The sequence below is a fragment of the Rissa tridactyla genome, chromosome 1 (assembly GCF_028500815.1).
Source record: "Rissa tridactyla isolate bRisTri1 chromosome 1, bRisTri1.patW.cur.20221130, whole genome shotgun sequence".
Taxonomy (NCBI): Eukaryota; Metazoa; Chordata; class Aves; order Charadriiformes; family Laridae; genus Rissa; species Rissa tridactyla.
Window position 1 is genome coordinate 168,426,512 of NC_071466.1, and position 288,358 is coordinate 168,714,869.

At 37.8% G+C, this 288,358-nt stretch overlaps 4 protein-coding genes across 9 annotated transcripts in view; 1 reads left to right on the forward strand and 3 right to left on the reverse strand.

Annotated features, from left to right (window-relative positions):
- Window positions 1-2,543: 2,543 nt before the first annotated feature.
- Window positions 2,544-28,212, reverse strand: NEDD1 (NEDD1 gamma-tubulin ring complex targeting factor). Its single transcript, XM_054186238.1, has 15 exons — window positions 28,038-28,212; window positions 26,787-26,930; window positions 24,773-24,867; window positions 23,206-23,322; window positions 21,870-22,010; window positions 13,591-13,820; window positions 12,360-12,561; window positions 11,250-11,436; window positions 8,220-8,351; window positions 7,972-8,019; window positions 7,309-7,532; window positions 6,417-6,573; window positions 5,946-6,102; window positions 3,594-3,660; window positions 2,544-2,903 (listed from the first exon to the last, which is right to left on the reverse strand). Exons 2-15 carry the CDS (start codon window positions 26,920-26,922, stop codon window positions 2,799-2,801), a joined length of 1,998 nt encoding a protein of 665 aa, XP_054042213.1. The 5' UTR covers window positions 26,923-26,930; window positions 28,038-28,212; the 3' UTR covers window positions 2,544-2,798.
- A 7,539-nt stretch (window positions 28,213-35,751) lies between these two features.
- CFAP54 (cilia and flagella associated protein 54) lies at window positions 35,752-146,969 on the reverse strand. The gene is given in 69 exon segments (XM_054219060.1): window positions 35,752-35,939; window positions 38,473-38,550; window positions 39,885-40,074; window positions 40,895-41,001; window positions 43,105-43,290; window positions 46,414-46,622; window positions 47,875-48,075; window positions 50,185-50,326; window positions 50,922-51,011; window positions 51,650-51,755; window positions 54,265-54,373; window positions 55,539-55,694; window positions 57,108-57,234; window positions 58,052-58,237; window positions 58,433-58,590; window positions 59,554-59,692; window positions 61,047-61,149; window positions 66,355-66,524; window positions 68,061-68,155; window positions 68,502-68,718; window positions 70,111-70,164; window positions 72,440-72,562; window positions 73,655-73,741; window positions 75,943-76,125; window positions 78,124-78,190; window positions 79,745-79,951; window positions 80,401-80,488; window positions 81,360-81,557; window positions 82,081-82,233; window positions 83,254-83,368; window positions 85,062-85,197; window positions 85,296-85,519; window positions 85,731-85,958; window positions 86,664-86,845; window positions 88,533-88,669; window positions 89,077-89,307; window positions 90,903-91,051; window positions 92,132-92,243; window positions 93,116-93,242; window positions 94,419-94,508; window positions 97,555-97,651; window positions 99,014-99,157; window positions 101,249-101,371; window positions 102,998-103,153; window positions 104,135-104,282; window positions 106,815-106,957; window positions 107,981-108,166; window positions 109,656-109,748; window positions 113,404-113,577; window positions 116,242-116,363; window positions 116,447-116,524; window positions 117,175-117,322; window positions 118,036-118,164; window positions 119,180-119,238; window positions 121,059-121,209; window positions 122,269-122,403; window positions 124,426-124,511; window positions 125,122-125,290; window positions 125,407-125,519; window positions 126,656-126,751; window positions 127,816-128,014; window positions 130,530-130,631; window positions 130,731-130,844; window positions 131,273-131,416; window positions 132,744-132,802; window positions 134,665-134,836; window positions 136,939-137,085; window positions 141,414-141,519; window positions 146,773-146,969. Coding segments are annotated over 69 exon segments (9,570 nt in total). The 3' UTR covers window positions 35,752-35,819.
- A 25,420-nt stretch (window positions 146,970-172,389) lies between these two features.
- Window positions 172,390-270,331, forward strand: CDK17 (cyclin dependent kinase 17). 5 transcript variants are annotated; one of them, XM_054188552.1, is made up of 18 exons: window positions 172,390-172,841; window positions 211,285-211,433; window positions 215,973-216,011; window positions 226,415-226,579; window positions 233,122-233,255; window positions 250,812-250,937; window positions 254,834-254,890; window positions 256,395-256,509; window positions 257,040-257,134; window positions 257,951-258,013; window positions 261,212-261,335; window positions 262,353-262,473; window positions 263,013-263,110; window positions 263,402-263,507; window positions 264,281-264,323; window positions 265,518-265,608; window positions 265,840-265,917; window positions 266,899-270,331. In XM_054188552.1, the coding sequence occupies exons 2-18, from the start codon at window positions 211,316-211,318 to the stop codon at window positions 266,934-266,936; spliced, it is 1,611 nt and encodes a 536-aa protein (XP_054044527.1). In that variant the 5' UTR covers window positions 172,390-172,841; window positions 211,285-211,315; the 3' UTR covers window positions 266,937-270,331. The 5 variants fall into 5 exon arrangements, with proteins under 5 accessions (XP_054044527.1, XP_054044561.1, XP_054044553.1 ...); XM_054188568.1 differs by lacking the exon at window positions 172,390-172,841 and adding an exon at window positions 172,944-172,964; XM_054188560.1 differs by lacking the exon at window positions 172,390-172,841 and adding an exon at window positions 193,566-193,586.
- Window positions 270,332-274,429: 4,098 nt separating this feature from the next.
- ELK3 (ETS transcription factor ELK3) overlaps window positions 274,430-288,358 on the reverse strand; it is a 41,510-nt gene continuing 27,581 nt past the window's right edge. For both annotated transcript variants that reach the window (XM_054224758.1, XM_054224750.1), the window contains 3 exons: window positions 286,830-287,624; window positions 281,233-281,355; window positions 274,430-276,063 (listed from right to left, as the gene is read on the reverse strand). In XM_054224758.1, coding sequence (XP_054080733.1) covers window positions 275,965-276,063; window positions 281,233-281,355; window positions 286,830-287,555 — 948 coding nt within the window. In that variant the 5' untranslated portion in view covers window positions 287,556-287,624 and the 3' untranslated portion in view covers window positions 274,430-275,964. The remainder of the gene's footprint in view (window positions 276,064-281,232; window positions 281,356-286,829; window positions 287,625-288,358) is intronic.

Sequence of the window (288,358 nt, forward strand, 5' to 3'; positions counted from 1 at the left end):
GATACCAGGAAGTACGGTTGTACTATCATTTTGCATTTTTATGAGAATAAATCAATTAGTCAAAAATTAGTTTTCAAACCCTACGTACCTTGAAACTGCAAGTAAACTTCCTATCACAGAAAGTCTGATGCATGCATAAAAGTTGTGAATTAAAAAAAAAAAAAAAGACGCACGCATTAAGTTTAGTATTAGGAAGATGCAGGATCTCCAACTCACCAGGAGCTTAGGTGACAAGATTATTCCCCCCCACCCAAAACATCTGCTTGAACATTATTTTTAGATGTGAACATGATCTCTCTGTCATGACTGTAACAGTTTCCAAGTTGGAAGGGGGAAACTGTACATCTGTTCTTTACTCCAAAGGCATGAGGTAATGCGAACATTTCCGTGAAAGTGATCTGATTGTCTACATCAAGCCAGAGGCAGAAAAGAGATTACTGAAGAATTTTAGGTAGATCTCTACCAATTCTTTGGAGCAGGTGCTTGCCTGCTGAGGTAGAACAATTACAATATAGATTATTGTCTTTAATAAGCAGGTCACCACAGCATTTTTTTTTTTCCCTCAAAAAGGTTAAAACAAGCTTTATTTTAACATTAAAATCAGATTTGTGTACAAGGCAAAACACACGCCTATAGCAGTAGGCATATTGAGTCTCCCCACAGCATATGTAGCCACTTGCGCTACAGTAATCCTGCAATATGGAAAAAAGCCCTAAAAATCTTTTTTAAAAGGCCAAAATGTCTCCTTTTAATCACTCTTGCTATAATCACCTCCATTTGGGAATTACAAAAAACACTATACAGTTCTGAGTCAAGAAAACAAAGTACCTACAAGCCAAATACCCAAGATACTTGTCTAATTCCCTGCTGTCATCTGAGTACACCAGCAAGAGCACTTGAGGAACAAATCAAGAGATGCAAGTGTGCAAGGTTACTTCATTAACACTGCAAAGCATGTACAAGAACTGCAAGATATTTTTGCTATCTTGAACTACGATCGTCTTCACAAACTGTGTGGTCAGTGTCAAGCTTATACATCCTAGGAACTTATAAAAAAAGAGTTCTCTACACTGTGTGTTAAGTTACTGAAAAAAAGAAAAGTTTAACTTACTTTGCTTCCTTTTACCATGAAGTTATGTGTCATATAGAAATATTTTTCAAAGCTTATTAAAGCAGTAGAACTGCAGACATTTAAAGTCCTGTCCCTAATATTAAAGACTACTTGAACACACTCATTTTGCTACAAGATTGTCATCATTAACTGACATGAAAAAAGGTCTCTTTTTTAAAAAAAAGTTAGATAGTGAAAAGGTATAGATAGGGGATTTTTTTTTTTTTTTTTAGTTTTACAACATATAAAAATAAGTTACACTATATATTATGGCTTTCTCATTTAGTAGAAGAGTGCCATCATGGATTTAAACACTAGATGTTGTAACTAATTAACTCACCATGTTCTTAGACTTACCTTATTTGAGTTCTAATGATCATGTGAAAAGAAACAACAAAATATTAGTGGGAAAATTAAGAAGCCTCCAGAACAATTTAAATAGCAAGAAACACTTGTAGAAGTCTTTCAGATAAATTTGTATTTAATTTAAAATTTTAATTTAATTTTTAAATTAATTTAAATTGAAGTTTTAATTTAATGTAATCTCTTGGCACAGATAAATCCAAGCCAGGCCTCCCATGAACTTCAGTAGAGTCAGGGCTTCATACTGAGCTTCATTTCAGAAGTGTTCACACACAAGTATGATACCGTTATGCTACTGAAGTAATGATTTTTCTTTAATGTGTGTTATGTTAATTGTACAACTAAGAGAGTAGTTAGATTTGGTTTGGAGCTCTCTCAAAAAGGCTACAATAATGCTAAACTGACAAGGTTCAAAACTAAAACACAACTGCTCAATACAAAGTGTTGTCCACTATGAATAAAAAGGAAGGGGGGGCGCAGATGCTTGAGTCAAAGACTGAAAGATGGCATTTACCCAATGCTATATTATTAATGGCAGAGTATACTTACATTTTGAAGTCTAAAGTTGCATTCAAATTGTACAAGCTGTGACAATATTCAAATACATGTAAATAAAAAGCATTCTAGTTTCATAGCTAAAGTTGTAAGAAAAATCTCACTGTGCAGTTGAAGTAGGATTTGCAACATCAGAGTTCATAGCAGACAAATTTCAGATTTACGAATATAATAAGAAAGATCATGGCACTGATGTTGTCAATATTTTCAAGCTCTAGTTTTACTCAGGCTAGCAGAGTTGCCAGCTGAATAAAGTTAACTGAATACAGTACTTTCCAGCTCCTTATAAACAAGGCTCCACGTCACACAGATGAGCTTTCTCGCTCCTCTTTTTCACCAAGAAAAGTATCTGAAAGGCAACCTACAGTCATTGTGTCTGATCGCAGTAAAATAAAGAAGCTGATAGAAAAGTAGGTATATCAAAAAATTCTTACAGAAAAGGCATCTGTCCTGTTTTGATTTTGTTATAAAAAGGCACTTCACATATTGCTAAAACTCTGATAATGTACTAATCCTTTTAGTTTTTCTGTTAGAAGGATGTATTTCAAGGTGGTTAGCATGAGTATGCAAACGTTCTTTATACAGTGTTTATCTGTTAAAAATTTTAAAATTACACATAGTATCTTACACCATTTATTTAGAAGAAAAGATTCCCTTTCAAAATAATAGCAGGTCTTCATACAATACTTCAGGGATGATGGATGATCTGTCATAAACAACACACCACCTGTAGTGAGTTCACGCTAATAAAATTAGCAGTGTAAATCCTTCAGAAGTGAGTCCTCAGTCTTTTGTTTTCCTCTCGCAGTCTCTCAATTTCAGCTACTAAGCTTTCATTTACAGAATACCTTTCAAGTAAAGCGTGCATTTCATTCTAGAGAAAAGAAAAAAGCTCCAATCAGCAGCTATAAAGTTAATTATTCCAGTTTCAGACTATCAATTCTCATATCCCTTTTGAAAATTAAAGAACCTAGATAATACTGGTTTTAGAAACTTTTGATAAGAACAGTAAGAATTTTTTTTATGCTGACATACAGTATTTTGATCATTAATACATTAGTGAATATTTTATCAAAGGATATATTGCACTACTTCAGGATGAGACTCTACTAATGCAGGTTCCATTAAAGTGTTCAGTACCAAGACAAGGTCTTTTTAATGCAGATCAAAAGAACAAAGATTCATAAAAAGATTAACTTAAAGAACACAGAACACAGTTCAGCATGGATGCAGTACCTATAAGTGAAGCTTTCTATTTGAACTCCATCTATCTCCTCCTTACCCCAGCTCTTTCTCGGTCCTTTCCAAAGGACAGCTGAATTTGTTTCCCTTTTCTCTTTTTATAACTCCTGAAATACGGAATTCATGATACCTACCCATTTATTTATCAATCATAAACCAGTTTAACAGATTCCAATTCATAGTTTCCCCCTCCTTCACATCTAATCCTCCCTTTCCTGCTCTTAGTAAGCAAAATTGATTTTGTTTTGAGAGAAGTTGGCACGCCTTGGTATTACTCAAAATGAAAACTGAATATACTTCCCACCATGCTCTGTGTACATACCAACTGCATATGGAACTGCTTGATCATCTCCACTTGCAAATTCACAATATCTCGATGACACGCTTCTCTGGGGGAAGAATTTCAAAAGGACAATGCTTAGTTTTATTTAGAAAGCAGTAATTCTCTCCAATCCTCAGCACCCAGAACCCCACACTTCCTCACCTTCATAACACTGTGAAACATGGGTCTAAAAACCTTTAAGCCATGAAATGTACTCCTCTACTGCTTATTTTGTTATGACATTGACTTTCATAATTACCATTTTTTCAGTTTATGAAAGACTTAGGATCTTTTCTGTTTAGAAATATAGAAATGTACGTGGCGGTATCAACATATTTTTTTTCGCTGCTCTCATTTTTACCATTCAAAGTTAATTTTCAATCCCTCAATCACAAGTATTGCAGAGAAAGATATTTATCTATACCTGAAGATACATCTTTTCGGTACATCCCTTTCAGCACTCTTTTGTAAGAGGGCCCAAAACATCAACAGTGATAAATGATACATGATCCTCGAGCCCACAGAATGCTCCAGGTTAATCTACATAAGAAGTAGTGGCAGCATTGTCCATGAATTGACATGAATTTGTCAATTCATGGGCAACTATTCCACACTATAAGAACCAAGCTTGGAAATACCCTCTGAACACTACACCAGTGTTCCAGATGCTAAGGAAGAACAAGGAGAACAGCTCACAAAAAAGCAGGCAAGCTCATACGCTCTTCCTCAACAGCACATCACAGTGCAATCGTCTGAGGCCAAATACTGTGCTACAGATACCAACAGCCCGAGAAAGTCTTAAGTAGACACACAGAGATCTTATTCCATTCTCCTTTCCTAAAACACATAGCAAACCCAAAGGGAATATATTCTTCACGGTTTATTTCCACAGGTTATTGTGCTTCAGACCTCCTATTAAAAGCAAACAGTCTTCAATGGTATCTAGCATAGATGCCAGCTGGCAGCTTAGAAACTCAAAGATGTAGGTTATCTCCCAAAGACAGGAAGTTCAAGAAACAAGCGGCTTTTTGGAATCACATGAGTTATATATTCCTCCTGACCCTTTTCTAAGGTCCTTGTTTTTTCCCCCCATTACCTGAAGAGAAATGGATTTCAGGCAAGAGTGATAAAAATCCTTTCCTCAGATTCCAGAGGGTGAAAGCAGTTATCAATGAGAAACTTGCAATGGCTCCCTTCCCTCTTACTGACCTGAGTACAAACAATCTTTTACATTTGGTTTTAATGTATCCACAATTTACAACTGGGAAAAGGGCCAGTAGAGCCTTCCAGTCACTCCAGGAAGTATAGGTCAGAAAAGAAACACAATCTCTGAGGCTCCTGACCTCAGATACTGGAAGTACAAGACTGACGAGCATACCTTCCAACAATGGGATGCCTAAACACAGACTTTAAAGAAAAAACATCTGCAATCCATAGACTGCGATTTAAATCATGTGAAAGTTACATTTTTTAATCAGATCCGTGATTATTGCCAAAAAATCCCAAGGGAGTTTTTCTATACTATATCCTTATTTAAAGACATTTAATAACATTCAATGTATTTTTCTGTTGGCAGATACAGAACAGGCATAGCACACGGACCTACTGCTAATCTAGTTTTGCATTGCTTTTTGTCATCAAGACAGCAATACTTCTCCTGGTCTTTTCCCCTCCACCACGTCAGTCAACCTACTTCATCTTAAACACGGTCTGGGAAGCGAACCCCTAGATACAACTCTCCTCTCAACTTCTTTCTCAGCTTCTCTTTCTCAACTTCTTTCATGACAAGTAGAATGTTAGTTAGGTATCCACAAACACAAAATAATCTGATACCAGCCATCACTTACAGAACAGACATTACTTTAATGACAAGCTGCACCAGTAGAAATACACACAGTATTTTGCCTTATACATACCAAGCTAACAACAATCAAAGCCAATACAAGTCAACCATCTAGATCAAACTCTCCAAAATGTCAACTTTAAGAGAATTTTCCCCTGCTGGGACAAGACATGAGCAGGGAGGGAAAGAAATCAGCATAAGGCTTCATGAAAGCAGTACGGACCTCATTATGCAGATGAATTTACCATCCAAGAAGTATTCAAGCACTCATTCTGAAAACATGTTAGCAACATGCATTAAAAACCCTCAGAGACATCAGTGTAATTAGGCATCGGAGCTATCCAAAATAAATAAAGTTTCATACCTAAATTTCCATGATTAGGGCTATATATGTGTTTATATGGAGGAACACGTTAAATATTGGGAAGTATGTTAAAGCAGATGCTAAAACATCTTATTAAGTAAAACATGTCATTGAAAACAAAAGTCTTCTGCATGAATACCAGTACCTGAAGTCATCCATTGTTTCTTGTATCATATTCTGAATGAAGTTTATTTGGATTGATGTCAGAGGTGCATTTGGTCTGCTGCTCCCAATGGTTTCTACTATTTTTTCTGACAATGAACTGGCAACTCCAGCAGTGACAGGGGATGTTATCTTTGGACCTTTACAAATAAAATTAAATACATAAATAAGAATTAATTTTTTAAAAATCAGCATAATGGAGTACAAGAGGGTGGGGTTTTTTTATTTCTCTTGATGCTTGTCAATATTTTTTCTCAAATATTACCTAGTTAAAGAAGTCTTGATTTAGAATAAGCTTTTTCAGAGGCAAATAAATACGTTCTAGGAGGGCTAACTAGATTTACAGAAGAATCAGGATTGTATGTTTTTTTTATAAGGCTAAGGCTATTTTACCAGGTTTCACATAAGTTTGCAGTCAACCACGCCTAAAACTGGGCCAAAATGATCAACTTACTTATTGAGGTAGTACCATTTACTGGCAAATCATATGCAGGATGCACCTGAATATTCTTCACAAGTCTCTCATTTGTATCAGGAGCCTTTACAGCAGTGGATGATGGTGGAGGACTTAAAGTTATGGATTCTGCACTTGATGAGCTCGATTTTGAAAGCTGACAATAAGAATAAGAATAATAATTAAAAAAATAAAAGACGACGAACTCTACTTAATTACACTTGAAGACCAAGTTTTCAGCAGGAATGCACTGTCAAGCATTTTTGGTTTCAGGAATTTGCTCACAAATCTGTTTTTCATTTTCTAGCAAGACATTGATTGCTAAAATAGTCAAAATTGCCTCAAGTGTGCACACATAGAAAGGAGTGCAAAAGGCAGAGGCCTCTTAATTTTCGCATCAAACATTTTGTGGCAAGGTTATAAACATCATTCCTAGCAAACTCAGACTTCTCAAAAGCAATACAAAAGGAGCCAAGGTCTCAGCAGAAGCATATCAAAGATAGCTCAAGGAGGAAGAGGAGGGAGATCGAGAATAGGAAAAGAAGAGAGCGTGGAATTAACCTAATAAATGATAAGCAATCATACTGGTGCAACCAACTAATGATCATTCTTGATTTTCTAGAAAAATAAAGATATTCTTCAAGCTAGCCCAGTTTTGTTTCATGTGAACGTTTATAACCTGAGCTTATATAAAGAGAAACATACATTTTTCTTGCATTACTGAAGGTCAACACACTTAAACTGAAAAACATTTTACAGATTTGTGTCAATAGCGTGAACAGAGTTGTAAAATAAGATTAGCTAGGATGACATTAAGGATTTTTCCTTCAAGTAGTAGTATCCTATCAAGATTCTAAAATGACCACTCATAGCAAGAATTAGTATAGTATACCTGCTTTAAGACTTCTTTAGATTCTTGTTTTCCAAGATTTATTTTCTTAGTGTCAGTCTCTAGATGTTCCTCCTCTTCTTTAACTGGAGATCCCACAAGTGCATGTAATGGGCTGGACCGTATCCCTTGCGCGCTACTGCCCACTGGGTTTCTTTTTATTGGTAAAGCATTGGTGAGCTGTGGGAGAAAATCTAAACCCAAAAGGTAGGACTGAAAATCCAGACCTAAAAAGGAAAAGGGAAGGGTGAAACACATAGGCCAAAAAAGAAATACACACACCAAATCAAACCCACAAGTAAAATGCCCGCACACCCACACAGGACAAATAATCCCAAGAAAATCACCCAAAAATGCACCCCACAAAAAACTAAGTCCTTAAATCCAACTTACACTGTCACTGTCCTTATGAAAGTAATAAAGCATGAAAAACCTCCATATATCACTATAAATTGCATAAAGGAAAAACAAAATCACTTTAGGCCCATACTTTTGGGGTTCCCATTACCATGTTGTGTCTTAGCACCTCAACGCGTTAGACAATTTCCAGAAAAGTTCATTTGTTTCAGCATCTGCTTTCATCATACAACAAAAGTAGCATGCAAGAACTAGCACAGGCCTCCAAAGGCCTACCACTGACAAAGAATATATTGAAAGTATGTTTACCGTCTCCTTTTCCTTGAGGATCTTCATTCAATTTACTTCCAATAATATCTACGAAGTATCAGAGCATAGACAAATTAAGTGTTTATTAAATGAAATCTACATCAATATTCATATCATTGCATTGAGTTCGTAATCAAGGACAAATTAAAATACCAAGTAGGTACAGTGGTCGGTAACGCACAAACGTCAACAAGTCGTGCTATACGTAGATGAATGATGCTTTACAAATTTTAGTATTAGCAACTTACCATCTCTGACTGGAGAAAACACATCTCCTAAACTATTTCGACCCAAATCATCAAAATTCTTTAAATCAGTTTTTTTCCCATGATCTGTTTCTTTAGATGGAATCACATCCAAGCTGCAACTATGGGGAAAGCCTTTAAAGGGACAAGAACATTCAGTTAGTAATTGACATTTTCCAAAAATAACACACATTATCCCCAAACAATGTCACAGTAAGCATGATGCCTGGTAGATGTAGAAAGCACTTTAGAACTTTCTACAGATTCCAGGTAGAAAGACAACTTTAACTTCCTTATTTGGGCTGCCAGTGCAGGTGAATATAACTAAAAGCTAAGATGCCTATTAACAAAAATAAGATACAGTTGGATTCGTTTCCTCTTTTTAAAAAGGGTTGACAAACTGGAGAACGCACTAATTTTCAGATATATCTACATGATGGATGCAGCAAATTTATGGTGTATCAGAGGAAATGAAAAATAGTGAATGTGCCTTCTGCAAAGAAGGTAACCACGTTCAGATAATCAAAATGTAAATCTATTCTGCAAGAAGATAAATCTGCTTCACTGGGGCCATTAAGCATTCTAAGGGAAATTCTATGAAACATTTATTTTAAAGTTTACCTGATGTTAGGATATTCCCTGCTTATTTCTAAGATTAGGAAATCAGAGTGGGGTTACAGCTGCAGACAAAAGAAACTTGTTCCACCCTCAAGCCCCATCCCTGACCCAATCTGGGGGAAAAAAGTTAGCTTTCGTATGCATGGTAACAGGTGCAGTTGTCTGAAGAATGAAAGTGTATCTTAAGACCAAAAAAAACCCCAGTAGTTATTAAAACTACAGTTTTCAGATGAGGAATACATGGAGAAGTGAACTGAACCGCTAAGATAACCACCTAAATAACTTTCACAATTTAGTATGTTTGAAAACCAGATCAGGACTGTAAGTATGCTGCTGTTCTTCCCTCACCGAGCTCCTACTCTAAAAGTGCCTATGGTTGTTTGGTTTTTTTTATAAGTTAAGATCTAGGCAAAGAGCATTAGTGCTGTGCAATACATAAATAAGTCTCCTACAAATAAGTCACCTGTACATACAAAAGCTTTACTTTGTACCTACTTTAATTAAAAAAAAAAAAACAACACAACAAAAAACCAAATCACTGTTCGTAAAACCTGTAACTACTTCTCTGTGTGGGATTACTTCAAGTGATCCAAATGTGACTGTGTGGATGACTACAACTAATTACGCCCAAGTATTTACATCAACTGGAACTTGAGTCAGGTTTAAGATTTCACTTTTAAATGTATTAATATATCGCATTTTCCATTCCTTCAGATGTGTCAGTTGTGACACATACATAGGTCTGCACTTGCTTGTCCATTAAGTAAACACTGGGCGTACTGAGTCAAGCTAGAAGTGCAGTATCAACCTGTGCCAGAATTTACAGAGGATCTACATGGAAGAAGCATAACAGGTCAAAATGCCTTTTGTATATTTTTACCCATTCCCAGTAATCTAAGTGTAGCAAGTACCTAAACCAAAGGACGGCTGTTAAATAGGAGTTTATGGGAAGGCAGCTCAAAGTACATCCAAACTTCTCATCACATTCTGCCTTCATTTATACTTTTGTACTTTAAAATACATGTGACAAAAAGCGCCAGTCCATTTATAAACTGTACGAACAGGTGTTTTCTTGTTTTAAATACGCTATCAATCAGATCACTTTACTGAATGCCTCTTATTTCTGCAAAGCTAAACCCCATAATCAGAGTCTAGAAGAGTTTTCACGGAACATATGAAGTTTGTGATCTCTCATCCATTCCCATTTATAAGTTTAAAGACCGTATCTTCTGAAGTATACAAAGGTGTTTACTTCTAAAGTGAACACTCAGTTTAATGAAAAATATTTGTTTTACTTGGCAAGCCTTCATTTTCTTAAAACATTTATTTATTATGCATGATCCTGTTTAAGGGGTAACAGCCATTACATATTCAAATAAAGATAATAAATCATATATTTTAACTGAAATAAAATTTTCCACACCATTCAGTAATGTTGATTAGCAACACTTCTTGCACACATAGGAAGCATTCTACTTCACCTCATACTTCACTGCCTACCCAAGGGAGGTCATTAATGCACATCCCTATGGACTGCAGTGGCTTATTGCCTAATTACTGTTGCTAAATGTGTTTCTCCTTATTTAAAAAGGGAGGGAAAAAGTGCTGTTGCATTAAAACGGCTTGAGGATTTTTTCCAAGAATCAAACTAACAGTGTCATTGATTTGACTATATTTTCAGAACTTTTCAGAACTCTTGAATTAAATAAAATTTTAAGAGTACATTTCACACAGTGGCAGAATTTTAGAATAATGCTCAGAATTCTTAAAAAGAACTTGTTAATTTCAGAAGCATAAATAGCAAGTACAGTTATACAACTAATCATACTTGCAACTATATTTAACATCTTTCCTACCATGTGATATTGGAATCATGCCTCACACAAAAATACAGTTCAGTTCTCACTTTGATTTTTAGAGTAGGTTGTGGGTTTTTCTCCTGTGTTTTGTTTGGTTGGTTTTTTTTAGATGAGGTCTGTTACTCCTGTTCATTAACGGAATTACAAACCATGAGCTGTGCATTCCATACAGACATCGCGTCAGAAAATGTATTGTGTACATAAGGATAATCTATAGGAAGTCTACAGACCGCAAGAGAGAACCCCACAATATCACCATAGAGTTTTCTCCTTTAAAGTTTAAATACATACTTTTACTTCAAGTCTAGAATTTTAGACTCCACACGTCTAAAGCTTGGAGTAGGACCCAATTCACTTCCCACAGTCTCACAGTATGTCTAATGCAGTAGGGGAGGGCTAAGAAGGTGCAGATGTGCATGCACATACACACAGGTCTTCCAAACAAATGCCCTTCTCTCAGTGAAGTTTTTATACTGTAATTCTCAAGGCATGAAATATTCCTTTCATCTTCTATGTTATGCTAAATATAATTATAAGAGTAGGAAGAATACACTACCTGTTTTCTCCTGAAGAACCTCTCCTCCTTTATTCTCATTTGGCAATCTCAAATGAGATGAAACTGTTGCTGATGCTTGAGAGGCAACGTTTTTGATGCCAGTATTTTGAAATCCTCCAGGATTACTACCAGATTTGACTTCTACTCTTTTGGATACAGGTTTATTTGAAGAAGCCGTAAGGTTAGACTGAAGATGAAAATAGAACAAAGAGATGTTATAATTCCTTCAGCTAAGAGTAAAAATATAAGCCAATATTCTTTCTGCCTCAAAACACTAAAAAAAAGTTCAGTTCAAGTTGCAAAGGAGATATGTAAAGTTGCCTAGGAGATATGACTTTAAAAATATAAAAAAATGTAACTTCAAAGAACATGAGAAACATCTGTATTATTATATGAATACTGCATGGACCTGCAAAAGAATAGCAACAGAACATAAGGTAACACTGGAGTGACCTGGCAGGAGCCAATTTTGATCCTAGGCTTAGGCATAGGAAAAATAAGAGATTACATTATTAGAGACTCCAAGTTGTAAAGGAATAGTCAACTACCAGCAGCAAGTATGCTGGAAGAGGAGGAAAGTCTCAGACTGGTAAAGAATCCGCTTCAAAGGTTCTCTCTGTGTCCACTGAATGGATGTGTGGGGTTTCTGGATAGAGCAGAGCCTAATTAATTCTTGGAAGAATCTCTTAAGCCTTCTTTATTATTTAATCAACTTCACCATCTACATGTGCCTGCAAAAGGCCATGCAAAATACCTTAAGACGGGCAGCTATGCGTCTTCACCCTAAGCAGAAGGGCCATTACAGACTTCTCCGCTACTCCCTACAAATGAATCTAAAATGCTACAAACTGATCTGCAATGGCAGCAGATTCACACTAGGAAATTTTCATTTCTACACTGAGGCTACAAATGGGGACAATTCCACATTAAAACCCCCTTAAAACAGCACTTAAGACTGAGCAGTTTACAATTTCTGCATTGGCATCTATAGTGCTTAGAAACTGAATGCTAACTTTTTTTAAACTTTTTTTAGAACTTAAATTTATGCTTTGCTTTCATTAGTCTGCCTGTTGAGCAATAAAAAGGAAAGGTGGTTTTTTTTTTTTTTACCTTGGAAAAAGTGCTACTGAACTGAAGACGTATGCATTTCACACAGCCTTTGTGAGCAATAACTGTTTTCACTGGTGATGTCAGTTGTCTTAAGTCATACTGGCAGATTTTTCCCCGGGAACATCCTATAGCCAAAGTAGTACCATCAGGCATGAAGTCTACTGTTGTGAGAGGAAAATCAGCTACTATTGTTGTCAGCAACCTTCAAACAGGAGGAAGGACAGGATGGAGAAGCTTTTAGAGTTCAAAAGTTAGACTTTTTGAAACAGTGTATCTAAAAAAAAAAGAAGTATAAAAGCTTTCATAATTCAGCTACAGGGCAGTAGTTCCACTTCTCCAGCGCCAAGTAAATTCAGCAAAATATCTTACAGAACAGTGGATTGCGTTTATACTAAGTGTTCATGCTTAACAAATTAAAGGTTGCATATGCCCCAAAAGATTTCACCAGGACAGGATCAAATTGCCTTCATAACAGCAGTTCTGACACCAACATTATTTACTGGTATCATCATTTCCAGCAGCAATCAAACTACATACATCCTCTAGCTTCCCAAGCCCATCGACTCTAACCTTCCCATAACTCTAGGAAGAACTTGAGGTCCTAGTTTGCATCCTTCTACTAAACCCCTCCAAGCTAGAGCCAGACTTCTATTCAGCTAGAGTGAAAGCACACCCACACTAGAACCACAGACCCATGAAACCACTTGCCATCCTACCCTCTTACTACACAGCCCCATCACCTATGTACATCATCCTGTATTTGCTGCTTTTTCAACCGATGCTCTCCCATATTTAAGGCTCACTATCTCAGCAACTCTGTGCACCACAGTTACGTCTTGTATCTTGAACTAGAAAAGCAGGCAAGCTGAGCTCAGGTGGCTGCAGGTCCTCACGGGCTGTACTGCCCCTCACAGAAGTTAACTGTTCTGTATTGACAAGAAAAGCCCGTACACGAGCACTTGGGAGCAGTCACTCATACATAGCACCTCAATTAGAACCCACATATCTTGGAGTTTTTTTTGATTGTTTGGGTGGGTTTTTTTGGTTTTTTTTTAAATAAAAAGGCAAAATGGACTATGGGACACATTCTTCAGTAGCGATATGCCAACCACTTCAACCATTCTGAGTGGGGTCTAAATTAGGTATTTCACGTCACAGTTAGGCATGGTTTTTCAGTTTATAAGAGCCAAATAAGGATCCTATAAAATCAAAGGTTTTTAAATATACTCACTTTTTACTTGAAGTGTCATAGAGAATAATTCTTTTATCCAAACCTACAGTTACAAGCAGCAGCTTATTGACTGGAGAAAAGCAGATTTCTGAAGCTGGTGCTTTATGAGTATTTTCAAAATTATGATATGGGCTCTGGCTATTTACATCCCACAGCGTTACACCACCACTGTCAGAAACACTGCCCAGCAAGGATTTCTTAAAGGATGAATATTTCAAGTGTCGAATAGGCTGTAAAACAGACATAAAAAATGAATTATAATACCACTATTAAACATCACATTTAGTTATTTTGCAAACACACAAACACATTAGGAATACAAATGTTACATTAAGTTATAGTAGTCTACTAAGGCTGGCCACTCTAAAAAATAAAAAGTAAAAAAAAAAAAAAAACACCACACCCACCACATTCATTTTGCATTACAATGCCATTTTTGCTGTCAGGGGGCAGATTTTTTGTGTGTGTCTGCGTGTGTCTGCGTACCATGAGCTAATTAAAAAAAAGGAAAAAAAAGAAAACTTCTAGAAAAGTTTCTTGATTTTTCAGCAACTATCACGCCATCATACATGCTAAAAAAAACACCAACAAAAAAACCCCATACAACACACCACATCTAAAAATAAAGAAGTTAAAAGCGTGTGAAAAGGTACATTGTTTCATTGATTGGTCTCCTGCCAAGAATGTTAAACTTAATTCCCCTCCACTGATTTGAAGTACTTGGACATAAGCCAATTTCATAAGACAAAAAGACTCCAGAGTCATGCAAGTACATAGGTCCTGCAGAAGAACAGGCTTCACCCTGGGACCTGGGACCACAGAAGAGGATAACACGCCTAGTTTACCACGTGCGGCCTTGTTACCACAGAACCACGTACTACAGGAACTTAACTTGCCTCTCAGAAGCAAGTAAGTATCCTCTTTCCACCATATTGCTTCAGAGCATGTTTCAGAACCCCACTGCTCTAATATTAAATTACAATATTCAATTTCCAGATTAATTTTATTTTATATGACCCATTTGCACCAGTTCACTCCTGTGATATGTGTTGGTTTATATGCCTCCAACATAACTTCTACCATGACCATGAGCCAACAATGTGCCCATGTGGCCAAGAAGGCCCATGGCATCCTGGGGTGCATCAAGAGAGTGTGGCCAGCAGGTCGAGGGAGGTCATCCTCCCCCTCTACTCTGCCCTGGTGAGGCCGCACCTGGAGTACTGTGTCCAGTTCTGGGCTCCGCGGTTCAAGAAGGACAGGGAACTGCTGGAGAGGGTGCAGCAAAGGGCTACCAAGATGATTAGGGGACTGGAACACCTCTCTTACGAAGAAAGGCTGAGGGATTTGGGTCTCTTCAGTCTGGAAAAAAAACGACTGAGGGGAGATCTCATCAACACTTATAAATACTTAAAGGGTGGGGGTCAGGAGGATGGGGCCAGGCTCTTTTCAATGGTGCCCAGGGACAGGACTGGAGGTAATGGACACAAACTCGAGCACAGGAAGTTCCACCTAAACATGAGGAGGAACTTCTTTACTTTGAGGGTGGCAGAGCACTGGAACAGGCTGCCCAGAGAGGTGGTGGAGTCGCCATCTCTGGAGACATTCAAAACCCACCTGGACGCATTCCTGTGCAACCTGCTCTAGGTGACCCTGCTCTGGCAGGGGGGTTGGACTAGATGATCTCCAGAGGTCCCTTCCAACCCCTATCATTCTGTGATTCTGTGACAATAACACCCTTACACTTAAATTGTTTCTTAACTCCCCATTGCTGCTTTTCCCTGTTTTAATAGACAGCCACCTCACCACCTTTCAGACTTTATTTTGCTATAAACAATAAGTGAGACTCAGTCTCCTAAGACTGGTTTTTCAGTACAGTCTCCTTGCAGCTCTCCCAGTTTGAATCTTTCTTGAATACAGACAACCAAAGTCTTGTATGATCCTCAAAGCATTTTGCTACTGCCTTTGCAAAGGTAGTAATACTTCCTCTGTAAATACTCATCCTGACGTATCCTAGATTGCATTTTCGTTTTTGTGAACCAATCTGTTTTGGTTGCTCAATGCCATTTTATGATCAAGAAGCCCAAGTCCTTCTTTCCCTTGGGAATTTTCAAATCCTAGTCTAATAAGAAAAGCCTCAATTGTGACCTAAGTCTAATACCTTGATATCTATACTGTCATTGTTGCTCCCATGTCTATTATTTCAATCATTTTTGGATACTGACACAATCCTCTCTCTTACAGGCAATACATTCCAACTGAGCCTCATCATAGGTCTAATTCTCATATCATAACCATTACTGAAAAATATTAAACAAGATTAGCTACTGATAACCCAAACAAATATTTTCTTTCAATATTACCTACTGTATTCTTTCCTATAGCCAATTTCTCACCCATCCTCAATTCCTTTCTAACCTCTATCCTCTCTAGTATTTTCTCACAAGGCACTGAATCAAGTGCTTTACTCAAGTCCAGACAGATGAGAGCCATTACATTTTATTTGTCTGAAAATGCTCTCAAAAAGCTATTACATTATTCTAGTATAGACCACACCGCAATGCACTGTATTGGATTTTATCCTATTTCTCTCTAACTTCATTTTAATGGAGATATGTGTTGGTTTATATGCTTCCAATGTAATTTCTAGCACTTGTGTTGCATGTCTTGCTGGAAACGTAATTGCTCGACAAAGAAGTGGCACCCTCAACTGCATATTCAAATAGGACAGAAGATGACTGTTTATAATTAATACAGCCCTCTACTGGACACGATGGAGACATTTTTATCAGCATTTTTCAGTTTATTTACACTAACGAAATAAACATTGAGAGATTCAGGAACAACAGCCTCAATTATGTACACGATCTACATGAGAAACATGCCCATCCCTCACAGTTCCCTCAATTATTCACTTCCAAATGCTTTCCTTACTGCCCTGGCATCTGCTCATGCTCCATTTTCTTCCACCTCTGTCCTCCTGCCCACCAAGATTACTCTCTCCCAGCTCTCCTCAAACCGCCCTTGCTATCCTATCAAGTCTCCCGTTTCCTTTTCTTTTTTCCTTCTGATCTCACAGGACCAAGGCAAGTTCTCCATTTTCTTTCATATATGTACCTTCCCCATGTTACCTGTTTCCCATTTCTCACTGAAGTCCTGGTGCTTCCTCAGAGCAGCTTAACAGTTTAATTTCAGGTTGCCAATGAAGGAGGTGTGAGGAAGCTCCTATTCACTACCCACTTTCACTGAATTAGCTTAGCCGCAAGCTTCACTTGCAACAATGCAATTGCTAGATCAGACTCAAGGAACAGAGGCCCTTAAATTTGTGCACACTTTTACATGAGACAGTCAAATGCATCATATTGGCATCCCTGACAATATGCTACATGTCTGAGTTTCAAAGTCTTGCCCAGACAGCTGAAGGCATGAAAGAAACTCATTCCAGAAGTGAGTCACTTAATCTGAAGTTTTTAAAAAACACAAACCAATCAACTCTATCTGAGAAACATCTGGGTGAAAAAATATAGCTTTAAGCTTAGCACAGTTAGAAAGAGCAGACAACCGAGCCTCATATGGGAAAGCATCAAGTTTTAAGAGGCAGGTGGTCAAACAACATCACTTACAGTAAGTCATAGCTGCATTTTGCTCATTTCCCACCCCACCCATAAATCAACTAGAAACTGTATTTTAGAAAAAGAATAGGCTTCATGAAGTAGCATTCTGTCTTTAAAATATTGACTCAACTCTACCTGAATTTTATAACAAGACAAACAAAAAAAACAACACGCTATCCAGGGACCACTGGAGTGAAGTTAAAACACACAAACAGACACTATGAAAGCTGACAAGTATACATAGAGAAGTATCCTTTTTGTGACCCACTGCTGCAAGAGAATGGGACTTCTTGTACAGGAAGAGATGAATTATTACACTTGATCAGATAGTTAAACTATTTAGTCCTACAACATATGTATGAAAGTGCTTGATACTGGAGTTCTAAAGAAGGCAAAAGGAATTCCTCCCCACCCACCACAGGAGACAGATCCAGGATAATCTAGGCACAAGTCTCTTCCAATTAGTTAAAACCAAAACTTACCTCCTTTATAATATTCCTTCTGCTGTAATTCTCAAGTTACTTTTCCAACCTTCTCCCTCTGATTAATTTTATTGCCAAAGAGCGCGTTAAAAAATCAAAAATCACCATGATCAACTGCGTGTTCACAGAGGAAATGTTACCCTGAATTTAGCATTATTGTTTAACTGTGTATCCTTTTATGTTAAGTGTTATTTAAGAAGAGTCTATTTTTTCAGTTCCATTCTTTTCTCTTTACCAGACTTCTTCCCTACTTCTAATCCCTCTGTAACTCTGCCAATCCTAATTCTGTAAACTTTTTTTGAGCTGTCACACATACTATTTTAGATCAGAGTCTATCAACTATTTTTGACTTTAATACATGTTTCTTTATCTTATTTCTTGTACTTCCTAATGTTTTTGTCTATCTTAGTGACAAGAAACTAACAAGTAGTCACAGTCTTCACCAAACAGTTTTTTTTAAAAAAAAAAATGTTGATTTTTGCTTGGCATGATAAAGTCACACAGAACTTCAGTACACTCCTAGTCAAGTTTTTTCCCTGAAGCAGCTGAACTTCATTTATCATCTCTTGTCCCTTTTCTTAAGTTATGGTTTAGAAACAAGAGTTCTGTTACTTGGATTTTGAACACTAGGGCCTCCAACTCAGACTAGGTGAAAATAGCCCCAATACAGTTGTATTGTACCGCCAGCAATATGAATCCCAAGCCTAAAAAGGGCACACAACCCATATGGTTTAACAGTAAGGTTTACTAGTTACAAGAAAAAAAATTAGCTAAGAATGTGGGAGACAAGTTAAACGTCAGTACTTTTCTGAAAGGAAGCCCAAGAACATTTACAGATTACAATTTCATCCCCAGAAATCAAATGGCAAAAGCGTGGGACATGATTCATTGGGAAAAATCTGGCTAGGCAAGCTTAAGTATCTTGTCTGAATTGCATCTAAGGGGATATTTAAGATTGCTTTATTTTAAGTCAGTATAGCTGTTCACTAAGCAAAACTCAAATATGCTTAAGTAAATGTCTGAACAGAAGTGGGAAGGGGTCATCTATTTTCTAATTATTTTACTTACTAACACTAAAATCATTTCAAGATTATTAGGAACTATTGGAAAGAGTCATGTGTTGGAACTAACCTGCCAAGACTGGAAAAAAAAAAGAAGCAGCAAATATGAAGGCAAGTTTCACTACACCTTAATAAGTACAACTCCTGATGATCTCTGGGAATTCTGCACACACAGAACTACCAGAAACATGTTTAGCACAAGGTGCTGAACACACAAAGAGAAAATTAAGTCCTCCTTGGAACATTTTCCACACTCAATGTAGCACAAAAAGCTATATACATCTTTTTGCCTTAGCTGCGATTGTAGAAAATAAAAGTACATTTTATCTTTGAGCTTCACAGTAAGACAGCCAAACAATGAACAGTTCACTTCAGAAAGTGGCTGGTCCATTGCTAAGAAAGACTTCTTACGCTTAGGGTTTTTCACCGCTGGAAAACAAGTGAAAAGCCCAAAACTAAACCAAAAGTAGTCTAGTATCATCGATTACCTTATTTAAAGATAGTACAGTTTCTTAATCTCCTTTATACCTTAGAGAGCCTTGTAAGTGAGAAGGCAGATGTAAACACAGTTGATAGCCTTCAGTTTTTAAAGCTATTTCACTATATGGAGCGACCAGAACTCATCACACTTCTTTACAAATCGGCCAGCTGTTCAAACAACTAGGCTAAATCCTGTTGCTAGGAGAACAGCACCAGGCAGTGAAGACTTGAACAAACATTATGTTTTGAAACAAACCTTAATCCATCCTCACAACAGCAAGTAGATAAGAATCTGGTAGTCTAAATGAATACCAACAGCAAAGACAAATTATGGGATCTGCAAACAACTCTGTGCAAGAACTCAACTCTAATAAAGCACAAAGGTGTTTCTAAATCAAAATCAATTAATAGAATATAGCCCAAAACTCATATGAAAAGAAAATTGTTTAAAGTCACAGAAAGCACTGCAACCTTAGGCTATTCTACTACTTGTAGAGTCTATACAATATCAGAAATTAACTGGCAAGGAAACTACATTCCATCATGCCGAATCAAACAGAGACAAGCTAAATTTTATTAGGTTAGTTTGACCTCACATTCCCCAGTTGTAAAAAAGGTTACCAGGGAGTGATGACCCTTACTAAGCCAGACAGCTAGTGCCAGGATCAAGCAGGACAATAAACTGTGTATCTATTCAAACATGCTCTTAGAAACTGGGCCCCTAAACTATAAATCAAGTAAAGGCTTCTTAAATTTAACAGAATTACACAAGTCTTCAGATATTTGCTTCACTGCACAATTAATCCTGCAATTCTCAACAAGTAGCAATTAAAACCCAATACCAAAAATTGAGCTAGTTTTGCATACAGTGCACAAGGAGCATAGATAAATTTTAGGATATAAGATAAGCTGACAAACTGGGACATCCAAGTAGACATCCCATTACACAATTATAGCTCAGTCCATTTTAAATTAAGGCTACAATCAAATAACTGCCCCCCTTTAGAAAATATTATAGACCCTTTAGAAAGTGAACAGTAGCTCTGTGCTTGCAATTACTTTGATTTAACACTTCAAATATCTTTATCCATCTTAAAGGTCACTCAGCTTTGCAGTAGGCCTCTTGATTTCATCTGCCAAAATAGCTATTCACTGCATCACTTATTCCTATTCCTAATCACTTTTTGGTGGAAAGAGTTGAATATATCAAACAGGCTGACACAAGTCATCCTCATAAGAATTTTTTCATTTTCTATTTAACTAGCAACGTAGTCCGCACTCTGGATATTCACCTCATCTGTGTAATCCGGCCATGGATATCCCTGTAGCTCCTGCCTCACAGCCACGTTTCTTTTTATAAGATCACAACAATCAAATTAGAAAAAATGGACTGACTACATAGATGGATTTTTAAGATCAAACCAAATATGAAGTACAATTTTCCTTCAATATAAGTATGAGACTACAGTGATGGATCAAAGACACTGCAGCACCTAAGAGCAGAGATAGTCTGAATTTAATGGAGATATTTCAAAAGAAAGTATACCACAATTCCCACGATGTTATAACGTCGTAAGATTCTTCATCAAGTCATATTGTTCACGCTAGACAGGAAAAAAATTTAACTTCACACTCTATCTGCAATCTAGGACTGAAAAAGCTGCTGCAGTAACAGAAAATGACTAAATAATAACTTCAATATTCCCTGCAACATTAAAGGCCAGGTTTAGGACCAAAGTAACGGTTCTGCATCCCCTAGGCAGCTTCTACCTCAGTAAAAATAACTCAGTAAGAAAATAAAAGAATGCCTAGAACAGAAACGCTTGCTTGTGCCTAAGACTTAATGTGAGTATTACATTAAGAACACACACCGGAACTTCTGATGGAACAACACATCTCATTTACTACTGCAGATGCCCCTATAACAAGGCAATTCCCCTAACGGTACCCACTAATTCTCCAGTATCTTTTGCATCTGCCAAAAGGAAGTGCAGTGGAAAACCCTACCAAGGCCCTTAAGTAGCACACATGCTTTGTGTTTGTCTTTTGCATAGTTTTCCTTCAAATTAGTTATCCAAAATCCTATCTAAACACCTCCATAGGTAATGTAAAATCTCATTGCTTTTCTCTTTGAGCAGCTGTGCAATTTTAATCTCCAGATTAAATAAATTTACTATTTGCAAATGCAGGTTTATATTCACCCGTACTGTACGGATGCCTCTGTTCAGTTGTAAATCTGATTACTTTGGATAAGTCAGAACTCAGGCTACATGATCTTTGTTCTTTGCAACAATACACATTGAGTCGTGCACTCAAATCCTCCTTTGGTTTGTAAAGCCAACTGTTTTTTGTTCAGTTCTAAGATGTGTAGAAGTTTGTTCTTGAGGCACCAGAGTCTACAAAGTAAAATGTGCTGTAACCTGCATATAAGTAAAGGTACTTGAGAAATCTGTATTTCAACATTACCTACTATTTAAGACTAGAATACACACAATGGTCTGTTTTTTCCTTTCCATAAGCGAACTCTTAAAAATTAAAAGGAAACAGATTAACAAAATTTAAAAGCTCTTGTTAGGTACTTTCCATTTCTAGTCACTGTGAATTACAGCTTCATACCTGAAAGGAACTTAGAATAGATAGCCTACCTGACGGCTGCTATAACCAAAGGGAGTACTTGATAAGTTGGTGGTAACACTGTGTAGGATAATTTCACCACTCAATGATCCAGAAGCAATGTAGCAATCATTCCAATTATATGTAACACACGTGACTTCATCTTTATGATCCTGTGGGGAAGGGGTGTTAGAGGGAGAGGGTTAAAGACATTCAGGATAACCATATTCCTTCCTATTCTGTGCTTGTGCAGAAAAACTTCAGCTTGACATTTTTTTCTGACCATCTGTAACATTTAAGAATATTATTTAAGAGTTATTATGGAATATCCCAGAAAACAGCAGCAGAACATACTGAAGATCAGCCGTTATATTTTAATAACTGTCTGGTTGTTTTCAGATTGCTTTAATAAATTAATAAAGATGATGCTGTAAGTATATACAATATTTTAATAAGACAACCATAGAGATATCTCCCACAGGTGTCATTAATGTTACTTTGAAAGTAAAGTCTTCCAGAAGCAAGTGATATTTTAATACACTTTCTGTTAATCTGATGTACTATTGCCAACTTCCCCTTCTGTCATTTTGGTATTAACACATATATTTACCAAATAGCTTTTCAGTATAGTCATTTGCAATGATGATATTGTGTTTTTCTGAATATATAGGGGAAGACAATCAAGTACTTCTAGCCCAAAAAAGGAGAAACAGATATTTAAAGTATTGCATTAACTACTTATTAGCTTTGGTTCAAACTGTAACTTTAGGAGTCCAAGAAAAAAAACAATAAATCAAACCCAAGGTTTTATAGCCTCTTTAACAGCGGTCCTAGATGAAGGCAAATCATCTACTGAAGGCATCATGGAAATATACCAGCCTATCCTAAGTTCTGTGCATCATAACAAGGTTTTAGAGAATTTATACTGGATCAGTTAAAAGACAATCATAACCCAGTTTTGCATAACATTAGTTCTACTACAGTATTCTAAAAATACAAAAGCATTTTCTTGTTTGACAGATCAGAAACAGCAATTATCTGAAATGCTGCCCTTGGAAAAAAATCCCCCCTCAGAGAGCATCAATACAAATTCGCAAAGTAAGAAGCCTATTCTGAAAATTTAAACATAGATTATTATAGAATATAGACTAGTACTCTGAAGACATCAAGTTAAGTATGCTTGTTAAATTAAATTTGCTATTTACAGCACATAAAGAACACAAACTTGAACAAGACACACACATGTGCTAGCTCCTATCCGTGAGCTTGATCCTACAGATACAGGACTTAGAGAAAGTAGATTTTTTACTGTTGGCAGCAAAACCTGGAAGTCATGAAAGCTACAGTTCTTCCTCCTTCCAAACTTACCTTAAGGCTACGGTAAACTTTTCTGGATTTCAGATCCCATATATTAACTGTGTTATCAAGGCCTCCACTCACAATATATGAGGAACTAGAATTCAAGCTCACACATGTCTGTTTTGCCTGATGGAGAAAATTAAAAGAGTATGTTAAAGATAATTAAGGGACTTATTCAAATCTACTTAAGAGCATATTGATGCGTGTTTTCATTTTCACTAACACAAATAGTCCCACTGACTGATGGAACTATGAGTACACTAAAGTAATTTCCTATAAAAAGGCATTTAAAATCCAGTCCAGTTTGGACACGTGTTTAATCTACATTAATTAATAAACTCTCAAATGTTTACCTTTCCCCATTTCAATTTTTTTTAGCATCTTTTCCTTCAATATGCACTTTCCCTTTAAACTATAGCTCCCTAAAGTGCAATCATAGACTCCTATTCAGGTACTGAGTTTTAAAAAGAAAATGCTAAGTTTAGAAAAAAACTCCTTAAAAGAAAATCAAAAAGTTGCCTAAGTCATGTACTTCACATTCCCTAAACATTACAAAGAATATTATAGCAGCAAAACTCGTAATTCAGTAAAGTGATTCTTTTTAAAATAATCATTGAAGTACAGCTTTTGAAAAAAATGTCAATCTTACATCGAGGACAAATTATTATTCAGTTCTATCATGTTGAAAATTCACTTTTAAGTTCCTCAGATTTGAATTAAGAAAAAAACAAGTCCCTCTAATTATTGACATGGTAAAACTGGAAATGATTGCATTAGTTATAGATCAGATCTAGTGAAATCTCCAGGACAAACACTCCATCTTTGAAAGTGTTTGCTTCGGCAACCTACAAGCCCGGTACAAACAACTTCTCAGAAAATGTCCAGTCCAAATTAGCATTACAATAGCTATCCAAGGAGAATAATCAGAATGATTTAGAACGCTAACAAGTCATTCAAGTAACCATGTCAAGAGACTCTTCTAAAACCAAGTTCAGCTTTCTGAAGAGTTTATAGGGCCACACTTCCATTTAACAGGGGAAAAAAAAAAAAAAAAACCCAACCATTGCAGTAGTTCTCCTATTTCATGTATTTCTAGAACCTAGCGCACGTACACTCCAGAACAACCTTTACATAGACTCTTATGTTTTTCAATGTACAATTCACAGGTGTATGCAATACTGGCAATGAAAATGCCAGTTGGAAAATGAAGTTCAAACTTGAGCTGTGTTCTGTTGCCTATGCGTTAGATCAAGTTTGAACCACTGACTGCCTTGGGCCATCACCCTGAGGCTCAACAGGCACGTTCCCCGAGCAGAAAGCTCTCAGCGGTGGACGCTAGTATAACTGCATTTGTATTTTCTTACTGGTAGAACTATTTTAGAAGCACTATTCCCCTCCCTCTTTACATGTATTTAACGATACACAAGGAAATGTTTTTAACATACGTGGCATAACTCTAACAATACTAAAATTAAATTGATCCCAATATGCCCAAGAAGTGTGACACAAACGGTACATGAGTGGGGGGAAAAAAAACACAAACAAAAAAACAGGGAAAAGCATCAGTCATACTTACCCCTTCAGCTATTTCAAAGAGTGAAACAGGTTTGCTTTTACAGCTTGAAACAACTATTTTATCACCAGCAGCAGACGCAGTGGCCAGGTATCTATCTTAGTCACAAGTTATGGACCATAACTGTATCGTACCAGTGATTAATAAAAGCAACGGTAAGTTTCCCTTACTGAACAGAAGGCAGATTGGTTAAACAGTCTGAAGTACTGTACCTTGAAGGGACCTAGAAATAGAAACATAAGGCTATTTTCTAAGCTTTCATTAAGAAGCTCTTGCATTAACTACATCCCTTACTTCCCAATACAAGGCAGAGCAATTTCTTTCAGAGAGAAGAGGAGAAATATCTGGCAGACATTATTTAAGATCTCTTTACCGCTAAGGCAGCTTATCCAGTCTACAATTTTGTTTCCCCACCACCCCCAAGTAAGAGCCTATTTATCACTAGAGTTCAAAGAAATGTCTGTTGCTGTCAGCATGCTATGGATTGAAAGAACAGTCCTGTTTGTGACAAGTGTTAAACTACTTCAACATATAGATTCTAGAGCACAATGAATGTTTGCTAATTTGTCTCCCTCTGTACTAAGGAAAAAAAAAAAAGACCACACCAAAAGAACCTTTTATGACACCACGTACCTCAAAGTAGTACGAAAAGCCATCAATATAGAACTGCAGAGCAGGGAAACTGCCTCTGCACCCCCACCATCATTTAGATCCACATACTGTACATCTACAGGCTGATGTCCATTGTGATTTTATATTTGCTTATTTAAGAATACAGGTTAATTGCCTGGATTTAACACCAAAGAACTGGTAGGCACATTAGTGCTTGCTATTTCTTTCGTTATTTTAAGGCACCATTTTAGCTTACAGAATTATACATAACCAAAATCAATGCTTTACCCCTAACAAATTAACAAACATTCAAAAGCATATACAGCAAGATACTTCATTGTTTCAGTTTCAGCAGGTGAAGAGGAGACTAGGTGGAAGATGACAAGACAGACTGTATATAGCTACAGTCTACTAAAGAACACATACATGTATACAATTTTTATATATATAATTATACCTATGCTTCAATTTATCTGCAAGCTCCATAGCTAACACATTGATTTGTGCTCTGATGGCTTTAACTTTTTTCTCATACATCCACTTATTTGCAGACTTAGAGACAGACACATTCAGAACTTGCAGGACATAACTGTTATGTGCCAACATCCTGTCTTTCCTTTACATCAAGATCAGACGTGGCTGCCTTTTCCTGTAACAGCCATACAAGCTATTCACCTGACAGTGCGCTGCTTTCATGAAATGTCTCATAATATTCACCGAATACCTGGCACCTCATATCAGTATCCTGTAATAGGCTTCCAAGAGAGAGGTGAAAGGTCTAAATGGGCCAGATCCATTTTCATGCATAGATCACCACCATCCTACAAATGTTTTTCTACACATCCAAAATATTTGTGCTTCCTCTGCAAATGCTACAGACAGCACAAAGCAAACCAGTGCCTACCGAGTAAGAGATACGTGTACACTATCAAAGACTATCAGAATCAATGAGAAACTGCTCAAGGAAAACAAACAAACAAAATCTGTCATTACAATTTTCCTCTCTACACTATGTATAGAATTTTACTACACTAGCAATTGCTTTGTTCAACCTTGTCAGTAAATGAAGCACTGCCTTGAAAGTGAATATTGTAATCAACTATTGAAGAAACAAATGAGTAAGCTTTAGAGTTGGTAGACAACCCAAGCATATCACAATCATTAAAAAAGCGTTAGCCTCCTAAAGGAAGAGAAACTTCTTCAGAAGCATTTACCAGCATGAGTTGATTTTGTAAATCACTTCAACACAGAGAACCACAAAATTTTCTTCACACTACATACAAACATTTTTATGCAAAACCCCAAAACTGCATCAGACCTGTGACTTGCAGACACTTCAATAAAAAAAATTCACTAAAATTTTGCGGAACGCTCACAAAACTATGGCTGAAACTGTAAAGGATACTATTGCTGGCCCAACATAGTGAGCTGACTGGATGTGTGGGTGTATGTGGGTTGAACTGCTCCAACACAGTTAGAGATGAGGAATCCCATATTTTAACGTCATCTCCTGATGAAGCAAAACGTATGCCTTCTTGCATGGCTGCACCTGTTTTTTGCAAAAAAAAAAAAAATTAAAATACATATATATAAGAAGTAAAAATATAAGCCAGAAAACTTCACAAGTCAAAAATAACTTCATCTATATTATTTGTTTTCTTGATAACACAATTAGTACCATTCAGATGAAGATACTACTGGAAGCAGCAGACACTCCACACTTTTGTTACTTGAATTCTTGCAGAAAGTGTATACTTTCCTTCTCACGAAGGAAAAGCCACCCCCTCTACAGTATCAAGAGACTAAAACGATGCTTATATCTCCACAGACTTTACAGCTGCCTAACAAGAAGCCGTGAGTATTTCAAAGGCTCGCTTCCCACCAGTAGATGGAGATATACAAGCTAGAATCAAACCGACTGTTGCAGGGGAAGGCTGGAAGTTTGGACCTAAAGGACTCACTTCAGCGTTCATTCTCACCACCCTATGGGAGACGTACGAAAATCCTTTAAGCTATAACAGTAGAATACGAGGGCTGACGAGTCACTTTTCAACGCAGCTTACACAACGTTAAAAAAAACAAAAAGACCACCAACAATAACATACTAGTATTTGTTTTGACCGACACCGTTTTAAGAGTGAAGGCCAGGCTAACCGATGCCACGTTGGTACAGTTTATTCTCAGCTGGGTAATTCTAAACTAGCAACAAACAAGGGCTCGAAAGGTAAAGCCTTTCCTTCAGCTGAAAGCACAACTACCTTGCAGCCAAAAGTTTCCGGGACGTTTCTACGTGGCTTCAGGCCACTAATTCTCACAGACGAGGATGTCTGGGAGAGGTGCATATCACTGACAAAACTACTCAGGAAACTCAAGGTCCACACCCGCCTTCGCCCGGCCGCTGCCCAAGGCATCAGCCGCGGGTTCTGCTCCCCGCTCCCTCGCTGTTCCCCTCGCCTCGCACGGGGCTCCTCTCCCCGCTCCGCGCCTTCAGCCCCCGGAGGCCGGGGGACGAGCCGCTCCGCGCCTCAGGGCGCCGCCACCGCCCGGCCCCGGCGCCGCTCCCGCCAAGGCGGGGCCCCGCCACCGGCCGCCACCGCGTTCCTCGCCCTCCCCGCGGGGCGCCGGGTCGCTCATCGCCCCCGCCGCCGTTGCCCACCTGTGAGAGCGGGCAGCGGGCCCAGCCCGAGCCCCTTCCCCTCCCGGCCCGGCGTCTCCTCAGGGATCGGGCCCGGCGCCGGCCGCCGCGATTGGCTGGGACCCTGCTGCTCCCAGTTCTCTACGGGGTCCGCACGCACTCCCGGCCAATGAGCGCCTCTCTCACGGCCCGACTTTCCGCGCCGCATCCAACTTAACAGCCCGTCCCAACAGCCCCCGCGCGCGCTCCCTCCACCGCCTCCCCCGGCGGCTACGGTGGCCCGGAAGGGGCCAAGGAGAGGCCGGGCGCCCGCGCGCACAGCCCCCAGCGTTGGGTCCGTTCCCAGCGCTGAGGCGGCACCCGGGGCCTTTGCGGAGGCCTGGCCTTGTCCGCGCGGCCGCATGAGGCCCGGCCCGAGGGCGTCCCGTAGTGTCGGGCCGTGGCGCGGCTGGAGGAGCCGGCCCGGTCCGGGCTCTGTGTGGAGGCGGGATACGTCGGGGATGGTGGCGGGTCACTGACCAGCGCGGAGCCGCCCCACGGAGGCTGCTAAGGGAAGCTGGAGCCCGCCGCGCGTTGAGACATAACGTCCCGCTCTCCCCCATGGGCCGGCTTCGGGGGATACCGCTCCGGCATCTGCCGCCTTGTAAACTTGGAGGAAAGGGTGCGTTTTCACTACTGAGTAAAGAGCATCCAGCACAGCCCGGTCCTTACTTTTCACTGGGACATCTTGGTGACAGATCGTCATAAATAAAAGTAGTAAATACATGCTGAGAAGTTCTTGTACCTGCCAACTCAAGGCTGTTCTTAATTATGTTCACAACATACCTGTTTGTAGCCTGACACGCTTTATGTTTACTTCCAGTAACTGAGCAAATAACAGAAAATCATTGCGTCTGTATTCTGACTTAGAATATAGCTCTTATTCTAGTCATGCTAAATTTTGTTGGAGGGATTTTATTTTATTTCGTTTTGTTTTTCATCTGGTAACACAAAAGCTAACCTTTCTTCAAAAGTAATATGTACTTTCACTGTCTCTGCTTTCTAAACCTAAGTAGAAAATTATATAGTAAAAGATTGTCTTTAAAAGGATATTAGACAAGAAAACTGTAGCAAAACTAAGTGTTTCTGTAGAACTCTGGTTTCAAGTGAGCCTTTACCTTGAATATGGCCCTCAGAATTGGTAGATCTGAAATGCCCTGTTCGCTTTCCTTTGGCAATGGGAGTTTTGACTTTCCACGTTTGTTTTAGCTCTAATCTGTATAAGTGAACTCAGGAAAGAAACTCATGTCATTGTTACACAAAATGCCATTATTACTTCCCTACAGCAATGAGGATCATGCCTTTATTGCATCTATTCATCCTCATTAACCAATCATTAGTCATATCATCTATCATCTGTCTTTTCAGCTATCTGAGCATCAGGGGACTTACAGCATTCCTACAAGTCTCCTACCCCCACTCCACTTCATTGTCCTAATTTGCTTCTAAACCAACCATGTTTCACTTCTAAGGCCAATACTCGTTATTCTGTTCTGCAGATCTTCAATACAGAGAAGATCAATACAGAGCTTTTTCTTGCCCATAACAATATCTGCTGGCTTTTTTTCTTTATCTCATCTCCTCACCATATAGTGTAACCGTGTTTACAGACAGGTAGGTGAGTACCTGCCTTCCAAGCCCTGAAGCCTCAAAGCTCAGCAATTAGAAATTTTTGTTTTTCTTAAGTAAACACAACCAGCATTTTTTGCTTCGTTCTGTGACACCCCCTCAATTAAATCAGTTTTTCCTGCTGCTAGGACCTTTGTTTGCGCTTTTTTATGCCAGTGACTGCGCTGTGTTTCTTCTTGGTGTTTGTAAGAAACCACCAGGACATCTTGGTGTATCATCTCTGGGGAAAGGATGGCAGCAAGAAGCTCAGTTTTTACAGCGGAGCGGTGCTACCCCGGAAAGGGATGGGGGCCGCCTGAGCAAGGCAGGGCTCTCCAAGCAATTGTGCAAGGCTGTGGAAGAGTCTCCCGGGAAAGTTCCCTGACATCTGAGATAGATGGATCAGGTTTGGAGGGAAACTGCCTTGCAGGTAGAAGGGAAATCCTCTTCACAGAGCTTTCCAGATAAGGAGAACTGGGAAATCTCTGGAAATCTCAGCCAAATATACAGCATCTGACCAAGGATTTCCCTTCACCAGGAAATGAGGAACTTACATCTTCCAAGGGCAGGGTGCACTCCTTTCATCAAGCTTTTTGCTGCAGGCACATTCAGATTTTAAAATGGATTAAAAAGGCCAACCAATTGCCTACCACTGAGAAAAAATCACAACTGAGGTATCTATATCGAGATTCTATCTATCTATCTATCTATCTATCTATCTATCTATCTATCTATCTATCTATCTATCTATCTAATCTAATGATGTAGTGTAGAGAAATGTAGCCTGGGCAGGACAGCGGAGGCCTTGAGAAGCTGAGGCTCAGGACGCAGCAGAGGAGTATGGGCATGGGATGGGATGAGAAGAGATGGGTCACCAGGTCTCCCTGGTGCTGGAGACCCCATAGCTACAAACAAGTTACCGTCAGTTAAAGACTCACAGGCCTCCTGTTGGACAAAACCTGTTTTCATGGGAAACAAAGAGAACTAAACCCAATTACCTAACATATGTAAACCACCACATACGTTGAATTTAGATGTACCATGGAACTGCAAACCCATGAAGAAGGAGCAAGGTGTAAAAGTGTGTTAAACATATAAAAATTACTCCAAATTGATCCTAGAGTGAGGAAGAAGATGACATCAACAGAGGGAGAAGAGAACATCATCGTATCCTTCCTGGCCCGTGGCTCCAGATGGATGACTTGCTCTAGCAGCTCCTCACACACACCCCAGCGTGACACCACTGCCCTTCAGGCCCAGGGGAGCAGTAGAAGCGTGAGCATGACACGGGTGAAAGGGGGTAAAAATAGTAACAGTTTAAAATTATAACTGTATAATAATTTTAACTGCATTATTACTATTATTAAACTTTTTCTGTGTTGAAGTATTCTTTCTTTTCCCATAATAATTAGACCTGGATTAATAATGATTCTTAGATTAGGCTAAGATTTCAGTTACACTGAAAATAAATGTTTGGCTTTAAATACAAGTTGCATTTCCTCTTTGCCCATAAACGAGGTTTTCAAGGTAACAGCAGTGACACTAAGTCCTGAAGGATGAGCCACAGAATTCCTGGGGCATAAGACCAGTCAGGAAGCTGGGGGGAAAAAAACACATGGATTTCTTCACGGTTGTAATTGTCCTTTAAAGCAGTTTTGAAGTAGTTGGTATCATTCCACTTGGTAGTGGGCTGATAAGAACGTAACAGACCTAATAGTTATATACACGTATGATAATGAAATGTATCCAGTAATTTTATAGCATAAACAGAATGCTCATTTTTTTCCTATAGCTATGCCATCTTCCAGCTATACAATGCCAGTATCCGTGGGGAATGAAGTAAGGTGCGAAGTATGAAGCACAGACCTCATTCTGCTCGTGCGTCGCAGAGCGGCCATGAGAGCACTTTTGGAAAAATCACATTAGAGATTCCTATGTCGACCCCCAGGCCTTGGGGAGGAGAACACAAGACTGCCAGGAAGCAAGGAGCTTTGCCTAGGATGTTGTTAATTTTTGGGGTCCGCTGAAATGTTCTTTTCAATTCTGGATGTCTGCCCAGGAGGTAAGCCAGCCCTGAAGGTGCACTGCCGCTTTACAGAGCTTCGCCTTCCACACAGCTGTCCTGAGAACGGCCCGGACAGACTATAGAGCCAGATCCATCCCCTTGTGATGATTTCTTATGTCACATATTCTGGTTTTCCACTGTGTGACACTGAGATTGTTGGTGTAATTTGCTTCAGCACGTACTTTTTTTTTCTTTGCACATTAAGTAGAATCCTAAATCATGCTGACATGAGAGACAAATGAGAATAATTCTAATTATCTCTGGGGTTTCAAAGTGGAAAATTAAATTGCAGTGGTAAATATTTGACTTCAGCACTTGCCTCTGGACCCTTTCACCCACTCTATTTTAAAGATTAACCTATGCTTCATATTTTCACTTCTCTCATTTGATGATGTACTCAGTATCTTTAACTCAAAGAAAATCTTTGGCAAACATAAATGGAACTCTTTGCTGGCTTAATTAGTTCAGCATATTAGCCTGTAATTCCAACAATTAATTCCAGTTCCATCATTATTCTTTTTAAAAATCTTTCTTCCTGTATTTCACTGAAAATGGATTTGGAAACAAATGACTATCCCTTTTACATCATGTCTCAATTGAATAATAACTTAAATTCCCTGCCTCTTTCATTCAAGGATCTGAAAATATTTTCCAAATGTTGATGCAGAAAACGTCAAATCCCTCACTGATGAGGGGATTACTGTTATCTTCAGATAAAGAAACTGAGGCACAGCGAGGCTAATTACTACGATTATTTTGTTAGATTGATGTCATCCAAAAAATGGATAAATACTTAATCCAAACAAAAAATGAGCATGAGTTGGGGCTGTAGTGGAATTTAAAAACCAGTCACATACAATTGAATAAATCTGTGTGAAATTACTAATTTCCACATCATAAAATTAATTTAACCAGAAATAATTTCAGGTTGCTATATATTTGTAGGCATGAGACAAACCCTGTCGATGCCTTGAATATACAACTCTCTGTCAAGGCAGCAACATAACTTAAAACTATATTGAAACAGTATTTGAAAAATGAAGTATTCCAAAACCCACTCAGACCTGTCAATGTTAAGCTCCCTGTTCAATTTCAATTTGAGCCCTAGCACAATCTTGTTGATGCAGTTATTAATTACAGGACCAGAAGTTGTTTTTGTTCTCAGGACACTTACTTTATTCAGTTCACAGAACAGACAATACCAAAGGAATTAAAAAAAAAAATCCAAAACAAATCCAAACTGTTTTTACTATTCTTTAGTTCCCTGTAGGATCCTTCTTATCCCTCGTCCAGGGGATGCACGGAATATAAATTGTCGTTCAGTTCACAGTCGTTTCAGTTTGTCCCCACAGTGCACACTCGCTCGCGCACTCTCCCCTTTTGCCCCATCACACAACTTACCAGATAGGGAAATACTACCCGTTCCTTTCACAGATGTGGAATGGAGAAATATTTCAGTTAAAATTTGAAGAGACTTGGTGAACGTGCCAGTGGTTCAAAGCTGTCTCAAGGCAGTAAGTAGCCCTTGTGCGGTGTTGCAGGGGCAGGTGACAGAGCAGACTGACATAGCTGGAGGGCCCTCCCTTACATTTCAGACTGTGAAATCAAAGAAGGTGCCCTTCCCCGCTTCCTTTTTAATTTTGGAGACAGTGGCACAGGCAAGTATTCTACAGAAACTTAATTGAGCATGGTGCTGACACAAATTTATTCTAGTCTCACGTATTGAAAGCTTTAGTCTGCGTTCAATGGTAAGGAAAAACCCACCCAAACTATGATAATGCGTAAAACAAGAAGCAATTTACTTTGCAATTAGCCTTATACTTTTTTTCTGTGCAATTACTGGAGACGTTTAGATATGAGCTTTCTTCTTTACAAGCAGATTTTAACTAAAGAGTTTAATTATATGCTAAAAGAAAAATGTTTTCTCCAGTGTTTTCTTCTGAAGCCTGCACTGAATATTTAACGCTCTGTTTATGAGTAAAATCTGCTGCTATGGATACGGTGAGGTCGACATTATTATTTTACAGTGCTGTGTTAAAGGACGTAGTAGGATAATATTTTTGTTGCAACAAAAATGCCTTAGAAAGTGTAATGTATTTTAAATTCACATGCAAAGCATTTTGTTTGGTATTTCTCTTTTAAGTATAGGAATTATAACAAGGTCCAGACTGGCAGCACTGAAGAAACACCTCACCTGTAACAGAACTTTACTTCCATTTTCACCTGATGCTACAGAGTGTTTTACAAATATTAATTAAGCTGCACAAAAGTCCTATGATAATCCTCAAGGTGACTCCAAAAAGAAAAAGAAAGGTTTTTTATACTTTTTACAAAGCATAGGGAAAGACTGAATAGTTTTTCCCAAAAAAAGCTGCAATTTTCTACTTGTTCCGTGTAAAAGAAAAATGAGTAATGTCATTTTTTCTCTCTCCTGCTTTTTGAAGAACTGCATAACAATAAATTCTTTTAATTGAAAGAATAATGCTAAGGGATATCTCCTCCAAACTGGCTGCTAGGCATTGAGTTAAATAACCATTCTAACTCAGTTTTAAAATTGTCTTGCAAAAATACCTTCCCTATCAATTACTCAGTTTTTGCTTTCTTTTTATTATCCTATCATAATCCTTCTGATTTTCCTACTACTTAGAGCATTACAGAAAAGGCTACACAAAATAAAAAATAGCACAACTTTGAAAAAGCTACACGTAACACAAATACATCCGGTCTTCTTTCTTTTATAGGAATAAAGAAAAATAGCAGAAAGCCTAACCCCATTTCTTCCTGTTACTGAACACATTTAAGATACTCATTATGCTGAATCTTTTACCTCTCTCTCTGCCTCTGTAAAATAAACTTCACTGGTAAACCAGGTAACATTTCTCTGAAAAGCACAAACCAAGGTAAATCTGCGATTTCCAAAGAGCTCAAAATATTTTATTGTTCTATCACTGGGCTAGAGCACAGTGAGAGCCTGACTGAAGGAAAAGGGGCTGGCGTATCAACCCAGTTGTTTATTTTTCACAGAAACCGAAGCCAGGAATAGTAACTCCGAGTCCTGAATTTTCACGATGACACAGAAGCATGGCTAGTGACAGCACAAGTCTCAAGCAGGACAAGCTCCTGCCCAAACGTCCTGGGGTTTTTGCTGTTTTTCGCAAACAAATTATTGTAACTAGCGAAGAAGTGCCTGGCCTTGTGGTGTGAGCAAAGCCAAAGGGCCGTGAGCTCGCAGTCCTGAATCTTACTGCACTCTCCAGTGTGGCCTTGTTCAACTAACTCACTTTTTCCTGTCAAATTCCCCATCTCTAACACTGGGCACGCATGTTTCCTCAGGTGGCTGTTGTTAGGACTCATTAGGATTTCTTCAGCGCTTTAAGATAATATTTACAACATTGATAACATAAGCAGAGGGGTTTTGTTAGCATTTTAGAAGTATGTCCAAAATTGTTCTATATAGTACCACTTTATTTTCTAAATTGGCTTTTTTTCAGACAAATGCTTTGAAATTATGGAGACATCTGAATGATCATTTTTACCCTCAACAACCTCTGATGTGTTTGTTTTTTAACAAACGATAGAGAAGTCTGAAATGCTAGTTTCCAAATAGAAGTGTAAAAGAACAAACTCAGTGATGATTTTAGGCCAAAAAAAACATTCTCAACCTCAAAAATAAAACCAACTCTTGATAAGTGTGAAAGCAATTAAAAACTTGCTGATGAAAATAAAACTTCAGGGAAAAAGCGGAATCTATTAACGGGTGCTGGAAGGCTACAGTCCCGTTCAGCTTTTCTAAACAATAAGAAATTATGTAAAAGCTAGAAAACCCCTAACAAACTCAATTATAGATCAAAAATAAATCAAATTTTTAATCCTCTTAAGAAACTACTTCTAATACTTTTAATTCCTAAAAATGTATTTAATTTTAAAAACGATTAATTTTTAAATAATTAGAAATAAACGAAAAATCAAGATTATCAAACACATTAGGAGCCAAATCCTGCTGTGATAAATGAGGTTGTTTCATTAACACCAGAACTTAAGTCTAAATATATAGCACTCAGCAACTGATTAAGTTATTGCAAAAACAGAATTTAGTGAAACAGAGAAATGATCCAGTTGAAAAGACTTTCTTCAGTTATTATACATCCACTGGCAGGATCAAACATATCTTCCAAACTTGCTATTGATTGCAAAGTAACATCAAATGGGATCTGAAAAAAACAGGGGGGAAAAAACCAAACAAATAAATAACTTTATTAAGCTTACAGGTACCAAAAAATACATATATATAAATAGCTCCATATTAAAGCCAGATTTCTGATCAACAACCAGTGAATAAGTTAGAAATACTCATTGCCTAAATATAAATTTGTGGTTAATGACATCTTTTGCAGGAAACTAGTAAGAGCAGGATTAAGGGGAGGAAATTTCCATGAACACTCTTGGCTGACAAACTTTCTTCTGATTGTCTGTAGGTAAAATAAAGATATCAGACAAAAGCAGCAAGAATGATTAATAATTTGGAAGGCTTTTCCTAAGATGAGAAGTTGAAAGAATTGAGTTAACTGTAAAAGGTGAAATAGAGGGCAATGATAAACTGGTTTGCGTGTCCATTGGACGTGGAGAACTATTCAGCTGATTTAGATATTAAGAAAAACTAACTAAAGGAAAAGCTTGGAACAGGCCATCTAGGGAGGTTAACTTTTAATGCAATTATTTTATTCATAAATTTACTTTTAAGAATGGAACTCCCAAACACTGTACTTTATCATCTCCCTCAAGAACATAGCTGTTCATTAAATAGCTTTAAAACCAAGCCAGCTGATCGATTTTTATTCTTAAAACATGAACAGTCAAATAATTTTACATGAATAATTCAATAAAAATGCACTTTTCCCACTTAGAAATATAATTCAGTGCTGAATCAAAAGCACCATAAGACACATGAACAGAAAAAAGAGGATCAAAGAAGAGAAGCTGGAAACATGGTAGGAGTTAAAGCGTGGCAGCTTGGAAAATGAGAAAACAAATACCACAAATTAGAACTGAATTTGTCCAATTAATTCATAAGAAGATGTGCAACAAAAAATTGTGTGGTGGGGAAAAATGATGTAAAATTACATATAAGCAACGTATCTGCTGCCTTCTCCCGCATGCTTAAAAACAAAGGGAATGCACTACCCTATGGTATGCATCATCCCACTGGACAATGCACACATACAGCTTATTTAAAAGTTTGGAAATACTACTTAGAAATAGGCATATGTAATGAAGTGCTGAACACTCTACAAGTTCTGTTGGCTTCGGAGAAGAATGAAGATATTCAGCATCTTGAAGGATTAGGCTTCACTTGCTCAACCAAATCTGCCATATCTAATAGGATCTTAGTTTGAAGTCTCTATCTGAAACTTTGTGATGAAAAGCCCATCGTTCCACCTGTTGAAACATTTTGGCTTGCTGTGGCATTTAGCCAGAATAAAACAGAGCAGTTAACATCATATTCTTACTGGAAAAACACCACTAAATCAGCTCCCTCACTTTTACCATAAACCCAAAGAAAGAAGCAGGCAAAGTGAGGAGGGATTCGTGAGAATTTGAAACAGGTCCAGGAGGTCTGTGTGATTCTAAGGAAGCTCAGCTGTACCTTTCCCTAGGTATCTGTCAAATCTCTGCCGTGGAAGGTATTTCAGTGGGACTGTGAAAAGTGTAGCTTTGCAAAATTAATGTCTGTGTATTTTGATGCATTGATAAAACCAGATTGAGTGATGTGAAGGTCTGGGAGTCATCTGGGAGAGACCTTCAGGATGGATAACTTCAGGATGATAATATGGGGTGTCAAGAATGGTGCAATATGTATAAAAGGGAAGTATGTACTCCTAGGTACCAGCCTGCAGGAAGCACTGGACAGCTTTACAGCTTCTCTCTTCTATAACAGGCCCCTAGCCGAACTGTTCCCAGATAAAACTTGTGATTCTCTTCTGGTAGGAAGAGCTACCTGACTGGAAAAGAAGGGTACAGTGGATGCCTTATCCATTGTCATTCCATTGTGACCAATTACAGGCAAGATATTTGAGGATTAATAGGGCAGTTGATATGTTACGGTGGATTCCAAAATCTTCCTTGGAGATTCCTTGGCTTCCTTGAGCCCTGGCAGCAGTAGTCCTCTCCTGATCGTCCTAGAATGTCTGAGAACACTGAACGCTACCGCTGCACGCTATGGGCCCATTCCCATGGTATTCTCTGGGATACCGACTACAACTGGGTAACAAGATGGATACAACAAAAAATGGCATGCTAACTCTAAGGACGTGTCATGGCCAAGGCAGAGAAAGCTAAAGAAAAGAGAGGAAAACCTGAATAACTGTAAAAAATACAGAGAGGGAAGGAAATTGCATTTGGCAATTGCATCATGGAAATTCACTGGAGTCTGTGTAAACAATGACCGGAGAATGGCGGATAAACCAGATGAATCCATTGTGAGTGAGATTAATTTTTAATACATTTTTCTATGTATAAAAAGGTGACTGTAATACTGTAATGAACGGTGAAGATATTCACAGTTTGTAATCATGCACATTGGTATTTTATTTTTAAAGATGAAAAAATAAAACCCAAACGGAAAGCCCAACAAATGTATGAGAAAAAAATGGGAAGACACTTAGTGGTATAATCCGTGTTTCGGTTTAACTGAACAATTGTTTCATTTTAGAAAACAGATTTTTACTGTAAATGAGAATAGCATACCTCAGTTAATGGCAAGGACAGGGCTGGAACAACAGACAGCAGTGCTTTGACTTCAGATAAACACCTTTTAGCCATTTCCTAATGGTATAAAACAAGAAAAAACTAATGCTGTGCTATCAGTCTCCTCTGATAAGCTAACAGATGGCTTGGCTTTACCAAATTTTTCAGAACAATCAAGTTTTAGGTTATTCTAGTTGAATTCACAGCAAAACCCTTAGCTGATGCATATAAATTTTCTGCAACACAAATAGTTGTGTTTGCTTGACAAACACAAGTGCCCAAACCTTGCAGTTTCTAGTGAGGCAAAATTGCCCCTGGCTCAGGTATTAAATCAGGTGAGCCAGCATACTTTCGCTACGTGTTTACTGAAGACGTTCTAAACAAACACTCTGACAAGATGATATTTATACACGGCGTGTTAATCTTATTAGTATTCTAAACATTGTTTTTCCAATTACTGACATATATTAATGAAAGTTTGAGCAAAACCCTTCAGGTAATCAGAAACACCCGCTAACGGACAGCTCTCTACCCTCCTGAAAACACCGTGATTGGCCAAAACATCATTTGTTCTCCAAGCTGGTCAAAATACAGCCTCGTAATAATGGCACCGTGCACAACTGTCGCTGTTTCACAGCATCCATCAGACAAAATGACAGCCTCCACATCATTAATCATTTCATATAATAGATATAAAGAGAATCCTGTCACATGATAAATGTCTCCCACTTTGAAAATAAACGTCTATTTTGCCTTGGCATTTATCAAGCAGCAGTTATGCTGTGCCAACATTCTATTCCAATGACATTATCTCAAACAGAGCACATGGAAAATTCTGAAATTACCTCTTTTGTGTGTGCATATGTGGGGGGAGTTATTTGGTTGCGGGCCGTATTCAGCCTTGCTAATAAAAAGAAAAGAGGAAGGTGGCGTAGAGAAAATGAAAATAAATTCACTGCCAGTTTTAGTCTTCTCTCAATAATGTTTTTAGAAGGTTCTTATTTCACAAACCATTGCTGCCCATTTTGCATTGAAGATGTGCAACCGATTTCTAAAAAGCACTTTAGGGTTGATGGCCGTGCTAATTTAACACTATGCCAAGCATTTTCAGACGTAGATTACTATAAATTAGGCACCAATTTTCAAATCTATGTACCTGAAGATGTAGCTTTTATTTTCAAGTGGAAGGTTGAAGATGCCTGATATTTTTGTAAAATGACAAGCAATAATAAGGAAAAGAAAAAGTTAAAAATTAAATGAAAAGTGAAAATATTTCAACATTTCTTGAAAGGGGTGAGGGAAATTTAATCTTTTATGTCTGCCTTCCAAGTTACCTGTCATTTATTTCCCAAAAAGGCATCTTGAATAAATGACTGTCAGACATATTTAAGAGCAGAACTGTTCTTACTTACTTCTGTTTTTTCATCAAGATGTACTTTTGCAACATTCATTTGGGGTTTTTTTGAAGGAATTCTTTTCAAAATTTCACTTTCTTCAAGAAAACGTGTAGGTTCTGAAGCTGAAGACAAGGTTTTAGAACTTTGCATCAACATTTCAACTTGCTGCTTCAGATTAGATAATTGCTCCCGTAAAGAAATAATTCTGAAAGAAAACAAGATTTTTCATTATTGCTGTTATAAAAGAACAATTATTTGTTATTTCAAGGTTATATTTAAACTGACCTAGCCTTTATTACATATTGTTTCAGTTCTACATTTTCTTTCATTTCAAGACTGATCTCCTAATTTTACAAAAAGTTTTCCATTAAAGAAAGTGGAATTATGAAATGCATTGGCTTTTTGCCTTAAAAACGGTAAGCAGTAGTTTAAGCATGCCTCTCTAAGAAAAGATTTTCTCATCCAAGCAGCACAAGGTGTGCTGACAACCTGGGTGACAGGGGCTGCAATTCTTCTTGGCCCGTTCTTGCTTCCACTCAACCTGCTCATCAATCCTAAAAATTCTGGGGCTAAATGAATGGCAAGGAAGAAGTAATGAAAAATTCCATAGGATGTAAAATGAAGTGCTACAACTGAGAAAAATTCTTGCACGCTCAGGGTTGTATTATGGGATGGAGAAAGCAGCTGATCCAGTGACAGAATGGGAGTAACTGCTGGGATTGCTTCTTAGATTTGCTAGTTTTTTCTTACATTGCTATGACAGTGTAATATAATTAGCATGTGTTAGTTCTTTAAGAATCAAAACTGAAATGCTGATGTACTGAAAAGGCATATGTTTGGATGGGTTTATCGCTGTGTCCAACATCTTACAGTTTTTATAGTGAAAAATCTCTGAAAAGCGAAAATGTATGCTTTTAAAGACTTACAGCTCTTCAGTATTTTGTACTTTATTTTCTGTCATCCTAAATGGTTGACTGATCTCTAATATAGCATGAAATAACAGGATAAAGGCAGTGATTATTTACCTAGCCAACGGAATCCACAAGTGGCCTGAAAAAATAGACATTGAACTGAAAATCTTGATGTTGCTAATCTTGACGGGCTTTGTATTATAAGCATAAAGCAGTAAAACCTGCAAAAGAGATGGAATAGGTAAACTGTAATGTAGTATGGTACAGCAGACCTATTTCAGTGATACTAGATTATAGTAGCTATCAAACACGGTGTACTGATGAAGACTTAGATAACTGACTTTCAAAAAAGGGAGGAATGTCACTGCGTATGTATTTGTACTGTACTCCATTTTTATAAGTGTTAAAACAATTTAATTATGCATATAATTTATAGGAGTTTGAAAATTAGTTATACCCTATACAGTCACCACCAAAATCCTAGTCTTGTCCTGATCTTGGTCAATCAGTCCCACTTAGGCTCATCTCCAAAGCTCCAACTTCAGGTAGGCTGAATAGAGAGCATTTACTGAATTTCCAAAGACTCTTTGTAATTAGTTACGTTTGCTAAATGGCCTCATGCATGGCTGTCATCATACTAGGTTTAAATCTATGAAGCGCACATAACTCACCAATCTAATAAAGCTGTATCAATATAAGAGAACAAGAAAATGAAATAGAATGTTCTCATCGTTCACTGAATTAATTTGCTATTATTATTGAAAATATGCTTCCTAGTGGTAGCTGAATATTTTGATTATATGGAGAATGTCAAGAATATGGCATTCATATATTAATCATTTTCAAGAATTGTCTCTGGATCTCTAATGATCTGTAAGGTCATGCTAAAGTAACCTGTAAAACTATATTGAAAAGTACCTTATTTGCATTAACTTCAAAAGGGTCTAGTAGAAGTTTTGACACCAATCTGCTATGCCAAAAATTTTGGGGATCATGGATTTCTATTGCAGTAGCGGAAGTTTTATCTACATGCTGTTCCCTCGTTTTAAAATAAAACAAATTCCATGTCCCTTGCTTTCCTGCAACCCTCCAATCTCTCTCATCTTTCATGTTTAGTCTGCTTTCTTAGAGAAATGAGGTTTACCAAATCCCATTTTCCCTGTATATTTATATCTTTGCTTTTCTGACAGCCTCCCACCAAACAGTATTCTTTGAATGTATTGGTCAGCTCTAACCAAACTTAACAGAGTTAAGAAGCTCAAGAAATGGGCCCATGTTAACTGCATGAGGTTCAACAAGGCCAAGTGCACCTGGGTTGGGGCAACCCTCAGTATCAATACAGGCTGGGGGATGAAGGCATAGAGAGCAGCCCTGCGGAGAAGGACTTGGGGGTACTGGTGGATGAAAAGCTGGACAATGTGCATTTGCAGCCCCAGAAGGCCAACTGGATCCTGGGCTGCATCAAAAGATACGTTGCCAGGAGGTCCAGGGAGGTGATTCTGCCCCTCTACTCCGCTCTGGAGTACCGTGTCCAGCTCTGGAGCCCTCAGCACAGGAAAGACATGGACCTGTTGGATTGGGTCCAGAGGAGGGCCACAAAAATGATCAGAGGGGTGGAACACCTCTCCTATGAAGAAAGGCTGAGACAGTTGGGATTGTTCAGCCTGGAGGAGAGGCGGCTCCAGGGAGACCTTATCTTTCAATACTTGAAGGGGGCTTATAAGAAAGATGGGAACAGACTTTTTAGCAGGGCCTGTTGCAATAATGGCTTTAAAGTTAATGGCTTTAAACTGAAAGAGGGAAGATTTAAATTAGATATAAGGAAAAAAAATGTACAATGAGGGCGGTGAAACACTGGAACAGGTTGCCCAGAGAGGTGCTATGTAGATGCCCCATCCCTGGAAACATTCAAGGTCAGGTTGGACGGGGCTCTGAGCAACTTCATCTAGTTGAAGATGTCCCTGTTTATTGCAGGGAGGTGGACTGGGTGAACTTTAAATGTCCCTTCCAACCCAAACTATTCTATGATTCCAAGACATCAAGGACCTGCAAAAGGCATGAATCCAACATGGCCTGGAAGCTCTAGATGGTTAACAAAGTCTTTCTTTGGCCTGCCACCAAAAAACTGTCACAGCATTCTGTTTGTCCTACGTAGCAGGTTTGTGGCAGAGTAAATATATAGCTCCCTGCTGTGCAGCTTGCCAGTCAGCATATGTATAATTCAATAAAAAGCTGCTCAGTCAGAACACAAATATTCATTGGAAATTAGACTTAATTTGTTCCAATAACTCAATAACTAAGGAATTGCTTTGGTGTAGTTATACCTTAGTCTCTGTATCGTTTGATGGCTTTGCCAGAGAAGGAATGTACCACTGAATGTTAATTTCCTTATTTGAAGCATTTGCTGCCCTGCTCTCCGTCTGACTGTCTGCTTCTGTGATGACAGGAACCGGAGAAGCTATTCTCACATGTGACATATTTGATGTAGTTCCAGTAATTTCAAGAGACATCTGAAACACAAATTAAAATTTTAAATAGCATTTTTTCTAGTGTAACATGCAAAATCTGCTATAATCTAGTGTCTACTAGAATCAGAATGACTCTCACTCCTGCACAAATATATGCTTTTTTAGATAAATGGGTAATTTTAAAAGGTGTCATTTTACCAAGTTACGGCTTTTCAAAGTTCACATGATGAGACATTTCTAACCGTAATGCAAAGGACTTCTGGGCTGACTTAAGAGACACCTACACTGAACAATGATGGTTACCTTTGATTTATCTTCTTTATGGCGTTACGTTTTTTGCTAAAAGATATTATGTGGACATGCTGACCATACAAAATTTAGTGCTGGAAAAGTAATTTGTCTGCTATACATATTGATAATTAAAATAGTAATCAGAATGCTAGACTAATGCTTCATTTATGTTTATCTATTTGTTTTCTCGTTAGCCGTGCAACTAACAAAGGGTGATACCTACTAAAAATTCAGTGACTTAATTTGTGAGAATTTGTTACATGTCGTATTTACTAAAATATATACGGATCATTAGCAGGCTATTCATCAAATAATTACTGTTTGGCCATCATTTACCAGGGAAGCAATGGAGGAATACTGTCAACCCACATTCATTCATGAATAAAAGCCTTTTTTAAAGTTGTGAAACATTTGATTTAAAGGCTGAACAGCGCCATACCATTGCTACTTTTTGAAGCGTTACACAGGTCTGCAAAGAACAGAGGGGGCCAAACAGTGACGTTTTGGGGGAATGCTGAAGCTATTTGAAGAAGTTGTTCGAGTCTCCATCATTGATTCCAAAATGTGGACACTGAAAACAGCTGCCTAGGGAGCTAGTTCTTTTTTTAATTTTTAATGTTCATTGCTGAAAAAAATGGGGAATTTTACCCACTTTATTTTCAGAAAATACAGCTCATGACTGATACAGAGCGGTAAATCTAGGTGAGCAGAAGATGGATTTTTCACGGTGATATAATCTTACTTCATAAAGCCAGTTCCCATCTCACATCAAAATATAGTTGAAATGAAGATAAAGATGAAGTCATGCATGCTGAAGTCACGCATTCGAGCACATGGATATGCCTTCAGCATGGCATGGGACAATTAACTGGGGATGACCTATGCCACACAGACTCTAAACACTGAGGCAGTGATAACAGTGGCCATAGCCCATGGTATGCCATGGGATGTGCATGGATCACACACCTGTTCCAAGGATCCCCTACATTCAGGATCTTTGGCAATGAATCACCAACTATGTTACTAGGAAGGAGTGTGAACAAAATTATGAGAAAACATATATATGGAGGTGGGAACAACCTGATTTATGTCGTGCCCCTGAACAACAGCTCTTAAAAGTCCATCTTACGATATATATTTCTTTCTATAATATGTGGTGTGTTTTCTTTTTCACTGAACTGCATCTTGTTATTTACATCATATTGAATCTTTTTGAGGAAGGATATTACAACTGCTCTTGTCAAACTGGAGGGTTGCTGAATTATATACATAAATATTTATCTATTCAACTCTCTCAAAAGCCTGAAAACAACAAACTCTCTTAGTTAAGTGTTTCCAGTCCTACATATTATCATGGAACGGAATAAAAAACAAGCATGCAAAATGTAACAGGGCACACAATTTTAATTATAGCCTTCTTAATGTAATTTGGATTCTTTGTTCAGCAGAACTGAAAAAAAACTTCGAGTCAAAAATAGAATTACAAAGACACATGTAAGCGAAACAAACTTGTACAAAAAAATCAGTCTTTCAAAAATTCTGTCTATTTGTATTGTTAAAAATCCAAGTATCAAATTATAGTAACATTTTAAAAATAATTTATACAGCCTCCTGAATAGTTAAAGCTTCTAAAAATGTTGTGATAAAAATCAATGAAGCTTAGAATTAAAAAAAATAAGAGCTTTATGCTTGTTAGCTGTCTCCAACAGTGAAGCTAACACATGATTATGCAGCTTGCACCTGTCACGAACATGACAGTGAGCTCTGAAGCTTATTATTCTAGGACAGTGTAATACTAATTATGTCAAAAGAAGAGCAGACAGAGTAAAATAATTTTTGATATACGATGGCTGTTATAAATGTCACATACCATATATTTACAATTTATTCAGTGGCACAGTCAGGTCTTTGTTGGGAAATGAGTAATGATATGCTGTCCAACACTGCAGAAAGTTCACCAACTGTAGAAGAATTACTTTCACAAAACTATTTTAATTCATTTTTATACAATAACAAGTTCTCACTCCTCAAGGCTCCTCTGTCTCCATCTAATACTGCACGTAATAGGTAAAAAATAAACCATACAGAGTAACCTGTCATTTTAATTTTTTAGTATTAGGATAATTATTAATGTGAAAAGTGGGACAGAGAAAGTTTGAAGACAATTACTTTTACATTGAATATTCAAAGACTTTTACCATTCAATATTGAATACATATGCCATGGTCACCGTAGACTCCAGATTTCCAATTCAAGATTTCTCTGAGTAATATAGTCTGAGCTGCCTACGTAAATAGGCAAAGTGTAAACAGGCTATTCACAAGCCAGAGATCTGAAAAGACTGATTTTCTAGCCAGCTGATACTCAGTGAAAAAAATTGGCACACAAGGCCTTCAATAAATTTTGATAAAATATAAATTATGTATTTTTTGAAAATCATGTTTTTATTATAGACCAAATTAACAATATAGAGATTTGTACATACAAATTACAAAGCAAACATCAGGACATTTTTGGTATGGAACATGGAGATCTACAAGATTAAAAGCCTCAGTCCTACCAAATAACACAGCCAACTTAATTAGCTAATAATGAAATCATCTTAAATATCATTCTGCTTAATCTTCTAGGATCTAAATACACTGGGCATGGGCTACAGATCATTTTTTCAGGAATAAATAACACAAGGATATTTGCATCTGTTAACTATGTCCTTCACTACTTGCACAGGATTTTGGTTTTGCACTGATCCTCTGCATAATGAATTTCATTCTTCTATAGCGCTCTCAGAAATATCACCATTGCAACTAGCAAGAATCTGAGCAAAATGCAAGTATAATACATATTTTGAAACATCAGTAAGAAAATAAGTACCTTTAAAGAATCAGCTGGCCTACCAAGTCGCAATTCTACATCATGTAGCTCTTCTGGGAAATTCTCAAGACAACACAGTGAATATTCAAACAAATGCTTTTTAAGAAATGAATGCATTTCTGCTATGCGTAGAACAATTCCTGTGTCAAAAACGGAACTAAGGTGTCCATCTCTTGCAGAAAGTGATCCAGTTCCTGAGTTAGGGGCAGCTGTGAAAAGAGATGTTTTATGACATCATCAGTTGCCATTAAAAAGTAAAGTTTCTACAGATACTAAATTTTGAAAGTATAGTAAAATATGTAAATTGATTCAATATCAACTAAATGCCTTTCCAACAATTATACTGCTTGTCCTTAAATATTACTGGGTTATGCTATTTGTATTGCAGTTTTTCACTGGAGAGCTGATAATGAAACAAGCTTTGTCTGGACATCATAAATTAGCATAAAATGGGAGATGCAGTTTTGAGGTTGAGGTACTTAAATTTAGATGTGTAAGCAGAAGCGTGTTTACCACGTGTCTAAGCGCCCACTAGAATAAATGCATATTTATTCACTACGGTCAAAAGAAGCTCTAAGAGCTCTTAAGACCCTAATTTAGACAGCTAGTGGCTGATCAGCTGAGTCGCTCCCTAGGCTCCATCATTGGTAACTACAGCTGAGATACGCACGCACATTTTGAGACCTACGTGTAGATACCTTATTGTCCTTATAGTTCTGTGGTGAGGTAGAACACTTTCTTTTCCTTTGGTGCTGCAAGGCAAAAAACCAACCCTCTCTGAAATTATTATTTTCAGTGTTACTGAGTTTCACTCCAGGCAGCACCGATATGTACAATCTAGTTCTGTTCTCACCTATCAGGTTGTCACTTGGATATCCAGCAGCTGGCCATCAGGTATGAATGCATAGTATTAGTGCCCTGAAATTAATGGATTTTTACTCTGTTTGAAAAAAGTAATGATTCTTACTCTGTCCTATCTATTACCATCTTTTGTTTACAGTGAAATAAACCAAGTACGTACATAACATCTGGGGTTTTAGTGAAAATACATTCAATAATGCTCAGCCTTCCCACTTACACTACGCTCAACTGTCACAAACAGGCCCCCAACTGAACAGATCGATTTCTGATGTGACTTAAGTCTCATATATCTAGAACTAAAAATAAATATAGATTATGTATTTTTAAAAAAATGCTTCAGATATAGTAATAGCAATTAAGTTTTGAGGGATGTATCATGAAGGCTTATGAATAATTATGAAAAAAGGTAATATCTTCACTTACAACATTTGTAAACTGACATAAATCTTGATTTCGGTTAATATTTTTTCTCATTCGCACAATTTAAAGGAACTCAAAATGAGAGCATCTCTGCTGATGGCCTTTGAATCTGACACTGTTGGCCCCCAAGAACAATATCTCACCAATGGCATTTTTCTAAAAGGAAGAAAAAATTCATACCAAATAGAAGGTTTGTGTTATAAAGTCTTTTTAAATAACTGTGGTAGCGAATTAAGTGAACCCATGTTATTGTCTCTTTCTTCTGGTTGGCCTTGGTGGCAAGACTTTCTCTTCCTTCACTTTGGCTCTGCTTGTCTTGTGTGATTTGTTTGTTTTCAGTAGAAGATGCTTTGGGACTTTCAGAGACAACGTTGTATCCATCTGCAAATCCAATAACAGTTCGACAGTCCACATTACGTGAATGGTTGCAATTCAAAAGCTATTTCTGCATTGTGTTGGAATTCACTAATCTGTAACTGAAAATGTAACTTTTGAACCTGGTTATGTTTCTCCTAAGAGGAAAATTCTTTCTATTCTGCTTTAATATTAGTCGAACTATTAAAGAAAATATTTCTCAGATCATGTCCAGGAATCTGGCTGGTCCTTGCAAGGAGCAAAAAGGGGTAGAGAGCGAGCCCCCCTCTCTCTCTCTCTCTCTCTGTCTGAATTTAAATATAAACCCATTATTTCTATACATTGTTCGATAGAAACAACACTAGGAGTCATCAGTCATAACTACAGCAATTGAACTTCGCATTTATATTGACCTGAACTCAGAACAGTTAGGTACTCTGAAATGTTTGTTGCTAGCTTCAATCCAGTCCCTTGTAGATATTAAGCACATTTTCAATTAAACGGATTCTTGACTATGGACTAAAAAAATATACTTTTTGTGTGCTATCTAAATTTATACTTATGCAAAAAGAGGAAAAAAATCAGTACAGTTATCACTATATCACTGCTCATATGCAGTATTTTTTCACTGTATTAGTACATGGCTCTCTCAAAAGCCTACAGAATTCTTATGCTCTGTTTCTCATTCCAAATTGAACAAACATTATGTTACAGTAATTCCTAATAGCAAACTTCCAGAAAATAATTTTGTGTGCTTCTACAAAATATGAATGTCTCCATTATTCCTGATACTTCACTGTCAATTGTAAAAAAAGTATTTAGTTAAAATGGCCACATTGTTTATAGATGAAACTTAAACAATGTGTTTCACTAATGGTTTTACAGAAAATATTTAGCATGCTGTGCTGATCATTTCCATTTCAATTTTACCTTTATATATTTTGGCCTACTATTGCTTTTCTACATTTTCTATTCTTTGTATTGCCTAACAGAACTATCAGGAGAAACACCTGCTGCATTTGCTAAAAGAAAAAAAATGATCTGTAATTATAAGCAATGGAGCTCGTACAAAACAATCAGACTGATGGAGAGTCTTAGCATACAACACTTGTTTTCATAAACCAATCAAAACACATATGTTTAAACACTGTACAGTAAGCAGACGTTGCTCAGCTTTGCCAGCAACTACCAGGCAGAACAATTCAATCTTTGTCAGTCACTTGGGATGATTGAAATTAAGCCACTGAACCAAAATTTTAGCCCTAAACTAGTGGTTCCCAGTTTAAAAATAAATATAGATATTTTGCCGTAGTGCTTCTATAACATCTGGCAACCATTATCCCAGAATTCCTAGTTTCACTGATTTATTTTTTTTAATCAAAAACTCATCAACTCCATTAGCTGTGAAATAAATGCAGAAGTTGGAAATAAACCAAGCAAAGGCAAAGTTCTACTAAGCTAATAGAAGCATCTTGAAATGATAGTCCACTGGACTGGAAAGACAGTGACATTTTTTTTATTTTACTGACTTTGCCTTTTAGAATACAGTACCCAGGCAGATAACTTCGTAAGAGTCTGGGTTTCTTGGTTTGGGGGTTTGGGGTTTGGTTTGTCGTTGGGGGTTTTTTTGGGGGGTTGGGAGAGGGTGGGCAGGAGAGACAAACTATTCAACACCAATATGCGTTTGCAAAATCAAAAGAAATCCTGAAATTCTCCAAGGAAAAGCTAATATACCTAAGGAAAAACTCTGTTCAAAATCAATGAAAAAAAAGCAGTGATGACTGATAGGGGGGCCAAGACCTAATCTAGAAGTCTGGGGAAGTCCTGTGACCAAGGTCCATCTGTTTTTCTAGAAGTATGTCAGCACGTGCACTCTATCTTGCTGAGCCACAGTATGCAAACAATGCAATTTTTCTTAACCTATTGAACGCCCGCACAGGCTGATACTTAAAGACCCATTAGATCTAGTCACTATTTTGTACTGTTATGCAGGATGAGGATTTTGCTTTTACTTTCCAAATTTGACTTAAAACTTTTCATAAATGAAAATTAGATATTAAATGTATTACTAGATTACAAGGCATATATAGTGTATTATTATTTAATGTTCTAATATTACTAGGTATAAAGGAATACCAGATAAGAAATCTCTGTACGAAGCAAGAAGATCCATGAAAGCAAATTCTGGGATTTTCTGTTGCACTGCATCCTCCATGCTGTGTTCTTTAACACTCTTCATTCCAATTAATAGCTGAGAAGCAAGCACAGCTTCACTAACCTAAAAATAATGTTTATTTTATTCAGAACCAGTTCACTACAATATTTATATAGATTTTAAAATCTGCGAGTAGCAAGATGATGACAAAAAATTAATTACTCAACCTACTATATTTTTAAAAGTCAGGAAAATATTCTATTTCTCTCTGACATATCGTACATACTATACTTAAATAAAACATTACTACTGACAGCTTAATTACTACATAAGTGATTTCAAATCAGATATCCTCACCTGGATGCCACTGATGTCTACCCACATGTCAAATACATGTGCACACATATCAGGCAGTGTGCTGTTTTATTTGCACTGAATCAAAGTTGAAGTAAACGGAGTCAGATCTGTCCAGGAGAGATTAAATGCACTACTCAGACAGCGTCCATTTTAATTTCCTCAAATAAGACCCATGCCAGAAATTTCAGGAAACCTTAATTCTTGTCTTGTTTGGATTCTCTTGTTTGCTTGTGTAAGTAGCATAAAATGAAACTGATGGTTGGACTCGATGATCCCAAGGGTCTTTTCCAACCTAAATGATTCTATGGTTCTATGAAATTAAAAAAACACAAAAAATACCTCTTCAGAATATTGCACCAACCTGTGTAGCTGCTCTTACTGCAATCCAGGCTTGTACTTTGTAGCCTTCTGATTTTCGGGCCTGCTCAGAAGAGAGTTCTCCAGAAGAGATCTAAAATTACACACCAGTTCACAATTAGGATTCTAAATATTTTATGGTAAACTATATTTTAAATATAGAAAAAAGCCCTCCTACTTACAGAGTTATTGTTTTATTTGCAAGTTGTAAAAATTAGCATTGATTGTAAATCCATGGATTAATTGCTGAAATTGAAAAAAATTATCCAGAGCATACTAATTGGCTGCTCCCGCCACTTTAACATGGTTAAAGCCTTTCATATTTCTCATGCTGTCACTCATATTTTTACTGAAAAATTGAAATCTGTTAAAGTATAAATATTACCACTTAAAAACCAGGTTTCAATATTATGCTTTCTTTGCAAGGTACGAATTAATTAGTACATAATCATAAACGAAAATACCATTTGTTCTGTTTCTTCCTATTTTATAAAAAAAAAAGATTTAAATGTTATAATTTTATGCAACAAACATGAGAAATAAAATCAAACAAGATAAAATTCTATTGCTGTACTATATGAATTCTTTGTGTGATTTTTTCCAGTAGGATTTTCAGTATCACTATGATTTATAAGTCACTGTTAAGTAAGAGTCTGGCAAGGTGCACAATGTTCTAAGAGAAATATATTTCCTGCTTTGAAGAGGACACTACCCAAAAGATAGAAAACATACGTTTGATTTGGAAGGCACCATCTTATCTGTCTGTGACACATCCTCACTATTTGTGGCAAAATGCAAATACAATAGTGCTATTTCAAGGTATGATCTTCTTATTAACCTGTAAGAAACAACACACAGATCAATCAATGTTACTGTCAAAGTAAACGTTACAATGATACAATCTGACTCCCGCATAAGACTAGCCATACAGCCCCACCAAACAATCATTCACCCAGACCACATCACCTACTCAAAGTGTACCTTCTTTTAGAAAGCCATGCGATCCTGTTTTAAATTCTTAGTGAGTCTAAAACCCCGCTATGGTATGCTTAACAAATAACACAATGATTTAAGAATATGTCAAATATAAATTGCATTATGTGCAACAAATATTCAATAAATAAATGGCAAATATTTAGTAACAAAACTGGAAGTCTGCAAGGGAAGTGATCTTTCTGTACAGAATCTGTATGGGTTCCTCTTCCTTCCTCAAGTTCAGGCATATATCCATTGTCCTGGTTTCCCTGAAACATGGGTTGCTGAATTTGTATATGGGTCTTCAGTCAAACTCTTCCAAGAATCAGCAAAAATACCCGGTGACCAAAATAGTCTTTCATTTCTTCATCAGCCTCAGCTGAGGAACGTTCTAACTTCTGACTTCTGTACCAAAATACTCTGCATCTTCAGACTGACTGTGCCCACCAATTCCTGTTCTCCTTTTATTAAACTTCCTTCACCTTTCAGTTATTTTTACAGTAGTATTATAAATCAGGCAAAAATCATAGAATGGTTTGGGTTGGAAAGGACCTTTAAAGGTCATCTAGTCCAACCCCCCCTGAAATGAGCTGGAACATCTTCAACTAGATCAGGTTGCTCAGAGCCCCATCCAACCTGACCTTCAATGTTTCCAGGGACAGGGCATCTACTACCTCTTTCTGGGCAACCTGTTCCAGCATTTCACCACCCTCATCATAAAAAGTTTCTTTCTTATATCTAGTCTAAATTTACCCTCTTTTAGTTTAAAGCCATTACCCCTTGTCCTATTGCAACAGGTCCTGCTAAAAATCCTGTCCCCATCTTTCTTATAAGCCCCCTTTAAGTATTGGAAGGCTGCTATAAGGTCTACCCGGAGCCTTCTCTTCTCCAGGCTGAACAACCCCAACTCTCTCTGCCTCTCCTGATAGGAGAGGTGTTGCAGCCCTCTCATAATTTTTGTAGCCCTCCTCTGGACACTCTCCAACAGCTCCATGTCTTTCCTGTACAGAGTACTCCAGGTGGGGTCTTACCAGAGCGGAATAGAGGTACAGAATTACTTCCCTCGAACTGCTGAAAATCACTATATCTGGAGAACTTCTCCAACATTTCTATTCCCTGTAGGTTTATAACAGTTTTTTATGCAGATTCCTTCTGGCTCTGTAGCTCTCTCCAGATCCCTCCTATGAATTAGTTTCCTAAGCTTAGCAGCAAACTTCTGCTCACATAGTTACCATTCTGGACAGACTCGTATTGCACAGTTGGCTGTTCCTATAGTACAATAAATTCCATCTTTGGTATGATTTGTGTAAAGCAAAATACAAAAGTCAAAGACTGATGTACAGTTCAAGATAGGGCAAGCTAAGCGGGAAGATGGCAAGTTGTATGCTTAGTTTGTGACAATTTAGTTAACATTTCTAGTCTTGCTAACAAAAAGGATTTGAGACATCAAGAAACAACTTTAATTAAACACTCCCATAGATATAAGAGGGCTTGTATAAGCATGATTGGGATGTTTAGTTCTCTAAAATAAGAAAGCCAAGGTCCATCGATATTGCTGTACATTCTTTTAGAAAGACGGTAGCAAATTAAATAAGAGTGTAGCAAATTTAACTTGCATAACATCACCACACTCCATTTCTGTACTATCTTCCATCATGCTGACTGCTTGTAGAGGTTTATTACTATGCTACTGCTCCTGTGTTCAGAGTTCTGGTTCATTAACTTAAGTAACAGAATACCCAAACAAGCAAGGTAAATTGCTGCCTTTACACTCTCTGTAACCAGACATGGCACATTATTCATTAATGTGGTCAAGAAACTAAAAAAAACTAAAGTCCAATGTATCAGAGCTGCTTGACAGAATTTACTGTCTGGCTTGGCTCAGCTCTTCAGGCATCTTCTATTCTGATAACTAATGCCAAAGTCACTGTCCTGATATCTGTTGCAAACACATTTCCTACGCTCCTTCTGCCTCTGTTCTTCTGACTGTTTCTGGCTGCTAACCTTTTCAAGCTGGATTTCTGTTATCTGGAAGGGGGCAGGCCACAGCTCATCTTTTGAAATATGAATAAAACCCCTGTTTAATTGATAGCTCTGTTCCTGATGTTGACAGAGAGGGTACAAATTTGAAAATAGAAAAGAACGCTGTAACTTTGTGTACTCTAAAATATGCTTTCAAATGTTCTCAGCATTTGTTTTAAATAAGAGAATAAGTATACAGTAGCTTTTCTATACTGCGATAGAAGAAAACTCTCCAAAATATAAAAGATGCGTCATAATAGAAGTCCCACACCAAATCACGGAAAACTGTCAAAAAACTGTATTAATGTGGGATTAAAATAATTTTGAAAGTTATATAGCTAGTTTCTTACTCAAATTTTTGATCATGTTGCTGGCTGAGTTCTATAGCTTTCAACAGGGTTTCAGCAGCTCGAGATGACTTGCTATTGCCTGCTTCAGTTATCTGGCGTTCTACCTTACCTAAGAAAGAAATACAGAAAGCAGATTTGCAAGATTTTAATTTTTTTTTTCCATAAGACCAACCTGTTTACCTCTGTGAAAGTTAAACAACATAATGCATTATCTGTTCTCTTCCTGATAAGCAAAGTCTTTGCCAGTTTGTTTCAAATGTAACACACAATGCGTGTATAGCAAAAATACTTCATAGAGTAGCTAAAATAATCAAACTTTGGCATCATAATGACTCCTAACGCGTAGTGATCCTAACTAGAAGACATGGAGGAGTTAATGCATAGGCACAGGCCTGTTCTGTGCTGCTGTTATGCTGTGTTGTGCTGTGCCACAGGGTAAATATAGCCAGCTGGCTGGAACAGAAGAGCCTGTTGGCAGCATCCCCTCAGTACCAGTGATTATACCACCTGCCCTTTCTGTAAAAGTGCAGCAAGAAGTTCTTATGTGAATATGCTTTTTGTTTGACAGTAGAAATGATGAATAGAGTTGTTTTCTTTCAAGAAAATCCTCTAACAACTCAATAGACTGAAATGAGGCAACCTTTCCACGGACAGGATCTGCATGTTGTGCTACACCCTGACTGGGAGCCCATTCCATACTACACAGCTTGGGGTTCTCGGCATCTGAAGGGACTTAAGATTATTTACACTATCCTCTTTTTCTTTGTAGTGTTTACTTCAATAAATGGCATTTTAAGAGATACTTTACAGAGTCTGAGTGCCTTTCTGTCTGGGATCCTAACAAACCAACACCTCCGGGTGCAAAATATGATGCCACTAAAATCCAAATGCATGCAAACACTGTGTAATTCATTAGCTTTGTTAAATCATTTAGAAATACTTTATGAGCCTCTCATCTTCTTTAATTCAGACTGATGCAAAGAGGCTAATTAGCTTTCTGCAGTGTCCTTAATCTCATTGGCTACACCCTTTGATCCCTGATAACATAGAGGTGGGAGAAGTTCCACTGCAGTTTTGAAATTATTCATTGTGTAATGCGTGCTGAAAGACGCTGGTGTAAACCTAAACACAGGAGAGAGATCTGCAGCTAAACAGGTTGAGAAATATCCAAATCTGTTTTGTTTTTACAGTAAAATGCCTCCGTTTTAAGAGAGGCCACATGCATAACGTTGCCTAGGAAGGTAATCATGATGTACAAACAGGGTTTTATTTACCTATCTGAAAAAGAAGTTCAGCTTCCATATCTAATTTTTTTGTAGCAGATGCTCTGCAAAGCCTCAATGCTGATTCTAGATGTTTGAGAGCACGTAGCCACTGCAGTGGATCTCTTCTTTCAGGCGTACAAGCTACTTTTTCAGCTAATGTCTGTCCTAAGGAAAGAAAAAACCAGAACAGTTCTTAGTAAATTATTCAATAGAAAACCAATTTATGCAAAAAGAAGCAACTTCTGTAGAACAAATGCTGTTGTGTATTTACTGTTACAATCCAATTCTCAAAAATCTGACTGATTAATGGACATAAATACAGAACTACAGTGTTGTTTCACTACTTTATGATGCCATTAAGGTTTACCTAGGCCATTCAAAAGAAGCTCAGGCTACACAAATCAACCCGCTCACAAACTATCTGGCAAGACTAGCAGTAAGCCACTTCAGAACTTTATTTCACATGGCAGTTGTAGGCAAAACCTAAACCTCTCTGAGCATTTCCAAACTCCTTTTGTACTAACCAGTTCTAAAACCTTCTTTGACGCACTGCATGTCTCTTATACTGCACTCCCCAATATTTGTATGTATTCATAGGCTCTTTCTAAAAATGTAGATTCAGAAACAGGAACTGGTCAAACACAGCCGTTACTATGAGTGAGTCTGGCCATGCCTGCACTGACAAGCAGCAAAGCGCAGTAAGAGTGGATCTCTAGAGCAAACCAGCTGGTGTTGAAGATCTGACAGCCACAGCAGATGCGTTTCAGAGTGTTTACTTTGGACTACCGCTATTCTAGTACTAAAGTAGTGGTTGGGGGTGCACCAATATGCTCCTGTTGCATATCTTCTTGAAAAAGAATCCAGAACACTCTGAGGCTGCTCCACAAAGCGAACCAAAGTGCAGCAAGTGATTTCTAGATTTTCTAGTCCATTGTAAGTCAGATATAGACCAAATTAAGTTTAATAGAAGGAACATGGAGACATTATCCCTTTCTCTTTATTTGCTATACAGTAGCAAATCTCAGACAGATCTTAAAGGTCATCTTCTGTTACTATTCAGCATATTTCCAAGTTTCTATATAAAGAAAAGTTATCAAGTTGTTAAATTAAAGGGTGACAACAATAACAGACACTATTTATCTTATTGGGATAGAGAATTACCAGTTTTATCTGATACAGAATTATACATTATCATTAGTTAGTTCCCATATAACTGCTTCCAGAGAGATGGAACATATACAGGAAGTTTTCACAAAATGAATGCTTTGTACAGAAGCCGGAAAAGTATTGTTAACTTCCACTTAAAAAAAGATGAAGTTCCCATTAGTTTCATCAACCTATAACGTTAATATTTAAGCCTTTGTTGATTATAGGTCCTGTAAGAATTGTACCTTGCTTATACACATTGCATGGAGTCAAACAGGTATCTACTGTTGGTTTTCAAAATATTTTATTTGTATAATGAAAACAATTGATGTACTGTATTCACTTCTGATGCATCAGTTTATCTGCTGTTGCATAAAATATTATGAAAATTAATGAAAAATTAAAAATAATAATGACTTGCATTTTTCTTACCGATTCTCATTTTGACTTGCGCTAGCAAGTTGATATGTGGCAAGTAGATATTTTTTGTAGGTAGGGCCAGGCAAGTCAATGTACTGTCTTCTATATGCCGTTCAATGGGTTCTCCACAAACAAAAATCTATGAAAAGAGTGAGCTTTGTAAAATCAAGTTGCAGACAGCAAATTAAATAGCAATTTGAAAAAGTAAGTTAGATATCGCAAAGCCCTGGAACTCAAATGTGTCTTGTAAAAGAGCACTAGAAAAGGGCTTGATACTCTTTGTCCTTTACTTCAGTTTGCAGAGGAGTTTGGTAGTAAAAGAACAATTGATCAAATGATCAATGAACTCTTGATCAAATTCATTAATGTTAGATTTTGGTTTCTAAAAGCAAACTCCCTCAAATCAGTCTTTAAGAAACAGATTTCCCAAGTAATCCAAGCCCTAGAAAGAAACTGCCATTTATACAAAGAAATCTGACATCCAACAAAGGCCTGAAAAGAAAAAGAAAATAACATGTGTGGACCAGTCAAATTTTTCATTCATGGAAATTAAGATACATTCATGGAAGTTAAGATACAAAGCTAAATTCTTAAACTTGGATGCTCAAGAGATGGGAATTTTATGGGATGTACATCGTCCCTGAGGTACTGAGTATGAATATATCCCTCATTTCAAATGGGAAAAGGGAGTGTTCCGCATCTCTCTAAAAGTCAAACTATATTTTTAAAAGGTATGAAAATACCAGACTACATAAATGAGTATGCATGATAAGTATGCATAAATAAATTTGGTAAAATTAATTACTTCTTCACTCTATGTAATCTAGGGAAAATTTAAGTGATCAGTTAACAGGAATGGGTCTTTTAAATAAATTGTTAAAATAGCTTTCAGAATAGATAATTAAGATTGCTGGAAGGATTTGCAAATGCTGTGTAAATGACCAACATATACTCACTGCTTTAACGGTAAGCTCATGTGCCAAAATTAGTAAGTTTAATGGTTCCACTGTAGAAGAGCAATGTTCTGTATCCTCTGCTGTTTGGAGTGTTAGTACGTCTGCCAGCAGAAGCATACTTTTCACAAGAGTCAAAGAAGCTGGAGGGGAAATAAATGTATCCTCTTGGAGTAAACTGATGATATTCTGTTTGGACACAGACAACATAAACCAAAGTAGTTACTACTTTTGCTGTCTATTTATGAGGACAAATCACACAAACTGAAAAAAAATCTATTTTAGAGGCACTATTTCAAGCTTATTTAGTGCTGGCATCAGCTGTTGTGACTATGTGAAAAATGCATTAAAGAAAAGCGAACGGTTTCTCCTTTGTGCTCAAACCTCCAAAAGAAGTTTAATGCCTGTCACGGGACGTTTTTCTTGCAGGTCAAGAATAGTAGCTTGCACCATCATTTCAGCCTGAGCCTCCGTATCTCCAAAGGCTTCTGCCTCTATTATTGCTTCTTTTATGAGACTTCTGCGTTCGGCCACATCGTTTTCTAAAAGAAGAGAATATATGAATAGTAAAAATACAATAGAAAAGACTTTATGGTATCTTCTACCATTCTTAAGAAGTCACTTTCATACTAAAAAGTTACAGAAAATCTGACGTTATAAATTCCACATTTACCATTTCATTGATTTTGTGCTAAATTCACTTTCAAAAGAAAGAAAAACCACTTAGTTTTTAAACTGCACTTGGTTTAAGTTCATCCAAATACATTCTTTATATAAAAGCCACCAGTAGAAATAATTAGATTTTGTAGATCAGATGTCATTCTCACCCATAAAACATATTCTACATATTCAAAAATCTGATCTTAGTTATGATTCCAAAATAGTAACATTCTTCACAGGAATTATCCAGAAGACATTAAGTAAGAGTCTGGCTACAGACCTAGACTGTGATTTTGATACTTAAGTGAGCGTCAGAGTTTATACTAACTTCATGGAACTAAGGAATGAAACCCATTTTATTCATTATCAAGCTGCAATAAATGTATTTTGTAGTATTTCATTTAAATTCTTTAATGAAAAAGAATCTTGAACATTTTTAGGAGATATATAGGAACATTTCATTTATTTGAGATATAAAAAGTGAAAAAAAACTTTTGAGACTTTTAAAACTGGAAGTATGTAGCAACAGGGTTTTTTTAATACAAGCATACTTATTAAATTAATTACACTAGAACATTTGAAATTTTTTCAATCAAGCGATTTATCAAAAGATAATGATCACTAAATGAACATTAATATAATGCTTTGTGTTTACATTCCCTAGGGAAAGATTGTACTCAGAAATATATTATCCTTATTGCATTGGATGAATTTAATACAAATTGCTCAGTGATGATACAGCCCCAGAATTAATGTTAATATTTTTTATTTATTAATAAGAATCGTGTCTTCATAGCTCACTTGTCCATTATACTCCAAAAGTCTCAACCAAAAAAGGCTCATACCGTCAATATCACAAACGCCATGTATCTGTGTTACTAGTGCAGTCACTAACGTTGTACGACACCTTAGCCACAGATGTACGTTCATATGATCTTGTGCTGTTGTACTGTGAGGCAGTTGAACATCTTTAACGTAAGAGTCCTAATAATTTCCAAAAGCAAGAAAATTTTACATTCTGTGTCAACTACTTTATTATAAACAAAGCAACAGGGCAGCATCAGTCTAAAAAAAATCAAATCAATACAACTATATTACAAATAATAACATAATTATAACCAGAAGTTTCTTTGAAGGGTAGATACATATTTTTTTAATATCAGAAGTCCATTTATTATTAACTTTTAATATACAGAAAAAAAAGAATCGTAACAAATGAAAATTAAACCAGTTTTTATGGGAAAGTTCATAAATATATCCATATACTATGTCTCATGGAGAATAATTCTAACAGTTTGGACTTTATTCCTCTCAAACAGGAACATTGCACAAAACTCTAAGGCACATAGAAGTCTAATTGTGGAGCAGGATCAATATCAAGTTCTGGTACGTAATATAGTACTGGAAGAGTTTGTGAGAATTCTCAGCTCAACTCCCTGTGCCATTTTCACATATTATAAACAGTCTTTCTATTACTAAAATTCTACAATCCATAGTCCAAAGATTTGTTCCAGCAAGCAATAAATGGACGTGGCACCACCTGTGTTTTACTAAAAATCATCATGAATGACTTGCATTGATGAAAATTAGGAAAAAAAATATCCATAACTCAGTTACAGGGAGTCCTAAGAAAATGTAGGAGCAAGTGCAGTAAGACAGAAGACCCTGACATGCAACACAGACAGAGAATAATTGCACTGCGTGCAAGAAAGTCCAGTCTCGTTATGTACATTACAAAATCTGGCCTCACTGCTCAATTGCTGTGTCCATGTGAGTCAGTTTGACTTACTGTGCACTCGAGAGTGAATGTGCGTTGAATTACCAATAGGTTTTGCACATCGGCTTTCCAAAATATCACTGTGTGTTAGACAACAGTAGTCAGATGAAATCTTGTTAAATTTGGAACACAGCAATGATGTGAACTCATCTGTTTGGCTCTTTGAAAGAGGATACTCTGATGTTGGTTTTCAATCAAAAACCCTAGAATACCTTAACTGAATAATACAAGATTTTCACCTGATAGCTATTTTTTCCACTTTCTGTTTGTTTGCATTTTTTTTAAACAAAAGGGGATTTTCAATGCTGGCATTTGAGAGTATACAAATAAAAACTGTAACTCCTAACCAGATACAAATTAAAATTATTATTATAGACATGTTGAATATACTATAGGCACGCAGGTAACTAAAGCATGTCATACATCATTTTCTCCCCAGGTTAATGGTAACCATGTAATACAAATGACTGCTATGTTCTAGTATTCTGAAAATCACTCAGCCCTTAATGCAAGACTTCATATACTGATAAACAGCAGTTTAAAACAAATATCCACACATACCGAACACTCCCTTTCATCCTTTTCTTCTTGAAAATGTGTCACTTCAATCCTAAAAATTTTTGCATCTTGGAGAAGTTGAATTGCAGAGAAAGCCAAAGCAACACTATGATACAGAAAAAATATTATTTAAAAATAGTAATTATATTTGCCGTTTTATGCTTTTGTTATAATAGATACTTAATTTCTGACTGCATCAGAGATGTCTATCAGGAGTTATCAATTTTTGCTTCAGTAGAACAAAAAAAGTGCATTTGGAGAATATTCTGAATTTGTTGGCACTGCAGTATGAAAGTGAGAAAACAGCAGTAAGAGAAAAAGTTTTGCCAATAACAGACATAACCTGATAAAAATAGATAAACCAAGTCATATCATATTCTGTTGGAGCAAACAAAACAAAAATCTACCATAACTTTCCATTACACAGGAAATGCCCATCAGGGATGGGCTTTTAGAAATTAGAAGATGCAAAAATACTGAAAATGACAAAAAGTTAGGAGAGTTCCGTAGCTCAGCCACAACACCTTCCTCCTTAAAGCCTTTCCAGACTACATGTTAATCCTTTTGTTAAATCCACATGACGAAATACTCACAGGATCTTAGTAAACACCATCAACTAAAAATTGAGGCAGGTGCCACCCCGGCAAAACCTCGTGAGCAATGACATGACACTGAGTCTGCTGCCCCCACCCCCACCTCCCGTCCCAATCATTAATCCTTTTCTGGAGTTCACTCCAAACAGCATCGAGAAAGATACAGACACCATTGAGACCGGTGCAGCATTCAACCCCACATTGAAAAAAATTGTGAGTTGGGATCCCAAAATATTGTCAGGTTTCTTAAAACATTAAATACTAGATTTTTTGCCTTTTTATGCTGTCTTTTTAAAGCTTTCAGATACAGTGTTCAGTTTTCATGACATCTATAGAAATGTTTATCTCTAACAGCAGACTTTGCGTATACTATTATTTTCATGATATGAAGACACTTGCAAAACCAACATAGTGAGAGCATCTTTTTCACAACAGGATTTGTTGCCCAAAGAAGACGCTACTCAAAATATTCGGAGAACTGCCAAAACCAGTGTCTCATGGTATTAGTTTTCCATCTCTAATGGTACATTTTCCCCTACATCTGTAAATCTCTACTTTCCTACCTCTTAGCTAAAACAATTATGGGGTTGGTGGTTTTTTTTGCAATTCTACTTATTCTCTACCCACTGAAACATACTTTCCTAATGGTGCAAAAGTACGCAAGGGTATCCCTAGCTCACCTTTTAAAGATTTTTCAGCAGGTTAATCGCTAAAAATGTGTAACAAAAATTACCATCTATGCTGTCTTTTTACATGGAGAAACTCTCTTTACATAAGAGACTGGTTGCTATGAAGCAAAAGAAAAAAATAATTTATTAACACCTTAAGTCCTTTTTACACTGCCAGAACACTGTAAAGAGCTTTTAATGCAAGAGAGATTAAGGCTCTGTGTGAATTTACTGCTTTTGAGAAGTTCTAGATTAATTGTTGTAAAGGCAAAGTTCTTGATTTATGCACAAAGAAGTCAGAACAAGAGCAGCACTACTCTGAAATTACTCACATTATTCTGCCAACATGTATCTAACCCCAGGATGGATAACCTCCAGAGAAAAAAGGGTAGTTAAAGCCTTCCTGTCATTTCATATTCTATCCTGCTTGCTGTGTTTGTGATGCTGAACTGGATGGATTACACCAATTCAGCACAAATAGACCCCAAAGTAACAATGAGAACCAAAACTGTTAATATCTTGCTTTTCGGCTCTCAGAATTCAGTCCTTATGAATCTCCTTCATCATGCCTTTACCTCAGTTTTATTCAACAAAATGAAACTGTAATAAATCAATGTTGAATTTGATGATAACCTTCTCTCTAACAATGGAAACTACAAAACAGAATTTGCTTATAAAAGCAAAAGAGACAGTAAGGATAATGCAATGAAATATCCCAACTGCTTTTCTTTCTTTTTATTAAGAAGAGTTTTCCCCTGAAACCAGGCATCAAAGTTAAAGTTACAGCAAACCTGACATTTTTCAAAACATTGTTTGAGATGTATGGCTAGCATTTCTCAAATGTTGGAAGGTGCAGCACCCAAGAGTATATACAGGTTTTTAAGGAATATTAACCTCACTTCCTGGGCACCACTGCCTCCAGTTAACTGCTGTTGTCAACATTTAGCAATTCTGCAAATGAGGCTGTTTTTACCTACATGCGTACATACACATTTCATGAGTAAAATGCAGACCACAAGCCCAAAGGTTCATATATGTATTGTTTTAAGCAGTAATGTATTCACATAAGCAGACAAGCAGATATTTGGGTAATTAGAACCCTCACATGCTTAGGGGGGACACCATGTAAGGACTCTCCTTGAGATCGATCAAATTAGTCCTACACATAGTCTTATTCTGAGGCATAAATTTTTTGCAAGACAGAGGCTGTAACGTAGAAGCTTCCCTTGATGAAATTTTTGTGACCCTCTTCTGCTGTCAACAAGAGTGATGTGTCTATATATTTCCCTTGACAAAATACACATCCTTTTATCAGCTGAATCAGAAAGTGACAAGATGATCAAAATAGGAAAGTACAGCTGACTATAACAATTTCACCACTAAGTCATTTCGCCAAAGGAAAAAAAAATGATGAATTTCTGTAATATCATGCAAAGTTTGATTTCTAGGCTGGCAGGCAGGAAGCATTCAGCTGTCTGAAGGAATGTTTCATTTGTATCTGAGGCAGATATATCAGCAGTTTCCATGGATGGCAGTGCAATAAAATTGTAAAATAGCTTAAAAAAAAACCCAAACCCTTACCCTTGTTTGTTGTTTGGGGTTGGTTGGTTTTTTTCCTGCTATCTGACCACTATCAATATATAAGGCCCATTAAATACCCATCAAAAATTTGAGAGTCCCAAAAGATGATCCATAGAATGCTTGACATCCACTGAAACCCTTGATACTCTAAAAAAGTTTCTCCAATCTGAGATGAGTCATAAGCCAAGAGATAAACTGCACTCTAGGATATAACTGCATGTCAAAAAGAAGGGTCCTGCACTGAAAATGGCTTGCATACCACTGGTTTAGCAGGGTGAGAAAATTTGGGTCAGAACTCTACTAATATGGGTTTTACCAAGCCCAGTATCAAGCTACCTCGGGCGTATGCACAGGGTATTTCATAAATCTGAGTACTGGTCCTTAGGTGGCAAATTTCTGGTAAACTAATCTAATTCAAAAGGCACTGAAACAGATTAATATTTCATGATGAGAAATGCCCACAAATAGCCTACAAATTCGTACTTCCCATCTTCACTAATGACATTACTGCTAAATTATTACAGTCCTAATATCTGAACTTTTGGGAAACTTCTGTCTTTTAAAATAACATAAACAAAACCCAGGTAAAACACCACGCTGCAATACTCTTACTGTTTTCAGTTCAGTAATCTATACGGAACTGTGAAGTTCCTGTCCTTGTTAATTTATCTTTTTTATTGGTGTACCATAGCAGATAAAAAGGCATTGTGGTATTTAAAGGCTATCTGATTTGGAGGTTTGTTTATTCACCTAAGACAACTGGGAGAAGGAAGACAGTTTGTCTTTGGCATAGAAGAAAACATTTATTTTTTGTTAATTGGGTAAAAAGGAAAAAAAAACCTTGAGACTGGTTTATCTGTTGGCCAGCTGAATCATCTACCACTTCATCAGCAAGACTGTTACAGCAATCATCACCAGTATTCCAACAATAAACAAATGTTAATTTTGCTTTTTGCTTGGTGTTTACTATAATGTAACATTTGCTGTAATAATTTTGGTGTGCTTAGTCAGAGTAGCCCTAACAAAAGTTATAAATACTGATTACATTCTACTTAATCTCAATGCAGTTTGGCAAGCGACAGTGCTACACCTCTATATGCTGCACCTCTAGTTAACAGTTTGTACCCGCAGAGATTTTTCAACCTAATAAAATATTAGATAAAAAAAGCTTGACACTAATGAAAAAAAAATAAAATACAAAGATGATCAGAGGGCTGGAGCACCTCTCCTATGAAGACAGGCTGAGAGAGTTGGGGTTGTTTAGCCTGGAGAAGAGAAGGCTCCAGGGAGACCGTACAGCAGCCTTCCAGTACCTAAAGGGGGCCTACAGGAAAGCTGGGGAGGGACTCTTTATCAGGGAGTGTAGTGATAGGATGAGGGGTAACTGTTTTAAACTGAAAGAGGGGAAATGTAGATTAGATATTAGGAAGAGATAATTCACTATGAGGGTGGTGAGACACTGGAACAGGTTGCCCAGGGAAGTTGTGGATGCCTCATCCCTGGAAGTGTTCAAGGCCAGGCTGGTTGGGGCTTTGAGCAGCCTGGTCAAAGGTTCCTTCCAACTAACGATTCTATGATTCTATGAAAAATTATGCATTGTTAAATTACTATCCTTCTTGTACAAATTAATTTAAAATTACAGGTATGCTAAACAGAAGAATCCTCCTAGCTAACAGATCAAAACAATGTTCAGAATTTAACTTCTACCAAAAGTTAATATATTTCTGTATGACCCATGTATTAAAAGAACAGCACAACTGTAATTTCATGAAGTTATACAAAAGAAGTCAGAACCTCAAAAAAAATCACAGAATTTGGAAATTATAATTTGGAGAAAATATCTGGCAGATCATGTAAATAGAACAGTATTTTACACACTATCACTAACAATATAATTAATGACTGCTAAATCTATTCTTACATGTTAAAGGTTACATCAATGCTTTAATGCTTTTTAATCAAATTAATTTGAAAAGTATTATTTTAACATTTTAATTTGACAACAATAAGTACATAAAGAGGAAATGTTCTTTTAGGACAGGAACACAGGGCGTTCTAGAACAAACTAGAATTCAGTAGTTCAGAGATAACATTAGTGCTCTGCTGTACACTTTAAAATTACAAAAACACATGACCTAACATATCCAGACTTTTACTTTAACAAAAACAGTGAACACTGCAGCTTTTTCTCTGATTTTGTATAACACTGTACCACAAAAACAGCTCACAGAGAAATCATAGGCCAATAACTGATGAGCTTTTAAAAAGTAAAATAAAGCAATAATAAAAAATGAAATGTCAGTGTAACTTACATTTGTAGATATACTAGAGGGGTTGTTATGTCTGGTTACTAAGATTTAGAATATTAATGTAGACATAGAGGATTGAAAGAAAATGTTGCTGGATATTTTTTTTAATCTTCTGTAGTCAAGGCTGTGCAACGTTAAGGTTGTACATAATATTACTTACGTGAAAGCTGCTTGATGCCTTTGCTGAGAAATAGCAGCAAGCTGAAGTTTGGCCTCAATAAGTGTCTCTAAATCTTCAGCAGAACACCAAGATATCTCCCCATCGTATTTGTCCTGTATGTTCTGTACAAGATGGCTAAGACTTTCTTCAGCTTCTGTCAATAAAATCCCCTAGAGAAGAACACAGCTTTGTATGATTTCAAAAAATAATGAAAGAAATAAAAAGTTTCTTTAAAAGTATTTTATTCTGTTATAGCCTACTATCACTGCACCCTAAACCAAATCAACTTGAATGCAATACGCCTTTTCTATAAATACCAGCAGGGGTTAATTTTGCTTTTTTCATGTTTACAGATTCAATGTGTTGAAAGTAGCAACATCTTAACTGTGCCCACATTATTGCCATTTATGCTTAACTACATATTTTATGGCTTAGCAATATTACTCAATAATTTTTCATTCTTTATTTTATAGCTATACTTGATAATTTTATACTATACTTCTTACTATTCTTAGTAATTGTAAACAATACAATATTAAAATACAACATTAAAGATGTTGCAAAGAGTATTACATTCTTTTCTATCTACACTTTGACAGATCCTTGAGTGCAGTATGTATCCTGAAAGTTCACCTGTAATTTACAGTCTTTCTGACAAACAAAGCTGTAAGAAGCTGTGAAAACTAAATCTAAAAGAAAGTTATTTTTAAATAAAATCTCAATCACAGAGCTTTCAGCAGAATTCAAAAATAATTCAAAGGTTTATGTCATCCAATATCTTTTTTTGACCAGTTTCCTCAATGAATTCAAAGCTTTACTTAAAAACAAAAACAAAAGAGCAGAATGGTTAAAGAAAAGAGTAACAAATAGATTACGTCTCTTAAACAAGCCCCATTCAAATTAATTTAACATTTCTATTTTAGTTATTTTCAAGATGCTGTTTTCAAGTTATTTTCAAACTATGCTAAAACTTTCAAGTTTCTAGTGTATGGCATACAGCAATTGCCAAACAAAATCATCCTCCATTTCTCCAGATGTATGTTGTACATTACTTTGTTTGTAACAATGACCAAAAGTAGATACTTCCGAAGTGGAAGACCCCTCTGAAAGAAGAATATGTCAGCCCTCAATTTTGGTCTTTTGTGATGTGAAACTCCCAAGCATGAAGTTCACAATTAAACAAAACAAAACAAAAATTAAAACCAAAACCAAACCCCTTCAAACAAAGCTAATAAACTGTGGTATGTTTTCTGCAAAATGAAGTATCAGAAAGAGGAACATGAAGAAACTGAGACATTTCACATATGGTAAAGAAGGGTTTCCATTTATTTATAGAGCATACTTCCCCGTCAAAGAGTCTGTGACATGTTCTACAGGTGTCACCCTTTTAAAAGAAGATTATTTTATCCTTGAAATCCCATTCAGTCTTTACCCTTGGTGCTGAAACAGTCATACTGAGATCTGATTGTGACAATATTTCCCATGGACATTTATATATCATAAACTAGACCGTTTGAAAAACTCCACCAAACCACCAAGACTTCAGGTATGGCTAGTAAGACTACAATCAGATTAGGAACAGAAATTTCTAGTCCCCTTATTCATGCCATCCTCCTGCCATAATTTCTGTTACATTGAAAACATTAGCAATGTTTTTGGAACAATCTGCAGTTTCTAAAGCCTTTTTTCCTAAAAATCAAAATTACCTTCAGCATGGCCATATTTAGTTCATCTTTACAGTCAACGAGATGCATCATTGTGCCTCTTTGTTCCTGTTGTCTTGAATTCTTATCAGCATCAACTGTCAAATACATTTCAGATGAAATTTCAGATAACAGATGCAGAACCAAAGCATTCTTAATAATTTGAAGAATATGCCTTTTTTTCTCTACTTATAATCGAGACTTTCAATATCAAAATAAGTGATGAAAAATGGAATACAGCTCTAATAATATTAGAGATATTAGCTAAAAAACCTTGAAAAACCTTAATGCTTATTATTTCAATAATGACTGTTTTTTCCAGCAACATTTATATGAATATTGTTTATAATATTTCATGTTAATGCATATGCAGTTAAAAGTGGAAAAACTATGCTTGAAACAAGTTGCAGAATAAATGTACTTTTCCACCACCCTTACAATTACCTTTTACATCTGATGCTCTGATTTTGCTTGGCTCCTTCAAGCTGTTGCTCTCAACAGAATAGACGTGTTTTTCCACTTTTTCAGGTATATTATTTATTGTGGCAGAAAGGCAAATGATGAAATGCATTTTGGCTAAGGTTAATTTATTCATAATTTGTTGGTTGCACAATGGCACCATTGTTAAAGACAGACTCCAATTAAATATGTCTTCCAGTACCTACAAGAAAGTTAACAATAGGGTCTACTTGAAATTACTTATTTTACATTTTTCTTGTTCATGGCATATTCTACTTCTATTAATAAAGATGCTTATAACAATTAACACAAATAACATTAGTAATATGCTCTTAGTCATTATGGATGAGTTGCTGTTTTCCTTTCCAAATTTAATTCACTGCTTAGTAGCTCTTGCTACAGCCTCAGTGATCAGTTTTACAGTAGAGGGTGCATCTATGCAGTTATAGCTATTACTCTGTGTGAGTTTTAGTTTTAGCACTCTTTGAGCTAAGGTGGTCACAGAAAATATGTAGGTAAATCTGTAGTTCAGAAATCTCAACTCAAAGGAAAGTCTGTTGTTACAATTCACCTAACTAGAAAGATTAAGCACGGAAAAAAATTCTTGTTTCAGACCATTCTGGCGTATTTCATAGAATCTTTTTGGTATTCATTATAGCCTCCTTGATTTATCTTGAGTTTAATATTCTCACTTTAGATTAATAAATTTAGAAGTTGAAAGTCTACGCAGCTTTGCAAAATCATAAGGAGACCAATGAGAGTCCCATATAGACAGTGAAGTGTTCATATCAAAAGCTCAAGATAAAGCACAACTTCAAAATAAATCTGAAACTAGTGAGATCAAAAGCTGTCAAGATAGACATCTCATTTCTATCTTCTAATATCGACTGTTGTAGAAGACACACAAATTTACTGTAAACAAAAGAGACAAAAGGGGAGGGAAATTTTTTTTTCTACTTTATCAGTTTGTTTTTATGGTACAGCTTCTTTTCCACATTCTGCTAACATTTACCCCTACTGGCTCAATGTATCTGTGAGAAGGCAAGTGAAAGAAAACGATTAAAACTGAAAAACAACGAAGTCATTGGTGAACATGTGATTTTAATTAAAATGATAAATGACTGTTCATTAACTGGTTTACAGATTCACTGTTTTTTTACTCCAGAAATGGACTTCAATCCCAATCTGAATTAGGACAAATCTATGAAGAGAGCTCTGATTGATAGAAATTATACAAGCTAGATGACTGATGTTCTCAGTGTTTTAGCAGGATAAACACCAGATCCTACATATCATGACAAAACCTGAATAATTCTACTAGCACACTTTGCATAGACAAGTCACAGATTTGTACATATTATGTCTCCCATCTGAAAAATGGTGATGATGGTACTTGCCTCTCCCTTGAGAGGTCAGCCATAAAATTTAAAATTTAGGAAATGGTAAGGAGGAGGAGAGAGGAGAATATGTTTTCTATTTACTGTTTTTTACTAACAACAAGTGTATTTTCTGAACCAAATACCTCTAACTGATGCCAGAGAAATAAATATTTATGTCTAGCATAAAACATTTAGCTCTTTCAGATCTTTTTTACCTGTAAATTTGTAATGGACAGGAGAGATTCTGAGGAGTCAAATTTCTGTAAAGCCTGTAAAATGGACAAAACCAAAAATAAGTGATGTGTTACAATATGAGTATAAAATAAGTGAGTTAGCAGAGCAGTGGATAAGTGTAGTGTATTTCCAACTACACTTTGAGGGCTCTGAAAATACCAACAATTTCTTGGCTTCTATGGGCTTTACATTTCTGAACCATAACCTGAGACCCAGAACTATCCCTACACCTCCTATGCCATTCCCCAGGATTCTTCATCTTGAAGCAAGGGGAGTTTTTCTCCTTCGTTGGGATAAGCCAACAAAAATCCTTTTTCAAATTCTAGGAGCTCCAGACACCAACCATCAATTGCCTTTATGTTCTTTACATTTCTGAACCTCAGTCTAACCCCAGACTTGGCACATGCCTTCTCCACTCTTCACCAGAGCATAGATCTGTGAATGGAATGAAAACAAGAGCTACAGGTCAAGATGAACTTGAGACCTGAGCCTCCCTGAGGGCTCTGAAAACAACTATTTCTTCACTTACTTATATGTGCTTCAGTTTTCTGAACCCCAACCCTAATTCTAGTCCTTGCTCAAAAACCCTTTACCTTTTCACCAGGAGACAAATCAGTCTACTGAGGGGAAGGAAAAGGCAGACGTAAAGATCATTCCCAGCCTTCATCATAACTGAGCCCTCTACACACACTGTCACTTGGGTTTTATGTGTTTTTTATTAACTCTTTTATTAAGTCTCTACTCCAGATGTAGCCCTCTATCATCTCTGTCATTCCCTGGAACATGGGTCCTTCTTATTCTGAGAGCTGTGCAAAACTCTAGCAAGCACTTAGCTTCTACATGCATCACGCCCTAACCAGAGACCTAATGCCGAACCTCCTCTACCATTCACCCAAACACTCACCAGTGAACCCAGTTAGAAAAAGACAAGTGACAAATCAACCAGAGCACATCCTAACTCTGTGAGCTCTTCAGAAAATATACAAATTAAGGAAAGGACTTAAAGATGCATTCTAAACTGGCTAGCATCATTAAGGAGTAAGTGTAGCCATGAACTGCAGCCATGAACAGGGGAGCTTTGCAGAACCAACTCCAGTGAGGATGCTGATAACTCTTTATGGCTGAACCTAGTGCGAATGTAATGTAGCTTGTGCTCTGAGGAAAATCACTAGATTTCAGTTTCTTATCTTCCCATGCATGTGAATATGAATATGAAAATGAAAGTGTCATTGGCAAATTAAAAAGGTCACCTTTTTTGATAAACTTTTTACTTTTTATTAAGTTCATGCTTCATTTAAGAGGTAGTACCACTCCAGGTTGTTCTAGGAGCAGTGCTTGTCCATGGTTTTTTAAATGTAAACATTTGACATCCTATCATAAATGTAATTGTGATTATTCCCTTATTATATAGCTCAGGCATTGATTATTTGGCTATTGCCAAAAATGATACTGCTGCTCTGTGCTGGTTATAGCCATTGTGAGGCTGCAGGGTAAGGACAGTCAGGCCGTGGGTCGGCTGGAAACTCCCTCTCAGGGTTTGGGGAGGTGGGAAACTTCCCTTGAAATCAGCTCATTAAACTCAATTTGCTCTGCAGTGCCAGCTTCACTGTCTACAACACAGGGTAAGGGAACCAAATGTGAAGTTATGGAGGTGGGTTAGGAATTCGCCTTTCAGCACCAGCCTGTAATTATCACCAGATTAGAAATATCAACCTGTTGCATGCATAGAATGTAGCTGTACGAACAAGTTAAATCCAGGCTGCTGACAAAGGGGGTATCCCTACTTGTCCCACTAGTCTTCTATCACACATTCAGTCCAGCTCCCCAGTGCTGGCACACATACTTTGTCATGGGGTGACACCTACTCAAAAGCACTGCTTAGATAAGGGAAACCTTGATTACATCTGTCCAGGAATAACTCATTAGATTATTTTTTATGTGGTTGGAAAACGAAGAAAGGCTACATAATTGTTATGGGGGAGGCTTGCCCAGTAGCTCTGGATTGTATCTTCCTGCACAGGTGTGCTCACAGGTAGGACAAAGAAGCCCAGATCAATTGTTAACAGCTTCATAACCTTGTAGCACATTAGTGATCAAGGTAAGGTCCTTACTTGGCTTTAGATATGGAAAAAATCAAAGAGATTGACCTGGGGTGACATGACTGTGAAGGCTCTGAGGGCACCACTAGCTCTTACTGCCCAGCATGTTCCAGGCTTCCCCCACCCTGCCCAGGTGCAGACACGGAGTATGTGCAGTTTGATGAAGAGCACTGAGTGTTATATTTTGATGTTATACTTTACTGGTGTTTACCTTCATTTGTTCAGTTTTTCTGTATCCTGCAGGTATTCTCCATGGAATTCTCTCTCCACAATTAAGCAAAGACAGTTCATGGAAGGCCTCCATAAAAAATCCTATATCTGTAAGTACTTTAATCTGTTAAAAAATAACAGAGACTTTGATTTAAATAATTTTCAATTATTCTTTTTGCTCAAAATAAAATTTATACAAGGGTAATTTTCAAGTAGATTTGGCTACTGGAATAGTACATTGGTGGAGAATGTTCTTCAGTGGAAAGAAGTCTTTTACAATTTTACTAAATAAGTGAAATCTCAAAGACGGGTCTTTCACACTTAAAAGCAAAAATGAATAAAAAAACCCAAACCCAAAAACATATTCTTCAAAAACTTGCTCCTGACAAATGAAAAGAACTTAATTCATCTGGCTAGAGCTTTGAGTGTCAGTCCAAGATCAACCGCTTATCAAAATCTGTTTCATAGATTTTACTCATCTTAGTCTCATAGTATTCACCTACTCTCCCTAACTCATATCAGCATTTCCTGAAAACATCTAAAACCAATAATACTTCAACTCTTACTACAAGTTAGATTCCTTAAAAAAAAAACAAAAAAACCACAAAACCCCTAAAAAACAAACCAAACCAAACCAAACCAAAACAAAAACAAACAAAAAAAACAACCAAGGGATTAAAAAACAAAACAAAACCAAACCAACAAGGGAACATTAGTGAAATGACAAAACTCTGTTCCACTATGATACTGATAACAAATCCAGAAGTGAACATTGTGAACAAAAATCATTTCTGTTTTGCACTTCAGAAAACATTTAAAAGAATGGTGGAACAAGATGAAAAAAATCAAGTAAAAAGTTTGGATCTAAGAGGGAAAATCTTATGAGCATATCTTTAAGGAGAATGCTTGTTAAATGAAGAAGAGAAAGAAACGATGGAAGTAATTAACAGTGTCTCTAGGACACTAACAGTAAAACTGTATAAATAACTCTACATTTTACTAAAATTGAGAATATAAATAATAATTGCATTTAGAAAGTAGTCCTATTCTACAATCTGTTGTGCTAAGAAACACTAAGCAACAGCTGAACTTTAAAGCATTACTTTTCATAGTAGTGATATATGAAGAAATATTAAATTGACTACATTTAACAAAGAAATTATGAGTTTATTTGAAATACAATGTGCTGTGATAAAAAGAAAGTTTCTTTGATTACCTTGAAGATTCTTCCTTCAATACATTTAGCTGGGTCCTTACAAATCTCAGAAACAATATATTGGTATAATGTGAACAATGGTAAAATCTGTAGGAAAATATTAGGTCATCTAGTTATAAATGTCATAAAGGGTATATAATTATAGAAATGTACATTCCAATTATATATTATAAATATATAGATAATATAGGAGTACTCCTTTCACTGCCACATACCCCCACTACTTCTCTTATGCTCTGTGAAGGATCAGCGTGGTAAAAAGTTCCTCAGCTGGCTCAAGCTAATGATAAGATAATCACATATAAGATAATACTATCTTATATGTGATTCACAATGTAGAAAGTGAAGTTTCCCCAAATCATTCACTGTGTTCAAGGTGGGGTTTTTTATTGTACCATTAGTGAGTAAACGTACTGGAAAGATGTTGATATAAGGGATTTCTAAAATTGTTCTGCATTTTGATGCCATCATTTTTTTCAGTTTTAGTAACAGAATAAGAGAATTCTGTGAGCTTTAATAAAATAAATACAATGGAATTCTGTGAGCTTTAATAAAATAAATACAATGTCTGCAATTGTCTAAGTGAAATGATACCAATCGTAAAATAAACTGGATGGTGATGGGGCTTATTGACAAATTTATTTATATTTATTTCAAATTGAAAGTTTTTGTAGGGGCAACTCACAAAAAACATTTTAAAACTGAGTTCTAGTAAAGTACACAAATACTGTTTTTATTATTATAAAATATTTCAGAAAAAGCAGATTCTTTCCTAACAGATATATTTGTTTATTCAAAATGAAAGAACTTCAAAAATTTAATTACTGTTCAGCTTTTACATTTTCCTTCACTTTAAAATGTCCCCGAGCTTGGAAAATGCCAACAGTATTGTTACTTTCTTGTCAAATGCACTCTTCGTTTTTCATAAAGTAGCTTAATACTTTTGAATTTGGATTACAGATGCCTGAGGGAAATGTTTTAATTGTACCCATACAGTTTGCAATGGATATCTGGAGTAGTTCAACAAAATTAGTCTTTGAAGTTTTATTTTTAATAAAACTTGAATCTTGATGTGTTTTGATTTAAGTGTCAAATCAACTTAGTGCCCACTATCCAAAACATTCCCACACATTAAGCATTCAGTGGAAATGAAGCCCTTATCCTGCTGAAACTGCAATTGCTTTGACCATGATCTATGACCTGGATCTATATTCTGCTAGTACAAGTGCAGAAAGAATCAAAAATGTGCACGGGCATGTGAAGCAAGCCGTCAAATTAAGTGTCCCTGCTTCCAGGTAACTGTCTGCTCCTTGATCTCACTTGATCTCCCATAGTGAGGGCAGGTAGACAAAGCTCAATAACAAAGTGAACTCCAGTAAAGCAGGATGGGAAGAAGCAACGACAGGAGGTAAGACAGACACTTAGTTCTGAAGTTTCAGAAGAAATCAATCCAACAAATCACTTTCTGATAGGAAAGGGGTAACATCTTGCTGCCTCCTCTTCCATCTCCACCCCCTAAACCTTTTCTTCCTCCCCTGCCACCAGTCATGCAATCTTTTCCCCTCCCTTGCACTGCCTCTTCCACTTGCAGGTCCTTTCCATAAGTGGATTCAACTCCTTAAAGCAGGAGAAAAATATCTTTTTTTTCTGCTGGGGATTTTCTGTCATGCTGAGAGTTGATTTATAGAGGTATACAATAATAACCTCACACGAAAATCTGTTATAGCTACACGACCAAATAGGAACGGAGGCAGAATTACACCTCTTTCAGTACTAGTAAGTAATTCAATCGATTTATTCCAATGTCCTGCGCTGCACCTTTGAAAGAAGTTGGATTAAAATGGAGGAAATAAGCACACGATCAACATAAGAGGGAAGCTGTAAAACCATTCCATACAGAGGAATAAGAGAATATGAGAAAGAGAAAGGCAGAAGAGACTTTTATTTACTGAATGTAAAAGTAAAATTATTGAAAGTATTCTGGACATACTGCATTTAAGGTAATTCTCAGTACGGTCATTTCAAACTCTCTATATTAGGAAATTTCCTCTACAATGCCTAAGCTGAGTGGACCATGTGTTGTCATCTTCCTGAATAAACAAGTATCCTGTATATTCTAAAAATTGTAGGCAGCAAGCTATACCTTGCCTCCATCTTAGTGCCACAGAACCTAACCATAGAGGTATTTTTCACTAGAGCTTCTGAGCTACCTCGTAAGTACACCCACACACAAAAAATAAGACTTGATAACTTAAAATTAATTTCCAGAGTATAAAAATAATACTTACTATTAAATTTTGTTTTGCACAATGTAGTTCAAACATAAGGAAATTCAGACTTGCAACTACAGTGGAGATATCAGCTCTGTAGCGATCAGAGAACAAGTCAATACCAGGAATAAGCATATTTGTTTCATATTGTGCAAAGTCACAGTCAGATGTCGGATGTGGAAGAGAAGCTCTAAACAGGGTCTGAAAGTAACAATAATGAAATACTTGTGAAAAGATGTATAGACGCTAGTGAAACACTACAAAAATCCAACCCTTGACACTCATAAATTACTTCATAAACGGAACAGAAGTATCCAGTTGTTTCCAGACAAAACCTTGAAAAATCTTTTTAGAAAAAATGTTTTATGCGTGAACTTGAAAAACAGGCCATAAATAGTCTAAGGACAGTATTTCATAGAATAAGCAAAAGAGAAAAACTAATCTATGTGTAGAAAAATAATCATGAAAGATTCCTCAGCAAGTACTCTCCAGTACTTGAATGAAAAATCTTCCTAAAGAGCCAATGGCATTTCTCTCAGATTCCAAGTCTAAGCATCCCAAATAAATCTCTGGAAGCACTGGGGAAAAAAAAAATCACTAGGAGTTCTTACAAAGATTTCTTAGATAATTCTTAGGATAAGCCTCTGATTAGCAGATAGAAAGATCTCCATAATCAAGGAAAATGCTTAGGGAAAATTTGTTGAGATGATTCTGGGGATGTGTTCAAACATTTCTGTACCACTCTGAAAATATTTCATGGAAAATGTTTTCCATCAGAAGAAAAATCTTTTTATTTTCCCCACAAGCTAAGAAAGCTAGTTTGATTTTACATAGCCTTAAGTCCTTGCCCCGCCATCATCTCAGCCATTGTTTCTGTGAGAGTTGCTGACTTTAAGGACAGTTAAACGCTAGTTCCACCCTAGTTCTGCCTTTCACTAGGTCAGCTAGTGCAGCTTAAATCATATAACTTAAAACTGATGTGAACTTTAAGGAAGCAACTTAAATGTTACTCCTTTAAAAAGGGAGGAGTGCTAACATTGTCTCTGATGTTGGATATTCCTTCCCAATTGTGTTTATCTTCTTGTAATTAGCAATGATTGCTACAGAAATATGCATTTACATACTCAGATCCAAGATATTAACAAGCCTAAAGCCTATACCAGAGACGGAATTTAAATAAGGCTATAAAAGCTTTCCAAATCAAGGAACAAATTATGGGCTTGAACTTCGCAAGGTACAGTGACAGTAATTGATTATATTTTTCAAGACACTCACCCTGCAAGCTGCTCCTATCCCAATTAATATCAGACCCGCTTCAGTCAAGTCGCAATTATTTCTACCATTATACAACTGGAACAACTGCTTACTACTATTTCTGTCAAAAGGAGGAATCAAAATTGTTCAGCTTTGTAACACCAGCAGTAACAGTGCTAGAAGCTAGTCAAAATTCTCCTTTACCTTTGTTTCTTCCGCTTGTTCTCCCTTTGCTGAACTTAACGAGGTTTTAAACATGGCCTAGCACAGGTCACATAGGTCACAACCATGGCACAAGATGTTAGAAAGCGGCACTGGTTTGTTGCGGAAGAAGCCAACTAACTTCCTGGTGCTGCACTGGGATAAGTAAGCATTTATCCCAGTGGAGTATGACTAGTAGAATACTTGCAGTTCCTTTTCCTATATCGCTTTTGTTACTGGTATCTTAAAACTTCCTTTAAAAAGTAAATTGGAACCCTTTTTTCCTTTATAGTTGGTTGCTAAAAGTTTGAAAACTTGGTTTTAATGGTCTTATTTTCTTTGTAAATGAAACTGAATCATTTTGAGTGTCCTCTATTTTTAGGGCAAACTTGTTATAGAGCTGAGATTTTAGTATTACAAACCAATATCTTTCAATGCTAAAAAAGATTCAAAAGTTTCTTTTTCTAAAGAGTCTGTTCTCCTGGTTGAAAATTTCATTATTTCTCCGAGACACTAGCCTTTTATTGAAGTGATAATTTTTAGGCTATACTATAGGAATAATGTTAAAAAACAGAGAATAAAAACATCTAATCTAATGTGCATAAATTTTCAACTACCTCTGATCTCCAGTTTTCCTTTACAATCAACATGAAAAGAGAAATGTTTTAATAGAAGGTTATTGAGATTTAAATTTTAGAAGCAATTTGTCAACTTCATGAATTCTAATTGAAATTGTATTCTTACCTTAAAAAGTATAGCAGAAAAATAGCAGTATTTAGTTCTTAATCTCATCTTTGATGTTGTTATATACCTATAGTGCAACAAATAATAAGAAATATGAATGTGCCCATCGATATAATTATTCAAACTCTTTTATTTATTTATTTAGTATAATAATTATAATAACACAATCTAGATATTTTCCATATTGGAAAACAGCTGCCTGTTCTGTAGGTAGGTGCTCAGCCACGCCATGCAAAGAAAGAAGCATTTGACCAAAGACATACCTAGACAAAGGGAGTTGTCTAGATTCTCTTTAAAGTTAGAGAAACAGGCAATCTAAGTGCAAAATTCATCTCATACAAAACTAGAAAGGTAAAGCAGGTCAAGCAACTCACAACTTAAAGTGTTTCCATAAAGGAAGCCTAAGATAACTAGCACATGAGGACTTTGACATGATAGGTGCCTAGATTAAATGAATCCCACACAGTACCTCGTAAGAGCTTTGAACCATCCTGGTAGCGGGTACTCCTCTGATCTACAATATTAGAAATCTTTAATACAAAATTAGAGTCCTCTAATCTGCATTTTACAGCCTGAGCCTAAATTGCTCTAGAAAGAGCAACTCAAGGGAAAGATATTTAAAACCCCAAGTCAGGTCTGCCTTAGGGAGAAGCTGAGAGAGGATGGCTCCCTCCAGAACCCTGCCAGGATTTGGAATGGACATATTAGCAGTAAAGGGATAGTATGCAGCATGGCAAATAGGTGCCACAAGCACCTCTAAAAGCAGCTAGGGATTGCGTCTTGCCTCATTGGACCTGAGGCCATACCATAGATCAGAATTAAAAGAGCTGTGGTTTAGAAACAACTTAAACTCGCTCCTTTTCTTCTTGGGTGCTGATTCCTACTGTGAAAATGACACTTCATCCTGAAATATCCATCCTAATACTTTCAAAGCTACCTTGGCTTACAGATATTTTACAGTGCTATTAATACGCCCTGCTTCTTAGGTAAGACAGTTTACTCTGATAAAGCTCTGCCCTTTCATGGGTATAATGCTTCTAAGGTCATTTAGAGCCGGCTTAAATATTCCTAAATTTTATATTTTGTACATTTTTGTATTGTACAACATGTTGAGGAACAGCTCAGAATTACATCCATAGTGTTTTACCAGCAGTCAAGGAGTACTGGATGGAAATATTTATTGATGGTAGACTTTAATACAGTAATTCAAATTTCATTTAGTTGTAATTCACCAGAAAATGAGTGCTTTAGGCAGTAAATCTGCCCTCGAGATACATTAATATTTAATATGTGCAATGACTTGGGAGCTGTGATATTTCAATTGAAAATCAATATGACTGTAAAATCCTTGCGCTTATGACTTTTTATCATTTTGTTTTATTTCAGTGATCTCTCCATATAATATACAGCAGCAATTACGATCAAAGATGAGCACTCAAGAAAAGGGAACAAACAACATTCTCCAAAAGAGCAACTTTCTTCCTGAAAGGAAAAATTCCTTTGCTTTTGATGAGTCTTTTTTTATAGCAACTCATTAGTGTTTTTCAATTAATTTCAAGTTGCCTACTCTCCTGGATGAGCAATTTGTTTAAAATATGAAAGAAATACATAAAATACTTACTGAGCTATCTTAGCCACTAAGACTGCTGCATGTAAACATCCCCAAACTCCAGCCTGAGAAAGAAATTTCTGACTAATATCAGTCGATCTTCCAACTGCAAAGCAGTCTGTAGCATTTTTTGGAAAACCTAACTCTTGCCAGTTGTTAAGAGCATCAGCAATGTTGAGTGTTTCATCAAGGGCTTGACACCAATATTTAAAAGCAACTCTGTAACACATAAAAAACATACCCATCATATTGCTGACATTTTCCAAAGTGGAAGATAAGACTTACTTCATTTTACCTTTATTCCCTGAGTTATAACTAATTTTGGTTAGGTCAAAAGTTGAAATACAGTTTCTACAACACAAAAAGATACCATACCTGGTCAACAGACTTATTGGGACTTATAATAAAATTGAATTGTCAAGCAATAGATATTAATTCCTAAAACCACATAGAGATGCTTAATTAATTTACTTAATTGCAATTTGTTAGCTAAGAAAAATAAACAATTTCTAGAAAAAAGCCTCTCAAAATATAGCTAATAGTGAGTTAGATGAAAGAAGTTATATGGACTTGAGGACAGTACAAGAACTTACAAGACAGTTGAAGGGTATATGAATGCCAATTAAAAAAATGAAACCATGCTCTTTTTGAATCCAATAACTATGTACCTTTTGTTTCCAGCATAAAAGTGAAGATTTCCAAGTTCATGTAGAGCCTGAACCTTGAGGTCTCTCTGGTTGTTTATTTCAAGGATTCCTGTTATTTGTTTTTCAATCAATTAGAAAAAAATATTGTCACATCATTAAATCAGTTACTGAATCTTGAACGAATTTTGCATGAGAAGTAGACAGGCATTCACATGTAATTCAATGCACAAATATATTTATTAGGCTTGTATATTTTACCTTCAAATGTACAATTTCTTATTTCTACTAACTTTAAAAGCAAGAGTAGGATGTATTTAAGGACGTGTTTATCTAAGCTTTTTTATTTTTATTTTCTCAGACTTATCAAATTTCTTCGTCTTCAGGAGATAAACTGGGAAGCAGGTTACCAGGGCCCTGCTAAACAACATTGCCTGCATACAGCACAGTAGTACTGTCCCTGTCATTTCTAGATCCTTACTTCAAATAAAATCACTTATGGCATCTGTTGACCTGCTACACTTCACCTATTACGTCATACAGCAAAAACAAATAAGCTGTAACTGTATGAGTAAAGTCATACTAGAATGTAATATGGAAGCCAAGCAACTACGTCTCATATTCAAATGCACAGACTCCTAAAGGTCTGTTTCCTAGAAAAAAAAACTATCACAGAATTAAAATGAATCTGCTGAACATTACAGCAGATTTTTAATTTGGGATTAATCAACGTAACACCACTGAAGTAATGCTTTTTCATAAGATGAGATAACTGTAGAGGTTATGAACGAACTAATGGCTTGTTTAGGATCTAATGCGGATTTTCTGAATCAACAGAAAGAAGGTTGTATATCTCTCGAAACCACCTTTCAGACAGTTATAATTGGCAGAGAAAAATAACACAGGATTAAATATATATGAACACAAATAGGCAGAATGATATTACATGTTAGCTGTACACAGAAATTTATTTTTAAAATTACCAATTGTTTGTTCATAGGAAGAGATAATGACTGAAAGCTGTGACTGTGGTATTGGTTTACTCTCAACCATACTGGAGAAATTGAATTTTTCTTGAGAAATGTCATGTGGTGTTGGTAGAAATATCATTTCAGGTCCCACACTAAATTCCAGCCTTCTGTTCGAAGAGATATGACTGCTGATTGCTCTTCCAGCATGTTCTAGATCAGAAAAGCGATTTATACGGTCAGTTCCGATAAATATTGTACTGTTTCCACCACCACAAATATTTCTGCACCATATTATTCAAACAAATATATGATTCCTGTGTGCCCCATTTTTATCTGGTTTCCTACGCTATGATTCTGTCTGTGTGTCTCCTAATTAAACTCGTTGGACGTAACACATTTGTCAGTGCAACCAAATGAAAATATATGCCCTGTTAGAGAAAAAAAACTTGGGAAGATCTTCCAGTCAGTCCTCTGACAGAGGTTTGGCTGCAGACAGGCAAGTGACACAACTAGATAAAAAAAAATATCTATCATCAACCATGAGACACAAATCATAGAAAATCAGGCTTAGAGCTTGTGCTTACAGAACGTCATAACTTTATATTCTGTGCTTTTTCTAATTGTCAATAACAACTAAAACTTGATTTGTAAAAAAATCTGTTCCTTTTGGTGTTTACTATTTTAACTGCATATACACTTTAGTAAGCGAGAAACAGTTAAATAAATAACTCACCTTGTGTGTGCGCAAGAAATAATGAAAGTAGTTTTCTGCTGTGTCTCAATGATCTGCTGTGATATTTAGATTTTTGTAGAGTTTCTCTAAAACATTTCAGTGTATCATTCACATCGAGAGGTACATAAACTAGAGCTTTTGCTTGACTGCAATCTAAAAGGAATGAAATTATGAAGAACAATTTTGCATTACATAAATAGATTATTTTTAGTAAACCACCCCTCAAAACATAAATTTAAACAATTCCAGAACTTCAAAACTGAAATAAATTCAAGTAATTGTCAGCTTTGTTTCCTGTTGGATTATGAATTAAAATTATTAACCACCAGGAACACTTCTGAGCATTTATATCTGTTTCAGTGTTAAATTTCTGTTGTCATATGACATCTATATTCCCTGAATTACATCTGCCCTGGGCATGTATCATCTCAGTTCTCTGCTCTGAATTCTGGTGTCTGAAGTCTGGAAACATCTTTTGCTACAACTGCTAATCCCATTTACTATAATTCCCATAGTTTCTATGTACCAAACCTGTGAGTCGTCATGCTCTCTCCACTGAATGCATAATATTATCTACTCTTACATACAGCATTATTTATTGTTTAATGACTTTTCTCATCTGAATTCAACACAAAGCCTTGTGTGCAATGCCTTGACATCTCTGTCTGTCATACGAGGAACTATGCTTTACAAATTTGCATTAATGACTATAACAGTTTAATCCTGACTGGAAAGCACAACAACTGTAGGTAAAAGAGGTGTTTTGTCACCTTGTAGTTTACTTCAGTTTTTTATATTGATTCTATCAATAACAGTGCACGTTCACATTAACTTCTGGGTATATTGCTGGATATCCAACCATACTGATGGAAAACTGGACCAAGACCACCAAGCTCACTCAACATACTGTAGGTCATCTGGCATCTGGATGACAATTGCTTTTCTCTGCTTTCAGATACAGTCTGAATATATTTGGAAAGGTCTTGACAACATTACTATCCATCCCAATTATCAAGAATAATAGTTTGAAGGCAACACTGAGTTTATATTAAAAGAAACAGATTATAGGGGCAGTGAAAGACCTATGATAAGGAGGAAAAAAAATATACAGTATGAAAAAAAGGAAATTGTTTGGGAGAAAAGAGAACTCATGATATTGAAATGTGCTCTCACCTGTATAATCCTTTTTCATCTCAGGGTAGAAAAAGCACCCAGGAAAAATCTGTTCATGAGCAGAATGGGCGACAGGCAGCTGTAATTTCTGCCCTATGTAGTTTCTGCAACTCATCTAAAAAGCAAATTTTCTTTCATGATAATTGAATAAGATTCAGGAAAAATCAACATTTTGTACTTAAAGTCAAATATCTAAATACACAGTCACATGACAAAATAAAATAGGACTAACTTACAAAGACACCAATGACTCATAACTAGTATCCATGTCAGTAAGAGGTGAAAAAGGGACAACGCCTAAATATTGGATATAACATGTAAGTGTTAGATTTTAATGAATTAAGCTATTATGGTATTTGCTATAATCATGAGCAACTTGTTGGTGTTCAGCAAATATTCCACCTTTCTTTGGGTAAATGCATGCTTTCGAGGAACCTGTCAGTGTAAGCATGCCTAAAGGGCACACTGCCTGTAAAACACAATGTAATGCTGCACAGGGATATACAAAATAGCTCTAAGCAAGTAAGAGAAGCAGTCTAACCCTGTCAGAGGAGCAAATTTCCACACTTCTGTAAAGGGCTATTCCAGCACAGATATTTCATTTTGCTAATGCAGCTACATCACTTCAGAAGTGGAAGAACCAATTCAGAGCTACTTCTGGTCTCTCTGAACGGCACTGCATTGCGAAACGTAGCCATACCCTCCAGATTTCAAACCTGATGCTGTCTTTTTTGAACAATTCTTATTACTGTTATCTAACTTTAGTCTTTATTCTGTAAGTTGTCTTTCAAAACTGTGATTACTTTTCCACATTGCTCAGATTACAGCGCTATGTGGTGGTTTGCCATGCTACCTTTTTTTTTTTTTAAGACAGAGGACTATGTTCTGAACGGGAGGGCCAGAAAGAAGTCAGCAGGAAACAGCCTTACAGAGAGACAAGAGTGAGCACCTCAGTTGCCCTTGGCGAGCCAGGAGTGCCTGCTGGGTTCCTGCAAGCCCTGGGCAGCAGCGCTCTGTCTCTAGGCAAGGCAGTGGCTCCTGAACCCCATGTTCATGTTCAGAATATACCCGTTCGTAATTCCAAATCTCACTTTGGAATTCCACACCTCTCCTTCAAGTCCTGTGTTTATATTAGTCATAGAAACATATTAAAAATACCAACCATGCGATTGACTTTAGTAAAACTTCTTAGAAATAAACCTTAGGTTAAAAAAAGAAAAATCCTAATTTTTAATAGCTAATTTCATGAAAAATTTCCAAGCAGAAATTTCAGTTTACTAAATAAGCAGAGGCATGGCTTTTAATGAGAGGAGTTTGCTGAGCAGCTCAGGGGTTTTTTGTTAGTGATCAAGGTTTTCAAGTTTTTTATTGGTATTACCAGTGCTTGAGTTAACCCAATTTGATTAGTTTTGGCTTTAGGAGCAGTGTTTCAATGCAGAAACAAAGCAATTTCTTTGTATTTAATTTTAATTAATCACAAAGATTGTGCAATATCCAAATAAATGGTTTCAGGTTAAAAGAGCGGCACCAAGAACTAACATGCAATTAGATTTAGGCTCATAATATGGAATGGGTGCATGATGCATGGAAGAAATGTTCTCTGGGTCATCAAGTCCAGACCTCTGCTGTTGCTCGAATCATGTTATATAAACCTTTTCATGCACTTCAATCAATTTTGTTCATTAATTTATTATAATTTACTATTTGTAAACATTATAGAAAACTATATTAATCTAATCATTGAAAGTATTTCTCTATATTTAGTTCACATTAAGAGTCAGAACCCAAAAAAGAAATCTGTGGTTCACCTTATGTGCATTATCAGATAGATGTTTTATGAAATGAGATTCATGGCTGTCATGGCCACTGAATTGCTGTATCCTTTCCAGCAGCTGCCTCTGAGCATACACCAGCAGTGGACTCACTTGTTCTGTGTATCTCTCACTGAAAAAAAAAGAAAACTACAGTAATTAAGCAAAATAACTGTATATTTAACTATACAATATTGCTTTTCAGTTTTTATTGGAGTTGGTGTGACTTACTGTGTAAATATGTTAAATTGCACAGCTATGTGTACCAGTGCTTCCCACTTCTTCATTTGATATAGCAATTCTATTGTTTTAAGAATCAGATTACATATCCATTTCAAGTCAACCACATTCACGTCATCCAGGGGAGACTGTGGATGGAGATTAGAACCACCATTCTCATCAGTAATACCTCCTATACAACTGGGAATGGAGAAGTCTCCTTCAGGATCCAAAATCTACAGAGAAGAAACATTATTCTACCTGTTATTTTCAAACTTGTTTTTAGGACAAATGAAATTATAAAGAATAGAAAATACTGCAATCTTCTAAAAACTTGTTACAGAGTATAACTTGGAGCCATCAGAATACAATGAAAGAGAAAGAAAACCATCTCTACTCAAGATGTGATAATGAAGAGTATACTGTCTTAGTAAAATTGATTTTTACCTTAAGAGACCTGCTTGCTTGTAGTTCAGTTATCATATCAATGATCATGTCTGATGCCAAATAAAATGGCAACCAGATGGTGTTCCTAAGAAAACCCCTGGTAATGGGAAATGCATCCATATCGGAATGTGAATGGTTAGCAATCAATTGTAATTCTTGAGTATAGTTCCAAAGTTCTCGACAAGCATTTTGAAGCAACGTCCAGTGGCCACCACGGTGAGCAAGAACCTATGTATATCATTCAAAATAGACTTATACTTGGGAAATACAGGAATCTAAAGTTTCATTCTTTTATTGCAAAGCTTAGGTATAAGTAATCTTTCAAAATTACAGTCTATGGATCATTCTTAATAACAGATCGTTCAATATTTCAATTCATATAAAGCATTATAGAACCTTAATTTGGAAATTTTCATAGAAGCACTAATTTATAAATTAATTTAATTGTTGCTTTTGGTGTGAGAATAAGAAATAAAGAATTAATTCACACCACATATACATGGGTTTTTACTTGGGTTTAGGAGGGTTTATGGGAAGAGTAGTCACTCTACATTTCCTTTCAATCACTGGTCCTTCTGTTTATACTACCAAGGCATTCACAAAGACCTGTGAAGGCAAAGGTAAGTCTGCAACTATTTCCAGAAAGATTTAAGAAACATGAGAAGGAAAGTTACAAAGACTAAATGAAAAATGAAACATTTATATAAATTATTATATGTTTGATAGAAACATACATTACAATAGGTGATATGTGTGCCATATTTCATACACTGTACTTGGACATTTTGCAGAAGATGAGAAATCACTGCTTTTTCCCACTGAAGTTTTTTTGACGTTTCTGAAGAGTGCATTTTTTTAAACGTAGAAAGTAGTAAGTATTGTAATGAAGTGTTTAGTAATAAATAAAATGTTTGGTAAGGAAGTTTATCTTACCACTGCTCTTCTTAAATGCAAAAAGATTTTTGTAAAATGCTCCAATAAAATGGTATGTGACAGAAACTGCTTGCATTCTTTGGGGGAATGAGAGACAGGTATTTCTGTATCCTTTGTCGTTTGAGTTCGAGGAGTATCTGTTCCACTCAGGTTAATGCTGGACTCAGAAGATTTATCTGTACCTGAAAACAAAAGTTCATTCGTTAAAAACGAGTTAGAGTTCTCAAAAAAGTAAAAAAGAAAATATTATCAGCCAGCTAGGATTTTCCTGTGGCAACTAAATACTGAAATGTTAGGAAATGCCGATGTTAAGGTTATCATATTTATAAGGTTATGATATTTAAAATATACGATACTTCTACTTAAGTGTTGGGAGAAGCAGGGATAAAAAATAGTTTGAGCAAAATATTAATGTATACCCAGTAGTTTTCAGCCTCAAAGACAGAACACAACCCTCATAGAAGTTTTAGGAAAAAATCACCATGTGGCAAGCTCCCAACAACCTTTCTGAAACTGAGGCCTCTTAAAAGGAGAAGTTAGGAAGAAGGGAAGATTTGTGACAAATTCTGTGGTTTGTGTAGAAATGCTTCATTATTTTATTCAATACCAAATATCCTCCAAGGGGAAACACAAAGGTTCACGGTTAGTGGAATACAGTGATATTTGAGCTATAGGTTTCAGGCAGAAGCAAATTTCAAGCTAAACTCTATGTCAAACTACATGCTTCATGAAATTCTTTCATTCAGAACTGCTGCAAAGGCTAGGAGGTAATAAACAGGATTTTCATTAGTTTTCAGCAACTTTCAGTGATTTGGTTCTCAGTGACTTGTAAGCATCAAGACAAAGAGTATAACTAAAAGTAAGCTGTTGCAAAGAGAATCAGTGAACTCAACTGCTAGTTTTTGTTATACCTCCTTGGAAAAGGCAAAGAGGCTGGTTGATTCTTACCTAAGGAAGTCCTACATGGAATGTTAGGAGAATTTTGCTCTCTACAGCTGTGGCAAGAATGTGTTCCCTGAAGTGCTGTTGAAAACACCAGGCTTCTGATTTCTTCTTGAACTTACGGTGGCTAGGCAGACTACTTTGCATTGACTTGTATGTTATCACCAACATCTTTGGTAATCAAAGTTCTATATTTCACAACTACCTACGCACAGGAGCCTTTCAGCTTCTGTTGAAACCTTAAAGGATGTTAATGGAAACAGCTACGACAATAACAGTCAAACATGAAAGACAGAGAACTGAAGTAAAAATAGTAGAAGATAAAAAATTGATCCCGAGGTAGCTTCTGCCACAGGAAAACACTGGGGAGCAAGCAGTGGAGAAAGAAACCTAAATTATTCTACTTAAAATTTGGAAGATAATAATAAATGTCAGTCTATAATTTTAAGACAGGCTTATAGCTAGGATATCTAAAGGAAAGGACAGACCAATTAACAGCCAAAGAAACTGATAAAAATTATCATTGCATTTGGAATAATCTGGAATATTATCAACTTAATAGGTCTAGGTAGCGTGGCTTCTGCAAAACAAAAGCTAATTTATTAGACTTTATAAACTTGTTACTAAGGTATAGGATAAAGAATAATCTCTTGATAAAAAATAACATATTTATCAATACAATAAACAACTCTCAGAGTTATTAAAAATGCCCCATTATTGACTATGACTTCATTTATAATAGATATGCCAGAGAGAAAATACAGAGGACATTTTCAAAATCCAGAAACATCTTGTCTTCAAATTGGCATAAGTGTTTTTTCGAAGTTGATGTGGAGAACTAATGATGGAAGTCAGGATAGAAATTCAGAGAAAGAAAAAGGTAAGTTGAAACTGATTCCAATTGTGCATCTATTAAAAGGTTCTTACAGGTTTGTTTTTTGGTCATTGCTGACTTTTTAAGGAGAAAAGAAGTTGGTGTTTTCATGTTATTCTCTGCAGCTTCTCTCACCACTACAGTGCCAGAATTATTTAATGAGAATATTTCAGGATCCAAAATATTGTACCTGCAGAATGGAAGAAAAAGAACAAAGCACCAAAAAAAACCAAAACACAAATATAATATTAAAAAGAATTTTGATATACACACACAAAATTCAGTTTCACAAAAGTGAGGTTTGATTACTTTCCAGCATCTTTAGGAATCAGAAATAATGAATGATTGCCAAAAGTTACGAGGAACCAAAAAACAGCACAGTATAATACATTTCAAAACTTTCATCTGATCAGTCAAGTGAGACGTCACCTGCCATAATATGGAAAACAAAACTTTTTACAAAGTAAATTAATTTGCATTTGGAAGCTGAACTGTTCATATGGCAAACTGACTGATGATACTGTAATTCAGTCTGTTTGCATTAATGGCAATAACACAACAACTTATAGCAATCATTGATAATGCAGTAAGATATACCTGTCCAGATGCCATGAACCACAAATTCCAATATTATATTGCTCTTCCAGTTTCTTTCTAAATAAGTTGTAGTGTGCAACTGCCAGATAGATATTCATCTGAGACCTCCACGGCATCTCTTCAAGACATATTTGATGAAACTTCTTTCGGTTTAAGTAATCACTCACGATTGGCTGCAGAAGTACTACTAAGGTGTGGCGAGCTACTTTTTGCAACTCTTCCTTGCATTTCCTAAGCCAAAATATATGAAGTCGCAAAAAATGAAACTGTGTTTTCTTGAAGCTCTAGAAAATATTATCATGATAAATATACACAGAAGTCTCCCATTGCCTATCCACACACTTTTATTAACTCAGAAGAATATGACATATTTCTAAGAAAAGGATTTTTGCTGCAGCCAAGAAAAGCAATTGTGCTATCCCTCTTAAAGTGCACTTAACAGACACTATACCCTAGATTTTACCAACTCCCATAAGATGTTTGTCTTCGTATTTACAAAAAGTTTACTTCTGTGTTTGAAATAATTTGTACCTGAATCATCCAAACAGATTATTATAGCAAAACCAGTGTGTTTCACGCAGTCTGTTCCGAAGATGGAGCGTCTGCTATTATTCTGTAAATTTGCATCATTCGTTTTATTGCTGTGTTTTGGTAGCTAATCATCCTCAATGTGAAGAAAACATTTTATTTCAAATATGGATGCCTGGCTTTAATTTTCAGCCTTAGATGTTTTTTATGTTTCTCTGGCAGATCAAACAATTCTTTATTACCTGGCATTTTCTCTCTGCGCAGATACACACAGTGCTGTAGTCAAATCAAATCTCATATTTTCATTTTTTATAAACTGTAAACTGGTCTCCTTATTAATCTAAATTATTTTTCTACCTGTTTTCCACCTTTAAAATGTGGGCAGAACAGTATACCATATGCAATGTTGTTATATTATACAGCAATGTTATTATGTAAAATACGAAAGACTAGCTAAAAGAGGAGAAAGCCCAGGGTAAGTTAAACATCCCCTCTTCCCCTGAAAGCCATGAAAATCATGTTAAGTAAGGTGGGGTTTTTTCTGTCAAGAAGGAAGAATGGACAGTTTAGGTAAATATTTAGAAGACAGCGTATGGAAGATTTTTTTTCAGGTTCTTTATTTAAAACATTTCCAGAATCAGTTTTGTCATTGCTTATATTCAGATATTCCTAGTTTTCTACTTGCTAATTGCTGGAAGCATAAGTGACCAAAGCACCAGGTAATGAATGCTACAAATTCTTTTAGGTCAGAAGGTACTGTTATTAGCAAGTTAACCAAATACATACAATTATCTGCCAAAAGAAGAGGTGAATGAATTATCATTTGTTTCTGTCAAGGTTCAGTTTTCTAAAAGCTAGAGAACAGATAATCCAAAAAGACTAGTAAAAGGATGAGAAAAATCACTCTGAAACTACCTGAACATCAAGAAAAAATATTCTTTATTTCTAACAGGAAAGCTCCCCAACACAGTTTGAAAAGCATTATAGCATGCAGATTAACATAGCTCTTCCACTATGATGAATCAACACGCTCAAGCTAACACAACTGAAATGCAGTCTTTGATTATTAATACAAAGACCTCAAAATCCTCAACAGTTATTCTCTGAAACAGAAATGAGATAGATTTTGTCCTCTTGAGTGGAAGCCAATTTTATACCAAACTAAAACAGAAAAGTGAGTGAACTGTGCACAAATTCATTCCTTTGACAAAAAACAGTTTTAAAATACACACTTATAAACTAAATTTCAGTCAAAATATTTTGGTTCTGTATATGAAGCTGATAACATGTTCATTTACCTTTGTGCTTCTGGACATTTCGTTATGTCTGGATGTTTCATTAAATACTGTCTAAGAGTCTGTCTTCTTCGAATAGGACTCAAGGCTTCTGTTTTTGGTTTCTTCAAAGTTGATGCCTCTGGTTTCTTTGAAGGTGAGGTCTCCACACTCTTTAAAAAAATCTTCTGTGAAAATCTTAAATATACTTCAAATACTTATTCATATCTACGTTATCAATTACTTGAGGTATACAGTGGTTTGGCTTATGCAGGAACAGAACAAAACAGAAAATAAATTCTGGAACTGTTTGTCAAAATAAAACAGCAAAAGAAATATTTAATATTTCAGAAAGCTTTACAATTTCTCTGGAAGGTATATGTCAAATGCCTGACACTAAGAAGCTAGCCAGGTCCCCAGATATTTTCTTTCATATACCAATGTTTTTAATCTCAAAAAAAAAATATTTTTCTATTCTTCTCTATATTCTTCTCTATAGTTCTTTTGCTATTATTATAAATAGTAAAACTTTGCAATGTAAAAACTGAGAGAGAAAACCCTTTCCCTAATCTGTCTCAAATGCTAGCAATATTAAGGCATTACTAGAGGGTTATGAGGGAGAAAACTCTTCCTCCAAAACAATACAAACCTATTAAGATTATTCTTACCTTCCAGTAAAGCAAAAAATTATTTTTAAAAAGTTCTGAACAGAAAGCCTTTATTGTGCAATTAGAATATCTGCACAAGGAGTTACTCACAAAAAAGTATAAGTACAACATATTGTGCAAAAATGCCGAAATCGATCTCCTTTTCTTAATATGTTGGTACCCAACCCAATATGTTAATATCCTATTAATAATATCCTATTAACATATTAATAATAATTCATTACCATATTAGTTATTAACATATTATTGATAATAATTAGCATATTATTAATATCCTATTAACATATTGCTTTTTCTAAAGGGAGCTGACGAAAGGCAAGTTTTCATTGATTTTGGAATGCATTACTCTGACTCATCTCAAATTCCTCACAATTGTTGGTCTTTCAGATAAATCCCAAGCAAACTTTTCTTCCTGATTTTAGGAGTGCAGAGGTGAGCTGAGGACTAGAGTTTATATCCCCAATTTTAGTAATTATGCATGTCTCTAGCTCAGGTTTTTATGAGACAGCTTTTAAAAATTTATTTTTATGCTTATGGTATTGCTGCCCAGTAAAGACATACATTTCGCCTTAAAAAAAAACTCACTTTCTGAAACCTCACCACTCCTGTAGTGTTTCTATCCATGCCTTCTGACAGAGTTGGAGAACTTGTTTCTTGTGTTGAAATTCCATTATTACAGAGAAGGTGGTCATTCCTCCTGACAAACAAATAATGTTAAAATCATCACGATCATCATCATGTTAAACTCCTTTCATAGTTAAAGGGTTATCTTTGGGAATAGGCAGAGCACATCCAATTCCTATTTCATTGGGAGTTTTCAGCAAGTTTTTCTTTCCTTCTTCCCCTTCAAAAAATTAGAAGTTCTCACCTTCAAGGTTTATTATAGAAATCTGAATGTATAGGTAACAACTATCTTACCTTCCTAACTCCTAGTAAAACAAAACATTTTGCTTCATCACCCAAATTCTACTATGAAATTCTGTATAGAACTTCTTCATGTCTAATTCTTTTGGTCTTTTGTAACAGCAATACCTGTTCCCTATAACATATTTCCTTTCCATTGATTATTTCCCTTTCAAATTTTAGAAAAGCTGGTGTGTGTTTTTAACAAAGCTGTAGTTGAATTTCTTTGAGATCCTGTTAGGTAAGTGTCTACAATTTGGTTCCACTTACCTTTTCAGTATAGAATTTTTTTTAGACACTACAGTAGCCCCTGATCAGTTTGCTTTTGATCTAACCCAACACGCTTTTCCATGTTATCCCGCTGCCTCATAATAATACATTTAACAGCCATATTACCAACTGGTGTCTGTGAAAAGGAAAATCCTGGAAACTGATGATTGTAGACAGGAGTTTTGAACAGACACAGCCAAGGGAGAAGTCTCCATGTGTAACGAGGTCACAATATTTTGTGTATAATCTGGAATATAATCCTCTGTGTTCATGGAATTTCTGCAGACTGTGAGCCATGGAAATGGTTCCAGATGAGTCTTCTACCAGGTACAATTTACAGGTTCTGCTGGTGAACCTAAGTAGTAGTTTTTCACTACTACAATAATAGACATCTACCTTTTCAAGTAAACTTGCACATTGCCTGCCCATTCCAGAACGCATTGAAACTTCTCTTCATTCAGGATTTTGTGCAAAACTTGAACAAAGAACTCAAGAAAACGCGATTTCTTTCTGAATTTCATCACTGCAATAAAGTAACAAATAATTAACACAGGTTTTGTATTTATGCTGTAAAACATTTCCGAATTCAGCTATAATTACACCTATGTATGTCTCAAAGCATGTATTTATGCCATGTTGCAATGCTGATGAAGAAAAAGCATACTGATATTGAAATCAAATATGTCACAATACACAATAGCAGTTCCTTAATACTTCTTGTTGTGACCGGGCATCCAGAATCACAAAGTTCACTCTATTTACACTCCTAGAATGACAAACATTCTAGGGACTACAAAAACAGGTTTGGAACTATTTTTGTATCACACAGTACATAGTACAAAAATATTTCATAGCAATATTCAACATGCCTAATTGTACACATGCCTGAAAATCCTGCAAAAACAATAAAGCAAGTATAAACAGAGTAACTGCATCCTATTCACTTAGGTTGCTCTTCTTGGTGACAGTCGCATTAGTATGGAAGCGTCACATTAGTATGGAAGCATCACATAGTTCTCATTGCAGCAGTGAACTGTGTTGTCTAGGTTTTAGGCAGCTTTTTAATTGTTTGCAAACTGCTTTTACTGTTTGGCTGTCTTAATAATTTTTTACCACTGAGAAATAAATAAGTATTTATCCTATCTGAAAGCCATACTAATTTTACAGGCTACGCTACATTGTTATTTTGAACACCAATATTAAAACAAAAAAAAATCAGGCCGTGACAAAGGCCACATACCAGAATCATAAATCCTATTTGAAAAACACAAATGTACTCAGACTTTTGGGAATTCCTCTTTCACTAACATTATTTATTGTGGAGATGGGGTATCTCAATTTAAAAAGAACATCCCACACAAATATAATCTTTGAAATCTTGACACAACTTTAAAAAATGAGCTCATTTTTAAGGTCATTAGAAAATAAACATTACTCAAATTCTTTAAAATATTAATATTTTATATAATTAGCATCATCATATAAAATGATTTGTTGCAAGTATTTCATACACTTCTAAATGTGACTATATTAAGAACTTTTTTCAAGCTATGTTTTACTTGATTTTATATATTTGTATATTCACAAAATGAAGAGGAAGTTTCCAAGAGCTTATTCCAAGCAAGAAGTAGATAGCTTTACTGGCAACTTTCTGAAGTAAAGATGCCTTTACAATTAAAATAGCCACCAATTATCCTACCTTCTCGATACGCATTGTTTGATGTCCAACATGAAATTACAGGGTAGAGGAACAAAGGATCTTCCTGTCCTGTAAGCTCCGATCCACGAGCTACACCAATAACAAAATCAAATCCATTATGACAAGCAGAGATAGTCTACAACAGAAACTCTACCTGGAATCATAACTGAAGACTAGAAAAATCCTTCTTTAGCACAGAGTTTGCTTTTAAATCTCTCACTGTCATCAGAGAGAAAATCAAAAGCTTGCTCTTTTCTTCTAACATAAGTAGCTCTGCCACTTAAATAATGAAAAGCTTATGGATGTGATTGATGAACTTCCAGCTACTAGACAACAAACAGGATGTCTGGAGTTCATCAGAGGTCTAACAAAGCTCCATACAAATCATCTGTGAAGGAGGAAGTGCAGTAAGGACATGTCCAAAACCGTATTTAAGGCTATACAGAATGAACTGAACACACGATGCTACTACTGACTAGTGCTTACATACATGCTCGCCATATGGATAGCATAAGTAGGTAAAGGAACTTTTTTTCTTCACATAAACATTTATATAAAGATATGTATATGAATGTATTTCTATTTTATAAATAATATATTAGATATAGTGTAAATGATATATAGCTATAAATAGTATATACAATATATAGCTATAAATAGTATATACAATATATAGGAGAACAATAACTTGGATTCAAGCTTCTGAGAGTTAAATATAACTGTGTTACTAGCTGATGAGCACCAGAACAAGGTTACATGTGCTAGCTGCTATTTTGCCTTAATAAAAAAACATGACCTACAAATTTTGTGCTTAGGCAAGTTGTGGGGTTGAGAAAGATCAATGCAGCCAGTCCCTGAGAAAAGCGAGGTTAAAAAGGCACTCTGGAACAACCAGTTGTGATAGTGGATCAATAGCTACACCCTCCACTGGTAGCAGTCAGTTGAAGTCTGTTGAATGCAAATCATGTGCAACTGAATAGGACAGCCAGCACGACAAGCAGATCTTTTTTAGTTGCCTTTTAGGAGAAGTCACACCCTTTATTACTACTCTCTCCTGTTGGACAAGTTCAAAAATATATTCCTTCAAATGCGCATTTTCACAAGGAAGAATACCTCCCAAATTTTTTTAAATGGGAAAACATTTCAGAATTTAAATTGGACTGTGTATGAAATATTTGGTTTTTCTCAGTTTCTTATGAAAAAGGCAGATTCATTTCTTTTATATTTTTCTCATAGACTATCATCAATGGAATGCTAAGCCTTGATCTACTTTTAAGGATTTCCTATGACAGGGTTTTTTCCAAAATATTTTTAACTGCATGCCCTACAGGTGTGCACATTGTCCTAAATCACTTATACATATTTGTATATCTATAATGGCAGCTCTAAGCTTTGTTATTTGTTTTGCATGGCTTCAGCAACAGAATCCTCTTCAATTTGTATCCTGAAACTTATTGACGAATATGCTATTTCAGCAACAGAGCAGACTTCAGCCATCAAGTATTTGCCAGTTACTGAAAATGCGTTCTTCTCTAACTTATCAACCCATTAATTTAACTTCCATTATGTAAAAATGGAACATCATTTTATTAAGTAATCAATGTAATTTTCCATTAACTTACAGAATTCATTCACTCTGTAAGTTCTTCTGCAGGAATGCAGGCATCGATGTTGGCAGCAGAAAATCAGTGCACAGATGAATGGAATTTTTGTGTCACTCTTTTTATTCTATTTATTACAGAAATTCTTTCTCTTCTTAGACAAATGCATTGTGGGTTGGACTAGATGACCCTTAAAGGTCCCTTCCACCCCAAACTATTCTATGATTCTAGAGATGATGGACGATAACTAGAACATGAGTCAGCAGCATGCCCTTGCAGCAAAGACCAGTTGCATACTGGGCCATATTAGGAACAGCATAGCCAGCAGGTCAAGGGAAGTGATTATTCCTCCCTCTTCAGCACTTGTAAGACCACATCTAGATTACTGTATTTGGTTTTGGACACTGTAGTACAAGACTCTGACATACTGCAGTAAGTCCAGAGAAGGGCCACCAAGATGATAAGGAGCTAAAGTGCACAACAAAGCAGGAAGAGTCTGAGAGAATTGAGTTTATTCAATCTTCAGAAGGCTAAGAGGAGTCTACACCTACCTATAGGCAGAATACGGAGTATGGAGACAGACCATCCTCATTGATGGCACAAGAGGCAATAGACACAAGTTGCAAATAAGAAAATTCCAAATAGACATAAAGAAAACCTTTTTTTAACCATAAGCGTGGTCAACTATGTGAACAGGTTGCCTGTCTTTCTTCAGAGAGATTCATAACTTGACTGGACAAGTGCCAGACCAACCTGATCTAATTGTACCTGTTTTGAGCAGGGGGTTGGAATAAATGGCTTCCAGAAATGTCTTTAACCTAAATGATTTTATGATTCAATCCAGGCTCCAAGGAGTACAAGATGCCATGCAAATACAATGGAAGAAAAATCAGTAGTGGCTCTGTGTCTTAAGTTCTAATCAAATTTCTTTTATAAGTCCTACATATTCACCTAACTTTGGCAGAACTATTAGCCTGAAAATTTTGTGCTTAATCCATACTCTAAGATATTTTAAAGTTGATATATTCATTCCTGAGTTACAAGTAATGCTAGTATACATGCGATTCCTTCAGAAAGAGGACAATTTCTGTTAACTTTCTTCAGGAAGCCTTTTCTCCACTAAAATTTCCTGCAGTGGTCATTACTACTAGCAATGGTAGGATAGTAACACATGCTATAAATGGACAATGGTCTTTGCCACTGCATTTTCTGATTTAGGAGAATAAGCAAGCCTAAATAATACAGAACCCAATTTACATAAATTGAGGGAACACATATATTTGCAGAACAGAACAGAACAGAACCGACCATTCCTTTCTAAGAAGGAATAAGTGTTTTGGTGGAAATGATGAAAAAGATCAATAAAAGTCATTATACACATCACTTCCATGGATAAATAACGTCACTGGAATTATGATTTTGGTTGATTTATCATGGAATATATATGAATCTACTTCTTAGGAAAATAATTTTCACAAATAAACCACAGAAAAATGCATAGAAAAAGGTAAGAAATGTTTTAATAGTACACCCACCTGGTTTTGTCAGTTTGAGGAGATTTGATTCAAGAGCACTTAGATTTTCTGTTGCTTTTTCCATTGCAGCTAAATGGGATGTCTTTGCAGAAGTGGTCTGAAACATCCAATACTTAGTCATGAAAATTTAGCTTTTACCGAAGTAAACCCAGCAGGTCAATAGTGGAGTCTGGGTTAGATCACAAGTCTTCTAATGCTATATCTGATAATTTCAGCAATATTGTCTTATTTTTCTTTTCAAGTGAAAATTGATGTTCATAAACTTTTTAGTATGGCTGGAATAACCTGGCCATGATTCATTCTTGACTGATCTCCAAGGGAGTAAGTAGAGTTGCTCTGCCACCAAATACATTTTTAGGGAAGTCCCACATGCTACTATAACAAATTTGAACAGATGGTTTGACAAAATGTGTTGTTTTCCAGAAAAATTAATATTTTGTAGATTATTTACTGCCTACAGAGATCAAAATCTTCCTCTGTAAAGAAAGTTCTTCTTTTTTCATTTCTGAAAATACAATTTTCAGTCAGCCCTACTTGGGTCAACATATTATATTGTTCCTACAGTCTTAGATTACTTTCCTTTTTTTGCTTTGAACTTGGGAGCAGCTAACACAAACTCAGCAATAAACAATGAAGAAAATCATTTGTCCTGGATCCTATCAGTGTCCTACAAATTTTCTTCCAGAAATCCTTCCCTGTGAGGTGATTGACTCTTTGTCACTCTCTCCAATATATCTCAGTTTCATGCTCACATTGCTTCCTTTCTTCCTCTCATTATTCCTACTTTCTTACTTCTTTCTCAAATCTCATCTCTAGTAAAATCTCTTCTAAAATTATTTAAAGAAAAAACAGGAAAGTACAGAGAATCAACACTTTACTCTGATTCTAACTTGTAGGATATCCTCACAACCTGATGCATCTCTCTGTAATTTAAGTATTCAGGTCTTTAAGGTTGAAAGTTCTTCCTCCGTTGAGAAATACTTTTCAGTCTACGCAGTTCTTAAGTTACTCTCTTATTATGACCCAGTTTCAAGCAGCTGCTGCACTAAATGAGCGGCTAAGTTTCTACATTATTTAGGATATTTTTGCTCTTCTTTACTTACGTAATTCTTTAATTACTTTTTCTGTCTAATAAAGCATTCCTGCAAACTATACATGAAGATCAGTTAGAGATGCTTGTATAAGTATCTGCAGGATCCCCGTGGCTCTGAACTGTAATGTTGCTAACCCCTCTCAAGTTCAACAAGATGAGACCCTGTACCCACTGCAGTCTGCAACTGGTCTTAACAAAGATGGCTACAATTAAACAGAAGCCTCTCAGCTGTACTTTGGGATCTCTTATTCTATGAGGAAACATTTCATACAGTCACTTCTAAACCAAAAAGTTAATAGATGAGGTCTTCAAAAATAATAAACACAGCATTTAGAGAAAATAAAAAGTGAAAATCAGAGCAATTACTTTAACCTCTTTGTTAGTCTGTGTTTCTTCAGTTTTCACAGCTCCTGACTGGCAGGGTGAGATTGCTGGCGAGGAATCCAACAATTTTTTCCCATAGTTAACAATAATTACAGCTAGTTCATATTCTTGCCATGAACGTAGTACCTATTAAAGAATCATGTTATATATTTTTGTTTTCCATAACATATAACGTTTCATTATTGTCTACTTATAATTGTCAAAATGCATGAATATTATAAATAGAAATTAATTACTCGATACTGAAGTTTCCTTTATTAAAAAACCCAAGACTATAGACCTCTAAAGTAATTGGAATTGCAGATATGTTATCTGTGTATTCTACTTTGGCTTAACGTATCCCTCAGAGAATAGAAAGATTTAACCAGAAGTATCTATTTCTGTGATTGACATTCTCCCTGTTCTCAGGCAGTACTGCTATCAAAGAATATAAAGGGTAACTAAATGATCCTCATTTACCTCTCTGGTATCAAGTGCACATTCGTAAATCTCAACTGTATTAGTAAAAGGACTGGTGAAATTTATTTTGAAAATTATGAAATTTGTAACTGAACAGTGTGGGGAATGCTTTTAGATGGCTTTATCTTCTTTAAATAGAGCTCTAAAGCCCAACGTACTTCTACTACATGCAAGGTAACTTCACATTAGGATGTTTGTCTTCAGGATAGAAAATAAGTGTATAGATTACTTTAGGACAAATACAGTACATGGCCTGACTATTCTGTTGAAATACTAAATCTAAGGAGAAAAAAAAAAATTATCAGTACAAGCAGACAGTTATTTAGCTGGGGAATCCAACAACAAGCAGACACTATATCAAGGTTTCAAGGTTCCTAATAAGCTTTGTTGGCCTTGATCGCCTCCGCCTGGGCTCTCCCCCCATGGGGCCAGGAGCTCTCTTTCAGCTCAGGCCTGAGCCTATCTGTCTGATAGCCGGCTCCTATCTGTCAGGAATGATGGTCTCCAGTGCACTCCAAGTCATGCCTGGACCTGGCCATGGATCCACTGGTCTGGACACCTGACCTGCGGACTGACTCCTCAGCTTGGCCTCAGACTGCTCCCACCATGATGGACCAGCCTTTTGTGCTGTGTCTGATCTTACCTACCCTCATCAGACCTGATCCTGACCTGCGGCTTGACTTCCCAGCTTCATCTCGGATCTGCCCCATCACCACAAATTCACCCGATGATCTGGACTCCTGGTTGAATCTGACAGCCAGGTGCTTCCCTGCCAGCCATGGCATTGGCCTCGGCTCCTGGCTTGCCAGCCCTCACTGTGCCCTGACACTACCCTCACACCCATGAAGTAATTGGTTAATACCAAGAAAATGGCGACAGTAGGGCTTAAAATATTCATCTTTATAAATCTTAAAAGAATGGAAACTGTGTCTTCTTGCAGAGCACTTTTAAGGGTTTTTGACATTGATCTGGTCTTGTGAGATAAGCATAGAAATGCAGCTCCCATAAAGACTGGGGTGAGGGATCACCAACATGGGGGAACCCCTCAAAGCATCAGCCGCAGCTCAGCTTTGATATGAGCTCTTCGCTGAGGTGTACTCAAAGCTAGAGGAAAGCTGACTTTTTCAGCATCATACAGTTACCATGGCAGGTACTTTAACTCTAGCATGACTCCACAACTGAAGAAAAAAATCCTACCTGTACCACATTTCTCATCTCACTAAATAGATTGAGTATCTAAATCATAAATTGATCTACAGATAGGTATTATCATTGAAAGTCAAGGTGTTTATGTTCCTGACAGCACGTGGGACCAAATTGTATAAAGTCTCTTGTATCTAATTAGCAGATAAGCTATGTATGTTATTCTGATTAAAACTATAAATATGGCCTATACGCAGCAAGTAAATTTTTAAATTTATATATTACATATATGCCGTATTGAAAATAATACCACCTTAAATGTAAAAATACATGCAATGATATAAAATACAGATTTCATGTCATGGACTAAAAATTACAGCCTGTTTTCTGAACAAAGGAAAATTCAGTTTTATTAAAAAGTCAAAATTTCATTATTATATAAAATGCCCTGATACAAAGACACTAGTAAATATTTCTATACCTTTGTCCTTTAAGAGTGTTTGTTTTCTAAGATATCACTCTGAAGGCCAGCTTACTAAATCTTTTTTTTTCTTTCTGTAAATGACAAGAGCTATATCTTAAACTAAGCTGTAAGCACAATAATCCACACCATACCTTTGCTGTATAAAATGAAGTACAAGCTATCATATGCTGAATACTCTCGTAACATCCTGCCTGCCTCCTCTGCAAAGTAGCACTTGGAATTTCTTGAAGGACAGCCAAGCATTTAATGAGAATCTGTTAATACAAGGGTTAAAACAAAGTCTGAAGTCTGCAACACAACTTACAAGCTCGTACCTCTATACAATCTATTGCATTTGATGGTGAACTTCTTTAAAATCTAATGGATGGGATAAGAAGCTAGCTCTACAAAAGCCAACAATAAAATTTCCATTGAAATTAACAGTTTCAAGATTTCAAACACAGCCCTTTGGAATAAATGACATGTTCACATAAAATCGCAGATATTAGATTACAGATACATGATGATTTTTGCTGATTCAATTAAGATGAAATCAAAGGATGCTTAATTTGGTAAGATGACATACTCCTAGTAGAGGACTACTTAAAACTATATTGAGATGGTTAGAATTTTTAAATGAAAGAAAAATGTTTTCAGTACGGTCTAAAAAAAAAGGCTTCTTTCCCCATTTTTGTCTAATAGACATGAAAAGAACACGTGACTAAATTATTTTTCCCTTTCATTAGGAAATCTGAAACAGAAGCCATTTCCAGTGGCTAGCTATGCATTTGGTAGGTCATCACAGCCAACTACAACTTAAGCAAGAGGCTATCCCTGTACGTAAACAGATTTTAATTTTTTTTCTAAACACTCCTAAAAACTTGTCAGAGCCCTGAGTGCCCCAACAGTCACTCCATGAGCAGCCTCACTTGGGGCCTCCTCCCACACCTTCTGTCCGGGGGCCCAGGAGTCCCAATTAAGCTCAGACACAAGCCTCCAGTCCCTGCTTGAGCTGTGGTACTGGTGTGCGGCTCTTCAGTTCTGTCTCCTGGATGGATCTTGGACCTGTGTTGTAGACTTGTCTCCAGTCTCTGGCTCCAACTCCTGCAGCTCCTGACTTTTTCTCCTGGATGGACCACGGACCAGCCCAATAACTTCACTTTCTCTGGACTTTCAGTGGATCCTCTTATAAACACCCTGATCTGTCTGCCAGGTTCAGATGCTGCTAGTCTGTGCCTTGCCTGCCCTGCAGTCGCCTCTCCCTTCCTCACAAAGCAAACACGCTCTTACTGCTGCTCCCTGACAAAACTACTTAATTACGGGGAAAAAAATTGCATGTTTCTACTCTACCCTTGCTGAATCTAAAAAACATGTCTGCTGCTTCAGAAATGGCAGGAAAGGATTCAGGTACTCTGTTTTCAAAAAGAAGGTGCTTGCTTCTGGAAAGGAGCACATGCCTGAAAACTAAAGACTCCATTATCAAAAACATTGAATAGCCTTCTTTTTTTAAGAAAACTGAATATGAATCAAACATTAAAAAAAAAAAGCCACAGGCAAATGCTGCTTTTCTGTCCTCAAAGTTGCCATCTACAAATAGCATTCAAGTAGAGGTTACATTATAGATCCTACTATAGTTTAAAAATACCAACAAATCATCCTGAAGAAACAACCAACATTCTGCAGTTACTTTAGCATATCTGAGGTAGAATCTATGCAGCTTACACTGAACATATATGCATTGGGAATACATAAAACCATAAAAGGCTTTTCTTTCAGCAGCTACTAAGAACAAAAAGCCTATATATTTAGCTCTCACACTGTACGCTCCATTATAAGTTTAATTTTAATCACTATAACTTCAGGACCTGGATGCCAGCTGCTTTGTCTTAAAATCTTCTCACCTGAACTACTGGCACTGAAGAAATCTTGTGGTAAATAATTGGAGCAAGGAGACCATAACATTGTACAACAGACTGCAGGGTATAACTTGCATCATTCAAACAATTGCTAAGTTCAATTGCCACAGTCATTCTTTCACATTCTGATAATCTAGCAACCTGTAAAAGAAACACATTTTGATTCAAATATGAATTCTGTTGCTTTAAATCATTTGAGAGTGAAAGAAGGCAGATAGTATTGCAGTTTAAAAAGTAGTGTAAGCAGCAAGCAAGATAAAAGTTTAAAAATTAATTTACATTGACACCTGTTAGAAGTATATAAAAAAATGCAACGTTATTCATGATTCTAAAGGAGACAATTGTTCTTGACCTGATTGTGCCCTCGGAATTTACCCATATAATTTACAAAGCCCGGTTAACAACCGCAACCTGCGTGGAGTGGAAATTTCACATGCTAACCTACAGAGTAGGTAAGGGAAGGATAACAATTTCTTCCGTTCCCTTCCAGTTATCTGCTGCAGTCCTTGCATGTGTGAGGAGATCCAGTAAAGTCACTAAGAATCGACTGCTCACATTTTCATGGGGACTTCAGCAACGAGAGAGTGGAATAGGAATGCAATAACATGGAAGGCAAGGCTTTACTATCCAAGTAAAAAATAAAGGGGTTTCTGTCATTAACACGCCATTATACTATAAGAAAGTCTGAAATAAGAGGAAAGAAGCTTAGTATATTAAAACCATGAAACCCTGTTAGAAGTTCAATATTAATGAAAATATATGTATTAAAAAGCAGAAATGTTTAAAATTAAAAATCTAAGGTGCTTCTTAGTAGGACGAAAATAACAATTATTATATTTCTTGCTTAAATTATAATCTACCACCACTGAAGTCAAGGAAAATCCCTCCTCAATTGGAATCAGTAGGCTTTGGAGGCAATAACTGATTCAGAAGCCATCTTCCACCAGGATACAAAGTAACCAACAACTACTAAAACACTTCAGAAAGAAAGACCAGATAACTCACAGAAAAGGGAGTACTCTGTAAATAGGATTAGTACATTGCAACATATCTTGCAATGATGAAATAAAGCTGTTCAAAAAGTAAAATCAAATCCAGTAAATTATTTTAAGCCACACATACTTGTTCCTTATAAAGTATCTCATTGGAACAGATGGAATCACAGAAGAGTGCTCCTTCCATGACATTAATGTCACAGACAGCAAATATATTCCTCAGAAAGAGGTGCAAGGTAATAGGAGAAGTCTGAGATACAGCTTCAAAACGTAACCTACAAGATAAAAAAGCAAAACAATGGCAAAAGCATGTTAATGATGATTCTGATATATCATGCCTGAAACCGCATTATATTAAAATGCAGCCTTTCATTTTAAAATTATGGGCAAAAGGGATTACTGTAGCTACCCCTAGAAATAAGATTTATACATAAAACTGAAAAAAATGCTTAAAATTTCTAACATAAAAAAATAAAAGGGCTAAGATTCCTTTTCAAATTGTTGTCCACCTTCTACTGTCCTAAGACAGTTTTTCCTTAGTTGTTTCATGTAATCCAGTGAAACTTCCTTTGAACTTTCTTTGAAAACTTTGGAAGCTACAGCTTATTTATTTTAACTGTCTCCTTTTACACATTATTTTTCTGTATTCTGACAATGATGCACGCAGTTGTGAAGTCCATCACTAAGTATTAGTAACAGACTCCTTTTCATCACTGATGTCTTTTATTACAAGTCTCAAAAGAATCTCTTTTCTTCCGCCTGCTTTTTTGTTGTTTTTTTTTTCCTTCCCTGGGGATAGGGGGGGCATTTGTCCTTGTTATATTTTTTTAAATATTTTTGTTACAGGAAAAATCCTACGATTTTGAAGTATAAGAAGTAAACTCCCCCTTCTCCTCGACTGTGTTTCCTAAAAGAGACTGAAACTCAAGAAGGAAGATCAAGTCGACACATTCGCATACTTGACATTACCAGGATATCAACAGGGCTTCTGGCTGGAAACAAGAGGTTTCCTTTCCTTCCAGCTCCCTCTACTGCCTCTGTACTTTTAAGCTTGTCCAACTAATTTCCTAGCTACCGATCAGCAAGGCTGAAACTGGCTAATTTCAGGTCTGATACTGCAGCTTTGAGAATGTTCCATATTAATTGCAAAGAAAAAAATCAGGCTTGGATATAGCTGTCAGAAAAGTAAAATCTGTTTTCCGTGTCTGTTTAAAATTTGCAGTCTTCATTTGATTTATTTGAAAGCAGCTTCATTCAAAAGTTATCTTTAGAGCTGCGTGTGTTTAAAAAAAAAAAAAAGCAGCATAATGACCAGACTTGTATTCTTGCTTTGTTGCCCAGGCCAGGGATAGACTTAAAACATCCACAAAGTTATGAAATAGGATGTCTAGTGATTATCTGCCTGCATCACGCAGTCCACAGGCTGCCTGTAAATCCCAAATGCTCTTCCAAATGCTCTTATGGCATGTAACATCAAGCCCCCGGGTCAATTTGTATGCTTAGTATCAGATACATGGTGGCACTTGAAGGGCAAACAGGACACACGCCAGTGGTCTGGCTGAGCCCCAAATAACAAGAAGTAGGTTTACACACATTACTTTCTCCTGCAACAGGATTCAAAGCACACACAAGCCTACACTACCTGCTTCCATCCAAACAGCGCTACCATGAGAAAACCGTGGGCTTTGATGCAAATAAGACAAAACAATACAGAGAAAACTCTGGGTACATTATACGTCTCAGAACAGCTGATTACTGGTTATTCTGTCTGTAAAGTGGAAATGGAAGTATTATGATGAAAAGTGTTAGGAAATCCCCCTAGTATCTATTTCTTGAAACAAAGATCTTTATTTCTTGAAACATTCAAGAACTATTAACACACACGCAATAAGGTTGCTCCTTGTCATTATGGTTTCAAGACTAAGCCAGTCTGTCAAACTGCAACAGAGATGCTGCAAAACTTTTTCATATTTTCTCCACGTTTGGCTAAACTTTCCTGATGAAAGTATCAGTCTAAAAAGAATTCCACACAGGTGAAGATGGTGATTTGTGCTCAGTTGTATTGGATGTTAATTCATTATCAAATTATAAGCAGCTGACTAACATCTAAAAGTATTAATTTTTATTATAGTATTTCATGTCTATTATTTCATACAAGTCTCTTTCTTTTATCTGGGAAATAATTAAGTTTTTATTTGTTTTTGCACTTGGATCTATTGAATTTCAGCAAATGTAACCATAAAATTTCTAGCTGGGCTTTGTCATAATGAAAAACCTATAATATTATGACTGAACACTTGAAATTTATTTATAAATGAATTACTTTAAAATATCTCTTCTAAAGCACTTTAGTATATTCAAAGATTGTTGGCAGATGTATATCTGCCCCAAAACAAAATTAGCAAGGATTTACCCCTTTTGGCTGGTGTTCTTCACAAAATTTTCAGAATTTCTGAACTCTACTGCTCCCTTAATTGGAAAGTCACGAACACAGTGCATATTACATATTTTGCATATGAAAATACATCACACGGAATTAATCGCTACTTGATAAATGTTTCCCAATTATCTTAAGAAAACAATCACTATAAAGAATTAAGTGTGTAAATGCTAGTAGTTCCATAAATAACAAAAATCCTCTGCTAATTATAAAACACTATATTTTTATAACACCTTTCACGCCTTTTTGTTTTTCAGAATGTTTTTCATATCGCAAGTCTGAACAAATTTCACAGCCTGGTACTCTTTAAAATAAAATGTGCCCATCTATAATTAACTATGATTTTAATTTTGTTTTCGCCAGTTACCTGTTTTCAGATATAGTCAAATTGCTACTTGCAGAAATAACAGCTGTATTGGCAGGCAGTGGAGAAGAATTTGAAACAAAATAATCCCACATTGGTGAAAATGCTTCTCTGGCTAATGTGTAGTTGCCAGTCTGATAGGCTACCTACAAAAAACCCAACAACAAAAAAATTTAGCAAGTTTCCATGTTCAACAAATAACCAAGACAAATATGATTATAGTATAAAGAAACGTTTTAAAACTGCCCCTCCAGCATGTACATTTACAATTTCTGTAAGAATATTCTAACATATTTGAATTGAACACATGTAGTAGCAATCTTATTCTACTAATATTAGTTTGCCTTCAGAATTAGCATCAGATAAGGCAAAAGTGTTTCTTGACTGTTAACCAAGGATCTAACAGCCCTTTATGGAATACTTTATATGTATTGTGCTGCAGTTTTTGAAGGCATATCATTTCATCTAGGTTCATTTTACTTTTGCTAATAGTGCAGAATGCCCTGCCGCTCTGGATAATGGGATGTAAATGGAGCCACACAAGTAGGCATAAATTAACGTGGATACCTCTTACTCTAGAAGATTTTAGGAAATCTTCTAACAGTTCCCCATGATCTGATCTACAGGGCTAGACAATTTCACTCTTCTCCATGTCACAACCTGTTTTAAATTTTCTTTATTAAGAATACAGAAAATTATGATAAAGGTCTGACAGAGCTTTTGTGGTCTTCCACAAGACACTACAAAAATAATTTCAATATGAAAATGGTTGGATTTGATACCTCATAAGTTCAATCACATTCTTCATCCCGTACTGTAATGACTAATAAGATGATTTCTAGTACTTGGTCTCAATCACAAAAATAAAAATAAAAAAAAATATAAAAAAGAATAAAGAAGTTGAATGCAGACTGAAAAACAGGAACTGGGATAAGAAAACTAGCTGAGAGACATCTTTCCCCTTAAACTGGAATTTCCAATAATTTTGAATTAAGAACTGAGTTACTCAAATATACCATTTGTTGTGTTAAAATTATGATTTGAGCTTATCAAGCTTTTGGCAAGGAAGTCTTGAGTTTTTACCAGAAAAAGTTTTAGAGCTACCAGTGAAAACAAGTAATTACAACCAAATTAAAGTATGTGTTTATTATCAAAGACCCTAACCCTACCTCAGTTAGATAGGCTCGAACAGTAGTAGCAGAAAGAGGTGGATATGCAAGGATTGGCTTAGTCGTTTCCCCAATGGCATCACCAATAAGTTTTCCATCAGAAGAATATGCTGCGACTGCAAATACGTATTTCTCATTGGGATCTAAGCCCTGTATTTCCAAGAGGCTTTTCCCATCAGCTGGTATCTATCAATAGAAATATTTTCTCATTACATCTACTGTACATATCAAAACCAAATCTCAAACTCTAAACTTTTATTGTTAAATAAATAGTGGTCTTGGATACAATCAAAGTACAATGTAGATTAACAGACATGTCATGTTTCCACATAATATTAGGTTCTTGAAGACAATGAGAAAACAATGAAACAACAAGGGAAAAAAGCATCAGTTTTCTCTGGAATACAGTTGAGTATACAGAGAACATAACCTAAGAGAACAGCTAAGTACCAGGACCTGGAGTTTCTCTAGGTCATTTTTGTTCATTTGCACATTCACACCATGAGTGTGAATGCTTTTGCAGTCATTGAGATGGAAACTTTCTACCCCTGAGCTATGCTTCCAGAGAAAGAGCATATGATTTCCTCCGTAGATGTCACGTGCATGTGTTAGATATGGGCAGAGGATGTCTCAGATCCTCTCAGCACCATTAACACAACTTTGGAGTTTGTGTATATAAACAATATATTTTCAAGATCTTCTCTTCATTTTTCCTTCAAGTAATTGTCCACCTGCACTTTAACATCATGGTTCATTCCTAACAGGCTTTTCCACCTTTCTCTCCATAACCAGGACAACTTACACACAAAGGAAAGTTTTAAGGTCTTGAAACAACAAACAACTGACACAGTGACTGAAGCGCAACACGAGAAATGAGAAACGAGAAATGAGTAATGTAGCATCAACACAGTGCTCTTATTCAAATTCTGTCCAGCCTTCATAAGGAGACCTCTGAACAACAGAAATCTCTTCAAATGTTGGGGATGAATCCTGAACCAGCAGACCAGAAATTAGCGAAAGGCAGTCTGTAGTATCCCTTTAGAGCAAACTTTTCTCATGTTGGTAAGTTGGTAGATCATTCCACCACAAAGAATTCTAAACTTCTTCCATGGAGCAGGCATATAGTGACTTTGCAGATCAGCCTTTTGCAAAAGCATATCATAAAGCAATCAGAAGCTCCATTGCTGAGACATATGGTCTGTGCATCTGTAATGCCTGCCAGAGCTAAGACAGTCAGTGGCTTAGACAGACTGCAGCGAGTTCACAGAAAGAACAGCTAGCAGTGGGGTGAAAGTCTCCAATGAAACACTAAATTCACCTGGAAAGAGCAGTGTCTGGGGCACACTCTATAAATACATCATATACTTTTTTTCCCTTTTATATTTCTTAGATGTCTCTCAAAAAACAGTTATACCAGAAGGGACAGAGACTTGTCTAACACGAAGCTTTTGAATCATTTAATTCATTATTCAAAAAAGGTTCTTAGAACTTTTTTTGGGTTTTGGCATGCCTTCAGCCTATCAAAATTTCAATTGCTTAAAATAAAGATCAAAATGTTTGTCAAAGGCTTGGCCGGTTACTTGATTAAAAAAAGATGGCAGATGTATACATTTAAAAAATTAGGGTTTTTTTAAGGAAGAGAGAATGACCTAAAGGAGTTTTACTTCTGTCTTACCTCTTCTCCTGCATTTGGAAGTTTATTGTTATTTAACCTTACTTTCATATTCCTTCCTCCTGCTACAGAGCCCAAAATACTGTACCACGAAACCTTTGAAGAAAATGAAAACAGAATGAGTTGATACATAATAGTATTTCCTAATAGTATTACTATATTGCTAATTTTGTAAAAACAGTCTCTGGGGAAAAAAAAAAACTTCGGTAGAAAAATGTATACTCCAGCTGCACTAGAAAGATTAATTAATTGATTTAGCTGGAGAACTAGATATACTACAATGGCAAAAGAAGCAGATGGCTCTCTATTAGCCTATCTCCTACCTTGAGCCACCCTATACTTCCTGTAGATTTAAAGTCTAGATCCCTTATTTCATCCTTGCAATCATATTCTTCTGAAGTTGACATCAGCTTCTGATACAACATACTACTTAAGGACAAATCCTTAAAAGCAGGCAACAGAAATGCAGATATGATGTAATTCAGTAATATTTTCTAAAGAAGCTATGCTCTTAGTTCCGACTGAAATCAATGCTTTTTTAATGCCATCGAGCTGCTGATAATCTAATTGGGCATATCATCTACACTTTTCAATATCTTTAACCAAGGAAGAATGTGAGCATGCATTCCTGGATCAGTGCTTAGTCATGTCCAGTGAGATCAAACATGGAAACTAATTTTGATTTAATCTCTGCAGAACTGGGAAGATGGATTTCAGTAAGTTATATGTCTGATGAAGTTCTCTTGCATTAAGCTGCTTCTTCTAAAAACTCTATTTACTTTCAGTAGACATTTAAACAGACCTGAGGTTTGGCAGAAGAGGTCATTTTTCAACATATAAAAATTCCGAACAGCTAAATTGTTCATTTTTCGTGTAATACACATGATTTTTCTTGCAATGCATCCTGACTGTTTTTTAGAAGGAGATATTGAAATAAAGGAGATTCTTTTCAGGAAATGACCAACTTTAAAATCTGGAAATTTTAGAGATAATTTGACTTCTAGTACAAGAACTATGTATGCCTAATGAAATCCTAAGTATACATTTCCAGTTAATAAAAAATACCTTTCATAACTGTTCAACAGCTATGTGTATCTGTTGTGGTTTAACCACAGCTGGCAGCTAGGACCACGCAGCTGTTCACTCACTCACCTCCATCCTCCCAGTAGGGTAGGGAGAAGAGGGAGAAAAAAAGAAAAAAACCTGATGGGTTGAGATAAAGACAGTTTAATAGAGCAATAATGGAAGAGAAAAATAATAATAATTATAATGGTAAAAGAATATACAAAATAAGTGACACAATGCAATTGCTCACCACCCGATGATCAATTGCCCAGCCTGTCCCAAGTAGCAATCGTGGATTCCTGCCCCTGCCTAACACCATTTATATACTGAGCATGACGTCTACAGCATGGAATATTCCTTTGGCCAGCTTGTCCTGTTTATGCTCCCTCTCAGCTTCTATGGGAAGCTGAAAAGGTCCTTGACTTAATCTAAGCATTACTTAGCAACAACTAAAGCAATATGTGTTATCAATATTATTCTCATACTAAATCCAAAACACAACAGCTACTAGGAAGAAAATTAACTCTATCCCAGCTAAAACCAGGACAGCATCTTTAGAAAAAAAATTCTTCTAGAATAGCTGGGCTCAAATCACAATAAGAAAAATCTTCTTGCACCATCTAGTGGCCCAATATGTTACATTCACCCTCCTGTATCGAACAAAACATTTACTAAATTTTACTAACATTACTAACATTTACTAAAACAGATGAACTACTAGACTTTACATAATTATTTTTTTTAATTTTATGTTCATTAGGGATAAAAATTAAGAATTTTTCCCTAATTAATTTATTTGAAATTCACTAATCAAACTGCAATAAAGCTGCAAGTTATGAAACAACTGTTTGCAGAAACATTCTTAGCATTATTAATAAGACCTGAGTTTCTACTGGTTTTATACACATCATTATTTTGAAGCAGCTTGCAAAATCACTATGAAAGTTTCTCTCTCAAGAAAACCGCAACCAGTGAATTTTTCATACTTCAGCCTGTTTGAACCCTTTCTGGACATATGAAGGAGAATAAAGTGATTTGGAAAGGACAGCATGCATTTACGAAGGGCAAATTATGTCTGACCACCATGATTGGCCTCTGTGACAAAATTACTTGACTTACAGATGAGGGGAGAGGAGCAGATGCCATTTACCCCAACCTTAGCAAGGCACTTTTTCCAACACTGTCTCCCAGTATTCCTATATCCAAGTTAGGATGATACAGTATGGCGGTGTGACAGATAAATGGGTAAAACAATGGCTGGAAGGTCAGACTCAGTGAGTAATTGTTAATGGTGGTACTCTACATGGAGGGTAGTAACAAGGGGAGCACTGCAGGGGACTATCCTGGGACCTGTCCTGTTTAGTATCTATAGCAATGACCTAAGGGAAAAAGTGAGCACACACTCACCAGGTTTGCAGATGATGCCAATTTGAGGGAAACAGTTGATATCCTTGAGGGCAGGATTGTTATTCAAAGGGACCTAAAGAGCCCAGAGGAATGGGCCAACAGGAACCTCATGAAATTTAAGGACAAATGCAATGTCTTGCACCTGGGAAGGAAGAATCCCTTGCAAGGATACAGGCTGGGGACTGACTGGATGGAAAGGATCTGGGGGTCATGTTAGACAGGAAGCTGAACATGAGCCAGCAATGTGCCATGGCAGCAAAGCAACCTAAAAGCATCTTGAATTTTCTTAACAGAAAAACAGGAGACTGAGGAATGTGATTATCCCCCTCTGCTTAGTACTCATTAGACTACATCTAGATACCAAGGCCAGTTTCCCTCCTGCCACCCATCATTCTAAGAAGAAATGTTGAACAACTAGAGTGATTGCAGCAGAGGATCATCAAGATGAGCTGCAGCTCTAGCCCTGCGAGAAGAAGCTGAGAGAGATGGGCTTATTCTTCCAGAAGAAGAGGTTGCTTCAGGGGATCTACTACGCACCCTTGAGTGCCTGCAAGCAAGTGATGAAGAAAATGTAGCCAGGCTTTTCACAGTAGTGCATGGCAGGAAGATGAAAAACAACAGACCTAAATTGAAACAAGAGAGATTCCAATTTTCCTTGGGAACAGGTTGCCCTGTAGGAACAGGTTGCCCAGAGAAGCTGTTTAGTCTCCATCCTCGGAGGTTTTCAGAACTGACTGGATAAAGCCATGAGCAACCTGGTCTAATCTCACAGCCGACCCTACTTTGAGCAGAAGGTTGGTCTAGAGACCTTTTCCAAAATCCTGTATGATACAAGTAGTTCTGTGATTCTACATGTTCAACTGAAGGTAGATTTTTTCCACCTGAACCGTGGCACTTCAGCAGAGGCTTCAGTGTGGTACTTTCTTGCATGACATGACGCAACAGCCTTGCATCTCTTTTGAGGGTAACTAGGAATACATTAGCCTCTAAGTGAGAGAATGAGTTTTTGGCAAGTAGAATAAATAAGTGTTACACAACAGAAACACCAAGGATCATGATGCATGAGACGAAGAAAGTTTCATGCAAATGTGAAGATTAAAAAAATGAGTCACAATTGATTCACAAGGAGGAAAAAAAGCAGACTTAGTTAAGTCAGAATAACATAATCTTCTCAAGAACAACAGAGAGAACTGTGATGGTATAGCACTGCTGAAACAACTTTTGTTCTCTTGTGTATTGTTTAATTATTTCTTACGCCAGTAATCATGAAAACCATTACCTGAGTATCTGAAGAGAAAGGGGCTGGCTTAAATGTCATGGAGCAATGTGATCTAGAAAGTAACAGAGGAGGAGGAGGAGTCCTGCTTTTTTTCTTTCTGCTCATAGCCTCTTTGAGACTCTGATACAATGCACTTTGTTCAGCTTCAACTTGCTCGATTAAAGTTAGCGCTTCCTATGATTTAAATTAAAACAAAAGGGAAAAAATATTAGAACATAATAATCAGACTGATTTAACACTTCAAAATGGTTTTCAAAATGACCTTACAAAAAATTCACTGCTACGTAGAAAACTTCTAGTAGATTTTCACATCATCTTACATCCTAAATGAGGATGAATGGTACTTTGTGTAAGCCTTACATACGCAGATTAATTTCACAATGTACAATAAAGGGAATGCAGGGTTGCATACAAAAGAGGCAGGGCTGATGCATATCCAATTTTGGAAGAACCTATAGGAAAAAAGAGACTAATCAAATAATGTTGATTAGCAATTAGTGGCAACCAGTGATTAGCTCCAACAAGAAACAAAAAAGATATCAACTCTTATTTAGGAGAGAGCTGGAGACCTAATCTGTGGAATTTCTGAAGGAGCTGTAGAAGTGGTTACACTGATTTTCTTATTCCAGAAATAGAGGAAAGACATAAAGTCCAGCAATAAAGAAAAGGGAGGAGAATGCATGCCTGGAAAACACAGGGCTAAGACATTTCCCTTGGTTAGCTGGAGAGAGCTGAGAGCTGACAGACAGTCTATTAGTGTCTTGCAAAAATGTGGGGGCCTCCTGAACACAGTGATTATGTGGCCATTTGGTTGGAGATCAGGGTACATATTTTTTTCTTACTGGACTGAATGGCAAATTGGTAGGTTTCTTCACCTTGTTTGCATTGTCAACATAAGAGAAAATTAACTTGGAAATTTAATATTCAGAACTTAGTATTTTTATATCTTTACTTGTGAGCTGTCCAGTGCAAATAAAAGCCAAAAAAGGCCAGTTCACAGAGATAAAGAGGCTGGGTATGCGTTGAACAAATTACATTCTTTTGGAAGAAGAGAGAGACGATACATTCCTACAACTAGGGGTTTTATTTGAAAAAAATTAGTACCATACACTGGACCAAGTATTTAGGCTGAACCGAGTCTGAAAAATAAACTGAAAAAGAAAATTGCAAGTTATTGGTTATTCAGTGGCAGTCCTGTAATCTTGCGCCTTAATAGTTCCTTGTTTCTGTCCTCATACATTTATAAGGCTATAAAAACAACCACACTGGGCTGGATCACAGACTGAATAAGGCTTGTATCTCATGTCAAAAAATTACCAAAAGCTAGTCATAGATTTATAGAGAAATGGGGAGCTAAGACTTAATAGAGCCTTAATCACATCACATCACATAGCCCATCATTTGCACACACCCTCACCTTGCCCCATTCCCTCCCCGGTTAGATTAGGGTTGCATCCACCCTAGTGAGAAATGTTTAAGGAAGAATATAAGATAAAGAACAAGATATGGAGTGACTCCTTCCCTTACACAACCATTCAACTTTTGCAATCAGTAATTAGAAACTTGACTGCTTCCTTAAAAATTATAGTTCTTTGTATTAATCTGTACTATGATACAATTTTTAATTAAAAGAATCCCAGACTCGTTCTTCTCTGAGAACATATTTCTTATTATGATGTTCTACAATAAAAAAGGCAAAATCCTCTACTCAGAAGCATGAAAGGTATGGATTTGCTGTTCATGAAGTGAGCACCACCCACTTCAAGGAGGAAAATTAATTAAAGTATATAATTAAATATTTCATCGTAGTACAAATATCAAAGAAGATCATGCTAAGTTTGTCCAGGCAGAGTTAATTCTGACATTTTCTGGCAACAGACTGAAAACATATTGTATTCTTTTACCTACATCTTTCTCTGTGAAAAATGCACAACCGTAAAATATAGTGAAGGTCTTCATTGGTGTATGTGTCTTCATTGGTGACTACAGTTACAACTTTCATACCATATCACTACACCTTATTTTCTTAAATGCCTTATATTTTTCAAATATATGGGAGAGATTTTTAGTGTATGTCTTTTCTGATCCAATTTTTGCATTCTTCTGACGTAAAAGATACGTGTGTTAATTACCGGGCTTCCACATTTGTAGCACTTAAAAGAAAAACACTTTCTAGTAACTTCTTGTTTAAAGTACTTTTTCATATATTATATAGTGAGAATTGCAGATTCTGTTATCTGCTGTACAGGCTACAAAGAAATTTTATTCCCCACTGATGAGAAGGCAATTATCCTGGACAGATGCTGGTAGAAATCTCAATGGAAAGACTCCCATTGATTTGAAATGAACCCACGAAGAATCTACTTTTAGACTCAATAAATTCTAAAATCTCCAACTTTTAAACTGTTCATTTAATAAGAATGACCAGCCAAAGTCATCTAGGACAACTCATAAATGTTGGAAAAAGAAGGATGTTGAAGGTTGTAATGGGAAGAAGGAAACTTGCATGACATTTTGGCAAGGCATAGGTTCATCATTTCAATAGCTGATTAAGTGTAGAAAGAAAGATCATCTCTTCTTCCAGGTTTCCTGCAATCTGTATGTGTGCACAAAATTTGGGGATGTGCTCTTTTCTTGTTTTAAGTCACTTTATTCTTTCATCTTAATGAAACTTCTCAGGGAAAATTTGACAACATGAGTTAAAAACACCCAATGACCCTCAAGTTCCTTCTATTTTTCTTCTTTTTGTAAGAAGGAGTAATCCAAGTCTTAATTATACAGAACACAAAAAATCGTGATAACGATAAGGAATTTCTACCATAAGATTTTTTTTATTACCTCCAGTAGCTGCCTTTGGGAAGAAGTGGTTAACTCTTTAGGGAAATTCTGTGCAGCCTTTTGCATCAAAAAGATTGCTCTAGATAGCTTATTCTTTTTTATTTTTCTCATTATAAATGCCTCTGTAAAATAGACGATATAAGACATTTACGAAACAGCAGCAATAATTTATTATAGTCCTAAAATCTTAATTAATAAGCCTTACCTGTTAAATAACTGAAATCTTTAATATTCTTCACATGAGACTTGCTAGACTTAAGACTTCTGTCATCCTTTTGAGCACCTATGGGGGAAGGAAATCCCTAGTTATTCATTCTGACAGTGCTATTGAGAAAAATTCAGCGAGAGGGGCTAATACATAGTTTTGTAGTAAAGCTCTGCTCCATCTCACGTTCTTTTCTTTGGTTCAAGGAGAATTTCTTGGACTGATCACGCCACTAAAAATATTCCACCCTCATGCTCTAACATCTTCAGTAGTTATACTAACATCACAGGAAAAGAGGGATCTTGATCACAGGGAGCAGTGCACAGGGGAGCTCTGCAGTGTCAAACTAATACTAGCTTTTAATTAAAAAAAAAACAACACCAGGAATGGGAGACCAAGTAGAGTTTTTTCAGAAAGCATTTGTCAAGAGTGGGATATCTGCTGACTAGGAAGACATAAGGACAGCTTCACAGAAGCAGAAATTCAGATTACAAAGAGCATTGAATAAAATATTCAAGTTATTCTCTAGAGAGAAAATTTGCATTACAGAAAAAAAATTTCTAAAGAGCATCCTCCGATTCTCCATTACTGACACTGTAACAGTTAATATTATAACTGAGATACCACAGCAAACTGTCAGAAAGTAGATACTCCTTTGTTTCTTAGTGTTATATTAATAGAGAACTCTAATCAAGCTATGAAGATCAGTTAGCGTTACTGAAACCTACCTTGTGTCATTTTAAGAAGTTTCACAGCTACTCGATGTTGGGCCTGAATGAGCTCCAAGTGCAAATCCATTACAAAACCATTACCCGTTCCTGCCTTATCGTTACCACATCCCAAAACAAAATTCAAATTCTGATCATTTGAGTCCACCTAATAAACAGGAAGTGGCAATTATGCAAACGCAAACTTTTATTACTCAACTTACTGCATTTATCTTGACATTGATATTATTATTTCAGTATTTTTTCAGTAATATTATTCAGTAGATTTACAAACGCTGAAATTTGTCTTGTTTGTGTAATATACAGTCATTCAAGAAAGCATGGAAGGAAGGAAAATGACTATATGGAGAAAGCATGGATGGCGGACAAAGAAAACTAGACAAAACTAGAATCAACAGGAAACTGGATTAATAATAAATATGAAACTGCAGAAAAACTGTTTTATTGTGTTATCAGTCCACAAAACAAAGATCATATTGGTGTAGAATGATAATATTTAGAAAGTCCAAACTCTCCTCAACAGCAAAAATTAATTTTCATAATAGACAGTTGCAAGCAATAAATATGAAAAGAATTTCTGCTTTTATTTTATAGGGAAAAGCTAAAAATTATAACTATTTCCAAAAGGAAATTACAAAGAAAACTTAAAAGAGTTTATAGTTTATTACTGAAAGAGAAAAATGCTATTTCTACTACACAAAGATTTATTTTTTCTGTTATCTTCTTACATGGAGCAGGAAGATAAGGTACATTTGATAAAGCCAAGATTTCTAAGTATGAAGAAAATATGAGTCGTGTGTCATCAAAATCCAATACATTATTTATAGATTTTGTTGCAGTGTAGCTTTTTGTAGACTTTACCTTTGTACAGCAGTTGTCAAATATTGACTTTCCATCTGGTAGAAGGGTCATTAAGCGAGATGTGTTTACTCCATTAATTGCTTTTTCAAGATTTTCATAAGCAACTTGTAATTGTTCTTCAGGACTTTTCTGAAAACACATACAAATGCATTTTATTAGATAGCAACGTTAAAAGCTATAGTATGGGCTGTCAAAAGTAAAGTGCTATTATTTTTAGCTGTCGCAGTTTAAACTCTGTCAAATAATCTTTACATAGTCACTGCTCCCCATGCTTTCATATACTAATATCAATGTTTTAAATTTCAAGTAATTTTAATTTTCAAGGACTGATTTTCCTTCAGCTCTCAAAAACTAATTTACTTACTCAAAAAGCTAGCTTATAGCAGAATGAAACTGAACTTAGAGAAATAAGTTGACACAGTGTTTTTCACAAGCAGTTCTTCAATTTTCCATTAGATGCTGTTAAGAAAACACTAATTTTTTTAGAAAACAACACCTTTAAGTAGACTGTAACGGAATTAAATCTCCATGTGTGTAAGCATTAAGATATATCATTGACAAAATTCCTGAATGCTCAGACTAATGTACGTCTTTTCTTCTTAATATGTTCTAGTAAGTAATTTTGAACTATTTGATTGGCCACTTCTGCAAAGTGCTGAGCACTGAACACACTGAACAAAGCAAGGACACTCAGGATCTATTCCACATCACCCTTATAAAAACAAACAAACAAAAGCACAACCCAAAATATTTTCCGAAACGAAGCAAGGCTTAAAGTTTGTATGATCTTTAAAAAATGTGCTATTAAGCCATTTAAAGCTGGTATTATACATTGGCATAGAATACAGTGGAAATCAGTATGATCATGCTGTAAAAAAGTTTCAAATAAAACTCCTTCCATTCACAGATTACTATAAAAGACTACAGGAAAATTTTCAGATTTGATTTCATTTGGAAAAATAGCTTTGCTTTTTTCCTCTGCACTAGCACGATTGTGTGAAACATTTCAGCTTGTGTTTACAAATACAAAATTGTATAAATATTGTATGAATAAATAAAAAATTGTATGAAAAGCTTTAAGCAGAAGTAAATGTTCTTATGCTATTCAAAAACCCTGTATTAATGAAAATGAATGAGACATTACCATCAGTATTTCAGGAATATCACAGGTTTCATCTTGCCAGAGAGAGGCACTTCTTTTTCCTTTTTCGTAGGAAGAAAATCAGAACATGAAAATGAAATATACTCAGAAAAATTTAGTACCATTTGATTAGCTCTACTACTAACTTAAGAGTCTGGCAATAATTCAGTTCTTCTGTACTTGAGTATGAGAGGTAATTATATTGTTTCTTGAAAAGCTTTTTGGGGTTTAAACACAATAGCTACATATATACAATTATACTAACTCAGTGTATGGTTATCCAATAATGTAATATTTTAAAATGTACCCTATATTTCATAGCAACATTATACCTAAGCCAATGAAACTTGGGCTCATTTTGTAGTTCCTCACATTGTTGGAGCATTCATATCAATTTTCCATTTTTAAATCAATTCAAATCTATTGTTATCTATTCACAGTAGTTTGAACACTAATTTAACTTATAGGAGCATTTTTAAATAGGTGAGGTCATATTTTTATGATATATGCTATTTCAATTTAATATTCCTTGAAGGGGTATTACCACCCTGCTAATGTTTTTTTTATTGTCTACCTTATTTTCATTTACAAAAAATGCATCCAGACTTATGTTTTACTTTCCAAGATAAGAAGCAGCAGCCAAAACAAGAGGAAGCGGTTTCTTTGATCTTGTTTGCAGTCCTCTAGCCTGTCAAAATTTTATTTCTTCACCAAAATAAATTCATTTTTCCTCCTTTCAGGGGGACAACCTTCTAGTCCCATACTCCTTGTGACACTTTTGCCTCTTTGTTTCTGCTTGTTCACTGTGTCTTTCTTGTAAATAAGAAAATCTATATTCACTCAACACTCGTTCAGTAAAAAGACTCTTCTCATCATAAACACGTGCTTGATTCACTGTTTATCAGACTGTTTTGACCAATGGCTCCTATCTATTCAGCTTTTTTTCCTCCAAAAACACATATTTAAACTGAATGAAAAAGAATAGCAGTGATGCTACAATGAGGATTCATCCAATCTCCAACAGAATGGTATGAGATTCATAACATCACAGAAAACAATACCTACTGTACCTTTATAATGAATAGTAGTGTTCCAAGATTTTCTTACTTTCAAAAGAGCAAAAGGTATTGTCATTCTCTTCTACTCCTAGATATGCTCTAAAGTGGCCCTTAAAATCTAAAACATTTATGAGAACTATGATTCATATTCCAAGGTCGTACATCCACAACCACAGAAAACTTTTAAATGTCTAAATATTCATACTTTACAGCATTATTCAGGTTTTGGAAGGAAATATGTTTAATGCGATTGCAATTGCATTGGATCCCAATAATGTCAGCCAAGTTAAATTCAGTTTCAAAGACAACTGAATTCCTATACAAAAATGAAGACCTGTGTAGACAGAAGATCCAAATTAATGACCCAATAAAGCTAAAGCTTCAGTATGATCTCAATATTTCCCTCTTCTGTTTGGCCTGACACTGGTCAACCAGCACTTAAATGCTCCAAATACGCTGCAGCACATAGCGCCTTCTGCCTAGTCAATATTCAGAGAACATATGAGTGATCTGAGGCTACTCTGAAGGGGCTGAGACATGTAGAAGACCTGTGGGGAGGGTGAGTCATAAGAGATGTGATTCAAAATGGGGTTACTTTGGTAGAACTGGAAATGGAAGGAAATAAGGCATAAAACCTTTAAAAACCAGGTTTCATTAGCTCTGATTATGGATGAAGTCGTGTGTACAAAAAATTATCATTCTACTCTTAACAATCTCTTTACAGTAATTTTTGAATATTTACATTTTTCAAAGTTTTCATTTCAGAAAAGTTCTAATCTTGAAAGTCATTCCTGAAAGAAAGCAATTCTTGTTGAAAGGTTTACCTGCTTTTTTCTTCGACTTACTTGTAGAATCAGCTACATTTTCCAATACTGTGGTTAGAGATAAGGTTATCTCTGCAAGTATTACAACATTAATGTCTGCTATGATGCTCTTCTGAATTACTTCATTTATTATCCAAAGTACACGAACCCACTAAAAATGGGGGGAGGGGAAAGAAAAAGAATCAAGACAGAGTTAAAACAAATTTTTGGAATATATTTATGTATTACAGAGGTAGATAGGGTTTTGCACTCAAAATTATTTAAAAAGTTTCATAAACATGGGCACAACTCCTTTCTTGGATTTGGCTTATTCTTTTTAAATGCCACCAGACTAAGATGCTGAATTTATGCTGCTCCAAAGCCTCTATTTCTTCAGACAGCAGACTTTTTTTATTTTAGAAGATTATTATTTTTTTATTATTTTATAAAGGTTTATGAATGTTCTATGGGCACAACTTTTATGTCCTGTCATAGTGTGGTAAGCCTTCCAGCAGATTTGATCATTTGCCTCTCATTTATCCCTGTACCTTACCACTTAAACAGTACAAAAGAGACCTGAATGCTCCTGTTGTACACACAGAGGAAAGTAACGGTATACTACCTTCTGGTTGAATCTCTGAACGATTTTACTACAGGGATCAGGGCCACAAAATGAGCTCCTACAGCAACTGTTTGGTCAGCATCAACTGGCAGCCCAGAGAGACTAGTGTAAATTATCCTTCAGAAGACTGCATTTCACCAAAAACCTCTCAGTCTCAGGAAAAGTGCAAGGTAAGGCTGTGGCTCTATCCAGTGGGCCAAATGCTATTGATCCCCATCTCCCTTCTCTTAAGCCATAAGGTTTTTGCCACTTTATTCAACTGATCTAGGGAACTTTCTTGAAATACATTGATATTTTCCATGACAACACATCAAATGTGTCTTCTTACATCATGCCCGAATGCTTTCACTATTTTAGCTTCTTTCCCCCATGGCCCACTGGCAGAGAATGGGTTACTTCACTGGGAAAAGGTTAAGAGATATTTTGATACTGGCACATGGCAGCACAATGTGTTCAACGTGTATACACAGTTCACATTTTCAGTGAAGAAGATTCATCTGCATTTTACCAGAAGAAAATGTACTTAGACTGAACACCAGTATTTTATCTTGGCTTTACTATAACAGACTATATTTATATTAAGAGAAATGCATTATAATAAAGGAGTACTTGGTAAGCTTTGTATTTGTGGATATATTTGAAGCAGTCACTTCCACTCAGTCGGATTTGCTGAAGTCCCATTTTACACTTCTGCCACAAAAACATTGTTACATCAACAAGTATTTCCTTGTCAGGTTGGATATTCTGGAACGAAAAAACAACATAATTGTAGAAAAAGGTATGTATATAAACCCTCTCAAAGCACTCAGTACATACACAGTCTCAAAATTTTTCAAAGTAAGTAAATAAATCATTATCATATTTTACTTTCTTATAAGGGATGACAACATTTTGAAAGCTTAAGAAATATTTTTTAAAAAGTAATTTCTGGTAGACCGCTCAAGCCTTTCTTCTCGCAACAATACAAGTGGGTTTAGAGGGTGGGTTTTTTATTGTTTCTTTTTTATTGTCAAGCTCTTGAAAGTAACACGGACAAGGAAAGCAGTGAGACGAAAATTACATGGGAGAAAAAGGCAAATTAACTATCTGTGAAATGTTACAATAGTCAATAGATTCTGGGGAAACTAAGTAATGTAATTTAACAGTTTTTATTTGTTTTATTGCAGTGTTTTTTAATTACAGTATATAAATATTTGCAGAAGAAGATCTAAATTAGTAGGTTTGATTTTGCATTGACAGAGTACTTCCATGAGTTGTTGGTGCATCTCAGATGAGGGAGCAGTGAAGAGTAACTTAACTAGAAAAAAGGTTGGAGTGGAATATCTAACAGCTGAAGGAAATGTTAAAACACATCTGCATCTTGTGAAGAGAATAATTAATCAGTTCAAAACTCTATTCAGTTAACCTCCTAATTAAAACATTCTAAAAGGCAAGAGAGTCCATCTACACTGTGTTAAACACATTCTGAATGGTGATTAAGGATCAGTACACATCTTTATCGCCATTTATATCAGAGTTGGACTCATTTCATTGCATCTTAGGTGCAATGAAACTCAAGCCTGCTATACTTCCACTATCTGTACACTCATATGTGTATGAGCATAAGATTTCAGATACTGAGAAGTGGGGGGAGAAAAAGACTGAAAAAGGAGAAAATCAAGATGACTTGTGCCACTCGTCTGGTGGCAGCAAGCTGTTAGATTGGCTCAGCTATATCACGTAATTTCACCATCAGTGAATTCACTGTTTATCAGGGGAGAATTTGTCTTTCTTCCCCAGACAGATTAGGTAGCAAGGAGATTTGGGGGAAACAGCAGAAGAACCAGAAGAGTTTAAATCCAGGTAACCCGCCTCCATAATACAAGGGTCACGTAAAAAAACGACAACTCATGCTATCTAAAGGTTTAACTACCTCACAGGCAGGGTATTTTGACTGAAAATATTACACTAAAGGTGAAAAATGTGTGTGTCCCAGTTATACTCAAACTGGGGCAATATGCAAATTATATCTAAAAGTAATTTTGCAGTTAAGACATACACCATGTTAGCAGAACATGTTTTTTCTATGGAATATTTTTCATTAGTCTTTTGGATCACAAACTACTTTAGTGTAAATGCTAGTGGAGATATTGCACTGTAATTTTTTTTCCCTCACAGTAGCACATTAAGGGAAATCTCAGTTTGAGCAAGTGAGCTAAAAGTGGTTACTCTGGGAATAAGCCATCAGATATATAATGGGATTATTCTGTAGTACAGACTTCAGCGCAAGAAGTCCCACACTCTTTGTTTTGTTGTTGCTGATGTTTGCTGTTTGCAGTGAGAATTTACCTTAAATTGCAGGCATACCCCTGCTAAAAAGGCATTACCATTTCTTAGGGTCACTGTTCCTGTTTCTATAACTATTGCAGAAATGTTTTCTACAGCTGAGCATATATGCCCACCTAAATCTAATATAAGAAATTTGATGACTGCTTATTTAGCTGAAACATGCAATCAGCTTTATGATATTCCAACTGTATTTACTAGCTATTAAACATTTTTAAGGTAGTCTGAGTACATGGCACCAATAAAATTAAAAAAAAAATAAACAAATAGTTTTTGTTAAATCACAAATTGATCACATCTTATGGGTATATTTTTTCATTTTTGCTATTGCATTTTTTGTAGTTTGTTAATCATGCAACTGATTCCTTTGGTCTGAAATTATACACATTCATTACAGATTATGTGATTCATTCAGAAGAAATGTCTCTAGTTTTATTATACCTGCTTAGATGTGGAGACACAGGAATACACCGTTGTTGCCAAAATCATAAGATCGTGAGAAGGCTCTCCATGCCTTAAGGAAGTCTCTACATTCAGTGTTTATAAAAAAGGAAGAAAAGGAAAGGCAAGATGTTATTTTTGCTTACAAACCTATGTTTGAAAACATCTGAGTGAATCAACTTGCCAATTTATCTCAGCAGATAATATACTCTAAGAAATAGAGTGACAGATATTCCCAAATTTATTCACTTTCTGTGAAAAGTGAGCATTGCTATTTTTGGAAATTGAAAGTTTTCAAGACATTTGCATTTTTTGGAATGTTATACAATTAAATTACAGTTGCTTTTCTTGCAAGTTTTTCCTGCTTCGATGCCAAGAAATTTTACATAAATGAAGTGTAAGGACAAAAGAAAGTCAAACATGTTTGTTTCACTTTTTTCCTGAAAACCTGTCTGAAAACACGTAACATGATGTATGTTAAACATGCATGGTATTTCACACTCAAGGGAAATGGTAGAGAGTCATATTTTGGCAAATGAAAACTGGACAAAATTCAGTACGTTGCAATTACTCAGTTGCTAGTTTCTGTCATAGAATACTGCATGCACCATATTAAATAGTTTTTAAATAATAAACAAAATTTCTTGGTGCAAAAGTATTTCAATGCCAACACAGCTATAACTGAACAACACTCACTTCCAATTGTTTGCTTGTTTTCAGAACCATGAGGCAGCCTAGCTTCTTTGGTAGTATTTTCACTAATAGAAAAACCATGTTTAAATTTTCTGGGAAATAGTAAAGGTTGCATCAGTGTAAGAAGTTTGAGTTCCATTTCAGCTTTCTTCCATGTTGGGTCCTCTTGAGCCTAATTGACAGAAACAACCAATAGAAATTTGACTTTAAAATATGTGCTTTGAATAGTCTTCCTTATGCTCATAGGAAAAGACTACATAAAGAATGTCTAAATAGCATCCAGATTACCTGAAGAAAATTAACAACAAATTCAATAGCAGAATCAAACACGTCCCACTCTTCATAGCTGAAAGCTAATTTTATAAATTTCACAGCAGCATCTCCAGACACCCCCTTTTCTCCTGCAATGATGACAAAAATGTTTTATCTGTTTTATATACATATTCAGAAGTTTAATTTAAGCAATAATTTGGGTATTGATAAATACAAAGTTCCACAAGTGTTTTTGAACAGTCAGGATAATCTTCAAGGATTTTTTAATAGCTCTAAATGATACAATAGCTTTATTACTTTGCTGTAATGTCTATGCTATATACAACTTTCATGATGTATCTGCAGTGTCCTGTTACATTCCAAAGATGCTGTACTATTATTGATATTACCTACCGTACCTGGGTAGAGGATATCAAGGACCTAGTCCTTTCTGTTGCAGAAAGAGCTTAAATATGGGTATCACCCCATAATGACTCTTCTTTCCAGACATTTTGAACAACAACAAAAAAAAAAACGCGTAGAAACGTGAACAATTTCTTGCAAGATAGGTGAGCGTTTCTCATTACTGTATCAGAAAATGTGCATGTATATCAGAAAATGTGCATGTATACATAGGGAGTCTATTATCTCACACTTCAAGTTTATCCAAACCACACTAAGGCAGAAAAGGGATTTCCTGGTCCTTGGAACTCCACACAAGTGTGTTAGCTAGTATATTCAGCAGTGTTTCGCAGTCCTAAGAATATGTCACAGTCATTGTCACATCACCTGGATCACTTGGCTAAAATATGTTAGCAATATTAACTTCATAATAGACACCTGTTATTTTCCAAAGCAGTACAATGATTGATCCAAGGATTTTAACAAGCTTACAAAAGTCCTTCTGTTACTGCATCCCTCTTTTCTTCTATGAGAATGTACCAGGGCATCATTGCAGAATTTGGCCTTTGAATGATTGTTTAGGGGCATTAACATATCTAGATGAACTGCTATGCTGAACAGTATGTGATTACAATGTCCATATACTACTATATGATATTTAAATAATACTTATGTTAAGAAAATCCTAATGATAACTGTACATAATAATCCCTTTTGAATGCCTTAACATTATATATATAAACAAGCATATCTCACTCAAAGAGAACAGCATTTTGCAATTCCTTTATGCATAGAACTGCTATGAACGTGAAAATTGAGTTCTGCTCACCAAGCATTTCCATCACTGGGTACAGAATCCGTTGAAAATTCAAAGATAGTTTACCTGTTAGTATCAATTGCAGAAGGGTTGATGATGGATTAATTATACCAAAATGATCAGTGCAATAGCTTCCTTGAATACCGGTACTGCTCATTCCACCTTTAATACAGACAAATCATCAAATCAGTTTATATTGTATTTGACTTATTGTATTCTAATTATCCAGTAAACATAGCAAGAAAATATAATTCTGAATTGTATTTAGTCTCTATAAAGTCTTTTATTAACAAAATATTGCTATACCTTTGACTATATTCTGTCCAGAACCTAGCAAAAAAGGTTTGGAGGGAATCATCAAGTCCAGTGTTTTTCTCAAGTTCTTAAATCTAACTTTGAATGATTTTTTTTTTAAAAAATAAGGTATGAAACACCATGATGGGTTGCCCTTGCTAGGCCTCCGGAGGCCCACCCAGCTGCTCACTCACTCCTCAACAGGACATGGGGAGAATATAAGATGGCAAAGCTCATGGCTTAAGATAAAGACAGTTTAATAAGAAAAGCCAAAGCTGTGTGTGCAAACAAAGGGAAAAAAGGAATGTATTCACTACTTCCCATCGGCAGTGAGATGCCCAGCCACTTCCTGGAAAGTAGAGCCTCAGGATGTGCAGCAGTTGCTTGGGAAGACAAGCATCACAACCGCAGATGTCCCTCTATCCTCCCCCTTTACGCCAGCTTTCATTGCTGAGCATGACATCATACGGTACAAAACAGCCGTTGGGCGAGTTTGGGTCAGCTGTCCCAGCTATGTCCCCTCCCTACCTCTTGCCCACGCCCAGTCTACTGGCCTTTGTGGGGAGGAGTGTTGGAGAGGCAGCCTTGATGCTGTGCAAGCCAAAACACTGGTGTGTTATCAACACTGGTTTAGCCACAAATGCAAGGCCCAGCACCTTATGGGTTGCTACGAAGAAAGTGAACTTCATTCTATTCAGAAAAGATATGTGTAAATTACTGTAGATTTTTACTGATATAATAGACAACTGAGATATAGGCCCACAGTTTTATCTTAAATTTTATGAAGATAAAAAAGATTGCCTGCTGTTACAGGTGCTATTGTTAAATGAAATATACGTCTTCAGGCAAGGTCTTTCATAGCAAAGAAAAAAATGGTAAAATTGAGGTCTGGGCTCCTCACCAACACTCCTTTTGCTTCTTTATGCTGTTACCTGAGAGGATTTCCAGGCCTGCAAAAAAAAGCTCTGAAATGACATCACGAATTTCAATTTCATCAGGAACAGGTGGAGCAGGGCGCAACACATGCCTGCTACTATCAGACAGAGCTTCCAGGATGGCAAGGAACTGAGCTGCGGCACTGTCGAACATTTCTGTCAGCAGCCGTTCAGTAGCAGTGCGAGGCCACGGCAGCTAAGTAGGAAAAGGTAATGTAAGCTTTGTACTGTCTAAAATGCGTTACAATAAAGCAAGATTTCTTTCAAAACAGTTCACCTTCAGAAAGTAAGTACACATTTAAAACAGAAAATAATACACTGTAAAATATATTGTTGTTATGAATTTTATGCTTCAAAGGCATAGCAAAGCCTCATGCTAAGTGGGTACAGTACTTAAGAAGTGCCATAATTTCATAGCAACCACACACACTGCTGCGTGGTATTTTACTTAGAAAATAATACAATAGAAATTATGAGTGAGAGTATTAAGGCCATGTAGTTTAAAGCCACCCAGATCTCTCCTTATAATGATACAGACTTGACCATAATGAGCTAAGTTCTACACACTTTGCAGAAAATCACAGAAAGATTAGGATGCTCAGCACTGCAGTGAAAGCAAAACACTGTAATATTCTCTCACTTGCACATTTCAAAGAGCATAACGTAAAAATACAAGGCAGAACACACAAAAATACACTTGCACTATTGACAGCTAAGAAATCAAATAGATTTTTCTTATATAGATGTAAGAAAATAATTTAAATTTTTATTTCAATATTCTGTTTACATAGTTACCAAACCACTACCAGACATAAAGTAAATCAGAGATACAGTACTTTAAAATGTCATCATCCATTCATGTTTCAGTTCTATTTATTTGTCACTGTCCCAAGTTAGATCAGTTTCCCATTGTTAAAACGGGAAAAAGGAAGACCTGGGGAACTACAGGCCAGTCAGTCTCACTGCTGTGCCTGGCAAGATTGTGGAGCAGATCCTCCTGGAAACTATGCTAAGGCACATGGAAAATAAGGAGGTGATCTGTGACAGCCAATATGGTTTCACTAAAGGCAAATTGTGTCTGGCAAATCTGGTGGCCTTCTACGACAAGCTTACAGGGTTGGTGGATAAGGGAAGAGCAACTGACACCATCTGCCTGGACTTGTGCAAAGCATTTGACATGGTCCCGCGTGATATCCTTGTCTCTAAAATGGAGAGACATGGATCTGATGGATGGACCACTCGGTGGATAACGACTTGGTTCGATGGTCACACTAAAAGAGTTGTGGTCAACAGCTCAATGACCAAGTGGAGACCAGTGATGAGTGGCATTCCTTAGGGGTTGGACCGGTGCTGTTTAACACCTTTGTCAGTAACATGGACAGTGGGACTGAATGCACCCTCAGCAAGCTTGCCGATGACACCAAGCTGTGTGGTGCAGTTGACATGCTCGAGGGAAGGAATGCCATCCAGAGGGACCTTGAGAGGCCTAAGAGGTGGGCCTGTGAAAACCTCATGAAGTTCAACAAAGTCAAGTGCAAGGTCCTGTATGTGGATCAGGGCAATCCCAAGAACAAATACAGGCTGGGCAGAGAACGAATTGAGAGCAGCCCTGAGAAGGACTTGGGGGTGTTGGTAGATGAGAAGCTCAACATGAGCCAGCAATGTGTGCTTGCAGCCCAGAAAGCCAACCACATCCTGGGCTGCATCAAAATAAGTGTGGCCAGCAGGTTGAGCGAGGTGATTCTGCCCCACTACTCAGGTCTCGTGAGACCCCACCTGGAGTACTGTGTCCAGCTCTGGGGTCCCCGACATAAGAATGACATGGACCTGTTGGAGCAAGACCAGAGGAGGGCCATGAGGATGATCAGAGGGCTGGTGCACCTCTCCTATGAATACAGGCTGAGAGAGTTGGGGTTGTTCAGCCTGGAGAAGAGAAGGCTCCAGGGGGATCTTATAGCAGCCTTACAGTACCTAAAGGGGGCCTACAGGAAAGATCAGGAGCGACTCTTTATCAGGGAGTGTAGCGATAGGATGAGGGGTAACAGGTTTAAACTGAAAAAGGGTAGATTTAGATGAGATATTAGGAAGAAATTCTTTACTGTGAGGGTGGTGAGACAGTGGAACAGGTTTCCCAGAGAAGTTGTGGCTGCCCCATCCCTGGAAGTGTTTAAGGCCAGGTTGGATGGGGCTTTGAGTAATCTGGTCTAGTGGGAGGTGTCCCTGCCCATGAGAGGGGGGTTGGAACTAGATGATCTTTAAAGATCTTTCCAACCCAAACCGTTCTATGATTATATGATTCAAAAACAACCTCTCAAGACTTAAGAGAGTTCTCCAATGTAAGTACAAAAAAATTTAAAAACACGGCAGCTTTTTTCCAAAGTACCCCTTTATCTTCACAGTAATTTAACACAGCAGGACAAACTCAGGACTCCCACACACTTGATATGAACAAGAGTTCTCTTATTTTTATTGCTAACATAATTGCTAAAGGAAAAAAATGCTAGAAAAATAAGTATTTTCTACAGTTATAAGTACTACATCTTCCCTCAAGTTTGTTCTGAGTTTTAATAATAAATTGTTAACTATGAAACGGAAAGAGTAAAACCTTCTCCTTGTGAATAGCATCATATGTATTAAACAGAATTATATCACATATTCATCACATGCAAATAGTAAACAAAGAGATGGATTATACAAAATGTTAGACTTACATTTTGTGCTTCTTTCAGGCTAACTCTTAACTTAGGTCGAAAGTAGCTTTTCGGCTTTCTTCTGGATTCATATACTGCTCTCTTGAAAATCATCACTGACATCTGACACAAAGAAAAAATTAAGTAAATAACTGTGTTACATGTTCTGTTCATAGAGATTGTAACTACTCTACCTGTTTATAATGAATTGCAGAATGATACCTTTAGAGTGGCCTCTCTAAAAATCTTTTTTGTCTCTGAATTTTCCAACGAAGAACTGGTATTTGATAATTGCTTCAGTTCATCAATTTTAATCAGACCACGGCGAGCAAATATCTGTCCAAAGTATTAAAAAAAAAAATATACTCCGTTTTCATATTCCATATGTTGGTATTTAATTTTAGAATCATATAATTCTTGAACTTAGACAACTGCAAAGAGCTGCAATGAAACCAGGTCATGAACAACAATTGAAAAGGAAAAGAAAACCTTTGCAAAATACCCTTTGTATATATGCATGGGGGCTGGCCACTACTTAATGCTAGAAGTCTATGACTATGATTATGTTACAAAGCACTTTTGTATTTAACTTTGAATCAATTACTCATTTACATATGGAAACACACCTCCACTTTGCAGTTAAATTTTGGAATATGGGCAGAACTCTAAATACATACGATCTGATAATAAGCAGGAATATTTAAATAAATATTTATTTCCCATTTGATTGCATCTGCAATGATATGTATGATAAATCAGGTTACCTCTCCATGAATGCTGGCTTGGCAATCAAAGTAACACTGAGAAACTGCAGTATATAGGGTTGCTCTCCACGTCAAATAATGTACAGATAAGAGTGGAATGGATGATTCCATACATATACTGGCCCACAGTAAGTATTCCAGGACCTGTATTGAAGAAATCCAGTTCTAAACTGAATGCATTTTAACTCGTATAAATGTACTTCCTATTACTAAGGAACACATACAAAGACTTATCCTCATCCAGTAGGATAAATTAAAAGAGGAAAAAAAATCACAGAAATTGTATTAATTTTTAACATGTTTTATTGACACAAAGCATTCTTCCTGCATATTGTTTTTTTCCAATCTGAAACTGTGGTCAAGCATTACATTTTAGCCTCCAAGCTACCTTAACCACTCCAGTTCCCTATAGCCTAGCCACCATGACAGAGGTGCTGCCCTTCTCTCTCACCTGCTCTTATCTTGAGAGTTATCCCTCTCCCTTGTGTCAGCTCTAGTGATAATTTTTTTCTAAATTAGTTTTCACCTAGATTAGCAAGCTTATCTGGAATGCAATGGAGTCTGCCGTCTTTGGTGACAGACATGGAACTACACTATCGGCTCTTAATTTTACGGCCAATATAGCCACTGCAGCAGTATAATTTTAAGAATGAGTCCTACTAAATTGATTGAACAGTATCTTCCCCTTGTATTTTCTTTGGGTCAGCTGTTCCCTGAGGTACACAAAATACACGCAGCCTTAGTCCTATATTATGTCAACATACAGATTTTCTTTTTATCTGAATTTAAAGAATCTGAAGTACCTACAATCAGTTCCTCTGTTTCCTGTAGAGTAAAAGTCTGAACACATTAAAGGAGGTGCTAAATCACTTCTGATTTCAATAAAAGATGTTCAAAGAGAAAAAAAATCTTTCCTGATCCATGAAAGATTAATATAATGAACAGATAAGAAAATATACTGGATTAAGGTTTAGATAGACTTTTTTCAAGATTTAGGAGAAAAAAGTAAAGCTAAGACAAAAAAAAAATTACATTCACAGTTAAAAGGAAAAGGGCAGGGAGGAAAGGCCAGATCATTTTTATCAAGTATTTACAACTAAAAACCTATCCACCAGGTGTCAGTATATTTCCACATTTTGAAAAACAGAAGACAATTCTTGGGACTCCATATAGTTGACAAAAAAAAAGCACCTAGAGCCTTCTGAAACAGCCTAACATATCCTGTCTCAAAGACCAGCAAGACATTATGTTGGGCTCAATTCCACAACTGAACAAAAAGCAGAGTCGTAAAGGCATCAGGGATTAGAAACCGGCCATTTTGCAATCTAGACATTTTATTCCCCTGTGACAAAGTGCTACTATTGGCAATGACAATGAAATAGAAAAGTCAGGATACAGTGTTATGCAAAATACAAGTGCATTTTCCAGTCTTCCGTAAATTTTTAAAATGTTTCTATTTATCTTGCCATACCTTAGCAGACTGACCTATCACCATCAAATGTCTGCATATGGTGTAAATATGAATAGTACCTGCAGAAATAAATGAAAATAAATAAAAAACAGGTTAAATTCTATAATCCTACATGAAATTCATTGTGCTGACCAACGGAAACTCATTCTTAATATCTGGGTTGTTATTTTCAGAGGCTGAAAAATAAATTTTTCAATAACTACTTTTAAATTAGAGAAGATGAAGCCATTAAATACTTGGGTGATATTAGTTTCAAAAATACCTACACAATGAAGTAGTATAATAAAAGAATGAAATCTTAAAAATGTACTACAACAAATTTTTATTAAATAACTGACAGAGAGAAAAACTTTAGTTTTATTCCCAAATGCCAGCCTTTTTAAAAAAAATATTATCTCTTCTCACAGACCTTACCTTATATGATTCTTTGATTCTTTTAGTCTGTCATGGCACTGTCCTGGCAGACAACACCACTATTATGTGATATTAAGTATGATAAGTGAAATGAAGAAAATTGATTGCGACTAGAGTTTTCAAGAGCATCAAAGTGACTTACAAATAAAATCCTGTCAAAAATTTCCTTAATTTAGGCTATATCACAAAATTGCTTTTCAAAAATCAGCCCCAGAAGTACAAAAGACGTAGCAGTTTGGAGGGGGAGAGGGGGAGTCTATTCTTCTGTCTATGTGAATGTTCAGAAAGGGGCACCTGTGGCAGCGGGAGGCATCACAATGTCAACTGTCATAGCTAGAAGGGTGTTATTATCCCAATAAGGAAGAATGGAGCAGGCATTAGGAAGATTTCTTTTTATCAGTCAAATGTGTAATGAGGCACAAAATCTATTGACAGAAATTGCAGAAAAATGCTCAGGAACTGGGGAAAATCTGAGCTATTGCCTGCTTCTAATTCGATTAGATTATTTGCCAGGCTTGGTACAGAGAGCTGTCCCGCACACATGTAATGGAATTTAAGAATGGCTGGTGAGTATGTTTTGATTTTAATTCTTCTCCCATAGAAAGAGACAAACCAAAAACATACCTCAAAAGTCAGGTCTGAGGGCAACGTCAGTCCCAGCAAAACAAAAGGATAAGAATTTTGACCAGTTATAGCTCTCAGAAAGTAAATTTTCCAAAGCTAAATTACAAACACATTATCTCCTCAATTTATATTGCAACAATTGACCATAGTAGAACCAGTTAATAATAGTCTTTTGACTTTTGACTATATAACATTGCCTTTCAAAACAAAAATATACTGTTGCTCTTCTTGAAATAAAAAACTTGATACACCATTCTCTGTGTATCTAGTTCCCAGAATTTCCATTTTTTCCTAATTTTTTTCCTAATTCAAGCATTTATAAGTAGCACACTAAAATCATATACAGCGATTCAAATTCTTAAATGTCATATGGTATTTTTAGAACAGTTTTATTATTAAGTCTAGCCTTAAAGATCATTTAAAAACCACAAAGACGTAACGTCAGACTATCTTTTCTACTCTTAGATCTGCAATCCCCTTTTCAAAAAAACCCAAACAAACCAAACTCATTAACGCAAACATTTTATTGATAAAAAAAATCTTGAATCTTGAGGGTTTTTTTAATCAGGGTTCACCCAAAAAATGCCCTTATGCTGTTAGATTTCATTTTATTAGTATGCTCTACCCACAGCTATGATGAAAATGATATTACTTTTACAACACTCCACCTGAAAAAGGCACACGATGTAGAAATTTCAATTTTAAAATCCTTATTTCAGAAAAAAAACCCAAACAGACAAATAAATCAACAAAAAACCCTACTGTGATTGAAGACTGACTACAGATTTATTCATAACCATTAGGTTGACCTTAAAGAATATCTATAAAGTTTTCCTCCACGGGTTTGCTTAGCAAAAAAATGTAAACGGAAAGCCTGAGGTACCATTGTAGATAAGCCAACACAAACTCTCCTGAGGCAGAGCCACTTACATAGCGAGTCGTAATGAGGACAAGACATCGAAACAAGTCTGCAGGGACTCTTGATTCTGGAGATTTCTGTCACTGTTGCAAACCATCTGATAAATGCAAACATTTCTCTCTTGCAACGCATGGAACTAAAACACATGGAAGCATAGATAAAATTAATATATATAGTTAAAATAGATGTATATGTCAGTTTCACATCAGCAAAGTACAACAAAATGGTAAGTATGAAAAGACCAAGCATACCAGAAAAAAAAAAAATCAGCCTGACATTGAAATGAGCATTAGAATATGGAAAAAGTCTTAGAGCTTTAAGGTTGCTGTACCATTAGCCTGAGTCAGTTTCCATCACGTCACAGGATGAAAATGCACCTAGTGCACTAGGGCTGCTGAAAGGGAGAAAGGATGAATGAGGCATTAAATTGATATTCAAACAATCTGGCTTTAATTCTTCACTTCTCTGTAGATGTCCTCTGTAAATTAAGGCAAATCTTAACTTCTCTGCACTTTGCTTTTCCATCTGTATCACAGATGCCTTGTTTCTCACTCTTATCCATTACTTTTCCCTTCTACAGACGCATCGTTCCTTCTCTTCCTTGTAATGCCTAACATAATGTGATCTCAGCCTTGTCTGGAGTACAGTATAATCTGAACAAACCAACACGTGAGAAAATGAGCTAAGTGGGACACCGCCAGTCAGTAACTATCAACCTCTCAGAAGCCTACTAACCTGCTAACATTTGAAACTATATTATTTTTTGCAGTTAATTCACTGAAACTGGAAGTTTTAAGCCCTGGAACTCCATTTCTGTGTTTTCCTTAGTGTTATATTAAAAAAACAAAAGCTAACCGCAGAAACCTGCCAAAAAAATTTACATATAAAGCCTTTAGATGTAATTATTTGTCACATTATCATCATCCATTTCCAATTGTAGAGATCATTGTCAAACTAGATTCCACATCTGTAAATTTAGGGATATCTCAGTGTCTAAAGGCCAAGGCTTTTCACTATAGGCTCTTGATAACATCTGGCACTATGATTGGTTCAAGGTCTAGGCAGACACATAGAAAGCAGGAGAAACCATGTCTGGAACTTCAAATTTATTTACAATGCATTTTTTAAAAAAACAAAATAAAATAGATCAACAGAGTCTTTGATCATATTCTCTATCAAGCGGAACTATGTTTGAAAAACAAAAAAATAATATAAACTGAGTATCTCTTCTATCATGACATCTGCTTCTAGCTTTTAAGCAAACTGGTTTTTTCTCCTCACTAACACCTATTTACAAACTAACTGACAAGAGAAATATGAATTTGATTAGCTCAATACACAGGAGATGCCTACAAATCCCTTTTGTTGTTCTTGATCACAGAATAACTTGCATTAGTTTATTTTGAAATATCCACCATGTGCTGAAAATAGAGCTTCTCAGCAAAGCACTGCTTAAGATAAAATCTAACGTGTTTTTAGCATTCCCCCTATACCTATTGAAACACTTTCTTCCATGGATAACAAATGACAAATTGCAAGTTCCTTGATAAGCAATTAACACAAAAGGATCCCAACATATTCTTGCAGTTGCTCAGCTTCCCAGAGCTCAGAGAACTTAAAAAAATATTCACCATTTTGCCCTTTTTTTCATACTGAGCAAATAAGCTATTGATAGTAATGCAATGCTACTTTTTTTACTATGTCACAAGCTTTTTTTCAGTGTAGTATTTTTGCCCATTTATGGTACATATTACAGTACAGTTTTTTAATTTGCTTGCACTCTGTCCACTCCTTAAGATCACGCTGCACAGAAATTTCTACAACAAATGCGGGACGGTTATCAAATTTTGCCCATATCCTGATTCTGTGGTGAATAGCAACTACTTCAGAGCAAAAACTGCTGTAGACAGTTACAGAATAACCTGCGCAGAGAAAATTGCCTTTTTAACATTAAGTTGATAGTGGTTGGCTTATGCCACAAAAGCATAAGCACTTATATCCTCTTAAAATGGACACCAATTCTGAATGTTCATCTCATCTATATGACTGACTGTTAAATCTCAATGTAATCTATAGAGACAAACTATTAAAGATTAGTTAATATTAATATATAATTAATATAACAAAATGAAGTACATTTGTGGAGGATAAAATAGGCTACTTATTTCAAATCTGTGAATGTATTTGACAAAACAAACAAACAAACAAACAAACAAAAAAAAAGAAACCAAAACCTACCGTAAGTACTGCATTTTTATCTCTCAAACCATTTGGGAAAAAGGTGGATTTAAATCGATGCACGTCATCTATGATGTCATCAGGGTTTACAGAAATGAACTGCTGAAGGTACCTTCCATAGCACTGTAGAAGTGCTAACTTATATTCCTGAAGAATGAATAATATGTTATTTTTGTAGTTTTTATATTACATTTCTATTTCTATAAAATATGTGTGGGTTTTATTATCTTTATGTAAAAAAGTATCAATGTGAAATAGCAGCTGGAAGTACAACACTAAAGTTTATACAAACATTCAGCAATGTAATTTCTAATGTGAACAGTCGGCATATGAAATACTTAAAAGATGAGCTCGTGGTTTGGGAGTTTCTGTTTATTTTAATCATAAATATGGCATATTACAGAACAATTGTAAAGTATGATCCTGGGCTAATACAATAAACTCAAAGGGTTCCTGGAATGTCCTGCAGCTTTGCAACAGTAAAGATAATGATACTACACTTCTGACAAAAATACTTCATAATGTAGAACTTTATAAAGAATATACAGACACGATCACTTCTCTTTCCCATTTCCCTGATGTCAAAGCTCTTTATTTTTTATTAAAGCAGAGGGGAAGAGTGACTTAATATCAGAAATCAAACACTTCAGAATTAGATGCACTAAAAAAGAATGAAACAAGTGACAACCAGAATTTACCTACGGCCAAGAAGTCAGCATTAATAGGCCAGAAAGTGCCACTAGGTCTTAAAGAACTGTTAACAAGCAGGATGTTGAGCTTTAGGTCTCATTCAAAATACAGCTCCCCAGCAGCATGTCAAACCACTGTAACATCATGCTGAGACTATGGTTCAGCTCTGACTCAGATGTGGAAGTGTTACTTACTGAATCACCTGCACCACTTCCTGCAGCAAAGATTATTTAGAAGTTTATCTACGAACTTCACTAATTCTAGCACACGCACACATACACCAGTCATGATAAATTCTAGGGGAAAAAATAACTTATTTGTATTCATAAAAAATGATCCTTTAATCACAGGAAATTCAGAAGTATTTCCTTGCACATACTTTTTTCAATATAAATTCCTACCACCACGGTAACACTTACCCTGAATTTTTAATCATCTGAGGAGTCTAACTCAGATACCCCTGTTGTCCTCTTTGCTGTGTGAAAGCAGCAGCCATACACAGAAACTTTTACTTTCCATGGACAGCTATGGGCAGCCAGCCACTTGTGTAATCTAATACATAGATTCAGGATGTGGTAACTCTCAGAATCTGAAGTCACGGATCAGAATCCTATTAATTTAGTTACTAATATATAGCAAAAAGGTAATTTCTCTCCCAAACAGTTTAAAATGTATGTATAAGATGAGAGACAACAGACGGATACAGGCAGCGAGGGAGGGGAAAAAAAAATGAGTCAGTACTGATTTGTACAATGACTAATGGGCTAACTAATTTCCAGAGATATGACATAATGAATTTAGGTGTGTCCGAAAAGATACATAGCTGATGTATAATAGGAAGGAATCTAAAGTGAGAAGGCATTAAAAAAATAGCAGGAAGACAAAGTTAAGTTGGTGCTTACCTATTGACTACTTATATTCAATAATTCATTTTTAAAGACTACGCATCCTTAACTATTATATGACATAAAGACAGATTAAAATTGAAAATAGTAGTTTTCTACTGGGAGTCAAGAGGGGTACTTATGGAATAGACTCTACCCCACTTATCACAGAGTTTCGCGTGACACCACATTCATCTTTCCAGTAATGCATTAAAATTTGTAACTAAAATCCATCTCATGCTTTATCTTTCGTTTCATCTCTAGGGAAAAAAATTGATAGAATGAAAACTAAGTTTGTAAAGTCAAAGAACTGCACTTAAAAATGGAAGTTCCAAAGACAGCTCATTTCAAAGTTTTAGCCTGACCAGCAAAACGACTTTTTCAATGACACTGATAACTTCACCTTTACTGTAGAAAACCACATTACACTAGAGGACTGAAGTTGCAAGCAGAAGTCTTTACTCAGAATTCTAGATTATTTTTAGGCAATCTGGGGTCAGGTCATTAAGCACCTTGAAGATAAGGACCAAATTACTACATTTGAGTTGTGTCATGGGAAGCCAACATAAAGAAGAGAGAGCAGGGTTTGATGCCTTTGAAATAACCTTACTAAGCATGATGTGAGTGCAGCAGTTCCCAAGCACTAAAAGCTCAATGTAATATTCCAGGTAATTCCCAGGGCCCAGAAGCTATGAAAACTTGAGGAAAACATGAACATGAAGAAAACATTAATGGAATTGCCTAGGCACTGAAGGGTCTATTAATAAATGCAGCTCTTCGGGCTTCTTTAAGAACTCCTGTGAGTATTCCTAAACTTATACCATGAGCCTATGCCCTCAATTATAATGGCTCCACAGTTACCGACTCTTCTATATATGTCTTCTTCAGCCTACCAGTGAGAGTTGAGTGCTGCTGAAGATGAGCTTCAGCTTGCTGTTTGTTGTTCAGGAGGCAGGCCACTTTTGCCTAAGTCCTTAGGGCAGATGCAGTGAGGGATATATAAGACTTTGTAACATCTGCATGATACTCATACCTTTGCCCAGGTCTGCGGAAAAGCTCACCTAGTAGTCACTTATATATGCTTTCCATAAATAGCATAAATAACATTTATCCTTGATGGATTCCATAAGCGAAGGTCGTAATAGTGGAAGAACAGTTTCACTGTATGTGTTCCCCCAAAAGATCACCCCTCAAACTGTCTTGATACATTTCTAATTATGCCCTCTTCTAGGTGAAAAGAGGGAATCTAATAGTGTCATATGCTGCACAGAATGAAAAAGGGTGAATACGGGTGACAATTGGCATTTAATTGCTTTCCTAATGCAAAAGTCAATAGACTGTTCTTAAAAATGATTTTCAATTTAAACACAGTGTCAGTTATCCGTTTTTGTTTCCAGGGTGAGGGGAATTAAAGTTTAATACTCCCATTCTGAAAAAAAATACAAACTTGGTTTAACCTACTTTTTTATTCTCTTTATGTTCAAAAATCAAGGAGAAGCTACAGAAACCTTTCCGAAAGCATGGAAGAATACTACTAATAATTATAGACTTTCACTAACTTTTGTGCTATAAATATAATTTTTCTATTGCAACCAACTTTTTAGAAGACTAATATCAAAAAGTATCTGAAATAGGCCTGAAAGACTGAAGGACGTAGTTAAAATGTATACTTGAGTGCCTCATAACACAGACAGACTAAATAGACAGAGTTTTAAGCTAGAAAAGCATTATTGACCAAATAAATATCTTCTAATACGTTCCTGGAAAAAAGTAGAAAAATCCAATGTGAATCATTACAAACACAAAATCACACTAAGCAGATAGCATCTATTTAGGAGCTGTCCCTTACTATAAATAATGCTAGTTCTATACAAACTTTGTATTTTCTCAAGCAACTTTTCAAGTACTGAACCTTTAAAATAAATTAACCCAGAATTCTGTAATTATTCAGTATTTCTGCTTGATAACTATGTCACTCAGGACCACACACCCTTCTTCAATCCTAAAAGGACTGACTTGCAACTAGCTTTGAACTGTACATCTTTGAGCTGTTTCTGAGTGTTGTTTAGTAATTATCCTTGGAAGCCCCAGATTTTACAATACGATCTTCTGACACAAACATCACTGAGGTAATAAGTGGCATACCTTTGAGGGCTTTTTTCCCAGAAGACACAAAGGACAAATATAATATAACATGAAACCAGCCTTATTGAGTCAGACCAATAGTTACTAGCCTATCTAGTTACTAGTCCCATCCAACAGTGGCTAGTAAACACACGGCTAGGTAAGAGTACAAAAATAGCTATAATGTAGTGAAAAATCCTCCAAATACTCTCAAAGTCTTCAATGATCTAGCTCCTGAATCCTTTTTGGTTGCAATTTACCTTTTTTGAGGAGATTAGAAGTGCACCCAGAATTAAAGATGCAGGAGCATCATCAATACATATAGCTGTATAATGTGGAATTGCACTCTGGTTTTTGTTCTCTGTTCCTCTCCCGATAATTCTTTACATTCACGTTTGGTTAAGTGAGCACTGAGTTGAAATTTCAGTGGAACAAACCACTTATCATTGTCAATTTGTACTTAAGCAGCATTTACAGGCACAGTCAGGTATTGTACTCTACCGTGCTGAAACATCAAACAAATGTTAAAGAAAGATTTTGGAGTGTTAAAAAAGTCAAAGAGTGCATAGAAAATACAGATAGTAAAAAATATATCAAGAAATCAGGGCAATCTTACAATAAGATATAAACCACCTACTTGCATTGAAATTATTTTGTAAAAGTTTTTCCTACTTTCTAAACAGCTTTCACTAAAACATGATTAAAAATTAAAGTAGTGTAGAAACATAAATGAAACAAAGACTGTGACTGAGCCTTTTCTGTTTTCATATGACTTACTTTGATCTGAGCAAGGGAATCACCAACTTTCAGAAGTTTTTCATTGTAATACCACTCTGGCAGTCGAGGCTTATATTTGATCCAAATATTAAACAAAGTATTTGCTCTAAAAAAGATACAGGAGAAAAGGTTTCAGATTAAACTGGCAGTAGACCTGTCATAACACGTAAATAAATCAGGAAAACTTCAAATTGTGAAAACTCCTTTCTTCCAAATCCATTTGAACTTACACGTATTTCAAAAAAAAGTTATCATTAAAACTGTATTTAACAGGCAGCCAAGGACATTTCTGGGTTTCATTTCTGTCACCAGTTTTTATCACACACTTAAAATAGGATGAATTTTCTCCTCTGTAAATTCTTATTAAAATGTCTTAGTTTAATCCCCTTCAACTGTTCAAACATGGTCTTAAGTGGAAAATCTCTCCCACCTTTCAGCTAGCATTTGAAAGGTTCTGTTTGAAGAAAACAATTTGATATTTTAAAGAAACTCAATGGTTTACAGCTCATAGCAATTATTAGACTGGAAACTACAAATGCTAAGAGCAGGAAAAAAGATGCAAAATTAACAATGCGTGTCAGGTAGCAGCAAACTTAGGAACTGTTAGACATGGAATAAACCATAGAGCTATAGAGTAGACAAAGCTATGGTATATAGAGCTATAGAGCTCATAGTGTATAAAGCTATACCATGAATCACAAAAGAAGAAAGTCATTTGAAAGCCTCTAAGATGAATAGCATTTGACATGAAATGTTCAGCAATTTTAAGTCATAAAGGGTAGAATTCAGAGAGAATAAGATGTTTGTTAGAACAGAAAGAATTTTACGGCAATAGTTGTAATGCTCTTCTGTTGCCTCTACCTGTTATTCTAGCCATAATTGTCATCAAGGATGACTTTGTGTAACAAATTATTTATTTGGCTGAACTAGCAAGCCTCCCATAAATGGTAACTGGCTCTAAGCAGTTTGCCTCTTCTACAAAGGAACTGACTACATCAACGCCAGTGTTAGGGTCCCTACTGATTGCTGTTTGATGGGCTAGTGCCTTCATGTGTACAGCTTTCCCACCCTAGACTTCTTTAAGAAAGCTATATTCAAACTGGAAAACAAAAATTGATCAGACAGACTGATAATAAGCACAGGGATTTTTCAGAAAAGAATTCTGTTACCGAATTATTAATAGCATTGACAGTGTTCACAGTGCCAGGCATCTCTCACGTTTATTCTTTTAACAAATCACTTGTACAGAAACCTCAGCAAAGAGTGCCTTGTGAAACCACAACAGCTAAATTATTCATAGGTAGCAATTTTTGAGGAAGGAAAACAACTGAAGAGAGAGGAATTAATGTCTTAACCTTCTAGATGAATTCTCACATGTAAACCTTATGCTTGCTGGTGTGAGGTAGCTGGACCTTTTCAATCTCTTAAGGCAGTGATGGTAGACTAGAATGCAAGACACTTTCTTAAGCTGTTTTCTGACATTTAGGAACTTGGAATCCATTCTCATAGTCTCCCAGACAGCTCTTCATTTCAGCTTATAAGAAGATTCCCAATAAAAAAAGCACAATAAGTAACATCATTTTTTTTCCACACAGAAAGCCGCGAGCCACCTTCACATTTTCAAGGTGAAACAGATGGCTGTATGAGAAACCTGTCAAAATGATCTTTACACCAAAGAATTACAACATCATAATCCTTTTTTTTCTAAAGTATCATCTCAGCACAATTCTCAGTTCATGAAAGTAAACAGCAAAGAAACAAGTAGGACATTCTAGAGGTGTATCCTAGAGGAAAAATGCAGTAACAGCACAAACTAGGCCAAAAGCAACAATCTGAATAAAATGTTTTAAGGCCTTATGTTTTTAAAGGAAACCATAGCCCAGTCTAATGAAGAGCACCTTCCAACTGGGGAATGAGCCCCTCCTGTCCATCCATAAGCAATTAACAGTCTGGGTGGCTACTGAGTTCTTATATTGAAAGAAGTATCCCACTGCAATTAGTAGGGATAAATCTGCAAAGAGGTTCCAAAGTGAAGGAATCTGTCCAGCATCTCAACCTAGTTCCCTTGGACTATCAAGGAAAGAAGCTTAGGAAAAGACTTCCAGAGTTCAAGAGGTCTGATGGATACTACCCGGGGGGTAAGGAGAAAGAAGGGGAAAAAAAGGTAACCATCAGGTTATAAGGCTGTGAAGGAACTGATAATAAGATTGACTGTGAATAAAGCTTGGGAAGGTAAGACTAATAAACTTCTGATCAGCTGGAAAGTCCTCAGTGAAGGTCATCTTCATTTTTGTTTTGAATGCTCATATTAACACACGAGATTCTTAGATGTAATAAACAAGTGACAAATATGTAGTAAACTAGTTTAGTAAAGTAGTGACAAATCTGACTAGACATTCAACTTCAATGGGAAGATTAAGGTAAACCATATCTGCTACAACGCCACGACTAACTACAAGTGAGTTCATGACACAGGAATGTTTCTTTGACACAGACAAAGGAGGAGAGTGAGACACTTCCCAAACAGCTCATCAGTCTTTCCTTTAAACAGGCTGTAGGACACCAGAATAACAAGTTAAGCAAGTGAATTCTTAAAAAAATACTGGGTTGTTGGAGCTCAGAGGTGAAATTTCTTTATTTCCAACCACTCTATGAATAGTAAAAGAAATTTCCCTAAGGTCAACACATAAGGCTGTGCACAAGGCAAGGCCCCCATTGCTACACTTCTGGGCCAAAAGCCTTTACTACAGGTAGTAAAGGATTCTCTGATACTGATGAAAAAATGTCTTATTAAATAAGGGTCTCTAAGCCACACAACATGAGATAAAAGCAATAGTTAAATGTAATCCTTTGATGGCCCCTTTGCCAAGAGAAATGGGGTAAAACAACTTCTCGTTTACTTGAGGGAAAAGTGCTTTTGATTGCTACTTCTGGTTGAAAAGACTCACGATTCCAGTAAAGGCAGGTCCTCGCTAATTTTTGTTTCTTGCATTGTAACATTTTAAGTGCCTAAATTATGGCCTTACTGTTGACTTATCAACACCAAAGGCTGACAGCATTGGAGGAATTAAGCTGACAATTTTATTTTTCTAAACTGAACATACTTGCCATGTGGGAGCTGGTTTTCTTGCTCCTCAAATAACAAGAACACTTTGATCTCAACCCATGCCAGGAAAAGCAGCTTGACAAATGACACAGCAAGGAGTCTTTAGAGCATGTAGGAAAGCATCTGTAATAGCCATTACCTTCAGAAATTCTTAGGAACAACTAGACTAAGGCTGGTTCTACAAGCAGCACACGCTCCAATTTTGAGTTATCAAACAATGAGAGGTGAGGGAGAAACAACCCTGAAATTTCACAATCACAAATAAATGCCCATGACTTCGCTAGCTGCCTGAACCTATGCTGACCATCAGAATTCCAGACTTCTACCTCTATACTGCCCCTCTACAAATGAAAAATGCCGGAGGATGTGGAACCACTGGAAGCTTCATGTTACACAATGTTGTCAATGCCCTGGAATTTTGGTATGGCTCATCAGTACCAGTGTAGCCCAGGTAGCCTTAGTTCTCACCTCCATGATGAATGCTGCAGAATTCTTTGGATGAGAAAATGTTCTCATGCCAACTCTGTTATGTGTAGACATGGGTCACATCCACAAAATACCAGTTTGAATATGACAGAGCCTACTCAGGTCAAAATATTCCAGAGTAAGTAAAGAAAGCCTTGGAGCCACTGTTCTCAGAAACTGGTAACTTGGCATGACATTGCAAACAGATCGGATCCAGCATGCCCAACTCCCAACCAAAAGATACAATGAATGTGTAGATTTGGTGGTGTCTGAAGCAGCTGAGATGTCCTTCTTCTATGGGGCCTACAGTGGATAACTTTTAAAGTAATAATAGAGATCAGCTAAAGCTAAAAAATGCTGGAAGCTACAAGAAAGCCTTAAAAGTAGCAAAGCACTGAAATTAGCTGCTGAAGCGATATAAAAAGCCTACATACTGAGATTCAAAACACTAGAGGCAAAAGCCTGGAGGCTGATACTTGTATGATAGATCTAGGCCTAGACCTGACGATGAACGTGCCACATAAACAAATTAGAAATCCAGACAGCTTAGAAAAGGAAAGCTCTCCAGCGCAGACAAATGCCAGGCTGTAGAATCTGAGTAGCTCCTGAAAACATATACAGCTCCTTTCGAGAAGGGTCATTTGTGGACTACATCTAGGAAAGTACCAAGTAAAGTATGTAACCTAAGCGATGCACTAACCACCCTGCAACCTAACTCCCATGCTGGTTTTGCATGAAATTTTTATAACCTGGGAAACTTTCATTTTTCATGTTAAAGACCTGCAAATTTAGAATAGAACTCTGCTCAGATAATAGTGATAGAAATACAACCATTTACCTCAAAAGAAGCAGTCGAACTCCTATCTCATAATGTACCTAAATGCAGCAGGGAGAGCTACATGAGAAATGCACAGTCTATAAAAGACATATGCATGCACTATGAATCATACACTGATTCCAGTTGCTTTATCTTAACTGCAGTACAAAATCTAGATTTATGCATACCCACAGATATGCACGCATGCGAGCAAACAAATATGCATGATTACACTTGCCATATGCTCTGCCCGCATTTATGTGTATAAAAATATACCAATGTAGACATAGACATACGCACAAAAAGAGCTGTGTGGCGTTATCCTTATGTAGCCCTACTGCGAGCGCCATCGTTTAGAGGCACATACGTGCCCACACGTCCTCGCCCGCGCAGGCAGGAGCACAGGCTGGTGGGCTGCCAGTTGCTCCAGCCCCGTGAAGGGATTTTCCTACCGGGAAGCTCAGGAAGCTCTTGATACAGCCAACAGTGGTGCTGACAACTTCCGCAACACCTTGTGCTTTTTCCCCCCTCTAAAGCATTAACTTCTAGGAAGTGTTGAGAAAGGAGGTGTTCAGATTTTGGAGGATTTTTAATTTAAAAAAAAAAAATTAAAATTAAAAAAAATATATAGGAAAAGGGATGGCCAGTCTTCTGGCACGCTGCTGGAGAAGCTGACCCAGGAGAACAACCTCCTGGATAGCTCCAGGGCCAGGGGGACCGGGAAGGAAGGGGGCCCGTGGGCGGTAGGATGCGGCGTGAGGAGGGGGCCGGGATGGGGCGAGGAGGGGCCGCAGCGGTGCCCGGCGGGCCGGGAAGGGCAGGCCCAGGCCGGCGGGGAGGCGGCGGGGAAAGCCCCCGTGGGGCGGCGGAGGGGACGGGGCTGGAGGAGAAGGAAAGGGAGGTTTGAGGCAGGGGCTCCGGGAGCGGGTGAGGACGTGGGGACGACGAGGGGGCGGCGGCGCAGCCCCTACCCGCGGCGGTGCAGGTCGTGCTGCTGCGGCTGGGCCTCTCCCGCGCCTGCCAGCCGCCGCAGAAAGCCCAGGACGTCCCGCAGCTCGGTCTCGAAGCTGTCTACCACCGGGTTGCCCGGCGCTACGGCCCCGAAGAAGGTGGCCGGCGGGGGGTTCGGGACGGAGGCGGGCAGCTGCGGGCCGGAGGGCTCCGCCATGCTCCGGCCCGGCCGCGGCGGCAACGCGCCGGCGTCGCCAGGCAACGGCCTGGGGCAACGGCGGCCGGGGAGAGGCTGAGGGCGGCTGAGGGCTCCAGCTGAGCCCCCCCCGCTCCAGGAAGGGCGGCGGAGGGATGGACGGAGGCCGATGGTCTCCTGAGGTGCATTAAAAAGAGCGTGGCCAGCAGGTGGAGGGAGGTCATCCTCCCTCTCTACTCTGCCATGGTAAGGCTGCATCTGGAGCGCTGTGTCCAGCTCCGGGCTCCCCGCTTCAAGGACAGGGAACTGCTGGAGAGAGTCCAGCAGAGGCCTACGAAGATGTTCAAGGGAATGGGGCACTCTCTTATGAGCAAAGGCTGAGAGACCTGGGTCTGTTTAGCCTAGACAACAGAACACTGAGAGGGGACCTCATCGATGCTTATAAATATCTAAAGGGTGGGTGTCAACAGGATGGGCCAGACTCTTCTCAGTGGTGCCCCGTGACAGGACAAGGGGCAACAGACACAAGTTGGAACACAGAAAATTCCACCTCGACATGAGGAAAAAGTTCTTTACTTTGAGGGTGGCAGAGCACTGGAACAGGCTGCCCAGAGAGGTGGTGGAGTCTCTATCTCTGGAGATATTCAAAACCCTCCTGGATGCGTTCCTGTGCAACCTGCTCTAGGTGAACCCACTTTGGCAGGGGGGGTGGACTAGATGATCTCCAAAGGTCCCTTCCAACGTCTGCCATTCTGTGATTCTGTGATATCTGCCTTCATCCCCTGGGGAAGGGGTCTTTGCTTCGGGGGGCAGTCTGTAGGGGCCGGGGGGCCCTCGCACATCCAGAGAGGTCTGAGCCAAAAGTCCTTGCACCTCACTCCAGCGGGTGAAAGGGCCTTTTTCTCTGAGGCTGCATACTGCCGAGAGGCAGCCGAAGAGGCTTCATGGGCACCGTGTGCCATGGCAGCGGCTAGGACCATTGCTAGCAAAAGTTCTTGCAGTATTGAGGTCGTTTGCCATGCGAAGGCTGCTGGAGGAAGCTTGGACAATGCCAGGAGGTACCTTATGGGACAGATTTTCAATAATGTATGTCAGCCAGAGATGTCATCTTGAACTTAGTGATTGCATCACTGAACCTGCCTACTGCACAACTACAGATGAAAGAAGAAAGTGTGCTAACCCGCTAAATGGTTATATCTATTAAAAAAGGTGGCAAACTGGGAAACAATCAGGCTGTATTTATCAATGTTATAGGAGGCAGCCATAGCAACCTATGTGTTTTCAGGTTCTTCATCAGAATTATGGTAAAGGGTTTGGGGAGGGATGTGAAGGAAACCACCTATGATGTTGCCATGTTCATCGTATGATGAGCACAAGAGACAGCTTAATTGAAAACATGAAAACAAAAACTTAGAAATGTGATGAGTAACCAATGAGTCCCATCATCCAGGGCCAGTTGGAGGCAGTTTCTTGACATCAAATGGAAAAGGATCAATAGGGAGGGGTAAAGCGAAAAAATACCAAGTAATCCACAGATGAAAGTAAAGAAACTATCCTTTGAGCAACTGGAAAGATGCGGCGTCATTGTGCTGAATGATGGGAACCAGAAAATACTGCATTAGCCAGGCCAGAGAAATGATGTAGAAATAATTTAGATACTATGGGAAATATGCAAAAAATTTAATTCATTTCTGACTAACATGTCTGACTGATTTTGTATTGTTACCTGCTGGGAGTTGTGTGGATCCATGGCCCAACAGGTTAGCAGGGATCATTACAGGCGATTTGTATGTATGGAGTACATTCCAGTGACAATGGCTATGCATTTAGGTGGGACCAAATGGCTGAGTGCAGGTGGAAGCAGGTTCCTCAGATTTCTGTGGAGGCAGTAGAAAACGAAGCCTCCAATCAAAAGACATGGCAAAAAGGTGCTGATGCTGGGATTTAGAAATCACTGGGTACAGAGACAAATTTTACAAGACAACTGAAATATGAGAACTCAGCTTGGAGAGCAGTAACTGCTACATTTAAAGATTTTGCCTGTGCTTTGCCACGCTAACCAAAGAGCTTCCTGTGATGGGTTCCAGATGACTAATAAACACTGGCCGCTTATGAAAGGCGGCTTGTGCCACTGTGAGTACTGCTGGCGGCATCCATTTCAAATGCCTATGAAGATCTGAGCTAGTTCACCTCACTAGATGGTGCTGCATCCCAAAGGGCTGATCTTCACATGCAGAAGACGCAGAGATATGCCCTTAACAAAGCAGCAGTGCCTAGAAGCTTCAAGGGGAACTTGAGAGACTGGAAATGAGATTGCTGAGTAAAACTTTGCATATCTCTAATATTTGGCTAGCAAATGGTGGACTAAATGTAACATTAGCAGTTTGAATTAGTGTTTCAGCCATAGAAACAAACTGAGTCGAAGAAAACAATGAGAGAAAGGGAGTATAGCCAGTTCCCAATGGGGAAGATTACAGAACTATGAAAGATAAAGTTTTAACCACTGGGAGGCTAACCAGGACATAGCTGATCAGCCAGCTCATGAAGAGTGTTCAGTCTAGAATTCCTGGGTCAGAGCTTGACAGGTATGCACTCCCTGCTAGGTGGAGGTTTAGTGTAAGGAGGGCAGTTCTGACCCTCTCAGCCCCCAGGCTGGAAAGCCATGGAGAACCATTGCAAGGAACTACATGGCAGCAAGCATTAAGGTGTACATGTTATTTCAATTTTGGATGCTTACAATATTGATTCCTGTTTTACTGTTCTGGAGAAGACTCAAATTTACACTTCACATAGTCTCCATCTAACATTTAATGGGTCAAACATTTAGTGGGTCCAAAAGTCACAAAGGCTTATAGTTAAATGAATAGAACTTTTTAACTTCAGAAAGATTATAGATTCTTCAGAAGCCTTCAGCGTGCATATTCTGATGTATAGAGAGAAAAGTTTGGTGTACACAAAACAGTAAGAGAGTGATGGCTACTGAAGTTGCAACTATGATAGGAGAATTTGCTCAAAAAATGCTGTATACATATCAGTACTTGTATGACTTGGAAAGTTTATAGTGATTCTTTGAATTACATATGTCCCTACACTCTAAAAAAAGTGATTTGTTGACTGGTAAGCTAATGATTTATTCATCATTGGTAGGCAAACATTTGGATAGTAATCAATTACAGTAAAATTAGGGAGAAAGTAGGTAAGATTATGGAGAGTGGCACAGAGAGGATCCCAAGAAGTGGAATTTAGGTAAATGCATTGACCCAAGAAGAGAGGTCATAGCAACCTGCGATTTAATACCACCAGATAGGTCAGATGGGAGGAAGCTGCCTCAGAAATAGATGGACCCACAAAGAGTTAACTTAATAAAAACCCATATAGGAAGTGTCTGCTGTCATGGCTATAGGGCCAAGAGTACACTTGAGTCAGAAAGGGGAAAAGCTTTGCTGCTAACTCATCAAGCTGCCTGCTTACTTCTTGTGTGTCAGTTCCACTTGTGTGAACAGCAGTGGTTACTCTGAGCAAACAAAGGGGGGAAACACTGCACGATCACAGCAGAATTGGGCAGAAAGAGTGTCCAGTGGTATCAGGGTACAGGGGCTGAGGTAACGTCTGCCGAGCCCTATTTAGTATGTCAATCAAAGCTTGTTTCCTATGAGCAATTCTGAGATGCATGTTCAGATCCCTTCCTAGGATGCTTGTAGCGAATGTACACTTGAATTACAGTGCCTATAGATTTTGCTGTTTGATATTCAGAGACAAGAGGCAGTCACAGATGCTGTATTACCAGACTTCTGCAAGATAACTTGACTGTCCCCAGAGATGAAAGAGCTAAATTTATGTCAGCTCTTCCTTAACACTTTTAGGGAAAAAAGTCTGAGTTGACGTGATTCTGGGGCATTGCTTAGCATCTTCAGGCTGATAGGCTAACGAAGACAGGGTAGTTTAAAATAATTTGCAACACGTTTATGGACTAGCATATTCAGAGCTGGGATCTACGTTTACTCTACTTACAGTATGCCCGCCTGGTCATAAGTGCCAGTGAGAATCCACAGTTGAGTGGGAGCGCATTGCTGGATTAGAAGTGACTCTAGAGAAAGAAGCGATGGCAGGTATGTGCTGATTCTTAGGGAGTTAGGCAAGGAAAACAAGTTCAAGGAACAATATGTCTTATATAACAGTACAGCGTTTGCTATTCACATGGTATAGGCAAATCAGATACAATACAAAAGAATAGTTCTAAGTTGCCTGATCAAGGTCCTTAAAAAGCCATCACATAGCTGAAGGAGGTGAAATAAGTTGCTGAATGCCGCAAGTACACTTTATAAATGTGATGAAGTTGTCCGATGGGAGGAGAAAAAGGAAGAATTTGTACTAAGATTACAAGAGACAAACCACTTGCTGGAATCAATGTGCCTTTCAAATAACTGTACAGGAAGGAGAGAGGTGCAGCAGACGTGCAAGTTTATTGCTATGACAATCTGTGGCCCTTGTCTATACCTACAACTTATGAGACTGATATGGGAATACAGGACTTTTATGGGTAGCTATGAGGGATTATAGTATCATCGTTTCCCTCCCATCCCTCATGTTTTAGGGCTGTTTGGTAGAGCTGCTTGTGGCTTACTAAGTGTCTTTAGACTCAGATGCCTTATTTAAACCTGCCTTTACAATCAAACAGAATTTGTGGATTCCTAACCTTATCTAAGGGCTACCTGCTGCCTTTTAATGGAAAAATTAGTAAGGAGATGAGAGATACACTGCCATGTTTTGATACTACTTGTATTTTTTGCTGTACCATGAAGAAACATGTCCATGCCTGACTGCAAAGGCAGGAAATGTGAAAAGATGGTGGAAATGGCTTATTTCGGACACACTACAGACAGCTTTTCATACAAAGCAGCAGACTGAGTCCTTTACTGGGATGGTGACACATAAAGTATTCCAGTGCTGTTCCTGTCAGGGAGCAGTATACAAAATTTGTCAAACAATGGAATGATCTCTGAACTCTGGAACATACATTAACAAAGTAGCTGAAGCTTGTGAAGCTTTTGACAAGCAATTGATGGTCTTTTAGATAAGCCGAAAGCAGAACTGGGACAGTTTTAATGCAAGTGAATGCTAATGAAAGGAAAAGGAAGTTTTTACTTGAAAACAGTTCTTGGCTTCCTTTCTGATCTAGTGTGTCAGTGTAGTAAGGGGAAGGGAAAGGAGTGATCAACATGCAAAAGAACTGCAATGACTGAGAACTGTGCAACTGCCAGGTTCTTACAGAGCTATGTTGGAATTTGGGGTGACAGTTGTCACTGTGCTTTGGTTGTATCATATGAAATGCTTCAGTGCCAAATTCTAAAGATGAAGTGTAAGCTTTCAGGGTCATAATACAGAAGTTTTGGTTTTTTTTTTAATGTGAGTGTGAATGCTAACAAAAAGGCTTTATCGTTTCGGGTTTTTTTTTATCATTACGAAAAAAGGCATATAGATGAATTTCAGTTGATTTGCAGAAAATGTGTTATATGGGAGAAGTGATCTTGTTCAGTTGATTTTTTCCCAAAGAAGATGTAGGAATGTGTAATATTTGTGTGACCAATCTGTGAGATTTGGCTCACCTACTCGAGCTGTATTGTTATGCATTGCAAGGATTAACCGGACTTTGGGGAGGGAGATGCAGCAGGCTTTTTATACAGCTGCCTGAGTTTGTGAGAGGTTTAAGTTGAAACACAACAGATTCTGAGATCTGCTTTATGGACTTAAATACCTAAGGTAGCAGTTGGACACATCAAAGTCCATTAGCGACTTTCCAAAAGATGGAACTATTGCTTCAATTAGATAGTTTGCCTAAAATTCCTGTTATTTTCTTTACTTGATTAAGATATGCTTTATTCCAGTTTACAAGTACATTCTACTCAAGTAGACATCAATTGATAGAGTTTACTTTGGAAAGACCTCCAGGGACTTACAAATATTTCTTCTGAGGATGTACTTCGTTTGGTTCACTAGACAGACCATGGAGGTAAACTTCTTGTCACACTCAAAGATCCTGTCTCAAATCTCAGAAAGCTGTAGGGGTTCTTCTAATGAAGAAGCTATGCCTAAGGCCAGTTCAGAGTGATAGTAAAGAAGTCTTGCACAAAAGCCCTGTAAATGCCTTCCAATCATGATATGGTGAAAGTCTGAACAAGAGTTTCAGTGACGTGCATGAAAGCTGCATCTTAGAAACACTCTAAAAATGCGGAATGCTTAGCTGTATGTATAAAAACCTAGAGAGAGGCCTGAGCTAAAGACAACATCCAATTTATTGAGCAGAGAGACAGGCAAGATATAGTTATATTTTCTATGGAATGTGAGAAAAGAAATAGCAGAGAGGGAGCACAGAAATGAATTCTATTTTAGGTGCGTTCAGCTTAAGCTGATTGTTAGGCATCTAGTAGTTAAGATTTAATTTTGGAAAAAAAGTAGTGACATGTTTTGTTTAAAACCATCATGCATTTTCTTCATTTCATAAAGATTCTCAAGACAAATTTTAAATAAGAGGAAGTATAGCTTATTCCAAGAAATAAATTAGTTCTGAAGACCTTCCCAAATCTCTCTTGAAGCCAAATATGACAGTGCATTTTTATTCATATTCTTCTGATGCACATTTGTTGTTATACTTCTGAGCTGCTACAAATACTGTAGATAGAAATCATCTTGGGGGAAATAACACTACTCCTCAGTAGCCAAATGCATCCTTATCATAACACTTTCTCTGTTGTGCATTTGGTCTGGGAGTACTCACAGGATCAAAATAGACTCTTCTAGGAATTAACCATTGGCAACAAACAAAGGAAGACCTAAAATAACCTGCTGATGACCTCCAATATTTTTAGATCAATGCATTTCTGTTCAGGCCATTTCTTATTGCATTACAGTATGAATTTGGAAACTTTTTGGCATCATTGCTTCCATTTTCCATTCTTATTAGTTTCTCACTCACTTGCCAGAATATTTCACTCCAAGGTCAAAGTGTCTGCTGATTGAGGGTTGTTGAAGCAGCTGACAGAAATTGTTTTGGGCAATTGCCTGACCTTGGACTAGGAGATTTAGCAGCGTGGAAGTCAGCAGTAGAAAATTACGCAATGTGGGAGAGTAGTTACCTGTTCGTTATTAAGCCTTGCTTATTCAAGGAAGTAGAAAAAATATCTTTGTCTTCACATGTTTATTTGGATATTTCATATTTTTCAACAATACTTTTTTATTATTCTGTGTAATTATATTTTCTAGGTTATTCTTTCTAAGAATATATACTATTCTGAGCTTTTGGTATATATTATTTCAAATAATATTATTTCTAATAATGATATATGTAATTATGTCATTGTGAGCTTTTATCTCAGCACTTTAGAATTTTAGAAAATTAATGTTTAAGAACAACTAATTGTTTTGCATTCTACATACACGTGGGAATGTTATTTGCCTACTTTCTAGAATAGTGGAACATGGGCATGTTGGCTTTATTTCAGTTGAAGTAAAAATTAGAATAATTTCTTTTTAGAGCAATCGATGCTGTTGCCTGATCATATTTTATGAAATAGAAACTGTCCAGAAACAGGATTATATGTTTATCAGTACATGTATAAATGCAGATACTGGATCATTAAATCCCTAGTAGAAGGGCTGTAAGAAAAGCTACAATATCAAAAAGTATAATGACAGTAGAGAAGAGTAAATAGTTGCTAGAAGGAAGATTAAAATCCCAGACTTGCAACCAGCTGCTAACAAGAATGGGTAGAAGTGCAGGTGTTTCCTGCAGGGATTCTGACTTCTTTTGGTGGTAAACCACTGATTGCCATTGATACGTCAGCTTGCAGAAATTAAGCTGGAGAGCAGAAGTAGATCTGTTACAGCTAATTTGGTTGAAGTAAGCCTTCCTTTAGCCTTTTTTTCCTTAACACTTTAAAGGACAGATCACTATTTTCAGTATTAGTTTCAAAAGGAATAGCAGTATGCAAATGCTTAATGGGAGTGGAGCACCTTTATTAAATAAAAAAAATATTACTCTTCCTGTTTGGTCCTGCATCTCATAATCAGTGTAGCATGTGATTTCTAGTTTTGACCGCAATAGGTTTGAAGTAGCCAATACTTTTATATCTCTTTATCCTTTTTTTTTGAGCCACCCCTGTTTGCTCTGCATTTTGATTATTATTTCTATTTAATGTCTAGGATTTTTTTCTGGTTTGATTTTATTCAGATTGTCTTTTTACTAGAAGTCTTGGCTAGGGCTTATATTTAACTACATTTAGTCTAGTTTAAAAATACTTTAGATTTTTATAATGCTTTATTAAAATTATATTAAAAGTCAGTAGAGTAACTTGGAAACACTGTTTTATCAATCAGAATGAGATAATTTAATCCTTATTCATCAGACTGAAAGATCCTCCACAAAACTGTAAACATACCTCTCTTAATAGGCAGACTAAGTGAAGTTTATTAGCTGTACATTTGAACTTCTCTCTGATGCAGAAGGAACTCAGAAAGAATAGTATTCCAGGACTGAGCTGGACTCATGTGAAACTTTAGGCTGAGAGCTCTTTCCTTGGAGATGAACAAAAAGGAATGCAGAGAAAGTGAAGTAATAAAAGATACATACCTATATAAAATACCAAAAACAATAACAGAATAAAGGTCTTGATTATTTGTAATTCAATAAAGTTTATCCTGTGTGTCTTAACATACACTTTCATCTAGCATCAAAGTGTACCAAAGACAAAAATAAATAAAACAGTATCGGCAAATAATCTGTAATACATATAGTCTATTGGCAATCCCTATTTAAGAAACAGTGACATGAGTTTTGGAAAGCTATGAGAGTGAAGAATCCTTCAATCGTCTTATTAATTTGAAATCTTATACGTGACATTTTTCATGTCTGTTTTCAATATCCCTATTATAGGGATATATTCTAGAGAAAAAAGGCAATAGGTCCAAAATCTTGCAGTTTTATCATTCTGTTAAAAGTCTCAAACCTCCAAGCTGACATGTTTTACAGTATCCATTTTCTAATGAACAAGAGACTTTTACTTCCCATTCTTCAAAGACCACTCTAAACCCATGCAATTAGCCCCTTCCAAATATAACAATAATACCATCCATTCCTTTAGCATAGAAATTTGTATTGCCATTTTACAGAACACAAAAGACAATTATATACATTACATATACAACTACATACATTTCTAGTCAGCATGCTATCAGTCTGTTCTTTACATTTTTTATTTTCACCCAAGACATATTCTAAATAAAATTGTAATCTTTACCCTTTTCTTCCTCAGAATTTCAAATTAGAAAGATCGGACTATTGCCTTTTCTCTACAGGATGGCACTTTAGGAAAAATAGAAGTTGCTATCAGCACTTTACCATGTTTAATTGATGCAATAATAAAAAGTGTGTAGGCCTTGGCCAGGCAAACATAGATGAAACTTTGGTAGCAAGTTTTGAAAATTTTGCTAAAATGCTTTCAAGTGGATATATGGCTCCTCATCTATCAGTATGAATATATTAAAATGGCTATTTTTTACTCAGTGGATCTACTTTGTATACTCTGGCATATCTCCTACATTTAGAGACAAAAGCATGGTATTTACCTTTGTAGATTCAAAGTGAGCGAGCTAGAATTTTATTCCTGCTTCCGTATTGTTAGCAATGGAGTTGCTTAATGTATTATCCTTAAAGGAGCACATTTTGTTGTGCTGCACTTGTATAATTCCATTATAAGACTGACAGAATGATTCCTTAGAGTAGGTAGACACAACTTCACTGAAATAAAGCATTATACATCCATGTTAGCACAAAGGTAACTTAAATATAATTTAATCAGAAACGTAATTACTAGGTATCAAACATGAATTAAAAAAAAACCAAAGTAATTTGTAGATCAGAGATTATGGGTGCATCTACATTAGCAATTTGGTTGTGATTGAGAGTGCACTTTTGAAGCACCCCCAGCTCCTGCACTTGTTTCATGTTACAGAGTGATCCCGAATGCATGGGCCGAACTCCTCCTGAATAGAACTAAGCTGAAACGTGCGCTCCATGACATAGCGCATCCTCCATCCTCCAGCTGATGCTGGAGATTCAGTCTCTAGGAACAGACCAGAACGAGTTCAAAGTAAAAACCCCAAAATGTGCATTATGGGAACATTTGGTCCCTGGGACTAATTGTTTCACAGCACAGATCTGCTCCGATTGAACTGCTTTCCTTGTTAATACAGCCATAGCCTACTTTGCTAATAAGGAAATGAAATTTTTTGAAGGAGTATGAAAAACATTTATGCCATTTCTGGAGAGCTGCTTTTAAAAACATCTATATTTGAAGAAAAAGCCTTCTAAGACACCACTGCTACCTATGTGTTTCTTTGCAGAGAGAGGAGAGAGAAATTGCTTACAAACTGTATGCCACAAGTTAAACACAATTTCTTGCTTGTCACAGAACTACATCTTCTGTCTGTCTCAAAGAGCTAAAGAGAAGATTTTCAGTGTCTCCTCAGCGCCATTAACAGATGACAAAACTGCAGTGATTATAAATACCTAATAAAACATGCCAGCGCATTGCATAGGGTATCGTATCTGTTTCAAGGTTAAAGTTTACAAATAGGGTCTATGCCCCTGGTTTGTAGCTTGTCTCATGATTTAGTTAAGAAAAAAGGACCAAATCATTACGCTCTGCTACAAAAAGTGTTCTCCAGGTCTGCAATTACAATGTCTTTTTCTGTAAATCTTTGGTTTATTTCCTTAAAATAAGAAACTTAATGCATCACGGACTTTCCTAGGAGCCTCCAATTTTTCCAGGCTACTCTCCATAGGCCACCTACATGTAAATGCCGTCCCTAACCCAGAGACCACTTGTCTGTGCAGCTCAGTTGGTAGGCAGCAGATCAGTCACAGACCGGAAGATTCGGTGTGAAGGCTCTGTTCACACTCTTTTACTAGAATCATTTGCAGGGACTGAGAGAATAGAGAGCCTGCCCTTATCCGTGCTGCAGATGTGCATGGCCCCTCCAGGGAACTCATAAAAATGTCCTTAAAACACATACTATGAAGCATGTCTGAGAATAATGTCTACCCTACTGTAATACTGCTCCTGCTGTTCTTTCAGATATCCCAGCAATACCCACCTAGTCCTTGCTCAGCAACATGCACACTCTAAACAACAGGCTTCTCCTCTGTGACTTTTCAGCATCTGTATGATCTAGAGTTTGCAAGAGCCTGATAGTTCAGGGAGAGTGAAAATTGGGGTGTTTTCAGGGAACTGTAAGAAGAAAAGGAAACGAGTTGAGCAGTGCCGTAATGCCAATTCCCAATTTCAGTCAGGGGTCAGATGACCCTGTTGCCAGTCCTGATCTGACGTCAGATGCAGCATCTGAGCCAGGTCTAAACAGGCTCAGCCACTTGGCACAGTGCTCTGCTGTGTGGAAATACCAACACAATGCAATTACAGCCAGAAGGATGTACCAGAACGGTCTGTCTCTGAAATTAGTGTATCTGGGATCATGTTGTGTATTTCTGATAGGGTGCTACTTTGCATAGTGTGGGTGCACATTTAATGGCCAGTATTCATTGTACCACAGGTGCACAACGTGAAGGATCTGGGAACATAAAAATATGGAGATGAAAAGATGGGAGAGACTCTCGCTAGTGGGATTCAGTAAAAGACTGTGATTTGCCTTGGAAAGCTCAAGGGCTCTAAGATGTGGCATCTGGCATACAGGGAGAAGGAACTGTAGTAGATGATAATACAACTTCTGTTGTACAGGATGCAAAAGAGCATGCCAGAGGTATTCTCTTTTGGGGGCAGAAGAGGACAGAGCCCAGAGAGAATATGGGAATCCACAGTAAGCACTGGGCAAGGAGTCAAAGAGAGAACAAAGGGTTGAAGGGGACAAGTCACAAAGAACAGCAGAGGAAAAGAAAGGAAAACGGACTGCAGCATCCTAAGTGCCTATGATGCTTAAGAGTAGGGTCTCAGGAGGAGAAAAGATTTCTTTTCTCTTAAGAGAAAAGCAATCATGCCTTGAGCGCTGATGGAAGTAGGTCTCTCAAGTACAGCCCCAGAGGCTGTTCAGGAGAACACTGAGAGACAGTCTGGACAGAAGAGGGAAATACATGAAAAAGAAAAATACTATCTCTTCAGAATTCTTCCTAAAAGAGGTACTTTCACTTTCATATATATGTTTGTTGCAGTTTGGGGGTTTGGGCAAGGAACAAGATTAAGTTAGCTGTGGCAGACCCTAGGCCTTAGTTTCTCAGATCTAAAATCGGGCGAACTTCCCTTTGGTAACAGCAACACTGACTAGTATCTAGCTCCAGCCCCTTGTGTGATAGTGATGCTGGCTGCCTTCACACATTAAAAGGGGGGGTCCAGGCTCATTTTCTGGGGAAAAGGGCCTTAATTTGTTATTGCGAAGAATACAGTATCAAGTGGCATCCTGAAGTGTTTCTTTTTTGTCTTTGGAAAAGCTTTTGCATGGTTTAAAAATAAAAACGAAGATTTTCAGCAGAGGCAAAGGTAGGGGTCAATGTTACTGCTCTTACAATTGCCATTATCTAAGATGTTTTTTGGAGAAGCAGCTGGATTGGGAAGCAGAGAGTGGGAGTGCTGAATGGGACGGTGACGGGGGACACGCAGACCTCCACAGAGCGGGTGGAGCTCCCTCAAGCCTCTGACTTACATTTTCTGAGTCAGAGAATTCAGGGTTGATGGTGGCAATTATGCATGCTGGGTACAGCAGAGATCTGAGATAATGAGATAATGGTCTTCCTTAGGAGAAAAGAAAGGCAGTAGCTGAGAGCAATAGAACAAGAAAGTAAGAAGAAAGAAAAAACATGAAGTGGGAGTAGGTCAAGGCATATGTTTTAGCAATAGTGCTGGAATTTCAGGTCTTTAAACCTCTTCAGCAGGTGATACTTCCTCTCTGAGGCTCTGCAGATATTAATATGGAAGAGAGACATTAAAATGTAGAGACAGTCTGGCGCTTAGTCCCTGAGAAGTTTGCAGACAGGGTCCTGTGGGAAACTTCCTCAAGGAAAGTGTTTTGCCCTGAGGGTATAAATGGTGGAGCGTTTCTTCAGGGCTGTTCCTAAGCAAAGGCAGCTAGGGAGGTTCTGGCCAAGATGATCTTCTCTTCATTAGTGAGCTGTAAGAGGTCCCAGTGCATTTTGGAAGGCTTGAAGAGATTGCTGTTCATAAGTGTCACGGGATGACTTTTGAGGTTCACCTTGTTGTAGCCTGAATGATTTGATAATGCCTTGTGTACACTACGCTCTTCTTCCAGACTAGGGATGTCTCTCTACTTTATTAATTTTCTTGGTAATACGTTTGTTATCATGCTTTGGTCTGGTGAGTTCACTTTGTGTCCTTTTTTAATTTCATTTAATTTCACTTCATTTCACTTTTTTTTCCTTTTATAATTTTGCCACTTAGTGTAAGGTGATTACTGGTTTTTGATAACTGAAATTGCTGCAGCATTTTGGAAGTAAACCGTTGATCACTAATCAGGCTGAATCCAGTTCCCTTTAAAAGGATGGTTACTCAATGACAGGTCACATGTGCAATTAAAGAATATCAAGAGTAGCCTGAAACTATTCTACGTTGTACTATTCAGTAGGCAGATAAATTTGTTAGATTTCAATACGAATAGGTTTTCAGGCCTTATTATTAATTTATTCATCTTTTTTTTCTGTTCCATGCATTTCCATAGCACCTCTATTATTATCATAATTTAGTACATCTTTATCATTACCTTTGACTATTATTTTCAATAGAGAATACCTGAAAAGTGGGCACAATTTGATTACCGAATAATGCAAACCACAAGAGAGATTTACAGAGAGGAAAAAGAAAATACAAGTTAATGGCTAGTTCAACCCTCATTAAATACAAAATGTAACATTTATGATAAGGTTTCCGAATTCCTTAAGCATCCTGTATAGCCTATGGCCTTTGTTTCAGCCTTAGAGCTGTGAAGGCCCTCCATTTAAAGTGCACAATAACTGTTAAGAGGAAGGGAGATTTTTGCATTTGCAGATGCATGTGCATTCAGTAAATTAGTTTCTGGCAATTGCTGAGTAAAATTCTAGTTCTCCAGATCATTTCTTCCTCAGTGGGACCTGCGGAGCTTAGAAACACACTGATTTCTGAATCCCCTTCTAAAACTCACTCTGATGTTGGAGACGTTTTTTCTTTATCTCAGTTCTATTTATCCTGGTCAGCACCTCAGCCATCTTCTTTTTAGTAGTTATCTGACAGCCATCATTAGTGTACAGTATCAGGATATTCCAGTGCAAAGAACTAAAAATCATCATGCTGAATGCTTGTATCGCTCCAGAACTATTATGATTTTAAACATTAGACCTATTACAAAATAACTAAGCAGCTTCACTGCATGCAGAAGAGAGAGTTGTATTAGTATGTAGAGACTCAAGCTCTGCAATCAAGCTATTTCCTGATATGCATCTTCATAGTGCACGTCACATGAGTAGGTTTTAACAGGATAAATTGAAGCAAAACAAATACCTTAATTTTACCTTTCTGGTTTTTGACAGAAACAGGAAATAGAAAGGAAGTTAATACATCCAGCACTCTTGGGTAATAATTATCATAGGAGTTTGAAAAACAGTCACACAGAGAAGAATATATGCAGAGTCAGAGACCGCAATGACCTCCCACACTGCAAAATTCTTTAGAATTACTGAAATTATACACAAAGTAAAAGCTCTTCTTTCCGAAACAGCCGCCTCGATGTCACTTGTTTCCACATTCTGGCTTCTGTCGCTGCATCCCACACTCTCTCTGTTGCTAAGTGCTTTAGGCTTCTGCAATATGTTCCAGCAGCTCCCTGTTTCTCTCAGATCTCCAAACGTGCTATCATCTGAGAGCAGAATGTCTAGGTTTATCTGACATGGTAAGAAAAAAAGATTAAACTGTACAAATTACAGCTTCCTAAAGAACATGAGAATTTGCCATACAAAAAAAAAATCCTTGTAATCTTGCATGCCCTTTCATAACATTTTGTTTTCAATTCACAGTAGGGTGAGGGATGGGGGCACCTTATGGCTCCTGGGAACAGCTATAACTAAACCTTGACTGTAAGTGACAATAGCAGCACAGAGCACAGACTACTTGCAGAAGCTTAGATCAGTGCTGTCACTGAGCTATGCAAATAAGGAACCTCATAAATAATTGGAAATGATAGGACAAGTGAAAAAAAAAAAGACAATACAGCAGTTAAGAATGTATATAATTTGGTAATTGGATTAGTAAGTATTGACTGTTACATCTATTCATCCTTCTGGCTTAAACGTTGTTTTCTTCTACCCTTGTAGCAGGCACATAGTAGCTTCCGTTTAGGAGAGAATGATATTGTCACAGTTATTCACCTTGGTGGGTGGGTAGTTATGTTTTTGGTGGGTAGGCATCTTATTGGGTGCAGTTTTCAGCCCACGTGCCCTTACCCATCCTGAGGTACAATTCCACAGCTCTCCCTGTGTCCTTGGATATGATACCAGCATACCTCCTACTGTGGTTGCTGGCAGGTTTTGCTGTATCTCTTCCATTCAAGTTAAGATGAGCAACATTAATAGTGATTGAAGAGCTGTCTTAAAAGCTAACATATATAATTAAACTGGGGGCACATCCCCCCTTTCAGATACAAGAAACATTCTAGGTACGTATTTATGTTAGATTTGCCATAGCCCAAAGCCAGCTCAAGGTACAGGCAATGTAGGCAGTATTTTAATGAGAAAGTAATTCGGCACATTAGGACTAGATCAATGGAATAAGACAGTTGATACTGAGGCACCTCATTTTTCTATGATATGTATTTTGGGGGTTTACTCTGGATTATATTTAGCCTGGTCCCCAGAGCCAAACACCTCCGCTACACATGTGTTTCAAAGCTTTCTGAGGAGAAGAAGTGTTAGGTATGTGCTAGAGACCTTGTGATTATGCAGCTCATGCTATTTTGGAGCCTACTGTCCCCATTAGCACTAGGGTGCATGTGGAGCAGATTTGAAGCTGAGCTTCTGTTTTCGTTTCCTCCTTAAGGAATTTAGTTTGTATGCACCAAAACCGCACTGAGAACTGAAACACCACATGGTAAATGGAGACAATGACAGGATTTTCCTCCAAACTGCACTATTGCTTTGAAACAAATTGCTAATGTAGACACAGCCTTTGACAGCTGCTGAGGGCAGCAATCTGCCAATTCCACTAGGGCCTAGGAGAGGAGATCAGCTGCTGTAGGATGAATCTCTTCCCTCCATATAGACCACCTTTAGTATCGCTGCAGGCCTTCCTGCCCTCCTATCAGTGCTCTGTCTTCTTCCTTTTTCCACATCCATTCTCAGCACCAGGAAATGCTCCCTGAGCTGCCCTGTCACCATCCGCGGGGAAGGTACAGGGAAGTGAACTATGGCTGCTGAAAGGTGATGCAGGCTGAAGGGTGAGGACTGACAACAGCATGAGCATGGAGGTGCCATAGCCCCAGAGAACTGAGGGAAGAGCGTCTCTAGGGTGGACATACGTATGTTGTGAGAGGGGTGTAAAAGCCTCCATGGCTTCTAAAACTGCTGCTTATTTTTCTACACAGCAGCCTTCTCTTCTTTCATCCTCACTCAGCCTCCTAAAACATCACTGGCAGTTCATAGCACCCTAACATTCCTCTGGAACAAAAAAAAAAAAAAGACCCCTCCCAGTGTCCCCATTTCTTATTCTGAAATAGCTCGCCTGCTAGTGCTGCAAATTTCGATTAACTACACAAATACAGAATTTTTTAAACCACGTTTCAGTAGGTGCTTTCTCTCTGCCTCATCCTCCCCACACAGAGGGAAAGAGAGTTTCTTTTTAAATCTGCCTGGTTTCTCTTGGTTCCTAGGCCTCTTCTTTGCCTCCAGACATGTTATTTTAATAACCGCATGCTGAGACAAGAGATATCTTGACTCTGTCTTCATTCCCTCAGTTATCCTAGGCCTGCAACCAAAGCTGATAACCACTCTTTCCCTTAATCAAAAGCCTGGATAGGATGGTCTGTTGCTTGACATTTCAAAAGCCTCTGTGGAGGGCCAAGGTTAGGACAGCCTCTACTCTACAGTAGTGTTAAATGGCCTGGGTTATTTTGAATCAGAGAATACCAGCCAAGGCAGACATTACTCACAGCTACGATGCAGGAATTATTAACTAAAAAGCAGTCTAAGAATCAGCTGAAAAGTATGCCTCGTCCCTTTCTCACTGGACAAAATAACTGCACGGCCCCCACCCCACCTGTGGCTGAGGCCCAGGCCAAACATGGAGGGTACACACAGCCCCCGCACCATGCTTTACTTCCTGCTTCTTTGCCCCTGAAGCACTCGTTAAACTAAGCAGGTTTTACAGTGTAGTCATATACTTAACTTGCTAATAATCAGCTCAGTGTAAATATCAACACAGCGCTGCAGAGAAGCTCCAGTGTTATCGTAGTCGTTCCCTTGGATCACTTGAGCATGGTGAGGAACAGAGAGAACAAAGTCAGGTGCCAGAGGACAAAGAGGTGCCCGGTGGGAACCACGGGAAGGCAAGAAGGAGAGAGGCAAAACAGTAACAGAACTGGTAAAGCTGGGGCCATCTGGAGCCCTCCAGCTGGACTCTGACATGGTGGAAAAGGAGTGCCCCACCGAGCAACTACAGATTCATATGAGGTGTCACCAGTGATAAGATTTTCAGAATTTTTCTATGTAGAAAGACTGGGAAAAAAATCAGGGTCAGTAGCCAAAAGTTTTGAACTCAGTTGACAATGTCCAAAAGCAAAAAGTGTCTGTGTAGTTCATTGGTTAGTATCCAATTAAAATAAAACCAAAAAATAAAACCTCAGCTGTAATGGACAGCAGTTTGACACCTTTGCTGACATGCTCCTACGAAGGCAAAAGAATAACGCAGGGAGAAGCGAAGTGTATCTCATCTCGCGCGTTAAGGAGATCAGTCTAGGAAGCACCAAGACGTGTTGTGCTGCAGTGCTGTGCCTGCTACAATTGCAGAAAGACAACTTTCATTTTCCCTTTAACAACTACAAATGTCTCTTTAAGGGTGGTATACACAGATGCAGCGTATTCCCTGAACTCTGTTCTTGGTATGTTACTAAGATACGACTGTTTCTATGGAGAGCTTATTGGTGGGCAAAATAAAATGTTTTGATGAATTATAAAAAAGGTAAATTAAATTTTTAAACAAAATATTGCAGGAGAATGCTAATGATATGAAATCACACTAATATAGAATTTCAAGTACGTACTTCTCTTTTTTATTATTTTTCTTTTTAATTTCTAGTAGACATTTATCCTAAATTCTATATGGTCTATAAACTGATATAAATTAATATCCGCCCTGTAAAAATCCTTAACTAACTGTAACAGCCACCTATGTAGTGGCTACAAAAGCTCCAACTGAACATTTATTTGTTTTTAAAAGCTAAGTATAATTGTGCAGCAATTTATTGTGGATTATAAGTATCTACATGACCATGAATATGCCATGTTGTGAAGTGAACAAAAGAGCTTTGAAATAAGAACGGTAAAGGCAAAGAAGGAGAGAACAAATAAGTACTTTAAATAAAGCTCAGCACTTAATTTTAACATGCTTCTGTGGTAACAGCTAGACTCTACAGATGACAAGTAATAGATATGTGGGGATTTGTGGTATTCCTTCTTCTTTCTTGTTTATAGCTCCAATTATTTTCTACTGTGCTGAAACAGACCTTGAAAAATGCTGTGCTTGACTTAGAGAACAGTTTAGTTGATCAATCAACAATTTGGCAAAGTAAGTAACAAGAAGCTAAACAAAAAGAAATCACTGAGGAATTCCACAATTAAAGCAATTGGAATTTATGAGTGACCTCTTTGTTTTTCCGTCTTTAAGTTTGTAGAAATTATTAATCTAATTTGAAAACGCCCTTTGATGTTTTCTGTGTCAGAAATATTCTATATGTTACATGTTAGTTTAATAACTTGTCTGTTTTTTTGGTTCTTCATAAGAAAGCCTGCCCAGGATCAAAATTCAGCCTTAAATGCACATGCAGAAATGTAAAGTTTCTCATTGGCACCTAGGAGGAAGCTTTTCTTTCCATGAGCATGTAGAAGCTGCCATCTCCGCTCTTCCATTTTTATGCCACCCTTTTTTCTCTCTCACTTGGTTGCAGTCTTCCACATCTAGCACCAACATATGAATATACACACAGCTGCCTAAAGCAGGAGGATTCACAGGACAGCAAAAATTAGTTAAGAGAAGCCTGACTGATCTGGCTATGTTGATTTAAAAAAAAATTACAGACCATACCTCTCTGTCCCTCCCATCTGCCAGAGGGTACCGTCCTTGTGGCAGAAGAAACTATAGGCATCTGACTCACCTGCCTCAATGTCCTCACTAGTGGTTAAAGCTAATTGCCACACTACACAGGGAAACAGGTACAGTTCCTGTCTCCTCTCCCTCGGGCTGTAACAACTTTCAGCGGAAGGGTAGGGCAACTAGCTGGGGCAGCAATGCATTTAAAAGTAGCATCTTAATTCTACGTATCTACCCTGCATAGTTAGTGTTGCTGAGATTATAGGACAGTAAAAGCCCTTGGCCTAGACTGCCAGGCAAAGGCCTACATCTACTTACCTCCCTAATTTCCTGCATTCTTTTTCCATATCTTCTCTCTTGCATTCTCTTTAATCCATCCCAGCTCTCATCCTGCCCCCGTTCTCTTACCTTAGTGCTTGTTTTGCATAGACTATCTCACACTGACATCTCAAAAGCTACCATTATAAATTTGAAAGCAGTCCTGACGGCCAGCTGCCAGTGCACAAAACCCTCCAAAATATAGCTGATCTGAGCATGCACAGGGATCTCTAGAATATATAAAGAATTCTCTGCATATCAACAATATGTTGTATACCCTTGACTTGCAGCGCACAGAACAGTGCATGCAGTACTCGGTCCTCCCGACAGTAGCCTATGTTTCCCTCAACTCACTTCATTGTCCCCAGATTTCCTGTACTTCATTTTACCTCCAACATTCACCACGTATACTGGTTCCACTTTCATGTGCCCTTTCTCATACTCTTCATATTCTCTACATGAGATTTTAGCTCTGGTCCCACTTCTTTAATTCCCACATCACTCCACACCTTCCTGTCTAGTCTTAAAAACATAAATTTGAGAATGATCTGGTTTCATCTTCTGTGAAAAAGATACCATCTTTGCTAGAACACGCTTCAGTTTTATGTAACAGGACTACAGGAAAGTAACCAGCTGTCATGACTGAAAGCAATTTCACTTAAGTCCTAAAACTCTCTGGAGAGAGCAACCATTACAATAAGGGAAAAATCAGAACTTTGACACCTATAATCTTGTAACTGCAGGAGCCTCTGTGTATTTTGTGCTTTATTTTCAGATCCACTAAGTACTTTGAATTGGCAACAGTATAAACGTTCTGAGACTCGCTGATGGCATTTCTAATCAATTCAGTGAGCAATGACTGCAAATTTCTATGAAGCAATTTACTTGCAATGAAGAAGAGAAAGAGATGCTTGCTATTCTGTCTGAGACACTGAACCTGCATGAAAGAAACAGAGGAGAAGAACAGGAGCCTTTTCCCCTGTCATTTCAGATTTCTGTTTCATAAAGGGAGAAGCGCATCCCTGAACGGTACTTGAAAAGGAGAAGCAGCAGAGGTGTGCATACACAAGTGACCAGCTTTCATTACCTGCAGATCTTCATTGTTTCACTCACATTCTTTTCACCGGTCTTAGTCTCCAACACAAAATCTAAATAAAATATCAAAAAAAATCCTTCTTTCACTGGGCTAGAGTTTCAGTGACCTATCTTCTACTGCAGAAACCTCATTTTTAGACAATCTACAGAAAATACATCACCATTTCCTATCTGAGTATGATAATTGTACCGGGTTGGGGTAGGCCAAGTAGCTTTGGTTTTGAAAAGCAGGATGTCCTGCCTTTCAAACAGTAGCAGAGAAATAAAGGAGTGTCTAGCCATTTGTTTGCAAACCAAGGCAGAAACGCACAGAAGGACTCTCTCTCCATGCTATTAACTTCCTTTTAGAGAAGGATTAACCTCGCTGAAGTCAATGGAAAGACTGTTTATATTAATTGGAGGAATCTCCAAGTCAAGAAAAAAATCAAGAAAAATCAAGCAACGAAACTAGATTTTCCACTGAAACAATGCTCCATACCCCCAAAATATGCACAACCGGTAGACACTTTTTATGTCCAAGTACCAGAAATGCCAAATATAAATACAAGCATCAACTCGATATTGTAAAGACATAAATTATTATCTGCATGAATGATAAATAATCTTCAAAATTTAGTGGTACAATGTATAAGGAAATGAGAAATAATATTTAAGTAGCATTTTGATAGGATGTTATGAAGTTATATATAGGAACTGAAAGGTTAAGCAACATAAAGAAGTAGGAAGAAGAAAAGAGTGGACAATGGTATGTCATATGTATATGTCATATATAATAAATATTTATATGCTATAAAATGACAAAATAAAGAGATTAGGGATAAGCACAGGATGAAACAGACCTTCCGGTAATGGTAATTTCTCCGGCAGTTGATCAGTCTCCAAAAACCAGTATAGCTACACAAATGCAAATCTCAAGTGTAGATAACGAACACCCCAGTATTTGCACTTTGGGAACTCTTTCCTGCTTGCCAAACAAGCAAGGTTTACACAGAACAAACAGTAGCTTTCCATATTCCTATCGGAAATATACAGTGCAACTAAGTCAATGACCAGCTATGAGTTACTCAAATCATGGTAGAAATGGTTACAGTTCTTGTTAGTAGAAGTATATCGCTTTTTGCTTCTTGCAAGGGTGACCTCCTTCTTGTTGCTACTTCCTGCTTCCATTCATTCCAAGAGGAAGGGGTTTGGTCTTCCAGTGACGTTAGAGAATAATTATGTTTTTTTTAGCCTGGAGGCCTGCAAGTATTACTTTGTACTAAATCCAAGTAACTTGGAAAATACTTTATATGAATACCAGCTCGGTATAAGAAAGCAAGAAACCATCTTAATTTGATTATTTTAAATGTATTGGAGTTTTGTGTAGGTGGAAGACAATCATTACAGAAAGGAGTGCTACACAGTCTAACATATAAATAGCTCGTGCTGTGAGCAGAACAATAGCTCTGTTTCTTCTCTCAGCACAGATACAATTACTTAGAGGATACTGCATTCTTCCGAAATTTTTGGCATCTGATAGAAAAAAACAATTGCATTTCAAAACAAAATATTGCATTTGAAAATCACTTCCCCTTTTAATTACCTGCCAAGACTTTCAGTCTTTCCTCTGCAAATGAACACATCCCTTGTAGTTGAGCACAATGCTTTCCCACACTACTGGCTGGTTGCGAGGTTGCTGACTCCTGCTGCTGTGACACAAAATCCTCAACTTGGCTCTTGGCAGGAAAGTAACTGCTTTCCCACATACATTGTGTTAAAAATACATACGTTTCTGTAAGCTTTCCATCTGCCATTATGTGAACTTCGCTGATTTAACTCCTGTACTTTTACTGTCACAAATAACCACATCCTTCTGTTCAATAAATGCAGAGGCAAAGGCAGTGTATTCATATTCAAAGCAGGAAATCCGGGTCCCGTGACAGCACTGTATTCCTACGGCTGGATTTATATTCTAATGGCTGATGTAGATTTCATCAGATTATCCGGTGGCAATAATTCATTCCATGTAACCTGGGCATACTCTGCTCTCGCTGGCTTAGAGAGCAGACCTATTGCACTCACCAGCCAATCCATCTTAAAACTAGTTTAAAATATTAATAATCATGGTTAGCTAGATGGAAATATGATTGATTGCTACGCATTCCACTGAATAATAAAAGAAATCAATAGCTATAGTTATAAAACCAGACTCGTGGGATAAATTAATGAAAATCAGTGCCTACGTTTCAAACTTACATCCATCACTCTGTCTTGCTTCTGTACTGTCTTTTGCCCAGATGTGAAAATCTTTCTCTGAGGGCGCCAGCTAGTGCTAGATACAAAGGCCAAATGGATATCAAGTGTTACGCTGTCACAGACTCTTCCCGCTTAACAACTCTCTATTCGCGCCATTACGACTAGAAAACCTTAAAATATTCTCAGTGCACTGCAATTGGTGTTGACCCCTTGTTTCTTGGGTGACTCATCCTATCTGCTCATTTTTTAAGTTTCTTTTGTTTGTTGTAATTACTTTTCCTGTCATAACAGAAGTATCAATGGCAGATATGAATATGTATAAAGTACAACAGGCATATTTTACTGATATTTTTAATACTGGAAAACAAAAGCACGGCTTCATAAACTTCCAACCCACCTTCTCCACATACTTCATTTATGAAACGTAATTTACTTGGACGTGCTGCAATAAGTGCGCTCACTGCTGCGCTGTCTCAAGAACTTGTTTTACAAATCATGTATATAATAACTAACTTGCACACAATCATTTATAATGATATTACTTACCCAAAATAGCCTTCAAATTGAATAAGATAAAACAAAACACACATCATCTTGTTAGCATTCAAAGATCAGGAGAACTGGTAGGTCTAGCAAGAACTGGTAGGTCCTGAGCTTTAAAGGAGATCTGCAAGGGATATCTTTGCATTACCAGGAAGTTCAAAGCTTGAATGTTTGCTTTCTCTGTGTTATTAAAAATCCCACAGGTTTTGCAAAGGTAAGGTAGCTATCCTACATCTTGAAAACATTCAAAAAGACCTCAGTAATCATGTTTTGTCTCTATAAACAGCCGAGTTTGTTTCTGAGTCATATTTATTGCTTTTTATCCTAAACTGATTTCACCAGAAGTCTACATCAGCATGAGCAAAGTGAATTTGTGTACGTGTAAGAAGTGGTTTCATGCTTGCACTCCTTTTTTAGGCAAGAGCAAGTGACTTCTGTTTACTGGGAAACATTACCGTCTGTGTTCTGGTTCGCTTGTGCTGCTGGAAGGGTGCACCAGAGCTGGAAGCAGGGGAATTTTCAGCTGGCACCGCTCCTGCAAACACAGCTTGACCCTACTGTGGAGAAGGACTGGCCAGAACAAGCCGCATGTGGAGTTCCTCAAGATCAGGAGCTTGCTGCTGCTGCTGCAAATTAAAATACCCTCTGGTCTCCACCTGGGCACAGCGCAGACCTGCCGGCAGAACGATGGAGCTTTGGCCTTCCTCAGCGTATCCAGGAGCGTGGCAAAGCAAAGACTCGGAAGACCTTTGAGTTCCTCTTGAGAAGCCTGGGATGTGGCCTGGCAGAGGCCATCAGTAACCCTCGTCTGCACGACAACAGGAGAAAAGGCCCTGTGGTCGTGACACTGAACTTTCGCCAACCAAGTGAGAGAAAGCAAGCAGGCAGTGGGGATCTCTGATGGCCAAAAAGAAAAAAAAATAAAATAAAAATTTGCCAAATTCTGCCTTAAGTGTACCTATGACCTGGTTCTTGAAGTTCAAACCCACGTCACTAAAATCACTTAAGATTTGGCCTGCTTGTTCTATTTTGTTCTTTGTGTGGTGAAAATATGAAAACAGCAGCGCAGAGTAACTGGCTTGCAAGGCTAGTTTTTAGCTTTTAGGCCTCATTCTGTAGCAGAAATTTAGGGATGGAAAGGGCTGAAAAGTGAGGGGATGCAAACTGGATCACTCTGAGGGGAAAAAGATTCTAAGGGCAGGAAGGAAGCGCAGCTGGGGCTGGCAGAGCCATCGCAAGGGAAGAGGGATGGCACAGGGACTGCAAATGCAGGAGACAAAGGAAAAAACATACCTCTAGAATAAATATGGAGAGGATGTTTTTGTAGCTATCGAGTTAGAAATCGATCTAAAACGCCACATGGCTTCCCTTGTTACTGACTTTTGAGCCGGGCAGGGGGTATCGGGGGGGATGCCTGCTGCCTCAGAGACGGGCTGCATCACCCCGCCAGACCAAGGGCAAACACTGCCAGGGGACGAGGCGAGCAAACGCCCCGTCCCACAGACCGCTCGGGGAAAGCCCTCGGACAGCCAGCAGCTGGCCCGGCCGCGCGGCGGCCTCCCGGGCCTCGGCAGCCGCCGCCGGGGAGATCCGCTTCCTCCCGAGGGAGGCGGTGGCTGCGCAGGGACGCTGAGGCGGGAGCAGCAGCGCCCCCTCGGCTCGGCTCGGCTCCGCCCGGCCGGGGGCTCCTTCTTGGGGCAGCCGGCCTGGGGAAGGGCTGAGGCGGGAGCCCCCCGTTCCGCCGCCACCCGGGGCATTCCCCGCGGCGCGGGCCCCGCGCTCCGCCCTCAGACCCCCCCCGTCCCGCCGGGCCGCTCTGCTCCCCGCTCCGCCACCGGCTAAGGCGCCGCTAGGTGTCGCCGGCGCCCGGGCCTCCCCCGCGGCCCCTCCTGCGCTGGGGCTGCCGGCGGGGCCGTCTCAGTGCGAGCCTCCGCGCTGCGAGCGGGCGGAGGCTTCAGCCCGCGGCGGAGACGCGCAGCCCGGCTCGGCTCCCCTTTTCCCCGCGCAACCCGGCCCGCCTGACGCGAGCCCACCCGCGCCGCTCTCCGCACCGCCAGCGGCCGGGCGGGCGGCTCCCGAGCTCGGCCTGCGGCCGCTCTCCGGCGGCGGCGGGGAGCCGCGGCAAGGCGAAGGCTGCGGCGGCGGCGGGGGGAGCAGCCATGTTGGAGCGGGGAATAAAGTGACTTTCCTCGGGGAGGGAGCGCGGCCGGCGGCCCGGCGGAGGCGGCGGCTCTCGGGGCAGCGAGGGAAAGGGGGGGGCTCGGCTCCCAGCGGCCGGATACCGCTCCTGGGCGGAGGAGGAGGGGAAGGAGAAGGGGGAGAGGAACCGCCCCGGACCCACGGAGCTCCGGCGCTGCTGGTGAGTTGTGGCTGCTCATTGTCTGCCGGCCCGGGGGTGCGGGGTTGGGGTTGGGGCCCGGCCCGCGGGGACCGCAGGGGGCCCTCGGCCTGCGTGTGCGTGGGACGTCGCGGGGGGGATAAGGTGAAAGCGCGGCCCCGGAGGAGGGGGGAAGGTGATGGGGGGGGGGCCCGTGGGGGGAGCGCCCTGCCAGAGGGGCTGCTCGGGGAGCCCGCGGGGGCCGGCAGGGCCGCTCTGCGCCCCCGGGCAGGGCAGGGCCGGGCCGGGGAGGGCTGTGGGGGATTTCCGCTGCCCGTTGGCGGCTGGGAGCGGCTCGGCGGGGGCCGGGGAGGACTGAGCCCCTTCTGCGGGGGGAGCCGAGGGCAGGCGGGCCCGAGGGGTGAGCCGGGGTTGGTGGCCCGTGAGCGCCGCGGGGTTTGGGGGTGATCCTATGCTCGGAACCGTCCCTTCCCCGCCGCCTCCTCCCTTGCTTTCTCCTGACAGCTCTTCTCCCCGCAGCCTCCGCACATATGACACATTCCCTCCTATTGCAGGTCTACCCCCACCCCCCGCACACCCGAAATACGTAGGTTTCTGTGCGTGGCATAAGAGTTTTTTTGTGCCCTGAGCTTTGAGTTTGCAGATGACAGGATACGTGAACATTTGCTGACCCTGAACTTCTGTGAACTCCTCTTCTCCCTCCCCTTCCTCTCTCAGATATGTAATGGTTTGAGTCCAGTGAGAGCAAAATGGTTCTTCTCTTGCAAGGAGGGGGGAAATTAGGTGGCATTAGGTATATTTTATATCTCATGGAAATCTACTACACCCACCGGTTCCAGGACTGTGCTCATAGGAGTGGATTAGCTGCTGCGTTAGAAGAATGCTGACCTTGATCCCCTTTGTCTCTCCTGCAACATTTTTGGTACCTGGCTGGAGTTGTTTTAAACTCGTTGCTGTCTTTGGCAGTTTTCTAATGGTGGTTAGCAGTATTATGGGTGTTGTGAGGGCAACAGGGCCGAGATGTATCGTAATCCAAACTAAATAATTTCAAAAGCATCTCTTTCCCTTTTTTTTAAAAAAAAAAAAAGGTGAATAATTTATATGTGTTTTTTTCTGTTTGTAATTTAACAGAAGATCAATAGCAAATTCTTTGTAGCTATTATGACATAGATAGCAGGAGAGGAAGCCTGGTTTGACATTCTTCCATTCCCCCAGCTCCCTCCTTTTTTAATTGTATTAATTGAACTGGAAACTAGATGGCAAAAGGTTAAATACTCGGAAGATGTAGGGCAGAAGGAAACACTTATTAAATTAGGCATAGTACCAAATTCAGGTTTGTTTTCTTATTAGAATTGGGTAAAAGTGAAGTAGGTGATCTGGTATTTTATGTGCTTACGGTGTTAAAGAAGTTGCCATATTGCTTTGTTGTAGGAATTCTGTATCCTCATATGCAGCTCTTGTTATTTATACCGGCACTTCAGTAAGTGATGGGAGAGAGACTTGTTTTGAATAATTAACACAAAAGTAACAGATATGAAAACATGAAATCGTATGTTTGAAATGCATAGTGAAAAATTTCCTTAAAAATTATCTATACTTGAAAGAACAAACTGAATTTACTTCTTCAACATAGAGAAACCATTATAATGTTAACTTGGCATTGAAAGGGCCACTTAAATTTAAAAGATGAAAGCATCTTTTTTGATCGTGTTATTTAAATACTGCTTTGACAATAATGAGTCTGGCTTACAAAAATCTTTAGTAAGGATAACGCAGTGAAGTTCATACCTTGCATTTGCATGTTGTGTGGTATAGCCCTGTGTTTACCCAGGATGGAGCTCTACACAAATCAGTAGGTGGGGTCTGCCTACATCCATACCGAAGAGTTTGCAAATTGGAGCCTGCTGTCTGAAGCAAATTATAGTTTGAAAGTGGCGAGTCATTTATTTTCAGCTTGGCTAAGGATGTAGTGCATTAATTGATCTTTTTAATATGTAAAATACCACTAATGTGCAGTGAAATACTTCATTTAGAATTCCAAATATAATTAGATTGAGAATAACTGAAAACCAGAACAGGGCCGTGTTTTTCCCCTGGATGACTCTGGCTTCAATTTCTGCCTGACGCAGCAGTGTGAAAATATGATACAGCTGATGACATGGGTGTTGAGATATTCTGTATGCCTATGTTATTGTTACAGTGTGGAGCTCTTAACAGTAAAACTCTGCAGAATTTTTTGAATGGCTTACTAACGTACAAAGTTTTCTAATTTCTTAAATGATTACTTGCTACTAGAAGAAAAAAATAAATGTTTCACTAGTCTTAATAAGTTTTGTTTCAGTACAGTATATTTGAGTAATTGCACCTAAAAAGTGCAGTCCGGAAAGACTTCGTTGGAGACTGATTCAGTGGACAGTCTGCATTAAAAGGTTTCTGTGAATTTGCTCTTTATTCTTTTTCGCATTTAAAGGAAGCTGCTGATATTTCACATAGTGATCAGCATTTATTTGTTGGCCAAGAAGGCTAATCAGCTGTTTTTTGAAAAGGCTTATATACTAGTTGTTTCCTTATTGAAGATGTAATCTGGTGCAATGTGAAAATGGACAAGATCATGTCTAAAAATCAAGCTCAATAGTAATAGAGCTTTTCTAGTGTAAACTCACCTTTTGTAAATTCACTAAATGTTGCTTACAGTTCTTAAGTTACGGGTATCTTGAGTTCTTAAGCTCCATGCTTCTTAATGCTTGCTTTTTTATTTTTACAGCAAGCTCTGAATATGTATCTACTGAGGCAGCTGTACACCACTGTAATCAGTGGCACTTCACGACTGGATATAAAACACTACTCCACAACTTTAGCTTGTAAAAATGCTTTTAAAATGCCAAATGTTTACTCAACAGTTATGCTTCACATCTAAAGAACAAACTAAACCCGTGTATTGCTTGGGATCATTTTCTTTTTTGCAATGCACATAATTGTAGCAATGACTTTTTCCTTCTGAGTGTAAGAACTGAAATTTTTTTTTGTGCCTGTTCACATGCAGATGTAGAGACTATCTTACTTGAATGTTAGAGGTAAGAGCATTTTACATTTAAATATTTTCATTACTAGGCAGTAGTTTTAATTTACTGAACTTATTAAAAACCTTTTAGAAATAAAGATGTTTTAAAAAAAAAAACTTTACAATGTTTTCTTGACCTGCTATGTATGCCTTTTGGGGCCTAGTAATGTTTTTCCCCATTAAGTGAGGAAGAACAGATGCTGCTTCCTCCAGAAATACTAGACTCCCAGAACTGCCCATTAATGATGTGGAATGCTTTCTTTTTCATGTGTATTTTGTGAAGAGTTGTGATGTACTTCTGACAGCTGTTTCACTGAAGAGCGAAAGTTAGTACTTGTTTATCCAAACGAGTAGTTATAATTCTGTATCTGATAAAAATCCATACACGCGTACTCTTAAGTGACCTGATGGATTGGCAATTCTTCTAGAGTTGTTGGTTTCCTGGACTCCTTTCAGCGGAGATGTCAACTCCAGCGTTCGGTAGAACTGGCTAAGGAGAACATCTACAGTGGTTTAAACCTTGAGCATTTAACCACTGATATTGATAGTCACAAGGAGTAAAGAAAACTGGAACTTGAGCTAGTTTGCCAATTTAGAGCATAAGAACATTGAGGAAAAAAAAAAAAAGGGGTTCTCTTTCAGTTCTGTGATCTTGTTATATGGAAAACAATAACCTTATTGGATGCATAGTTGCATAGATCAGGTAATTTATACTGGGTCAGCTTTTGATACATCAGTCCTCAGGTGACAGGTGGTGATAGGGCTTTTGCCACTTCCTTGGAGATCATTATATCCTGTATCTGACTGTATGACAAAATACTATAGACAGACTGATACTGGAAATCACCGTTAACTCTGTGCTTTACTGACATATTTGGGCTTTTGTGGTCTAGTGCCTGTTTTTAAAGGGTTAGAAATTTATTTCAGTAGGGAACATCAGGTTATCAGAGGTGTTACATATAAGCACAAATGACAGAGAAAAAAGAAATGTGAGTAGCATCATCAAAAAATGCAGCAGCAGAAGAAATAACTGTAAAATCCTGTTTTATTTTTTCATGTGGTGGGGTAGAATTGGGCATAATGATTTTAAGAAAAGGGAAAATACCAACTTCATAACATTTTTTTAATAAACACTCCAAGGCTTCTGTGAATTTCATAACAATTTTCTGCTTGCTTACTGTGTTTTCAGGGTATTATAGAAGTAAGCTGAAGAACAGTTTTATCCTAGATTTTGATTGTGACCTTTTTTCCCTTATTTTTTTTTTTTAATCTTCTCTGGAACAACTAGTTGTGTGTATATTATGATGAACAAGGGTGCGTTATTATACCAGAACAAAGAAACGACATGTCTTTCATTTACACTCCTAGCTACAGTTCTTGCCTGTCTCTGTGTTTTAGGTTGGGCTTGCTAGGTATCTTGCATAAGTGAATGTTACTCTGTGCCCTCTAATCATATTTCATTTAATTATAATCTATACCTCATAATTGTACTCCTTTCTTTGACTGCTGCTGTTCTCAAGGCTTGGTAAGAGTTACACGATGGTCTCTGATTTTTAACATCTACATTTTGTCAGCTTCACTAAGGATACTTGCGTGCTTTCAGTTTGTGTTAAAGTTGGCAGGATCATGACTTTCTCTTCTGTGCTCAGTGGGCATTTTGCAGGCACGCAGCTGTACCGATACCATTATATCATAGTGAACTGCCATAACCTGCGTAGTCTTCTTTCCGGAATGTCTCTCCAAGTATTTCTGGCTTCCCACTCTTACCTTTCTGATACAGAAGTATCTTGATTTGTTTGCATTTTGTTCAGGTATGTGCAAGACATTTTTGTACAGCAATCATTAAAGGTGACATTTAACGAGGTTTACAATAATGGGTACTGATCGGTGTTCACTAAAATAAAGATCTTTGGGAAATATGGATCACTGAGAATTATCAAAGAATATTACTTATCAGCAAACCCATTGTCCTGTACATTGAGAGAAAACTGTTTGGGTTAAGAAGTTAACAGTGGCCTGTAGGAGTAAAGAAGAGAGTTTACAAAAATATAAAGTTGAATTAAATGGATATGATTGGTAAGGGAAGCTGAAGACTGTGATAAGGAATACCCATGCTTTCACGGACTACGAAAATAAGGCAGGGTGTGTTTTAGGAGGAAAATGAATTCTAACAAAGCTTGTTACAAACACTAAAGAAAATGCTAGCATTTGATGATCATCAGAAGAGGTTGAAGTTCCTTAAATACTGCTATTCAGAAGTAAAACCAGATGATAGTCATATGTGATTGTCTGAAACGCTTCGTAAGAAAACTTGAGGGTGTTAAACAGCAGCCACTGGAGTTGTGCGGTAAAAAACTGTGAAAGTTGGTAGGGCGCATTCTTCTGATGTTTTTCAGTATGTCTCAGAATACTGAGAAATTCTGTAATTTTAGCACAACATAAGGTTTCTTTCAGTGGTTTTAAAAGTTAATAATATGCATAGTAATGGATATTGACTGAGCAGGAGTTCAAGTAGAGGAAATAATTGTTCAGATAATATTTATAGAAGGCTGATCTTGTGAAATTAACTTCTGGTTCTCTTGGTAAGATTAAAAACTTTGTGTGGTGTAATATTGTTGATGTTGCAGACAGGCTTCTCTGAAACCTTTCGCTTGGCTGTTATGTGACATTTTGATTAAGGAACGAAAGTGATAGATCAAGTGTCTGCGTATGAAATGGTTTAAAACCTGGCGGATAATGTGAATCAAGTGGTTAACTATAAATAGTTGCTGTTATGTAACTGTGTGTGATGAGGGCTCCTCATCGTCAAAGTACGTTAATGAAGGAGCACTGGGAAACCTGCTCAGTGCCCACTGTTGGACATTGCCACCAGTGAAGTGAAAGCCAGTGAAAATTGCTGATGGTTTTTGTAGCTCGCAGAAATTGGGAAAACAATAGAGACTGCAGAACGGGTCATTAGCGCAGGGTGGATGCTTGGAAAAATGGCAGTTTCCTGATTGTTTGCTTGATGTGGCGTTTTATATCAGGCTTTAAAAGATTGAATAAATTATGTTGACTTTTAAAATAAATTAATGACATTTTGTAATTGAAAGAAATAAAATATAAGCAGCTATTAATATTGTCTTAGTTGGGGAATTTATTTCGTAAAAGCGTTGGAATAGTTTTTCACGTATAATACAGAACAGATATTAAGTGTTAATCCACATTCAGTATGTGGGTTTGGGGGAAAGCATTTATTTTTAAAATATATTAATAATATAATTAATAATTCATTAATAATATACAAGAGAAGGAGGATCAGTTCTGAAATAATAAATTGCATTTTGCTATATTTCCACCAGTTTTCTGTAAATCTTGAAGCAAAGTTGAATTTCTAAATATAGAATTCATAAACATTCTATGTAAGCCAGAAAGGTTGTGGTCATATATATGTTTAACTGGGGAAAATTAAAAGCCATTTTTTCAGTTTGTCCTTAGTTTATTGCCAGAGCAGCTTCTTCTGTTCTTTCTCTCTTCGTCAAGATCTGGTTGTCACAAACAGCAGTAGAGTATTTACACATGCAGGAGGCTTGCTTCCTTCTTAAGTACTATTCAGTATGAAAGCTCTGTCATAAATATCTTACTAAATTGTTTAAGCGTCTGCCTGTAAAACTTGAAACTATTTCATAATTTGCCTTACTTATGCTTGCTCTGGAAACTAAATATAAAACTTAAGTCTTCCTGCATGACTGTGGGAGACTAAACTTGGGCTGGTGCTGCCTGTGAATAACTTTGTTGCTCCACAAGCAGTTTAAACTGGCATGACTTTGGCACTGTTGCTTAAAGCTGTGGTTGTTTTCCCCTTCGGTGGCTGCTGCTCCCCACGCTCCTGCCTTTGCACCAGCAGGTGTTCTGTGACCGTTTTGACTGTGCCAGGGAACCGATGGGGGCTAAAATAGGCATTTGGGTTCAACTTTGCTTTTGTTTTCACACGTAAATAACAGTCTCTTTCTGCAGAATCAATGGAAAAGCAATGGCTTGTAATTATTTTTTTAAATATCCTGAGCAGATGGGAGGGGAAACTTCCTGTTGTACAGAGAGGAAAGGAGGTCCTCAACTGCTAAATATATCAGACATATATGCTATAATGAAGTCTTTTAAAAGTGATGTGTAAAACAGCATCTCAGAAACTTATTTTGGTAGTGAATAAGAAGGGACAGTGGAGAAATTATTACTGATAAATCTTTTAAAATATGTTCTTAATGTTAAATATGGGTGCATCTTTGAAGTGGGAGTTATGAAAAGAAATAGGATTTTTGGTGTGGAAGTTCTTAGTGTTGGAGGAAAGAAATCTAAGGAAACTGAAAATAGTATTTTTTCTTGAAAATAATATTTAACAACTGAACTACATAAGCTGAAATTGATCTATGGTAGGAGTTCAAAAAATTTTGGATAGACAACAATAAAAGAAGAAAAACAGTTAATAACCATAGTGGTCATATTTTAAAGGGGTGCAATAGGGGAGCTGTGCAGCGTCTTTTTTTCTTCCGAAGAAGTGATCACTTCAGGAGAGACAGGATGAGATCTTTGGTTTCATTGAAGCTACAGTTTGTATTTAAATCATTGAATTGAGTGTTCTTGAGAATAATGTCCTGTACAATACTCAGATAAAGCAATTTCAGAGGCAGTTCCAAAAGTTTAAGATTCTCCATATATTTCATTACCTTTGTCAGTATGATTCAGTATGTTATGGCGAAGAAGCAAAATATTTTCAAGCTTATGCTATTTACCTTCAGGATTAAACAAGATAAACAGCTTACAGTGTTCCCATTTGCACAAGTCACAGTATTTTTAAACCTGCTGCTTGTAATTCTGAGTTGTTTATCATGAAGTGCAGTTAACCTAAATGTTTTATGGTGACTTGTTTCTGATATATCTCAGTATAATTCTCAAAAGCAAAATGTTTGATCCAGAAGCCCCCCAAAAAGGTTTAAAACGTATTTAGGCAAAAGAAGGCCTTTTGTTATTAAGCATTCTCTTTTTATTTTTCTGGACAGCACAGAAGAAACAGCATAACGGTGTGTAGTAATTAGTTTGCTCAGTGGGTGTATGCTTTTCTTCTTGAATTGTACAATTTTAGTATTTTAAGAGCAATACTAAATAGAGTATGAGTTCTGAATATATTGATTTGGTATGCTTTGACAGTAAGCTTAGTTACTGCATTTTAAAATGCCTTTGGTTTTAGTTTGTGTATAAAATGTAAAGTGCTGAGTGTTGTTAACAAAGTGTTCTGAACCTGCTTCCTTTAAAATGGGCCTTTTTTTTTTTCCAGTGGTCTTACATAATAGGAGTTTTGGTTTCCTGGTATTTGTGAATATTTCTGGTAGTGGAAGAGGTAGACATTAGTTGAAGGATTTAAGTCATAAGTTGTTTGTCATTGTTAAAAGTTATTTTGGGGATGAATGGATAGCCAGTGATGACTTGCATCGGTAGCTGTGTCTTAACAAAATACCTATGTTCTTTTTAATCATGTTTTCTAGGAGTGGGTAGATAAAACCTGGATTTTTTTTTTTCAGCAAATAATTTATTCATATCTAAAGTGCAAATTGTGCCAGGTTGACTGATTTGGGATTTACTTTTTTAAAAAAAAATATTTTTTTTTAATGCTCATCTCTATACCCAGTAGAGAGAAACAGTTTCAGAAGGTAATCCAAAGATCTTGATATAGAGCTGCCTCTTTTTCCACATTCCCTTTGGAGGGAGGCCATCACAGTCGTCGTTTTTGTATTGCAACATTAGATTTTGAGATGAATTAAGTGCTTGCTTCAGAATAATTTTTACTGCATCAGTAAACTGAACGGGTTTCCACTACTATGTGGAAAGTACTGGGGGGAAGGAGGAGGGCAGGAATTACACGGTTGATGGTGAAGGAGGAAGAGAGGGTGGCTGGGGGATGGAGTCAAGCGTTTTCTTACTGGTGGTGGGAAACTGTTAATTGACCCCAGAACTGGTATGAAACTTTCTCCTAAGTGCCTCAGGTGCCTAAAGATGAATAATGTGAATTCCCCCCTGCAATTTATGCAATTAGGTCTTTAATATGTAAGAAAGAAAATGTGCAGATTTTTTTTTATTGTTCACTTCTGCTTGCAGGTGCTTAGCATGAATTAAAATTCCAGTCACGTGAGCAGAAGTGATAGTATATTTTGATATTAAAATAGATTGCTGAACGATCTGTTTTCATTTTATGTCTCATGGCAGTTTCAGAAACGAGGGTTGCAAGGACAAATAAAAATGATCTGGTTTTTTTGCATCGGGAGAACCTGGTTCTTCAAATATGTATGCTCCATGATAAAATAAGCCTAGTGAAGATTTGAGCGTAAACTACACCTGCAGTTGTTATTCATTATTGACTTTTTCATGACATTAAACTGCAGTTAGTTGTAAATTTACATCTTTACATGGTTGGATTGTCATATCTGCTCTTGGTAACTGAAATTGTATCTTAATTCAGAGTTTATTTTTGTTTTTGCTTGGAAAATAGGATGTGAAATCTGTTTTACTTGCACATAGAGAATGACTTCTGGGGGTTGGTTGACATTACTTGCCAAGTTTTATGCTAGTTTAGATGGCCTGTTGAAGATGTTGTCTTAGGATATAACTGCAACAGGTTTTGTGTAGTGACTTTGGTCAGTTTTTGTGGAAAGTAGTGCATCGCTAGCTAAAGAAGTATGTAGGGATGGATTATGTCAATTTTTGATTGCTTAACTTGAGGCTTCTTTAAGATACTGATCTTCAAGGAGTGAATGCTGAGGATGTTTTGAAAATCATCCTTAACAGCGTTGGCCGCAGAGAGCTGTTAACAAAAATAATACCCCAACAGTGCCTGAAAACCTAGTGGTATAGATTCTGGTAAACATTTCTAAGAAACAACTGGAGGAGAAGCAAAGACAGTTTATCTGTAAAATATTAGTAAGCCAGCTTTATACTAACACAGTATTCTATGTCTAAGCGGTATCTTGCTCTCGGTCTTTTTATACCAACGTAAAGGAATCTATCCTGGACTATTTAACCTGCTTTAATGCTTTACTCATTCTAGGTGATTGCTCTGCTGCCTTTTCCAGTATTAAGTCAGGTGGAACTAACACATGCGTCACCTCACTGCTTCCAGATCGGCCTGAAACAAAGACTTTGAAAGCAGTCCTGTTGACTGTCTTCTACAGGGAACATTCTCACTTAACTACATTGGGTATACAGAGCTTTCAGTAGTAGACTATTTAAAAAACAAAAACAAAGGTCTTTGTCACTTAAGGAGGAAGAAACCCCTCAAACCTCTGATAAAGCACAGGAAGCAAAATTGTTGACGGAGAAAATTCCTTTTCTGTATAGTCACTTTTATGAGAAGAGCCACACCCCAAAGGTAATGTATTTAACTGTTAGTGGATCCCAGTGACATAATAGAATTTTTTTCCCCCTTGTATTCAGAGGTTTAAAAGAGATAAAGAAAATTAAGTGGGTTACCACATTGTTTGTGTTATGTTCCAATTTATAAATATTTGCCTCTTCATTACTGTAAGAGGCTTCAGAAAAATAACATGTTCTGTTTTGTGCAAAAGTGAGAGACATCTCTGATGGCTCTTTGATCTCTTAACTCCTGACAAAGCTCCTTCCACAGTGTGTACAAGCCTTGCTTTTTCTGCTAGGTAGTAATATTCCAGTTGGATTGAGTTATGGTGGCTCTTTGTCATAAAAAGCAGGAAGCTTTTTGATTAAACAGTCTGAAATACAGAGGAGTGTAGAGGTGAACTTTTATTTTTAGTAATGTCCCTTTCCTCCTCCTCGGATGAGTGGCTTTGCTGTATTTTTGAACGAAACCTTAGGGTTAGCAGTGGTTTTGTTGGGTAGCAAAGGGAATGAATTCAGGAGTAAGAGGTGAGGGCAGGAGTGCCTAGCTAGGACCAAGGGAGAGCTTTATGGGTAGGGCATGACGTTCTGGCAGGCTGCATCCAGAATTGGGTATTACTGGAGTGCGTTCTCGTGAAATATTGTGAATCTGGTGGGTTTTTTGTTTGGTTTTTAAGCCAGAGAAAGGCCCAGGGGTTGTCTTAGGGCTTTGCCGTCTGTGCTGTCAACAGTATTTTGATCTAAAAAGTCAGACATCTGTGTTTACATAGTGAGGCACAGCATATGTAAAACTACTCTTAGATCCCTGTACTGCAGGTTTTCTTTGAGAGATGCTGCGTACAGTGTTATTCATGATACATACTGATTATGTGCTCTAAGGATAATTAAATGTTTTGAACTTCATTAGGCCATAGAGGTGTATCCAGGTATCCTTTTTTATTTTTAAGTTCCCGTCATGAAACACTGTAGATTGAATAATACAATGTAGAAAAGCAAGAGGTGATTACTGCATGGTGCCGTTCATTGCTCTCAAACACACGCTCTGCAGCATCAAAAGTTTTATGACAAGAGGAGATTGAATTGAAGCTAAGAAATGTTTTGGGTGTCCCAACAGCATTGTCTTGAAGTAATATTAGTTTAAACTTTTCCGCGGTTTTGACACCATTTTTCATTGACCAGCCCTTCAGTAGAACACACTTCACTTCTGCGCATCCGTATCCATGATGCTGTGAAATGCCTTTTTTTTTTTTTTTTTTTTTAATACCTTGAAGCTTTAAGTGTATGAAACTTAAATACTGGGAATTCCATTAATAAGGTTTAAACTTCCTAAAGACAAAAAGCAGCTTTTTTCCTTAATTTCCAGTATAGGTTTGTTATCTTTTTTGTCCATCAATATTTTGGAATGTGCTGTGTTTCCTAAAAACTGTCAGTAGAGAATCTCAAGAGGCATGCTATGATGCTGTGTTGTTATTGTTGGACGGTTTAGTGCGCTTAAATCTTTGCAGCTTATCTGTTTTTTTGTCCTTGTCTTCTTTAGTTAGTTGAATGGTACTAGAAATTATTAATATTTGAATTTTAGATTTTTCTTTTACATTGAATTTTGGATAGGTTTTTTTAAGGGCCCTTAGAATAATTTTCATCTGCCTTGCTCATCAGATGGCAAAGCTGATGTTTTTGGTGTTACTTCAAGCATCCAAGATCACTGAGTGGCAAAGTGGCAAAGTTAGTCATAGGATCTATTCTCAGCCCAGGTTTTCCTTGCTCTTTTCTGTCTTCCCTACATCTGCATATGTGGTGCAGAAATTTTATTTACTCAAATAATTCCAGGAGATTAACTGTAAGAATTTGTATTGCTGTAATAAGGATTGAAATTTGTAGCTTCTGATCTGTAACTTTGTTGGCATAATTTTTTTGCTTGATTTATTTTAAATGGATACGGATGTTTCAGTATGCAATAACACGGTATTTTTCTAGAGTATAACACAATGTATAATAAGAGCTTTAATTTTTTTTATAGATTCTGTTTGGAACTTTGCTGGTGCATATGCTTTTAATAGTATTTAATAGTATTTTAATACTATGAAGGCTGGAGTCTTCATCTGAAAATTATTCATTGTAAAGTTTAAAATTGATTATGTGTATTTCTTCCACCTTATGTAATTTCCTAGAATGGGGAAGGTATGTTTGAAAACAATAGAATGATTTAATTCTGTATAATTTTGAGACACTACTTAGAGACAGCCTATGTATTATATTGAAGCTTTTTTTAAATGTTGATTTTTTTTTTAAAGTGATGTGCAGTCTAAATTCAGACAAATAAAAAGAAAAATCATGATCTATATTAAATGTTAATTAAATTCATAGAAAGTAGAAAGGTAACTGATGGATAGAAGGACATTATGACCTTGTAGAAAACAGAAGGTATTTAGGATTATAATAAGCATTAGTAGGCTTTCTGTACCATAGGCCCTTGTATATTTTGTTTAAGAGATCTGGAAGTAACTTTCATAAATGTGACCTGTTTTTAGATTTAGTTTGTCTTTTGGACTATTGGAAATCCTGCTTATGATGTATTTGGAACTTTTTACTTGAAAGATGCAACACAGGTTTCAGGTATTTCTTTAGTGAAACATTCACGTGTATTGAGAGGAGGAGATAAAATTGCAGTTTTATGGCGGGGTGAAATTTGTATACAGCAAATGAGATGTAAAGAAATGCAACCACATGTTCTTCACACATGCAGGAGCATGTTCTGTAGGCAATTTCTGCAGTTATCTTTGTTGCACACTGCATGAGTAGCTAATGTACGTTGGGCATGTTATAAATGCATGTCTGGCATGTCAGAATATGATTTTACTGCATAAATCATAAATACTTTATTCAGTATTTTCACTGCTCATTACACAGAATTGTCTAGCAGCACTTGAGAGAGTAAATGAATTCTCTTAAGACCTAAATGCTGTCATCAGCAATATCTATGTGTTTGCATTCTCGACTGCATGGGCTGTACGTGGACCACTTTTTGAAATAATCCACTGTGTGAATAAAGAATATTCAAGCCTCTGTCATGCTAAAGTAGAAGTTTAATACAAGCACTAAATCAATTAAAAATACTGGTATTTTTTGATAGTGAAACTGTCTCAAATGTATACATCCTGTCTCAAAACGGCAGTATTAATCATTTAGTAGGGTTAAAAGAGAAAGTGTCTTTTCAACAGCTCTTTGTAATTATATAAAGTTAATTATTTATTTTAAAGGGGGAAGTGAATTTTCTTTGTATTGAAATGGTGTACAGTGCTAAAATGAAGCTGATCTGTAGTATGTGATGTGCTGTTTATCAACACGATGCACTGTAATTTAGGATCATTTCATGAAAATAGCAATAGCTTCAAGGTGTTTTTATTTATCCAACCAGATCAACATAAATGATTTGAATTAAAAACGACGTTTGAGGCTTTTTTACAAAAGGTTGTGCCTCTCTCGGAGTACAGGGAGCTGGGAGTGGCGTTCCTGTCCTGGGGTGTGTAAGGCCGACAGGGGCCAGGGCATGGCCGGGACTGGGCTCTTTGTAGCCTGGCTGTGTCAGGGAGAGTGACGTCGCCACCATCACTCCCCTTCTGGTGGGTCTAGCAGGTGCATTCTTTAATGATAAAACCAGCTTGCTACCTCAAAGCTCAGAAAAGCATCTTAAATTTCTGCATTAATCCTCTTCTTTCTAAAAGCAGTATTTGTGTTCCCATTCCTCTCTCTGTTCTCCCCTAACTTGGACATTTGGTCGTCTTAGTCAGCAGACTTAAACTCTAATAAAACGTGATTTTGGTGCCAAGACAAAGGTTTCTGTCTCTAGGGAAGAGATTAGGTTGGGTATGTTGTGAGCTACAGAGGAATAAGCATTTATTTGCAGGGTGAATTTTTCACCTGTTCGTGCCATATCTGTTTTAAGGATAAAAAGAAGTTGTTGAAGAGTAAAAAAGCTTTGAAGTGAATATGTATTTACTGTCACCTCCAAAAGTCATGACTGACTAGGTTGTATACCAGTATAGACAGGATCCTTTTGTGGTAAGATATATATATAAAGTCAGGATGAATTTGTGTGTCTTCAGTACCAAGCTGTTCTGAAGCTGAACCAGCTTGAGTGAATTCTTTGTTTCCCCTGTTGCACTGTACACAAGGTTGAAAATAATGGTAGACTTTGGAAAGAGTAAACTGGAAATGGCCATGCGTGACACTTAGCTCCAGTTGCTTTAGCCTTGTCCCCACATTGCATTTTCACTGCGACGTGGTGGTTGTGGTGGTCGTGAGGCTGGAGTAGAAATCGCCTGGTGCTCCAGGGCAGCATTCCTGCTCTCCAGACTTCACCGAAGGAGGTTCCCGCAGTGGGACTGCAAACAGGGTGGTAAAGACATAGGGATTTTCTCTTTGGGTGGTAGCCTCATTTAGTGCCATTTAGAGGAGTTCATGATTAGTCATCTCTGTCTCTTACGTCAGTGGTTTGTTGTGAAGTTATCTGCTGTATGTGCTCGTTGACCTAAACATTAATGTGTTGAACTGCTGTTTGTCAAACGTGTGTATTCCACAAACTTGCATGGTTTTAATTTGTCCTCCAAGATGCTCTGCAAAGTACGTGTGGTCTTTCAGTTGACTTGGTGACGAAATTAGGTAATTCTCACAGAGGATACTTTGACACTGGTCATAAATTAGGTGATCACATAAAACCTGTTTGTTACAAGCCTAATTAATAAGAAACATTTATTCTACACTTACCCCTTCATATCCTCATCGTGTTTTACTAAATGTCAGTTAGGACAATAACATAATGAAAACATGTTGAACAATTTCTCAAGTACCATAATAAATTGTGAAACAAATGATGTCAATCCTGTAAGTCATAATAAAACAAGCTTTTTGAGCTTATTGGGCTGTCTTAAGGAAATACATTCAGTAAGAATTTTTGCTTGTGGTTTGCAAAACGTGAACTGCAGTAGAAGTGAAGTTCCGGAAGAAGTTTGTTGAGTAGTAGATAGAACAATACTGTTCTGATAGTAGCAGAAAGACTTTGATTCTTACTCTTGCTTTTATTTTATTGTGAAGACTGAGTGTTTGAGTACGAGGGGTTCAGCCATGGTACTTCTAACTGGATTTCGTTTTGCTATGCCTAGGAATGGAAAGCTTAGCAAGGCTTTTCACTGGTATGAAAGGCAGTATCTGCGTCTTGATTCTTCACCTGCCCTTTTTTTTTGGTGTTCAGTTTGCTCTGTGTTACTGTGAAAACAATATAATCTGTATTTTAAAGAGAAGATACAAGATGTAGAATATGTTTCACGTGTTCAGAAATAATCAGATTTGGCTTAAAAAGCATACTTGGCCTGTTTATCAATTGCATTGGAATACCCACATGTATGTAGCTTAGTTTTAGTCTTTAGATTCCAGTTTGGTTTTTCTCCCAAAAGCAGTGTTCCTTCTACCAAATAAAAGAGTTTAGCCCGACTTACTGTATTTTGATATTTTAAATCACGATGCTGGGATACACATGAGCCTTCAAAAGGTTTATTTTCTTTATGTTGAAATTTCTAATCAACTAAAAGTCTCTTCTGTTTGGCTTTCTTATTTCTCTCTTACACTGTCATGTTTGGTAAGCAAGAGCTAACCTTCTCTGGAAAGAAGCAGGATACCTGGTTTATGTTACTGTTGTAATAGATTTGTGCAACATGCAGAGAGTAGGTGTAGCAAGAATACGCTTTAAAAGTATTGGTCTCAACCTTTCTTTGCTTTTTAAATCAGATTAGGATGTTTACCATGCAAATTTAATGATAGATATATACTTGAAAACCAAATAAATTTTAATTTTATTAACCCTGTTGATAGGAGATTGTTTAATGGGATGATAGAGATTTTTGCTGTGGAGTCTTGTTAGAGTGAGCAAGAAATGTGGAAGATGTATGTGGGAATAAGGACAGCTCATATAGAGCAGTCAGTGTCATCCCGACTGCGTGTGAGTCTCTGACATTCAGCAGGTGAACTCTGCATTTTGTTCCCTCTGATGTCTGATATGGGACAAGTAGTAAATTTCATGCTAACTTTAAAATCTTTCGAATTTGATACTTAGAGCTTTTTCTAGCGCGTGGTCAGGTAGTTGTGTGTTTAGCTATTCATCTCAGAAGTTAACCGTGCAAATGTGTTCATTTGTTCTCTGTTGAAGGGAGAAGCTGCTCTTCAGGCATCCCTTTATCGGGTGCAGTATAAATGTATCAGCGTGAGTCCTGTTCTCTACACGAGGCTAAGATGTTGTATGTGTGTAGGCATGGAAGCTGCACATAGTTAGTTATGTTTGCATGTTCAGTTTTTTTGATTTTATTTTTTTTTTAATAGTCTTTAACACTTTGTAAAGTTCTTCAAGCTTATTCCAGGTAGGGATTTGGGAAGGTGGTTGATCTGTACCTACAGAATTTATGTTGCACGTGGGAAGCATATGATTAAGAAGCCGGTTAGAGTTGATGGAAGCATGTCATGGGGAATTAGGTGTTGGGAAAAGAGGTACCTCCATGCTTGGTTTCTTTCGGGTTTGCCTTGGTAATGTTTGAATGCCTTTGCTTTTTTGCTGTCAAAATGTCATTATTTGGATCTTTCCCAATGTTTTTATTCAAGTGATAGGAAACAGAAGGGAAGGAACTAATTGGTATGAGTCTGGAAAACATGCTCTGAATACACGTACGAGACTTTATGCTTTCTTACACAGATTTCCAGCATGTGAGATACATGGCGCCAGAAGCATCATTCTGGGAATGTAGCTAGAGCTCTTGGGGAGTCCAAAATGTATTTTCATCCTTATTGCCACTGAAGGAAAGTGTGGGTATTTCTCTCCTTATTCAGATTCTCTTAAATTCTTGCTTTATAATGAAGAGCTCTTCTTGATAGTTCATTAGTAATTGCTACCTCCTACCATCTCTTTTGTCAGCGGGGGGTAGGATTTCCTCCTACATCCAGGAGAAAAAAAAAAAAAAAGAGAAAATTAGATAGTGGTAGAGGCTAAAATTAAAAGAAATTTGAGAAGAAATACACCAGGTTAATCTCAAATTCTGTAAGACAGCAATTCTTTCTTTAGATTTTAGGTGAAAAAAAATCATTCTTTCCTTGATAGTGGTATCTTTAGGGGGGCGAGGCAACACCGATGTTGCTGGGCAGAGAGTATTTCCACACAGGTCATCTCCTTGTACTTGGACTAGCTGCCATGTATTGATGTTACACATTTGACTACGGCATTTCTAAGTGGAAAGCTGCCTGCAATTCAGAATCAGTTGCACTTGATACCCTGGTTGCCTGACAGCAAGGGGTCAAGGCACTTCTAAAACTTTGTAAAAACTTAAACTGTGAAAGCTTGTAATCCTCTTTGTGCTTCGGCATATTGCAAGGACAATATAGGCAGTAACACTTCAAACAAAAACACGAGAGGAAATAGTTTGTCACAACTCTAATGTGGTGGCTTACATATCTTTTTCATTATCTCGGCTTCTGTCTGTGTTGCAGTCGCAGCAGCGGCGATACCTGAGCTGGCTGTAAAGTAGTTGGTTTGCATTCTGCTACCAACAGCAGCAGTTTGTTAGAATTAGTTGCAAAAAATGTTATAAAGCTTTCTATGAAGTCTTCCAGTCACCTCCCTCTGTGATTTGAATTTTTTTATTCCCTGCACATTAAAAACCTTTCCCTTTCACTTTTCCACATTCCATTTGACTTCAAAATTCGTTGACTGGAGTAAATGTTTTTTCAACAGTTATACTGTTTCTTGGTCTGTGATTGCAAGTGATCGGTGAATGTTTATTTCCCCCTTGCCCCACGAATTTGATACACAATTTGAAAATACGATCTAAATACACACAATAAAAATAGTCTGTGTCGTGCTGAAGTGAGATGCTTGCTGAGGCTGTGCGAAGCAGGAGCTTGTTTGGAAACTGTGTTTTGTTGGATTGTCATCACCTGTTGTCATGTTACGAGTTTTCAAAACTGAAGTAAAAGTATACCACAGTCAGTACTGAAATATGCAATAACAAAATGTTCTATGGGAAACAATATTTGACAATCCTTGTAATATTCCTTTCCCTCCACTGTAGCCATGCTAGCAATTTTTCTTTCTTGTGCAGGTAGACAGCTTATAACTTCCTTATGTGTTCAGAGAAGTGTATGAGCTTAAGTGGTCACGATCTCTGAATCATCAGTAAGAGTTATGTTATAAAACAGGTTGTGTGGCATTACTGACACTTTATTCTACTGAACTAAAAAATTGCTTGCAACTTCTTGCCTTTAGACCAAGCCTTCTTTTTTTTTTTTTTCCTCCCGCAACTGGAAAGTCAGACAACTGGTTTTCAGGAAGTCCCTTTTCCCTTTTTTCTTCTTTAGTAGCTTGATTATTTTGCCTGTTCCCTAGACAAAAGGTGTCCACAAGGATGATTACCATCAGCATTAATTGACTTTCATATTATCAGTCTAGTGGCAAGACTGAGATATAAGTTCATGTGGAAAAGACAAATAATACCTACCAAAATAGAGAGGGAAGAAAAGTAATGTATTTTTAAGTGTGAAGACTATGAAGTTTGTTTGTTTAGATTCAGACCACTACTAAGATTTTTAAGGTTAAGGTGTAATATTAATACATTTGTGTTGATTCTGCAGACTAGTGCTGTAGATAAGTGTTGACTCTTGGGGATCGGTACTTGGGGTGAATATTTTTATGGTTGATAAAGAAATTGAGACAATATTTCAGATTTGCCATTGATGTGCGAATTACAGAGTTTAGCCAGAAAAGCTAGAGCAAATGTGATCTTTATTTTTCACAGGACTTGATTGTGTATATCTTTCCTGTGATACCTGTTCATTTCTTCAGCTTTTCTTCAACATAGCTTTCTTGACTCAAGTTTGGGAGCTTCAGAAAAACGATATGATTTCTTACATATTCTGAAAAGGATAAGATTTCCTACTTAATTCACTCAGCATCTCTTAACATTACATATAGATCTGGGAAATTATTTAAATTTTTTGGCAATTTCTCATTGTAAACGTGCAAGGTTGGGTATTTTCATTTCTAATAAAAATTATAGCCAATGTTTAAACAAAATTGTGTCTGGCTTGAAAGTGGAAATTTTAAAAATCAATGCTAAAGAGGGGGAAAAATAGTACTAAAAGTATCACAATTTCAGCCTTATAATAGGTCATTTCTGATGCTTTCAGTAGAAGCCTCAGTCACAAATTATGATTTTGTTCTTTACATTTCAAATCTTCATTGTAGCTTTGCTTATTTGGCTGCGTGCATCTCTATATGCAGAAAGGTTATCTTGCAAGAGAACTTACGTCTTGCGTATCTATGCAATCAGGAGTGTGACACACAAGGAAGAGTAAACTGAAGAGCAGAGATGCATATTAAAGTACACTTATATAAGGAGAATATTTTTAAATATGCTGGCTTAGTGTGGATTTTGTAAAGGCACTCATGTGGTCTTGTAAACACATGTAGTTAAAAAAACAAGACAGTCTTATCTTAAGCATGAGACTTTCGATTCTGTAGAGATCGTGGAGGGTTGAGAGACTAAATCCATTGTCAATGCTCTTTCTTATTTTGTCTGAAAGGTTTGCGGGGTTATTTACTGGGTTTTTTTGTTATTGTTTTTACTTCAGAGCCAGATTCAACTTGCATGCAGTTTGCAGGAGCTTTCACATTTTCTTTTTTTAATGCTTTTATAAAAAAAAAAGGAAAGAAAAAAAAAGAGAAAGCTAAACACACACACACACACACACACACACAAAATGTGCTACCTCTGAGGCATACTCAAGATTCTGAAAATGGTTTTCTGAGCGGTGCCCATCATAATGGAATCTGGATCAGACCAGAAGCAACTGTAAAATGCGTTTACTTCCTTCCATTGTTAGAATAGCAAGATGTGAACTTCTAAATATGGCTTTGGTATTTGATTATACTGTTACATAAGATAAAATAATCATAGATTAGATAATGGGGAAAAAGATGGAAAAATGGATTCTAAAACCATGTTATGCTTTGATGTCAGGATTTTAGTTGAATTTGTAACAAGATAAACTGTCCTGAAAATTGTCAGGAAAAATGAGTGTGTTTCCGTAGTATTGACTTACTGACCAATTTATACCATTCCTTGTTTGATTTTGATGCTTAACTATTCTGAACATGTTTCATGTTTCAACTTCTCATCCTAGCATTGAATCCAAATTAGTCTACTGCATGACTTAAATGATCCCTACAGAGAACTGAAGATCGCTATGTACATTTGTCCAGAGAAAATCCTTCTTTGGAGATTAGTACATAGGTATATTTACATTATTTTCTTTTCTGAAGTACTGTTTTTGATTACGTACTTTTCAACAATAGCCATGCAAATGCAGTGAAAGAACTTCAAGTTTTTTCATGTTAATATTTTTCTTGTTAAATTTATCCATTTGGGGCAAAATGGTGAGACTGTCCACCTTCAGGGATGAAAGCATCAAGTAGCTGGTTAATGGAAGTGTCTGTATCACTATGTATTTTTTTCATTCTCCTAGATATCTATTGTTTAGCCATACCTGCTCTCACGTATAGTCAAACACAGCACATATTTAAAATAACTGTATTTTCAGTAACAATACATTTATTCCCAAGAAGTCCTGTTTTGTCTCTTGCTGTTCACTGAAGTTAAAATAGTTTAAAAAAATTAAGCACTGAGAAAATGAACAGAAAAATCAACACTGATCACCATATAGCCTTTAACTGTAGTGTGTTGCCTTTTCATAGTAAAGAATAATCTTTTTTGCTCCCAAGAAGTCAATTCTGTCAGTAATACTTAGGCTGAAAGACTGTCTTATTGTTACAGCTGTTAGTGTATTTCTCTTATTTTAAGGACTTAAAAAAAGTGTTGCAGGTTAGTGGTTTATTTTATTGGAAATTTTAGTTGTAATTGCTTCAAAATTGGTTATGAATATGCATTGTGACAACTCTGAATTATGTAAAATATCAAACCTTCCTGTCAAATTGGCTGAGTCACATATTTCTCTCAACTTTTCTTTTTTTTTTTTTTTTAAGCTATTTCAAATTTAAGAAACTGCTGTGCAGAGTACAAGATAATTAGAAATAATAGCACACTTCAGTATTTTTACTTGAATAGTTTCAGCTGCATGAAATTTAAATTGGCCATGTAGGCTAAGGGGCTGAACACAGATGGCAGAGTAATGGCTGGCTAGTGATCTGCTTCACAGTTGAAAGGACTACCCTAATTTTATGGGCAAGGAAATACGCTTTTAAAAACATAGACAAGAACAATTCAATTTTTTTTTTTTTTCAGAGCAGTGGGATACAGGATATTAAAACTGAATTCATAAATTTAAGTGGTTTGCCTTTGTTTTAAGATACATCTGATTTAATAAAATAGTACATTTTTTTTTGCTGCACACATCAAAAATGTTAGCTAGACTGTAAGTAAGAAGTTTGTGTATTGCTCTTATTCTGTGTAAGAGTTATCATTTTTTTTCATGCTAGCATCCTCACATAAATCATGGCATGTGTCTTTTGCTGTTTCTGAAAAGGAAATAATTTGTTGTTGGTTTACCTGCAGGGGATGAGTTACAATTAATTCTGTTAAAAAGCCATTTTGAATATTATATTATTTCTGAATAAAATAAGATTTCTCTTTGGGTATTGGGGACTCTTGATAAATTTGGACTTAGACTTTATTTTTTTACTTCAGTTTGTCATGCCTGACTTCTTATTCCATTATACTTTTGGTCTTTTCACCTTCTTTGAGGATGAGATAAGTGAAGAGAGTATGAAAATAGAGCTTGCATAGTGTATTTGTGTGTCTGAAGAATTAGACCAATTCCTGTGGTATCAATAGGCATCATTCCTTTGACTAAACGTTCAGATGATTTTCAGATAGTCACACTACACTGTGTTAAGGCCTCCTGTGTACAGTAAAGAAAACCACAGATCTCTGAAGCTCTGGAGATCTTGTGTCTCATTCCCTTTAAAGATTAAAATCTGCTATAGGCTTTTAAGGGTTCACTAACTGGATGTTGCAGATCATTAGTGTAATTTGTGATAGAGCAAAAGTGATGATAAATTTTCAACCTTCCTTGCATTATTTTTGTAAGAAAACTTCACAACTACACGCTAGCCCAAACTTTGTCCTTTACTTTTGCAGGTCCTTCTTAGGAGTCATTTCTGAAGGGACAACTAGACACTTTATAGGTATCTGGTTAATTTTGCTAAGTAAAAAGGAATAATCATGGTATTGAGTAAAGAGCAAAATGGTAACTTGACTGATATTCTTGCTTCTATGAAGACAAAACCTTACTTTCAAGGTGGTCCTGTGGAATAATAGGTGTGGTTCTTAAACTTGTCTTTCTTGAAAACGCTTGAGAACTGGGAAAGTGAAGGTTTGGAAAATAAAAATTTTGTATTTTACTATCAACTTCCCTGAGCTGATGGAAATTCTGGAAAACTTCCAATCGCAAATGAAATTTAAAGCAAGCCTTTTAGTCTCTGAGGTGTCTTACATCGGCATAATGGTTCTCCTGGAAGTTGGTGGGAGTTTTAACATCTTCAGTGGGAGAGTAATTCGGTCAATGGTAGAAATAAAAATAAAATAAATTAAAAAAAATTACTAAATCGAGTAATGGTGGAAGAGGTTTCTTTAAACAAAATACAAAGTAAGAATATTAACCTCTAATTGGACTTCTTGAAAATACCTCTTCCTTTGATGCCTGGAATAAGATTGTTTAGGAGGCTGTAGGGTTTTTTGGTTGCTGTTTTGCTCTGGAAACCTGCCTGTACTGCTAGTTTTATGTGGGCTCCTGTACCTCAGATCACAGCTTCACCTCTAGCAATAGCGGATTTGTTCATTACTTGCACTTCGGGATCACCCATCAGTACAAACTTGATCCAGATCAAGCATAAGCAAATAATAACACTTTTGTTGACTTGATCAGAACATACAACAATGCTGCTTTTCAGCTTCGTGGTGGCTGTGGTAGGACAGCTGATCCTCTGTTCAGCGTAGGTTTGGAACGGAATTGCACTTACAAAGTGTTTTGAGCGGATTCCTACAGACAAGCCGGAGAGCTCTGGTGCTTTGCATTGTGTGAATGTATGAGTTCTTGATCTAGGAATTAGGCAGCCTGATGCCCAGTTTACTGTCTTGAGATGTAGGTCTGGTCTCTGTCGTCGTTTTCCATTTTTATTGGTGGGAGAACTTGTTGCATACAGCTTGCTCCAGTCCTTTCTCTTCTTTTCTTTTCAGTACCTTGTGAGTGTCCTCTCTTCTTCAGTTTCTCCTCTCGTCACTTCATAGTTTCCATCTGTCTGTCTGTCATTCCCCATCGCAGTTCCTTGCTCAAGCTTCATTCTTCAGTGGCTCTAGTTGCTTTATCATGGAAACATCAATGTATTTTTAGCCTTAAAATTTTGTTGGTTGTACCTTTTTAAATTGTAGACTCCGGAGTAACTTCCCTAACAAGAACAGGCTTATATGTACTACTTCTGACATGTAATTTTCTGAAGTCTTTTTTAGTAGACGTTTAAATATTGGTAGGATACTAGCAATGAAAATAACTGATACTTTTTTTTTTCCCTAGGACTGCATGGTGATAGAACATAATTTCTCTTCAGTAGCTCATATGCTTTAATATAATGGAAGACTGATAAGATAAACAGACAATTGAAGTAGCTTTTATATAAATTATAATGTGGACAGCAAAGTACAGGTTGAGCTGTTAAACAGTAATCATCAAAATGAGGTTAGGGTTGTGTTTCGATCTTTATAACCTGTACAGCTCTTGTATGTTTACTTGGTTGCTTTCCACCTTCAAAGATTTCTGTGTGAGATTTTGCTATCAGTTTCTTTTATGTTTGTTTGGTTTCAGTAACAGTACACCAAGGTAATATATATTTTTACTTGTTACTTCTCTGAAAATTGAAATGGATTTTTTTAGCAACCCCTCTTTAATTTAGCAAATTCAGTCTTGATTCTTGGAAACCACCTTTGCTTTCATTAACTTGAGTATGTTTTATACATTTTGTGTAAAGCAAAAATGAATGTGCTTCTACTGCAATTTTAGTCAGACAGAGGAGGCACTTTATCCCTACCACATTTGCTGCCATCATCAAGTTTCTCCTACAGCTTTTTTTCTCAATAAAGTTAATGAATTCAGAAGGGAAATATTTCATAATCACATAACAATTTGTATCTGTTTTTTCTTTCTTTGTGGTCAATAGCTACATTTTGGAATCTGCTTCCAACAGCAGAGATAGTTGTAAAGAACCAAAGCTCTCTTGATTTCTGAAAAAATTTTGTAAACATTCGTCATCTTATTATATTATGACATTGTTTTAGTTCTGTGGTGGATTCTATTCTCTACTTTTAGGTTTTCATAATGCGGTTGCTGTCGTGAGCTCTTTGTCATGTGTTTTGTTGGAGACTTTCCAATGCAAATACATTCATAGAGGTGGAAAGTATAGTTGTTGGGATAGTCTTAAGAATTAACAGAACTGACCTTAATATCTGTAGTACCTCCTTGGAGCTGTTGAAATTGGCTCACTTGTGTTTTGTGTGCAGCAGAGAAAATAACTTAAGGTTAGGTGATCCTGAGGAAGTTACAAGCTAAGGAGTTTTTGACTGCAGTAGAGGAAGGAAGAAAATTTAAAAAAAACAATGGTGGTTCTTTATTATGCAGAAGGCAAGTTTATGCATGCCTGACCAGATAAAGGAAAGAGGAGAGTGTCAACCTATAGTCCTTCTTTGGCAAGGAGTCTTACAGTCTATGGTCACCATAGCATTTTAGTGAAAGAAGAACCTGAACCTACTGAGCTGTCAGGCAATGAAGATCCATCTAGAAAAGCCACGAAATCCCCAGATTATGTCAGAAGTGCTTATTTAAATACAGTCTCCATGGATAGCCTGGTAAAAATCCCTTCAGGAGGTGTTCCTTATGACTTCTACTAGGGACCTACCTGGGTCAGAGAAGGACAGTGGAGGAATGGTGTCATAAATTTCACTGACTGTAGGGAATAGAAGATATGAATATCCCAAAGGGCTATTGGAGCAGTGAGATGGTCCCAATTGTTTGAAATAACAATTAAAAAAAAAAAAAGTTAGTCCATGAGATTAATCCAGTCAACTGATATCTGACTGTAGTATTTTTTAAGTTAAACATCTTCATTTAATAATTTTAAAGTAGCAGGATCTGGAAAGAGAACCTCAAATTTGCTTTCAATTCTAGTAAATTTAGTCAAAGGATACAAAGGATATGTCTTGTTGCAGTGACTCACTGTGATGCAAGAAATAGTAATGCCTACAGGATTAATGTTAGAGGTAGCACCTATATTACATGTACCACGTTGGGAAGAAAAAGATGAAGATCCGGGTTTATTATGCTATAGAAATATACACTATACCTTTAGGTGGGATATCAGTTGGACTGTAATCCAACTGTTTGTTTCATATGATTAAAATCAGAAATGACAGAAATGAGAATGCTTCTGAACAGTTCATTTGAAGGAAGCATAAAGCTCAGTAGACAGAAATAAATCAATTTTGTGTTTCCTTCTTGTATGGTTGCTATAACCAGGCCTTCATTAAAACTACAGTTTCTTTGTTACTAGCATAGTTTGCTTATTGTTACTGAACATAAACATAAAATTATCTAATAATGTATGTGTATCTTGCCTCTATGTGAAGTAAAGTTATAGTTTACTATAGTAAATAGCAATAGTGAAAGCCTCTGCCATTCTGGTTTACCATTCAGCTGGTGAGAAGTCTCATTCTCAGGTGTTGTTATACAGGTGTACTAAAAACGTAAGAGTCCAGGGAGATAAAAAATTCAGGCCCACTTCATGGCAACAGTCTGGCAGACTTCTATTCTGAAGTTTTCACCAGGATGTAAGAGTGAAATAATTGAGAGAGGAGAATCTTAAAGGGGATTTTTTTTTAAGTTATTTCATTTTAAAAAAAGCTTCTTAAAAAGCAAAAGTAGTTTGGTTTTCATGATAAAAACAATTCAACAGCTCATTTTATTTACTTCACAGATAGATCAGGTTACCAGGTATGGTGCCGAAAACTGCGTTCGAGATGCACGAATTAAATTTCAGTGTGATAGTACTTGATTATTTTGTGCTTTTATAAATTACTAAGGAGGCATAGCTGACTAGTCCTTTTGAAAACATTCTCTTGGGTTCCCTTTTGTTAAACAGAAATGTAGGCTAAAGAAAGCAAAGCTATAGATCTGAATTACAAGTACTACAAGAGAAATCTACAAGATTTTTGGACTGTTTAATTTCAGGGTTATGCATCCTAGTAATCAAAAGGAAATAAACTGCAGTGGGAGGATTCTTCTTGTTACTCTTCAGCATACTTGGGTATGTTGAAAAGTAGCATACTTGGGTGGTACAACAGATAGAAACTTCCCTTAGAATGCAGATACATTTATTTTAAGGAGTATTTTTGCAAAAGGATAGTGTTTTCCAAGGCTGCTGAACTCAGTAATTCAAGAACAACTCAAGTATTTGACATAGAAACAGAAGTTTGGTGAAGACCAGCATATTCTAAAATTTTAAAGAAATAGGCCTTCTTTTACATCAATCAAAATGTAATCTTTTAGTCTTTGACATGACAGACGACATCAATTGGACTTTGTATCTCAAAGGTTGAAAGACAGTGTACTACAGCAGGGTTTTCCAAGGGAGGTTAAGAAAAGATCCAAATAGCTAGTGAGGAAAATAAATAAATAATATCCAAATTAATTACTAAGCTAACATCTGTTACCCTTACATTTTGCATACTAATTTTGAATGTTAATGCTGCTTTAACCTGAATTTTCTAAATATGTGTATCTTCCTCCCAGCACGTAGATTTTAGAACGGTAAAAATGGAAACCAAGTTACTGAGAGAATGTAATGGGGGAGCGAGGAATGAATTAGAGGAGCTGGGGTGGCTCTTTCACTGTGGAGAAATAGGGGTCCCGTATGTCCTTGATCAGCTCAGTTCAGCCTGTAGCGTTAGGACAAGGGGTAATGGTTTTAAGCTAAAAGAAGGTCGATTCAGACTGGATAGAAGGAAGAAATTTTTTACAGTGAGTGTAATGAAACACTGGAACAGGTTGTGCAGAGAGGTGGTAGATGCCCCGTCCCTGGAAACGTTCAAGGTCAGGTTGGAGAGGGCTTTGAACAGCCTGGTCTAGTTGAAGATGTCCCTGCTCTTTACTGTGGGCTTGGACTGGGTGACCTTTAAGGGTCCCTTCCAACCCAAACTATTCTGTGATTCTGACTCTACTGAACTATTGCGAAGGTTATCTCATCTGGTGACATTATAATAACAGTTAGGGCTATTTTTTTGTTTGTTTGTTTGTTTTACAGCGAAACTGCTTCAGTACTTCTCTAAGTGAAAAGCTTATTTTCAATACAGATCTATATTAGACTATGATACTAAATGTTGCTGAAGTATGTTGAGCCTCTGTAGAGGCAATGACTTAAATTTACTTTTTCATAAAACATTTTCTGTTTGTGAGACAAATCTTACTGTTTGGCAGCTTTATCCAGGTCACTGACAGCAGCAGCAATATCAGCCTCTGCAATGCGATTAAGATCCAGAATGGGAATTAGTTTCCTGTGGAAGGGATTGGCCCACTGTTAGTCCTTGGCAGGGTGAGACTGCATAAGCGTTAGGCTCTAGCAGCAGAAGAATGATAGTGTTTGTAATTCAGAAGAAATTACTTTGAGGACAAACATAAAATTTCACTTCTTTCTTCTGCCGGCGAAACAAAAGACAGCTAATGTGTCTGCCCAGCACAAATACGTATTTGGGAACAGTGCTCTGTACATGTTGTGTGATCTTTACAGAGATTTCACAATAAAATATCCTGCTATCCTTACTCTGCCTTTAAGCTGTAGTTTGCAGGGTCCTTGAGAAGTTCTGCTTTGCTGTGTGTCTGTGCCTGCTTTTGTTGACAGTATCAGTGTTGCTTGCCTGGTATTAGTTGCAGTTATTTTACCTTTTTAATTCTGTTAAAAATATATCTGGAGTCTACTTGTCTTTCAGGTTTTGTTTGCTAATTATTCATGGCTGGTTTAGTGTTACTGACTGATATTAATAGTTGTTACTTTCCTAGGTTTCCTACAGACTAAAGCTGTCTTATTGATCTGTCATTTACTTACAGATAAATATTTTTCCACTTTTACTGGTTGCCATTTGTCTGCTCTTCACTGAGTCTAGCTGACATCTTGTCAGTGTCTCAATTCTCAACCTTTTGTTGTTGTTCCTTAGTCTTCCACTGGTTTCTCTTTGGAAAACTTGGATACCTTCAGGTAGAGAACTGGTTATACTAAAAGAAGGTAATGTAAAATTTTAATGGTGTCCTTTGATGTACTAGACTGTCACCCAAATTACTTATCTGTAATTTAGTTGTTCTGCTTAGTTTTAGAATTTGGGAAGCCTTGTCTGGACAGTCTCAGTTACCTGGAAGAAGACCAGTAAGTAAGATTTTGTGTAAAAGACAGGAACGAATTGTCTGCACAGGCAAAGAAAAGAGGCATCCAGTGAAACAGAAAGATCTTCAGTCTCCAAATCTGTTAGTCTCCATGTAGGGCTCTTGTTTTTGAGCCAACAGTGACAGTTGTGACAGCTTGATGCATGGCAGTTGCCTTATTTTGTATGTTTAAATAAAGATGTACTTTTTTTTTTTCCCTCTGCTCTTTGAAAGTACCCTGAAAAATACCTTTTATGAGGCTTGTCAGGACAACTTAATGTGGGAGTGGGATGTTGCTGCAGAAGTACAGAGACAGAAAAAGAAGAATCTGCATGTGATTATTGTGTGGTGAAAATTGTAATGGCCCGAACCTATTGCAGAGGATGAAGGCACCTGTGCTGAATGCTCTTACTTTATTTCATATCCATTTGTTCTTGTTTTCTCATGTCATCTTTCCTTAACAGCATTTGCTGTTGTCCTTTATTTTGTTCACAGATTGCATTTATTTCAGATCTCAGTTTTTGTTTAGCTAGGCTAAATAAGCCTAAGGCAAAACTTTGCAGTTTTTTAGGCTACTTTTCTGGTACACAACAGTTATATCACACTGTTCCCAGCGAGGACGGTTTTACCTTGCATTTGATGTGCGCTAGTGATCAGTGGTCTACTGCTGTGGACGTATTAAATTGGCTTAGGCAGGCTCATGCTTTCTTCTCTGCCTTGTAGGGCATATTGCCACCACCTTTTTGTTGCCAACATAACTATTTGCGCAGCCGCTTGGCAAACATATGTCAAAATTCTTCATTCTTTCCCAGGTTGTCAGCTAGATAATAATTTGCATTAGGAATAGTGTCTCTGTGATGTGTTTAGTATCCTTGGCAATGGATACTGAAACGATCCATGTGTGCATATCCAGTTGACCATTAAATGGCAGCATGAACACCTCAGACAGATGTAGCAACATTTGTCTGAATGTTGTAACAGAACAAATTGGTCCCATGCTGGGACATCTCGACTGCTATGTAAAAATTAATACAGCAGAAAAATTTATAATTCACTTATTGTTTGGACATCTTCTGTTAGTGAGGAAACTCTGCAGTTACACCAATTTCAGAATTCCAGAAGGGAAGAAAAGACAGTAATTTGTGAGTCTTTAAAATACTGAATCAGAACAATCTATAAGTTTAGGTAAAAGACATTAATTCAAACAAATTTTTGAACCATAGTTAAAAAAAACCCCCAACAAACCCATAGTTCACTTGTTCGGACTATGAATTGTTTGAACCCATAGTTCATTGTTTATTGCAAGAATGAGTTTATTTACTGCCCCTTTGGAATTATCCTGAAAATATCTCAGTGGAGGTGTTACACATACTCAGCCTGACTATGAGGAACTCGTTTAGGCTGTTCTTCCTGTCAGTACTTACTTTTTTAGTTGTAGACATGGTATTAATCCATTATTTCAGAGACAGTAATTGTACCACAGCTTATTATTGTCAGAAATCTCTAGTAAAATACAGAATACAGAAAAGACTCATAAATCTTTTACATTAAATAAGTCTCCAAAGAGTCTGGTTTATCATACCATTTTTTTCTTAATGTCTTGTTTTGTGTCTCAATATAATGCCTTCAGTGCATCACATGTTAAATGTGGCCTGTTATTTGTGGGGAAAATATGCATATACGTTATCAGTACTGTAGAACATGGTCTATTTCATGCTGCTTATAGTGCCTCTTATTCACTGGTTCAAATTTTTTCCTGTGCTTTCTTCCAAAAAAAACCCCAACAAAACAAACCCGTCAATTAACTGTGAAACAGCTTCGTTTCTCTTGCCCTTTTTTTTAGTTGTCTTCTGCACGCACATAGAAGTGTAAGAGAAATGCATCCAAAGCTGTTTTTAAACCATTCCTGACTCTTTGATATTACTCATATGTACAAACATGTATGCATACAAAAATTATGGAAGAGTTTGGTTTTACTTTTGCCTTGTATGTTTTAATGTAAGGCCTTTCTCTCTGGGTTGTTTGGTGGGTTTTGGGTTTTTTTTGTTCACACTATACAGAATGTGTATTGAGGTTCAACAAGTAATGAACCCAAAAATTTGACATTGGGAGGAAAAACTGTGAGCTGTAAATTTACAGTGATTGTACCAATAACCATAGATAAGTATTTTTTTATGATGGTCTTTGTTTTGTCTACAGTTTTAGTAAATACAAAGCTTTTTTACTGGTATGAGCTCTGTTACAGTTCTCACTTTAATTTCCAGGCAGGCCATGATAAGGTTTCCTCAACAGCTTCCCCACTGTAATTAATTTCTGTTTTAAGAGAAAAAGGCCAAAATCTTTTTTTATTTTGTTCAGAAACTCTTACCACTGTTCTTAGTTCATCCAAATCAGGAGCTCTTTAGTTTTTAATCTTCATTTATATTGGTATTGTGTATTTGTTCTGTCTCTTGGAGCTTGATTCAGGAATACCTAAATAAGTTGAAAGCTCTTCATTGCCTTAGGTCTTGGGTTGTAGATCTAACTTTTTCGTGAGCACAAGAAGAAGCAAATGTTGAAGACTTTGGTCCTGGAAGTTCAAATGCTTACAGCACAGATGGTGCTGGCCTGAGAGCTGCTGGAGGTTGAGAGAAGGTTCTTCAGTATGAGAGATTTTAATTTGGTGCCTGAATGATGGTGGGATTAAAAAAAAAGCAAGCCCGTAGTTTTTGAAAGTCCACACCTTTTATTGACAAAAGTGGTCAGGCTCTCAAAAGACTACAGATGCTTTTCAGTCTTAGAGCTAACATTGTCTTAAGCCTGCGAGAGGTCTCCCACTCAGTTTTCTTCCAAAGACTGGCTCATTTGCAAGACTCTGGAAGATGGTCCCAGAAGTGATGACTGCAACGCTGTAAATCTGTCACTGGAATAATCTCAGTATTAGGGAGCAGCATGCTTTGCGTGCACAACTTTTTTTTTTTTGTATAAAATTCTTTTTTTTTTTTTTCTGAAAGCTGTATTAAGGCTTTATGCTTGTTAATCAAAGCTAGTAAAATTGCAGACGTTGCTTTTGGTTTCTAGGGCTCATTATGTATTTTGAGATGGAAAGTTCCATGGCTTGTTGGTAGTATATACGCTACATCCATGTAACCGTTCTGATTTTTCCTTTCCCCTTCTTCAAGAGTAAAAAGACTTCCAGTTTATGAGTCTGACAGCAAAAGCAAGAAGCTTTGCCAGTCAGCTCATTCATTTTGTTGGCTTAAATGTCAGCCAATTTAACCAGAGTCATACTGTGTTTTTTCGCTTGGCTGTTGAGCGAACAGAACCTTTGATAATTAACGTGGAGCTATTCATCAGTACAATCTATCCAATCTAGGGAGATCTAACAAATAAAATGTCTCTATTGATTTTGCTATTTGATATTGGTTGTATCTATATGGAGGACAATACGTGTGTACATTTTAAAGAATGTAAGCTTACTGTGATTAACTAAGTTAAGCTTTTTGAGTCCAAGAGAAAGAAGATAAGCATAGGATTTTAAAAAAGGACTGCAAGATTTCACCCTTTTGGCAGATTGGTGTTTTTCTTTTGTTTAATTCTGTACCAGTAGTATAGTTAAATATGCCTGTAGTAATGATCAGTGTGTTTTTTAACTTAAAAGATTATTTAAAAAAACCCAACTTTTTTTTTTTATTTCTGTCCTTCATTACCCTCGAAAGGCAAAGGGAATGGGAGGGTGAAGATAAGGAAAAGCGTTCACAATCTAAACTAAATCAGGACAAGCTAATTTCCATATATTTCCTCTCTTTGCAGACGTTCTTCCAGTTGATGATCTAGATCAGTAGCTGAATATAGATGCTCTTATTCACTTTCGGAGGATCCTCTTTGCCTATATTAACTAGGAAAACTAGCCTCCGATGAGAAGTTAACCTTTGTGAATACCTTTCTGCCTTCAGTTTTCAGTGAGTGTTTGGCTGTGATTCTAGAAATATGTAAACAGGGGCTTCACCTCAAAAGTTTAATTACATATTGAATGTTGTTTTTTTATAAGGAAAAGGCTGTGAGGGTCCTTTTGCCGTTTTTTCACTGGGAGGTCAAACTAGGCTGTGATATTTGACTTCACAATTATTTTTCTTCCGTCAGTAACAAAGGCCTTGTTTGTCAGATGTCGCTTCTATCTGTACAGTGTCAGTTCTTTGACCTAATGCAACATAAAAGCTAACAACTTTAGAGTAGTTCTGTTCCTGATGAGGGTCTAGTTGTCCGGAGTCATGTTGTTTCTGAAGACCGAGTGTGGAAAAACGCAGTAGAAAATTTTTTTCACAAATGTGGGTCGAAGCGAATGCAAAGAATAGATGCAATGAATAAGATGCCATGTTTACAATCCATTCTTGGAGGGTAGAGTTGTGGTTGTAAGGAAGTGCATCTGTATTAGATGTGAAATTTACAAGTGCTCAAACTAGTGGTTTATGGTCTTAAAGAAATTATCCCTCTATTTCTCATTAGTGTAATTATTAGTTTGCTCTGTATTTGATGTGCAACATGCTTATGTAATCAATAATCAACAGCTTTTTTTTTTTTCTTAGTTCAGGTAGATTGAATACAGTTTAATAAATATAAACACTATGGAAAGCTGGTTTTCTTCTTTGATTAAGGGGACAATATCCTTGACAGGTGTTTCCTGTTTCTAATTAATATTGTTTGCAGTATTCTAAGCTTTTCAGGCCACTCTTGGATTATCACCGTCAGAAATACTTCCTCTTAAGTTAGATGCATCTAAAATTATTAATGCAGTCAAATGAATGATGCATATTTTATTACATGCTTGAAAATATTTAACAGACCTGTCTGTAACCGCTGCAGTTAAAATGCTAGTGGAAGGTTAAATTATTATCTGTTTATATTTGAGTAATACAGTGAATGACACCATGGATTTTGAGAATCATTAACAACTGTAGTGACAAGGACCATACGAAAGATAATTTCATGATGTTATTCTTGTTTCTAGTTGTGTGGACTGTTTTTATTCTTCAGCTGATAACACCTTACTTGATTTTTTTTTTTTTTTTTTCCATCATAAATCCTAAAAAATCTAAGTCTCTTGACAGGATCTTCAGATCTCTTCAAAGCTCTGCCACAGTATTCCCTTCTGCGTTTTTTTTTTAACCATCTTTACACAGTTTGCCCCACTGCTGTGCAAGCGTACCCATTTGGTTGTAGCGGCTTTTATGAAATCAGATTGAGTGTCCCACCTGTGTTTGCACCTCCTTGTATCCAGGGAGTTCACATGGAGTGTTGTTATCTGCTTTCTTTGATGTCTTATGCCTGTGGCTTTAGTTTGTTAACCCGTCCTTAAGGGCCGTGCTGTGTCCACGCTGTTATTCACGTGCTGCTGTAAGGTAGGATTTCTGTTCCTGCCCTTTTCTCCTGCTTCAGCTGTCGTCTTCAGCTAATGAGTTTGTCGGAACAAGAACTACCTCTAGATGTTTTGGAAAACACCTACTGCCTTGTAAAGCAGCTTGTAAAAACAGTCAAATAGCAACTTCAGTAGGTATCTAAGTGGAAAAGTAATTTTAAAATGCATAATCTCTACGTAGATGCATCTTAATGCAATATCATATCTGGAAACGGAAGAGTTAGCACTTAGTCTGATCCAAAGCTTATTGAAGGACAGGTTCCCATTGACTTCAAAGGGCTTTTGAACCAGCAAAATCTTAGTGAACTTCTGGTATTTCTGACCCTCCTGAAATAAACTGGCTAAAATTTAAGGTATAAAGCAGCTTCATTGTTTTTGAACATTTTAGCTGAACTTGTTTAAACTTAGGAGGGTTAAGCACATAGCATATGTTTAACTGTGTATATTTATGCATTCCTTTTTTCACTTTTAGTGTACCAAGGGTCTGGGAGCTTGAAGGCAGTGGTGGGTTTTTTTGAGAATCTTAGCTCTCTGCATTTGAAGGCCTCTGATTTTTGGTGAATAGATGAGTGCAGAATCTATTTGGTTTACTGCTTTGCAATTAAAATGCTTTAATGTCTGTCTGCTATATATCCAGGGTGTTGCGGACATCTGTGTTTGCTAAATGAGAAGTGCACCACTACAGGCGCCGTGGGAAGGATTGGTCTGATATAGAGAAAGGGAGTCAGAACCCACTTGTTTAGATCTGATCTTACCTGGACGATTTAAAAACTGTGGAGTTTGTTTTCAGAACCGTGTTCCAGCGATAGCTTTTAAATGGCATTGAGAGCAAAGCAGGAGTTTGAGACTATTGATAATGAATGTTGGAAAATATGTTTTCTACAGGTTTTAAGGAGAAAAATGTGTATGAAAAGTAAATTTTAGCATAGTTTTCAAGGATTAACTTGTGTTGATTTAAAGACGAAAATACCAAGTTTTCAGGCTTAGACTGGGGATTGTTTGTAAGAAACAGCAGTTCCTTTAATACGTTGTTGCTGCCTTCATTTCACGTCAGTATAAGGACTGAACAAATATGTCTCTGCCAGCTTTTCTGGGTTGTATCAGATAGTATCTTATCAGATTGCTTGTCCTCATTCTGTCTGCAGGAGACCAGAATTTGCATTAGTTGCATTCAAGTGCATGCATCTATCTGCTGTGACATCTAAAATATTTCATTTGGATACGACATTTTGAGAGTAGATAAATATACAGAATAGAATAGTCAAGCCCTGGGCTCTCTTCTAAAGCTCAAAAATAAAAAAAAAACCAAAACACAACAGTGCATGTTCTTCTCCTGATTGGTAAGAATTTGGGGGAACATCAGCAGTCTTACTGCATCTAATCATAGCTGTTAGATGTATGTTACTAAATCAACTAACTGCATTTTGGATTTAAATTAGATTTACTGTTAAATGGAGAAAATAAGTATGCATCTGTTACGAATTGGTGAAAATGAAGATCAGACAATCTCCCTTTAATTTTGTTAAACTGAATTAAAATTGGCTGTGAAATTGCTGTCATTATAGTGAACCGATGCTAGCTTTGGATTGTACAGATCATATTTTGAAAGCTCTGTTCACTGAGAACTTGTCTCAAACTACCAAGATTTAGCAGGTTGTGCAGCTTTGTCCCAAAGTGAGAATAAAGAAGGCAAAAAGATAGGACATTTCCAAGTGCTAGGTGATGGTCAATCCTTCTCATTCTTCCCCCCCCCCCATTTTTTTAAATACATGCATCCTTTACTAGATAGAATTCAGATGGAATTAGCAAAAATTCGTATGCTTTAAGGGAGGAAAATTTGGTTTCATATCAGTGAGCATCTTTCCTTTAAAAACACTGAATCACATTTCAATAGGAGGAAGCCTTCACTCACACATGGATTCCCACTCCTGATCCCTTTTAACTGTTGAATTCTTTCAAAATCAAGTCCTGAACTTAATTCAGAATCTCAGTGAAAATGGTGCTTCAGCACTCCAAGAAATCTTCCTTTAACAGGAGAAATTTTGTAACTATAGTTAGCAAAATACTTGCTTTTGAATTAGTTTAAATTTAGAATGTCCCTTGGATTTTCTAATCTATGTGTCTGTTAATTTATATGTAATATTCTTCAGCAGTAGACCTTCTTTTTGAACAAAAAATTGTGTAGGCTTAAATATTTGCAAGATCAAAAGCCAGGAACAGCCTGTTTCCATACAAAGGCATCTGTTTTTTCAGTTACTGCCCAAGTGGAAAATTGGAAAGAAATTGTTGTGCTGTCAGGTAGCTTTAAGGCGTTACATAGCTAAAAATTGCATGTATCCTTTTTGAGAGTAATACACGCAAGAAGATGCAGGTTTGAAAGAACGCTATAGGAGAACTGAGTAAAACCACATATAGTGTTTTTTTTAAAAACTAGTTTTTTAAGAGGCACGTGGGTCATTGTTTTGGAAAAGTTAAAATAAACGCAGAAATAAAGCAGTTCCAAGTAAGGTCTTTAAAGCAGGTCCTGAACAGGAAAAGTAAATGTTCCCCTTGAAACATTCTCTGAATGCAGTTTCTTAACAATAAGAATATCCTGCTTTTGAGTGAGAGCAAAATTATTCATATTAAGGTGTGGTTTTATTGCACATACAGCGATGCATTAGAAGGGCAGTTTTCAAAACTGCTAGCTTAATTTTATCTCCAGCAGTTACAATTTTATTTCCTACGTATCTGTACCCGGTGCCTGACTATTTCTGCCTGTAGTAGCTGTGGTTGTCTCTAACCCTGTTCTGTAATCTACCTCTTTCCCCGTGGGTGCAGCCGCTGCTTTGCCAGTGATTGTACTGTTCATCTCAGACTTCCCAAAGGTCGTCTTTTTTTCCATCCTTATACGTTGCTGACTGTCCTGTGCAATCTAGTTTTGTGAGGCTTTAGTCTATGCATTCTCCTACGACCAACAGTTGCTTCCAACTTGTTCCACCGATTTGTTCTCCTTTTTATTATGTAGCATCTAAACAAAAGCAAGCTAGGCAGTTGAAATGTATATAGTTAAAGGGATTATGTCAGTATAAAAGTAATTGTATTCACATTTTTTTATTAAATGTAGATTGTTAGCGTACTACTTCTCTGTTTAAAGGAGGAAATTGAGGAAAATTTGATTTTTTTCAATTTTGCATGTGAATTATGCAAAAAGGCTGATGCAGGGAAAAAAAATATATGAGCAACTGAGACGTATAAGTATGGTGTGCTTGTGTTTGACACTGCCTATGTGATTCTTGGAGGCTATAAGCAGATAAACAAGTTATTGTGAAATAACACGTAGGATGAATTGTCCATATGGAGTAATGAAGGACAGAATTGTGCTTCTTGCTGTGTAAGGGCAGACATATGGCACGCTGCAAAGTTCACTTAGCAGCTTAGACTTGTGGCAACATGTTTATCGGCCTGGACCTTTGTTGTTATTGCTTGTTTGCGTACTGCTTTCTGTGGAGAAAGTGCCTCCTGCTTTGTTCCCAGTTTAGTCTTATTGCCTGACCGTAGAGAAACATTCATTCTAGCCATCGTTATCAGGTCCTGGCTGTCTGTTTCCCTAGTTGGGATCAGGTTTGAGAATTGCTTTTGTGTTTAAGACCTTTAGAGTTGTCCCCTTCCTCCTTTTGTGTAAAGGGCAAAATATAGAGAAGTTCAGTTCTCATCCACAAACAAATGGGCTGAAACAGAAGGTTCCAGCCTCCTCCTCCTCAGTGGGTTTGGTGAAAAAGGCTGTGGAGGAGGCAACAGAGCACACGCTCATCAAGTTTTCAGATGACTGTTTGTTTTATTATTGGATTGTAAGATTAGTGATCAGATTAACTTTTTGTTTTGTTTTTTTTAAAAAAAAGATTCTCATTTTCCCTAACAGAAATAAAAATTGCAAAAATGTCTGGGTGCGTACCTCTCAAGATACTCTTCGGTCCAGTAGAGTAATCTTGCTTTAAGGGTATTAAGTATAACTTGCATATTGACTAAATTTTCTGTAAGTCTTCCTGCATTTTTATGAGGCGGTTAAATTTTGTTTTCTGATGAACTAATTTTTTCTCACTTCTTGCTTTTTAATCTTTTTTTTTTTTAATTATTTTTTTCAGGCTTCCTTAAGCCAGACTTAATATTGATAGAATGAAAAAGTTTAAGAGGAGACTTTCCTTAACCTTGCGTGGAAGCCAGACCATTGATGAGTCACTGTCTGAGCTAGCAGAACAAATGACAATTGAAGAAAACAGCAGCAAAGATAACGGTAAGCTATCTTCACTTTCCAGAAAACGTTAAGAGTTTTGTAAGACCCCACTAAAGTGAGTGGTTTGGGTTTTATTTCAGTTTTTACAATTGCATGGCCTTCCTCACTAACCTTTTCTTTTAATTTGTCTTGTATTTGCCTGCCCTAGTTCTTTTAACAGGTTGATATGTTTTTACGTAATAGTTTGGTTTGCTTTGATAATGAACTATTATACAGCTATTTATCAAAAGTGACCTAAATTGATATTTTAATGTGGTGTGCAGCAAGGATCATAGATGCTTTTTAATTAAACAAACCTGTTATTGTATGAAGTTAGTGGGTCTCACATCAACTTCATATGGCTTCAAATTCCATTTTTTTTCTCAAAATCATTATTTGGTAATATGATTGATAGCAATTGCTTAAATATTATAAAAAAACCTGTTTATGTTATCATTGTTGATGCAGTGCACTAGCGTGAGAATTCTATCACCTCTTCATGTCTCTGAATAGTACTTCTCTTCAGCAATATGAAGGCGACTAGAAACATTCAGGGTAACCAGCCTGCCTGCGTATTCTTACACAAGACTTTGGCTGATCCCGTCATTGTACTGACTGCTGTAAAGTCCACATTAATGATGATACCACTTTTGAATGCAATCTGCAGTAATAATGACTGGAAGAGATTTTGTTGCTTTTTTTCTGTTTCCTGGGCTGCAACATTTAAGTCATATTTCATCTTCTGCGCTGATTAGTGTTCTTTTTTGCTCTGCTGACATCTAAGATTTTCTCAAGTGTCAAGTGATCTGAATTTTTTTTCCCCACCTCACACCAATAAATGATCCTGAATTTCCCCACTGAAAACTGACAGGACTCAAAAGTTTGAGCAGGGTTAGAGGCTGTGGAATTTGCCCTACAGACTTTCAAAACCCCATCCAAGGTCTGTTGCATACCAAGCTTTTGAAAGCTGAGTTTACCTTTGGCAAAACAAAAGCTATTCATGTTTTTCATTTTTACCCTTAATCCCTGGTATAGTCATTGCTATTGTCCTGTCTTCATCATGGGCCATGCCCTGTAGTTTATTAAACCTTCTTATGTGTTGATACAACAGGTCTATTCTGAAACAATAATTTTGTTTTTCACCAAAAAAAAGAGTATTTTTTGTCCTAATATCTACTAAGTACTGAGACACTGAGCAGTTGTCCCGCATGGTTTCTCTTGTATTATTAGCCTTTGTTACTGATGCATATTTTGTTCAGACCTGTATATGCTTCTGACAGATTGATTTCATTATGCAAATAAGTGCTAAGAATATTACTTTCACGCTGGAAAACGAGCGTGAAAATTTGTCACCAGCATCAGTGAATGTAGTGAACTGGGTTGCTGAATTGATTCAGTTGCAAACTGGATCCAGAAAGAATAAAAAGATTTTACTTCAAACTGGACCGTGTTCTGGGTGCCGACTCAAGGGACAGAGGACAGAATAACTTGTTTCCAGAAGCATGAGTTTACGCCATCTTAAACCACGTATGAGCCTGTTTGCAGTTTGTACTGTTCAGCTGAGAATTATCTCAAACACCAATACTTAGATGTCTTCTGCATGCTTGTCACCAGACTTTGCCAAACTTCTCAGTAGATATTTAAAATGATAAAAATACAGTTCAAAATAATGCTTCTAATGACAAATTTGTCATTTAGCTTTTAGTGATCCTTTTATTTTGCTTTCCGCATTATTTCATTGGCCAAAAGGAAGCTTATACGCTGGTATTGTGTGATACAATACATGCTATGCTTACAACTGCAAAATGTTGGTAATGCCTTAATAGAGTATCTTTGGATACCCTGAGGTGTTGTTGATCCTCTTGAAAGAGGAAAAATAATAAACTGTGCTTTTGCTATGCGTAGTCTTTAACTCATAATTTTATGCCATTTTAAAAAGTTTTACTGACGTTTGCTTCCTTCTTCTGATACTTCTAGAATGCAGATATTAGTACCTGTTCTATCTTTGATGTTGCAGAGATGAACAGGATACTACTTTGCGGATTGTTGTTTTCCTTTGGTTTTCCTTTCCAAGCCTACTTTTCTTAGAAAGTAGGGTTGGAAAATGCTTGCTACACCAGCTAGTCCAGCTTTTCTAAAGGAAGCTCTAAATTCCCCACAGATCAAGATATTTTGGAAGGAGCAGTTTTCAGACAGACTGTAGGAATCAGGGTTTGGGCAACAATTGCTGGAAAAAATAGTCGGGAAATGAGTTCTCTATTTTGGTGAAACTCAAGTTTGGTAGAGAATATAGCCTGGAAAAAAAATCCTTCAGTGGACATTATTTTTAAAAATGACTTACAGAGGAGTGGTTAAATGAGAAAGGCGGCTTGCCTTGGCATCTTCTGAAACCAGAGTGTTAAGGAGCCTGTGCTACCTGTAAACGTCCAGCTGGGACGCATGAGAGGATGCAGTCTCTTGAAGAATAGTTTATAAAGCGATAGCTGCATTAAGATCTTGAAAGTGCATCTTTTACTGTGATGGTGCTGATCTCAGGAGGCAGGAGTAACCATCTCCCTAGTTTTGCTTTTAAGAAGAATAAACAGCTCCTTTACCCTGTGGAACAGAGAAACACAAATATGCCCAGTTTGCAGGCTTTGGATCTCTTCTTAAAGGAACTTAAAAAGCACAGTCTGGTAAATCAAAGCCAGTATCTTGATCTACAGAGGATCAAAGACAGGGATACAAAAAGTCTTCAGAAAGTGGTTCTTCATATGTGGTTTATTTTCAAACATTATTACATCATGAACTTGAGAAATGAGAGTTGAAGGACGTTGCAACTCTTCTCAAGCCAGAAGGCAAGGATAAACCCTGAACACTGAGGGCCTTTACAGCAGAATTTTCTTCCATTGTTGTTGTCCAGTTTGGTTTTGTTTTATTTTTTTTCTGCCTAGCAAATCGCGCACCTTGTCTCCTGTCATTCCATTCTGATGGTAGTGTTTACTGAAGGATATACTTCTATACACACTAGCTTTTTTCCTTCCTGGAAACCAGCTGTGTTACTGGACCGTAGAGGTTGTGGAGGCTATGTCCATAGAAAACCACATCTGTGCTGACCTAGGATCCATGCTCATCTCTACCTGATTTTCACACACTTGTCCTGTAAAATCTTTTTTATAAAGTTCCAGTTCAGCACTGTGATTCCAGACGTAGATCACATGCACGTAGTACCGGGGACCTTTCCTCATCATCACCCTTTTGCAATAACCTGTCTTGTTCAGCCGTTTGCCAAATGTTTCCTCTCCCAGAACAATTGCCTCTGACTTCAAATAACTGCTGCGTCAATCCAGAGACCCACCTTGTCATTAGCTCCAGCTTTGAGTGGGTTGTTTGAAGATTTATATTTAAAGAACAATACTCCTGATGCAGAACAAATTGTCCCGTTTGTAGTTAATGGACATAAAAATAGATACATAACTTCTGATTTCTTTGCAGTGCATTGATACCACTGAGTCACCTAACCTTTTGTATGCAATCTCATTTCATACACAGCCTCCTTCATCGCGTGATGTCAGTACAATCTCAGTATGCAGCACCATCCATCAGCAGCAAAATGGGATGAGCAGGGATCAACCCATATTGTTCGATGTGGTAGCACAGAGTTTTGGTGTTTTTGGAATACCACCAAATTATTTAGTGACCATAAACCTACATATAATTCAATATGCCGTATAAATTATGTTCATCATAATTAGTTTCTGGGTGGGGAAGCATCACCAAATCAGATGCATAAGTCATAAAAATGGAGGGACCAGTGAAATGCCTAATATACATCTGAAGCCTTATGAACTGTGGACTGTATGAAGTATGCTTTGGGCTGTTCTTCTATCTAAGTACAGAAGCTTTCATGGTCTCCAGTGTTTCAACATATAAAGCCAATTAGTTGGGATTTGTTGTTTATTTTTTATTTTGTCTTGATTCAAGCACACTAACAACGTGCCGGCTTGCTTTTTTAATTCCAGGTTTTACCTTAATATATGTATTCAGATCAATATTAAAAATACTAAATGGTAATTTGTAGCAGTTGACAGCTAAATTTGCCGCTGAAATTTTTTCCTTGCCAGTGACATACTAATGAAATTTGGCTAGAAGTAACATCCAAATCATGCATATTTAAAGCGCAATTAACTGTAAAATTTATGCAAATACTTTAAATGCATACAAATATGCTCTCTAATGAAAGTGAAAAATGTGGCTGTATTGTCTAATATTATAAAATACATTATCACGAACTCCAAGCATGCTTTTAAGAATAATTACAAGATATGTTAAAAAATGCGTCCACAGCTCTTACATTAATATATAAGTAACTTGGAAAGCCATTCTATATTGTCAGTTTTTACTTTTAAATATAGATAATGTACACACGCATACTAAAAGAAAACAAGGGAGGTTCTGATAGAAATGGCTTCATGAATTTCTAGAATAGCATTTATCTCCATTTGGTCTGTTTTAGCTCAGTGATGTGATCATAGGATCCAGCCTCACAAACACTTGCATAATTTTTTTGTAATTTTACAGGTGTGAGTAATAATGGAAGGATCAGCTACAGTAAAGTGCGTAAGTGTTTTTTAGGTTTAAGGCCTTAATGATGAGTTAATACTCTGATAAGAGGAATGAACGTTTATAAAAATTGACACATTGCAATACTGTCTTGAAACATCCAAATGTCTTTGTAGTTGTAGTCATTTCATACCATCTTCACTACAGCTGAGAAACTCCCATTCCATCTGGTATGTGTGATTCCTTGAGTATGGAAGGAAAACAGTGTGTTGCAACATATTTTCAAGACAATGTTCTTGAGTTGAAAATATGAGCACAGAAATACTTACTGGTAATAATCAATAACATTTTGCTGTTGATACTGGAGGAAAGTATCAATATAAAAATATGGGGGGGGAGGGGGCGGGGGGGAAGGGGGAATCCCCAGAAGTGCTAGAGCTCATTCTAGAGCTACAGATTACTGCAAATAACTCGCAGTTGTCACAGCTAAATATTGAACCTTGTACTGTCCCTTGCACTGTACTGGTGAGTTTTTATTATAGTCTGTATGTACCCTTCTGTGCTGTGGCATACATCAGGTTTTGTTATTACTGTTCAGTATGGTTTCTCCATCCCACGTACACAGCACAACATAGTGTTCTTTCTTCCCTTCTGTTTTAATGTGCTTCTTCCCATAAAACCTGGAGGCTCTATTCATGTGTAGAAGTGCTTATAAAGTGAAATGAGCATGAAAATTCAGTGCCTGGATGCATGCTGCAGAGACCCGTAGCCTTGGGTGGGTGGGTTGTCCACTCATAAGTGTTTTCTTTCACAAGCAGAACGCAAGTTTGGCAGGAGAACATGATGCTTAGGTGCAGAAGTGGATTTTGTAAATACACCAAATTTCTGCTTGCGTAGACTCACTGATGGATATGTAAAAATTTGTTCTCAAATGGCATTTAGATGGACTTAAGTACGGAAAAGTAAAATATGTTAAACTAGCCAACACAGTTATTTCTGAAAGTAGGGAAAAAAGGAGCCAGATCTTCTGTTTCCTGATTTCTTTGGCAGTGTGGCCTCACAGATATTTGCGTTGGAAGCTTACAGGGTGGTTGTGTGTGGGGACGCGAGGATGGAGGCCAGGGATACTTCTATCTTGGCTGCCGTGCTGACTCACATTGATTTAAATTGGACCTGAAACAGTGTTCTGACGGATTTGGTGTAGTGCAGTGCCTTCTGGAGTTATGCTTTTTAAAGAGAACTTTAGTAACTGGTGGTGGTGTGTCATGCGTATATGATTGGAGGTATGGGACTACCATGCTTATGTTCCAATACATGTTCTGATGACCAGAAATACTACCTTGAGAATTATCTTTTAAACAGTATGACATACATAAATCTCAGAGGCAGGTTTTCAGCTTTGAATATATTTCATTTGACTGTGAACTTCTTTATCTTGGCACCCAGACTGAAGGCAAAACCTCATTGTATGTGAAGTCAACTTTGAAAGGCTTTTTGTACAGCTTTAGATGTCTTGATCTCATTTTTTGCCTTGTGTATTATCTCCTGTTTTTGTAGTTTAAACAGACTCCTTGGAAAAATTTTATGTCCTTTTTGTCCCAAACTAAAAAAAAAAAAAAAAAAAGTTTACAGGATGTTACAGAGCCATTTTCATCATTGAGGTACTTCATTTCTGGAAGGAACTTGAAAACACTTTTTCTTTAGGTTTCTGTTGGCATGTTTCTTCAAATGTGCTACTAATACTTTTTGACCTGTGCCTTCCAAGTGAAGAACGTTTGCTCTGGACATGACTGCTGTCCTCAAATGGATTAATTTTGAGCAATGGGAGGAATCCCTTGAGGGTCTGCTAAGTTTTTAATATTGTAATAGTCAATAGTTTGAAGTTTTCATCTTATTATTTAATGAATAAATACATTTTTAAGTGATATTGAGTAGTTGCTCTGTTTTTAGAGTGACTTAATGTTTTCTTTGGTATCATATAATGGAGTCCAAGGAAACAACACTATAAAATCATGTATAAATATACAGTATTCTATACAGTGCTCCTGATGCAGCTCCCTGAGATTACAGATACCGGAAAAGCGTAGCTGCTTTGGGTTATTTAAATATTTCTTCTATGGGAGCCGTCACCTGCAATCAACTAATTTTACTGAGTGGGTCTGACAGCCTTGCAGCAGTGTAATTAAATATTGTATGGTGCAGCATACCAGCTCTAAAATGTCAGAAATTCACCTGCTTACATTTTATGATTTCTGAAGAAATAAAAGGCTTATTGACAACAGCTTCTTCAGGAAGGCAGTTTGTTCAAAATATTTGGTATTGCAAGTCCAAAAAAACCCAGTCTTTATTGCCAATAGACATGTAAAAATTGAGTAGTCATTAATAGACCATACATTCAGATTAGTTAAATGAATGTGTATTAGATGATGCCAAAATATGATTAAGCTCCATGACAGTAGCATTTGAGACAGTGATTTAAATAATTTTAAAAGGTTATCATGATGCATTGCGAGTTTCATGAATGCAAGGCTGTTCAGAGAATTAATACTTAGTTTCACATATGTAGAGTCTTGACACTTCTCCATTCTCTATCAAAATGGAAAAGAAAAAAAATACCAAACAACTTGGAAGATTTCTGGAGCAAGGGTGAGGTCAAGGTGGGTGGAAAAGAAACTGCATAGAGTCCTGTCCTATAAAAACCAATAGCTGATTCTCAGGGTGTTTAGTGAGATTTTGTTATAATTGAGCTGGTCCAAAGTCAAGCTGCAGCTAAAAGTGGCAAGTGAGGTTCTGCCTCCACCCTTCTGTCAGCACCCACACTCTGCGTACCCCCTGATGATCTAGTTCAAAAACCTAAATCAAAGTTACACTTCTTTTTTCCTGGGGGAGGACCCTGAGCCACCTTTTTGGTAGCAGCAGTGAGTTGTGGCGGGCTTGCTGTTGCATGAAAAGTTCATCCTTGCTTAGAATATGGAGCATGCTTGGATTCAGTCCCCATTATGTACCTAAATCAGAGATCATAAATGCTAAGTCTCCAATACCTGTCTTATTTTGATTACGAAAAACTCCTCTTGTGTACACTTGATTTGTATGAAATTGAAATATATATTTATGTATTTATAGGGCTTTCATGTCCAGAATGGATAGTGGTTACTGAATAAAACGTTTTCTTGCAGACTTATTCAGGTCTATCAGAGATGCTTGATTTAAGGGAATATGTCACCATGTATGACAGGTGATTTTGATTCTTTATTAAAGCTAGCTGAAGCAAATATCATTCCAAAATTTAGGCACTGAAATCTGAAAGCCAGCTTGGTCTTTTTGTCATATAATAGAGATACTCGTGGGACATAAAAAAAGCAAAAGAGGTAGTTGAAGATGTGGTATTATATATTCATAAAGTGTGTTTTAAAATGCATTTACATTCCTAATGAAAACACGTTCTTTCTTTAATTCACCAGCTGACTGATGTGTGACAGTATGTCAGTTGCTGAGGCCTAGCATAGAAATGTCAGGCAATTCTGCAGGCTTTCTGGAGCTCAGATTGAGTAAATCCAACATGGAAAAGAAAGTGGTAGTGTGGCTCTTTGTTAAGATAGATGGACAAGAAACATTAGGGATTTATTGAAAAATTGCTTAACTTGGGAGCAATTTCAGGTCAGGGTTTGTGGTTCATTTAAATAGCAGTTAAAGGAAAAAGAGGAGACATCTTTATAACCTCATAAAATAGTTGGTTTTAACTAATTCCTCGGACAAGCTTTGCGATTATATACACTATTGTTCTACTTGACTCTGACTGTTCTCATAATTATGAAATAAAAAAGTCAGTTTCACTTAAGTTCATACATAAATTTCTGCCACTTCACAACTGAAGGATTTCAGCAGCTCGAGTTACTTTCTGTTATTCTTACCAATGTCTTTTAGCATTGGTGTTGGCATTATTTCAAACTTAGCAAAGCAGCGGTCCCTTACTGGGTACTGTATTTTCTTGAAATACATGTGTGTATTCTAAAACAGATCAGCAACATGGTCTAGCAACTCTTACAACATTAGTAAGCCAGACTGGTTGTACTTCAAACAGTATTTTCTTTGAATAGTGCAGTTGTAGTTATTTTGCATTATGCCAATAATAACGGAAGTTTGAACGATAGCATGCAAGAAATACAAGAAAACGATCCAAATGAAATAAGTCAGCAGCTCAGCATTTGCCAAACTTGAAAATCAAGTACTAGAACAGTGCACAGTCACCATGCATTGCCCAATTTTAAACTTTGCTGAAGATGCACACTTAAGCAAGATAACATGGATGTGGCATTAAAAAAAAAAAGTGTGTGTATCTATTATATGTGTGTGTTTGTATGTATGTGTGTGTGTATATATATATAAAATTTAAAAAAGCAGGATATACTCATATTTCAAGAAGTGTTTGGGGCATTGAAAAAAAAATCATGTGTGCATCCTGTACACCACTATAATATTTAAAAATATTCTCATTCAGAATGTTTGGGGTAACTTTTTTCACATTTAAAGACTAGGTTTGCATGACAGCTTAGTAGGTTGCATAAGAAACATAAGAATTGAAATGACATTCCTTGAAAGATGAATCAAAGATGAAGTGATTTTTGTAGCCAAAATAAGAAGAGAACATAATAACAACTGACCAAATAAAATTTTAAAAGAACCACTGAGAAGTCTCTCTTTCAGCTCGCTTTCCATATTTATAGGTTGTATTAGTTTGGAGTTACAGATTTTAGAGCAGATTGAGGAAAGGGAGATAAATAATGAATAAGGCCCTCGCTGGAATGGTTGTGCCAGCATGAGCCAACACGAGCAAACTGCCCAGGCGCTGCAGAACTCTTGCACCAAAGGGCAAGTTCTGTCTGTCTGTTCTCCAGTCTCTGAGGATAACATTTGAGGGCAAGTCTAAGATTAGAGCCCAAAATGTAACACTGTTTCCCCAGAGCACTGTGCTGGTTTCTAGTTCAGAGACTTCCTGAACTAGGCAAGTCTCTGTGCAGTGAGTAACCCTGAGCTGATTTCTCGGCCGGTCTCCCCTTGAGTCTTGTAAGCTTCTGACAGTCGTAACGTCCTGTGGTGAGGAGTTTCCACAGACTTGCATGTTGTGAAGAACCACTTCCGTGTGCCGCATGCAACCTGCCAGGGCTGGTTTTTTTTCAGTCACCCTCGCTCTTGTGCAGGAGGAGGTGGTGGATGCAGCTGATTCCCAGGTGCCCTCTTCAGCCCTCGTACAAGTCTGTGGGTTGTACTTCTGCAGTTCTAATCTGTTTGAGAGAGGAAGACGAGAACTGTGCATGATACTCAAAATGCAGTAGATCCATGCACTTGCATAGCGGCATAGTTATTTTCTGGTGGTTTTCTACTCCCCTTTTGAATTCTATCATTCGTCTTGGCTGTGGCTGAACATTAAACCAATAGCACCATGAAAATACCTGCTATGCCACCGGAAACGCCTCCATTGTGTCAGCTAAGCCTTTGAGTAGTTACTGAGTTATATTTACCAAGTACATCGACACTAATGTAAGGAATGTTTGTTAATTTTATATAGGGAAGCATTTTTTTTAAAGATAAGCCAGACCTATAATCACAGAGATAAAATTGAAAGAGGCCATTTATAGATGTATGTAGTAAAGGCATTTAACTTCTACAGTTTTGACTCATCTTATTCAAGACCAAGCAGTTGCACTAAATTCACACCTTAAAAACTGCAGCATTACCCTTTAAATGTAGTGATTCAAAATAATAATCCTGGAAAAAAAATGAATTCTTTAAGTGAATTAAATTAAATTGAAACTTTGGAAGAAGTACTTGCGGATCTTCAGACAGAAGGAGTTAAATACTTTTTCCAAAAGCACTTTCTTTAGATCTCGTATCTCATAAATGCACAAAAATAATAATCAGCAGTCTTGTAAATTCATTTCCAGCAAGAGTTTGCTTGATCGGTTTCAGTATTTGTTCCAGCTCTTAGCTGTTAGTGGCGCGTTTGCAGGGAGAAGGCAGCACACAATGTAGAATTCACCTGAACATTTCTTTAGAAGTTTCTGACATATGACAATTCAAACTTACCTATGTATAACTGTCGTGGTTTTGGCCAAATTGGCCAATGGCCGGCGGCAGATGCTTCCCCCCAGCCTCTTGTGCACGGAGAGGAGGAGGAGAGATAGACATTTATGAGTTTAGAAGAAACTAAACTAATGAAATATTAATAACAAAATAAAAAGGAAAATAATTAAATAGATACAGTAGATACAAAACCGTATTAAGCTCCCGGGATGATGTCACCGGCGGGCACTGGGGAAGTCCCAGACTGGACTCAGCAATGGGTGGGAACTGGATTCCACAGATGGAGTCAGGAACACACCGATCGGGATCAAAGGCAGATGAACAGACAGGGTCCTCCTTGGACATCAGCCATTGAAGAAAAGAGTCTGACCCTTTGATCCCTCAGCTTTTATACTGAGCATGGGGCAGATGGGATGGAATACGCTTGTTGGTCAATTTTGGGTCACCTGTTCTGTCCGCTCCTCCCCGTAGGTGCGACCCCTCTATGCTTTTCCGCTTCTGACCCTCCAACGTGGCAAATAATGAAATTAACTGACCTTGGTTGTTATAGCAATAAGTATAGGCATGAGCCTCTCTGCGTACCATTCCTTGGCACAAACTGTCTTATCACTCTGAACTAACCGTTTTAGACACAACATGCTGTTAATTTCAGAGAGTTAGAAGAGGCCTAGCTAAGAAGTAAAACTACTGAACAGAAAGTTGGCTCTGTTTTACCTCAAACCAGGACACTAACTAAAATACTTTTCCAGACCATAAATCTATGTGTTATACCATCATAAAATGCCATTTGATCCCTCCTTTCTGTAATTTAATGTGTGCTAGGATTTTAAAAAACATTTGTAAGCAAGTACTGTTAATACTTCCCTTAGTCAGAAGTACACTATTCATCTGAGAGTTTTTGTAACCTTCATTTCATTGTCTGTTGGTAGTTATGCCTGTCCTATTACATAACCTAAATTATTGTTGCTAAATTTTATAATGGGAACCATAATTTAGAACAGTACTTACGACAGTGCAGGAAGGTAACAGTTGCCTGTGATGGCCAAAGTTATTTCTGTATAGTTGGATCTTATTATGTCAACCATTTGTCTTTCATTTTTATATAAATTTGCTGTGTGCTTGTTAATGTGATCTGTGTTTATCCTTATATTTGAGCTGAACTTTTCATATGGTAGGATATTTTGGGAAATTTTTTTTAAACTGTAAAATATATGCAAATATACCAGTGCCATGAGAAAAAGAAATTTTAAAAACAACCATGTGAGTTCATCACGCTTTCACGTTAGTCGTGAACATAAAACTCAATCTCTATTTAGTCATTCAGCGTATTCATAAACTCTGCCCTTTTTTACGCACTACACGGTTCATGGGGATAGATTAGTTTTAGCATGAGTAGACAAAAGCTGTAACATACAAGGGAAATTATCAGCTCTTTGCTCTGTGAATGCAGCTGTAGTCCACCTGTGTGCATACACTCCAGTCTGGTTAATGGTACTGGAATCCTCGGTGGCTGCGAATGTGTAGAGGTGGCTATGGGTGGCCAGGATGGCTGAGGCCACGTACTGTCACACACACAGGCAGAGGTTTGCTTTCAGCCATGTGCTGTCCTGCCTTTGGTGCTTCTCCGACCTTGGTTGAGATGTATCCTGGCATCTTCAGTTTCTCATTGGGATGTCAGTAATGTTTACTTTGATACGTAATTTGCATTTTTCTGTGCAAAAAATATTTGAGTGATTTTTAGCAGTACATTTCAATACCAACAAAAAAAAAATCTGAGAACTTCCTAGGTTTATTATTAGGCCTTTAAAAGAAAAAAAACTGAGGGACTTTTGCTTTACTTGGTATAGCAGGGCTTGGTCAAAGGGAGGAGTTTGGTTTCCAGAGTGTCCCAGAAAAAAGCATCTCTGCATTGGCTCTCTTTTTCATAAGAATGTAGTTTTAGGAAAAAATTAAAATGAAGTAGAATTGCGTGCTTAATATATATTATTTATTGCTTATATAAGGAATATAAATGAAATACTTATTTTAAAATTGTGCAAACTATCCACTAAAACCCACCAAGCATCATAGTTATAACCGGTGATGACTGTCTCAACAGAACAAACGATGTACTCATCAGGCGTTTGGATTTTCATTGTTACCATTCATTTGTTCAGTACTGTGTGTAAACTCAGTGGCAGGCTTTTAGTCTAGAAACTAGATCAAATTCAAACCAAAGATTCGTAAGAAAGTGGGAAAGCAGAGAGCGGATTTTAAAATATATAAAAAGCAAAAGCAGTAGTTGTGCTGCATGTGAACCTGTTTCTGGTCATGTGGAAGTCGTAATAGATTCTATTCACAAATTGATGGGGAATTTGCTGCCTGGTGCCTTAGGATAAATCTGCTGTTGAGGGCACGCTACAAGGAAGCTGATACCACTCTAAAATCAAAAGGGATGATGCCATGTATTAGAAACAGAAATAAGGATTTGGGAGAGAGATGTGCAGAGTTTTGAAGGTGACGACACTGATCCCTCATGTTCCCCCACTTGGAAGCGGTGTTTATGAAGGATGCTAATTGAAAGATGTGGGCAGGTTCATAACAGTTCATAACAGTGCTGACATGTCCTTTTGCATTCTGTTTTCTTCCTGAAGCTTTTGGGGAGGCAGCTTTTATTTTTTTTCCTGCAGCAGCTGAGTTGAAGTGATTTTTTTTTTTGCCTTTCTGTACTATTCATGTTTATATGCCAAAAATCCTCGCATAATTGTTTTAAAGTCATTGGCCTGTCCTTGGGTAGTTCTGTCTGTGTACTTCTGTCTGTTTGCTTCAGACCACTCATCATAACATATCCAAAAGGTTTTTGTACGTGTGGGGAGGGAGAAGGTTCCCTTCAGGATCCTGTGTTCCTTAGGTTATTAGGTATTTGTTGCTGTTCCCTTCACTGAAATTCTGCTTTCTGTAAAACCAGTTTTCCTAGCTATATTATTATTCTTATTTTGGAAGGGAAAGCAAGATTTGGTGGTCCCTGTATGTGAGAATGTAAGTCAGGGTGATGAAATAGCAGCCCAGATTACTCCCTGTCCCAGTAGGCGTGAGGGAAGCTCTGAGCAGCTCCTGGCTGCGTTACGCCCTGGGAGCAGTGGCTGCAGAAACGCCTTGGGAGGTGACACTCCATCCAGCAGCGCTCGAGCTGTGGTTGCTCAATACGTGGCTTCTGCCTTTTTTGTCTTCTGAATAATCCCAAACAACGCATATCTGTAATGGTAACAAGAATCGAATGATGGAAAAATAAAACTGCTTGCATCTAAAGTGTCTGGCCGTATCTTCTGGGTTTTTTCCTAGTACAGGCACAGTGCTTATATGAAGTTGCCGGGTGACTGACTTCTGGGTACTTTTTCTGTAGCAAGGGTACTACTTCTTTAATTTCCTGTATGAATGACTTCATCAGAGGTTCTGATAAGTCCAGTTTTGTGACAATCAATACAAGTTGACATCTAGTTTGCTTCTTATCTGTGTTTTTAGAGTTAGACTGCTTCTAGTACCATAGCAATCCTTGAGTTCTAGTCCACGTGTACAGAGTCAGGTTGCTGAGAGAGAACATGAACACTCAATTTCTGTGCACGTTTGTTTCTAAGATTTTCAAATCTGTAATGTTTCATCTTTTTTAGAAAGTGTTTATCAATAACAATAATTTTTAAAAAATCTTACAATCCTGGTCTTAAGTCAAAGTATAGTAAACTATTGGAGCTACAGTCCACTAGAAAGCCAAAATAACTCATTGAATACTTAATTATTCTGATATCCTTTAAGTTAATAACCTTAATTACAGCGTGACAGCTCTGGTGGGTATAGATGGGTATGTTTCCTAGCAAGGACTTCCAGTAGCAAGGCCTTGCTACTAGTGACCCTTTAGAATTTTTAAAGGGAGAATATTTCCAAAGGTTTGCGGTTGAATTTGCTCATCATGTGAGTTGATCTAAAGGATGGTCTGTTTAAATGATAATAAAGATGAAACATCGTGCAATAGTCATTAATTAATTAATAATCATTAATTCAGAAGAAAATAATTATACTGATACTAAAAACTACGTTCTGGTTTTATTCACATTTTTAGACTGTATATTCAGGTCATTTACTGATCCAGCAGCAGTGACAGAATTTAATAAAATGAAATCTGGGTAATATTTAATGCCATGTTTTGTATTAATTTGCTAATAGAGAAATGGCAGTAGTATGGTGGTCAACTGTTAGTATGAAAGAGAATCATACCAGAGTGGTGATTTCCTGTCTAGTAACTGTTTTTTTTTCTTTTTTCCTTTTTTTTTTTTTTTTCTTCTGGCATGTTCCTGACACTCCTACTTGCTTGTGGGAATGAATATTTTGATCCCTGTGAATTGTAGAGCCCATTGTGAAGAATGGCAGGCCTCCAACGTCTCACAGCATGCACTCATTTCTCCACCAATACACAGGATCTTTCAAGAAGCCCCCTTTACGGAGACCACATAGCGTCATAGGGGGCAGCCTCGGCTCTTTCATGGCAATGCCCAGAAATGGGAGCAGATTAGGTAATATACTACCTTGTTTGTTTAAGTTCATTTTTCTATGAAGAGTAATGTCTGTATTGATTCTTAGCAAGAGATACGGTTATTCTAATGCTTTAATAACTCTCTGGGAATGCAGTAATGTTTTTCTGGAGTTGTTAGAGAAACTTGTTTTTAAGATACTGAATGTCTCTTTAAGATTTTCAGGAAGAAACCAATTAAAAGAACACACAGAAATCACCCATGAATTTTTGACAAGTTACAAAAGTTACAAAATATTCTTTCTCAATACTTTGCAAGAAACCTGCGTATCCATCTCAGTTAAGCATTGGTGAGAACTGCAGTAAATGGAATATGAGAAAAACAGAGGATAATCATCCTCTATGTGGACTTTAAAAAGAACTGGTGTACTGCTTAGATGTTTCATTATAATACGAAAAAAAATTGCTTTTTTCAGTCATAAATTAAGGCCACTCAACTATAATTATCTTTTTGTTGTGGTCCTGAGCTATATTTATGGTTCTGTGGGGCAAATAAGTTTCAAAATTTTTTTTCTTTTCCTTCAAGTAATTTGTCATGTTGCTGCCTCCAGTCACCATTAATATTTTGGCCTGCTTTTATGTTATTTCAAATTAAGCTTAATTAATTAATACTAGAAAATGAGAGCAAGTCACAGTTTAATTAGAATTTTATTAATTTTTCCATCTTCTGCCCTCCTTTAGAAGAGTGTGATAAACTGTGATCTCCTTCAGACTTCTTCAAGAATGAGTCTTCAAGATAGTATCCAAACCACTTATATCCTCCTCTGCTGTAATACCACTGATCATGTTCAAAACCTTGCCTTTTTTTCTGTTTGTGCTACCACTTAAACTAAAAAAGAATTCGGTCCTCTTGAATGGACTTTAGCAACTGTTGTTATCACAGAAGAAAACAGGTTTTAGCATGCACAGTTTGACTGCTATATCAATTCCTGATTTCGATGAAGTCTATACACTTCATTTTTTTTCTTTTTTGCCTAGTCAAGCTTTGCTTAAGTTGCCAAGATGCTAATAGGAAGACAAAATTTTAAAAAAAAATAATAATTGTGTACTTAAGAAATCTCTGCTTCGGAATGTTTAGTCATTTGTGGATTATTTGTCAAATCAGATGTATATAAACTGTGTAAAGGAACAGCAGAGATGTTTACTTCTGTACTCTTCTTCTTGTGTGTTGCCTTTAAAAACATTATGTAGGATTTTTAAATATAAATTTATCAATAACTTACACCTCTTCAAAATTTCACTATGAACTTCACCTCAGCTTTGCAAAAGGAAAATTCATAAACAGTTTTTGTTTTCTTCTAATGATTTTCTAGTTTTCCCAAAGCTTTATTTTTCACCTGAAAAAAATACTAATAAATATTACAGAACGCCATTAATTTTGTTTTTCTCAGGTGATCAAGTTTTATAGGTGATCAAGTGTTTAAAATAGCACTCACATTTTTAATATGTTAGTCTGTAGCTAGTGTTATAATAACATGTTTTAAATAGCTACAGATTCCTGTAGAATTTTTAATTTTGTGGAAGTAGTATGGAATAGATTTACTGAGTGTACGTATGTATATTTTAAACACGTCTTTTTGCTTTGGATGCAATGATGCTATTAATGATGTCTGTCTTTTTTTTTACTCCTCATTTGATGAAAATTTAGGCTATTTGTACATGTTATCTAGTGGTAGATAACACAAGTACAAGAATAATTACTAATGCTCCTTTTGCTCCTTCTTCACATCTTTCCTCCTCTTGTTCCTGCCATATGAGAATGGTTATTACTCAGCAGGATGCTGATGTTTTCTCTGTTGGGATAATGACCTCAGAAATTAAATGGTCAAATATGCATGCCACATGAGACTTTATTTTCTTTGCTTTCTTCATTCATCCTCTTTTTCTTTCCACTTTTTCCTGTGTTCCAGTGGTGGAAAAATGCTATCAGAGAGATATCCTTCAGATATCACAAAATAATGGTAGTTAAAGGATGGTTATTTGATTATAAAACAGATTAAAATGAGACTTGCCACAGGTGCATCTTCATGCCGCTTGCTTTTGAATGAGATTGTCAATATAAAAATTGGTTGAGAAGCCTGGGAGATTTTGGAGTTTTGCTTGCTTTCTGAGCACTGAACGTGAGTTCCTGCTGTTGTGGTAGAGTGTAAAATCCCCAAATATTTTTAAAATAATTTCTACTTTGAAACATCTGCTAGCTTTACGTTTTGTAAAATGTTTCATAAAGACAAAAATTCTGAATTGATCTCTAAAAGATGTGCCATTGTTTAAAATTTTGTAGTAATTTTTAATTTAGTATTCAGTTACCATGATGATTTTAAATAACATAGCTGATTCTCAGGCCAAATTGTGATCAGCCGTTCCACTGATGCGAATTAAGGTGTAGCTGAGGGTGTTTTAGCTGGCGTATTGTCCGTACAGCTTCTAAAGTCTTATACCTCCAGAAACATTTAAATGCTGCAGTCTATGATGGAGCCAGAGCTATTGAACCTTTTTTGGACCTGACCTGGCTGAGTGCAGAGCCCACTAAATTGTCCTTGTTCCATATTTATATTACTGGGAACACTGGAGAGGCACTTGGAGCATGCGAAGCCAACTGAAGCTGACCCTCCTGGTGGACCTCAGTAGCAGCCGGGGGGAGAGTTTGTCTCTGCTTTTGCCAGTTGTGTTGATACAGTTAAGGAGAAGTTTTGTTTCTTTGTCATAAATATTGGAATTGAAAGGAATGGTGTTTCCATACAGCTTTCATAGTTTGGCAACGTTAACAGCAAAGGCAGTTTCTCGCTGCAGCCTTCCTCAATTTGAGTAGTTATTAGTGAAGCTAATCATAAAATGTAGCCACTTCATAGAAAAGTAAGCTTTTGGAAAAGTTCACCTTTATCCAATACGCAAGTCACGTGATTACTTTTTAATAATTTGAAATAAGATGGAACGATCATGCAGTCTGACTCACTACTGACTAATTAGGAGATATTATTTTAGCTCACTTGGAGGAGTTCTCATTTGCAGCACTGTAGGTTTCCCTGTGTGAATTTCTTCCGTGGTGCATTCCTCCCAGCTGAAATGAGGACAGCCTTTGCTCTTAAATCTACTTCCTTAGTTTTCCCGTTGCACTGTAGTCATCTACAGCTTTTCATTACGTGGCCATACCGGATATTTAATTAGATATGTAGAGTACATTAAAATAAACATCTGTGTAAGAAAATGGCTTGGGTATTCAGTGAGAGCAATTCAATAAATTATTGAAGCATTGAAACCTCTGAAGACCCTGCAAGCTGGCTTCGGTACAGGTGAACTTGCCTATAGAAAAGCTTAGTGAAATTAAGGAAATATTTGCATGATTTTCATCACTGCTTAATCAAATATTATCATCATGCACCTGTGTAAAATGATTAAAATGACTAGGATAATGCCTTATTCCTGGGTTTATACTGTTAAAATAATAAACATAAGGCTCTATTAATGCCTTTTTAATTGAATAAAAATAAAACGACACATCTATATTACACGATAACACAGTCAAGATATTTTTAAAAAGCTTAAATGTATCCCTTTTTAGAATATAATTAAAACATTTGCAAACCAGAATTAATTATATCATAGAAGTATTGAAAATAGACTGACCGTCATTTTATTTAAGTCTGAAATACTGCATTTTTAGACTTGAGTGGTACAGACCACTTTGTCTTTGCATTCCTGATTATAAAGAGCAGAATCGCCTTGCAGGTACGTTATCTGCCCCACGTGTATGGGTTTGTCTTACTAGTTCTTGAAATTGTCCTTAGTTGTGTATTATTGCATATGTGGTCTTCTTAGTAGAAGCATCATCTTTGTCAGCTAGGATGCTCTTTGTAGTTCTGAGTGTTGCATTTTAAACTGTCATTTTTAAATAGTAACTTTGTAATACATACACTTTTGTGAACTGAACGTTGTACTTAAAAAGTATGACAGTATCAATCATATGATTACTTTAGTAAGTGTCAAGTCTTTTTCAGAAAGTAATGGTGTCATTGCTCCATGGCTTAAAATACAATACTTCTTTAATTTTGTCTATCTTATTTTGTTAGGTTGCCCAGATAACTCTCTTGTTTAGCTTCTCTAAAGAAAACAGACTTTGGGGCCTCATCAATGGGCTTGTACTAACATGAGGATCAATAGATTGGAGAACAATTGTCCGTAGCTGTTACACTTAATTTTATGAACAGAATCTTGAGACCTGTAATTGTTAAAATGGGTTACATGACCTCCCAGAAAAGTATTTTTAAAGAGAAACTTTATTAAAGAACTGATACGGTGAATGTGCTGTTCACCAGATACAGCAATGCTGACATAACAGCTTTGCTGAAAATAGTGTTTTCAATATTGCTTTTATATTACTAAAAATTAATTTCCTGCAGTTTGTTAGAGATTTTAAAAAAGACAGCTATCGAGTCACTACAAAGAATAAGAGAGATTTCTTAGAAACTTGGCAAAAGAGCGTCACATTTTGTATGCTTAGCTTAAGGTTAAGGCTGATCTTTAGGGACCGCTTTCTGAAAATCTTTTTCTCTGGTTCAAACTACCGTGCCTTTAGAAGCACTGATGAGTATTTACCTTGTTTGAAACCAGAAGATTGCTGCTTCTTATGCAAGGAGTGCAGCTTATTTTTTTCTCATTCAGTCTAAATCTAAGCATGGCTTGCAGGGAAAACTCTGATGCAATGTGGATTTTTAATCTAAATCCAATTTAGATCTGCATTGCTGATGGAAAAATTGTTTTGTGCATGGGATGCATGCTTAGTTTGTGTGTTAAATTACAGTACTTTGAATTAAAATACGTGGTTCCAATGCTTTATGAGTTAATCTTTTTATATCCATTCTGTTTTCCGTAAAAGGAAATTCTTTGTACTGAGGAGGAATTTGATCCTTTGAAGTCTACATGATTCTATGTGAGCCAAACTAGACAGACGTTTTAGAAGATGTGCTGATAACCAAACATTGGCCTAAAGGCTTTTTTTCCTAGAAAATCCAGCCTTTGTGCTTGTTGATAGTGATAAAACTTGCATTTTCTCTTTCTTTTCTTTTTTTTGATTGCAGTAATGCTGTGCAAATGTTAAATATTTCCAGGTATGTTGGTGGTAAGGTTGAATTGAGCTCTGTGTGTTTTGCTAATATCAGGATTTTTTAGGGATAGCATTCCGAGATTTTTAGTCGGTCCTCAGGTTTTCTTCTACCCTGTACAAGATAATGCTTAATACCAAGGGTCAGGAGAGGGCAGGGAAATTGGTGTCTTTTGAAGCATCTCCTTTGTGTGCGTAAGTATTCAATCTCTGTAGTAATTTGGAGTTCAAATACTTCAGAGGTGATGGTGGAGCGTTACTCATAGTGAATTGCTTTTATGACCAATTTCCTATTGTGTGTCCTTTTGCAAGTCATTTGGCTCTTTATGCTGTTAATGACACCACCTTGATCTTCTCTTCATTCATTACTGTGTTCATCTTCCAAAGTCTGGAAGATCCTGTGGTGCTTAAGTAATGTATATGTATATACATAACATACATAAACTCTTATGTGTGGGTGAATTTACAGGATTGTGTTAAAAGTACCAATTTTGCCTGACATCAGGATCCTGCAACATCATGTCACTCAGGCAATCTGTTACCTAAATTCCTCCATAAGGTCACAGATTTCACTTAATTGCTCCTAAATATCAGGTCCTCTGCTGAATCCACGTGTGTGTTGTAGGCCTCTATTTAAACGGTCAGAATACATCCCCTTCTTGCACACATGCCCAGCAGGGGGTTTTGTATCTAAAGTTTCCGTACTTGGCATTTCCGAAAATAAGACCTATAGCTTTGGGTTTTTTAAGCTTTCTGGAGATACACTTAGGTTGCTAACATCAGGTAGTCTGATTTTGAAAGTACTAAATATTCTCAGTAATGTTTTATATCCAAAAGCAGCTAGAGGAGGTTTAGATTGGATATTAGGAAAAATTTTTACACTGAAGGGGTTACTAAGCATTGGAACAGGCTGCCCAGGGAAGTGGTTGAGTCACCATCCCTGGAGGTTTTTAAAAGACAGGTAGATGTAGTAGTTAGTGCTATGGTTTAGTGATGGTTTTGTCAGAGTTAGGTTGTTGGTGGTTGGACTAGATGATCTGAAAGGTCCCTTCCAACCTAGGCGATTCTGTGATTCTCAAAGAGAAGGGGTAGTGAGGGAGTCTGGGAACTGAAGCTGTGAGGGGAAAGTGGCTTATAGGAATTAAAATTGGGATTGGACTGTCTGTCTTTTGTTTTGGAAAAGTGAGTTTTGCTGCAAACCAAGTAAGAAAAATAATGATAAAGCTTGTTGAGAAGTCCTATAAAGTAATCCTGTTCATTTTGTGATTCCTGAGCCATAAAAAGTATATCAAGACTACCATGACTGTGATGAGTCTTTGGCGTATAACCCAGTGCACAGTAATGATACAGTTGTTTTCCATCTGTACAAGAGAGATGTTTGGTGGAATACCGATTAACTGTTTTCACTCTTTTGGATTATTTTTAAGATATTGTTCATGAAAATCTGAAAATGGGGTCAGATGGTGAAAGCGACCAAGCTTCTGGAACGTCATCTGATGAAGTTCAGTCTCCCACAGGTGTTTGTCTCAGAAACCGGATACACAGACGAATCTCAATGGAGGTAATTTACTTTTCATATAAGGATCATTTAAATTGACAAGAGAGTTGGGGGTTGCTTTAATTGTTCTTTATAACTGGTTGTCTTCTCAATTAACCGTTCTGACATCTATTTTGTGCAGAGAGCATTATTTTGCTGACCTGCTGGAGTGCAGCTCAGCTGAAAGAGACCTGGGAGTCCTGGTGGACAACAGGATGACCATGAGCCAGCAATGTGCCCTCGTGGCCAAAAAGGCCAGTGGCATCCTGGGGTGCATCAAGAAGAGTGTGGCCAACAGGTCGAGGGAGGTCATCCTCCCCCTCTACTCTGCCCTGGTGAGGCCGCACCTGGAGTACTGTGTCCAGTTCTGGGCTCCCCGGTTCAAGAAGGACAGGGAACTGCTGGAGAGGGTGCAGCCAAGGGCTACCAAGATGACTAGGGGACTGGAACATCTCTCTTATGGAGAAAGGCTGAGGGATTTGGGTCTCTTCAGTCTGGAAAAAAGACGGCTGAGGGGGGACCTTATCAGCACTTATAAATACTTAAAGGGTGGGTGTCAGGAGGATGGGGCCAGGCTCTTTTCAGTGGTGCCCAGTGACAGGACAAGAGGTGACGGGCACAAACTTGAGCATAGGAAGTTCCACCTAAACATGAGGAGGAACTTCTTTACTTTGAGGGTGGCAGAGCACTGGAACAGGCTGCCCAGAGAGGTGGTGGAGTCTCCATCTCTGGAGACATTCAAAACCCTCCTGGATGTGTTCCTGTCCAGCCTGCTCTAGGTGACCCTGCTCTGGCAGGGGGGTTGGACTAGATGATCTCCAGAGGTCCTTTCCAACCCCATGATTCTATGATTCTACGATTTTAATATGACTTAAATTTCTGTCTCCACTCGTCACACAGAAATCAGATGTTTATCTTGCATTGTTTATGAGCTGTTAATTTTGAAAATCCAAATACGTTTTAAAACATGGATTTTGGGGAAGAATTTCTTAAGTGTAGCATTTGAGTATCTTTGTGTCACATTCTGTGCAATTCACTGAGCATATTCAAAAAGATACACTGTTTAGACATGTTTTACTTAAAAACGTTTGCTAATCTTTGTAAAACTAATGCTACAGCAGTGATGGTCCTGACTGCTTCAGCCTTTCCCTCTCTTCCTGTTTTTTAATGAACGGAACTTTACAGGATGGTAAACAAAAGGAGGAAAAGTACCTTATGAATAACTGTGCACATAATTTCCTTTATTTATGAGTCTTATTATGAATACTAGCCACCCTTGTGCTTGCTTTGTTGTCATTTCCCTTGACGAAGAAAAACAGAACACTTCCCAGTTTCTTGAGTGGATAAAAGCTACAGTTATAATGATGCCTTTGTTACAGAAGCACGTAAAATTTTTAGTTGCTGCTTTATAGCACACATACCAGTATGAATAGTTTGTAATATTCTAAATCTTCATTCAAAGCCTGATATTGAATACAGGACTGGGGAAGCAGATCTGGATAAGCTACAGTAGGGTGTACGTGCCAAAAATTTTTTATTTGTGAGGCGTTCCGTTATGCTTGGAATTCCAAGACTCCAAGCATGTAATGCTGATATGATTCCAAGAACTTGTGAATTAGCTGTATTAATTATTTATATAGTGTCTTGCACCTGGGGGTTTTTGTCTTCAAATTCCTAAATTTATATGTTAGTCTCAGGTTTGATCTAAAGACTGTTAAACCATTTCCTTGGGAGAACTAAGGTGGGTCTGTTGATTTATGCAGGATGGTTAAATTAAGGAAAAAAAAACAGTCATTGTGAAAACTTGCACATCAGAATGTATGCTGCACATCAGAATGTATGCTGGAGAAACTAAAAATCAAGGAAATTATTTAAAAGGATTATTTACTTTTTTGTCATTGTCTGTTTCCTCTGCATTTTGAAATGCGCATTTAGAACAGGAAAGAAATAAGGAAATCAATGATACATAATGAAATTAACCAACCGAAATGGAAATGTGTCAAGTCTTCCAGAGAGGGCTAAGAACCATTAAAAGATTGTCTTTTAGATTAGGATTCAAGAAACTGTAAAAGAAATTGCAGAAGAACTCAGGAATACTCATAAAAGTTCAGGGAATTCCTGTGTAGTTTTTCAGAAGGTGTCAAATAAAAGCATGTTTTCATTGGCTGCTTTAATTGGGAAACAATTCTAATATTACTGCTTAAGAGGCTTTGGGAAGCTTTTATTTAAGTTCTGCTTATCCAATACTGATTTTCTGATTTTTCTCCAAATTCCAAATGCCTGTTTCTGATTGTTGAAATTAACATTATTTCTTCATGGACTGGCTTAGTCAATGAGAACACTAATTTTTTTTGGCAGCTATTCACATACATTCTGTGAGAATTGTAACATTTCCCCCAAATCACTTCAGTATTGATGTGGTGACTTTTCCAATAAGGTTTCAAGCTAATGTCTGTGAATAATCTCACTTCTGAATTTTAAGAATGGTGTCATGGAGAGATGTTTTGGTTGACTTAAGTTCACTTCTTACAAGTGCTTTGTAGCATAGTAGATGGGATTTTTACCTGTCTGTGCATTCCAGAGGAAAAAAAACCTGTAACAATCTTTGTAGCTTTAGATAAAATACCTTTCTAATCATCATCTTTTCAGTCGACTTCCTCGTTTCCTAAGTGAAAAGGCCTAAGTGATTAAACCGTCTTCCTGTCTTTCCCTCCTCCTATTTTTCCCGTGGGTCATTTGCTGTCAGTTTTGACAGATGGGTAGAAATCTCAGATACTAATTTTCTGTTCATTTCTGTGAATGAAGAAATCCGCATCAGGAGAGATTGCTAATGCATCCACTACTAGGAAGGACACAGTATCTACATAAGAGTTGAGTCTCAAGGCATACATCCATAGAAAACCAGGTTTCACTGGTTTTGCTGTTCATGGAATGGGATCACTTGCTTCCTTGGCCTTTGAGGGAACCAAATAAAGGTTTTCTCTTGTATCAAATCTTGCCTGCATGCCGTGGGTGATTTGTGCCATGGAACTGGCTGGTTTAATAGTAATACTGTGATTACATGAAGAGAAAGACATAATCTTTGTTGTGAAGTAAGTTTCTATTATTTCAGTTTTATTTTGCTGGTTTGTGGGGATCTGTCATCTCTGGACATCATTGAGTAGCCTGAGGCCACATTCCCTTTATAGTAATTTAGGATGAGTTATAGCTGGATGCTATACATACAGGTTGGAGTAAATTAGTGTGTTTGTGATAGTATGTTTTTGCTGTAGTCTGCTGAAGTCATTAGTCACACTTGAAATTCATTGTAGAATGTATTTGATTAAATATACAAAGTTGGATACACTCAACGAAGCAATATTCTTCATTCCTGGGCATTAAGATGAATGTGCCTGTCACACTAAGACTATATCCTTTTTTGTGTTTAGTTTGGCCAATATTCATTGTATTTGTAAGAATTTTGTACATAATTTCTTAGTTATATATGTTTATTTCTCTCTGCTGAATTGTCAGAAGTCCTGATTTGTTTTGAAGGTAACTAATCAGATAAAGCTGAAACCTCGGAACAGTCTTTTTTATTTGTAAAAAATTTTGTGTGTATAACCAAATTTTTCATGGTCAGCTTGAGCTTCCTCTAGAATTCTGAAAATTGGCAGCCCATCCAAAAAAACCAATTTTTAAAAAAAGTCCTTGCTAAAAACATGCATGCTCTAATCAAAGTGCTAATTACCAATACTGAGTATTAGTATTCCTGGGATGTTTTGTACATTAGAATACACATTTTTATTCTTAGTGTCTGACCCCATTGTAGTGAATAAATCTGCTTTCTCTGTAGTGGTTAAATAATTCAGACCTACAAATGTAATTGTAACCTTGTCAAAGAGCAGACAGATTCTCATGTCCAGAGTATATGAAAGATTTTGTTGGGAAAGAAAACTTGATCTTTCTAAAATTTTCATATAGAGGTATCCTGGAAGATAGAGGAGTGCAAAATAGACAATGGAGATGCAACTAGAAAATGTGTTTGTTGTAGCAGAATTTCCATAGCAATAGAAAACTGAAATTTCATAACCTTAAGTTGACCCGGTTTAGATAAGAAACCGTCATACTGCAATGTAACCTAAATAATGAAGCGTTTTAGATACGAAGTGGTGGTGATACTGCAGTGAGAAAGAAGCCTGCTCCACTATGAAAAATCTGCTGGGCTGAAAACATTCCATCCATAGTAGCAGCCATGGAGATACCAGCTTTCAGTCTATTATCCCCTCTAAATGACATAAAATTTAGGCCAGCATGACTGTTACAGAGAGAGGGAGAAGATACGCATTTGCTTCTGAATTCCACAGCACTTCAGTTGTGGGACTAGATTATTTTTTTTAAATGATCGTTCATTGTTACTGTGTGCTTAGAAAACAAAGAGAACATACCAGAATCTCATTGTGTTGCCTAGATAAAGTTTATTTTGCCTGTAATCCACAGGCTGCAAACGCTCCATAAAGCAGTTGGGGGTTTTTTCTTTTTTTTTTTTTTTTTGGTTTTTCCTCCTTCTTTCCCCTCATTCAGGAACCATGCTTACAGTAGGTGCGAGCATCTATTGTGCAAGGAATTTGGCTTCAAACAGCTGTTAGGTTTTAATTAAAATGTCTACTAATCTCATGCTAATATTACTGATTACTTAGTAAATCAGTAAAACTGTTTTTGTAGATGTATGGAATCATTTTTTCAAGCGCCAGAAGCAATACAGCCTAAGAATGGATGCGTGTGTGTCTGTATTTTGGCTGTAGGTGCTTTCATCGTGTGATGAGAAACACTTCTCCGGATCATGGAGTTACAGCTTAAAGCATTTTCACTTTGATTTGCTGGAAAAGAAGACATGGGCAGTAATGCATTAGTATAAATTCATGTTTCAAGCTATAAATGTTCACTGGGGGCCCTGTGCCTGTGCACTGGGTAGTGAATGCTTCATTAAAGGACTGTGGTGGATAAAAAATACGGAGATACTGTCTGTGCAAATTGAAACATCTGTTTCCCTTTCCCAGAAGCCCAAGGTCTGTAAGCTGTCTTCGCATGTGAACTGGCGGAGGGCCATAACGCACTGTTCACCAGCCTGTTTCCCAGATACTTTATCCTGAGAAACAGTTCTTATCCGTCTGACTGTCGCATTAGTGACAGGAGCGTGTTCCAGATCAGGCGGCTTCTACCACACTGCTATAGGGTATAATTCTCCCCAGGGAAGATTAGCTGGAGGGTTAGTGCTTTTAGCTGAACGGTGAGAAATACAAAGGCTATGAAGTGAGACTGTAGTCATGTGTGTGTTGTACTGGTCACCCTAGGAAAGAAAGAATGTACATGAGAAATCAGGTTTTGGCGAGCTCCACCCTTTACCAGGGACGTGACTGCTTCAGGGGTCTGAAATAACTCAATCTGCTGTTGTCCCACTTGGACAAATGTACTTTCTCCAGAGAAGAACCCACAAAATCAATTGATATTTCAACTGATGTAACGTTAAGATTTTCTGGTTTTAAGTTTCAAATTAGCATGCGGTTTGTAGGTCCCCATTCACACGTGCAAATAGGGTGCTCTTGGCTCAATTGTTTAAAATTCTTGAAGAGCAGACTGGATGGCAGTAGTGATCCAGGCTTTCAGTAAGAGGCAGTTACAGTATCTTCTCCTGTCAGTAGTTTTGGAGGCAGGAAGCACTGTACCAAGGACAGCCTGAACTTTCAGCCCTACATCTCTTGCCGCTCAAGAGGCTCCCTTGGATCCCCAGCTGGCATTACTATGTGGTGCCTTTGCTGAGCAAAGGTTCTTCCTTCGCCCTTCTCTCTGTGCTTGGCAGCTGTATGTATGGATAACTCTTTCTGCCTTATTTACTGGGTGTTGTCTAATTTCCTTCTCTGCACGTCCTGAGAATGTGTAGCTTTTCTTCTGATCGTCTCTTCTGTGAGGCTAAGCATGTGGTCACCTACCAGAAGATTTCAGTACTAGACAGAAGAAAATTGAAGCTGAATACAGTCAAGACTTTTTGGTTTCCAGTGGTTGCTGTATTATCTCCATTCATTCATGCTTGGCAACTGTCTCAACCTTTTGCAAGGTTATCCTAGAAAATATGCTAATTTTGTAGACTCCTGCTTTCAAGTTCCTATGAAGCTTGATGTTTTCGAAATCCCTCTTCTATAAACACAAGTGCATGTTCTAAATTGCTAGTATGGTTTTGACGAAACTGATGGATGTCTTTTTGATTTGTTTGATTAGCAGACTTTCATTTCTTCTACGGACTTTCATTTCTTCTACAGAAAACTGACACTGCAACAAGAAAAGTAGTTTCAGCTTGGATAACAGACAGACTTCATTAACCTGCCTTTTACTAGATTTTCTAGGGGTAACTGTTACCAGCAATTGATGCTTTTTTGCCCTTCTGTTGGGAACCTTTGTAATCCTGATGCTAAAGTTCTTGGCATTCCTAGTTCTTGCGCTAGGCAGTACCCTTTCTATAAGGATGGAATATCTGCTTGTTTGGTTTTGCTTTTTCATTACTTGTTTTTCCTTTTAAGTTTCATTTAAGAGTAGTCTGTTATCATATTGGATGTGTTTAGCCGTCTACAAAACACATCTCTAGTAATTACTGGAATGGAGCAGATGAGAAGTCAGTACTTGGATGTCGTTTCACTCCCTGCACTTCAGCCTCACTGTTCTCAGTGAGTGTCCTCATTGGAAGGTCAGATTTCCAGTTTCTGTATTCAGGAAGTTGGTTTATTTTGAATTAGCCTGTTTCTTCATGGGACTTTCCCTTTGGTAGTTGCAGCTTTGTGTTGATGTGAATGTTTCGTGTTAGTAATTAACATTAGAGAGCTGTTCCAAGGGTCCAAGCTTGCATTTTTGCAATGATATGTTCTGTTTCTCCTGCTATTTCTTCCAATTCCCTTCCCCTCCACCTCATTATTCTTGTAAGCTGGTCAACTTAGGTTACCTTTTCCTTTTGGGCAGTTTCTCCTGTTACATAAACCGAATAAAACATACAGAAATCGATGCCATCTATGCTTAAAAATCAGGCAGGTGGTGTAGCAAATGAGGCAGAGCTTGCTTTATGAGCATCTATTACTGCCCAGCCCCTACCACAAACAGCCATCAAACCCCAGAGTTTCCGCCGGGTTTATGTGAACATAGAGAGTGTTATCTTACTAGGTGGTAATTTACCCAGACAAACATAATCAGACATGATCTTTTTATGGTTATTGTTATTTTTCTTATTTCTCTCTAAATTCACTTCCTTACGAGCTCTCCAAGATGCAATAAAATAATGACATAACAAAACAAAAGAAACCACACAGGAAGAATTTCGAAGTATTTGTGCCATAATTTGTCACAAATTTCCTGTGTATTTATACACTTGATGAAAAGAAAGTAATATCTCACATTTGAATTTAATTTCTCCTCTCTCAGTTTTTCAAAACTGGTTTTGTGTGTCACATGTATTTGTTTTGTTTTGGTTTCATTGGTTGTGAGTAGAAGCTCCTGGAATGCGGTTTCTGAATACTGTATTTGTGCTGAACAGTTTCAGCCTTTCACCATAAAACTGGTGCGAGATAGGAAGTAAATAAAAAAATGACTGGGATTTTTTTGAAAAAAGAATGAAAGAACAGTTTTAGTTCAGCTAGTCAGTAGTCTAACCAGCATATCCATGAAGTTAACATTCTTGTTAGAAGTATTTTGAAGAGGAAATTGTTCAGAATTCATATTTTTTACTTCTTACATGAAAAAAATCCTGTCTATTGACCTGTAAATCTAATTTTGTGGGTTCTAAAATACTAATTGTTACAGATATTACTGAAAAGATACTTAAAAGATTCCCTTTCTGAAGTTTTTTGTTGTGCTAAAGTAAACAAAAGCAATTGTATCTGCTTGCAATTCTTGTTCATGTGCTTTTATGAAAATTATTATATGTTTTTATTTGAGTGGCCATAGCTAGTGTAGATATTGGTGATAACTTGCTTGAACTCCTGACAGTAAAGTCCTTGCTTTTTTGCTTGATGATACTAGATGTGTTGGGAAAACGTGAGTCCTAGTCCCAAAATAGAGACTGAACCTTAGAATTCTTAGTAATACCAATATTTCACTGATTACACTTGTCTCCTCATCTCTTCACAGCATCTCAACGTCAAATCTGACAAACTGTGGTGAGGAGGGGGCAGAGAAAATGGAATATCTGTAGTCATTGCTATTTTTCTAGGGTGTGAAACAGCCTGTGGGCTTTATCTCATGATAAAATCCCTGAAAATGTTTTGTGTACTGGGTTTGATTAGCATTTTGAAAAAACCCTTCTTGATTTAACTGATGAATTAATTCTATATTTTGGGTCATTTCTGTCCCAAATGTAAAAAAATGCCTGATTCAGTGCTCAAAATTTATGTTTTCTTGAATTGTGTTGCATTTCAATAGACTGGCTGAAACGCAGCATGGATTTATGGAGAGGTAGCAGTGATCCTTTGTAGATGGGTCTTAAGATCATGTTTTTATTACTGCTTCTAACAGAAGAAGGGGTTCTTTGAAGACCCTTTCTTCAAATTTAACAGAATAGTAGTTGATTCATTGTGATTTAATGTTTTCCGTAAAAAAAGATAATAATAACAAAAACAACATTAAGGAGAAACATAGTATTCAGGTATAGACCATTCTGCAGAAGGCAGGAAAAAAAGCACTTTCTGCATCACAATGAAATTATAGTTACATCTGTCAGTTGAGTTGGGGAATGATGTTGGCTTTATATACCTAATAGGAAAACCAGTATAGGTAAATCTTACCAGCTGTTATAATAGTGGTTTTGGTTACAGTAATCGAGGCTTATTTATAAAGATGTTAAAATAGCATGCTGCAAGGATGCTATAGATTTCTTTTGGTGGATGCGCATGCTGGTGTTTTGCTTCAAGACCTTGGAGGTCTATAGGGCTGTAACCAAACAACAAAATTCTCTATAAATATATTCTCCGATTTGGGGTTGTTGTTTTGTTTGGTTTTTTTCTATTTGGTTTTGCCTCTAGCAGTCTTGTTGTATGTCATAATTCTGTAGAGGATCCAGTTGGCTTCAACTGTCCTAACTCTGTCATTTGACAAAAATGCACTGAAATTTGATAAGGCAACCGTCAGAAAAAACTGCACGTGGTATTTGATACTAAAATGGTACAGTAAGTATATGCATATAAGGTTGTATATTAGAGTGTTTAAATTCTCATTGGTGTAAGCAAATGTTTTTCAATTAATTTGTTTGCATATCATGAAGTAGCACATAATACACATTTTTATTTACAATATGCAAGGAAAGAATACTATAACAAGTGGATTTTCTTTTTTTACAGTAAGCATGCCATGAAGCTGAACTGTGTTGCATAGGGAGTTGTATGATGTAGCATTTTAGATCTCATTAAGCATTCTCCAGTGAACAAAAGCACTATGACTTATTAGTGAACAGCTTGTGGTTGCAGCTGACATGTCTCACTGGTATTTGCTAAAACTGGTGAGAAGACTAATTCAGACTGATGCTTATACAAGCGAGCAAAGGGTTTTCATTTGCTCTATAGTGAATTGTTTGGACTGTCAGACTGATGTCTGTAGACTTAGAAGAACAATTATTTTTCTTTGTGAGGCTGTAACAAAATTTTATTGATGGAATTTAAAAATATTAACTGTTAAAAGATAAGCTAAAATCTCAGGGATAGGCAGAGAGTTTGTTGTTTGCTGCCATATAGTAAGTACGTACCTTAAGTAATCGTTGGTCTGGAAGTGTAATTTATGAATAATCTGAAGAACCAAAGCAGTAAGGATTGGTACATAATGATGCAGCTTAGCGATATAGTTTGTGTCATTCACTGACTACCTGCTCCTGACACAGCCAGCTTCCCTCTCCTCTCGGCTCCTAATCTGCTTCAGCAGATGATTACCCCCTTTATTTTGAAGGGGCAGTTTTTTGCCAGTTGACTTTCTTACGCAACATCACCGCTTTGTTAGCTTAGAGCCCGTTCCACTCCAAGAAGTGGTGGGAACACCTGGCCACAGGCAATGAAATACCAGGTTTGGAGGTAGTCGGCTGTTAGATTAGTTAAATGAAACATTCAAGGAATTCGTGAACTGAGGCTGATGCTATCATGGATTTCCCTTCCAGTTTTTCTGACAAGTCATTTGGCACTACAGGATTGCCCTTTTTCTTTTGCCTCCTACTGCTTCACTGGCAGAAGCCTGAATCTTTCTTCTCTTGCTGCAGTTGTGAGTGCAGTAGCAGCCTGAAACAGCCTAGCAGTTGAACGATCGATGGCATTTGTAGCCCAGTAGATTTGGGAAAGATTTATTGTTGCCACTCCAGAAAGAAAGAAACAATCTGCACATTTATTAAAGAATAAAAATAAAAGTAGTCTTAGTTTTTATTTGTCTGCTTTTTGTAGCATAGAGAGGATTGGACTTGGTAACAGCTCAACAGACCCTTCCCTAGGGCAATTTTCTGGTTATTTATTTATTTATTTTTATTGTTACTCTGTTTTGTGCAAAAAATATTAGTGTTTATTACCTAAATGTGCTATATAAGTCAGAGACGTAATCACTTGAGCCACCAGAAGACAGACTAAAAAGTGTATTTCAGTTTGCTGCTTTTTAGAGCTTTTTTAACACATAGAGTTAATTGTCTATCCTGAGTTAGAATGATTTTTATTTCACTTCAGTGAAGTTTACTGAAGTGTCAGTGAAGTTTACTGAAGTGTGTAGTGCATCTTGGCAAAAAATAAATGGTGAGTTAAGGGAAAACAGAAGTTGTTGATGTTAAGGTCTGATTTAAAGTGCGAAAAGTGTTGCTTTCACAAATAAGAATAGGTTTATTCTGTGAGAAAATGTACTTTTTTGACAGGGTTTAAGAGAAGTGAAAATAGATCTGTTGACCGGGAATGAGACTTTCTGAAATGTGTCACACTATGACACTGAAGAATATTACATGGGCCAAGACGAGCAATTAGAAAGAGGAATAGCTGGTAAGCTTGTATTATGGAGAATAGGAGACCAGAATAGGTAGGATACGTAGAAAAGGAATCGAGTCAGATGTGAAAAGGAGAATGTGGTAACAAAATGCTGGTACTGAACTCTTGTGAATGGTTTGCTATGGATGGCAAGTGAAGAAGCTGGTATTTGCAACAGTATTTTGGGATATCTGAAAGGGGACCAGAAGTTAAGATACCAAAAAGGTTGGGGTTTTTGGTTTTTACTTCCAAGGATGTGTGGAAAACAAGAGGTGTTTTGTTTTTATTTGGAAGATTTGTTTGTTTACTTATAATGTTAAATTACGCAGCTCACAGGACCTGAAGGGTTTAAGTTGAAACACCTGCCTCCTTTTCTTGCACCCAAGTGTAAGTAGTTGGTGGTAGACAGAACATACACATCAAGTTACAGCAACACGCTTGGGTACTAGCCAGACGAAAGAAAAGGCTCGACAAAGCGTAGCTCTTCTCAGAGCATTTGCTGTAGCTACCACTAGAAATAGATGGTAAAGATAAGCACGAGTTGGGGTAGTTTATCTCCACAGAAAACAAAGTGGTATTAGTGTCACAAGTGCTTACATGTTTATCCGCCATCAAGCAGAGTAGGACAAATGTGATTCTCATTTCAGGCAAATTATTAAAATAGTATGCATTTCTCAGCCAGTAATAAAGCAAGACTGCGAATAAGCATTGCACATGAAGATAAAAAATGTGGTTTTGAGATGTAGAGGAGGGGGAAAATGCCATGAGCATTCTGGCTACCATAGCAAAGCAACTGGTGCCTGAATATGTTCTCCAGAATATGTTCTGGAACAAGATCAAAAAATAGCTCATTAAGCAACATACAGTTAACTGTAGGCATTTGAGCATTTAACAGCATTGCGTTTACTGAGCACTGATATATTCTGTTGCAAGTTGACTCTAAAGATAACCATAAAAGAATTAAAGTAGAAAATGTTATTAATTGACCTCCCTTGGAAAAAGAAATTGTTAAGTGACATACAAGAAAATACTATAATTTTAACATTCAAAAAGATAGTTTATTTTACCTGAAGTACTTGTCCCTGGAAGCTAAGGGCTTGCATTCCAGTAAACCTTTCCTTGGTGGAGTTACAAAGGAATGCACCCAGATTCCCCCTGCATACTTGAGGGTCTGTGTACACCACTTACACACCTGTTATGTTTAAAAAAGGATACATGAGATAGATAACATAGGGAGTTACTGTAATTTACTGCCTTTAAAAATGAAATAAAAAATTTGAAAGATTCATAAAGGCATGCAAAAGTAATGAGTGTTAAAAATGGACATTTAACTCTGTAGTGTTGATAAGCTCAAAATCTTAAGTGTCAAAAATGAAAGAGTATAGGGAAAATAATCAGTCCTGCCATTAATTTTACATGCTTCCTTATTACCTTTTAAGCAGCACCGTAGAAGGGTCTTTTAACAGCCTCCTAATAATTCCATTATAAAAGGTTTCTTGGCTTTAGCCATTTTCCTTGCTTTAAGCGGGTTTTTTTTTCTTTTCTTTTTTCTGAGAAATACTAACACGTCATTAGGTTCAGTTGGTCATTGAAATTAGTGTGGGCAAAGTCCTCTGTCCCCAAAGTGTCTTTTTTTCATTGTTTCACCGAATGCCACAGAGGTTTGAGAGAATTAGAAATTCTTAAAAATGGCTGTATCCTTACGGTTGCTTGCACTGCAGCCTGGCCTCGTGCCAAAACGGCAGTGAGCCGTGTCCCCTCCGTAAAGGGTACCCATAGGCTTGACAGCCGACCCAAACTGGCCAAAGGGCTATTCTGCACCATCTGACGTGGCGCTCAGTGGTAAAAGCTGGGAGGAAAGAGGAGAAAGTGGGGCCATTTGTGACTACGGCATTTGTCTTCCACTTCCCAAGCGTGCCAAGGCCCAGCTTTCTGTGAAGCAACTGAATCAATTCCTTTTTCACTCTGCTTGGGCACACAGCTTTTGTGTTCCCGATTAAACTGTCGCTACCTCCACCCACAAGTCTCTTCAGCATCCTTCTGTCTTCTCAGCATCCTGCGTGAGCAGGGAGCAAGCGCTCAGCGGGATTCCCCGGGGTCGTCCCACGGCAGGGAATGAGTCTCCTGCTGCCGTCAGCTGAACAGGTTCCTTGAGGCTCAGCAGACTGCCCGGTCTTGAACACTCATAGTTCAAAATTGGTTGGTGTACAGCAATTTTGCTTTTCTTTCTAATGTAATCTCCGTTAAATTAATTGGGTTTTTCAACTGTGTCAAACTCGTGTAATTTTAGTTTCCCGTTTTTCTATTTAGCCACTAGGAAACGTTGTGCTTATTTCTCTCATGCACATCTAATGAATCCCCTTTCGTGTTGCTGTATAGCATTTAATTATGATTGCTGTCTTTTCCCAAGAGGTGGTTGCTTCAATTATTGCAAAAACTGGGAGGAATTAAGGTGGTATGGGCAAACTAAACATAGTAATTTCTGTCTTTCCGGTATTTGGGTTTGCAGTCTAAATGACTTTAATTTGCCTGGTTTAGGCAGTTAGGTAAAGGATAATTAAAATACAAAGACGACTTTGTATATGTGACTTTATATATGTAACTTTATGTATAATCTTTCAAATGTTGGTGTCATAAAAGGCTTGTGACTTTTTAAAGTCAGACTTTTTAAGAAGTAATTTTGTATGATTTTTAAAAGAAGTCTTGGCTTGGTTGACATTTCAAGTAGAATAGTAGTGTAGATCATTGGGAGGAAAAAAAATCTATAAAGTACCCGCTGCAGTTTCCATGAAATCGTATATTTTCCTCTCAGAAGAGAAACTTTCTTCAGCTCTAAGAAGTTAAGGGGAATGGATAGTGTTTTGATTCTATATAGAACATGACAAAAATTTAGGCTTCCAGCACTAAATACTCATTTTTTGAGGGGAAAAAGAAGGAGTGATTACTGACATGTATTGTCCATTATATTAAAAATTTAAGCAGAGCAATTATATTAAAAACAGATCTGACACTCCTGAAAAAAGTTTCTCCCTAATTTTCCCCTTAGGTTGCATTGTGGTTTTTGTTGTTTTTTTTAAAGACAGACATTGCGGGGGGGTGGGTGTGAGAGTTGTTGGTTTTTTTCCCCAGAATGCAATAGATTTTGGCCTTCGCGTCAGTAAGTATTTACGTTCAAACAGTATCTGTATTAGGCACTGCGGAGCACCAAATGTAATATGCGGCTTAAGCTCAGTTTAGAAATGAGGATGTCACCTGGATCTGTGAAGTAAGTCATGGGAGGTTTTGCAATTGCCTGTTGCAAAAATGGCATAGGCAGAGCTCTGGAGAATGAGGAAAGGGGAATTCTGTAATAGAATTACAACTACCTCCCATAATAATATTTTCTGGTACCTAAAATATTGTTATCGCCAGTGTTTACACTAGCCGGGCTCCAAAATAATGAATCCCTAGTAGCTGTAAAGCATCTTAGGTTTGCTTTGTTTCCCTTCTGCTCCATTTGAAAAGGTGTGTGTTTATTGATGGCAGGCACCGTGCAGTTAATGGCATAGTTTCCGAATTGCCATTGCAGCTTAAGGGCTGCCTTTGCTTCCTTCTTCCTACACATACCCGTCGACTTGATATGCTTGGAAATGCTTCTTCAAGGCTGTGGAGCTGGGTGTGATGCTCCAAGGATGAGTGCTGTGGGAGGAGAGAACATAGAGATGGAGAGCTTGGGGGTACAATCGATGCAGTATTTCATGAAGCCTTTGAGTTGTGGTCTGTGATTTCGGTATACCCATGAACAGACTCTGTAAAATACTTACTGTCAAACAAGCACTGTGGGACAGTAAGAAAGCACTACAGCAGGTTTCTATGCCATAGAGTTAATAGGCTGGAGTAGGAGAAAGCTATTTTGCCACAGGTATGCCGGAAAATTATGATATCTATTGTGTTAAGGAAGTTATATTGAAAAACTCAGCCCAATGCTGTTTTCTTCCGCTGGCTCGGAATTCGTCAAATTTCTGCTTTATTTTATGTTCTTGAGCAACAGGAGAAAAAAAAACCAAGGATATTGCCCCACTGGTGATCTGGGATTACAGTAGGAAGGTGGAGTAAAGATTGATGCTGTTCCTTGTCTTGCCATCCCTGTCTTTTTCCTGCAATTCCCTGGTTTTCTGCTGCAGTGAGATGACAAAGCTGCTTTCTTTAAGGCAACGTGGAGCTCTTTCCCTTGTGCTCATCTGTTCTGATGAGCTGTCTGAATTTTCTGAAGAATTGCAATAAATTATAGGGTGAACTTATTTATTTATTTATTTACAATCTGAATCCCTCTTCAGTAAGGGAGAGGCGTTTCTCTTTTCAGATGCCTCTAACTTCACTGAATATGAGCTGCCTGTTACAAAAATTGCATTAGCAGAGCCTGTCAAAAAGAAGGAAAATTCTTTAGTGGGAAATACTGTTTTATTGTAGGAATTACTGCTAGCTCCCGTTATTATTAATTAGTTCCTCAACTCTCCCGAAAACCACACAGGCAGTTTTAAAATTGCCAATGTTTTGAAAAATCTGAAATACCAAAGTTGAAAATTAGTAAAGAGGTTGGAAGCTGCCGAAACTGAGGCATCCTTTTGTTTTCTTTTAATTGAACTTCAAAATGTTGGTCAAAGCTGCCATTACGTGAACAGTGCTTCTTTTGTTTAAAGACAATTTTAAAAGTCTGTACAAAATAAGACATACAGACACTGATTTTTGCAGTCATGCAAAGAAGCTGACGTTGGGCAGCAAAGTAGAAGCTAACAGACTTTGTGCTCTGTACCTAAGGAGCTGTGAGGAGCGAAAACAAAACAGGAGAGTCAGATGCCAGAAGTTAAAGCTTTGTTGGCGTCTCTCCAAAAACTTCTGCCTGTATGCAGTGGCTGTAATGAATAGCATATGCAGATCAGTCGTCTGGGGGATGTTTATTAGCGCTTCAGTCCTACCTGAAATTCAGTTGCCAAGTTACATTCATTTTTGAAATATGTATTTTTAACTGATGTTTTTTGCTCCAGGTACATGTACGGTTCATGCATATACATGGTTCAAATACATTATCGACACTGAAAGCTTAGCGAGTTGTCCCCCAAGATCTCAAGTCCTGAAAAGTCTGATGATCCGGTTCTTTGGCAGCCTTAAGCCAATTTAGCTGCCGGCTTCCCGGGCTTGCCCTGCTGCCTCTCTTGCCCCGTGTTCAGGCTGTGAGCTTGTCTGACCTTGCACTGAACCTGTTTGGAGCACAAAGCTGGCAGGAAGCTATGCACTTCGCCTGAGATAGATAGTTTCTTGATGATTTAGCGTGCTGAAATAGTTCAAAGGTGCTGCAAAAACACGAGTAGAAACACATGGCCGAGCCTGAGGGGAACCGAATGGGGATGTAGCTGCCAGCATTATAGGTTAGCTTGGGATGCCCAAAATTCAAAGCTAGATGTTGTAGGTAAGATAGAATAGGGCAACATTAAGAAGTGCTAACTGCCCTCTGGTCAGTATCGATTAAATCCGAGGTCCACCAGCAGAAATCTGGAGATTCCCTCTTCTGCTGGACAAAAGTGTGAAAACAGTGGTGGTTCCAGAGACGTCCTCTTAACTTCAGGGTAGAATCTGTTAGGGTGGATTGTATAGTTTGATGCTGAGCATGATTTTCTTTACTTGGATAAACTACCTTTGCTGAAAAACAATCCCTACTGTTCTGGAAATGACTTCCTATTTTTTATGAGTCTGTATATGTTTCCCTTGTATTTGTATGGTGGTGACTGGCTGCTTGAAGAGAATATTTGGTATTTAATTTTCTGGCATGTGTGAGATAAAAGCCAAACTAAAAATAAAAAATTGATGAGAATGCGCAGCTGCCCCAAAAAAATCACTTTTTCGCGTTTATTGAAAGGTGAAGTAATTTTGTCTCCCTCTTGCCTTAGAAATTATACCTATCGTTGTCAGAAAAGCTTACTGGTGAAAAGCAGAATTTGATGTAGGGATAACTGCATTTATACAGTGGCGATTTGATTTTCAAAATATTGTATGCAAAGAGCTTGAAACAGAAAAATGTGTTAACATTTGTAATAGTTTGGCTCAATAGCAAAGTGATTCTGTTTTGTAAGACTGGAAAAATGGAAGTTGAAACAAGTTTATAACTTTTAGTAGTCAGACGAAGGGAGAGTGATGTATTCTGAATCATGGAGATCTCTTGTTATTCTAAAGTAATCATTATATGAAAAGAAATGTATATACCAGCCTCTGAATTTTCAGTTTCTGGTATTCCAGGCATATGTATTCAAGTAAACTCAATACATTTATCCATAGTGTAATTAATTACGTTTTAGTATTTCATTCCTCTTGTTAAAGTAATGAGTTTGTAAAGCACTGAATTTTTGAACCTGTTATCTAAGCAATTTGCAATATTCTTAGAAGAGAATGCTTTAAAGTCAATTTCTGTGAAATTACTTATTTTTCATCCAATTAGATATTTCAGTTTTAAATAGCAACGCTGTAGTCACACTAACACTACAGGTGTTAAAAGATCCTTCAGGACATTCTGAATTCTACTTGACTCTTCTCTTTTCATCATTATTTACTGCAGGATTTGAACAAGCGCTTGTCCCTGCCTGCTGACATCAGGATACCTGATGGCTATCTAGAAAAGCTGCAAATTAACAGCCCGCCGTTTGATCAGCCAATGAGTCGACGTTCTCGTAGAGCATCACTAGTAAGTGTAATGCATCTGCCTTGCTAAACCCACCTCTCGGGTCTTAAGATTCTGTTTAGTGCCAATGTCTGTATACCATAGGTATGATTCAACTTCATTTACACCTTGGATTTTATGCCCTGAACTTCACCGTGCGCCTGTCAAAATCCATTGAAGAGTTTTACCCTTCCTTTCATTTTTCTTCTGCAGACTTGGCCCTGTCATTTCTCAGTGAAGGTCTTGACCCATTGAAATTGGTGGCTAAAGTCAACTCTCAAAGTGCATACTTAAATCTTTTGCTTTTTAGAGCAGGGATTATCTGTTTGAGCAAATAGGCCACGTAATCTTAGGTCAAGGCTGCGGGTCTCGTGACATAGTAGGAAGGAAGGCCCTGAAACAGCATAATATGAACACAGATCCTCCTCACTGTCCTTTTTGTTATTTGGTAACAAATTTTCTATGTCAAAATTGCTGTTTTAAAAAAATACCATAATTAAAAAGCATATGTGGATTCCTAAGAATATGAATGGATAAATTCACATATTTCTTTCTAGATTATTGTGCTATTTAAAAAAATAAATCTTTCCTTGGAGATGGCAGAATGAGGATTCCTATATTGTAATTAGAGTGTAAGTGCTAGAAATCCTGGATGCTCATATAAAATATGCACATCCTCGAAATAGTAAAAAAACCCCCATTTTTGTCTTATTTTTAGAAAAATTGTTATGTTTCAATCATAATTTGATCTGTCAACTTTCTGAATGTTAATCAGAGTGTTAAGAATTGCTAGGCCATTGCCAATTTCCTGAGGAAATTCATTGACAAGAAATTCTTTGTGAAGAAAAACTGGATAGGTTTATGAAATCCGCATTATTCTCTGTTTTCTTGATTTAATGGCTTATTTGCTGAAAAATAAATATGAAAGTATGTGTAGTGAATTAGTTTTAGTAACTGTGAAATATCTTCATTTTATTCTTTGTGAATTAATGATGTCCATAACAAAGCAATGTTTGAGTTTTATCAAGTATTTTTCCCCTGAAAAAATGCAGTTTAGTGTGCTAGATTAAAGCTCTGATTTGCCTGTTGCCTTTTACAAGAATAATATTAAAAGAAAAAAAGATTGGATCAAAGCACTGGGAGTAATAATAATGTAGCAAGCTTAAATATTTGTGCCAGAATTTCATAGCTTATTAACCGCTTAGTTACTGATGTAGCACTGAACTGAAAAATAAGAGTTCCCCAAACCTTCGCTTTTCAGATGCTGGTGCTTTTTCAGTAGATCCTTTTTAGTGGAATATAGTATATGAGGGCTGGGGGGATTTTTCCTGTATATCTAAATCCCTTTGCTCATTTAATGTTGAGCCCTGAGAGCCGTTGAAGTTCTCTCCTCTTTACCTTCTAGAAGACAGACAGAAAAACAGTGCCCTCTAATGAATATGGTGTGTGTATGGAGTCAGCTTCCTGCCACAAGGTTGTTTTGTTTTGCCTTTTAAAAATGCTTTCAGGGCTTAAAAGTCCAAAAGAAAACCTGCTAGAAGTGCTCTGGTATGCAGGCATGCATTTGCTGTGTTGTCCTTTCATGATTACAACCTAACCTTTAAAAAAAGGAAACTCAAGGACTCATTATTCTGAGACTGTCATTGAAAGCTTGCTAGCAGACTGTTAATTACAATATATGAATATTGTGCTCTGCTTCAAAGGCACATCTCCTTTCAAGGCTTAGTAGGAATCAAAGGAAAAAGGCTATAAAAAGTATCAAGTGAGGGCATGTTATACTTTAGGTCTGGTGTTCTTTGAAATGAAAGAAAAAATTAGCTTTTATGGTAGTTGTATTTCGTGCATACATGTACACTGTTGCTTGCACAGTAGCATAGGTGTAATTCTTGTGCACCAGCCAGAGACCATAAATATGGCACATCAGTGTTTCTGTGCAAGTCAAGATAGATGTATATTGCAGGAAAAAAATTAAATAGTTCACAAATTATTTTGAAAGAAAAATTAAATAGATCTTAGTTCGAGGAACGTAAAAATTAGTTTTTCTTCTGAGCGGTAGGCAACCAAAATGTGATTAAAAAATTAAACACATTGAAAGGCAGGTCTTTCTTGAAGAATATCTGTCCTCTGTATGTAGGAAATATTGTATGATTTTATTGTCTAAAGAAGATAGTAAGTTTATTAGTCTTGATGAAAAACATCAAGGTTTCTTAGAAATCAGGCTTCTAAGTTGTATTCCGGACTGTCTGGCAATAACAAGGCCAATGGCTATGAGTTCTCCTTTACTTTCTCCTGTAAACTAAGTAGCCTATCTTTTTAATTCTAATACCATCTAATACTCACTTCAAGATATGTTTGTTTAAGTAGGTCAAAATGCACTTTGCAAACATAATATTTATTTTACTAACATTGTACCTCTATCACTGGTTTGTTTAAAATCTCACTGGAGTTACAAGGGTTGTCAGATATCAACTTTGTGTTTTGGGTGAAACAGCTTGACTTCAACAAGCTCCTAAAAATGTTTGATGCTAAAGTATCAGTTTTAAAACATGTCAATCCCAACACTATTTTAATAAAACAGAATTACTCTTAATACTATATTAACATAATTATGTGTCCATTTTTTCTCTTAATATGCCAAATATATTTACAGACAAGATCTTACGCTTACTTCAGTTGTATTTTCATGCATGTGTTCTGAAAATTAAGTATTAATCCGACTTTTCTTAGTATACCTTCATATTATATTGTTCTCAAGTCTTAATGCAGTCAACAGTATTTACGTTACACGGTGTTACCATGAAATAATATACAACTTTAATATCCGTTGGATTTTAGGAGCAAATCAGTGTATTCTGACTTGTGGACACAGGTGCTGAAGCCAGTCTGGGATCAAAGTGTCATTCCTGAGAAAGAAATAGCAAGTGGAGAGCTGTGTTTGGAAGTGGAAGGAGTAGGTGGTGCTAGGGAGAAAACCTGGCTTTTTTGTCTTGGTATATGTGCAAATGTCAGTAAAGAAAACCCCCACAAAGCCTATGCGCTTTGTAAATTGGTTTAAAAATTGACATGTTTTACACGTCTACTTTCAGCATTCTTTACACTGTAAGAACAATATAAATCTTTGGTGTAATTGACTGTGGTCTTACATGAAAATAACTGTAAAGAGATAATCATGTTAAATATGAGACTAGCAGTGGATTTGAACAGGAAGGGAGTAATGATCTTACAGTCTTCAGAAAAAGGTGTTATATAGGCAAGCAAACCCTCCTGGTTTGCATTGCAGAGCTAAGTTGGTGACAAAAAAAAGAGAAGGTGGATAGATCCAAATAAAATATACAAACACTTGAAGTTAAGAGCCATGAAATGTAAATTGTTGAGACAAAGCTGAAGCTTGTGGAGGAATGGTGTTTAGGGATTTTACTGGCAGAGTTTTAGACTGAGAAGCATTGAGAGTTCAGAATGGGAGAGGAAACCTGGAGCTGAGATCTTGAACCCAGCAAGTAAGTAATTTTGAAAGAAGCAGAAGCATATGGTTGCACTGAGCAAGAGAAAGGGTGGAATAGTTTGAGATGACTTCTGTGCCTTAAGCTGCAACGACCTGGTTAGTAGTAATCAGATCGGAAGAGTGGAGTAGACTTAAGTAGGAGGTAGGGTAAAGTGGGGTGTCAATCTTAAGTGTAACTCGATACATAGTCCTTCTAGGATATACAGTAGACTGGCCAACAGGCTGAGCATCAGGCTTGGATGCTGGGACACATTTATATCGTAATATGCGAAATTGTTTTTAAAATAGGGGAATTGTACCATGTTTGGACAAGTACTGTCAGGTGCTTTTCTGAAACAAAGGTTAACATGCTGATTAAATGTTGTATAAACAACACGTTCAGTTTCAATGATGGATTTTCCATTTATTTTCATTGCAGTCAGAAATTGGATTTGGAAAAATGGAAACCTATATCAAGTTAGAAAAGCTCGGAGAGGTATGTACAGCTTTCTTTTGAAATGATTACTGCTTTGATGACAATGTCTTGTGTAACGTTTTACATAAACGTTAACAGAAAAATCTCCATATTCCTTGAAATACCCATTGAATTTATCTTCTCAGTAAACCAAATATGACATGTATAACAATATCACAACCATGCAAAAGTTATATGCATACATAGTAAGACAAAAAAAAGGCAGGAAAGCGATCTCACTGAGCTGGGGTAGAGCAAGACTCCATTAGCAAATGATCTGTGACCTTCTTACATAGGCTGGATTTGCATGCGGATAGATGAAATTATGCTGTCGATAATAAAACCGGTTCAGCCTGGTGTCCTTCTGCTGTGATTTAGGTGTTAGGGAGCACTCGTGCTGGAGTAGAAGCCAGCGCTTGCAGGGAGCAGGCAGGAGCTGCACGTTCTGGTAGTACCTGACGCCGAGGTTGCCTTTCCTTCTGGGAGGGCAGCAGCATGGATTTCTGCCTCCACTCAGCCTCTGACTTCCAGAGAAGGGGTAGAATTCAGGAGGGGACAGGTGTCAGTCCTGTCCAGTTGGATTGAGGTTGGCCAACGGGATCAAAAATGGACAAGGAGCAGTGGAATGGGGCGCACTGAACATTGCAGAAGGCAGCAGGGCTGGTCATCATCTCTGCTGTCAATATTGCAGCCAGACCTCCGTTTGCAGTGTTTCAAACGCATTTATTTTTCTTTTTTATTGAGTTAGATGAATCACTAGACATGACATAACATTGCGTATCTTTGGAGGAATGTTAATCTAGTAGCTCTCAAGTCATAGTTGTGGGCGTACATTATCTCACTTGCTTACACAGTGTGGTGGACAACGCCAGGTATGTACTGTGACCCAGGGCAGTGTCTGTAACTTCTTTGCTTCCTCTTTGCTATTGATGGGATTAGTTGTACCTACTTGCTGTTTTGTTAGAATTTCTTGTCCTTATGTAACATGCCATGAGTGCTTTGAATCCCTTACTGTCTAAGAAAAATAAAATAAAATGAAAAATTAAACGCTGACAACTTCCTCCTCCCCCCTAAAAAAAAATAAAATAAATTCTCATGCAGAGTATGTAACGAGGACAAGAAGCTATCAAAAGGATTTATATGTTTAAGGTATGTCTGCAGCCTTTGGAGACATAACTGCAGTGTAGTGTAGAGATACCTGAGCTAGTTTTAATCAAATAGAGACTTCCGAGAAGGTAAATGATCCCAGCAGTGAACTTGGTGAGCTTAACGCTACCTGATCTGACTTCTTTGGTAGCTCTGTGGTGTATAACTTTCCGTGTAATTTTCAGAGTTGTTGAGCATACGCATCCCTTGTGTCCTCTGTGTGTAGTTTTACATATATCGAAATAAGACAATGTAAAAACTATGCATGTCCAAAATGAAACCAAACAGAACCTCAGACAGTAGTTTGTATTTTCTTTTTTAACTGATGTTTCAGTGAAGGAACAGCTTGTAGGAATTTCCTTCTTTTTCCATTTCATAGGGTACTTACGCAACAGTTTATAAGGGGAGAAGTAAATTGACAGAGAATCTGGTAGCTCTGAAAGAAATCCGCCTGGAACATGAAGAAGGAGCACCCTGCACAGCCATAAGAGAAGGTGATAACTTCTTTTTTTCCCTACTTAGAATTTCAGGTGCTTCTGGATTTCTTTTTGACCAAAGTACTGTTGGTACTTGGAAATACATAGGCTACGTGGGAGATTAATGGAAACGGTATTAGTTTCCATGGGGAAGATTTTAATCTAGACATATTAAAGAGTTAGTGTTTCAAATTTATTTACTTTGTGGGGGGTGGTTGTGTTCTAAAATGCAGTGTTCTAAATGGATGGTTTTATACTGAATTAGACTATTCTTAGTGAATAACTTTCAAAATACCTTTTACCAAAAGACTACTTCTGCCTGAAATGTATAATTTAGGAAATACTTAGTTTGTTACTTAAATGTCTGTTTGGTGTTTTGATTAAATACCTTTCTTATTAACTTAATGTATGTGAGTATTATGTTCTTAAAAATAGCTTTTTAATTTAAAAAAAAAAACCAAATAGCTTATCCATATGAACTTACAGAAATGCATTTACTGCTCGTGTTTTGCACTTACTTATTTTATACTTCCAATTCTCTTTTGCAGTATCATTATTAAAAGATCTGAAGCATGCAAATATTGTTACATTACATGATATTGTGCACACAGACAAGTCTTTGACTCTTGTTTTCGAATATCTGGTGAGTGCTTAAGCAACTTGAGCTTTACAGTTTATTGTTTCTAAGTAACATAGACATAAAAAAATTCTCTACTGTTTTTAAAAATACTGGGACTGTTAAGCTGAAAGTGAGAAAAGTGTATTCAGTTCTTAAATTGCTGTAAATTAATAAATACTGTTCTGATCATTTCAGAGTTTCGTTAATAAAAGTTAGTGGTGATCTACCTGAGCAAGCTGTCTACTTGTACCAAAATTGTTAACTGTAAAAACGCATAATCACACCATTATTCAAATGATGTATTTTTCTATTATGACACAACTCTCGCAAGTTAACTAAGGAAAAAAGTATACTTCGAAATAAACAACACGTTCCATCTTTTTTAACAATCTTTTCAAGCAATTGTCCATTATTACATATCTCACTGGCTCGCCTCTTGCATTGTGGACTGCTCACTTTCTCACTGAAGCTTTGCTTAATGATCTTTTCGTATAATAAACCAGAATATATGAGCATAATAAGAGGGATGACGAAAAACTCTTCCAGTGTAACTGGAGAATGTAGCGATTCCATAAAATCATAAAATACTGTACCACACACACGATGGAGGAGAAGGCAATAACAAGTAATGTTGCCTGAGATGACGCAGCTTGCTGGAAAGCATGGAGATATGTATATCCTCTGAAAAGCCAGTTTTCTGCACATTTACGTTTTTTATCATTGAGCATCTTTTGCAGAAGACTCAGTTTTCTGATTAATATTTCACTTCTAACAATAAGTAATATTCACGTAATCTGTTGTCCGCAATTTTATTGAACAATGCCGATGGTGTTTTGACAGGATAAGGATCTGAAGCAGTACATGGACGACTGTGGGAACATCATGAGTATGCACAATGTAAAGGTGAGTGTTTTTAGTGACAGTGACTCTCTTCCAGCTTTCCCTGTTCTAAGAATTTTGGAGAACTTAATCATCAGGAGATACATGGTTTAGGGCTTTTTAAAAAAAATAAAAATAAAAATAAGAAACTTAACTTCCTTTTTGACCTTTTGACCTTAACTACGTTTAACGTCAGATGGAGTCTTTCCTTTTGGTTTTGAGGGCTTTTAAGTGTTTAAAGCACCGAAAACAGGAGATAATATAACTTCATATGTTTTCATTCTCTTTGAAGCTATATATTTAAGATGAAAATTTCCTAAAAAAAGAATACATTCATAAATCTTTTTACTTCCTCTTGTCCTTCCATTATTTTACACTCGTTTATTAAGTCTGTAGTTTGGTATATCCTCAAATCAAATTTACATGTGCACACTGAAGAAAATGTAGCCTCAATCATGAATGTGGGTTTGGATGCCACTGCCTACCACACAATTAAGAAATTAATAATACATATTTAAGAATGAGTGATATTAATCTTTCCATTAGTAATAAAATGAAAATTATTTTCTGTAACGTTTATTTGTCTGTTCCTTTTAACTGTGGCTGGGCCAGGTCAAGTGATTCAGTTTCCAGTCGGGCCTGCTGAAACTAACTCAGGTTCAAGCGTTACCTCTCTCATAACATGCAGGTCTGGATTTGGAAAACTGGAATAACTCTTTATGTTCTTTAATACTTACGGCTTTATAAACAAGATTCTAAACAGAGGACGGTGCAATTTGGAAATGAGTGAGGTTGTCGGAGGAGGCTGGGTTACCAGCATCACCCTGCTGTGTTGCAGCCTCTGCTGTACTGTACCTTCAAAATCTCTTCATTGAGCCATATATAATTCATATAAGGGATGTTATTTATATGGTAGATGTGTTTGAGAAGCTCTTCCATGCCTCTTGAAAAAAATTAAGCTGTGATCCTGAAGAACAAAACGATGAGTGTGCAGGCGTGGTAGGAAAATCACTTTTATTCTTAACAGAGTAGCGCATAGCACAAATGTGGTTGACAACACAATGTACTAAATGCTGTGAAGTGATGGGCTTTGCGTGCGTTCCAGTAGAGTTGTCATCCTTGTTTTTGGCTTAGTTGCATGTAGAGGAATCTGTTCTTAGTTGAATTGCGTATGGAATTCAGTCTAGATATTGGGTACTCTTTGGATAGCTTTTTTTTAGTTTTTATTCTGTTGTCACATAGTAGTAAGTATCTCTAGGGAAAGACATTTGCCCTTAACCTACTCTGTTGCTTCCTTTGAGAGTCTGTAAAGGGAAATTCTTTAATTTGTATCTACTTCAGAGACACAATAAAAAACATAATTATGCCTGTGTTTTTAATTAACTATGAGTTACTAACTAGTGCTTTAAGCTTAAAAAAAATAAAAGCTGTAAGTGGGAAGCTGACTCTTAAAATAAAGTGCAGTGAGAGAAAGAGCAGAATCTACTTGTGGTAATCCAAGCTAAGCAGAGGAACTGTTTTTCCTTGTTTGCCTATGGTTTAAGCGATGCCCTAAGAGCAGATTTCGATGGTCAGTACCTTTGGCACTGGGAAACGAGAACAGCTGCTTAACTGCGGTAGCTGTAGGTGCTTACCTTACAATAATGGGGGGGGTGGGGGGTGAGTCATTACTAACATTTTAGAGACCTTGCTGTCATCACTCCCTTCCCAATCCTCAGCTAATTTTAGCTTTTTGAGTTTCAACAAAACAGAGATGTATAATATAAAGATATGTGCAATCTCTGCAGGTATTACTGTTTCAAACAAAATTTTGAGCTAATACATGTCGTCCTGTGCATTTTCAAAAGGAACCCTGACGACTGTGGTGAAGATCCACAATTTCTGTAGAATAATCTGCTTTGCCTCTTGACTAATCCTTGCAGTCCCAGTCTGTACCCCCCCCCCACTAGAGATGGCTATAGATTTCCACAGCAGTCCTGTTAGTATCACTTGAGATTAACGACCCCTGCAACAGTATGGACATGAGTAGATGGAACAGAACTTGCTGCTTCTCATTCTGCTCTTCAAAAAAGAAAAGGAAGGAAGGAAGGAAGGAAGAAAGAAATCGATTCCAATTCCTTTTTTCTAGAACAGATAAATCCCACATAAGCAGACTGAGAACAGATGGATGTAACTACACCTGCTGTGTATTTGTCCAGTTTACAAAAAAGAATTCAGTGGTGTCACCTGGTACAAAAATAAACTGATGTGTTAGAAGATGGTCATATAAAAACATTCTAGTGTTTCTCCTCAAGAGTCCTGTTACATGCTGAATTTGTCACATTGGTAAACATTGCTTTCTGTAATGCTCTGTATTTTTTCACTGTACACTTGATCACCTATACTGGCTGAGAAATGTTGTGTGGTAAACGCCAACAATGGCTACCCAGAGGTCCCCATGTTCAAGATCAGACCTTTCATACACATAGAAGCTGCAAAATAGTAGTTCTGAATGCAATGATATAGTAAACTCACTTGGCTGCCCTCTGCTAAACCTATATCTTCATCCTTTACTACTTTTATGTCTGTATATGTGCAGCATTAATATGCGTGATCGAAGTTGCTTGCTTGGCTTGCCGTTCCAAAGGACTAAAATAAACCTGTGTGTGTCAAGGTGAGGGGATGAATATAAATGCCAGAGGCAGTTGGGCTGTTTTAGTAATCCTTGTTTCCCCATTTCTGCATGTTTTGTGAGCTTGTGAATCCAAGTGTATTTTTCCAATAGCATGCCAAAATGTTCTTTACACAGTTTTGCACAGTTGTAGAGAAAGGATGCTGAGCTGCATTTTCAGAAGGGATTCTGTGACAGAAGGGGAACTTGAGTAGTCAGAGACAATTGCCTTTAAAGACATTCGTGTGGGGAAGAACATTGGTAAATGCTTACTTAAAAATAAACAGCCCTGTAGTTCTCTTCACTTAAGCAGAAAAAATTGCTTTTAAAGTCTTTGTTGTAAACTATCGTGTTAAAGCAGTGTGTTAGCATAAAGGGGTTTAAAATCTGTGAACTATAATGAAGATGTTCGAATATGTTTATATGGTAAAGTAACTTACTTTTTGAGAAGTATTTGTGTCCTACTTAAAATACAGAGGCTTAACTCCACAGTGCCCAAACGGTCTGTTATAGTCATGTAATCTGTAGATTAACCTTTTAAGTCTAATTTATATAAATGTTCTCTTTTGTAGCTATTTTTATACCAGATTCTTCGTGGTTTGGCGTACTGTCATAGGAGAAAGGTATTACATCGAGATCTGAAGCCACAAAATCTACTAATCAATGAGAAAGGAGAACTGAAGCTTGCAGACTTTGGTATGGCCTGAAATTATTCTGTAATAAATGTTTTCTTCACTCAGCAAAAGAGCGGCATCTTTCCTTATAAAGGAAAGATGAGAACATCGGGTCAGTAGTGAATTTGTGCGTTCTCAGGTAGAAAATGAAAGTCAGCCTTTTACAGGATATTAGTAATCAAAGTAATATATGTATAGGTCGACTGACTTGTGGTTTGAAAGTAGTCTTATAGCGTCCTTTGAAATTGGCACTTTGGAAACTGGCAAATTGGAAATACTTAAGGTGGAGCTCAAGTTGCTTTTCCTAACACTCCAGAGTCACTCCAAAGCAGAGTAAATGTGATGGGAGAGAGAAAGAGTCTGTCCACAAGCCAATTGTCAGGTGTTACTCCATCACTGATACACCAGGTTCCTTTGGGACTTCCAGTAGAGTGGGACATTCACAGTTTTCTGTTATCTTCTGTGGCAGGAAGGTCCTTTGAAAGTTGTGCTACCACTGGTTTTTCCCCTTGTGTGTGAATGAAGGTTGCTCAGAAGATTGCATCTCACGTGATAGACCTCAATTTTATTGAAGATATTACTGATAAACTGACAGTGTTAGGGTGGAAAACCCCTGCTGATCCAATGCTGATTTGGTCTGTTTCCACCATTTCTTTATTCATTTGTTGCCTTCTGCCTCTTGCAATGTAATTCTCAAATTTAAATAATTCAGAAGGGTTTTCACAGGTGGGAGGTGTCATATTGACCTAATGCTTTGTTGTTTTAATGAAATTTATAGGATTAGTCCAGGTTTTGATCTGTTTACCTCCTTTCTATACTTAAAAGTGCTGATAGCGAGATTGCTGTCAATACTAAGAGGCAAATAACAAGTTGTAGAAATGTATTTATTAGGGCTTTTTAATGAACAGGGTTCATTAAAAGGGAAGGTATTTAGCAAGTATAATAAGGTTGATTTAGCTCTTGAAAATTCTTTGTGAATTTCATGCAAAAAAAAAGATTTCAGCAAGCTGCACATGACTCTATTTCCCTTTTTATCAAGGATTGGCTAGAGCGAAATCTGTTCCTACAAAGACCTATTCCAATGAAGTTGTCACGTTATGGTACAGACCACCTGATGTTCTCCTCGGATCTTCAGAGTATTCAACTCAAATTGACATGTGGTTTGTATAGCTTTGACCAATTTAATTTTTGTTCTCAGTCAAGTTGAAAAATGTCAATTCTTTATTATTACATAGCAGCATTCAAATACTCATCCTTTTAATTTTTGAAGGCTACAACTGAGTTAGATTTTTGGAAAAAGGGTTGGCAGACAAGGAAGATGCTTTTATTTCTCTGGGAAAATGCAGAGTACTTTTTTATTGCTTAGAGTAAGCAGGCATTAGGCCCACAGTGTTAAGGAAAAAAAACAAACGTTCTCCTAATGACACGATAATGTGGTATTTTACTATGAACTTTAATACAATTGATAAACTTGACATCAGAAGGAAGAGGATACAGCTATGACATAGGTTTTGTTTAGTCTTTGACAGTTCTTTTGTTGCTACGTTTCTTTCAAAACGTTATTTTTAATAGCAGCGCAGGGCTAACAACTAATTTAATAATTTGTTTTAGTTGAAGAGAAACCACAGAAGTCTTTAAGAGCTGAAAGCTTAAGTTGTTGGATTGTTTCTGATTTATCTTTTTCTCTGTTTCTGTAAAGGGGTGTGGGATGCATCTTTTTTGAAATGGCATCAGGAAGGCCTCTTTTTCCTGGTTCGACGGTTGAAGATGAACTGCACTTAATTTTCAGACTTCTGGGTGAGTGTATACTTTTAGCAATAATGTTAATGCTATACGTCTTTTCTTCAAAACGCCTTTTCCACGAGAACTGTAGATCTTTATCCATAAACAAAGATATTTTACATTGCATTGTAATTAAGGTGAATGAGTGTACTCTTGATGAAAAATGGTTGAGCCGAGTGCCCAGCTGAGTTTGTACAAAATAGGCTCATTCTTCCCTGTTTAAATTACAGGATTAAATGCTTATTTATGTCAAAGTTGTTTCTTTACATTTTTTTAAGTTGAATTTGTTGCTTTTTTTAAATGCAGGAACCCCATGTCAAGAAACATGGCCAGGCATTTCTTCCAGTGATGAATTTAGAAACTACAACTTTCCAAAGTATAAACCACAACCCCTCATCAACCATGCACCAAGGTACTTTTGTGTTTTATTAATAGAAAATCTGCATCCCTGTGGCTTTGCATATTTGTAAATGTGAACATTTTTCCAAGTATGGTCTGCTACCAAAGGCTGGAAAACTACGGATCAGTTGTTATTACGGGCAAAGCAAAATCCTGGTTCTACATGATTACTTTGTCTAATATCATTCAAGGTACCACAGCTCCGTAATGACCTGTAGAACTATAAACTACAATTAATAATTACTGCATAGTAATAGTATTGACACAACACTTCCTAAATAACCCAAATTCTTTTCTGTTATGTAGTAGGCCCGTGGTTAAAATGGCAAGCCTTCCTTCAGCAGGCTCTTGAAATTATTCAAGAGGAATTTGAAGGGTCTGCACAGTTACTAGAAATAAACTTTCTCACAAAGACTACCACGTTTTTTATCGACTCTGAAGAAAAAGATCTAACATTGTGTCCTTTAGTAAATGAGTAGTGTTAGGCTTTAAAAAATAAAACCGCGGTTTTTGCTAAAATAAGTGATCCGGGTCAACCTAGTAAATCACGATCCAGAGCTCAGGTTTTGTCTGTCCCCAGTGTGTTTTTCAAATAGTCTTGTTCTGAGATATTGGTACTTGTATGTGTACACGTTAACATGCAGAAAAGTTCTTTAGATTACAGTATTTCCGTGTTTAAATTTAATTTTCAGGTTTGATATCATTTAAGTCGGTTCCTATGCAGTTTTGCTTTTGTAAATATAGTTCAATAACTGTTTTAATTTTTAAAAATATTTTTATTTTTAGGCTAGACACGGAAGGAATTGAATTGATAGCGAAGTTCCTTCAAGTAAGATGTGGTTTGTGGCTTTACTTTATAAAAGTGCAAGTTTAGTTTTTTAATATATTATTTACAAAATGTATTAGAAGCTGTAGTGTCTGTTAGATCTATCTCAATATGGAATATGCAGCTGAGTCTGCAGTGGATGATAGATTTGGGAAGAATGGCAGTTTTGGGAAGCGTGTGTACTGTAAGAATTTAAAACCTGATGTTTAATTATTTTGTTTGTTTTGACGGAATTGATTTCTTCTCTTACTACTTTTTGTAAAAATAGAATTGATTCTATGTTAGCAATTCCCTGAAAAAACTAAATCTCTTGTGAAATACAGTATTAAAACAGAACTTTTAAATACAAATATTAAATTTCTGCAACGATGAACTTAGTAACTGCTTCTCTAGTAGTAAGGTATAACATTACTCTTTGATCTTGCAAACTGTATTCAAAAGGTGAAGTGGTATGTGGGTTTAATCTTCTAATCAGTATTAAAAATGAGCCAGAAGCAAGATGGAAGGCCAACTCTTAAGTCTTCAGGTAGAAGCAGAAGCACTGTAACTTCATGGTGTTAAAAATTCTTAGTCCATAAGGTGGAGCGCAGTCACTCTGCTTTGCAGCCCGTGATTTAAATTCTACATCAGGTCTTCATCTGTTTACACGCTGTGTCAAAACAGAACTTGCAGTCTTTCTTTGGACTTTGTTCTTATTTGTGTACACCTTTTTAAATGTCTGCATTGTTGTCCAAATGTCCACATATGCCAAGCAGGAGACATTTGAGCACAGATTGAAGACCGTGTTGCCTAAAGTTCCATTTTAACACAAAATGCTGCAGCTTAGTCCGTCGAATTAGAAAACTCGTGTAAAAGCATTTCATTGCAGTTTAATATTAGAACATAATGTAGACAAAAGTCTGTCATCTGATCATCGTTACATCTAAAAATAAAGATTAAGTGTATTTTTGACTTGCATCAATTTACAGTAGTTATTTTGACTATTTAGCAAGCTTGTTATATATTGATAATACTGATTTAGATAACATATGTTAGATTTTCATGTGTGAAATAAAAGTAATGAAAACAAATTTGTCCTGGCTAGTTGGCGGGAAATATTGAGCAAGTAGAACTCTGTTTCTCCCTTTGATGAAATCACACGATACAAAGAGTTTTTTAATGAAAACCAACACACTTTGTTTCCTTTTATGTTAATAGTATGAATCGAAGAAGAGAATTTCAGCAGAAGAGGCCATGAAACACGCATACTTCAGAAGTCTTGGAACAAGAATACACACTTTGCCTGAAAGTAAGAGGAATAGTAAAGTAGCAGAGTGTTGTTGAGCTAGTACATTAAAGCTAAGTGCATTGGTTAAGGAAAAACTCTCAAATCTAATCTATTAAAGAAGTCTGGTATATTGACTTAAATATTTGGGAATAGGAAACATTTTTTTAATCTAAACTGTATAATTAAGTAGAACTTTGTTCAATAAAGCATCATTATGTTTTGATACGAATTGATTTCTTTTTTACATTCCAGGTGTTTCAATATTCAGTCTAAAAGAGATTCAGTTGCAAAAAGACCCTGGCTTTCGAAATTCCACTTACCCAGAGACAGGTACGGAAAGCTCAAGATTTTCTCATACCTGTAAACGGAATGCTGTGCCAGAGATACTGGAAAATACTTTGTTAAAGTGGTCTGTGTGGATGTACTCAAACAGGTACCAGGAGTGATTTGATCAGATTCCTGTAGAGACATAAAAGCTAAATGCACAGAAGGAGATGGTTTTTACTAGAGATGGGCGGAGGGGCTGCTAATTTGATAAAGTCTTGGAGTTTCAAACCATTGCTGTGTGGGTGTTGAATGGTGGCAAAGCGAAAAAAACAAAAAAGATGCAACAAGTGCAGTTAAAAGAGAGATGCTGATATTGGTTTAAACACAAAAAGAGGATATTCTCTCAAAATAGACACATCACAGAACGATAGGTTTAAACACAAAGAAAGGGTATTCCCTTGAAATAGTAAGATCACAGAATGATAGGGGTTGGAAGGGACCTCTGGAGATCATCCAGTCCAACCCCCCTGCCAGAGCAGGGTCACCTAGAGCAGGCTGGACAGGAACACGTCCAGGAGGGTTTTGAGCATCTCCAGAGATGGAGACTCCACCACCTCTCTGGGCAGCCTGTCCCAGCGCTCTGCCACCCTCAAAGTAAAGAAGTTCCTCCTCATGTTTAGATGGAACTTCCTATGCTCAAGTTTGTGCCTGTTACCTCTTGTCCTGTCCCTGGGCACCATTGAAAAGAGCCTGGCCCCATCCTCCTGACACCCACCCTTTAAGTATTTATAAGTGTTGATAAGATGCTCCCTCAGTCGTCATTTTTCCAGACTGAAGAGACCCAAACCCTTCAGCCTTTCTTCATAAGAGAGGTGTTCGAGTCCCCTAATCATCTTGGTAGCCCTTGGCTGCACCCTCTCCAGCAGTTCCCTGTCCTTCTTGAACCGGGGAGCCCAGAACTGGATGTAGGTAGTAACTGAATACTCTGAATACTGTGTTGTGCGAATGCTTCCATTTCTTACTGCGGTCCGTGTTCTGTTTTAGGACATGGGAAGAACAGAAGGCAGAGCATGCTTTTTTAAAGTGGGCGATGCAGAGTGGAGCCCAAGCCTATCCTATTGATCAAGGACTCGGATCTGAAGGCGGTGCTCTCTGTTGGTGGACTTGGAATCGCAGTTTGTCTACACTGTCCTCTTCACAGTGGAGTCTTTTTATTTCCAACCTGCAGATTATGTTTTTATATTTGTTGTCACAGTGTGACAATTTTTTGTACAGTTGGTTTTAAGGTCTCCTCTGCCACTAGAGCCAGTAGGTTACAGCTGTTGATGTAACTGTAGCTGCAATTTTTGTGCAGGACTGAGAAACACAGTGCATTATTTATTGCGGAATCATTGCTGCTAAATAACTACTGTCTGTATAGTTAACACAACAGTTCCATGCCTGAAGAAGTTGCAATGGCTTTATAATATGTGAATGCATCTGTTTCTCTTCATAAAATGTTCTACTGCTGCGGGGTTTTTTTGTATTTCTTAAACTGCAGTGTTTCCTGGAATGTAAACATAGCTTTGCTTGGCTATAGGTGAACCATCTTTAATGCTCTAAGTTCATGGCACTTAATTCCTTATTTGACATTGGAAGTATGTGTTGAAGTAGTTGAAAAAATTATAATGCATATTATGTTTTTGAAAAGCACATGGTGTGAAAGTTGATTCAAACAAGTGAACAGTAGCTATTATTTGCTCTCAGATCCTACGTTCGTTATTGATAAACCAGAGCATGGAGACTGGATGATAAATTTTGTCAGGCTTCCTCCAGCGTAAGGTATTTGCACATTATGGTGCATATGGGGCCTGCAGAAACAATGACTTGCAGAAGCAATGACTTTTTTACCTTGTTTTTAACTTAGAAATACAAATAGTCAAAAGATGATTCATATGCGTTGGACCCTGGCTTACTTTGGAAATTCAGAATCTTTTCATTACAGAGGAACAGGACAACTAATTACAAGAACATGGGAGTAATGTCACACTTTTCCCACCTTGTTGCTCTCCCATTTCTGCATTATTCACTTGAAATCAACTGGAAAGATGCAAGATTGTACTTGATAAGAACTCACTATGCTACGGAGCTTTTACAATGGGAACTTAGAGAGTTTTTCAGATCTTAGATGTTATCTGTTTACCAGAGATAGTAAACATGTTACTACTATGCTTATGCATCTCAGTGAGTATCATAAGTACACCCTTGGTGATGGTTACAGTATTTTTAAGCATTTGTGTTCACCTTTATGAACTTATTCGTTTAGTGCATCTTAAAGAGACTGTAAATCTTTATTGGTATATTTTGAAATGGTCATGTAAATCTTTGGCTGGTATATCATGAAAATAGTCATAGGTAACTTAATTTTTCCTGACATTCACTGTAAAACATTCAGGGGTCCTACCATTTCTGTTCAGGAAATCTTGTAGTTTATTGTTATTTAACAGTATTAAGTGAATTTTTGTATATTTCATTTTAACTTTATTTGTGAATAGTGATTGTGGCATGTTTGGGGGTGTTTTATTAATATTTCATTGATACTGGTAAATTTGAATTGGGATTTTTTTTCTTTTTTTTTTTTTTTATTTTCTGGAAGAGAGAAATTCATGTGTAATGGTGACTATTGGACCACTACTGCTTTTCAGCATTTGTAAACCGGTTTTGCGTTAAATCTTGTAGACCTAACAAACTGCTGTTATTTCTAACTGACCGACCTGTATTAATATTGTACTTTTGAAAGTATAAATATTATGTGGAATTCTTTGGTTTTGTTTTGAAATTTATAATAACAAAGGCCCTGCGTTGTTAAAAATACAGACTAAGTGAACTTGCGGTTCTTGGGGCATTGTTGGAAACGGTTTAGCTAGATCTGTGTGTTGTGGGGAGTCATCGGATTTAGCTTTGGCCGCTTGTTAATTTATGCAAACGCAGAAGCGGTGGCAGCGAAAAGGTAACGTGGCTCATCTGCCACGGGGGCCGTTCAGGATCTTATCGTTAAACGTGGTCCACAGTCTGATTCTCGGCAAGCCGGTCCTGCGTCTCACACGGGATCAGAAGTCTTGCCCAGGTCTAGGAGCGTAGTATCCGTGTGGGATATCTGCGTGGGTCTCCCGCTGATGTCAGCGGGAGCGGTACGTGCGTGTCACAGGCAGATTTGGCACTGATGGAAAAAAAACCCCCTTTGTCCTGAAATAGTTGTTATATATATTTTTTATAGTTGCTACGGATCTGATCTAGATTTTATACTGGTTAACTTTGTAGGAAAATACGTTGTAGGACGTGATGGTGTTGAAGAAAGAGGTCTCAGAAAAACATCTCCTTTTTTTTACAAAAGTAGTGAAGATGTAGAGTAAATGTTCACTGTGGATAAATGTGGGATTTAGCCTTTCTAGAACAGTAATATTTTATAGGTCATAAAAGAACAAGTAATAATGTGACACTAATGAGTAAAGGACTTAAAGGTTTAACTGGTAAAATGAAGTGCATTAATACATTTAGAAAGGGATCAGCTGCAGCTAACAGAAGGAGGTTTCCATTTTAAGTAGGAATTCAGCTTTTTTTGTTACAGATGAAAAGATCTTCCATAAAATTAAAGCACTCTGTTCGAAGAGAGACTTTTTTTCTAAGGGCCTACAAGCGAATTGGTTTTCTTCATTAGGAGGTAGCTTTAAAGAATGCATTGCTTAAGAAACTTGGCATCTGTGGTCAAGCCAGGTTTTTTCCTTGTCTATAATTGAAATTCCTGCATCAGCAGCGACAGGTCCGTGGCAGCTGCCCGTTTGGGGCGGTAGTCAGCGAGGCTGAAGTTGCTGGGCATTTCTCCGACATCCTTTTTGTGCAATTCAGTGTTCTGCCTCCTCTCTGACAGCATCAGGCACTACGGACTTGGTTGCACTGTCCCCAGGAACTGCAGGGAGCGTTGGCCTTTTTGGGAGAAGACCTCAACCCGTGACAAAAACCAAGCAGATAGTCGCTAAAAATGGATGGCTTTCAAGATGTGGTGTGACAGCCTTTGGTTGCAGATGAGCGATGAGTTAAGGAGAAACGGCCTGCAAGTTGTTGCTGATTTTAAGTAGTTCTTTTTTGGAAGGTACCGGGTGTTATCCCATCTGCCGCAGGGTAGGAATGCCAAGGTGCGTGGGTAGGTGCGTGGAGGAATAAGGTGGGTTTTTGAAGGCAGGGAGGAGGCAGGTGGCCACAAGGTTGGGCACACATGAAGGTGGAGGTGGAAGGGGAGAGGGGGTGGGTGGAGGAGACGGGGATTCGCAGGGCAGGACAGGACAGAAGGGGCAACCCAGCTGCTCAGCAATGCTCCAGTGGAACGTGCATCTCCACACGGCTGTTATTTGTGTGCTGCTTTACCCACAGCATTAAGTAGCCAGAGTGTATCCCTGAATTGGGCAATAAAAGTTCAAATAAACAGTTATTAAAGAATCGACACGCTTTGTATTTGCAAATCATTTGAAAAACTGCGAGGTGGCGCTCTTTGGGCTGCTCGCTTGGGCTTTGCGCATGAGTTTGTCCATTTAATAAAGGTACATTGTTTCTGTTTTGCAATGTTAAGACAGAATTAAGGTTAAGAATACATTCGCTTATTGAGGACAAAATACATGAAAGGTGCGTTGTAGATATCCCCAAGCTAAGTATTATAAACCCAGGAAATACCCAGAATTAAGGTCAGAGTTGAAAGAAATCCAAACACATGAGGGTATGGAAATGCACGGCTGTAGCCTGTAGTGACACTGAAGAAAAATTAGGATTTACCTTGTCTGTGACAACGTGCGGTCACAGACATTTGGTCATTTTATCTGGTCACTAAGGGGCAGAGTTGAAACCATTTGTCCCAACTTGTTGGCACCTTCCCATACCTTTTTTTTTTTTCCCTTAGTGATGTTTGGCTTTGAAACAAATGCCGCATTCTATAAAATTTCTTAAATTTGGGCAGGAATTTGAATGCTTCCTTTTTACAGATTTATTTTTTTTTCCATTTCTTTTTCCATTTCAGAGACTGGGCTGTTAGAGTTCAAATGCTACTCTTTGGCCTGTGTGTGGGTCAGCAACATCCACGTCAGACCAGTCTGAGATGCTGACAAGATGAGAAATACAGATTATAAATCACAAAGGAAGCACTCTTCGAGTGTTTAGCTAATTAGTACGTTGTAAAGGAAGCTCTGGCTGGACAGGTAGGATGATTTTTAGAAGTATAAAAGCCAAGTAGATAGGTGGGCTTTGTAATTCCTGCCATGCAGCCTTTCCATCTGTGGAGGAAACCACGCTCTTGTTCTAGGCCACAGTGGAAATTTGTCAGACCTGGGATTAGAGTTCAGCTGTTCTAGATTATTTTTTTTTTAAATCTTTTGTGTGTGATTTTCACTGGGCTGTGCTGCGCCTCTCTCGTTAACTGAAAGAAAAGGATTGATGTCAGTGGAAAAATGTGCACGTTACAATTTTCCATTATTTTCACAAGTTTTCTAAAATCCCTTAACTCATATTTATAAATTCTGTAATTTTGGAGCCAACTTAAACTGTGAACGCACACACATGCACGTACTTACTGTTGTAAATAACCGCTTCATTTGTTGTGCCGGCTGCATCCTCCAGAATCGCTTAAGAGGCCGGCCTCCCTGAGCCGATGGCTTTTATGGTCCTCATGAAACACGGGTCTCGTTCAGCTCAGATGCCGTACCTGTAAACGCATTTTTCCCCAGAGAGCGATGAAGTTCCTCCATTTGCTGCGGTGAGATCTTCTTGCTGATGGACATGCCATCGCCGCGGATGGCAAACAGGGGAGAACGCTCTTCCCTGTCCCTTCTCCAACATGTCCCGGTGGAACGCCTCCCTCCAGGCCCCGCACAGCAGCCTCAGCGCTGCCTGCTCCTCCTCTTTCACACCCAGAGCTTGTTTTTTCAAAGACTTCTCCCTTCCCCCCCAGCTCCTTCCATGTCCTTTTCCTTAATTTGCAGGAGGCGGCAGCTGGCCTGGAGCCGTGGTAGGAATAATGAGGGTACATTTATCCATTCGCACATCTTGCAGAGTGAACACCAACTGATGGGAATCTGTCAAGAAAAATTCCAACATCTCCTGGAGTCCTCTAGGATGCTTTTCTACAAACACACCCCCCCACCCACCCAAGGCAGACCATGATGCTGATTGCTCCAGAGTCCTTGCCCGCGGTTCATTCCTCTGTTTTCATTTAAATAAATTTATACTCCTCCTCACTAATGCTGTCAGTCTCTGTGCCCTCAAGACATAGGCTTGTACTCCATCTGTGTAGGCAGAGCGCTCACATATTAATTGGTAAGAGAGCTACAGTTTGGGGTTAAAAGGGATTTCAAAAGTTGGTGGTTTTCTGATGGCTTCGGAGAGGTATTCTTAAATCTGAGTGACCCGCGTTTTTTTGCCCTGCAGGATGTAGAGAGAGTCTCAAGATCAGAAGGGAACAGTGATGCCCTCACGTAAAAGACTACCTGTAGTCATTACGCCTTTTCTAAATTAATTTGGTAGTCGTGATGGCTTCTAAAGATGCTTTGTGTAGGCACAAGACCACACAGCCTCTTAATGTAGAGACTTGTTCTGTTAAAATGAAATGCTATAGTCTGTTTTAAAGGACCGTTTCCTCTTTAAACAGTCGTCTTGTTGACAATGCATTACTTCTTCGGTAGGCGTTTCCAGATTGGCAAGGGCCTGCCTGATGAGACTTGTTCTTTTCAGACAAAACAGGTTGTTCCTTGTTGACGTAATGGGCTGTGTCAGATCTCTCTCTCTCCGTCTGTAGTTGTTTATCACCCAGCGCTGTTCTCCCCACCTTGAAAGTTTTCTTCAGAACCGAGGCCGCTTACCTGCGCCACGGCAGAAGATGTGAGCAAGCTCTTGGCAAAGCTGCCCAGTAGCGGTGGCCCTACTGGTGGATACTTGCTTTTCTGCAAAAAAAACAATGTAAAGGTAAGCACGAAATAGCCCAATCGTGCACCCAGCCTAACTAATATCAAAAACTTTCTGTATTGTTGAAGCAAGAATACAGTGTAAATCTATCCCCAAAACCCCTCCAGTACGATCAAGTTGCAGCTGCTACCAAGAATACTGAAGGGAGAACAACTCCAGTTTTGTTCCCTAGGATTTGTTGTCTTGGAGCTCTCCATGCTGCAGAAATAGTGACACTTTCACAGCATTTATTTTACAAATGTTTATTTGTTCTTTTTCCTCTACAGTTAAAAAGATACCTGTTAATAAAATTCAACAGAGAATTACCAATAGAGTATTTTCTTCAAAGCATAAGGCATAATAATCTAGTGGTTTAGGTAAGCATTAAGGCTTGAGAGGCTGGACTTGATTTGTATAAATTCTTCCCAGTAGGAAGAATTTTTCTTCCACATAATTGACCAATTTGGAAGGCAGATCTCATTTTGACCACCTTTTTTTTTTTAACTGAAAAGTCAATGAGCAAAGAAGATGTGTTCTGTTGCTATTTTTTATTCTCTCGAAGATGAGAAGACAGCACTGCTTTCTTGTTTCTAGGTGTCTTCCCTTAAGTTTTACTGAATTTTCTCGGATCCTTTACAGTAATCTGTTGAAAGAGATTTTTGTCACAGAATTGCTATTTTCTGCTGTCTTTAAAAGAAAAACGAAGTCGCTCAAGGGGCGGGAGGGGAGGTGTGGGGGGGGTTGTTGAGGTGTGTGGAGCCTTTTGAAAAGAAACAAGTCTGCCTTATTAATAGTAAAACTTTGGAAAAGATGAAGTCACAAGAATCTGGATGCTTTTTCTTTTAAGAATCTCTGTCACACAGTCCCTCCTCCCATCTTCATCTGGGGTTTTTTTTTGCAGTCTGGTCTTCAATACCGCTTACTAAGTCAAAGACCAAATTTTGCGTGAGTTTCTACCTTTACTTTTTAAACTCATAGTGAGAAACGCTTCATTTCTATGCCGTGCTCTCCCGTTAGCTATGCTGGCGGGTACAAGGCGAGACTTTACTGAAGTAGGCATTCATACTTATTTAAGAGAGAGACGAGAGTTGGCTCTAGAGCGTGAATAATTGCCTCTCTGTAACTTAGTTACTGAAAAATATTCCATTTACCTGTGAGGAATCCGTTGAAAGAGAAATGTTTGACCTGCGAGCCCTTGTGATTTCACCTCCACCAGACCAGTCAACCCCATCAGGCATCCCCCATCCTGCCTTTTCTTCCAACCCGTTCTCATTTTACTTAGCATAAAATTTCCCTTCACTCATAAATTTTGTGTAAGGAGTTGCTGCTTCTGGTTTTGACTCCGCGGGGTGGTACTTCTTGGAGCTCTTGAAACGCTGAATCAAGCGAATGGCTTCCCGTGTGTTTCACTCTTTTTTCCTTCTATCTTGCACCTAATTGCCGTGTTTATCAGCACTGGTACTTCATACAGATACGGCAGGTTTTTATCCCGTTAATTACTGCGAGTGAAACTGAGGAGTCATTTTTGGTTGTGCAACCCAGGAGCCTGCGGAAAAATCCTGCTGTCTTTTGTCAGGCTACCTCTGCCCCAAAAATGGCTTTTCAACATCAGAACTGCATTAATAAAATGTTTATTTAGCACCTTTCAGGTTGAAGGATCCAAAAGCACTTTACAATTAACTACACACACATCACTGAAATGCATCCAAACAGAACATCAACAGACAACTCGCTGCATAAATTTCCAAAAGAACGGACTTTTGACCAGCCGCTTGGCCAGAAAGCAAAGTAGAAGCTCTAGTGACCTGCAGCAAACAGGATTCTGATTTGGGTTTGGTTTTTGAAGGTCTCAATCTGAAAAACCTACATGGTAAAGCTGCGTTCAACCCGATTTAGCCACCTCAGACAACTGAAGAGTTGCATCAACCCTGCCAAGATTAGGATCTGTGGTGCCAGGGAGTCTGGCCTAATCCTCACCTGACGTTCAGATGACTAAACCATCACCTCAAGGTAGAGGACATACCCGGTAAGTTCAAGTTGCAAGTATATAGTAACACAGTGCTGGTTTTTAATCCAGAATTCAGATGTTTATACATAAACATCCCGCATGTACAATATGCCTCTTTACGAGCACCAGGCATTAATTTACAGTCCCATAACTTTTCCAGCTTTGGGGGAAGGGGAAACGCAACCTTCTGAGCTTTAGTAGCTCGAATAATCTTTCCGGGGTAAGTAGTAGAAGGCACTTGGCACGACTGAACAAAGCACCTGGAAATTCTCTATGGGGAATGATCCTCATTCCCTGGGAGGACAGGGATACCTGCAGTCTTTCCAGCTGTAATGTCAACAGTTCGTAAGAAGTAAAGGCCAAATAAATTCTGAGCGACGTCTCCTTGTCTACAGAAGTGTTCTCAAATGCTGGAAATGTCTCGTGGGTCTACACAGCCCAGCTCCTCCCTGTTGCGACTCTGCAGAAGAACTTGGGCATAAACGTATAAATGTGGCTTTGTTACTCCTAAATGCATCTCCTGACTGTAACGTTGGTTAGGTTTTTCACTTCGGCAAAGAAACATTATAAGGCTATTTTTATACAATTTGAAAGCACTTAATACAAAGTTACATGAATACACTGCATCATATGGCCTACCCGTGGAGAAAATACTGAAATACTACCATAGGGCTCTTCAATACTAGTTTTGTCTTTCCACTTTTTATCTTAATACTAGAAAATATATAAATCATTTACATGACATTATGCAAAAGAAGGCACAGCCGGTTATAGTTTACAGAAGCACAGTGCATAATATGCAGAAAAAGGGATTAAAAAGAAGCTTCACATCCTTATTACATACATTGTTGCAATCCATTAAGAAAAGTACTTCATCAACAACAGAAGTGTTCAACACTTGAGAGCTATGATATAAAAAAATTATAATTCATTTAATGCAAAACAGATTTATATATATATTTTATATATAAACACTGTTTAAAAAATGCTAACATAATAAAAGTAGATTATCCATGTAATGAAAAGTGCAAACCGAAGTAATAGAGGGTTTCACAATGTCCTTCTCATGACACAGGAAAAAACTAGACCATAGGAATGAAGTGTTAAATCCACCAATAAGTCCTTGGTGCGATGAGGTGTCATCAGGATTTCTGAGCGTTCGGAGAAAGCAGTACTGGAGAGGAGGCTCCATCCAGACTGGGGAGCGGCACTGGTATGTGACCGTTTAGCAGAGTTGGAAACTGTTAAGAGGCCAAAAGGTAAAAATTAGTCTTTATCTCCGAGCGTTGAGCCCAGAAGCACACGCATTTAGCATTAGCAACCGACTCCAGACGGTTTCAAGGCTTGTCATTCCTATACAGGAAGATACACACCAAATGCCGGCCTCAGCCGTTAGGAATGTAACATTGAGGATGAAACCTGAATAATTTGGAAACGTACAAGGATGTGTAAATCTATTATTGGCTGTATTTTATATAAAAATTTCACATAACAATACATCTGTCATCACCCTGGGAAAGTGACTACTCTAGAGCGACGTTTGCCATCCATTCTGCTTCCAAAAATGCTCCTCAGTCTACAAAATATTAATTAAAACCCGTGCTTTTCATCTGCCCTTCATAAAAGCTAAACAGGGAAGAGCTTTGCAAAAGTGAAAGTTGAGATGTAGTTTTAGGGCAGGAAAAGTACAATTGGGAATACAAAAGTGGGGCAAATTACTCTCGAGTAATTACAGTTTCTCTCTGTAATCACTAAGAAACTGTAAATTAGGTATGCCGGATCATTCAGCGTGTGAAGCAGAATACACCGTAATTTAGTATTAACCTTCGACTTCTGAAATACTGTGCAAAAACTACTAATTCAATACACAGGCGGCGTATTCCTAGTTCGTGATCATCCTGACTGTAACTTCCCTGCGGTGACGTGTAGTGGCTAGTTCTCTAACATCTGACCCGAGAAAAAGGAAAGCAACTAGGTGGAATAAACTTGCTACTGCATGAGGCAGGAATTATCCCAGTGGTAAATACGGATCTGGCCTCCAGGCCCGGTTTCGCGAGCTCCATGCTGGGTTTCTGTTGGCTTGGGAGAGATGGAGCTGAGTAACACAGCTCCCGACTTCAAGGGTATGGTGTATTTTTACCCCTTATCAGATCAGTCCTTCAACAGCCAACTGTGGTGTAATCATCAACCTCTACACGTGCACATAATCTGCTTGTAACAGGATTACTCTTCCACTAAGAGGTTAGTTAACGATATCCGTCTTCCAACGTTCAGTTGAAAATCACGCCCAGCAGCGGGGGGCTGGCACTGTTCTCCTGGTGGGGCCAGGCCTGGCTGATGCCTCTATTTTAACCAAATCAAACCTCGGGAAATGTTTCCATCGCTTCTGCCAGGGTTCATTAAACCACAGAACTTGATTACAAGCTCTTGATTTTCTAGTCTGTTCAGCTTTTCTAAAGTGAGACGCGTAAATTACAAAGTGTTTCATGTGATTTCTGAAGGGAACAAAGAGAGGGTTGTGTGATCCTTGGTGTCTGTGGGGGCGGGTGGCATGCTGGCACTACAGCCCAAGACACAAACAATGCTCATGTCACGAGTTCATCGTTCCCCTGGTCTCCAGCCCAACCCAGCTCTCTTGTTCTTCTTCCTGTTGTCTCTGTAGCCCCCGGGGCTGGGACGAAGCTCCTTATTCATACGCCCCCCTAACAGTGGGGATCTGGGACGTGACGACACCCCCTCACTGCTACCCTCTGTACAGTAGTAACCAAGAAAACATGCTTAATTTAGTTAGCACTTAATTCAAGCTGCCTTGGTAGTCCTTAAGTTTGGCTGCATTTTCTTGAATTAACCAATTCTGTGCAAGTCTCTTGCTCTTCCGGTTATGCGGTAATTTCAAACCGATGATGAAACACCAAAACAAGTTTAATTACACAGCAGCGTGGCTTCAAAGGGAAAACCTTCCAGGTAGGTCAATATATCAAGGTAAATTGTGCGAAAGGAGACTGCAGATTTCCGTGATGCTCTACCTGGGCTAAAAGGGTGTATAACTGTAGGTGTACGTGAGTTGCTGTCACCTTGTAAGCATCAAAGGAGAGGTTTTTAGCAGTTAATCAGCATCTACGTGCTCTGTGAGGGAGTATGCGCATAGTTGTATCCAGCAGTGCAGAACAGCACTCACCTCTGTGCCTGTGAAGATCATGGAACAGATCCTCCTAGAAGCCATGCTAAGGCACATGGTGGACAGGGAGGTGATTCGAGACAGCCAGCATGGCTTCACCCAGGGCAAGTCCTGCCTGACCAACCTCATGGCCTTCTATGATGGAGTGACTACGTCAATGGACAAGGGAAGAGCTGCGGATGTCGTCTATGGATGTCATCTATCTGAACCTCTCTAAGGCCTTTGATGTGGTCCTCCACAACATCCTTCTCTAAATTGGAGAGATATGGATTTGACGGGTGGACTGTTCGGTGGATGAGGAATTGGTTGGATGGTCACATCTGGAGGTCAATGGCTCGATGTCCAGATGGAGATCACTGATGAGTGGTGTCCCTCAAGGGTCTGTAAGGGACCAGTACTGTTCAGTATCTTCATCAATGACATGAGACAGTGGGATCGAGTGCACCCTCAGCAAGTTTGCAGAGGACACCAAGCTGAGTGGTGCAGCTGACACACCTGAGGGAGAGGATGCCGTCCAGAGGGACCTGGACAACACTGAGAAGTAGGCCTGTGTGAACCTCATGAGGTTCAACAAGGTCAAGTGCAAGGTCCTGCCACCTGGGTTGGGGCAACCCTCAGTATCAATAGAGGCTGGGGAATGAAGGGATTGAGAGCAGCCCTGCGGAGAAAGAGTTCTGGTGGACGAAAAGCTGGATGTGAGCTGACAATGTGCGCTCGCAGCCCATACAGCCAACCGCATCCTGGGCTGCATCAAAAGAAGTGTGGCCAGCAGGTCACGGGAGGTGATTCTGCCCCTCTGCTCCGCTCTGGTGAGACCCCGCCTGCAGCACTACATCCAGCTCTGGAGTCCTCAGCACAGGAAAGACATGGAGCTGTTGGAGCGGGTCCAGAGGAGGGCCACAAAGATGATCAGAGCACTGGAGCACCTCTTCTATGAGGACAGGCTGAGAAAGTTGGGATTGTTCAGCCTGGAGAAGAGAAGGCTCTGGGGAGACATTATTGTAGCCTTTCAGTACTTAAAGGGGGCTTAAAAGAAAGATGGGGACAGGCTTTTTAGCAGGGCCTGTTGCCACAGGACAAGGGGTAACGGTTTTAAACTAAAAGAGGGTAGATTTAGACTGGATATAAGGAAGAAATTTTTTACACTGAGGGTGGTGAAACACTGGAGCAGGTTGCCCAGAGAGGTGGTAGATGCCCCATCCCTGGAAACACTCAAGGTCAGGTTGGTTGGGGCTCTGAGCAAGCTGATCTAGTTGAAGATGTTCCTGCTGACTTGGGGGGGGTTGGACCAGATGACCTTTAAAGGTCCCTTCCAGCCCAAACTATTCTCTGATTCTACGACCAGGCTCCTGGTTTGTTAAGGGAGGGACCATACTTTCCCATAGGCTTGTCGGGGGCTTAGTTGGACTGTGGACACGGATGGATCCCATCCTGGTCCTTGTGCTTATACAAATACTAGTACTAAAGAACTATAGGCAGTGCCAAGCATGGTGCTATTGTGATAAGCAGCACACACCTGAAAGAAAAAGAAATGTAGGAGCCCGATCTCTCCTCCTTGCAATGCAGCAGGCACGGGTGCAGCCGCAGTGCTGCCCTGGCCTCTAGCTGCTGACAGGATTGAGACCGTTTAAACAATGACCAAATGTTCTTCTGACTCCCACGGCGAAGGACCAGGTGAAAGCAAAAGCAACTTGTGAAGCAGCTCCAGGTCCTTCCGCCGTTCCCTGACCAGCTGCATGGAGTGTGGGCTGGCTGGTGCAGGCAGGCCGGGGAGAGCTCTGCCCCGACGCCTACGTGGGATGACCCAGCAGTTCTCGGTGGGGTTGGCCAGGCTTCAGCTGTGGTTGTCGTTTCCTATTTGGCTGTTAAAGCTTTTTGCTCTACAGACTTGTCATTGTAGCCTTTGCCTGAATGGGATATAATTTATAGAAGGCCGTCGGGGTTTCTCAGGGGGGAGAGAGCCAAGGTCACTTCACTTTCAGTTCCCACAGGGCATGGCCAGTGTATGTCCGTACAAGCTCATTCCAGGCCATGGTGCAGATACTCCCCTCTCAAATGAAACGTCTGGCTGCTTTTAACCACGTGTGCAAAACTAAGATCCAATAGGCATAAACTCATTTATCATCTGAAACACAAATAAGGAGCCCTAGGGCTCCAATCCTCATCTGTCTCACTGGAAGTAAACAGACTTACCACCCCAGCAAGGACCATACCTCAGAAGAGCACCTGAACTTAAGGCCCAGCCCTGGAGTTGGGCAGTGGGGCTCCCTGAAGGTTGAGAGACCAACACAGGGTCCCTGTCTAGCAGCAGCTGCCTCCTGTGTCAGTGTCCACGGCAGTCAGGGAGTTCATTCCAGGGGTGTCCCTGCATTCTTCAGCTGCTCAGATGGCCATCGGCTGCTTGTGCTTCTTGCCAATCAGCTGAACAGCATAATTTCTTCTGTGACTTGCTGAATCAGCTGTTTCACAGCAGCTACAGCTGGAGCCGCTAACACCATCCCCGCCATCCTCTTCCTAAGCCTCGAGTGAATGCTGCAGCTGAGTGCTGCGGCCATCGCGGTTTACTTAAAGACTTTTTCATTTACTGCATCTCTATAAAACTTTTGAGATTTTTACTCTCCCAGTACCCATGAGAGAAAGGGGACAATGTTGTCTTTCTCCTGTTACATTTGGAGAGGTGCTCAGAGGTACGAAGTACCTCGGTTGAGGACACATGGATAATTTGCAGGAGAACTGGAAACGGAGCCTTGGGGTTCAGAGTGCCCTTATTGCGAATACAACTAAGCCCTGTCTTTCTGAGTGCACAGTAGCTCATTAAGACAGAAAGATAAACCTACACCCACTTTACTGTGTAAGCCCCAAACTGGTCTTGGTTTTCCCAGAGTCCATATTCCATCACTCTCCCGGCTGGTCCCTGACTGGTCTGCACTCTCTTCCTGAAGCTCTGGGAGGCCAGTTATCTACTCTTACTGGGGTCCAGCATTTATTTCTGTTTCCTTCACACAATATGCGTGTGCTTGCTGCAGTAGACACTGCCCTATGGGTTCTGACTGTGCCACCAAGGGTTTAAAGAGAGTGCAAGTAAGTAGGCCTCTCTTTAAAAGTGCCTGTTAACTCCCCTATTTTCTTACATTATTTGAAAAGCTCCAGACTGATGTGAGGAGATGCTCCCCTGATGTCTCTTCCACACATGTGCGTTCAGAAATGAAACCCGTGTGTTGGAAAGACCTACCTGGAACAGAGTGTTTGGTCCCTGCAGCCTGGCAGGACTCAGAGGAGCAACAGGACTGAGGCTGCTCCAGAAATGAATGCTAGACAGCAGCGGGCTTGGGGTCAGCAATAATCCATTTGGGGTCTGCAAGAGAGAAAAAAACACCCCATGACGCATGCCTCGGGAGTCGCAGCTCCATACAGTAGTCGCAGCCCCTGAAGTCTTACACATCACCTACTGGCTGTTTTTCCCAGTGAATTCAGACATCCAGCACACGGAGTATACCGGCTGGCAGGAACTGCCCATCTGGCCCCGCATCCTGTCTCCGCAGTGGTCAGTACTGGATGCCTGCACATTTAATATTCCTTCACATGCAAATCAACTTCATTTCTATTGAGATTTGCCTAGGGAGAAGAACAATTACTGTTTATTTGAGCCACGCTCAAGTGACCATATAAAGTACCATGCGTGCCCCCATGTCTGCCAACACAGACCAGTCGCCTTCGGAATAATTTTTTGCCTTTTGAAGGGCAGCAATTGCTTAAGCTGACCACAGCTTTTGAAGTATTAATGCAATTGTGTGTAGCCAACAAAGCCACTGATGGCCTTTGAAGTTTACTCTTCTGATGGCGCCTGTTCAAAATGGAAGAGGACTCAAGAAACTGGCGGTGCACAGGCTGATGCAGCAACAGTGTACGGGCGTACGAGTTAGGTGCCCAGAGGGACGGCGGAGGGCACAGCTAATTCTTTGAAAAGAATCAAAATGGCAAGAACTAAGAATCCAAGGCTTCTCCCAAGTCAGAGGTGGCTCCTTCCAGTGCCACGGCGCACAAGGACTGCTGGGAATGCTCTCAGCACTTCTAAAGCACAATTGGAGGGGAGGCAGAGTTAAAGCATATGCAAATCTCCATTCAAAGGAAGAATCACATGAATTATTCTTTTTTCTTTCCAAAAAAGAACATGAAAGTGATGTGACAGTTTTGAACAAAGTATTTGGCATGATGAGTTAATCTCACCAGTAATCTTGATGCCAATTATCAAAATAAGTCTTACTTTTAGCAAAGCACTTAATGGAATTTGAGTGCACGCTTAGCAAGTAAGTATGTGTTTTCACTACGTATGTGCAGGACAAGGGCCTCAGTGCTCTGCTAAACTGGGCCATCGGTTTGTCCAGAGTTCAAAATACGTAAAGAGAAGACCAAAGATAGAAGATAAGGAGTACGTCGCCCTAGTAACCAGCACGTCACGCATGCTGGTACCCGCTACCTTCCCACCAGGCCAGAAATAAACACTCACACATACGGCAATTGCAACCAGGGGTCTCACTTAACAACTGCTTACACACCCCAGGCTGCCACATCCCGCTGCCGGGACGCCGCGGTGAGCAGGCTCAGAAAGGCAGGCGCCACAGGCCGTGTGGATTTTCGAATATGAGGGACATCTTATTTGCAAAGCAGTGCCTGACGGAATCAGCTGTGGTGGCTGAGGCTCTGTGTGATGACACGGGAATACAGACCTGCTCCAACTTGCTTGACTGGAGTTCACAACGGGGTCAAACAATTAGTTTAACACCAGCAGAAGAGATGGGAGAGACAAGGAGCAGCAAACATTACGGTCCTCCCAGTGATCCTGTCCCGAGGTGTCTGAAAGGCTGTTTAATACAAAGAGCTTGGCTGCTCTTGAAGGGGACGGTTTCTCTAAGGAATCTCAAAAGAAGTGGGGTTCATGGAGAAACGCGAAGGGAAAGGACACGGCCATCTCCCTTGTGCTGAAGAAGGTGGATCAGAAAAACCAAACCCCATGGAAGAAACCACAGTTATGTCCCAAGGAGTAATAAGTATGTGGTATTGCTGGGAAAGCAGTAAAACAGCAGGTATGGTGGTCACAGGAGTTTGGATATATTTGGATGATGACAGAAGGGACAAAGAGTGGGTGGAGGCCTGGCGAGGAGAAAACTTCTGTCTTGATCTCATCAAGTGACAGCTCTTGTCAAGACAGCTGAGAAAAAATACTGGACAAGCAGGCACTTGTGAACGGCTCCTTCACAAACACCCTCTTCCCAGGACCACGGTGCTTTCAGGGGGCAAGGAAACAGCAGCACCAGCGAGAGCACCTTCCCTGTGCCGCATTACAAGCTGATGCTCCACGGGCAGACGGCCATTGACGGGGATTTATGAGACTGACCAAGAACACACGGAATTAGGTCAGGATAAATACTCAAGAGATCTACTTACAGAAGAGCCTACTAACCTTAAAACCAAAGGTGTAAGCAGCAAGACCCAACAACATTCAACTAAGGACACAGTATTTTGCCAACGGCACTAAGAGCTCCAATGAGCTATGCCTCGGTTCTTTATTATTTTTCTCTCTGAAGCTGCAGATATCCAGAATTGAAAATGCAGTTCTTGAGAGAGTCTTTTGAAAATAATGAAGAAAACTTGGAGGTGTTTATTCCTGCCTAGATACAGCCAGAGCAAGTCTTCAGAGAGAGAGAGGAGATTTGAAACTGAGCTGTCCTCCATTTATCTCTGGAAGCATGTTAACATGCCTAATTACAACGCTAAGCAAAAGCTCATGTCCTCTGACGGTGAGAGCACTGATGTCTGCAAGTTCTGCCAGAGCCAAGAGCCAGCCAGAGCAAGCCCCCAAATCTGTTAATATTTAATGCAAGAAGATCACGGGGCCTTCCAGGCTTGTTCTCAGCATCGCCATCAGCCAAGCATCAAAACCACCAGAGGAAACCTAAGTGTAAACACCACCACAGCACAGGCTATCCTTAAATTATACACGCAAATTGATGTGTCACTTCATTTTCTGCCCTCATGCAGCCGTACATCTGGTATTAGATGTGGAACCCGGTGGGAAGTTCCTACTTAAAAAACATCATTATAATCTAAGCATAGGAACAGTTTAAATAGAAATAATTCATTGCGCAGAGAGGATTGTGTTAAGCAACGATGCTCATGGCTCCTGGCTTCTCTGACAAAGAATGCGTGTAAGTACGATCTTTCTTGTCACTTGTAGCTGTCAGATAACGGACAAGTGCTGTCACACATATGTTACTTCCCAGGCCATTAGGCACATGCTGGAGCCTGGATGGTGTACGTGGATACAATACAGACCCTGCACATGCTGGCTGCAGGCACACTACTTTGTCTGTAAGGAAACAGCATGTTGTAAATGTTACAAACGCCAAAGTAGAGGCCTGAAGAAAAACAGCGAGTCAAAATTATATACCCACATTGGCCAAGGGAGGGCCAATGAAAATAATAAGCATAAGGAATCTGTAAAAGAAGCAAGTACTGAACAAAATCTAAATACCTCTCCTGGAAGCTAACCAAATGGAAAGCTGACCTTTCTCTACCAAAGTATGGTACTGTGTGCACCAACATCTTCACACCCATTTTTCTGTTCTGAAATGGGCTGTGCATATCACGTGCCCTTTCACGGGGCTCCACCCGAGCGTATTCCTCGTGACCGGCAGGTACAATGGAAAGCTGTCTGAAATACCCTCTCAGGCAGCAGGACCTTCTCCAAACCTACATCACTCCTGGAGCAGGAACAATCTTGTTCTGCACCTGCCACGTGGCAGAGGTGTCTGCCACTGGGATCTGATAAATCAGAGATCGTTTGAGATATGATACATGCTCTTCCTAGGATAATGGGATGAACTGCAGATTTCCAGCCTAAATTATGGCTTCAGTTATTTTGGATTGTGATCAGAACTGTAATCAGTTATCTGAACACAGTTATATAGCTTTTATTTCTTATTCACTAGGTCAAGTATTTAGGAGGCATGGTGCTTCTTATCCACACTAGAAATGGAAGGCTAAAAGAGGAAAAAAGCTATGTTGCTGTACAGCCAAAAGTTTAAATAAATGGACCCAGAAACCACCCTATACGGGCACCATCTGCCTCTTCTGTGATAGGATAACCTGTAAAAAAAGATTTGTAATGGCATTAAGTTGGATAACAGTCATCACGGCCTTCGCTAGGCATCCTGCTAAAGGAGGGCCACAACCACCTACCGAATTCACTTCTATGTCTTTCAGCGGCAGTAAGCACACCAGTTTATGGATGAATGAGAAAATTAAATGTGCAAAGAAATAATTACAAAATGAGGAAAGAAATCTCTGCTCATAGTGAGTTTGGGGGCAGCAGTAGATTAAAGCGAGCTTGTAATAACTCATGCTGTCATTGTGTCTGGTTGGCATCTGATATGATTTGTCAGATTTGCTCCCTACAAGCAAAATACTTGCTGTGGTTATACCGCAGTTAGAGGTTACAAGAGTCTGTCAATGCACCTCAATTTTGGTTTGCCACACTTCTGTTCCTCCTGCCAAACACAGCTTCACTTAGAGGCTCTACCATGTCAAAAATGACAGATAACGGCCCACAAAACCCTCTTTCTTTGCGACACAACTTCTTATCTCAGTGGCTTACAGGTGTGTGTGAACTGCAATGGCTTCGCACAGACTTGCTCTGCAGCCAACCAAAAAACTCAGGAAGAACAAGTGCTATGCTGGCCCACAGCACTTGCCAGTGGCCAGCTCAAAGACCTCTAACACCTGGCCGCACCGCAGGCACCATCCACGCAAAACCTCTTCGAACAGGGAAAAGGTCAGGGGATTCTGCATACAATGCCACCTCTCGACAGCCCGAAGTAAATGAGAGCTTGTAACGCACACCTTTGTATTTATTTATGTATTGTTCAGTTTGTTTCATTCAGTGCTAGCATTTGCATCACCTTTTACTGTGTTTTTATTATCAACTATATTATCAACTTTATTATCAATTTATATTATCAACTGTTATTTCAGGGGTGGGGGGGATGTTAGGCGGCATTCCCCATTGGGATAATTTTACTCTTGGATTTTTTTCTCTAATTTTGCAGTGGTAGCATAAGACAAAACTCACCACTGAACACACCAGCTCATTATCTATGTGCTTTTCCTCTTCTCCTCTAAACTGCTAGATTTTTTTCATAGACTTGCTTGAAAACGAGAAGTTACCACTGACATCACCACAAATACGTGATTAAAAAGAACAAAATAACCTACTGGTTATTCAGTAGGTCTGCGCTGAAAGGAAGCTCTGGCAAATACTCTGTGGATCTGGGAAACTTTGGAAATCGAAACTGGCTTAAGAGCTACGTCTTAGAAACCACCTAATTTGTTCCATGTTCAAAAACTAATGAAAAAGTCACACTGTTTGAATGGATACAACACCTAGAAGAGAAATCTAACCGAGCATCCCACAATGCACATGCTCAAGTCGTCACTTACAGAACCCCTGCGTTTTTCTCATCGGCTTTGCCCTGCTTGTTTTGGAGACGTGGAGGTTGGTTTGAACTGATGAGCAATTCACTCGTGTTAACTAATGGCTACCCATCTCGTTATCCTTCCAGGCAGTCTCTGAACTGTGGTGGCTTTTCCCACACTCACATAGGAAACCCCAGGAGGAACCTACTTTCCACCCTTTGTTCAGACCTCTGCTGTGTGTCCCTCTTCCCCAGATGGGTTTTTTTCCCACTGGATGATGACAGACCCATAGAGCTAACACTCTTGGCCATACGGAGGGAATACCAAGCAAGAGTACAGGAGACAGGCAGGTCTTACCTGTGCAGTGAAGAAAGCTGGAGTCAGGGATCCTGAAGGAAGCGCAGGGCTGTTGAGGGCAATAGAACCGATGTCAGTGCTGGAGAGAACCATAGGTGGTGCGGAGATTTCCAAGCCTTTGGGTTTTTTAGCCTTTGGGGGAAGAGATGGAGATTTTGCCTTGGAGCCTGAGGAGAGGTTCAGAGGCTCAAGGGAATCTGAGTCGTGGCAACTGGACTCAAGGAAGAGGCTCCTGTGTTCTGTAGGGAGGGGTGAGGTGGGAGACAGAGACGGCGACCTGGAGGAAGATGACGATGGAGATGAAATGCTGGCACTGTTGGGTAGCATTAAGGAAGATATTTTAGCTGATACCGACGAGCTGAGAAAAGCAGAGGCAGCTGCTGTTTCCGAAGTGGAAGGCAACGACACCATGGGCCTCATAACTTGTTTGTCTGTTTTGTTTGTCACAAATCTTATAACAGTCCGAACTTCTTCGACTGGTGTGTTTCCTTCTGACTTCTCCTCCAGTTTTTCTGTTTTGATTGGCTTGTAAGGGTCTGGCTGGTTCTGCAGAGAGTTGATAGTGAAAGAGGAGTACAGGCCAGAGTGGATATATTCATTGCGGCTTGTGCTTTTCAGTGCTGACAAGCTGTGCTTGTGCTGATCCCTGCTCTCGGAAGGCATCTTACAGTCGCTGTCCTGCAGCAAAAGGCTCTCTCTGCTGATTTCCACAGCATGTGGATCCATTTTTAAAATCTCAGGAAAGGAGACAAACTTGTACACAAATTTTTGTCCGATCACTTTCTTGATGATGTTCTGCAATTACAAAAGCAGACACCAGAAAGATCAGCATTTTAGAGGCACCGAGTACAGCAAACAAAGGGGTTCACAAGGGCAGGGGGGGCACAGCTCCCTCTTCCAGCTGAGCAGGTCCTTTCAGCAGGACTCCTAACGCTGCTCATCCCTGGCTCATTCCCATACCTCTGCTAAGCCAGGGACACCAGCCCCTTCTCCTCAGGATGCCTACCAAAATCACCACTACTATGTGATGAAGACCTACTGCTGGGCTGTTTTCCTCCCGCTTCCTCTGAGGTAGCTTGGGAATATTTTCTTTCCAGCAAAAACAACTCTGCCGCCTTGCAGACCTGAGCCATGCCACTATTTGTGTTTCACAACAAAGGCAAACTCCTTCATTGATGCCTCCCAAAACTGACACCAACTACCCTAAGTATGAAATACTATCGGAACGTCTGCAAGGGACAAAAGCACCTCAGCCTCCCTCCTCCAGTCATTTACCCTCTCTTCCTGACTGTGTGACCGTGACTGTCCTTCTTTCAGCAGTTGTGAGCTATGTCTGTGACAAACGCAATCACTCGCACGGGTTGGAAAAGTACTTGTGTCCTGCTATATCTCCCTGTGCTGTCTCCGGGTTTGCATTAGGCTCAGGATGCTCACTGGTGCAGGCAGAAGGTTTTCATCAGTCTAAACTGGCTATTGATATTAATTATTGAAAAACAATCCCAAACAAAGGCTTATAAACCTATTTATTT

What these genes read in the sequence shown, in the direction of transcription:
- CDK17 (XM_054188552.1), top strand. Translation starts at nt 211,316, where the DNA reads ATGAAAAAGTTTAAGAGGAGACTTTCCTTAACCTTGCGTGGAAGCCAG. An exon ending in AGTTAGAAAAGCTCGGAGAG is followed by an intron (nt 254,891 to 256,394) that starts GTATGTACAGCT and finishes TCCATTTCATAG; the next exon opens with GGTACTTACGCAACAGTTTA. An exon ending in AATACACACTTTGCCTGAAA is followed by an intron (nt 265,609 to 265,839) that starts GTAAGAGGAATA and finishes TTTACATTCCAG; the next exon opens with GTGTTTCAATATTCAGTCTA.
- NEDD1 (XM_054186238.1), bottom strand. Translation starts at nt 26,922, where the DNA reads ATGCAAGAAGGCATACGTTTTGCTTCATCAGGAGATGACGTTAAAATA. An exon ending in GGTTCTTCAGGAGAAAACAG is followed by an intron (nt 8,352 to 11,249) that starts GTAGTGTATTCT and finishes GTCCCTTTAAAG; the next exon opens with GCTTTCCCCATAGTTGCAGC. An exon ending in GAAACAATGGATGACTTCAG is followed by an intron (nt 3,661 to 5,945) that starts GTACTGGTATTC and finishes TTCTTCCCCCAG; the next exon opens with AGAAGCGTGTCATCGAGATA.